Source organism: Silene latifolia, chromosome Y (genome assembly GCF_048544455.1).
Source record: "Silene latifolia isolate original U9 population chromosome Y, ASM4854445v1, whole genome shotgun sequence".
Classification (NCBI taxonomy): Eukaryota; Viridiplantae; Streptophyta; class Magnoliopsida; order Caryophyllales; family Caryophyllaceae; genus Silene; species Silene latifolia.
This window is the reverse complement of record NC_133538.1, coordinates 350,202,220-350,490,577: the sequence shown is the minus strand read 5'-3', so window position 1 is coordinate 350,490,577 and position 288,358 is coordinate 350,202,220. Positions and strand designations below refer to the sequence as shown.

Sequence of the window (288,358 nt, the reverse complement as noted above, 5' to 3'; positions counted from 1 at the left end):
CTTCTCTAAATTCACATTTTAGAAAAGCGAATTCAATTTGCCATTCTTCATTAAAATGAAATGCGGCAATTCCTAACACAATTTATCTTGATCAACATCTTCATGTAAATCTTATGCATTTGTGTACTCTAAAGCTCTATTTACCTTTAAAGAGACCCTCACTTTAAAGTAAATCTACTCATGAGCAACAATTTTCGGATTGTAATGCTTCGGCTCGTATGTAACAAGGTCATTATACTATCACTTTCACAAAGTAATATTTTTGAACAAAAAGACATGTGCGATAAACTCCCACTGAACTATGCTCTCATAGTATCTTCCTAGATTATAGTTCAATACAAACTCCCACTCTATAATTCTATTACTTTCACAAAGTAACATTTCAACTATAAGAGATGTTTGTGACGATTCAATCTACTCCCACTCTATCTCTCAGAAATACATCTATCTTCTTGGGAGATAGCTTTGTGAGTTACAAACATATATATTTAACGGAGTATTAGGAGTTTATCTAGACTATGTATTAACTTTCAAAAGACCATCCCTATCATGGCAGCTTGATACATATAATATGGCAGTCTGATTCATGTCATATGGTTTAATAGACTCTCTATTCTAGGTATCTCATGGTTGACCATCCGTTTAGAATAATGTGTCCAAATGGTATCGTAAATTCCCTACTTGATGAGTTCAAAAACTTATTACAACTTTAATTGATCTTACATAAGTAAGTTGTTACTTTTAATAATGATGACATAAGGAGAATCAAATTCATAGCTTGTGGACATATAATGATCCCATCATCATAATCGTCTATTTGATCAATTTGAGTTGTTTATCTAATGTTTCTCTACGCAAGTAATTTATGATGATGATTTTAGAACAAATAACATAATAAAACAAGTGATTTGGGTTGAAAACCAAATCATCAATATCCAAAATACAACCCATGTTTAAAGGATACAAACCAATTTCCAAGTCACACAAGGAAATCAAAATAGTTCTAAAAACTTGAAATACATCATAAAATTAAAGACAAAGCAAATTAAAGCCAAGCTTCCATTGATCCATCACCACGGTTGGGTACTCTAGCTTCCCACATGATCCTCTAGGTTTGCTTCTCCTTGCCTTTGTCCTTGGTAGGAGGCCCTATTTACAATAAAAAGGGTAATCATCACAACTTGTATCATCATACCAAAGTTGAGATTGAAACATAAAAGATAGGGATAGTTATATACCTACTGGAATAACCTTTCCAGCTTTGATGTCGCCAAGGTATTTGGAACAGTTTCTTTTCCAATGCCCAAAACCGAAACAATAGTGGCACTTGTCCCCGGTGGGGGCACTGTACTTGGGCTTGGAGGAGCTTGCTTCATAAGTCTTAGCTTTGTTCCTTTTGGGAGTTCGCTTCTTTTCCTTTTTCCCGCCTTTCTTGAAGGTTCCCTTGCTCTTATGATTGACATTGAGCACATCTTTGGTGGTGCTAACACTTAGCCCCATGTCCCTTTCGGCTTGCACAAGCATTTTGTGCAACTCATCAAGGGAAACTTTCTTATCTTGCATATTAAAATTCACCCGGAATTGAACATATGCTTTGATTTTGTTGAGGGAATGAAGAATTCGATCAATAACGAGTTCATTGGGAATTTCCACTTTATGCACTCTCAATGTCTCAACATGCTCCATCAACTTGAGCACATGAGGGCTCACCTTTTGGCCCTCATTGATGTTAAGATCAAAGAACGCGAAAGCCGCCTTATATTGAATGACCCTAGGGGCTCGTGAAAACATGTTCATAAGCTTCATGTAGATCTCATGAGCGGTGCTAATCTTTATAGCACTTCGTTGGAGTTCGACCTCCATAGCAAAGATCAACACATTTTTGATCGCGGCCGACTCCTTTTGGTAAACCTCATAGGTTTGCCTAGCGGCGGGGGTGGACCTAGTATTAGGTTCGGAGGGAGATGTCTCGGTAAGGTAACGAAGCTTGTCGTCACCTTACATCGATCCATGAAGGATCGGAGCCATGACACATTGGTAAGCGTGGTGGAACTAGTGGATGCGGACGTGATTGGAGTTGCCATTGCAGTTGATAAAACAAATTTGACTACAAAATAGGAAATGAAGGAATTAATTATCATCTATCGTTTTAATAATACTCGTAAATTTAACTACAAGTATTGCATTTAAATAGTGACCTCCACCCAACTATATAAATGATTCCGAGATCCAAATCCATATCAACTCGGGCACAGTGAGGCGATTCATCCCTTATTAATATAACTCGGTGGATTAACACTTTAATCGATTCTACTTTTAGAACTCTCGGTCGATAAAAATTAATCTAATTTTCATCTTTAGCCCGGAACACATGCGACTACGGTCAACAATACTTCTGTTGAGCTCAATCCAAATTTCGATGTAATAACTTTTTACTACCCCACTTCGCCAACGTAACAAGGTTTGTATTACGGTGAAGCCGGATTAACTCCCTTATGAAATTGGTACTTCATGGGTTCTACTATTTGGTAAGGCTAATTCTCAATTATTAAATGTGAGAGGTCTTGTCAATTTATTATCTATCACGTTTTAAGTGAACTAAAGCGGTGAACTACGATAATTATAATTGACACGGTCGATGACTCGATATGATATGCATGTGTTGTTATGGCGATTTGGCAATGCATGCAACATATTAAAAGAAATGCAAAGCAATAAATAAAATTCATAGTATGGCCTTCCTAAAATAGAAAATCAAATAATCTATTACATATTCGGAAACCAACTCCATTGGTCCCATGAATCTTTAATTGGCACGCCTCCCAAGACACCGTCTTCGTCAGATCACCTTTCCGAATGGCACCGTCTTTGAAGATACTCCATAATTACAAATAATAATAAAAATACAAAGCTATTCCTATTATACATTTGTAAAATGGAAAAACTATTGAAATAAAAATAAAAGTGATACGAGATCACTTTAAATTCTAACCGAATCAATATTCCCTTTCATTACGGGTAATATCGATTAAAACTAAGGCCATACTAAGATAAAATTACATAATTCAAAATTATATAAATAAAATACATTCAACAATTGAAATATGCATCATTATAATATGTACCTATCATGCCAAATTATGTGCCAAGTCGTGCAATTTAACTTATGTCGTACATATAACCCGGTTTTATGGAAATGCGTGATAATAACCTTTTAAATCACTAATTAACACTTAAATCACATCTAAGCTCAAGTTAATTATCCTAACACTTTTTAGGACTCAAAAATTAGTCATCACTAAATTTTTGACAATAATTCAACTTGATTTAATTTTACGCTCATTTTTGACCTTAAAATCATAATATTAATGAAATAAATCCAAATTAATTTATAAAAATTTCAAAATTTTAATTTTAAATTTTTGAACATTCTGGAATAATTCCATGACACTCATAATGTCAAAAATCATGGTTAAAATTTTCGAATTAATTTTGAGTAAATATAGTTGCATTTTATCGGTTTTATTTCATAAAATATTTAAAGTATCCAAAAATTACTCCAATAATTTTTAAAACCTTAGATATTATTAGTGGGATATTAATGCAACTTAAAATAATTTTCTCAAGCCATGCAATACGTTTTAGCTAATTTTGCTAAAATAGTCACTATTTATGCCATTTTTACTCTAAAAATCCATAAATCATGCTAAAAGAGATCTTTTAATCTAGAAATTTACATACACTTTGTAAATATTGCATGTGACAACATATTTAAAAATCATGGCTTAATTCGAAATGTAACTATTTTTAACCATTTTACCTCTTTTAATCCATTTTTATCTCTTAAAAATCATAAATCATGCAATATTAATCAAATTAACTCGACCTTTTACAAACAACTTGTAAAATATGCATGTGAGGTCATATAAAATTTCCAAGGTCATAAACTTAGTTTAACTGTTTTTAGCATTTTAATTCCCATTTTAGTCATAAAAATGTAATAAAATGACCAAAAATCATTAAAATGAGCAATAAATTTCCATAAATCATTAAAATGACCTAATAACATTTTCGAACCAGAATATATAACATGCATGGTGATTTCGTGGCTTATACTTATAAATCACAAATTTTTTGTTTTATATGTTAACCTTTTAACTCGGAAAAACAATAACCGATTATGCATGCAACATCCTTATGCTCTGATACCACTTATTAGGTTCATATACCTATTATTAGACTCCTCTAATAGTGAACAAATTAACTTGTTAATTATATGTTCTTTAGATCTAGTGCATGCATAACAAAATGAATGATTTATAAGAAAAACAATCTTCCTCACATTGATATATGGTTCGAAAATGTGGGCACAAGTAAGGTCACCTTCCTTCACTTGTTCTTGAGCTAAATATGATGGATGATCCTCCTAGGACTCCAAGTATAGAAGACACTCCAATAAGTTGCACCCAAGATTAATCCCAAAAATTCCTACTAATATTAAGTAGATATGTAGTAGAAATGTAACCTTAATAATACTAATATTTATACTATTTCTACTTCTAGTAATAGATTTAATGTATTAGTATTTGAGAGAGTTTATTGCAATTTGCATGTGAGGGAAAGTAGATGAAAAACAAGTAAAACAACAATTGAGAAAAATGAGCAACAAATGCTCTTTTTGAAGAGCCAAAAACCGGTGGCCATAGAGCATTTGGAGGAATCTTTTTCATTTGTTTTACTCATTTGTTTAGTCTAGGTAGAGTGTAGGGAGCAAGGGTGTAAGAAGTAGTATGAAAAGAACTGTGTGATATGTCACAATCACACTATAACCAACACAAACAAAAGACAAAAGAGCATCTTTTGCTCTCTTCATTTGGCCAAAATATTGGACCCATTTTGGTCCATTTTTGTCTTTTGTCATTTGTCCCACAAATGCTTATAAATCATATGTTGAACTATCTTACATAATTAATTATTAATGTAATCATTTAACACTTAAATATTACAATTAATAATATAATATACACTCCACTTTTTGAGTAGTATACTACCATTATATCAACATATAATGGGTCCCATTATAACTAGTTGGTTAAAATTACAACTTCTTGTAACTTTAAATAACTAATTACCTCTACCTCAAAACTTATATAATACCTCAACTAATTTAGTAATTTAACACTTAATTACTAAATTAAATCTTATTTAATCACAATATAATAAGACATAAAATTGCACTCCCGTAATTAAGGAATTAATTAATCTGTATCGCATACAATTAATTAAATATCTATTTGGGCCTCATCCTATAGGTGTGACTGTTGGAATATATGTCTTCCGACAATAATGCGATCACAATTGCCGATCATATTGATCACATATTTAAATCTCATTACAAGAATACGAAAGGGATGATACATTACATATATAGTTAACTGGTCCACACATATCGGTAATGATTGGCTGGCTAGAGTTTGACATTACTGTCGTGCGACGGTGGTGATCAATTGATTCCTTGAGGTCGCACCTAAAGGACGATTCCCTTAATTGAAAAGGTTAATTAATTGTATGTCGATACAGATTAATTAATTCCTTAAAATTGAACAAATTATTGTCATAAGAGAGAAAATGACATCTTATTATAATGTGATTAAATAAGATTTTATTTAGTAATTTAAGAAGTTATATTACTAAAATTAATCGGTGTTTGCGAAACACGCGAGATGAGAATGATAAGTTAGTCATAATTACAAGATGTTGTGAATTATACTAACTAGTATTTAAATGACCATTTTATGTGAAAGTAATTTTGAATTACTAGTCAATTTATTAAATGTGATTTATTTAATTTGTAAATGATATTAATTTGTTAAATATACATTTTAAATTAAAACATGACATAAGACATGTCTCATGTCACATGACATATAATTGTACAATTGACAAAAATAAAATGGACTTCATATTACACATCAAAACCGAAATTGGTGGGCCAGCTTTAGAAGTTTTGTCTTATTCATTTGTCTTATTCATTTGTCTATGACACTTGATAGTGACTTGACAATGACAAAGCCTTACACCAATTTGTCTTATGAAGATAAAAAGGAAAAAGAAATATGGTCTATATACTCCATAGACCCACCGGTTTTAAGGTGGAGATTGAGAGGATTTTTCCTCAAATTATTCATTCTTCTTATGTTTTATGAAAAACAATACCTTCTCTCTCTTGTTCTTCATAAAATTCATTTTTATGAATCTAATTTGTTCAAATCAAACACTAATAATAATACTAGTAGTATATGAGTATTAGTAACCAATTTTAAGGTAAACCACATTACAAATATCTAGTACATGTTAGTTTGTGGGATTAAGGGATAGTCTTGGGTGCTACTTATTGGAGGGCTTCTATTTTGAAGTCATGAATGTTCATCCATTATTGGAAAGCTCAAGAACTAACAAGAAGGAGATCTTGTTGGTGCCCATATGATGACCGAAATTTAGATGGTGAGAAATCGATTTTCTTATCTCTTCTTATTTAGTTTGCATGCATAAGATCTAAATTAATTTTATGACTAAATTAATTTGTAACATATAAGAATATGTTGTATAATGAGATATAGATTTCTAACAAGCGGTATCATGAGCCTTAGGTTGTTTGCATGCAAATCGGTTATAGTTTTTCCGAGTTATATGATTAACATATAAAACTTATAAAATTGTGCTTATTATGATATATCACGAAATTTATTATGCATGTTAAAGTTTCTGATCCTAAAATGTATTTAGGATATTTTGGTTAATTTATGGATTTTTATTGTTCATTTTATTTAATAATGGCATTAAAATGTGATTTTATGATAAAAATGTCATTTTCGGACTAAAAGTAGCTAAACTTCGAATTTTCCAGTGGTTTTTGGATATGTTTCCACATATATTAGTTTTAGATGACTTGTAAATTTTCAGAATTTTTGGAGTTTTTATGCTCGAAATATGGATTTTTCATGATAAAAATCGAATTTAAATGATAAAATAGGTTAATATGAGAAATATTTCGAATCTGGTCATATAAATTTAGTATGTTGTCACATGAATTTTTACAAGATGTGTATAAAATAATAGTCTATATTTGAGTCTTTATGCATGATTTATGAATTTTTGATGAAAAATAGCATAAATAGTGACTTTAATTAGTGAATAATTGCTAAAACATACTTCATGAATAAGGAAAAACATCACATGCTGCATTTTATTACCTATTTCAAATCTAAAATTTAAAAGTTGATAAATATAATTTTTCTCATATTTTTGTGATAATATTTGATAAATCCGATAAACCGCAACATTGTTTTTCCCGATAATTTTCGAAAATTTTTAACCTAAGTTTTTGAACATTATGAGTGTCATGATATTTTTACAGAATGTTCATGAGTTTAAAATTTCAAATTTCAAATTTATTTGAAATTTTTGTGATTTATTTGGAGTTTATGGCATTTTATTGTAATTTTGAGTCCATTAATGAACAATTTTAAGAAATATAAGTTAATTATTGTCAATATGTTAGTGGAGACTAATTTTGAGTCCTAACTTGGTTAGGGTAATTAACTTGTGCATAAATATGATTTTATGTAATTTATTGTGATTTTAAAAGGTTGAATCACGCAAATCCGTAAAAACCGTTTAATATACGATATTGGCTCCTTAAAGGTGATTTAGCAAAAAATTGGGCATGTTGATATATATTATAATGCTGCATCTTATTTATGATTGTCATAATTTTATTTTATGTAATTTTACTTAGTATGGCCTTAGTTTTTAATTGGTATTACCCGAAATGTATGGGAATATCGATTCGGTTGTAATTTATTGTGATCTCGTATCACTGTTTTTTAATTTAATAGATTTATTTTTATTTTAATTACAAATGTATAATAGGAAATTATGTAATTTGTTATGTAATTTATTTATTCCGGAGATCCTTGAAGACGGTGCCACTCAAGAAGACGATCATTTAAAGACGGTGTTACCTCGAAATGCGTGCCAAAACCGAAGTTCAAGGGACCAGTGGAGTTGGTTTCCGAATATGTAATAGTTAATTAGATTTTCTATTTTAGGAAGGCCATACTGGGATTTTATTTTTGCTTTGCATTTTATTTATATGTTTTCATGCATCGCTAAATCGCCATAACTAAAACATGCATTATCTTTTTATCGAGTTATCGACCGTATCAATTGCAATTATCGTAGTTCACCGCTTTAGTTCACTTAAAACGTGATAGATAATAAATTGACATGACCTCTCGCTAAAACTAAACAATTGAGACTTAGCCTTACCAAAGAGTAGAAACCATGAAAACCTATTTCGTGAGGGAGTGCACTCGGCTCTACCGGGGTACAAACCTTGTTACGTAGGGGAAGTGGGTGATAAATGTCTATCCACCGAATTCATGTTGATGAGGGTTTCATCGGCCACACCGTGCCCAAGTTAATGTGGGTTTGGATCATGGACACATTTATTCGAAATTTGAGTTGAACTCAACAAAAGTATTGATAAGGGATTCATCGGCCACACCGTGCCCTTATCGGATGTGTTTTGGGCTAAAGATAAATGTTAATGTAATTTTATCGACCAAGAGTTCTAAAAGTAGAATCGATTGAAGAGTTAATCCGCCGAGTTATATTGATAAGGGTTTCATCGGTCACACCATGCCCAAATTAATATGAATTTGGATCTTAGAATCATTTATCATAGTTGGCCGGGTAGAGGTCACTATGTAAATGCTTTACTTGTTATTTACAAGTATTAATAAAACGATAAATGTTAAGTTTTCCACTATTCCGTTATTATTTTGATCTATTTATTTACCACAATTTTTATACGATATCATTTCGATTTTAGTTCAAATCTCCATTAAAACAACATAACTAAAGACAAATTAGAATTTTCTTCTAAAACCTCGCATTACCATTGGAAGGATCTCTTGTGAAGAGTATAGATAAAAGTTATTCACGATCAAAAGTGTTTTTGATTCTTGACTAACATATCTACTTACAATGAATTGCTTCTCATGTGCTTAATTGAATTAGGTACTTTGAAACGTTAAATCATTTTGGTAACTAGATTTATTGGAAATCAAAATTGACCAAAATACCTCAACCACTTCAATGAAAGTTTTAAGACTAAACAGATGAATTGAAGAGTAGTCTTCATGAATTTCAATTTTGCTTCTCTTAGCAAAAACTCATTGAAATGAGTGGGAGCATTCTCTGAAACCGTTAAGAAAAGAATAAGGTTTTAAAGAAGTAAAATTAGAATGGAATTGATACAAGGTAATGTTAAAAGTAAAGTTATTGAGAATAACGATACTAAACCTATCAATCCCGACCGATAAAGTTTCCATTGTCTAAATTGTTGGACGCTAGGAAGGAAGCTACCCCAAATTATTGATGAATCAACAAGTTAGTTGTGGGACATCTAATGGGACCTTCTTCTTTAAATGTTTATTTGATTAACATAAATTTTGCCAGTACTACTTCGTCAATATTGGAAACCAATGGAGGTTTTCATCATTGTATTTGATACATAAGATGATTAGAATATGACGACTAGCAACAATGATGTTGAGAGATAGAGTCATTGTCTAATCAATCTAGTTTTGGGTTTAGAGTTGTACTTGATTGTGACTATTAAGTGCATAAACTCTAAATAAGAATATAAACTTGTTAAGATACAAAAGAGGTTTCACTTTTATAACCCTATACACCATGATTTGATGTATGGCTATCCCATTATCAAGGTGATTATATTCTAAACCAAACTAGAATGATATATCATGTGGATGATGCAAGACTCAAATTGGTAACCCATGATTAAACCTTAAATTCTAGAATGATGAACGCAAAGAGTTATCGAGTACTCTTGAAACCATTAGATTGTTAATGGTATATGCGTATCTTGTATTCAAGGCAAGATATCTCGTGCCTTTTGGTTGAAAAGGAAATCGAGCTTGTAAATCATTGATACATAATAGGTTGATCACTTTCTTTTACCATCAATTTAAGTTGACACCAATATGTTTACTTAATAAGGTAAAAGGAGAAATCTTTGAAGGAGTTCAAAGAGTTCCATGAATCACAATCAAGTCGTGATGGGATTATCAAAGCGAAGACTTTGATATAAGCCAAATGAAATGTGATATAGTATCACAAGTTAATCTCTCTTAACACACATTATGCGATAATGTGTGGTTGGATAAGAATTCAAACGCTATTCGATATGGTTTGGACTTCAATCAAGTTACTTTGAGTTACTTGATCCTTTTGGGGATTTTATCATTTTTGTCTAAATTATTTTTCCACTAAATCTAAAACGAATCATATGATATATGAAATGGTAGGGTACCATGTTTGTAAGCTTACACAAGAAACAAATGCTCATTTTTCCCTTTCAATTATCACGAGTACAACGGGTTTGTGGCTCGTGAAGCTGTCTTCCTAAAATACAAGTTTATTTCTAGAAGACAGAGTGGGAGAAAATATTTAAGAGGCACAAAGAATGTTATGTCGCAAGAAACTGGTCTTTCTTGGCTACATGTGACGTTTTGTAAGATGTTGTTTCTTTAAAACCTAGGAGGTTAAAATTCGTCACTTGTTGAAAATGATGAATTCATGCTACTTTGTGTCAAAGAATATTATGTCGCAAGAAACTGGTCTTTCTTGGCTACATGAGACGTTTTGTGTAAGACGTTGTTTCTTCAAAACCTAGGAGGATAAAGTCATCACTTGTTGAAGTTGATGAATTAGTGTTACTTTTAGAAAAAAAAGAGCTTGCAAATTACAAAGAAATTGTTTGATTCAAGTTGATTACTTCTGGAAAGTAATGAATATATGACTTACATAAGAGTTTTTAAGTCACTACTCAATACAAGGCTTAGAACCATGAAAATCCGAAATAAATTCCGAATGGAATTGTTGGATATCAAAGATATCAAAGCTTGATTAGTTGCAAAGTGTTTTGCACTATTCGGATCTTCTTAGGGATTGTATTTCATTATGATGATATACATATAACGAGTGAATCTAAAACCCACTTCTTCAATTAGAAGCAATGTATTCAATACATGTTATGAGTTTTATAGATTCTTACAATCCTAATATAATGTGCAACTTAAGAGATGGTCTTGAGTAGGACATCAATGAGTTGGAATCAATGATTTGATCATGGTATAAAATTTTTCCCGATAAGTCGAGAAGTTATGTTTATACATAGAGTTTAGTGGGAGTTACGATAATTTTAATTAGTCTAATATGTGGATGACATATTGATCATTGGGAATGATTTAAGACTTTTGGAGTAATTTAATACATCTTTAATATCCGGATTTATGGAGATAAATCTACATGATATTAGCGTCACATAAGAAGTCCTATGTTGATAAGATTCATGACTAGTTCAATCGAATTGAACATATTTGATTGATTCCATTTGCTTTCGCTGCCGGATCAATTAAATAGGAAATGATGTATAACACTTCATATACTTTGAGTATGATGAATTGTTTCAAATCGAATTTAAGTAATAGTTACCAAGTAAGCCATGAAGATTACCCTTAAGTGCTTGCAGAAGCATTAAGGATGTAATGCAAAGTGTTTTTGGTGCAATTTTTTGTAAGGGTGTTACACAAGTGACAATTGACAATTGAGATTGCGCATGGTTTCCGACAAAACCATAATCGAAACACATTAGGATGGTTAAGATACCATTGTGGCTATGTTATTTAAGAAATAGATTTTCTAGAATCGTTCTAGGCAATAAATGACAATGAGAAATATTTACAAAGGAAATTGAGTACACTTGCAATCATGAGATGTGCAAGAAGGATGAGTCCCGCACACTGTGAAAACAGTGGGAGCTATTCTAAGTCTAGAGGGCCTATGTCTTGATTGGATCTCGACACGTACTCAGAAAGTTTCGTAATGCAAATGTATACATTACAAAGGAAAACGAGTATGTAGTAAGGTTGAGTAAGGTACAAGAAGTTGATAAAACCTACTAACCAAAGCCTTCTCATAGGCTTAACATGATGAGTCATGTCATTTCAATTAAATTGAGATGAACAACTACATTCAAGATCAAACTGGATTATAAAATATGAAGAAGTAATCAGGCATTGCCTATTCATATTTGATAATCGCATTTGTCGTTCGAGTTTTACTTTAAAACTCTTTTATTATACTTTGATACATCCAAACGGGTTGTATGACGATATTGAACCCCGTTAAAGTGAACCCGGATTAACACTGTATTTGCCCATAGTCACTTATAAGAGGTGACGTCTCGAAGTGACTAGAGTGTGATACGATTGATGGCAAGTTCAAGTGCCATAGAGTCATGTGAGATGACTAGTCGATCACATAGGCAGACTGTTAGGAACACTTTGTCGGGCAGTGACCGCTTATAGAGTTCTGGAAAAATTATATAGCCTGGTCGTGGCGAGAGCTACTATAGTATTCTAATGAGTCGATTCTTTTGACTAAAGACTGTTCGCCTAAGGTGGCATAGTTTCAGATTAACTTTGATTTGTGTTACTACGACCTTCGTAAATGGAGTCAAATGGGCATATTTTGGGTTATGATGGCTGTGGCTAGTCGAAGGGAATAAGTGCGATAGGAATTGTCCACCCCCTTGTCAGGGTTAAAACAATATCTCAGGGCCACTCGAGGAGTAATGAATTGGAAAAGCGTGGCCACGCTCGGAAGGTATCTATGGTAGATAAATTCCGGTCAATCAGTTCTTCTCCAGATTGAGGAAACCACTCTCGATATGATCACTTGCAAGTACGACCCAAAAGACACCTTGCATTGAGTGGGAGATAGTAATAGGACAAGAGAATTGGTGATGCACACTTGTCGAGGACAAGTGGGAGATTGTTGGAATATATGTCCTCCGACAATAATGCGATCACAATTGTCGATCATATTGATCACATATTTAAATCTCATTACAAGAATATGAAAGGGATGATACATTACATATATAGTCAACTGTGGACACACATATCGTCAATGATTGGCTGGCTAGAGTTTGACATTACTGTCGTGTGACGGGGGTGATCAGTTGATCGCTTGAGGTCACACCTAAAGAACGATTCCCTTAATTGAAAAGGTTAATTAATTGTATGTCGATACAGATTAATTAATTCCTTAAAATTGAACAAATTATTGTCATAAGAGAGAAAATGACATCTTATTATAATGTGATTAAATAAGATTTTATTTAGTAATTTAAGAAGTTATATTACTAAAAATAATCGGTGTTTGCGAAACACGCGAGATGAGAATGATAAGTTAGTCATAATTACAAGATGTTGTGAATTATAAAAACTAGTATTTAAATGACCATTTTATGTGAAAGTAATTTTGAATTACTAGTCAATTTGTTAAATGTGATTTATTTAATTTGTAAATAATATTTAATTTGTTAAATATGGATTTTAAATTAAAACATGACATAAGACATGTCTCATGTCACATGACATACAATTGTACAATTGACAAAAATAAAATGACTCCATATTACACATCAAAACCGAAATTGGAGGGCAATCTTTAGATATTTTGTCTTATTCATTTGTCTATGACACTTGATAGTGACTTGACAATGACAAAGCCTTACACCAATTTGTCTTGTGAAGACAAAAAGGAAAATGAAATATGGTCTATATACTCCATAGACCCACCGGTTTTAGGGTGGAGATTGAGAGGATTTTTCCTCAAATTATTCATTCTTCTTATGTTTTATGAAAAACAATACCTTCTCTCTCTTGTTCTTCATAAAATTCATTTTTATGAATCTAATTTGTACAAATCAAACACTAATAATACTAGTAGTAGTATATGAGTATTAGTAACCGATTTTAAGGTAAACCACATTACAAATATCTAGTACATTTAGTTTGTGGGATTAAGGTATAGTCTTGGGTGCTACTTATTGGAGGGCTTCTATTTTGAAGTCATGAATGTTCTGAAGGAAAAGTAGATCTATATACACTAACATACTCATATATGTCTTAATTAATTTGTCATAAAATTAAATATGGATTTTATGCATGCAAACAAATAAACAAAATAGAGAAGAAATCATATTCTTACAATGGGTATTTCGGTTTATATGGGCACAAAAGAGATCTCCTTCTCTTTTGTTCTTGAGCTCTCCAAATGGAAGAACAAGGATTCAAATGTAGAATCCCTCCCAAAAGCATATACCCAAGGAATACATCTTAATAAACCAATACTATTTAGATCTAGTAATAATATTAGTTTTCTCATAAAAATGACACAAAATAAATTGTATTTTGGCTCTTGATAATTTCGGTCAAGAGGTGATAATATTTGTGAGTTTATTTCTCTATATTTCACAATATTTAGAGAGTATATTAATTTTCTCACACTAGAAAATTCTTATCTTGTATGAATGAATTCATTAGGAAAAAGAAAACTCTTTCTTTTCTTTTCATTTTGGCCGAAATTTTGGCCTTGGGTAGGTTGCCCAATAGCTTTCATCTTTGCTCTTCACAAGAGACTAGGCATGCAATCCTACTAGTTAGCTTTTATTATTGTGTCTACCACTAAAACATTAACACAATTTTATTCCACTAACTCCTTATAATTTCGGTACATACAAAATAAAATGGATGGTCCATTTTGTTTTGTCATTTGTCAATTGTAACATATGTGACATGTTACTTGACATATGAAATTGTAATGTATTTTTAACATATTAAAAATCAACATACTCATAAAATATGTCATATACAAAATCGACTAGTAATTCGTAATTACTTGTACCAAAAAGGTTTCCAAATTATAAACTACAACATTCTGTGTTTATAATAATTTATTCATTCCGTTTCAATTGTTTCTTTAAACAATAATTTCATCCAAGTAATAAAATAATTCAATTACTTAGACCGTGTCTTATTTAATCATATTTACAATAAGATACGTAAATTATACTCACAAAATCATCCGTCAATTTTAAGCAATTTAATTAACTCATATCGGTATACGATTAATTAAATAATCAACTAAGAGTATTTCCCTATAGGTATGACCTAAGGGGATCAATCGATCACCACCGTCATCGCACGTGAAATGTCAAACTCTAGTCAGCCAATCATTACCGATATGTGTGGACCAGTTGACAGTAAAATATTACATCCCACGTGTATTCTAAAAATGAGATTTAATAATGATATTTAAATCATGTGATCGCACTATTGTTGAGGACACATTTCCCAACAATCTCCCACTTGTCCTCGACAAGTGTGCGTCACCAATTCTCTTGTCCTATTACTATCTCCCACTCAATGCAAGGTGTCTTTCAGGTCGTACTTGCAAGTGATCATATCGAGAGTGGTTTCCTCGATCTGGAGAATAACTGATTGACCGGATTTATCTATCATAGATACCTTCCGAGCGTGGCCACGCATTTCCAGTTCATTACTCCTCGAGTGGCCCTGAGATATTGTTTTAACCCTGACAAGGGGATGGACAATTCCTATCGCACTCATTCCCTTCGACTAGCCACAGCCATCATAACCCAAAATATGCCCATTTGACCCCATTTACGAAGGTCGTAGTAACACAAATCAAAGTTAATCAAAATCGTGCCATCTTAGGTGAATGGTCTTTAGTCAAAAGAATCGACTCATTTGAATACTATAGTAGCTCTCGCCACGACCAGGCTATATAAATTGCCAGAACTCTATAAGCGGTCATAAGGCCCGACAAAATGTTCCTAACAGTCTGCCTATGTGATCGACTAGTCATCTCACATGACTCTATGGCACTTGAACTTGCCATCAATCGCATCACACTCTAGTTACTTCGAGACGTCACCTCATACAAGTAACTATGGGCAAATACAATGTTAATCCGTGTTCACTTTAACGGGGTTCAATTGTCTGCACAACCCGTTTGGATGTAACAAAGTATAATAAAAGAGTTTTAAAATAAAACTCGAACGACAAATGCGATTATCACACATGAATAGTCAATGGCTGATTACTATTTCATGTTCTATAATCTAATTTGATCTTGTACGTAGTTGTTCATTTCAATTCAATTGAAATGACATGACTCATCATGTTTAGCCTTTGAGAAGGCTTTGGTTAGTAGGTTTTATCAATTTCTTGTACCTTACTCAACCTCACTACATACTCGTTTTCCTTTTGTAATGTATACATTTGCATTACAAAACTTTCTGAGTACGTGTTGAGATCCAATCAAGACATAGGCCCTCTAGCCTAAGAATAGCTCCCACTGTTTTCACAGTGTGCGGGACTCATCCTTCTTGCACATCTTATGATCACAAGTGTACTCAATTTCCGTTATAAATATCACTCATTGTTCTTTATTGCCTAGAACGATTCTAGAAAATCTACTTCTTAATAAACATTGCCACAATGGTATCTTAACCATCCTAATGTGTTTTGATTATGGTTTTGTCGGAAACCATGCGCAATCTCAATTGTCAATTGTCACTTGTGTAACACCCTTACACAATATTGCATCATAAACACTTTGCATCATAGCCTTAATGCTTCTGCAAGCACTTAAGGGTAATCTTTATAGCTTACTTGGTAAAGATTACTTAAATTCGATTTTGAAAACAATTCATCATACTCAAAGCATATGAAGTGTTATACATCATTTCTTTTCAATTGATTCGGCAGCGGAAGCAAATGAAATCAATCAAATATGTTCAATTTAATTGAACTAGTCATGAATCTTATCAACATAAGACTTCTTACTGACGCTAATATCATGTGGATTTATCTTCATAAATCGGGATATTAAAGATGTATTATAATACTCCAAAAGTCTTAAATCATTCTCAATGATCAATATGTCATCCACATATCGGACTAATTAAAACTTCCGTAACTCCCACTAAAATCCACGTATAAACACAACTTCTCGACTTATCGAGAAACGTTTTATAACATGATCAAATCATTGATTCCAACTCATTGATGTCCTACTTAAGATTCTCTCTTAAGTTTCACATAATCTTAGGATTGCAAGAATCTACAAAACTCAAGACATGTATTGAATACATTCCTTCTTTTGAAGAAGCGGGTTTTAGATTCACTTGCTACGTATTTCATAATAATGAAACACAATCCCTAAGAAGATCCAAATAGACTTAAGCATTTCAACTGGTGCAAAACCCTTTGCAACCAATCAAACCTTGAAATTTCTCTTTATTAGTGCAAAAACCCTTTGCAACTAATCAAGCCTTTTATATTGGATTTTCATGGCTCTAAGCCTTATATTGAGTTGCGACTTAAACACTCTTATGTAAGTCATTTATTGATTACTTTCCAGAAGTAATCAACTTGAATCAAACAATTTCTTTTGTAAGTTATAAGCTCTTTACTTTCTTAAAAGTAGCATGAATTCATCATTTTTAACAAGTGACGAATTTAACCTCCTAGGTTCAAAAAGAAACAATGTCTTACACAAAACGTCTCATGTAGCCAAGAAAGAGCAGTTTCTTGCGACATAACATTCTCTGTGGCATTCTTTGTGGCTCTTGAATAATTTCTCCCACTCTGTCTTCTAAAATAAACTTGTATTTTAGAAAGACAGCTTCATGAGCCGCAAACCCGTCGTGCTCGTGATAATTGCAAGGGAAAAATGAGCATTTGTTTCTTGTGAAAAACTTACAACCATGGTACCCTTACCATTTCATATCTCATATGATTCGATTTAGTGGAAAAATAAATTTAGACAAAAATGATAAAATCCCAAAAGGATCAAGTAACTCAAAGTAACTTGATTGAAGTTCAAACCATATCGAATAGCGTTTGATTTCTTATCCAATCACACATTATTTTATAATGCGTGCTAAGAGAGATTAACTTGTGATATTAGATCACATTTCCATTGGCTTATATCAAAGTCTTCACTTTGATAATCCCATCACGACTAAATCGTGATTTCTTTAACTCTTTAAACTTCTTTAAAGATTTTTCTATTTACCTTATTAAGTTAACACTTTAGCGTCAACTTAAATCGTTGATAAAAGAGAATGATCAACCCCTTTTGGATCAATGATTTACAACCTCGATCTCCTTTTCAACCAAAAGGCACGAGACATCTTGCTTTGAATACAAGATACGCATATACCATTAACAATCTAATGGTTTCAAGAGTACTCGATAACTCTTTACGTTCATCATTCCAAAATTTAAGGTTTAATCTTGGGTTACCAATTTGAATCTTACATCATCTACATGATATATCATTCTAGTTTGTTTTAAAATATAATCACCTTGATAATGGGCTAGCCATACATCAAATCGTGGTGTATAGGGTCACAAAAGTGAAAACCCTTTTGTATCTTAACAAGTTTATATTCTTATTTAGAGTTTATGCACTTAATAGTCACAATTAAGTACAACTTTAAATCCAAAAACTAGATTGAGTACACAATTACTCCATCTCTCGACATTATTGTTGCTAGTCGTCATCTTCTAATTATCCTATGTATCAAGTACAATGATGAAAACCTCAACTGGTTTCTAATATTGACGAAGTGGTACTAGCAAAATTTATGTTTAATCAAATAAACATTTAAAGAAGAAGGTCCCATTAGATGTCCCACAACTAACTTGTTGATTCTTCAATAATTTGGGGCAGTTTCCTTTCTTGTGTCCAACATTTAAGACAATGGAAACTTTATTGGTCGGGATTGATAGGTTTAGTATCGTCATTCCTCAATGACTTTACTTTCAACATTACCTTGTATCAATTCCATTATTATCTTTACTTCTTGAACCTCGTCTTCATCTTAACGTTTAAGAGAATGCTCCCACTTATTTCAATGAGTCTTTGCTTTGAGAAGCAAAATTGAATTCATGAGTCTTCATTTGTTCGTTTTAATCTTAAAACTTTCATTGAAGTGGTTGCGTTATTTTGGTCAATTACGAATTCTTGACAAAACTAATTACCAAAACAATTTATCGCTTCAAGGTACTTAATTCATTTAAGTACATGAAAAATAATCCATTGTAAGTAGATGTGTTAGTCAAGAATCAAAAACCTGTTTGATAATGAATAACTTCAATCTATACTCTTTACAAGAGATCCTTAGCAATGGTTCATATGAGGTTTTAGAAGCAAATTCATATTTGTCTTTAGTTACGATGTTTTAATGGAGATTTGAGTCAAAATCGAAATGATATCGTATATGAATTGTGGTAAAGAAATAGAACAATATAAAAACGGAATAGTGGAAAAAACTTAACATTTATCGTTTTATAAATACTTGAAATAACAAGTATAGCATTTACATAGTGACCTCTACCCAACTATGATAAATGATTCCAAGACCCAAATTCATATTGACTTAGGCACGGGGTAGCCGATGAAACTTTTATCAATATAACTCGGTGGATTAACTTTTAATCGATTCTACTTTTAGAACTCTTGGTCGATAAAATTACTCTAATATTTATCTATAGCCCAAAACACATCAACAAGGGCACGGGGTAGCCGATGAAACCCTTATCGATTACTTTTGTTGAGTTCAATCCAAATTTCGAATAAATGTGTCCATTATCCAAACCCACATTAACTTAGGCACGGGGTAGCCGATGAAACCCTCATCAACATGAATTCGGTGGATTAGACATTTATCACCCACTTCCCCTACGTAACAAGGTTTGTACCCCGGGGTAGCCGAGTGCACTCCCTCGCGAAATAGGTTTTCATGGTTTCTACTATTTGGTAAGGCTATGTCTCAATTAATTGTTTTAGCGAGAGGTCATGTCAATTTATTATCTATCACGTTTTAAGTGAACTAAAGCGGTGAACTACGATAATTCGAATTGTCACGGTCGATAAACTCGATAAGATAAGAATGCATGTATAGTTATGGCGATTTAGCGATGCATGTGACATAAAATAAAATGCAAACATAAAAATAAATAAATCCTAGTATGGCCTTTCCTAAAATAGAAAAACTATTTAACTATTACATATTCGGAAACCAACTCCATTGGTCCCTTGAACTTCGGTTGTGGCACGTATTTCGAGGTAACACCGTCTTTATGTATCGCCATTCTTGAAGAAATCCGTCTTTGGGAACTCCGGAATGAATAAAATTACATAATAAATTACATAATTTCCTATTATACATTTGTAACTAAAATAAAATAAATCTATTAAATTACAAAACGGTGATACGAGATCACAATAAAAATTACAACCGAATCGGTATTCCCATACATTTCGGGAAATACCAATTAAAAAACTAAGGCCATACTAAGTAAAATTACATAATTCAAAATTACATAAATTAAAATTATGACAATCATAAAGAAAATGCAGCATTATAATATGTATGAACATGCTCAATTTTTATGCTAAATCGCCTTTAAATAGCCAATATCGTATATTACCCTTTTTTACGGTTTGCGTGATTTCAACATTTTATAATCACAAAAATACATAAACTCATATTTATGTATAAGTTAATTACCCTAACCTCTTAGGACTCAAAATATAGTCTTCACTAATAATTTGACCATAATTAACCTTTATTTACAAATTTGTTCATAAATGGACCAAAATTACAAAAAATAAGCTATTAAACTTCAAATAAATCACAAAATTTCAAATAAATTCAAAATTTGAAATTTAAACTCATGAACATTCTGGAAAAAATTCCATGAAACTCATAATGTTCAAAATCTTAGGTTAAAAAATTTCGAAAAATTTACCGGAAAAACAATGTTGCGGTTTATCGATTTTTAATAAAATAATCATAAAAACATGGAAAAATTATTTTCATTAACTTTTCAATTTTAGATCTGAAAAAGATAATAAAATGCAACATTAGACGTTTTTCCTAAGTCATAGATTATGTTTTATTAATTTTCACTAATAATGTCACTATTTATGCTATTTTTCTTCAAAAATTCATAAATCATGCAAAAAGACTTCTTTATAGCCAATTATTTTAGACACATCTTGTAAAATTGCATGTGATAACATATTAATTTTCTATGACCAGATTCGAAATTTAACTCATATTAACCTATTTTTCACTTAAATCCGAATTTAATAATGAAAAATTCATTTTTCGATCATAACAAGTCCAAAAATTATGAAAATTTACAGGTTATCTCAAAATAATATATGTAACAACATATCCAAAAACCAACTGAAAATTCGAAGTATAGCTAATTTTAGACCAAAAATGACATTTTTACTCATAAAATCACATTTAAATGTCATTATAGGAAATATGAACAATAAAAATCCGTAAAATTAACCAAAATATCCTAAAACTTTTTAGGACCAGAAATATTAACATGCATGGATTGAATTCGTGATATCTCATAATAACACAAATTTTACAAGTTTTATTTGTTATTCTTATAACTCGGAAAAACATTTAACCGATTTGCATGCAAACAACCGTGACTCTTGATACCGATTGAAGGAAAAGTAGATCTATATACACTAACATACTCATATATGTCTTAATTAATTTGTCATAAAATTAAATATGGATTTTATGCATGCAAACAAATAAACAAAATAGAGAAGAAATCATATTCTTACAATGGGTATTTCGGTTTATATGGGCACAAAAGAGATCTCCTTCTCTTTTGTTCTTGAGCTCTCCAAATGGAAGAACAAGGATTCAAATGTAGAATCCCTCCCAAAAGCATATACCCAAGGAATACATCTTAATAAACCAATACTATTTAGATCTAGTAATAATATTAGTTTTCTCATAAAAATGACACAAAATAAATTGTATTTTGGCTCTTGATAATTTCGGTCAAGAGGTGATAATATTTGTGAGTTTATTTCTCTAGATTTCACAATATTTAGAGAGTATATTAATTTTCTCACACTAGAAAATTCTTATCTTGTATGAATGAATTCATTAGGAAAAAGAAAACTCTTTCTTTTCTTTTCATTTTGGCCGAAATTTTGGCCTTGGGTAGGTTGTCCAATAGCTTTCATCTTTGCTCTTCACAAGAGACTAGGCATGCAATCCTACTAGTTAGCTTTTATTATTGTGTCTACCACTAAAACATTAACACAATTTTATTCCACTAACTCCTTATAATTTCGGTACATACAAAATAAAATGGATGGTCCATTTTATTTTGTCATTTGTCAATTGTAACATATGTGACATGTTACTTGACATATGAAATTGTAATGTATTTTTAACATATTAAAAATCAACATACTCATAAAATATGTCATATACAAAATCGACTAGTAATTCGTAATTACTTGTACCAAAAAGGTTTCCAAATTATAAACTACAACATTCTGTATTTATAATAATTTATTCATTCCGTTTCAATTGTTTCTTTAAACAATAATTTCATCCAAGTAATAAAATAATTCAATTACTTAGACCGTGTCTTATTTAATCATATTTACAATAAGATACGTAAATTATACTCACAAAATCATCCGTCAATTTTAAGCAATTTAATTAACTCATATCGGTATACGATTAATTAAATAATCAATTAAGAGTATTTCCCTATAGGTATGACCTAAGGGGATCAACTGATCACCACCGTCGCACGACAGTAATGTCAAACTCTAGTCACCAATCATTACCGATATGTGTGGACCAATGACAAAAATATTACATCCCACGTGTATTCTAAAAATGAGATTTAATAATGATATTTAAATCATGTGATCGCACTATTGTTGAGGACACATTTCCCAACATGTTCATCCCTTATTGGAAAGCTCAAGAACTAACAAGAAGGAGATCTTCTTGGTGCCCATATGATGACCGAAATTTAGATGGTGAGAAATCGATTTTCTTATCTCTTCTTATTTAGTTTGCATGCATAAGATCTAAATTAATTTTATGACTAAATTAATTTGTAACATATAAGAATATGTTGTATAATGAGATATAGATTTCTAACAGTGACCTAAAGGGATCAACTGACCACCACCGTCACACGACAGTAATGTCAAACTCTAGTTAGCCAATCATTTCCGATTAATGACGGTCAGTCGACTATATAAAGAATCATCCCTTACGTATTCTTAGTATGAGATTTAATAATGATATTTAAATCATGTGATCGCACTATTGTTGAGGACACATTTCCCAACAACTCTTAGTGCTTATATTAAGCACATCCTTAGGTGGGTTAACATTTAGCCTCATGTCTCTTTCGGCTTGCACAAGTAACTTGTGCAACTCTTCAAGAGACACGTCCTTGTCTTGCATAATGAAATTCACCATGAATTGTACATATGCTTTGACTTTGGATAAAGAGTGAAGAATCCTATCAACAATGAGCTCCTTGGGGATTTCAACCTTTTGAATTTTCAATGTCTCGACTAGCTCCAACAATTTGAGCACCTGAGGGCTAACCTTTTGGCCCTCCTTAAAATCGAGATCAAAGAATGCCGAGGCCGCCTTATATTGGATGATCCTCGGTGTTTGTGAAAACATTGTCACAAGTTTGGAATAGATTTTATTAGCGGTGCCCATTTTAAAGGCTCTCCTTTGGAAATCCGCCTCCATAGCAAAAAAAACAACACATTTTTCATAGCGGCGGACTATTTGTGGTAAGCCTCATATGCTTCTCTAGTGGCGGCACTCGACCTAGCATTAGGTTCGGGTGGAGAGGCCTCGGTGAGGTAACGAAGCTTGTCGTCAACTTGGGCGGCTAATTTTAGTTGGGCATCCCAATCGGAGAAATTTGACCCATTCTTTTCAAGTTTACAACGATCCATGAAGGATCAGAGCCATGAAACATTAGTGAGAGGTGCGGCGTTGGTGTTTGGTGCGGCCATTTGTTATGAGAAATAAAAGTGGTCTACAAAACAAAAATAGAAAGAATAAAACACTTGACGTTTTTCAAAAATAATAAAACTCTTAAATTTCAATTTAAACAAGTTTTATAGCATTTATCTAGTGAACTCTACCCAACTTAATAAATGATTCCGAGATTCAAATTCATATTAACTTGGGCACGGGGTAGCTGATTCATCCCTTATCAATATAACTCGGTGGATTAACTCTTTAATCGATTCTACTTTTAGAACTCTCGGTCGATAAAATTACTCTAATATTTATCTATAGCCTGGAACACATGCGACTACGGTCATGAATGTTGGAATATGTGTCCTCCGACAATAATGCGATCACAACTGTTGATCATGATGATCACATGTTTAAATCTCATTTTAAGAATACATGTGGGATGTAATATTTTACAGTCAACTGGTCCACACATATCGGTAATGACTGGCTGACTAGAGTTTGTGATGCGGGAGCATTGCTCGATAGTGAAAATGAAGTTCTTATTAGTCGAAGTGCGGCCCAAATCGTGGAGGGATTCAAGTTTGGCTCGAGTTGTGTGACGATGTTGAAGTGGGCTGGTACCGAAGAGGCGTGACCTGAAAACACGGTTACTAAATAACCGAATGCCGGGCTTGTGTTCGGATATTGGTAGCTGGTGTTAAATTCTATTAGTTATTAATTTATCTTAAAATAAAAGATATTATTCTTAGCTTATTGTCAAAGATAAGAGATAATATCAGATTTTATTTAGTTATTTGATTCTTATCTTTTTCCCCAAGATAGCTTGGAGGAGGAGTTAGTATAAATAGGGCCTCATGTAAACCCTATTTTTCAGATTATGAGTTTTAATAAAAGTTTACATTTGTGAGCTAACCCTAATTAATCTTGCGAGGTTGTTAGTTTTCTTTCTTCCTTGCGAAGCTGAAAGTTATAGTAGATTGAGCTATAACCTTGCGAGGTTAGAACGAAATCCACTACCCTATCCGGTTACTTTGTTCCAATACGCGCATATCATTCAATCCAATTCTTCATTCCCAGTCAATTACACGAAAATCCACATACAAAAAAATCAGATTTAATCTTAAGTTTCAAGATTTCCAATTCGTTTGAGTTATAGCTCCTGCTGTAACTTTGCAAACCCTAATTCGTTCATTCCAAACCTACGAATTCTATATCAAATTGGTTATCAGAGTCAAGGTTTTTGATTTATTTCCTAATAAATCAGTCTTGGGAAGTCATGGCTATTGGAGATGATGCCGAATATAGCGACGGAGCGGCAAAACCATGGAAGGACGACATGGATACAATGAGAGTAGAAATTGGCCAGATCTCATATATTGTGAAGAATATAGCCAATTTTTTGAATAAGAAAAAGAAGCAGGACGAGGCTGATTCGGACAGCCAAGCCGAATCTGAAGAAGAAGAAGGTCCAATGGAGAAAAAGAAAAACAAAAACGATGATGATAAAGGCCTTAAACTCGGCATACCCAAGTTTGATGGAGATCTATATGCTGAAAAGTTTCTAGATTGGATTCGTAAAGCAGAGTGAATATTTGATTACAAAGACTACGATGAGCATAGGCAATTTAAGGCTGCTACCTTAAAATTAACCAAGTATGCGTCTTTGTGGTACGAAAATCTGAAAAAGCAACGAAAAAGGGACAGAAAACCTAAAATCGAGACTTGGGAAAAATTGAAGAAACATTTGATGAAGCGGTTTCTGCCTAGGGATTATGAGCAGGACAACTATTTAAAGCTAACATCTTTAGCACAAGACGGTTTGAACGTTGCTGATTATGTGAAAGAATTTGAGAAGTTGAGCATTATTTGCGATTTGGAAGAGAAAGAAGAATTGAGGACATCACGATTTATTCCAGGCCTCAATCCAACGCTTCAACAACGGGTAGAAATCCAGAATTACGATAGATTTGATGATGTTTGCAGGTTGGCTCTGTTGGGAAATGTGTCCTCAACAATAGTGCGATCACATGATTTAAATATCATTATTAAATCTCATTTTAAGAATACATGTGGGATGTAATATTTTACAGTCAACTGGTCCACACATATCGGTAATGATTGGCTGACTAGAGTTTGACATTACTGTCGTGCGACGGTGGTGATCAGTTGATCCCCTTAGGTCATACCTATAGGGAAATACTCTTATTTGATTATTTAATTGATCGTATACCGATACGAGTTAATTAAATTGCTTAAAATTGACGGATGATTTTGTGAGTATAATTTACGTATCTTATTGTAAATATGATTAAATGAGACACGGTCTAAGTAATCGAATTATTTTATTACTTAGATGAAATTATTGTTTACAGAAACAATTGAAACGGAATGAATAAATTATTATAAATACAGAATGTTGTAGTTTATAATTTGGAAACATTTTTGGTACAAGTAATTACGAATTACTAGTCGATTTTGTAAATGACATATTTTATGAGTATGTTGATTTTTAATATGTTAAAAATACATTACATTGTGACATGTCATGTAACATGTTACATGTGACAAATTTGACAAATGACAAAAATAAAATGGATTCTCCATTTTATGCCTAAAAACCGAAAATGAGGAGGGAGTGTAAGATATGTATTGTATTTTTATCTTGAGTGGAAAACACAATTATCATATCTAAATAATAGCCATGCACACCTACCTTTTAGAGAAGAGCAAAAATGAAATGCATTGGGCATACTACCCAATGCATTTTTTCGGCCACTCCAAAAGAAAAGAGAGAAGAGCTTTTCTCTCACATATTATTATTCATTCTTTTTCACCATAGTATTTTCTAGTGTAAGAAAATGTATAATCTCTACAATATATGATTTTTCTAGAGAAATAAAATCTCACATATACTCCCTCTTGACTGAGTAATTCAAGAGCCAAAAATACAATTTATTTTGTATCATTTTATAGCAAAACTAATATTATTACTAGATCTAAATAATATTAGTTATTAAGGGTTTTCCTTGGGTATATGCTTTTGGGAGGGATTCTATACTTGAATCCTTGTTCTTCCATTTGGAGAGCTCAAGAACAAGTGAGTAGGTGAACTCACTTGTGCCCATAAATCCGAAAATCACAATGTAAGATGATGGTTTCTTCTTTATATTGTTTATTAGTTTGCTTGCATAAGATCACCATTTAATTTTATGATTAAATTAACATAAAACATATATGAATATGTTAAGTATATAGATCTACTTTTCCTTCAATTGGTATCAAGAGCCATGGTTGTTTGCATGCAAATCGGTTAAAAGTTTTTCCGAGTTATAAAGAGTAACATATAAAACTTGTAAATTTTGTGTTATTATGATATATCACGAAATTAATTCATGCATGTTAAAATTTCTGGTCCTAAAATGTTTTAGGATATTTTGGTTAATTTTACGGATTTTTATTGTTCATATTATACAATAATGACATTTAAATATGATTTTATGAGTAAAAATGTCATTTTCGGTCTAAAATTAGCTATACTTCGAATTTTCCATTGATTTTTGGATATGTTGTCACATATATTATTTTGAGATAACCTGTAAATTTTCATAGTTTTTGGACTTGTTATGCTCGAAAATGGATTTTTCATTATTAAATTCGGATTTAGGTGAAAAATAGGTTAATATGAGTTAAATTTCGAATATGGTTATAGAAAATTAATATGTTGTCACATGCAATTTTACAAGATGTGTGTAAAATAATTGGCTATAAAGAAGTCTTTTTGCATGATTTATGGATTTTTGAAGAAAAATAGCATAAATAGTGACATTATTAGTGAAAAATTAATAAAACATAATCTATGACTTAGGAAAAAAGTCTAATGTTGCATTTTATTATCTTTTTTTCAGATCTAAAATTGAAAAGTTAATGAATATTTTTTTTCCCATGTTTTTATGATTATTTTATTAAAAACCGATAAACCGCAACATTGTTTTTCCGGAAAAAATTTCGAAATTTTTAACCTAAGATTTTGAACATTATGAGTCACATGGTATTTTTCCAGAATGTTCATGAGTTTAAATTTCAAATTTCAAATTTATTTGAAATTTTTGTGATTTATTTGAAGTTTATAGCTTATTTTTGTAATTTTTAGTCCTTTAATGAACAATTTTATAAATATGAGTTAATTATGGTCAAATAATTAGTGAAGACTAAATATTGAGTCCTAAGAGGTTATGGTAATTATCTTATGCATAAATATGAATTTATGTAATTTTTGTGATTGTAAAATGTTGAAATCACGCAAATCCGTAAAAACCGAGTAATATACGATGTTGGCTAATTAAAGGCGATTTAGCATAAAATTGGGCATGTTCATACATATTATAATGCTGCATTTTTCTTTATGATTGTCATAATTTTTGAATTATGTAATTTTACTTAGTATGGCCTTAGATTTTAATTGGTATTTCCCGAAATGTATGGGAATATCGATTCGGTTGTAATTTTATTGTGATCTCGTATCACCGTTTTGTAATTTAATAGATTTATTTTATTTTAGTTACAAATGTATAATCGGAAATTATGTAATTTATTATGTAATTTTATTCATTCCGGAGTTCCCAAAGACGGATTTCTTCAAGAAAGGCGATACATAAAGACGATGTTACCTCGAGATGCATGCCACAACCGAAGTTCAAGGGACCAATGGAGTTGGTTTCCGAATATGTAATAGTTAAATAGTTTTTCTATTTTAGGAAAGGCCATACTAGGATTTATTTATTTATTTTTATGCTTGCATTTTATTTTATGTCACATGCATCGCTAAATCGCCATAACTAAAACAGGCATCCTTATTTTATCGAGTTCATCGACCGTGTCAATTAAAATTATCGTAGTTCACCGCTTTAGTTCACTTAAAACGTGATAGATAATAAATTGACATGACCTCTCGCTAAAAATAAACAATTGAGACATAGCTTTACCAAAAAGTACAAACCATGAAAACCTATTTCATGAGGGAGTGCACTCGGCCATCCCGGGGCACAAACCTTGTTACGTAGGGGAAGTGGGTGATAAATGTCTATCCACCGAATTCATGTTGATGAGGGTTTCATCGGCTATCCCGTGCCCAAGTTGATGTGGATTTGGATCATGGACACATTTATTCGAAATTTGGATTGAGCTCAACGGAAGTATTCGTGACCGTAGTCGCATGTGTTCCGGGCTATAGATAAAATTAAAGTAATTTTATCGACCGAGAGTTCTAAAAGTAGAATCGATTAAAGAGTTAGTCCACCGAGTTATATTGATAAGGGTTCCATCGGCTATCCCGTGCCCAAGTTAATATGAATTTGGATCTCGGTATCATTTATCATAGTTGGGTAGAGGTCACTATGTAAATGCTTTACTTGTTATTTACAAGTATTATTATAACGATAAATAATGTTAAGTTTTTCTTTATTCCGTTATCACATTGTTCTATTTCTTTACCACAATTCATATACGATATCATTTCGATTTTTTGATTCAAATCTCCATTAAAACATCGTAACTAAAGACAAATATGAATTTGCTTCTAAAACCTCATATGAACCATTACTAAGGATCTCTTGCAAAGAGTATAGATTAAAGTTATTCATTATCAAACAGGTTTTTGATTCTTGACTAACACATCTACTTACAATGGATTGTTATTCATATACTTAATTGAATTAAGTACCTTGAAGCGATAAATTGTTTTGGTAACTAGATTTGTTGGAAATCAAAATTGACCAAAATAACGCAACCACTTCAATGAAAGTTTTAAGACTAAAACGAACAAATGAAGAGTAATCTTCATGAATTCAATTTTGCTTCTCAAAGCAAAGACTCATTGAAATGAGTGGGAGCATTCTCTTAAACCGTTAAGATGAGGACGCGGTTCAAGAAGTAATGGAATTGATACAAGGTAATGTTAAAGGTAAAGTTGTTGAGAATGACGATACTAAACCTATCAATCCCGACCGATAAAGTTTCCAATGTCTCAAATGTTGGACACGAGAAAGGAAACTACCCCAAATTATTGAAGAATCAACAAATTAGTTGTGGGACATCTAATAAGATCTTCTTCTTTAAATGTTTATTTGATTAAACACAAACTTTGCTAGTACCACTTCAAATATTAGAAACCAAAGTGGAGGTTTTCATCATTGTATTCGACACATAAGATGATTAGAATATGACGACTAGCAACAATAATGTCCAGAGATAGAGTAATTGTGTACTCAATCTAGTTTTTGGATTTAAAGTTGTACTTAATTGTGACTATTAAGTGCATAAACTCTAAATAAGAATATAAACTTGTTAAGATACAAAAGAGGTTTTCACTTTTGTGACCCTATACACCACGATTTGATGTATGGCTAGCCCATCATCAAGGTGAGTATATTCTAAACCAAACTAGAATGATATATCATGTAGATGATGTAAGATTCAAATTGGTAACCCAAGATTAAACCTTAAATTTTAGAATGATGAACGCAAAGAGTTATCGAGTACTCTTGAAACCATTAGATTGTTAATGGTATATGCGTATCTTGTATTCAAAGCAAGATGTCTCATGCCTTTTGGTTGAAAAGGAGATCGAGGTTGTAAATCATCTATCCAAAATAGGTTGATCATTATCTTTTATCAACGATTTAAGTTGACACTAATATGTTCACTTAATAAGGTAAATAGAGAAATCTTTGAAGAATTTCAAAGAGTTCATGGAATCACGATTTAGTCGTGATGGGATTATCAAAGTGAAGACTTTGATATAAGCCAAATGAATTGTGATATAGTATCACAAATTAATCTCTCTTAACACGCATTATGGGATAATGTATGATTGGATAAGAATTCAAACGCTATTCGATAAGGTTAGGACTTCGATCAAGTTACTTTGAGTTACTTGATCCTTTTGGGGATTTTATCATTTTGTCTAAATTATTTTTCCACTAAATCGAATCATATGAGATATGAAATGGTAAGGGTACCATGGTTTTAAGTTTTTCACAAGAAACAAATGCTCATTTTTCCCTTGCAATTATCACGAGCACGACGGGTTTGCGGCTCATGAAGCTGTCTTTCTAAAATACAAGTTTATTTCTAGAAGACAGAGTGGGAGAAATTATTCAAGAGCCACAAAGAATGTTATGTCGCAAGAAACTGGCCTTTCTTGGTTACATGAGACGTTTTGTGTAAGACATTGTTTCTTCAAAACCTAGGAGGTTAAATTCGTCACTTGTTAAAAATGATGAATTCGTGCTACTCTTAAGAAAGTAAAGAGCTTATAACTTACAAAAGAAATTGTTTGATTCAAGTTGATTACTTCTAGAAAGTAATGAACATATGACTTACATAAGAGTGTTTAAGTCACAACTCAATACAAGGCTTAGAGCCATGAAAATCCGAAACGAAAGGGCTTGATTAGTGACAAAGGGTTTTGCACTAATAAAGAGATATTTCATAGCAAGATTAGTTGCAAAGGGTTTTGCAGTAATTGAAATGCTTAAGTCTATTTGGATCCTCTTAGGGATTGTGTTTCATTATGAGGTTATGAAATACATAGCGAGTGAATCTAAAACCCACTTCTTCAATAGAAGGAATGTATTCAATACATGTCTTGAGTTTAGTAGATTCTTGCAATCCGAAGATAATGTGAAACTTAAGAGAGGGTCTTAAGTAGGACATCAATGAGTTAGAATCAACATTTTGATCATGTGATAAAACATTTCTCGATAAGTCGAGAAGTTTTGTTTATACATGGAGTGCTTGCAGAAGCATTAAGGCTATGATGCAAAGTGTTTATGATGCAATATTGTGTAAGGGTGTTACACAAGTGACAATTGACAATTGAGATTGCGCATGGTTTCCGACAAAACCATAATCAAAACACATTAAGATGGTTAAGATACAATTGTAGCTATGTTAATTAAGAAGTAGATTTTCTAGAATCGTTCTAGGCAATAAAGAACAATGAAAGATATTTATAACGGAAATTGAGTACACTTGCAATCATGAGATGTGCAAGAGGATGAGTCCCGCACACTGTGAAAACAGTGGGAGCTATTCTTAGGCTAGAGGACCTATGTTTTGATTGGATCTCGACACGTACTCAGAAAGTTTTGTGATGCAAATGTATACATTACAGAGGAAAACGAGTATGTAGTAAGCTTGAGTAAGGTACAAGAAATTGATAAAACCTACTAACCAAAGCCTTCTCAAAGGCTAAACATGATGAGTCATGTCATTTCAATTGAATTGAAATGAACAACTACATACAAGATCAAATTAGATTATAGAACATGAAATAGTAATCAGGCATTGACTATTCATATGTGATAATCACATTTGTCGTTCGAGTTTTATTTTAAAACTCTTTTATTATACTTTGTTACATCCAAACAGGTTGTAGAGACAACATTGAACCCCGTTAAAGTGAACACGGATTGGCATTGTATTCGCCCATAGTCACTTGTATGAGGTGACATCTCGAAGTGACTGGAGTGTGATGCGATTGATGGCAAGTTCAAGTGCCATAGAGTCATGTGAGATGACTAGTCGATCACATAGGCAGACTGTTAGGAACACTTTGTCGGGCCTTATGACCGCTTATAGAGTTCTGGCAATTTATATAGCCTGGTCGTGGCGAGAGCTGCTATAGTATTCTAATGAGTCGATTCTTTTGACTAAAGACTATTCGCCTACGATGGCACAGTTTCAGATTAACTTTGATTTGTGTTACTACGACCTTCGTAAATGGGGTCAAATGGGCATATTTTGGGTTATGATGGCTGTGGCTAGTCGAAGGGAATAAGTGCGATAGGAATTGTCCACCCCCTTGTCAGGGTTAAAACAATATCTCAGGACCACTCGAGGAGTAATGAACTGGAAATGCGTGGCCACGCTCGGAAGGTATCTATGATAGATAAATCAGGTCAATCAGTTATTCTCCAGATCGAGGAAACCACTCTCGATATGATCACTTGCAAATACGACCTGAAAGACACCTTGCATTGAGTGGGAGATAGTAATAAGACAAGAGAATTGGTGACGCACACTTGTCGAGGACAAGTGGGAGATTGTTGGGAAATATGTCCTCAACAATAGTGCGATCACATGATTTAAATATCATTATTAAATCTCATTTTAAGAATACATGTGGGATGTAATATTTTACAGTCAACTGGTCCACACATATCGGTAATGATTGGCTGACTAGAGTTTGACATTACTGTCATGCGACGGTGGTGATCAGTTGATCCTCTTAGGTCATACCTATAGGGAAATACTCTTAATTGATTATTTAATTGATCGTATACCGATACGAGTTAATTAAATTGCTTAAAATTGACGAATGATTTTGTGAGTATAATTTACGTATCTTATTGTAAATATGATTAAATGAGACACGGTCTAAGTAATCGAATTATTTTATTACTTAGATGAAATTATTGTTTACAGAAACAAGGAATGGATAAATTATTATAAATACAGAATGTTGTAGTTTATAATTTGGAAACATTTTTGGTACAAGTAATTACGAATTACTAGTCGATTTTGTAAATGACATATTTTATGAGTATGTTGATTTTTAATATGTTAAAAATACATTACATTGTGACATGTCATGTAACATGTTACATGTGACAAATTTGACAAATGACAAAAATAAAATGGATTGTCCATTTTATGCCTAAAAACCGAAAATGAGGAGGGAGTGTAAGATATGTATTGTGTTTTTATCTTGAGTGGAAAACACAATTATCATATCTAAATAATAGCCATGCACACCTACCTTTTAGAGAAGAGCAAAAATGAAATGCATTGGGCATACTACCCAATGCATTTTTTCGGCCACTCCAAAAGAAAAGAGAGAAGAGCTTTTCTCTCACATATTATTATTAATTCTTTTTCACCATAGTATTTTCTAGTGTAAGAAAATGTATAATCTCTACAATATATGATTTTTCTAGAGAAATAAAATCTCACATATACTCCCTCTTGACCGAGTGATTCAAGAGCCAAAAATACAATTTATTTTGTATCATTTTATAGCAAAACTAATATTATTACTAGATCTAAATAATATTAGTTATTAAGAGTTTTCCTTGGGTATATGCTTTTGGGAGGGATTCTATACTTGAATCCTTGTTCTTCCATTTGGAGAGCTTAAGAACAAGTGAGTAGGTGAACTCACTTGTGCCCATAAATCCGAAAATCACAATGTAAGATGATGGTTTCTTCTTTATATTGTTTATTACTTTGCTTGCATAAGATCACCATTTAATTTTATGATTAAATTAACATAAAACATATATGAATATGTTAAGTATATAGATCTACTTTTCCTTCAGACTCTTAAATTCGAGAAGCAAGATAAGGGCAAGAAATCCTATTCTCGTGATTATTCAAAGGGTTCGAATTCTTATTCGAAACCAGCGTATACCGCGTCTAGAAGCAAGGAGACACGAAAAGAAGACCCAAAAGACAAGGGCAATAGTACGTCGGTTGAAACAAAGGATGCGAGATTGAGGAGGTGTTTCAAGTGCCAGGGATATGGGCACATTGCCAACGAATGTCCGCAAAAGCGAGCCCTAACGATTCAAGAATTGGTGGATTTAGTTCCAAATTTTGTACTTTCCGAACCAGAATCGAGTTCAGCTGTGCAAGAAGAGGAGAATAGCGATGGAGAGGTTCATATTATTGATCCTTATAGTGATGAGGAGAAAGAGGTGTTGGTAATCCGAAGTCTCCACACCGAGGCTGCTCGCGTTGAGGAGGAGCAAAGGGAACGATTGTTTCACTCTCGTTATAAGGTAAACAATCAGCTTTGCAATCTTATTGTTGATAGCAGTTCTTACACTAATGTCGTGTCTAGGGAACTTGTTGACAATCTGAAATTACCTACGAAAAATCACTCTAAACCGTATAAATTGCATTGGCTTGATGGGAATAACGGGATCTTAGTTAAGAAACAGGCCTTAGTTTCGTTGAATTTAGGACCGTATGAAGATGAAATATTATGTGACGTGATTCCAATGAATGCTTGTCATATATTGTTAGGAAGGCCGTGGCAATTTGATCGTAGGCTTGAGCATGATGGCAGGGGTAATGTTTATATCGTGACTAAAGGAAAAGCTAAATACCATCTTAAACCATTGTCACCAAGTAAACGAAATAAACCCGCTGCAAAAGAGAGTTTGTTGTTAGATGCAAGTGCAATATAGGAGGTCCTTGCTCAAGGAGAACAAGCATATGTGTTGGTTGTCCGAGACTTGGAGTCCGTTGGTGAGAGTAACCCCCAAGGAGTGCAGGGGTTACTTGACGAGTTCATGGATGTGTTTCCCGAGGAGTTACCATATGGGTTACCTCCATTGCAGGGAAGTGAACATCGCATTGACTTGATTCCCAGAGCTGCTTTGCCTAATAAACCGGCTTATCGGTGTAATCCCGAGGAAGCTAAAGAAATACAAAGGCATGTACAGGAACTAATTGATCGAGGCTGTGTGCAAGAGAGCTTGAGTCCATGTGCAGTACCAGCATTATTAGTGCCAAAAAAGGAGGGAACTTGGCGAATGTGTATTGACAGTAGGGCGGTGAACAACATTACAATCAAATACCGCTTTCCTATGCCAAGGCTTGATGATATGTTGGACGAATTTTCTGGTTCGTGTGTTTTCTCTAAACTGGATTTAAGGAGTGGTTATCATCAAATGAGGATTCGGGAGGGGGATGAATGGAAAACCGCTTTTAAAACGAAACAGGGGTTATATGAATGGCTCGTAATGCCATTTGGCCTATGTAACGCTCCTAGCTCGTTTATGAGGCTTATGAATGAAGTGTTAAGACCTTTCCTTAACAAGTTCGTGGTTGTATATCTCGATGACATTCTTATTTATAGCATGAATGAAGAAGAGCACAAGCAACATCTTAGAGTTGTATTCGAAGTTATGCGAAAACAAAAACTATTTGGCAAGCTTGAGAAGTCCACGTTTATGGTGCCGAGTGTGGTGTTTCTTGGCTATATTGTTGGTAAAGATGGTGTGAGTATAGACCCATCTAAGATTGACGCAATTCAAGCCTGGCCGGTTCCTAAATCGACTACAGAGGTGCGAAGTTTCCATGGATTAGCATCATTCTATAGGCGATTCATTCAAGGGTTCAGTTCCATCATGGCTCCAATTACAGAACTGACCAAAAAAGGAGAGTTCGTGTTGACTACTAGCGCCCAAAAGGCGTTTGAAGAAGTAAAGAGTAAGTTGTGTTCCGGGCCTATTTTAGCACTTCCTGATTTCGACAAGCTGTTTGAGGTCGAATGTGATGCGAGTGGCGTTGGAATTGGTGCTGTATTGGTACAAGAAAAAAAACCGATTACATATTTCAGTGAGAAGCTAGGTGGAGCAAGGTTGAACTACTCAACTTACGATAAAGAATTCTATGCCATTGTGAGTGCATTAGACCATTGGAGTCACTATTTGCGACCGAAGCCGTTCGTGTTACATTCTGACCACGAGGCTCTTAAGCATATACATGGGCATCAAAAGTTAAATCAAAGGCACGCTAAATGGGTCGAGTTTCTGTAATCTTTTACTTTCTCATCAAAGTATAAGACGGGAAGTTTGAATGTTGTAGATGATGCACGTTCTAGGAGGCATTGTTTGTTGGTTGAGCTTGATGCAAGATTGTTGGGTTTCGAGCATATTAAGGAGTTGTACAAGGCTGATCCGTTTTTTGCTAAAGAATTGATTGAGCCTACTGGAGCTTATACATTGCAAGATGGGTTTTTATTCAAACGAAATCGATTTTGCATTCCACAAAGTTCGATTTAGGAATTACTTATTCGCGAAGCTCATGGAGGAGCGATAGCTGGTCACTTTGGTTCTAATAAAACTTACGACATTGTAAGTGAACATTTTTATTGGCCAAAGATGATTAAGGATGTGCAAGAAATTGTGGCTAAGTGTGTCGTGTGTCAAAAGGCGAAGAGTTCATTTGCTAAAGGGTTGTACACGCCATTACCAGTTCCGAAACAGCCTTGGAGCGAGGTGAGTATGGATTTTATACTCGGATTGCCTAGAACGCAGCGTGGTAAAGACTCTATAATGGTGGTTGTTGATCGGTTTTCGAAGATGGCTCATTTCATTCCTTGTCATAAAACCGATGATGCTACTAACGTTGCTGATCTGTATTAACAAGAGGTGGTTCGTTTACATGGGATTCCACTTACCATTGTATCGGATCGAGATGTAAAGTTTCTTAGTTATTTCTGGAAAACATTATGGCGTTTGATGCGAACTAAGTTACTTTTCAGTACTTCCCACCATCCACAAACAGATGGTCAGACAGAAGTAACTAATCGCACTCTTGGAAGTTTGTTGAGAAGATTAGTTAGCAAGAGCACAAAGGATTGGGATGTTAAACTCGCACATGCCGAGTTTGCTTACAATCGAACCCCATCTGTTACTACTGGGAGAGCCCCATTCGAAATTGTGTACGGAGTCAATCCATTTCTGCCTATTGAATTGGTTCCAATCCCAAAGAAAGATCTCTTGAGTTTCGAAGCAAAAGATAGACTAGCGACATTTCTTCGTACTTGTGACCAGGTGAGAGCTCACATTGAGAAGGCAAATGCAAAGTATAAGGAGAAAGCAAATAAGCATCACAAGCAGCCCGTGGTTAAGGTAGGAGATCTTGTGTGGCTACACTTGAGAAAAGAACGATTTCCATCGAAGCGGAAGAATAAGCTTATGCCGAGAGCTGGTGGCCCGTTCAAGGTTTTGGAATGTTATGGTTCAAATGCCTATAAACTTGAGTTACCAAGCGAGTATGGAGGTGTGAGTGCTACTTTCAACGTGGGAGACTTGTCGCCGTATCTGGATGACGACAATTTGAGGCCAAATTTTCAAAAAGAAGGAGAGAATGATGTGGGAGCATTGCTCGATAGTTAAAATGAAGTTCTTATTATTCGAAGTGCGGCCCAAATCGTGGAGGGATTCAAGTTTGGCTCGAGTTGTATGACGATGTTGAAGTGGGCTGGTACCGAAGAGGCGTGGGCTGAAAACACGGTTACTAAATAACCGAATGCCGGGCTTGTGTTCGGATATTGGTAGTTGGTGTTAGATTTTATTAGTTATTAATTTATCTTAAAATAAAAGATTTTATTCTTAGCTTATTGTCTAAGATAAGAGATAATATTAGATTTTATTTAATTATTTGATTCTTATCTTTTTCCCCAAGATAGCTTGGAGGAGGAGTTAGTATAAATAGGGCCTCATGTAAACCCTATTTTTCAAATTATGAGTTTTAATAAAAAATTTCATTTGTGAGCTAACCCTAATTAATCTTGCGAGGTTGTTAGTTTTTTTTCTTCCTTGCGAGGCTGAAGGTTATAGTAGATTGAGCTATAACCTTGCGAGGTTAGAACGAAATCCACTATCCTATCCGGTTAATTTGTTCCAATATGCGCATATCATTCAATCCAATTCTTCATTCCCAGTCAATTACACGAAAATCCACATACAAAAAAATTATATTTAATCTTAAGTTTCAAGATTTCCAATTCGTTTAAGTTATAGCTCCTGCTGTAACTTTGCAAACCCTAATTCGTTCGTTCCAAACCTACGAATTCTATATCAGTTTGACATTACTGCCTGCGACGGTGGTGATCAGTTGATCCCCTTAGGTCATACCTATAGGGAAATACTCGTAATTGATTATTTAATTAATCGTATGCCGATACGAGTTAATTAAATTGCTTAAAATTGACGGATGATTTTGTGAGTAAAGTTAACGTGTCTTATTGTAATTTGATTAAATGAGATACGGTCTAAGTAATCGAATTGTTTTATTACTTAGATAAAATTATTGTTTACGAAACAATTGAAATTGAATGAATAATTTATTATAAATACAAGACGTTGTAATTTATAATTTGATAAACCATTTTGGCACAAGTAATTACGAATTAATTTGTCGATTTTGTATATGACATATTTTATGAGTATGTTGATTTTTAATATGTTAAAAATACATTACAATTTCACATGAAAAGTAACATGTCACATATGTCACAATTGACAAATGACAAAATAAAATGGACCATCCATTTTATGTTAAATGTGCCGAAAATATGGAGGGAGTATAAGGTTTATATTGTGTTTTTATTTTAAGTGGAAAACATAATTATTACAACCTAATATAGCCTTGCATGCCTAGTTGTTCTTGGGAAGAAAGTTGGCCTCATGCATTGGCTACCTTCCCTCCTCCAACCGGTTTTGCCAAGTGAAATGATAGAGTTTTTCCTCTATCATTTTTATTCATTCACACTTCAACTTATATTTTCTAGTGTAAGAAAATGTATTCTCTCTGCAACTTCTGAATTTTTAGAGAAAGAAAAACACACAAAAATCCTCTCCTCTAAACCGAAATCGAGGAGAACAAAATCAATATTTTGGGTCAAATATTTAAGCTAGATTAATATTATTACTAAATCATAATAATATTAGTTATTAAGAGGTTTCCTTGGGTATATGCTTTTGGGAGAGATTCTAAACTTGAATCTTGTTCATCCATTGTTGAAAAGCTCAAGAACTGACCAGAAGGAGATCTTGTTGGTGCCCATAAAACCGAAATCACATAGTAAGAAAGACGATTTCTTCTCTATTCTTATTTAAATTTGCATGCATAAGATTTGTAATTATTTTATGACTAAATATTTTCTCACATATATGAATATGTAAATTAATGACATTAATGATTTCTAACAAGCGGTATCAAGAGCCTTAGGTTGTTTGCATGCAAATCGGTTTATAGTTTTTCCGAGTTATATGATTAACATACAAAACAAATAATTTGGTTTTATGAAGATAAACCTTAAACTAACCTTGCATGTTAAAAGTTTCTGGTCCTAAGTGATTTTTAGGATATTTTGGTTTATTTATGGATATTATTGTTCATTTTATATAATATTGGCATTAAAATGTGATTTTTATGATAAAAATTTCATTTTTGGACGAAAAATAGCTAAACTTCGAAATTTTCAGTGATTTTTGGATATGTTTTCACATATATTATCTACTGATGGCCTGTAAATTTTCATGATAAAATCAGTTTTTTGCTCGAAATATGGATTTTCCATGTTACAATCGTATTTAAATGGTTAAATAGGTTAATATGAGTTATATTTCGAATCTGGTCATGGAAATTTAGTATGTTGTCACATGCAATTTTACAAGATGTGTGTAAAATATTTGGCTATAATGATGTCTTTATGCATGATTTATGAATTTTTGATGAAAAATCACATAAATAGTGACTATAATTAGTAATAATGCTAAAACATACTTCATGACTAAAGGAAAAACGTCACATGTTGAATTTTATCATATATTTCAGATCTAAAAGTGAAAAGTTGATGAATATAATTTTTTCTCATATTTTAATGGTCATAATTGTTAAAATCGATAAACCGCAACATTGTTTCTCTCGATAAATTTTCGAATTTTTTAACCTAAGTTTTGAACATTATGAGTGTCATGGAATTTTCCCAGAATGTTCATGAGTTTAAATTTCAAATTTCAAATTTATTTGAAATTTTTATAATTTAATTTGAAGTTTATAGCATTTTTGTAACTATAGGTCCATTTATGAACAATATTAAGAAATCTAGGTTAATTATAGTTAAATGTTAGTGGAGACTAATTTTGAGTCCTAAGATGGTTAGGGTAATTAACTTGTACATAAATATGAATTTATGTAAATATTGTGATTTTAAAAGGTTAAATCACGCAAATCCGTAAAAACCGATTAATATACGATATTGGCTCCTTAAAGGCTATTTAGCATAAAATTGGGCATGTTCGTACATATTATAATGCTGCATTTTATTTATGACTGTCATATTTTTAATTTTATGTAATTTTTGAATTATGTAATTTTACTTAGTATGGCCTTAGTTTTAATTGGCATTACCCGAAATGTATGGGAATATCGATTCGGTTGTAATTTATTGTGATCTCGAATCACCGTTTTGTAATTTAATAGATTTATTTTATTTTAATTACAAATGTATAATAGGAAATTATGTAATTTATTATGTAATTTATTTATTCCGGAGTGTTGCCTTGAAATGCGTGCCAAGACCGAAGTTCAAGGGACCAAAGGAGTTGGTTTCCGAATATGTAATAATTTATTAGATTTACAATTTTAGGAAGGCCATACTAGAATTTTATTTATGCTTTGCATTTCACTTATATGTTGCATGCATCGCTAAATCGCCATAACTAAAACATGCATTATCATTTAATCGAGTAAATCGAACGTGTCAATTACAATTATCATAGTTCACCGCTTTAGTTCACTTAAAACGTGATAGATAATAAATTGACATGACCTCTTGCTAAAATAAACAATTGAGACTTAGCCTTACCAAAAAGTAGAAACCATGAAAACCTATTTCATGAGGGAGTGCACTCGTGGAATAAAACTACTAGGACTCGATTTTTGGACAAATAAGACTTGAAAACAAAATTTAAATTGGATGGAATTAGACTCAGCAAATGGACTGATTTGGACTCAAACAAAGACTAACTAAATGGTTTAAGGATTAAGCAGATAAAAGACTTAAACTTGCATAAATTAAGACAGAAAACAGAAGGTTTGGGACGTGATAAACAACACTATTGAAACGATTGACAAAAATGGAAAATAGGTTTGTAATTTAAATGCTTATGAACTAAACATTCAAATAACAATTTCCACAATGACTTAAGGTAACAAAAACAGCAACTTTGGGTCTGTTTTGACACGAAACAAGAACAAGTAACCGGGATATGACTTAAACTAGATCACGAAACAGGTTTAAGCCTTGGAATTAAGCTCAAGATCACGAAGCAAGAGTTAATTCCGCCTCAAACACTAAGTAATGAGGGGTTTTCTGCACTAAGCAAGAAGAAAATTGATTGAAAACTTCAGTTTCAAACTCATTTTTTAATTCACCCAAATCTGAAGTTCTCATGTGCCTAGCTTGGTTTATATAGACCAAGGCTTACAATCTTGACCCTTGATTACAAGTTACATCTAAGGGCTACAAAATGAGCAGCTAAAGAACATAAAAAACGGCAGCCAAGGTACTTACACAATGCTGAAACAGAAAATGACATAAAGCAAAGAAAAGCTAAAGTAAACTAATAGTCCAATCTTCCTTGTTTGTTTGCTCAACTTCTTATTTATGATTATATGGACTGATTGGAGGCCTTGGAGAACCGTATAAGGCTCTTTTGCAGCTCTAAAAAGTCTCTTGAGCTTTGTTGGATCAAAAGAAGAAAGATTGATAGCGACATTTTGCTCATTGTTCAAAACCGGGTCCCCTTGTACCTTTGCTTTAGTTCTTCAAATAATTTCTGAATGGTAACCCTTGGAGATAAAAGATCCTACACAAAAACATCCTAAACTCACCAAAGATGTGAAATAGGGCGGTTGGAGGCATGACTTATTAGACGGAATTGAAGTTGGACCTCGATTGTTGGTGACGGTTCAAAATCGGGTTTGGAGAGCATCTTAGAAAATCAGACGCATTTTGGAAGAGGCATATCTCTTAGCTCATGACGAATATCAGGGCCCATGATAGTTCATTTGAAAGCTAAGGGATGTAACTTTCACCTCCAAAAAGAATAAACCATAGACGTTGAGTAAATCTCGAGTTATTGAACTTTTAGTGCACGTAGGTCATGGGCTGTCCAGAAATGCGCACTTTGTTTGCCTCAGCCATATCTCAAGCTATAGACCTGATATGGAGGTGATTCAAAATCCATCGTTTTTCTAAGATCCCAAGCTTTCTAATTACATAAGAATCATTGTATTTTCGTGAGTAAAACTTGAGATATAGAGCTTGGAAGTTAGGCTTGATGTAATGACACTTCAAAAAACAATGAAATGCATTCAATTATGAACTGTTCCTTGTAGTGTTTCTTTTGGCTTAAAAATGAATCACAATGCAACAAATTTTGTTGAAAACTCCCTTTCTTCAAAAGAATTTGCCCTCAAATTCTCGACAGTCATCTTCAACCTCTTCACAATAAGACCACACACACCTCAAGATATGGATTATCATGACTTCCTCCCGGATCATAGACCAGAATTGTGTATGGCAAGAGAGGTGTTGTTACTCTCTTGTCACCAAAGTTCTTGGACAAATCAGGCTCTAAGGACGTTTGAGTTTGCTCCTTACTCGGTTGGCATGCTTCCAAGATGTAGCTTTTAAAACAAGAACCATGGCTGATATAGTAGGTCGGATTTGGTATACTCGAGTATGGAACAACCCAAGACTCTCCTCTTGCTTTACCCTTGCTTGAATCCGAACAAGTTCCACCATTGAACATGACCATGGACTGTCCAAACTCCATGGTTTGAAGGCTAAGTAGTCCTTGGTTAACAATCACTTCTCTAGGCCCCAAATCAGTAGCTTGGTCATTGATGGCTCCATGGGTAAGGGTATGGCTACTCTCTTCCTCACTAGTAGGCTCATGTAATGAGTTGAAGCGGGTTTTTGTTTCCAGACATTGGTTCTCAACGATAGCACTACATGAGCTATTCATTTTAGCATAAGTGCTCATGACCTTTGGCTCAAGGGACTTAGACTTAGGACAAGCAATGTTTAAGCATGGCATGACAATTCCTTGATCTAAACTCTCCTCTATCCCAACTGTTTTGGTTACCCCTAAATATTCCCTTTTAGCTAAAACCTCATGTTTTTCAGGCCTTGCTAAGCTCTTCTCCACACACAAAGCCAACTCAAGCAATTCACCATATGAATGCATCATTTCTAATTTAATCCTCCTAGCAATTTCAGATTTCAAGACATTGTAAAATCTGATTCCCTTTAGAAAAGAACTTACTTCATTGTCATACACAAAGTGTAATTCCTCAAATAATCTAGCATACTCATGAACAGTCAAAGAATTTTGTTTAAGGCTCTTAAGTTCAGCCAACAAATTAGCCCTCGTAGAAGAAGGTAGAAACTTTAATCTCATGTTCCTTTCAAGTTTAAACCAAGAACAGATTCTACCCTTACCTTCCATCCTCCTTGAAAATGTAAGAGTATTATACCACAACAAAGCAACACCCTTTAAAGAAGACACAACCAGTTTACACTTCTCTTTATCAGAAAAACACTTGTTCTCGAAATAGCATTCAACATCAAACAACCAAGACACAAATGCTCTACTGTTTTCACCATTAAAGGAAGGAATTAATGGTGTGTTACCTTTGCTTCTAAGGGTAGGAGAGGAATTAGAACACTCATAGGGCAGGAGGTGTTCTCCTTGATACAAATCGGGAGGTTTTGGTTCCCTTGGAACCTCATGGGTGCTTGTTGCACTCCTTGTATGCACATCACCTTCATACCCTTTTGTTAGAGCTTGCAACTTCACCATAGCTGCTTCTAATGACTTGGAAATGGAACCAAGATCACAAGGCTTCATCTTTGAGCATGGAACATAGGGTACAACACCAATAGCTACTGATTTTCCCATGAAAAATCAGAATCACAACAACTTAAGTAAAACTGATTTTTCTATAAACAAACCAAAGCTTTGAAAACCTCTCTTCACTCATTGGGTTGTTTTTGTAGTTTTAGATGTAGTTAGGAAAGATTAACACTCAACCAAAGCTCTGATAACCAATTTGGAATAAAACTACTAGGACTCGATTTTTGGACAAATAAGACTTGAAAACAAAATTTAAATTGGATGGAATTAGACTCAACAAATGGACTGATTTGGACTCAAACAAAGACTAACTAAATGGTTTAAAGATTAAGAAGATAAAAGACTTAAATTTGCATAAATTAAGACAGAAAACAGAAGGTTTGGGACGTGACAAACAACACGATTGAAACGATTGACAACAATGGAAAATAGGTTTGTAATTTAAATGCTTATGAACTAAACATTCAAATAACAATTTCCACAATGATTTAAGGTAACAAAAACAGAAACTTTGGGGCTGTTTTGACACGAAACAAGAACAAGTATCCGTGATATGACTTTAACTAGATCACGAAGAGGGTTTAAGCCTTGGAATTAAGCTCAAGATCACGAAGCAAGAGTTAATTCCGCCTCAAACACTAAGTAATAAGGGGTTTTCTGCACTAAGCAAGAAGAAAATTCATTGAAAACTTCAGTTTCAAACTCATATTTTAATTCACTCAAATCTGAAGTTCTCATGTGCTTAGCTTGGTTTATATAGACCAAGGCTTACAATCTTGACCCTTGATCACAAGTTACATCTAAGGGTTAAAAAATGAGCAGCTAAAGGACATAAAAAACGGCAGCCAAGTTACTTACACAATGCTGAAACAGAAAATGACATAAAGCAAAGAAAAGCTAAAGTAAACTAATAGTCCATTCTTCCTTGTTTGTTAGCTCAACTTCTTATTTATGATTATATGGACTGATTGGAGGCCTTGGAGAACCGTATAAGGCTCTTTTGCAGCTCTAAAAAGTCTCTTGAGCTTTGTTGGATCAAAAGAGGAAAGATTGATAGCGACATTTTGCTCATTGTTCCAAACCGGGTCCCCTGGTACCTTTGCTTTAGTTCTTGAATTAATTTCTGAATGGTAACCCTTGGAGATAAAAGATCCTACACAAAAACATCCTAAACTCAACAAAGATGTGAAATTGGGCAGTTGGAGGCATGACTTCTTAGACGGAATTGAAGTTGGACCTCGATTGTTGGTGACGGTTCAAAACCGGGTTTGGAGAGCATCTTAGAAAATCAGACGCATTTTGTAAGAGGCATATCTCATAGCTCAGGACGAATATCAGGGCCCATGATAGCTCATTTGAAAGCTAAGGGAGCTATTTCACCTCCAAAAAGAATCAAACTTAGACGTTGAGTAAATCTCGAGTTATTGAACTTTTAGTGCGCGTAGGTCATGGGCTGTCCAGAAATGTGCAGTCTGTTTGCATCAACCATATCTCAAGCTATAGACCTTATATGGAGGTGATTCAAAATCCATCGTTTTTCTAAGATCCCAAGCTTTCTAATGACATAAGAATCATTGTATTTTCATGAGTAAAACTTGAGATATAGAGCTTGGAAGTTAGGCTTGATGTAATGACACTTCAAAAAGCAATAAAATGCATTCAATTGTGAACCGTTCCTGGACTGTTTCTTTTAGCTTAAAAATGAATCACAATGCAACAAATTTTGTTGCAACTCGGCCCTACCAGGGTACAAACTGTTGGAGCTTGTGTCCTCCACAAATTAGTGTGATAACATTTGTAAATCTCTTACAGGTTTACAAGGGTATACTTCGTATTTTATTAGTTGATTAACGATTACCTAATAACGGTTGGCTTGCTAGAAAGTTTGACATTATTATCATACAGATGGCGGTGATCAACTGGTCCCTAAAGGTCACACCTATAAGATGTGTTTGAGAGATGTGGTTATGGAAATGTAATCACATTGATGCCTTATACGACTAAACAGTTAGTCAATGTGTTGATGAGATAATTATTTAATGAAGATTAAATAATATTAGTTGAGACGAATTAACTGTCAATTCGTAAATTGAATATAATAAGTTATATTTAATTAAATGTATGTAATGTTAGCTTGGACGAATTAATATGTTAATTCGTACTTAAATGTAATCAGTTATATTTAATCAACAAGATGAATTTGTCATAGTGGTAATAGTGAGGGTACTCAAACCAAGAGGTCGTGGGATCGATCCTCACTAGATGACAATTTATACACAAAAAATCCTAAAATTAATCTATTGATTTGGGGATCGATTCTAGCAAAAGAACAAGTGCATATCTCATATCATATTGGGTGCAACTGATAGGAGAATATCATGAAGTGGTATCAGAGCCAAGGCCACGAATTTACTTTGATGATTTTCTTAAAAATTGGATGTTAACAACAATAGGTTTTCGAAAATAAGGAAAAAAGGTGCGCCTGGAAAAAAAAAATTGCCTAGTGAAATTTTTTTTTGCCGTTTACTTTTTTTGTTTTTGTTTTGTTTTTGTTGTTTTGATTTTGATTTGATTCATACATATTGTTGTTTTAATCAGTTCAGATGATAATAAAATGAATTTGTAGATGTTTTGATTTAATTCGGATTAAATTAAATTGTAAATGGAATCGTCATGTTGATGATATAAAATTCGTTTTCGCTATATAGTTTTTAGCATATACGGTTAATCACGTTTCATTAATTCATATGCTAATCGTGTTCTAATAGCAACTATAAACGATTTTCCTTCATCTTTATGTTTTTGATATTTACGGCATAATGCCGATTTTAAATATATTGGGACGGCTGTTTTAATTTTTAGCCGTTGAAAATTTGTTTTTCCTGTTCGGTTACTGTTCACTGTGAGCAGTTCATAAAAAAAAAAAAAAAAAAAATTCGTTAAATTCACGTGGTACCCTCGAACTTTTCCATTTTGCACATGGTACCCAACGTTTTAAGTTTGTGTACATTATACCCTCCATGTTTGATTTTTATGCACAACATATCTTTTTTGTCGCTATAAAAAAAACTCAATTGCGCATAACTCCTAGACCGGAATTCTGAATCGACCAATTTTTTTCCTAAAATGATTATCGCATCATAATCTACGATTTGTGAAAAAAAGTTGTCGATTGACATTTTATAGGGTTTTTTTTAACGAAAACATCAAATCAACTATATCTTCGATCTTCAATTTCCGAATGACCATTTTCGTTTTATCAATCTATAGATCTCGAAGAGATAATCAATTTGAAAAAAAAATTAATCAATTCCGATTTCTGGTCTATAATTTATGACCAATTGAAAAGTTTAAAAACGATAAAAAGGCAAGTTGTGCTTGAAAATCAAATTTCAAGGATATTATGTGCACAAACATAAAAAGTTGGGTACCACGTGAAAAATGACAAAGTTTGAGGGTACCACGTGAATTTTCCGAAAATTTTTTGATGTGTTTCGGGCTGTTTTTTTTTTTAAAGAAAGTAACGGGCTGTTTTTATTTTTTTTGCTTTGCTGTTTTGCCAAGAAAAAAAAAATTCTTTTACTGTTACTATTCACGTTGGGAAGAAATTAAAAAAAAAAAATTTCCTTTTGTTTTGGCAAATTAATTATTGTGAAGCGGTTCATAATTAATAGATACCTAATTATTTTAAAGCAGTTTAAAATATTGATGGATTAAATTCATATTACAAGTTTAATATGAATTAAGTTCGAAATTAATGTGATTAATTGAGGAATTGTCACTTAATTTGATAATTTAAATAGGTGGTTTGGATAAATTAATCAACATAATTAAGGAATTGTGTCATGTATGTTTAATTTATTTTTTGTTGATGCATTTTATTTTTGTTGAATGAATTTATTTATGTATTTTTTTTTGCAATCGGTTGTAATTTGTAATACTTAGTGTGGCCTTAGTCAAATTATGTTTTCGTAATGAAGGAAACATAATTTTTGGTAGAAAACCGAGTCAAAATGTCGCATTTTAGTGAAAAATTGACTAAAATTAGTTAAAAATTGATTCGGTGCATGGATTTTTTTATGGTAGTTCATGCATGTTTTTCTACTGATTGTATTGAAAACGTTGAAGGTTGGTTCAAATTTTTTGCGTGTTTATTGATTTTATGAGATAAAAGTTGATAAAAGTCAAATTAATTAATCATAATTTCGAAACTTTTGATTCTGCCCATAATAAATTTATGTACATTTAAGAATATCATTTAAATGTTAAAAGTGATTTTGCATGTGTGTTTTCACTTTGTTTTGATGTTTATTGGTTTTAGTGGTTACAAACCGATAAATATCGATCTTTTTCTTCAAAATCTTTATCCGGATTTATTGGGCAATTTTTCTGACATTTTGGTATTCTTCGGAGTGTTCCAGAATAATAAAAAATTTTGTTTCAATTTTTTGGGTAATGTTTCAATTATTTTGGATTTTTACTTAAATATTATGATTTCACCGATTAAATTAGCAAAATATCACCAAATCAAACTACTTATTTATCATAAAATTAGTGAGGACTAATTTTGAGGTTCAAAACAGTTTGGACAATTAGTTTGGACTTAAATGAGATTAAAGAGTTGATTATTGATTTTTACATGTTAAAAATCGATTAAATCCACAAACACCGAAATGGATACCAACGAATGATAGATAGGGCGATTTTGGCATCATATTTATAGCATTTTAAACATATTTTTTAAAGTTGAATGAATTATTGTCATTTATTTAAAGTATTTATCTTGTTGTACCTAGTATGCCTAGTTAATTTTAATCGTTATTACCCGAAATGAATGGGAATATCGATTTGTTTGTAATTAAATACGATCTCGTATCGTCGGTTTGTAATTAATTAATAGTTTTATTTTATTTTATTAATTAATGTATAATAGGAAAAGCTATGTAATTCATTTGTAATAGTTATTTTTACCGGCGTTTCCAAAAGACGGATTACAACGAGACGGAAACTATTTTTGGAAGGTGTTCCAAATCCCACAAGGAAGAGCCACTTATGGAATGAAGAGGCAAGGGACCAAGGAGTTGGTTTCCGAAATGTAATAGACTAGTTTTTATTAACTAGGTGGCCATACTAAGATTTATTCATATGCTTACATGTTTGCTTGTTTTATTTTCGCGCATGGCAAAATCGCCATTCACATGCATTTTATTTTCGCGGTTGTCAATTCACGTCATTTACATTCTCCGAATTAATTCACTTATAAGGAATTTATGACTAAATTGACAAGATCTCTCACTTATCTAAAATTGAGATTAGCCTTACCAATTAGTAACTGTTGGAGCTTGTGTCCTCCACAAATTAGTGTGATAACATTTGTAAATCTCGTACAGGTTCACAAGGGTATACTTCGTATATTTAATCAGTTGATTAACGTTTACCTAATAACGGTTGGCTTGCTAGAAAGTTTGACGTTATTATCATACAGATGGCGGTGATCAACTGGTCCCTAAAGGTCACACCTATAGGATGTGTTTGAGAGATGTGGTTATAGAAATATGATCACATTGATGCCTAATATGACTAAACAGTTAGTCAATGTGTTGATGAGACAATTATTTAATGAAGATTAAATAATATTAGTTGAGACAATTAATCAGAATTAAGTAAATTAAATATAATAAGTTAGATTTAATTAAATGTATGTAAGGTTAGCTTGGACGAATTAATCTGTTAATTCGTAATTAAATGTAATCGGTTATATTTAATATCAACAAGTTGAATGTGTCATAGTGGTACTAGTAAGGGTACACAAACCAAGAGGTCATGGGTTCGATCCTCACTAGATGACAATTTAACACATTTTATACACCCGGTGTTTGTTCTTTTTGATGCGAGATTTCCATTTTTATTTTTCATAATGTTGTTTTAATCAGTTAAAATTATCATATGAAGAATTGGTAGATGTTTGATTTGATGCAGATTAAGTTAAAACATAAATGGAATCGTCATGTTTGATTTAATGCAGATTAAGTTGAAATTAAAAAGGCATTAGGGTCCTAATTTAAAAACCGTAAATTTTTTTTTTGCTGTTTCTGTACTGTTCACGGGTGAACAGTATTACAAAAAAAAAATTGCTGTTTTTTTTGCTCTCGATTTTTCTAAGAAAAAACCGATTAAAGTTTTTTGCGGTTGTTTTGTTTATGCCTTTTTGGAAAAGCATCCGAAAAAAAAAAAAAATCAAATAGTTGTTACTGTTCACGTGCTACTGTTCACAGGGGACATAATTTTCTTTAAAAAAAAAAATTTGTTTCGGTTTTTACAGATAAAACTGTGTATGAAATAAGAAACATGCTTGTTTTGTTTTTCTTTGTTTATGCCGAGACCAAATAAAAAAAAAGGATTTTGTTTTTGTTTTGATTTTGGCCAATTAGTTATTGTGAAACGGTTCACAATTAAAAGATATCGAATTATTTTAAAGCAGTTTAAAATTTTGACGGATTGAATTCATATTACAAGTTTAATATGGATTAAGATTGAAATTAATGTGATTAATTGAGGAATTGTCACTTAATTTGATTTAAATAGGTGGTTTCGATAAATTAATCAACATAATTAAGGAATTGTGTCATGTATGTTTAATTTATTTTAGTTGATGCATTATATTTTATTTTTGTTGAATGAATCGATTGAATGAATTTAATTTACGTATTTTTGCAATCAGTTGTAATACTTAGTGTGGCCTTAGTCAAATTATGTTTTCGTAATGAAGGAAACACAATTTTTAATGTAATTATGAGATCACGAATCTCCTTTATTTTTCTTTATTTTTTGGGTTTTGAAATTAGAATGTAATAAATAAGTTTATTATGTAAATTTTATTTATTATAATTTTCAAAAGAAGACTAACGATGGAGATTGGAGCTCACTCCCGCTACATGGATCAAGATGGAACATCAAGACAAGCTTCTCGGGTCCAAGGAGGATTCCAAACTTGTATTTATTGTTCATTTTGATAGGATAGGCCACACTAGGACTTTTACTGTTTTTACGTTTTTCATTCTTATTGCTTTTCATTCACATGTTAGTTTATGCATCATATTCCGCCTAAAACCAAACCACCTACTACTAAAATGCATGAAAATTGACTCATATAGGTTGTATGTTAGTTTTCATGGACATACAAATGTCACAGACTTATTAAGCCATCACCTTAATTTATTCATTCTCGCATGCTAGATATTAGTCCACTTAAAATGAATTAAAATAAAGTTGATGGGATCTTCATCTAAAACGGAAATTGAGACTAGTCTTTATAAGGGCAAACAACTATGAATCCCTTCTTCGTCGGTAGGCATAATATGACCCCTTCTACGTTGGGTAAGTAGTTGTGTTGACTTAGTTTATCTCAACATCATAGTCCGAAGAGTTTCTCGTGATTATGATGGACTAAAGATAGAATTTACAGAATTTTATCGACCAAGAATTCTAACGGTAGAATTAGCTAAAAGGTTAGCTTATCAATTTATAGAGAATTGAGTCTTGGAATCATTTATATAATTCTTGAGGGAGGTCAATTGTATAAATGTTTTGAGTCTTCGCGTTATGACAGTAGTTCATTAGACTTAAAAATATAAACGATGCACATGCTTGTTATTTTTATTCTTCTTCTCGCAGTGTAGAACACGATTATTTTTTCATAATACTGTTACAACGAAATGGCTGGAAATAACGCAATCCCAATGCCTAGTGCCACACTATATCGCGCGTCCTGGCTGAAAGTATTCATGGACCAGATGAATCAGTTCACACGTCTGAAAAATGATGGGTCCAACTTTGCGGACTAGGAGGCGGCACTACGGAATGCTGCCATTGCTGACGGTAAGCTCAAGTACTTAACTGAGCCAATACCGGTCAACCCAGGCTCCAATGCAAGAGTCAACGAGACACTCGCTTATAGAGATTTCGTTATGGAAGCGGGTGCGATAAAGAACGTAGTCATCTTTGCAATAGAAACCAATTTGCAGAGACGCTTCATTGCCCAAAGTGCAAACAAGATTTTCATTACGCTCACTAACGAGTTCTCAAAAGCACCGAGAATCGTTCCATATGAGCATACCTGTCGCTTCTTTGATGAAAACTCCAGAAGGGCCAACCGGTAGCCCACACATTCTTCACATGATTGAGAATGTCGAGAAGCTGGAGGCACTGAATTGTAAAATCAGTGAGAGCATTGTCATTGACCAAATGCTTCATTCTCTTCACGATGGTTTTGCCCTTTTCAGGGCGAACTATTACATGAATGACTCGAAAAAGAGTCCTCATGAGCTATACTCCCTTCTCGTACAGACCGAGAAGGATATGAAATTGAGTGGGAGCATGAAGTAGGATGTTCTCACGATTCACAACAAGGGTAAAGGTAAGGGCAAGGCTCACGGCGACCTAGCTGTAGGTAAACCAAAGTTCAAGGAGCCAGGAAACGGTAAGAGTGCGCCTGGTGAGACTAGTGGCTCACATGGCAAGGCAAAGAGCAAGGGCGGTGACATAGAGTGCCACCATTGTCACAAGACTTGACATTGGAGGAGGAACTGTCCTGTCTACCGTGAGGACATCAAAGCAGGCCGCGTCGTTCCTGTTGGTATGTCATCTTATATTCATATGAATGAAATTAACCATGCAAGTTTCGGAACTTGGGTACTTGATACTGGTTGTGGTTCTCATTTGTGTAATCATTTGCAGGGCCTAAAGAACATCATACCTCTCGAAAAAGGTGATGTGGACCTGCATGTCGGGAATGAAGCACGAGTTGCTGCTGTGTCGAAGGTAACATATGTAATCCAACTCCCTAGTGGTTTTGAGTTAATTTTAAATAACTGTTACAATGTACCCAGTTTGTCCAAGAACATTATTTCTGTTTCCGTACTTGCTAAATACGGTTTTGCATTTTCAATAAAGGATCATAGCTGTATCTTCTCTTTTAATGAAATGATTTATGGCAAAGCAGTTTCCATGAATGGAATTTACATCTTAGACCAAACCACGGAAGTATTACATGTGAATAATAAGAAAATAAAGGTTGGTGACAAAGATCAAACCTATCTATGGCATTGTCGAATGGGACACATAAATGAGAAACGCGTGAAGAAACTCGTCGATAATGGGACCATTCCCGCATTCGATTTTTCTACATATGGCACGTGTGAATCATGTCTCATTGGCAAGATGACTCGAATTTCCTTCAAAGGTGTTGGAATGCCCGCTAGTGACCTATTAGGACTCATACATACTGATGTTTGTGGACCTATGTCAATTACCGCTAGAGATGGCTATAGATATTTTATCACTTTCATGAAGGATTTCAGTAGATACGGATATGTCTACTTAATGAAGCATAAAAGTGAGTCCTTTGAGAAATTCAAGGAATACCGAACAGTGCAAACCAACTGGGTAGAAAGGTTAAAACACTCCGTTCGTTCGATCGGGGTGGCGAATATATTTCAAATGAGTTTGATCAACACCGAAAGACTGTGGAATCGTTTTGCAGTTAACTCCACCTGGAACACCTCAATTGAATGGTGTGTCCGAACGGAGAAATTGAACCTTACTTGATATGGTTCGATCCATGATGAGTCACACGGTAGTGCCTGATTCATTATGGGGTTTTGCTCTTTTGTCAGCTGCTCTTATACTTAACCGAAGTCCGTCTAAAGATGTCGACAAGACTCCATATGAAATATGGAAGGGAACGGTACCTAACTTGTCCTTTATTCGGGTTTGGGGCTGCGAGGCTTATGTCAAGTGGAGACACGAGGATAAGCTCGGCCCGCGATCGGTCAAGACATACTTTATAGGTTATCCAAAAGGAACATTTGGTCATTACTTCTATTCGCCTACCGAACATCGAGTTTTTGTTGCGGCTAGTGCGACATTCTTAGAGAAAAAATTTCTCGAGAACAAGACGAGTAATAGAACCTTCGAGTTGTCGGAGATTCCAGAACCAACGACCGAGGAACAGATGGAGGAAGTTGTTCCTCCAACTAATGATACGGTTAATATTCCTGAGGAACCTAGGAGGTCGGGTAGAGTCTCTCATCCTCCGGACAGATACATTGGTATGGTCGAGGAGAATGACGTTTTACTCCTAGAGAGTAATGAACCCATTACCTATAAAGGTGCTATGACCTGTTCCGACTCAAAGCTATGGCTCGAAGCCATGCAATCCGAGATGGACTCCATGTATGAGAATGACGTATGAGATCTAGTTGATTTACCTAATAAGGTAAAACCTCTACAGTGCAAATGGCTTTACAAAGTAAAGCGTTCTGTAGACGCGCAACCAGATACCTATAAGGCACGACTTGTGGCAAAAGGTTTCACTCAAGTGCATGGATTGCATTATGATGAGATTTTTGCACCTGTAGTCATGCTACGTTCCATTCGGATAATCTTATCGATTGCCGCATTTCATGATTATGAAATTTGGCAAATGGATGTGAAAACCGCCTTCTTAAACGGTTATTTGGAGGAAGAGTTGTACATGGTGCAACCCGAAGGTTTCATAGATCCTGAACATCCTAAGAAAGTATGCAAGCTTAAGCGTTCCATTTATGGACTTAAGCAAGCTTCTCGGAGTTGGAGTCATCGTTTCGACCAGGTGATAAAAGAGTATGGCTTCACTCGATCGGTCGAGGAACCATGCTTATATATCAAGTCGGGTGGGAGCAAGATTGTATTCTTGATATTATATGTCGATGACATACTCTTGATTGGGAATGACATTCCTCTCCTATCTTCGGTTAAAGAATGGTTGAAGAACCATTTCCAGATGAAAGATCTGGGTGAGGCACAGCGCATTTTGGGAATCCGTATCTACCGAGATAGATCACGATGGACGTTATCACTTAGTCAGGAGTCTTATTTGGATAAGATTCTTGAGAAGTTCAGCATGACCAACTCCAAGAAGAGGAACCTTCCAATGACGAGGGATGCGATTGAGCAAGTCTCGATCACCCACGACGCTGAAGGGGTTGAACGCATGAATCGTGTTCCTTATGCATCGCCTATAGGATCAATCATGTATGCCATGATATGCACACGTCCCGGGCGTGGCACATGCATTGAGTATGACGAGTCGGTACCAAAAGAATCCAGGTACCTACGGAGGACTAAGGATTGGGTATTGACTTATGGAGGAGATACTAAGTTATGCGCAACCGGTTACGCAGATTCTAGCTTCCAAACGGATCTCAGTCCGGTTCGTCTTCACTCTTAGTGTGTTGTAGCAGATTCTACTACTGAATCATTGAATTATGATAAGCATGTAGGGCACGTCATTTCCAAGGAAATTAAATGTGTTCCTGAGTTGTAGTACTTGATTATGGATTTGATACATTATCTTTTTCATATACTATTTATAACTTCATCGTTTTATTATTATATTTTGTTTTTCATGTGGATTGTACTGACAACATTGAACGCCACAAAGTGAACTGAATTACATTATATTTGTTTTGGTCCGTAATCGCCAATGTGAGCTGATAACTCTGGCTATTATATTGTGCAGTCGATTGATGGTGGGTTCAACGAGCCATAAGTCAAACGGTTGACTGATCGATCACAGATGCGAGATTATAACGATAACTCGTAGGACAACTTTTTGTGACAACGTAATGGAGTCCTAAATGTTTAAAACATTCGGTGCCAGGTGGTGGATAGGACATCCATTGTGTTCCTATAGTCGATTCTTTTGACTATCGACTGTCTCTTGAGATTAAGGCAGTTTTTGGGTGACTTTGGTTTCTTTCTCATGATGCCGTGAATCGGAGGCTAAGTAGATTTTTTCTGGGTCATTTCATACTGTGCTTACATCTGCAGGATTCGAGTTGAGGAAAATATCCAACTCTTATCAGGTATAGTTATTTCTCATGGCCACTCGAGGGGTTGTAACTGAAATGCATGGCCATGCTCGAATGATGATTTGTTTATCAGTTAAGTTACTCTCTAGTCGGGAAAACCACTCTTGATACAGATCGCTTGTAAAATACGACCTTTGTGAATCCGGATTTGCAAATTGTTTTACATTGAGTGGGAGAAATTTTAGGATATGAGAATCGGTTATCGCACATACACTTGTGAGGACAAGTGGGAGTTTGTTGGAGCTTGTGTCCTCCAAAAATTAGTGTGATAACATTTGTAAATCTCTTACAGGTTCACAAGGGTATACTTCGGATATTTAATCAGTTGATTAACGTTTACCTAATAACGGTTGCCTTGCTAGAAAGTTTGACGTTATTATCATACAGATGGCGGTGATCAACTGGTCCCTAAAGGTCACACCTATAGGATGTGTTTGAGAGATGTGGTTATAGAAATATGATCACATTGATGCCTAATATGACTAAACAGTTAGTCAATGTGTTGATGAGACAATTATTTAATGAAGATTAAATAATATTAGTTGAGACGAATTAACTGTGAATTCGTAAATTAAATATAATAAGTTATATTTAATTAAATGTATGTAATGTTAGCTTGGACGAATTAATCTGTTAATTCGTAATTAAATGTAATCGGTTATATTTAATATCAACAAGTTGAATGTGTCATAGTGGTAATAGTGAGGGTACACAAACCAAGAGGTCATGGCTTCGATCCTCACTAGATGACAATTTAACACATTTTATACATTTTTGGAATAACCAAAAAGAAGGAAAGAATACTCCTTATTTCGGTTATGGGTCGAGAAAAATAGAAAAGAAAAGCCTACCCTAATTTATTCCTATACACGGTTTATAGGGGAGTGAGGGAGAGGATTTTCTAACCTAATTGATTTTTCATTTTTGCCTCCTCTCTCATCGGAAAAACACAAAGAAAACCTAAAAATTATTTTAATTTTTGGATCGATTCTAGCAAAATCAAGGGCATTTCTCGGAGCATCTTGGGTGCAACTGATAGGAGAATATCTTTTTTGATATTGTTCTTAGGCCGTATTTGCTAGGACCGAATGAATATAAAGGGATTCATACAGATTAATCCCACAGTAACACCTATGAATCTCTTGTTCATTAGAGCCACGCTCGCCCAAGCGGGGTGTTCTCTTTTTACCTTGGGTAAGTAGGGTGGTAAACGGTTATCACACGCTAAAATTGGTTGGACTCAACGGGATATATGACGGTCTTGTGTTGCGGGGCTAGTAGATGAATTTGAGGAAATTCGTCGACCAAGAGTTCTAGAGGTAGAATTAGTCAACGTGACTTACTCAATTTACGCAATTATGGGATGTTTCGCCCAAGCGATGCTAATTTTTGTTTAATATTTAGGTCTTGGAATCATTTATATAATTTAGTGGGAGGTCATTATATAAATGCTAAAACTTGCTTAACATGTCTTTACAAGTAATTTTTAAAACAATGAATGTTAATTTTTCCCTTTTGTTGTAGCATTTTAATTCGCAATGGCAACTTCATCAACTCCATCGACTACTTCACTAGGCAAAGATTCATGGCTAAGGTCTGTAATGGACAAATGTATCTTAAAAGATGATGGTAGTAACTTTCTTGAATGGGAATCCAACATCAAAAGTGCCGCGTTGTCCGACAATGTGCTCACTTATTTGACTGATACTCCTCCAATCGAGCCTGGTACAAGAGCTTCATCGGCGGTGCAGACCGCCTATGATGACTATTTGAGGATGTTGAATGATATCAAGAATGTGTTGATATGGTCAATATCCCCAAAGCTCAAGCTATCATGCATTTCTTTAAATGTGTACGAGATTTTCACTCGTATGATCACTATGTTTTCACAAACACCAAAATTCTGTCAATACGATGTGGCGGCACGCTTCTTTGAAGCTAAGCTTGAGAGGGGCCAAAAGGTTAGTCCCCATGTACTCAAAATGGTCGAATATGTTGACATCCTAGAGCATATAGGGTGTAAGATTCCTAAAACTCTTGTGGTGGATCGTATCCTCCACTCACTCCCCACCAAGTTTGCCCACTTTAGGGTAAACTACAACATGAATGACATGGATAAGAGTTACCATGAAATTCATGCACTCCTCACCCAAGCGGAGAGGGATATGGAGGCTAGTGGGAGCGAAAAAGGGGATGTATTAACCATGAAGTTAAAGAACATGTCCCTTGGAGTCAAGAAAGGAAAAGGGAAAGAAAAGTCCCAATTCAAGAAATCGTCAAAGAAAATTGACAAGGGAAAGGGGAAGGCCGTTGTGAATGGCAATCCCAAGGCAAAAAGTGTCAAGCTCTCCGAGGCCGAATGTTTCCATTGTAATGGGAAGGGGCATTATAGGAGGAGTTGTCCCAAATACTTGGAGGATCTCAAGGAAGGGTGTGTGACGCCTATTGGTATGATTTCCTCTCTCTATGTGATAGACGTTAATTATGCTTGTACTTCCACTTGGATACTTGATACCGGATCTGGCTCTCACCTTTGTAACCATTTACAGGGTTTAAGGGACGTGCAAGCACTAGCAAAAGGTGATGTGGATCTCCGCATGGGCAATGGAGCTAGAGTAGCCGCCGTTTCCGTGGGGACCTATGTGCTCACTTTAGCTAGTGGTTTAGAGTTGTATTTAAATAAGTGTTATTTTGTACCAACTTTAACTAAGAACATCATCTCCATTTCCGCGTTTGACGCGGAAGGTTTTTGTTTTATGATTAAGGACAAGTGTTGTACTTTTTCTTTTAATGATGTGGTTTATGGCAAGGCCATTTCAATTGGAGGCATTTATGTTTTAAATGATGTTAATGACGTTTGTCATGTGGAAACTAAAAAGCTCAAAACGGGTGATCCAAACGAATCCTACCTTTGACATTGTCGTTTAGGCCACATAAACGAAAGACGCATTAAGAGACTTGCTTCATCAAAAGTGCTCAAACCATTTGGTTTCAAATCTTATTGTACATGCGAGTCTTGCCTTCTAGGCAAGATGACTCGTGCACCTTTTGCGGGAAAAGGGACACGAGCTAGTGAGGTTTTGGCTCTCATACATACGGATGTGTGTGGACCATTAACCATCACCGCTAGAGGAGGTTTTCACTGATTCGTTACTTTTACTGATGACTTAAGTAGATATGGGTATGTCTACTTAATGAAGAATAAGAGTGAAGCCTTTGACAAGTTCAAAGAGTTCCAAAAAGAAGTAGAGAACCAATTGGATAAAAAGATAAAGACCCTACGGTCCGACCGTGGTGGTGAGTATTTAAATATTGAAATTGATTCACACCTAAAAGATTGTGGTATAGTATCACAATGGACTCCTCCTGGCACACCACAATTAAATGGTGTGGCCGAAAGGAGAGACCGAACTTTACTTGATATGGTTCGGTCTATAATGAGTCTAACTGAGCTTCCTAGTTCATTTTGGGGTTTTGCCCTCTCGTCTGCAGTATTTTCACTAAATCAAAGCCCGACTAAAGCTACCGATAAGACTCCATATGAGATATGGACAGGGAAAGTCCCTCTTTTGTCATTCTTGCGTATTTGTGGTTGCGAAGCGTACGTTAAGATCAAGTCTGACAATAAGCTTGCACCCAGGTCTGACAAATGTCTTTTTGTAGGATATCCAAGGGAAACACGTGGCTATTACTTCTACAATAAACACGAGAACAAAGTGTTTGTGGCTCGTGATGCTGTCTTCCTAGAAAAGGAGTTTATTTCTAGGAGACAGAGTGGGAGAAAATTAAAACTTGAAGAATTTCGAGAGCCACAAACCGAGAATGAGGTAGAGGAGAACGTGGAGGATAGCGTTTCCTCTTCCTCTGAAACGGTAATTATTCCTAGAAAGTCAAGTAGGATTTTAAATCCACCTGACCGTTTCCTTGGTAACATCAAAGAAGATGGTGTTTTGTTACTTTTTGAAAGTGATGAACCCACTACCTACAAATCGGCCATGTCTAGTCCCGACTCCTCGCTTTGGCTAGAAGCCATGCGATCCGAAATGGATTCCATGTACGAGAACCAAGTATGGGACTTGGTGGATTTACCTGTGTAATACCACGTATTTTTATAGTAATTTATGAGAATAATTTACGTAAATTAATAATTGATTAAAGACATTTCTAATAATAATTGCAGATAAGACGTTAATTAAATAATAAAGTAGGTGAGTCGGAATTATACTTAAAAGCTAATTACGCCTTGGGCCGTGTCATGTAAATAATTGGGCTGATTATATTAAGGCCTAGTATGAGTTGTAGTCGAGATTTAATAATAAAATAATAAGTATAATAATTGTATAGTAATAATCGAAAAAGGGTAAAGGTTTCCTAATTGGCCTCATATGCTCTCTAATTCTAGACTATAATGACCTATTAATCTGAAAAGTAATTTATAAAAAAATAGAAGAAGGAGTTTTAAGAGACGAAAAGAGCGAATAAAGCGATAAAAGGTTGATTGTGAAGAAATTATAAACGGGTCGGATTGCTTTAATTATTTGGATTGATTAAGCTGCATAATTGGAATCGCTTGCCAGGTAGGAATTTCCTATTCAACTCGGGTTTTATTGTTAAGTGAATGAATATTTAATTGTGACGGTTGATGAGATTAATGTTAACATTGTGAATTTATTATTGGAGACGGAGTATATGTGTAGTTGTTGACGGAGCTGTATGACGGGATTGTTATTGAGTTTTTGTTGTTGGTTATATTTGGTATGGAGAGTTGATTCTTCAGTTGAGCATAACACGGAGGGTGTTACTGCCAGTTGTGCATAGCGAGTAATCGTTCCTGTCAGATGTGCATAGTGAGTAATTACTATTGCCAGATATAGTAGTGATTACTACTGCCAGTTGTGCATAGTACGGAGGGTACTACTGCAAGTTGAGCATGGTATGAGAGTACCACTGCCAGTTGAGTTGAGCATAGCACGATGTTAAGGGGGTTGTGCTACTGCCAGTGACGTAAGTGAGTTGTACGGATGAAGTGATGAGAATTTGAAGGATGTTTATTTTGGTAGGATTATTATTATTATTGTTGTTTAGTTTATTCCTACTCAACCTCACGGTTGACTGTGTATTCATGAACACCTGCGGTGAACCGTTTAATGGGAAGCAGATTTGACAGGTACTAATGATTAGCTGACTCGAGAGCATTGGGATGAGAGCTCGACTTGGAACCTTAGATGAAGTCTAGATCACATATATATAGTTATATCACTTATTTATTTTCCACTGCATGTTGTAAATATTTTATATTAAGTTATAGTTGGTTAATTGTAATAAACATGTAATAGCTAAGTTTTAATTTAAAGTACTTTGGTATTGTTGTACTTTGTTATTCACTAACTCGGGAAACTGAGATGGTAACAGTTCTATTTGTTTGGGAATGTCTAGCTAAAGGCTCCCGAATAAATTGGGGTGTTACAACCTGAGGGAGTGCGACCCCTTCAGTGTAAATGGATATATAAAATTATTCACTAACTCGGTTAAGAAGGACCTCTTAATTAGTACCATGGCCCTCTCAGTTTTGAACCGGGAACCCTGAGAGAATACTTGAGAGTGTGGGGTAATTTAAAAGGAATATTGCTTATTTTGTCTTGAATGTTTTGTTGCCTTGTTTGAATGTTGTTTCATTAATGATTGCGGTTACGTGGACGTAACTTTGGTTTTACGGTAAAGGGATTTCTTTTAAGCATTCCTATAGGCATGTTGATATAGGGAAAATATGTTGGCATGTACGTGGGAGGTGAGAGTATGATTAATATGTGATGTGTTAAAGAAATTGCGTGGAATTATGAAGAATGTGATTTTGGTTGATTTCTCAAATTTTTACCCTTGATTGTTTTGGTTGTCATTTACTCCATATACAAAATCCTTTTACGAATATTTTATGAGTAATAGCCTTGTGAGTTAGCTTTCATATGCCACTGGTTTCATGTTCAAATAATATACCGTTTAGGAGAAATAATTATCTTAGTGGATAGTGGTTGGAATGTTCCTGTACAGTGATGTTTTCGCGCCATGTTTTTGTAAAATTTGCCATTTAAAAACTACCTGTCGATTTGGTGTAATTCCAACTCCATTGTTTAAAATATTCATATATGTTCTAAATTGATTTGGTGTAAATTTTTGACAATTAATAGAGATTTTTACGAGTTGACCAAAGTTTCTGACAAGTTGCTGTGAAATTTCTGTTTTGACCAAATAAATAGTAAAATGCATTATAAATTGACCTTATGGGTTTCTGGCTTGATTATTTTCCTCATAGTTTACTAACCCTCTATATTTTCTAAAAAGTATATGTTCTGAAGAAGTAATTAAGTTATTATTTATTTATAATTTTTAGAAGTGGTGACTTGTTTCCTTGGTCTTGAATAAATGAAAATTTTGTTTCTTGATATTTTAATATTGTGAATTGTGTGAAGTAGATTACCATGTCTAGTGATATGCGGAATGTGTTTACCTAAGCCATATATATGTGTTGACAATAATTACATCCATGTTTAAGTTAGATATCATTATTAAGAAAAGATTAACTAAACAATTATGCGTATTTAGTTAGAGATTATTATTTAGTATGGCAATGTGTTCGTCGATAGCTAAAGTAAGAAGTTTAAGTTAAGTAATGATTAGTTTGGATATCCTATATGATGTGGTTTGCTATTTGGAATAAAATTAAAGATTTTGTTATTCATTTAATCATTACTTGGAGTTGTGTTTGAAATAATAGTTGACTTGTGTTACAGTGTGCGCTCTTGATTTTTGTGGCATTTCAACAAGGATTTGGTTGTTCCTATTGTTTGTTATCTCAAACTTCGAGGACGAAGTTTATTTTTAGGGGGAAGGAATGTAATACTACAAATATTTTGAGTTATTAATTGTATACCTTGTGATAGGATTGGTGTGATTGATAATCATAAAATGCTTAATTATGTTGGATGGTGTTTAGTTATGAGGATGTATATGAGTGTTGTGGTAATAGTTGTGGGCGAACTTCGGGACGAAGTTCATTTTAAGGAGGGAAGACTGTAATACCCCGTATTCTGATAGTAATTTATGAGAATAATTTACGTAAATTAATAATTGATTAACGACATTTCTAATAATAATTGCAGATAAGACGTTAATTAAATAATAAAGTAGGTGAGTCGGAATTATACTTAAAAGATAATTAAGCCTTGGGCCGTGTCATGTAAATAATTGGGCTGATTATATTAAGGCCTAGTATGAGTAGTAGTCGAGATTTAATAATAAAATAATAAGTATAATAATTGTATAGTAATAATCGAAAAAGGGTAAAGGTTTCCTAATTGGCCTCATATGCTCTCTAATTCTAGACTATAATGACCTAATAATCTGAAAAGTAATTTATAAAAAAATAGAAGAAGGAGTTTTAAGAGACGAAAAGAGCGAATAAAGCGATAAAAGGTTGATTGTGAAGAAATTATAAACGGATCGGATTGCTTTAATTATTTGGATTGATTAAGCTGCATAATTGGAATCGCTTGCCAGGTAGGAATTTCCTACTCAACTCGGGTTTTATTGTTAAGTGAATGAATATTTAATTGTGACGGTTGATGAGATTAATGTTAACATTGTGATTTATTATTGGAGACGGAGTATATGTGTAGTTGTTGACGGAGCTGTATGACGGGATTGTTATTGAGTTTTTGTTGTTGGTTATATTTGGTATGGAGAGTTGATTCTTCAGTTGAGCATAACACGGAGGGTGTTACTGCCAGTTGTGCATAGCGAGTAATCGTTCCTGTCAGATGTGCATAGTGAGTAATTACTATTGCCAGATATAGTAGTGATTACTACTGCCAGTTGTGCATAGTACGGAGGGTACTACTGCCAGTTGAGCATGGTATGAGAGTACCACTGCCAGTTGAGTTGTGCATAGCATGGTGTTAAGGGGGTTTTTTACTGCCAGTGACGTAAGTGAGTTGTACGGATGAAGTGATGAGAATTTGAAGGATGTTTATTTTGGTAGGATGATTATTATTGTTGTTTAGTTTATTCCTACTCAACAGCGCGGTTGACTGTGTATTCGGGAACACCTGCGGTGAACCGTTTAATGGGGAGCAGATTTGACAGGTATTAATGATTAGCTGACTCTGGAGCATTGGGATGAGAGCTCGACTTGGAACCTTCGATGAAGTCTAGATCACATATATATATAGTTATATCACTTATTTATTTTCCGCTGCGAGTTGTAAATATTTTATATTAAGTTTTAGTTGGTTAATTGTAATAAACATGTAATAGCTAAGTTTTAATTTAAAATACTTTGGTATTGTTGTACTTTGTTATTCACTAACTCGGGAAACCGAGATGGTAACAGATCTATTTGTTTGGGAATGTCTAGCTAAAGGCTCCCGAATAAATGGGGGTGTTACAACCTGAGGGAGTGCGACCCCTTCAGTGTAAATGGATATATAAAATTAAGCTCGGCGTGGATAAACATGTAGATGTTAACAAAGCTAGATTGGTGGTAAAAGGTTTCACCCAAGTTCATGGTTTACACTATGACGAAACCTTTGTTCCAGTCGCTATGCTTAGGTCTATTAGGATAATCTTAGCGGTTGCCGCATTTCATGATTATGAGATTTGGCAAATGGATGTCAAAACCGCCTTCTTGAATGGGATTCTAGAAGAAGAGGTGTACATGATACAACCAGAAGGTTTTGTGGATACATCTAACCCTAAGATGGTGTGTAAGCTCAAGAAGTCCATTTATGGTCTTAAGCAAGCATCTAGGAGTTGGAATCATCGCTTTGATCATGTTATTAAACAATATGGTTTCACTAGAAGTGTGGGAGAACCGTGTTTACACATGAAGTTTAGTGGGAGTAAGGTTGCATTCCTTGTCCTATATGTGGATGACATATTGCTCATTGGGAATGATGTTCCATCACTCACTTCCGTTAAGGAGTGGCTAGGGAAACACTTCCAAATGAAGGACTTGGGAGAGGCACAACGAATCTTAGGTATCCAGATCTATAGGGATAGGTCCAAAAGGATACTAACATTGAGTCAAGAAGCTTATATTGACAATGTTCTTGACCGGTTCAATATGAAAGACTCCAAGAGAGGATTTCTGCCTATGGGCCAATGGATCACTTTGAGCAAGTCACAGTCTCCCTCCACCTCTAAGGAAATTGAACACATGAAGACCGTCCCTTATGCTTCCGCTGTTGGTTCTATCATGTATGCTATGATTTGCACTCGTCCTGATGTTGCGTATGCTTTGAGCATGACAAGTCGGTATCAAGCCAAGCCTGGTGAGAGTCACTGGATAGCCGTAAAGAACATCCTTAAGTACTTGAGAAGGACTAAGGATTCGTTCTTATTGTTTGGAGGAGAAACTGAGTTGCGTGTAAGAGGTTAAACGGACGCAAGTTTCCAAACCGATCGGGATGACATGAAATCCCAATCCGGCTATGTGTTTATGCTAAATGGAGGAGCTGTTTGCTGGAAGAGCTTCAAGCAAAGCATTACTGCGGATTCTACAATAGAGGCCGAGTACCTTGCGGCTCGAGGTCGCGAAGGAAGTCGTTTGGATTAGGCAATTCATGGACAGGCTAGGAGTAGTCCATTCCGCCAAAGATCCTATCACTCTATATTGTGATAACAGTGGAGCTATTTTTCAAGCCAAAATGCCTAAGTCTAGTAACAAATTTAGACACATTTAAAGGAAATACCATGTAATTAGAGATTATGTGGAAAGGAAGGAAATTGACATTTGTAAGGTTGGGACAGATGATAATATTGTTGATCCTTTAACCAAGCCTTTATCAAAGGCTAAGCATGATGGTCATGTCGTCGCTATGGGATTGAGACGAGTACCAGATTTTCTTTAGATTATGGATATCTAATAATTGGATAGTGTATCTTTTATTATATATATGATAATCACATTCATTGTTTTCGTATTCATTCTTTTATGAATCTTTTATTTAGTGTGACTAAATTTTAATACCTTGTTTATCTGAATAAGTTGTGGAGACAATGTTGAACACTATTCAAGTGAATAAGATGAACATTGTATTTTGTCCCTAGTCACTTAATGAGGTGACGTCTCGGAGTGACTAGATTGTAAGTCGATTGATTGTTGTTCAACACCATAAGGTCATATGTGATGACTGGTCGATTACATAGGCAGAGTATGTGACACTTTGTCGGACAGTGACCATTTAGAGGGTCCCTAAGTTCTATTATAGACGCCTGGTCGTGGCGGGGATCTCTAAGATGTTCTAATGAGTCGATTCTTTTGACTGGAGACTATTATCCGATCGGTGCGATTTAGAGTGACTTTGGTTTTTGTCCTAGGTCGTGCCGTGAAAGGAGGCCAAAAGGGCATTTACTAGGTCATGGTGAGCTGTATTGTGCAATAGGATAGATAGGGCATACAGGAATTGTTCACCCACGTTGGGTAACTATATCTCAAGGCCACTCGAGGAGTTAATGACTACAAATGCGTGGCCACGCTCGGAAGTAATCTGTGAGAGATTTTTCCGGTCAGGTAGTCACACCCCCGATCGAGAAAACCACTCGCGATGTGTCCATGTGCAAGTGCGACATGAAAGACACCTTGCATTGAGTGGGAGATTAAAACGGACAAGAGAATTGGTAGCGCACACCTTGTGTCAGACAAGTGGGAGATTGTTGGAGTTAGTGTCCTCCACAATAGTGCGTTAACATAATAAATCTCATTAATGGAATATCATCAGATATTTAATTATTTGATCCTCGTCAGTTAATTAACGTAAATCGATAACGGTTGGCTGACTAGAGTTTGACGTTATTGTCGTGAGACGGCGGTGATCAACTGACCTCTTTCGCTCACACCCAAAGGAACGAACCCCAATAGACAACTAATTATTTGTATGAGATACAATTTATTTAGTCCCTTGATTTGTAGACTAAAAATTTAGTCGATTAGTTTTAGAGAGATTTCGAGTTGCGAACTCGAGGAGCGGCAGTTATTATTTAATTATGCCATAATTGAATAATAAGTTTTGGGAAACGGGTTTTAATTAATTAACTGTTAATTTACTAAAATTGTACTATTTGATTAATGTGATTAATATTAGTACGTAAATAATATGTGTAGTGGTACACGTATATTTACGGAGTGAATTGGACGAATTAATTATGGAAGTATTTAAACATGATACGATGTTTAAAATAAAAATTACACGGATTTGTGCGACAAATATAAGAACCAACATGGACCCGTAAATGGTCATGTGGACCGTGTAAAATAAGAGTAGTGGATGATTACTCACATAATCATTTCACCTTATTTTGTATACTACCATAATTTATCTTATGTAAGAGTTTGCATGTGATGTAAGATAAAAACATAAGACAAAATTTCTCCACTCCCTCACTCCACCTCCACCCGCCACTTTCCTTCCTATATACTCCATCTATTGTTCACAATTTACTCTGCCTCACTTCTTCACTCTACCTATTTGCATGTGAACAATATTTATTCATCTCTCTAAAATAATTATGAATCACTACTAAGTTGTTAGTATACATACATTAATATTTACTAAGAAAGTTAGTAAAATTAAAATACTATCAAGGATATAAAATTACCAAGTTACTAGTCAATACTTGTTATTATTTTGGGTTAGTTCTTGGATGCAACAAGAAGGAGATCATCTTATTGAAGATTTTCAAGGAGGGTCTTCCATTTGGTTTAAGCTGAAGAACAAGCTAGGAAGGTGAACTAGTTTGTGCCCTTTTTACCACTAAATCAATGTAAGGAAATTGTTTTTCCTTATACTTTCTTTTTATGCTTTCATATTAGCATGCATGTTACATAGATCACCTAAATGACAATTTATGAGATAAATTAATTTTATTAGAGAGTCTAATATGGGTCTATGATCTTTAAGAAATCATAGGTATGCATGGCTATATTAGGTTGCAATCATCATGTTTTCCACTTAAAAATAATTAACACAATTTAAACCTAATACTCCCTCCATTTTCGGCACTTATATAAAATGGGAGGTCCATTTCATATTTGTCATTTGTCAATTGTCACATGTTACTAGTCATGTGTAATTGTAATGTATTTTTAACATATTAAAAATCAACGTATTAATAAAAAATATATCATATACAAAATCGACTTAGTAATTCATAATTACTTGTACCAAAACGGTTTATCAATTATAAATCACAACGTCTTGTATTTATAATTAATTATTCATTCAGTTTCAATTGTTTCGTAAACAATAATTTTATCTAAGTAATAAAACAATTTGATTACTAAGACCGTATCTTATTTAATCGAATTACAATAAGACACGTCAATAATACTCACAAAATCGTCCGTCAATTTTAAGCAATTTAATTAACTCGTATCGACATACGATCAATTAAATAATCAATTAAGAGTGTCACCCTTTAGGTATGACCTAAGGGGATCAATCGATCACAACCGTCCGCACGACAAAGAATGTCAAACTCTAGTCAGCCAATCATTACCGATATGTGTGGACCAGTTGACTGTAAAATATTACATCCCACATGTATTCTTAAAATGAGATTTAAACATGTGATCATTATGATTGACAGTTATGATCGCATTATTGTCGTAGGACACATATTCCAACAACAATAAGTCACAATAAGAAGGGCAATTAGTTTGCATAACGAGTCACATTGACAAGGACAAATGGTTCACACAACGAGTCACAATAATAAGGACAAATGGTTTACACAACGAGTCACAATAAGAAGGACAAATGGTTCACACAACGAGTCACAATAAGAAAGACAAATGGTTCACGCAATGAGTCACAATAATAAGGACAAATGGTTTACACAATGAGTCACAATGAGAAGGACGATTGTTTTGCACAACGGGACACATTGAAAAGGACAACTGGTTCACACAACGAGTCACAATAAGAAGAAAAAATCATTCACACAACGTGTCAGATTGAAAAGGACAATTGCTTTGCACAACGAGTCACATTAAAAAGGACAAATGGTTCACACAACGAGTCACAATGAGAAGGACAAATGGTTCACACAACGAGTCACCATAAGAAGGACAAATGGTTCACACAACGACTCACATTAAGTAGGACAGTTAGTTTGCACAACAAGTCACATTGAAAAGGACAAATGGTTCACACAACGAGTCACAATAAGAAGGACAAATCGTTCACACAACGAGTCACATTGAATAGGACAATTGCTTTGCACAACGAGTCACATTAAAAAGGACAAATGGTTCACACAACAAGTCACAATGAGAAGGATAAATGGTTCACACAACGAGTCACCATAATAAGGACAAATGGTTCACACAACGAGTCACAATAAGAAGGACAATTAGTTTGCATAACAAGTCACATTGAAAAGGACAAATGGTTCACACAACGAGTCACAATAAGAAGGACAAATGGTTCACACAACTAGTCGGAATAAGAAGGACAATTGGTTTGCACAATGAGTCACATTGAATAGGACAAATGGTTCACACAACGAGTCACCTTAAGAAGGACAAATGGTTCACACAACGAGTCATAATAAGATGGACAATTAGTTTGCACAACGAGTGACATTGAAAAGAACAAATGGTTCACACAACGAGTTACAATAAGAAGGACAATTGGTTCACACAACGAATCACAATTTGGTTCACACAACGACTCACAATAAGAAGGACAAATGGTTCACACTACGAGTCACAATGAGAAGGACAAATGGTTCACACAACGATTCACAATAAGAAGGACAATCGTTCACACAACGAGTCACAATGTGAAGTAAAACAACTAGGACTTGATTTTTGGACAAATAAAACTTGAAAACAAAATTTAAATTGGATGGAATTAGACTCAACAAATGGACTGATTTGGACTCAAACAAAGACTAACTAAATGGTTTAAGGATTAAGAAGATAAAAGACTTAAACTTGCATAAATTAAGACAGAAAACAGAAGGTTTGGGACGTGACAAACAACACAATTGAAACGAATGACAACAATGGAAAATAGGTTTGTAATTTAAATGCTTATGAACTAAACATTCAAATAACAATTTCCACAATGACTTAAGGTAACAAAAACAGAAACTTTGGGGCTGTCTTGACACGAAACAAGAACAAGTAACCGGGATATGACTTAAACTAGATCACGAAGCATTTTTAAGCCTTGGAATTAAGCTCAAGATCACGAAGCAAGAGTTAATTCTGCCTCAAACACTAAGTTATGATACGTTTTCTGCACTAAGCAAGAAGAAAATTGATTGAAAACTTCAGTTTCAAACTCATATTTTAATTCATTCAAATCTGAAGTTCTCATGTGCCTAGCTTGGTTTATATAGACCAAGGCTTACAATGTTGACCCTTGATTACAAATTATATCTAAGGGCTATAAAATGAGCAGCTAAAGGACATAAAAAACGGCAGCCAAGGTACTTACACAATGCTGAAACAGAAAATGACATAAAGCAAAGAAAAGCTAAAGTAAACTAATAGTCCAATCTTCCTTGTTTGTTAGCTCAACTTCTTATTTATGATTATATGGACTGATTGGAGGCCTTGGAGAACCGTAAAAGGCTCTTTTGCAGCTCTAAAAAGTCTCTTGAGCTTTGTTGGATCAAAAGAGGAAAGATTGATAGCGACATTTTGCTCATTGTTCAAAACCGGGTCCCCTTGTACCTTTGCTTTAGTTCTTCAAATAATTTCTGAATGGTAGCCCTTGGAGATAAAAGATCCTACACAAAAATATCCTAAACTCAACAGATATGTGAAATAGGGCGGTTGGAGGCATGACTTCTTAGACGGAATTGATGTTGGACCTCGATTGTTGGTGACGGTTCAAAACCGGGTTTGGAAAGCATCTTAGAAAATCAGACGCATTTTGGATGAGGCATATCTCTTAGTTCAGGACGAATATCAGGGTCCATGATAGCTCATTTGAAATCTAAGGGAGCTAAATTTCTCCTCCAAAAAGAATCACTCTTAGACGTTGAGTAAATCTCGAGTTATTGAACTTTTAGTGCACGTAGGTCATGGGCTGTCCAGAAATGCGCAGTCTGTTTGCATCAGCCATATCTCAAGCTATAGACCTGATCTGGAGGTGATTCAAAATCCATCGTTTTTCTAAGATCCCAAGTTTTCTAATGACATAAGAATCATTGTATTTTCATGAGTAAAACTTGAGATATAGAGATTGGAAGTTAGGCTTGATGTAATGACACTTCAAAAAGTGATGAAATGCATTCAATTGTGAACCGTTCCTTGGACTGTTTCTTTTGGCTTAAAAATGAATCACAATGCAACAAATTTTGTTGCAAACTCCCTTTCTTCAAAAGAATTTGCCCTTAAATTCTCGACATTGTCATCTTCAACCTCTTCACAATAAGACCACACACACCTCAAGAGATGGATTATCATGACTTCCTCCCGGATCATAGACCAGAATTGTGTATGGCAAAAGAGGTGTTGTTACTCTCTTGTCACTAAAGTTCTTGGACAAATCAGGCTCTAAGGACGTTTAAGGTTGATCCTTACTCGGTTGGCATGTTCGCAAGATGTAGATTTTGAAGCAAGAACCATGGCTGATGTAGGAGGTCGGATTTGGTACACTCGAGTATGGAACAACATAAGACTCTCCTCTTGCTTTACCCTTACTTGAATCCGAACAAGTTCTACCATTGAACATGACCATGGACTGTCCAAACTCCATGGTTTAAAGGCTAAGTAGTCCTTGGTTAACAATCACTTCTCTAGGCCCCAAATCAATAGCTTGGTCATTGATGGCTCCATGGGTAAGGGTATGGCTACTCTTGATGCGGGAGCATTGCTCGATAGTGAAAATGAAGTTCTTTCTTCCTTGCGAGGCTGAAAGTTATAGTAGATTGAGCTATAACCTTGCGAGGTTAGAACGAAATCCACTATCCTATCCGGTTACTTTGTTCCAATACGAGCATATCATTCAATCCAATTCTTCATTCCCAGTCAATTACACGAAAATCCACATACAAAAAAACAGATTTAATCTTAAGTTTCAAGATTTCCAATTCATTTAAGTTATAGCTCCTGCTGTAACTTTGCAAACCCTAATTCGTTCGTTCCAAACCTACGAATTCTATTTTGATTTATTTCATAATAAATCAGTCTTGGGAAGTCATGGCTATTGGAGATGATGCCGAATATAGCGACGGAGTGGCTAAACCATGGAAGGAGGACATGGATGCAATGAGAGCAGAAATTGGCCAGATCTCATATATTGTGAAGAACATAGCCAATTTTTTGAATAAGAAAAAGAAGCTGGATGGGGCTGATTCGGACAGCCAAGCCGAATCTGAAGAAGAAGAAGGTCTAAAGGAGAAAAACAAAAACAAAAACGATGATGATAAAGGCCTTAAACTCGACATACCCGAGATTGATGGAGATCTAGATGCTGAAAAGTTTCTAGATTGGGTTCGTCAAGCAGAGAGAATATTCGATTATAAAGACTACGATGAGCATAGGCAATTTAAGGTTGCTACCTTAAAATTAACCAAGTATTCGTCTTTGTGGTATGAAAATCTGAAAAAGCAACGAAAAAGGGACAGAAAACCAAAAATCGAGACTTGGGAAAAATTGAAGAAACATTTGATGAAGCGGTTTCTGCCTAGGGATTATGAGCAGGACAACTATTTAAAGCTAACATCTTTAGCACAAGAGGGTTTGAACGTTGCTGATTATGTAAAAGAATTTGAGAAGTTGAGCATTGTTTGCGATTTGGAAGAGAAAGAAGAATTGAGGACAACACGATTTATTCGAGACCTCAATCCAACGCTTCAACAACGGGTCGAAATCCAGAATTACGATGGATTTGAGGATGTTTGCTGGTTGGCTTTTAAATTCGAGAAGCAAGATAAGGGCAAGAAATCCTATTCTCGTGATTATTCAAAGGGTTCGAATTCTTATTCGAAACCAGCGACTACCACGTCTAGTAGAAAGGAGACACGAAAAGAAGGCCCAAAAGACAAGGGCAAGGGTACGGCGGTTAAAACTGTTGGAGCTTGTGTCCTCCACAAATTAGTGTGATAACATTTGTAAATCTCTTACAGGTTCACAAGGGTATACTTCCTATATTTAATCAGTTGATTAACGTTTACCTAATAACGGGTGGCTTGCTAGAAAGTTTGACGTTATTATCATACAGATGGCGGTGATCAACTGGTCCCTAAAGGTCACACCTATAAGATGTGTTTGAGAGATGTGGTTATAGAAATATGATCACATTGATGCCTAATATGACTAAACAGTTAGTCAATGTGTTGATGAGACAATTATTTAATGAAGATTAAATAATATTAGTTGAGACGAATTAACTGTCAATTCGTAAATTAAATATAATAAGTTATATTTAATTAAATATATGGAATGTTAGCTTTGACGAATTAATCTGTTAATTCGTAATTAAATGTAATCGGTTATATTTAATATCAACAAGATGAATGTGTCATAGTGGTAATAGTGAGGGTACACAAACCAAGAGGTCATGGGTTCGATCCTCACTATATGACAATTTAACACATTTTATACATTTTTTGGATTAACCGAAAATAAGGAAATATACTCCTTATTTCGGTCAAATGGGCCAAAAATTAAAAGAAGATAATCTACCCTAATTAACTCCTTATACACGGTTTATAGGGAGTAAGGGAGATTATCATTCTGACCTAATTTTTTTCCTAAGCAATTTTTGTGCCTCCTGTCATCAGTAAAAACACAAAACAACCTAATTTTACAGAAAATTTTAGATCGATTCTAGCATAATCAATAGGGCATATCTCATATCGTCTTGGGTGCAATTGATAGGCGAATATCTACTTTGATATTGTACTTCCCGAACCAGATAGAGTTCAGCTATGCAAGAAGAGGAGAATAGCGATGGAGAGGTTCATATTATTGATCCTTATAGTGATGAGGAGAAAGAGGTGTTGGTAATCCGAAGTCTCCACACCGAGGCTGCTCGCGTTGAGGAGGAGCAAAGGGAACGATTGTTTCACTCTCGTTGTAAGGTAAATAATCAGCTCTGCAATCTTATTGTTGATAGCGGTTCTTGCACTAATGTCGTGTCTAGGGAACTTGTTGACAATCTGAAATTACCTACGAAAAATCACCCTAAACCGTATAAATTGCATTGGCTTGATGAGAATAACGGGATCTTAGTTAAGAAACAGGCCTTAGTTTCTTTGAAATTAGGACCGTATGAAGATGAAATATTATGTGACGTGATTCCAATGAATGCTTGTCATATATTGTTGGGAAGGCCGTGGCAATTTGATCGTAAGGTTGAGCATGATGGCAGGGGTAATGTTTATATCATGACTAAAGGAAAAGCTAAATACCATCTTAAACCATTGTCACCAAGTAAACGAAATAAACTCGCTACAAAAGAGAGTTTGTTGTTAGATGCAAGTGCAATAGAGGAGGTCCTTGCTCAAGGAGAACAAGCATATGTGCTGGTTGTCCGAGACTTGGAGTCCGTTGGTGAGAGTAACCGCCAAGAAGTGCAGGGGTTACTTGACGAGTTCATGGATGTGTTTCCCGAGGAGTTACCATATGGGTTACCTCCATTGCCGGGAATTGAACATCGCAGTCACTTGATTCCCGGAGCTGCTTTGCCTAATAAACCGGCTTATCGATGTAATCCCGAGGAAGCTAAAGAATTACAAAGGCAAGTACAAGAACTAATTTATCGAGGGTATGTGCAAGAGAGCTTGAGTCCATGGGCAGTGCCAACATTATTAGTGCCAAAAAAGGAGGGAACTTGGCGAAAGTGTATTGACAGTAGGGCGGTGAACAACATTACAATCAAATGCCGCTTTCCTATACCAAGGCTTGATGATATGTTGGACGAACTTTCTGGTTCGTGTGTTTTCTCTAAACTGGATTTAAGGAGTGGTTATCATCAAATGAGGTTTCTGGAAGGGGATGAATGGAAAACCGCTTTTAAAACGAAACAGGGGTTATATGAATGGCTCGTAATGCCATTTGGCCTATATAACGCTCCTAGCTCGTTTATGAGGCTTATGAATGAAGTGTTAAGACCTTTCCTTAACAAGTTCATGGTTGTATATCTCGATGACATTTTGATTTATAGCAAGAATGAAGAAGAGCACAAGCAACATCTTAGAGCTGTATTCAAAGTTATGCGAAAACAGAAACTATTTGGCAAGCTTGAGAAGTGCACGTTTATGGTGCTGAGTGTGGTATTTCTTGGCTATATTGTTGGTAAAGATGGTGTGAGTATGGACCCATCTAATATCGACACAATTCAGGCCTGGTCGGTTCTTAAATCGACTACAGAGGTGCGATGTTTCCATGGATTAACATCATTCTATAGGCGATTCATTCAAGGGTTCAGTTCCATCATGGCTCCAATTACAGAACTGACCAAAAAAGGAGAGTTCGTGTAGACTACTAGCGCCCAAAAGGCGTTTGAAGAAGTAAATAGTAAGTTGTGTTCCGGGCCTATTTTAGCACTTCCTGATTTCGACAAGTTGTTTGAGGTCGAATGTGATGCGAGTGGCGTTGGAATTGGTGTTGTATTGGTACAAGAAAAAAAACCGATTGCATATTTCAGTGAGAAGCTAGGTGGAGCAAGGTTGAACTACTCAACTTACGATAAAGAATTCTATGCCAATGTGAGAGCATTAGACCATTGGAGTCACTATTTGCGACCGAAGCCGTTTGTGTTACATTCTGACCACGAGGCTCTTAAGCATATACATAGGCAGGAAAAGTTAAATCAAAGGCACGCTAAATGGGTCGAGTTTCTGCAATATTTTACTTTCTCATCAAAGTATAAGACGGGAAGTTTGAATGTTGTAGCTGATGCAATTTCTAGGAGGCATTGTTTGTTGGTTGAGCTCGATGCAAGATTGTTGGGTTTCGAGCATATTAAGGAGTTGTACAAGGTTGTTCCGTTTTTTGCTAAAGAATTGATTGAGCCTACTGGAGCTTATATATTGCAAGATGGGTTTTTATTCAAGGGAAATCGACTTTGCATTCCACAAAGTTCGATTCAGGAATTACTTGTTCGCGAAGCTCATGGACGAGCGATAGCTGGTCACTTTGGTTCTAATAAAACTTACGACATTGTAAGTGAACATTTTTATTGGCCAAAGATGATTAAGGATGTTCAAGAAATCGTGGCTAAGTGTGTCATGTGTCAAAAGGCGAAGAGTTCATTTGCTAAAGGGATGTACACGCCATTACCAGTTCCGAAACAGCCTTGGAGCGAGGTGAGTATGGATTTTATACTCGGATTGCCTAGAACGCAGCGTGGTAAAGACTCTATAATGGTGGTTGTTGATCGGTTTTCGAAGATGGCTCATTACATTCCTTGTCATACAACCGATGATGCTACTAACGTTGCTGATCTGTATTACAAAGAGGTGGTTCGTTTACATGAAATTCCACTTACCATTGTATCGGATCGAGATGTAAATTTTATTAGTTATTTCTGGAAAACGTTATGGCGTTTGATGGGAACGAAGTTACTTTCCAGTACTTCCCACCATCCACAAACATATGGTCAGACGGAAGTAACTAATCGCACTCTTGGGAGTTTGTTGAGAGGATTAGTTAGCAAGAGCACAAAGGATTGGGATATTAAACTCGCACATGCCGAGTTTGCTTACAATCGAACCCCATCTGTTACTACTGGGAGAGCCCCAGTCGAAATTGTGTACGGAGTCAATCCATTTCTGCCTATTGACTTGGTTCCAATCCCAAAGAAAGATCTCATGAGTTTCGAAGCAAAAGATAGAAAAGCGACATTTCTTCGTACTTGTGAGCAGGTGAGAGCTCAAATTGAGAAGGCAAATACAAAGTATAAGGAGAAAGCAAATAAGCATTGCAAGCAGCCCGTGTTTAAGGTAGGAGATCTTGTGTGGCTACACTTGAGAAAAGAACGATTTCCATCGAAGCGGAAGAATAAGCTTATGCAGAGAGCTGATGGCCCGTTCAAGGTTTTGGAATGTTATGGTTCAAATGCCTATAAACTTGAGTTACCAAGCGAGTATGGAGGTGTGAGTGCTACTTTCAACGTGGGAGACTTGTCGCTGTATTTGGATGACGACAATTTGAGGCCAAATTTTCAAAAAGAAGGAGAGAATGATGCGGCAGCATTGCTCGATAGTGAAAATTAAGTTCTTATTAGTCGAAGTGCGGCCCAAATCGTGGAGGGATTCAAGTTTGGCTCGAGTTGCGTGACGATGTTGAAGTGGGCTGGTACCGAAGAGGCGTGGGCTGAAAACACGGTTACTAAATAACCGAATGCTGGGCTTGTGTTCGGATATTGGTAGCTGGTGTTAGATTTTATTAGTTATTAATTTATCTTAAAATAAAAGATATTATTCTTAGCTTATTGTCTAAGATAAGAGATAATATCAGATTTTATTTAGTTATTTGATTCTTATCTTTTGCCCCAAGATAGCTTGGAGGAGGAGTTAGTATAAATAGGGCCTCATGTAAACCCTATTTTTCAGATTATGAGTTTTAATAAAAGTTTACATTTGTGAGCTAACCCTAATTAATCTTGCGAGGTTGTTAGTTTTCTTTCTTCCTTGCGAGGCTGAAAGTTATAGTAGATTGAGCTATAACCTTGCGAGGTAAGAACGAAATCCACTATCCTATCCGGTTACTTTGTTCCAATACGCGCATATCATTCAATCCAATTCTTCATTCCCAGTCAATTACACGAAAATCCACATACAAAAAAATCAGATTTAATCTTAAGTTTCAAGATTTCCAATTCGTTTAAGTTATAGCTCCTGCTGTAACTTTGCAAACCCTAATTTGTTCGTTCCAAACCTACGAATTCTATATCAACTCTCTTCCTCACTAGTAGGCTCATGTAATGAGTTGAAGGGGGTTTTTGTTTCAAGACATGGGTTCTCAAAGATAGCACTACATGAGCTATTCATTTTAGCATAAGTGCTCATGACCTTTGGCTCAAGGGACTTAGACTTAGGACAAGCAATGTTTAAGCATGGCATGACAATTCCTTGGTCTAAACTCTCCTCTCTCCCAACTGTTTTGGTTACCCCTAAACATTCCCTTTTAGCTAAAACCTCATGGTTTTCAGGCCTTGCTAAGCTCTTCTCCACACACAAAGCCAACTCAAGCAATTCACCATATGAATGCATCATTGCTAATTTAATCCTCCTAGCAATTTCAGATTTCAAGCCATTGTAAAATCTGATTCCCTTTAGAAAAGAACTTACTTCATTGTCATACACAAAGTGTAATTCCTCAAATAATCTAGCATACTCATGAACACTGAAAGATTTTTGTTTAAGGGTCTTAAGTTCAGCCAACAAATTATCCATGGTAGAAGAAGGTAGAAACTTTAATCTCATGTTCCTTTCAAGTTTAAACCAAGAACATATTCTACCCTTCCCTTCCATCCTCCATTAAAATGTAAGAGTATTATACCACAACAAAGCAACACCCTTTAAAGAAGACACAACCAGTTTACACTTCTCTTTATCAGAAAAACACTTGTTCTCGAAATAGCATTCAACATCAAACAACCAAGACACAAATGCTCTACTATTTTGACCATTAATGGAAGGAAGTAATGGTGTCTTACCTTTGCTTCTAAGGGTAGGAGAGGAATTAGAACACTCATAGGGCATGAGGTGTTCTCCTTGATACAAATCGGGAGGTTTTGGTTCCCTTGGAACCCCATGGGTGCTTGTTGCACTCTTTGTATGCACATCACCTTCATACCCTTTTGTTAGAGCTTGCAACTTCACTATAGCTGCTTCTAATGACTTGGAAATGGAACCAAGATCACAAGGCTTCATCTTTGAGCATGGAACATAGGGTACAACACCAATAGCTACTGATTTTCCCATGAAAAATCAGAATCACAACAACTTAAGTAAAACTGATTTTTCTAGAAACAAAGCAAAGCTTTGAAAACCTCTCTTCACTCATTGGGTTGTTTTTGTAGTTTTAGATGTAGTTAGGAATGATGAACACTCAACCAAAGCTCTGATAACCAATTTGGAATAAAACTGCTAGGACTCCATTTTTGGACAAATAAGACTTGAAAACAAAATTTAAATTTGATGGAATTAGACTCAACAAATGGACTGATTTGGACTCAAACAAAGACAAACGAAATGGTTTAAGGATTAAGAAGATAAAAGACTTATGTTGGAAATCTATATCTCATTATACAACATATTCTAATATGTTACAAATTAATTTAGTTATAAAATTAATTTAAATCTTATGCATGCAAACTAAATAAGAAGAGATAAGAAAATCAATTTCTCACCAATTAAATTTTGGTCAAATGGGCACCAACAAGATCTCCTTCTTGCTAGTTCTAGAGCTACAATGAATATAAGGATGATCCTCCAAAATTCCAAAGTAGAGATTCTCCTCTTGATTGCACCCAAGATTATCTCTTATCCCCACTAAATAATATTAGCTAGATATTAGTATAGTAGTTTACCTTAAAATTGATTACTAACACTCATACATTACATTAATAATTTTAGTAATCTCTATGAACAATTTCAATCAAAATCTCATGTTTTTGATGAAGGAAAAGATGAACATGAGAGAGAGAGAGAGTAATTAATAAACTTTTTCATGTGTTTTGAATGACAAGTATGTTAAAATGAGTACTGAATAAAAATCCTCTAATATTGCTAGAGGTGTCACGGTTCAAGGAGAAAAAGAGCAACATCTTGTCCTTTTACTTTTCCTTTTGTTCTTATCAAAACCTTAGGCATGTAAGGCTAGGTGTAGACTAGGCATCATTAGCTTATTTTATCTCATAAAATAATTCACCCACTAACACCCATCACTCTCATTATATCGGTCCATGTACCATAAAATGGACTACCAATTTATTTTGTCAATTTGTCATTTGTCACACAATATGTCACATATAGTATGATACATGTTATTAATTAAGTTACTGCATATTTATCACATAAATATCATTTCATTAATTAATTAAATTATATTCAATAAATTGACTAGTGATATTTGATCATATAAATAAAATGGGTCAAGTAATTATAATTCACAACATCTTGTAATTATAATTGACCATTCATTCTTATCTCTATTGTTTCTCAAACAATAAACAATTTTAGTAACAAAACATTTTATTACTAAAATAAATCTTTTTTTAATCCAATTACAATAAGATAATTATTCTCTCTCACAAATCGAATTGTTCAATTTTAAGGAATTGATCAACTTGCATCGTCATATAATTAATCAACTTTATAGATAAGGGAATTCTCTTTTAGGTGTGATGCAACAAAATTTGTTGCATTGTGATTCATTTTTAAGCCAAAAGAAACAGTCCAAGGAACAGTTCACAATTGAATGCATTTCATCGCTTTTTGAAGTGTCATTACATCAAGCCTAACTTCCAAGCTCTATATCTCAAGTTTTACTCATGAAAATACAATTATTCTTATGTCATTAGAAAGCTTGGGATCTTAGAAAATGATGGATTTTGAATCACCTCCATATCAGGTCTATAGCTTGAGATATGGCTGATGCAAACAGACTGCGCATTTCTGGACAACCCATGACCTACGTTCACTAGAAGTTCAATAACTCGAGATTTACTCAACGTCTAAGGTTGATCCTTTTTGGAGGTAAAAGTTAGCTCCCTTAGCTTTCAAATGAGCTATCATGGGCCCTGATATTCGTCTTGAACTAAGAGATATGCCTCTTCCAAAATGCGTCTGATTTTCTAAGATGCTCTCCAAACCCGGTTTTGGTCCTTCACCAAAATCGAGGTCCACCTTCAATCCCGTCTAAGAACACATGCCATTTTTCGGCCTAAGACTCTTCTATGATGAGTTTAGAGCCTTTTTTTCCTAGGGTAATTAATCTTGAAAGGGTTTATATCAGATTCAAAAGAGAACACCAAACCGAGTGGTCCAATGGGCACGGTTTTGGAGAGAAGTACAACCATCGCTTTCAAGCTTTCTTCTTTTGTCTAGGCAAGCTTTAAGGGACCTTTTGCTGCAATTTTGGGTCTTATACTCCTTATAGACGAGCCCCACCAGCTGCCCAAGAAGTCTTTATAAGATAAATAAGTGAAGCATGCCAAAGGAAGCTTGTGCAATTACCAACAATCCTCTTTATTTCATTTGTCTTGTAGCCTTTTATTTTTCATATTGTGTAAGGCATATGGGACGTTTTTTATGTCTCTTTAGGAGACCATTGTGAGCCTTAGATGCTACTTTAGATGAATGGCTAGGATTGCAACAAGGAGTCTATTTAAGGAGCTCTTTTCTCTTTGTAAAAATCAGATTGAGTGAATTAAATAATGAGTAAGAAAAAAAGTGTTTTCTTCATCAAAACCTATTCTTTGCTTAGTGCTTGAATAGTCCTCTTTGCTTAGTGCTTGAGGTTTGGGTAATTTCTTTGCTTAGTGCTTGAAATTTCCCTTAGGCTTAATCTAGTGGCTTAGTGCTTGGATTAAGTTATATCCCAATCACGTCTTTTACTCTATTCGATTGTAGAGTTCTGGAAACCGTCGTTATAAACAGTTCGGTCGACTGTTCGATTGCAGTCCTCGGAGTTTCTGTTTAGTTTTTAGTCGTTTTTATCACGATTAAAAAGTCCCATTCACTGTCCAAATTGTGTCCTTTTCAATCAAAATCCGAGTCTTGAGAGTTTTACTTCATGTGACCTTAAGGGATCAACTGACCACCATCGTCCCACGACAGTAACGTCAAACCCTAGCAAGCCAATCGTTACCGATTAATGTCGGTCAGTTGACTATATAATTGAATCATCCCTTACGTATTCTTAAAATGAGATTTAAACATGTGATCAATATGATCGACAATTGTGATCGCATTATTGTCGGGGACACTTACTCCAACAATCTCCCACTTGTCCTCGACAAGTGTGCGTCACCAATTCTCTTGTCCTATTACTATCTCCCACTCAATGCAAGGTGTCTTTCGGGTCGTACTTGCAAGTGATCATATCGAGAGTGGTTTCCTCGATCTGGAGAATAACTGATTCACCGAAATTTATCTACCATAGATACCTTCCGAGCGTGGCCACGCATTTCTAGTTCATTGCTCCTCGAGTGGCCCTGAGATATTGTTTTAACCCTGACAAAGGGGTGGACAATTCCTATCGCACTTATTCCCTTCGACTAGCCACAGCCATCATAACCCAAAATATGCCCGTTTGGCCCCATTTACGAAGGTCGTAGTAGCATAAATCAAAGCTAATCTGAAACTGTGCCATCTTAGGCGAACAGTCTTTAGTCAAAAGAATCGACTCATTAGAATACTATAGTAGCTCTCGCCACGACCAGGCTTTATAAATTTGCCAGAACTCTATAAGCGGTCACTGCCCGACAAAGTGTTCCTAACAGTCTGCCTATGTGATCTACTAGTCATCTCACATGACTCTATGGCACATGAACTTGCCATCAATCGCATCACACTCTAGTCACTTCGAGACGTCACCTCATACAAGTGACTATGGGTGAATACCATGTTAATCCGGGTTCACTTTAACGGGATTCAATGTTGTCTCTACAACCCGTTTGGATGTAACAAAGTATAATAAAAGAGTTTTAAAGTAAAATTCGAACGACAAATGTGATTATTACATATGAATAGTCAATGCCTGATTACTACTTCATATTCTGTAATCCAGTTTGATCTTGAATGTAGTTGTTCATCTCAATTCTATTGAAATGACATGACTCATCATGTAAAGCTTATGAGAAGGCTTTGGTTAGTAGGTTTTATCAACTTCTTGTACCTTACTCAACCTTACTACATACTCGTTTTGTCGTGAGACGGCGGTGATCAACTGACCCCTTTCGGTCACACCTAAAGGAACGAACCCCAATTGATAACTAATTAATTGTATGAGATACAATTTGTTTAGTCCCTTGTTTTATAGACTAAGAGGTTAGTCGATTAATTTTAGAGAGATTTCGAGTTGCGAACTCGAGGAGCAGCAGTTATTATTTAATTATGCGATAATTAAATAATAAGTTTTGGGAAACGGGTTTTAGTTAATTAACTGTTAATTTACTAAAATTGTACTAATTGATTAATGTGATTAATATTAGTAAGTAAATAAAATGTGTAGTGGTACACGTATATTTACGGAGTGAATTGGACGAATTAATTATGGAAGTATTTAAACATGATACGATGTTTAAAATAAAAATTACACGGATTTGTGCGACAAATATAAGAACCAACATGGACCCGTAAATGGTCTCATACAATGAGTCACATTAAGAAGGACAAATGGTTCGCAAAACGAGTCATAATAAGAAGGACAAATGGTTCACACAACTAGTGATAATAAGAAGGGCAATTAGTTTGCACAACGAGTCATATTGAAAAAGAAAAATGGTTCACACAACGAGTCAAATAATAAGGATAAATGTTTTACACAATGAGTCACAATGAGAAGGACGATTGCCTTTCACAATGGGATACATTGAAAAGGACTAATGGTTCACACAATGAGTCACATTGAAAAGAACAATTGGTTTGCACAACGAGTCACATTGAAAAGGACAAATGGTTCACACAACGAGTCGAAATAATAAAGACAAATGTGTTGGAAATCTATATCTCATTATATAACATATTCTAATATGTTACAAATTAATTTAGTCATAAAATTAATTTAAATCTTATGCATGCAAACTAAATAAGAAGAGATAAGAAAATCAATTTCTCACCAATTAAATTTTGGTCAAATGGGCACCAACAAGATCTCCTGCTTGCTAGTTCTAGAGCTACAATAAATATAAGGATGATCCTCCAAAATCCCAAAGTAGAGATTCTCCTCTTGATTCCACCCAAGATTATCCCTTATCCCCACTAAATAATATTAGCTAGATATTAGTTTAGTAGTTTACCTTAAAATTGATTACTAAAACTCATATATTACATTAATAATTTTAGTAATCTCTATGAACAATTTCAATCAAAATCTCATGTTTTTGATGAAGGAAAAGATGAACATGAGAGAGAGAGAGTAATTAATAAACTTTTTCATGTGTTTTGAATGACAAGTATGTTAAAATGAGTACTGAATAAAAATCCTCTAATATTGCTAGAGGTGTCACGGTTCAAGGAGAAAAAGAGCAACATCTTGTCCTTTTACTTTTCCTTTTGTTCTTATCAAAACCTTAGGCATGTAAGGCAAGGTGTAGACTAGGCATCATTAGCTTATTTTACCTCATAAAATAATTCACCCACTAACACCCATCACTCTCATTATATCGGTCCATGTACCATAAAATGGACTACCATTTTATTTTGTCAATTTGTCATTTGTCACACAATATGTCACATATAGTATGATACATGTTATTAATTAAGTTACTGCATATTTATCACATAAATATCATTTCATTAATTAATTAAATTATATTCAATAAATTGACTAGTGATATTTGATCATATAAATAAAATGGGTCAAGTAATTATAATTCACAACATCTTGTAATTATAATTGACCATTCATTCTTATCTCTATTGTTTCTCAAACAATAAACAATTTTAGTAACAAAGCATTTTATTACTAAAATAAATCTTTTTTAATCCAATTACAATAAGATAATTATTCTTTCTCACAAATCGAATTGTTCAATTTTAAGGAATTGATCAACTTGCATCGTCATATAATTAATCAACTTTATAGATAAGGGAATTCTCCTTTAGGTGTGATGCAACAAAATTTGTTGCATTGTGATTCATTTTTAAGCCAAAAGAAACAGTCCAAGGAACAGTTCACAATTGAATGCATTTCATCGCTTTTTGAAGTGTCATTACATCAAGCCTAACTTCCAAGCTCTAAATCTCAAGTTTTACTCATGAAAATACAATTATTCTTATGTCATTAGAAAGCTTGGGATCTTAGAAAAACGATGGATTTTGAATCACCTCCATATCAGGTCTATAGCTTGAGATATGGCTGATGCAAACAGACTGCGCATTTCTGGACAGCCCATGACCTACGTTCACTAGAAGTTCAATAACTCGAGATTTACTCAACGTCTAAGGTTGATCCTTTTTGGAGGTAAAAGTTAGCTCCCTTAGCTTTCAAATGAGCTATCATGGGCCCTCATATTCGTCTTGAACTAAGAGATATGCCTCTTCCAAAATGCGTCTGATTTTCTAAGATGCTCTCCAAACCCGGTTTTGGTCCTTCACCAAAATCGAGGTCCACCTTCAATCCCGTCTAAGAACACATGCCATTTTTCGGCCTAAGACTCTTCTATGATGATTTTAGAGCCTTTTTTTCCTAGGGTAATTAATCTTGAAAGGGTTTATATCAGATTCAAAAGAGAACACCAAACCGAGTGGTCCAATGGGCACGGTTTTGGAGAGAAGTACAACCATCGCTTTCAAGCTTTCTTCTTTTGTCTAGGCAAGCTTTAAGGGACCTTTTGCTGCAATTTTGGGTCTTATACTCCTTATAGACGAGCCCCACCAGCTGCCCAAGAAGTCTTTATAAGATAAATAAGTGAAGCATGCCAAAGGAAGCTTGTGCAATTACCAACAATCCTCTTTATTTCATTTGTCTTGTAGCCTTTTATTTTTCATATTGTGTTAGGCATATGGGACGTTTTTTATGTCTCTTTAGGAGACCATTGTGAGCCTTAGATGCTACTTTAGATGAATGGCTAGGATTGCAACAAGGACTCTATTTAAGGAGCTCTTTTCTCTTTGTAAAAATCAGATTGAGTGAATTAAATAATGAGTAAGAAAACAAGTGTTTTCTTCATCAAAACCTATTCTTTGCTTAGTGCTTGAATAGTCCTCTTTGCTTAGTGCTTGAGGTTTGGATAATTTCTTTGCTTAGTGCTTGAAATTTCCCTTAGGCTTAATCTAGTGGCTTAGTGCTTGGATTAAGTCATATCCCAATCACGTCTTTTACTCTATTCGATTGTAGAGTTCTGGAAACCGTCGTTATAAACAGTTCGGTCGACTGTTCGATTGCAGTCCTCGGAGTTTCTGTTTAGTTTTTAGTCGTTTTTATCACGATTAAAAAGTCCCATTCACTGTCCAAATTGTGTCCTTTTCAATCAAAATCCGAGTCTTGAGAGTTTTACTTCATGTGACCTTAAGGGATCAACTGACCACCACCGTCCCACGACAGTAACGTCAAACCCTAGCAAGCCAATCGTTACCGATTAATGTCGGTCAGTTGACTATATAATTGAATCATCCCTTACGTATTCTTAAAATGAGATTTAAACATGTGATCAATATGATCGACAATTGTGATCGCATTATTGTCGGGGACACTTACTCCAACAATCTCCCACTTGTCCTCGACAAGTGTGCGTCACCAATTCTCTTGTCCTATTACTATCTCCCACTCAATGCAAGGTGTCTTTCGGGTCGTACTTGCAAGTGATCATATCGAGAGTGGTTTCCTCGATCTGGAGAATAACTGATTCACCGAAATTTATCTACCATAGATACCTTCCGAGCGTGGCCACGCATTTCCAGTTCATTGCTCCTCGAGTGGCCCTGAGATATTGTTTTAACCCGGACAAAGGGGTGGACAATTCCTATCGCACTTATTCCCTTCGACTAGCCACAACCATCATAACCCAAAATATGCCCGTTTGGCCCAATTTACGAAGGTCGTAGTAACATAAATCAAAGCTAATCTGAAACTGTGCCATCTTAGGCGAACAGTCTTTAGTCAAAAGAATCGACTCATTAGAATACTATAGTAGCTCTCGCCACGACCAGGCTTTATAAATTTGCCAGAACTCTATAAGCGGTCACTGCCCGACAAAGTGTTCCTAACAGTCTGCCTATGTGATCTACTAGTCATCTCACATGACTCTATGGCACTTGAACTTGCCATCAATCGCATCACACTCTAATCACTTCGAGACGTCACCTCATACAAGTGACTATGGGCGAATACCATGTTAATCCGGGTTCACTTTAACGGGATTCAATGTTGTCTCTACAACCCGTTTGGATGTAACAAAGTATAATAAAAGAGTTTTAAAGTAAAACTCGAACGACAAATGTGATTATTACATATGAATAGTCAATGCCTGATTACTACTTCATATTCTGTAATCCAGTTTGATCTTGAATGTAGTTGTTCATCTCAATTCTATTGAAATGACATGACTCATCATGTAAAGCTTATGAGAAGGCTTTGGTTAGTAGGTTTTATCAACTTCTTGTACCTTACTCAACCTTACTACATACTCGTTTTGTCGTGAGACGGCGGTGATCAACTGACCCCTTTCGGTCACACCTAAAGGAACGAATCCCAATTGATAACTAATTAATTGTATGAGATACAATTTGTTTAGTCCCTTGATTTATAGACTAAGAGGTTAGTCGATTAATTTTAGAGAGATTTCGAGTTGCGAACTCGAGGAGCAGCAGTTATTATTTAATTATGCGATAATTAAATAATAAGTTTTGGGAAACGGGTTTTAGTTAATTAACTGTTAATTTACTAAAATTGTACTAATTGATTAATGTGATTAGTATTAGTAAGTAAATAATATGTGTAGTGGTACACGTATATTTACGGAGTGAATTGGACGAATTAATTATGGAAGTATTTAAACATGATACGATGTTTAAAATAAAAATTACACGGATTTGTGCGACAAATATAAGAACCAACATGGACCCGTAAATGGCCTCATACAATGAGTCACATTAAGAAGGACAAATGGTTCGCAGAACGAGTCATAATAAGAAGGACAAATGGTTCACACAACTAGTAATAATAAGAAGAGCAATTGGTTTGCACAACGAGTCATATTGAAAAAGAAAAATGGTTCACACAACGAGTCAAATAATAAGGATAAATGTTTTACACAATGAGTCACAATGAGAAGGACGATTGCCTTTCACAATGGGATACATTGACAAGGACTAATGGTTCACACAATGAGTCACATTGAAAAGAACAATTGGTTTGCACAACGAGTCACATTGAAAAGGACAAATGGTTCACACAACGAGTTGAAATAATAAGGACAAATGTGTTGGAAATCTATATCTCATTATATAACATATTCTAATATGTTACAAATTAATTTAGTCATAAAATTAATTTAAATCTTATGCATGCAAACTAAATAAGAAGAGATAAGAAAATCAATTTCTCACCAATTAAATTTCGGTCAAATGGGCACCAACAAGATCTCCTTCTTGTTAGTTCTTGAGCTACAATGAATATAAGAATAATCCTCCAAAATCACGAAGTAGAGATTCTCCTCTTGATTCCACCCAAGATTATCCTTTATCCCCACTAAATAATATTAGCTAGATATTAGTTTAGTAGTTTACCTTAAAATTGATTACTAACACTCATATATTACATTAATAATTTTAGTAATCTCTATGAACAATTTCAATCAAAATCTCATGTTTTTGATGAAAGAAAAGATGAACATGAGAGAGAGAGAGAGAATAATGAATAAACTTTTTCATGTGTTTTGAATGGACAAGTATGTTAAAATGAGTAGTGAATAAAACTCCTCTGATAATGCTAGAGGTGTCACGGTTCAAGGAGAAAAAGAGCAACATCTTGTCCTTTTACTTTTCCTTTTGTTCTTATCAAAACCTTAGGCATGTAAGGCTAGGTGTAGACTAGGCATCATTAGCTTATTTTATCTCATAAAATAATTCACCCACTAACACCCATCACTCTCATTATTTCGGTCCATGTACCATAAAATGGACTACCATTTTATTTTGTCAATTTGTCATTTGTCACACAATATGTCACATGTACTATGATACATGTTATTAATTAATTTAATGCATATTTATCACATTAAAATCATTTCATTAATTAATTAAATTATATTCAATAAATTGACTAGTGATACTTGATCATATAAATAAAATGGGTCAAGTAATTATAATTCACAACATCTTGTAATTATAATTGACCATTCATTCTTATCTCTATTGTTTCTCAAACAATAAACAATTTTAGTAACAAAGCATTTTATTACTAAAGTAAATCTTATTTAATCCCATTACAATAAGTTAATTATTCTCTCTCACAAATCGAATTGTTCAATTTTAAGGAATTGATAAACTTGCATCGTCATACAATTAATCAACTTTATAGATAAGGGCATCCTCCTTTAGGTGTGACCTTAAGGGATCAATCGACCACCACCGTCCCACGACGATGGCGTCAAACTCTAGCAAGCCAATCGTTACCGATTAATGTTGGTCAGTTGACTATATAATTGAATCATCCCTTACGTATTCTTAAATTGAGGTTTAAACATGTGATCAATATGATCGACAATTGTGATCGCATTATTGTAGGGGACACTTATTCCAACAATCTCCCACTTGTCCTCGACAAGTGTGCGTCACCAATTCTCTTGTCCTATTACTATCTCCCACTCAATGCAAGGTGTCTTTCGGGTCGTACTTGCAAGTGATCATATCGAGAGTGGTTTCCTCGATCTGGAGAATAACTGATTGACCGAAATTTATCTACCATAGATACCTTCCGAGCGTGGCCACGCATTTCCAGTTCATTGCTCCTCGAGTGGCCCTGAGATATTGTTTTAACCCTGACAAAGGGGTGGACAATTCCTATCGCACTTATTCCCTTCGACTAGCCACAGCCATCATAACCCAAAATATGCCCGTTTGGCCCCATTTACGAAGGTCGTAGTAACATAAATCAAAGCTAATCTGAAACTGTGCCATCTTAGGCGAACAGTCTTTAGTCAAAAGAATCGACTCATTAGAATACTATAGTAGCTCTCGCCACGACCAGGCTTTATAAATTTGCCAGAACTCTATAAGCGGTCACTGCCCGACAAAGTGTTCCTAACAGTCTGCCTATGTGATCTACTAGTCATCTCACATGACTCTATGGCACTTGAACTTGCCATCAATCGCATCACACTCTAGTCACTTCGAGACGTCACCTCATACAAGTGACTATGGGCGAATACCATGTTAATCCGGGTTCACTTTAACGGGATTCAATGTTGTCTCTACAACCCGTTTGGATGTAACAAAGTATAATAAAAGAGTTTTAAAGTAAAACTCGAACGACAAATGTGATTATTACATATGAATAGTCAATGCCTGATTACTACTTCATATTCTGTAATCCAGTTTGATCTTGAATGTAGTTGTTCATCTCAATTCTATTGAAATGACATGACTCATCATGTAAAGCTTATGAGAAGGCTTTGGTTAGTAGGTTTTATCAACTTCTTGTACCTTACTCAACCTTACTACATACTCGTTTTGTCGTGAGACGGCGGTGATCAACTGACCCCTTTCGGTCACACCTAAAGGAACGAATCCCAATTGATAACTAATTAATTGTATGAGATACAATTTGTTTAGTCCCTTGATTTATAGACTAAGAGGTTAGTCGATTAATTTTAGAGAGATTTCGAGTTGCGAACTCGAGGAGCAGCAGTTATTATTTAATTATGCGATAATTAAATAATAAGTTTTGGGAAACGGGTTTTAGTTAATTAACTGTTAATTTACTAAAATTGTACTAATTGATTAATGTGATTAGTATTAGTAAGTAAATAATATGTGTAGTGGTACACGTATATTTACGGAGTGAATTGGACGAATTAATTATGGAAGTATTTAAACATGATACGATGTTTAAAATAAAAATTACACGGATTTGTGCGACAAATATAAGAACCAACATGGACCCGTAAATGGCCTCATACAATGAGTCACATTAAGAAGGACAAATGGTTCGCGAATCAGTCATAATAAGAAGGACAAATGGTTCACACAACTAGTAATAATAAGAAGAGCAATTGGTTTGCACAACGAGTCATATTGAAAAAGAAAAATGGTTCACACAACGAGTCAAATAATAAGGATAAATGTTTTACACAATGAGTCACAATGAGAAGGACGATTGCCTTTCACAATGGGATACATTGACAAGGACTAATGGTTCACACAATGAGTCACATTGAAAAGAACAATTGGTTTGCACAACGAGTCACATTGAAAAGGACAAATGGTTCACACAACGAGTTGAAATAATAAGGACAAATGTGTTGGAAATCTATATCTCATTATATAACATATTCTAATATGTTACAAATTAATTTAGTCATAAAATTAATTTAAATCTTATGCATGCAAACTAAATAAGAAGAGATAAGAAAATCAATTTCTCACCAATTAAATTTCGGTCAAATGGGCACCAACAAGATCTCCTTCTTGTTAGTTCTTGAGCTACAATGAATATAAGAATAATCCTCCAAAATCACGAAGTAGAGATTCTCCTCTTGATTCCACCCAAGATTATCCTTTATCCCCACTAAATAATATTAGCTAGATATTAGTTTAGTAGTTTACCTTAAAATTGATTACTAACACTCATATATTACATTAATAATTTTAGTAATCTCTATGAACAATTTCAATCAAAATCTCATGTTTTTGATGAAAGAAAAGATGAACATGAGAGAGAGAGAGAGAATAATGAATAAACTTTTTCATGTGTTTTGAATGGACAAGTATGTTAAAATGAGTAGTGAATAAAACTCCTCGATAATGCTAGAGGTGTCACGGTTCAAGGAAGGAGAAAAGAGCAACATCTTGTCCTTTTACTTTTCCTTTTGTTCTTATCAAAACCTTAGGCATGTAAGGCTAGGTGTAGACTAGGCATCATTAGCTTATTTTATCTCATAAAATAATTCACCCACTAACACCCATCACTCTCATTATTTCGGTCCATGTACCATAAAATGGACTACCATTTTATTTTGTCAATTTGTCATTTGTCACACAATATGTCACATGTACTATGATACATGTTATTAATTAATTTAATGCATATTTATCACATTAAAATCATTTCATTAATTAATTAAATTATATTCAATAAATTGACTAGTGATACTTGATCATATAAATAAAATGGGTCAAGTAATTATAATTCACAACATCTTGTAATTATAATTGACCATTCATTCTTATCTCTATTGTTTCTCAAACAATAAACAATTTTAGTAACAAAGCATTTTATTACTAAAGTAAATCTTATTTAATCCCATTACAATAAGTTAATTATTCTCTCTCACAAATCGAATTGTTCAATTTTAAGGAATTGATAAACTTGCATCGTCATACAATTAATCAACTTTATAGATAAGGGCATCCTCCTTTAGGTGTGACCTTAAGGGATCAACTGACCACCACCGTCCCACGACAGTAACGTCAAACTCTAGCATGCCAATCGTTACCGATTAATGTTGGTCAGTTGACTATATAATTGAATCATCCCTTACGTATTCTTAAATTGAGGTTTAAACATGTGATCAATATGATCGACAATTGTGATCGCATTATTGTAGGGGACACTTATTCCAACAATCTCCCACTTGTCCTCGACAAGTGTGCGTCACCAATTCTCTTGTCCTATTACTATCTCCCACTCAATGCAAGGTGTCTTTCGGGTCGTACTTGCAAGTGATCATATCGAGAGTGGTTTCCTCGATCTGGAGAATAACTGATTGACCGAAATTTATCTACCATAGATACCTTCCGAGCGTGGCCACGCATTTCCAGTTCATTGCTCCTCGAGTGGCCCTGAGATATTGTTTTAACCCTGACAAAGGGGTGGACAATTCCTATCGCACTTATTCCCTTCGACTAGCCACAGCCATCATAACCCAAAATATGCCCGTTTGGCCCCATTTACGAAGGTCGTAGTAACATAAATCAAAGCTAATCTGAAACTGTGCCATCTTAGGCGAACAGTCTTTAGTCAAAAGAATCGACTCATTAGAATACTATAGTAGCTCTCGCCACGACCAGGCTTTATAAATTTGCCAGAACTCTATAAGCGGTCACTGCCCGACAAAGTGTTCCTAACAGTCTGCCTATGTGATCTACTAGTCATCTCACATGACTCTATGGCACTTGAACTTGCCATCAATCGCATCACACTCTAGTCACTTCGAGACGTCACCTCATACAAGTGACTATGGGCGAATACCATGTTAATCCGGGTTCACTTTAACGGGATTCAATGTTGTCTCTACAACCCATTTGGATGTAACAAAGTATAATAAAAGAGTTTTAAAGTAAAAGTCGAACGACAAATGTGATTATTACATATGAATAGTCAATGCCTGATTACTACTTCATATTCTGTAATCCAGTTTGATCTTGAATGTAGTTGTTCATCTCAATTCTATTGAAATGACATGACTCGTCATGTAAAGCTTATGAGAAGGCTTTGGTTAGTAGGTTTTATCAACTTCTTGTACCTTACTCAACCTTACTACATACTCGTTTTCCTTTGTAATGTATACATTTGCATTACAAAACATTCTGAGTACGTGTCGAGATCCAATCAAGACATAGGCCCTCTAGCCTTAGAATAGCTCCCACTGTTTTCACAGTGTGCGGGACTCATCCTTCTTGCACATCTCATGATTGCAAGTGTACTCAGTTTCCGTGAAATTAGAAACCATGAAAACCTATTTCATGAGGGAGTGCACTCGGCCCTATCGGGGTACAAACCTTGTTACGTAGGGGAAGTGGGTGATAAATGTCTATCCACCGAATTTATGTTAATAAAGGGTGTTTCGGCACACCGTGCCCTAAGTTAATATGAATTTGGATCATGGACACATTTATTCGAAATTTGGATTGAACTCAACGAAAGTATTCACGACGATTTCCGGATGTGTTTCGGGATAGAGATAAATATTATTGTAATTTTATCGACCAAGAGTTCTAAAAGTAGATTCGATTAAAGAGTAAATCCACTGAGTCATGTTAATAAAGGGTATTTCGGCACATTGTGCCCCAAGTTAATATGAATTTGGATCTTGGAATCATTTATCATAGTTGGGTAGAGGTCACTATGTAAATGCTTTAGTTGTTATTTACAAGTATTAATAAAACAATAAATGTTAAGTTTTCCACTATTTTGTTATCATATTGTTCTTTTTGTTTACCACAGTTTATACGATATCATTTCGATTTTAATTCAAATCTCCATTAAAACATCTTAATTAAAGACAAATATGAATTTTCCTTCTAAAAACTCGTGTTATCCATTGGAAGGATATCTGGTGAAGAGAATAGATAAAAGTTATTGGTGATCAAAAGGGTTTTTTGATTCTTGACTATCATATCTACTTACAATGAATTGTTTCTCACATGCTTAATTGAGTTAAGTACCTTGAAACGATAAATTATTTTGGTAATTAGATTTGTTAGAAATCGTAATTGACCAAAATAACGCAACCACTTCAACGAAAGTTTTAAGACTAAAACGATTGAATTGAAGAGTAGTCTTCATAAGATTCAACTTTGCTTCTCTAAGTAAAGATTCATTGAAATGAGTGGGAGCATTCTCTTAAATCGTTAAGAAAAGGACGAGGTTCAAGAAGTAAAGATTAGAATGGAATTGAGAAGACAAAGGTAAAAGTAATGACTAAACCTATCAATTCCAATCGATAAAGTTTCCTTTTGGAAGTGTTGGACACTAGAAAGGAAACTACCCCAAATTATTGAACAATAAGCAAATTAGTTTTGGGACATCTAGTGAGACTTTCTTCTATAAATGTTTATTTGATTGACATAAATTTTGCTAGTACTACTTCGTCAATATTAGAAACCAATGGTGGTTTTCATCATTGTGTTTGATACATAGGATGATTAGAATATGACGACTAGCAACAATGATGTCGAGGGATAGAGTCATTGTGTACTCAATCTAGTTTTGGGTTTATAGTTGACCTTAATTATGACTATTAAGTGAATAAACTCCAAATAAGAATATAAACTTGTTAAGATACAAAAGAGGTTTCACTTTTGTGACCCTATACACCATGATTTGATGTATGGCTAGCCCATTATCAAGGTGATTATATTCTAAACCAAACTAGAATGATATATCATGTAGATGATGCAAGACTCAAATTGGTAACCCAAGATTAAACCTTAGATTCTGGAACGATGAACGCAAAGAGTTATCGAGTACTCTTGGAACCATTAGATTGTTAATCTTATGGTATATGCGTATCTTGTATTCAAAGCAAGATGTCTCGTGCCTTTTGGTTGAAAAGGAGATCGAGGTTGTAAATCATTGATCCAAATTAGGTTGATCATTTTCTTTTGCCAACGATTTAAGTTGACGCTAATGTGTTCACTTAATAAGGTAAATAGAGAAATCTTTGAAGAAGTTCAAAGAGTTCAAAGAATCACGATCTAGTCGTAATAGGATTATCAAAGTGAAGACTTTGATATAAGCCAAAGGAAATGTGAGTATCACAAATTAATCTCTCTTAGCACACATTATGGGATAATGTGTAGTTGGATAAAGAAATCAAACCCTATTCGATATGGTTTGGACTTTAATCAAGTTACTTGATCTTATTTTGGGGATTTATCATTTTGTCAGTTATTTTGCCACTAAATCTAAACGATTCATATGAGATATGAAATGGTAGAGTACCATGCTTGTAAGTGTACAAAAGAAACAAGTGCTCATTTTTCCTTACTATAATCACAAGTACAACAGGTTTGCGGCTCCTGAAGCTGTCTTCCTAGAATACAAGTTTATTTCTAGAAGACAGAATGGGAGAAAATTTTCAAGAGCCACAAAAGAATGTTATGTCGCAAGAAACTGGTCTTTCTTGGCTACATGAGACGTTTTGTGTAAGACGTTGTTTCTTCAAAACTTAGGAGGTTAAAGTCATCACTTGTTGAAGATGATGAATTAGTGTTACTTTTAGAAAGTAAAGAGTTTGCAACTTACAAAGAAATTGTTTGATTCAAGTTACTTCTGGAAAGTAATGATCATACAACTCGATACAAGGCTTAGAGCCATGAAAATCCGAAATAAATTCTGAGTGGAATTGTTGGATATCTAAGAGAGATATCACAGCTTGATTAGTTGCAAAGTGTTTTGCACTATTCGGATATTCTTAGGGATTGTATTTCATTATGATGATATACATATAACGAGTGAATCTAAAACCCACTTCTTCAATTAGAAGGAATGTATTCAATACATGTCACGAGTTTTATAGATTCTTACAATCCTAAGATAATGTGCAACTTAAGAGATTGTCTTAAGTAGGACATCAATGAGTTGGAATCAATGTTTTGATCTTTTTATAAAACTTTTCTCGATAAGTTGAGAAGTTGTGTTTATACATAGAGTTTAGTGGGAGTTACGGTAATTTTAATTAGTCTATTATGTGGATGACATATTGATCATTGGGAATGATTTAAGACTTGGAGATATATATAATACATCTTTAATATCCAGATTTATGGAGATAAATCCACATGATATTAGCGTCAAATAAGAAGTATTATGTTGATAAGATTCATGACTAGTTCAATCAAGTTGAACATATTTGATTGATTCCATTTGCTTCCGCTGCCGAATCAATTAAATAGGAAATGATGTATAACACTTCATATACTTTGAGTATGATGAATTGTTACGAATCGAATTTAAGTAATAGTTACCAAGTAAACCATAAAGATTACCCTTAAGTGCTTGCAGAAGCATTAAGGATGTAAAGCAAAGTGTTTTTGATGCAATTTTGTGTAAGGGTGTTACACAAGTGACAATTGACAATTGAGATTGCGCATGGTTTCCGACAAAACCATAATCAAAACATATTAGGATGGTTAAGATACCATTGTGGCTATGTTATCTAAGAAATAGATTTTCTAGAATCGTTCTAGGCAATAAAGAACAATGAGAAATATTTACAACGAAAATTGAGTACACTTGCAATCATGGGATGTGCAAGAGGGATGAGTCCCGCACATTGTGAAAACAGTGGGAGCTATTTTAAGGTAAGAAAGCCTATGTCTAGATTGGATCTAGACACGTACTCAGAAAGTTTTTTAATGCAAATGTATACATTACGAAAGGAGAAAAAGTATGTAGCAAGGTTGAGCAGGGAGTTGCTAAGACCTACTTACAATGCCTATTCATAGGCTTAACATGATGAGTCATGTCATTTCAATTGGATTGAGATGAACAACTACATACAAGATCAAATTAGATTATAGAATATGAAATATTAATCAGGCATTGACTATTCATATGTGATAATCGCATTTGTCGTTCGAGTTTTACTTTAAAACTCTTTTATTATACTTTGTTACATCCGAACGGGTTGTATGACGATATTGAACCCCGTTAAAGTGAACCCGGATTAACATAGTATTCGCCCATAGTCACTTATATGAGGTGATGTCTCGAACTGACTAGAGTGTGATGTGATTGATGGCATATTCAGTGCCATACAGTCATGTGAGATGACTAATCGATCACATAGGCAGACTGTTAGGAACACTTTGTCGGGCAGTGACCGCTTATAGAGTTCTGGCAGATTTATAAAGCCTGGTCGTGGCGAGAGCTACTATAGTATTCGAATGAGTCGATTCTTTTTACTAAAGGTTGTTCGCCTAAGATGGCATAGTTTCAGATTAGCTTTGATTAATTTTACTACGACCTTCGTAAATGGGGTCAAATGGGCATATTTTGGGTTATGATGGTTGTGGCTAGTCGAAGGGAATAGTGCGATAGGAATTGTCCACCCCTTTGTCAGGGTTAAAACAATATCTCAGGGCCACTCGAGGAGTAATGAACTGGAAATGCGTGGCCACGCTCGGAAGGTTTCTATGGTAGAAAATTCCGGTCAATCAGTTATTCTCCAGATCGAGGAAACCACTCTCGATATGATAACTTGCAAGCACGATCCGAAAGACACCTTGCATTGAGTGGGAGATAATAATAGGTCAAGAGAATTGGTGACGCACATTTGTCGAGGATAAGTGGGAGATTGTTGGAATATGTGTCCTCCGACAATAATGTGATCACAACTGTTGATCATGATGATCACATATCGGTAATGATTGGCTGACTAGAGTTTGACATTACTGTCGTGCGACGGTGGTGATCAGTTGATCCCCTTAGGTCATACCTAAAGGGTGACACTCTTAATTGATTATTTAATTGATCGTATGTCGATACGAGTTAATTTAATTGCTTAAAATTGACGGATGATTTTGTGAGTATAATTGACGTGTCTTATTGTAATTCGATTACATAAGATACGGTCTAAGTAATCAAATTGTTTTATTACCGAGATTAAATTATTGTTTACGAAACAATTGAAATTGAATGAATAATTTATTATAAATACAAGACGTTGTGATTTATAATTCAATAAACCGTTATGGTACAAGTAATTACGAATTACTAGTCGATTTTGTATATGACATATGATACAGTCGTTATGTACCAAAAATAAAATACCTAAGTACTACTAACAGAAGTCAGTGGTAAGTAGGGTCGATCTCCACAGGGAGGCTAAGTTGCTATCTATCTGTTTAATTCGGTCTGTCGGAATATCACAAAACTGGGGGTTTAAATTTGGGTTTCTAAACTAACAAGAGATTTTAAAGAGAGAAAAAGAGAAGAGAAAATAAAGCGGAGAAAATATAACTCTAATAAGGAGAAAGATAATATGTCAGGAATCGGGTCACCGCGGTAATTCATGTCATGCGAAAATACTAGGTCTGTCAAATCATTGATAAGGTGGGTAGTGATTGTCTCCTTTCGGTCTCAAATCGCCCTAGACTCCCCAACCAATCTTTCGATCCATGAAGGTTGTATCGATTGTTCTAAGCAAGCCTACTCCACCAATCTTTCGATCCAGGCGGAATTTTACTAATTAAACCGGTCTCATGCATGCATTCAATTAACAGGTTTCATGATTAAATTGCCTATAAACAAGCCTCGTCGCAGAAAAGACTAACATGTGAATCTTATAACATTAAACCGCAGTTTCCCCCATCCTAACATACTAAGAAATTAGCTACACATGGCTTCGGGGTCTATGCTAACCATTAAGACGATGGCATAAAAAGACATTATATAAACTAATTAAGAGTAGTAAAAGGATAAGAGAAACGAGAAATAAGAGAAAAGAAATTAAATTTAAAGAGAAGGAAAATTACAGATTAAACCGGAGTCCCAGGCAGGAAAGAAAGAAGAAAGCTAGATCTAAAAAGTTGTGGAACTGTAGAAGGGAAAAAGAGTAGTAAAGTCGTCCCCACCATTCTATTGCTAAGCACAATATTTATATTAAAGATAAGGCGTAAACTAAACCTAATATTGTCGCGGACTAAAGCCCAGCAACAGTAACTACTCGATCGAGTAACTTTAAATCACTCGATCGAGTAAAATTAAGCTTAAACCACTCGATCGAGTAGAAAATGTACTCGATCGAGTAAACCTTAAATTGAATCTACTCGATCGAGTAGAAAAAGGACTCGATCGAACATAAATCTACTCGATCGAGTACTTTCCATCACACAATTCCTGCTTCGGGCACTGAACTTCAAACGGCTGCCATTTCTTCGTTACTTGGGCAAATAGGGTGATTCCGGTGGCGTTGGAAAACTAAGAGGACAAGCTTTCATTTCCAATTGGAATCAGCTGAATATCTATTGTAGAACTCGAGATATGGCTCTTCAAAATAGGCACTAGCAATTTGAAGTTCTTCCATTGCTCGCCTAGCTATCTTTCTTCTTTGCGCATCTCAAAATAGCTACATTCCCGCTCCAAATTCACTCTTCCTCCAAATGCATGCTAAATGGACGGTAAAAGGCTCGATTTCACCATTTTATGGTTCATTCCTGCAAATAAAACAAAACAAACCAAAGTAGCATATTCGGGGCATTTCGTTGCATAAAACTACGATAATAGCATAGAAATACGTGCATAAAAAGGCCAAAAAGACTATATAAAATGCACGTATCAAATCTCCCCAAACCAAACCTTTACTCGTCCTCGAGTAAACTAAATGCAAATTAATGGAATGGAAAAAATAACTTAGAGCTAGCTATAACTTGTCTACTTAAACTAGTTTAATGCAAACTAAAATCAACAGTTACAGCTACAATGGTCATTACGCAAATGAATTATAAGATGTCCATAAATAAAGCTTACCTATCAACCCTGCAAGACCAACACAATCGGACTCTCACGTGGTCACTCTTCTCTCATGAAGCAAAGGGTGAGAGTATATGTATAAGAGAGAAAGAGAAAACAGTCACTAACCTAGACTGCGATCTACATAACATGTATGCAACAAAAATGATAGACGATTCTGGTACTAATGCACACACTCCAACCAATAATATCCGTCACAGCCGAGGGCTTACAAATAATATGGGAATAGTGAGGTTCAGGTGAGAAAAGGCAAAACAAGTTATGGAAATGTGGAGGAAAAAGCGTCAAGCTAGTTTCTAACAGGACCATAATAAACCATCCGAATCTCAACTGACTGAAAAACTAAGTACAAGTGCCCTTCATTGGCACACAACTCACTAAACATAAACACAATGTCCTCAAAAAAATAGAATAAGAATGGAGGAGTCAGACGGTCACAAACTTTCCTTTTTTTTAATACCGTCTGAAAGAACTAAATCATACAAATCAAACTTTTCAAACTTTTTTTTTCTCTCCTGTTTCACGTGAACCAGCTTTTTCTTTTTTTTTTCCTTTCTTTCTTTCACGTCTTTCTTTTTTTCTTTTTCAATACTTTTTTTTTCTCCTTCCATAAATTCCACCAACTCCATACAAAGAAATGCGGGCCAAACTGCAGCCGGAAAAACATACCACAAAAGACATACTAACTAGCTTGACTAGGCAGGCTTAGTTTGGGATGTAGCTAATGGGTCAAAAAGGCAAGTTTTGGCTTATGTGGAGCTAAATGGGTGAAGAGTATAAGGAAAGGGAAATTTGCAAGCACCTCCCTGCATGTGACACCAACCACAAACCCGAATATGTGCATTTGACAAGAAATTGAATGTCATAAATGTGCAAAAAAATGAACATGCTATGCAAGGAGTACTACTCTCAATTCCTAATGAACTGGTCATGAATGTCACCAGTTATGGGCTCTAAAACTCAGAAATTATGGAGTAGGTTGCCAATTTATCAGGTCAAGTCTAAACAGTCAGCTAAATTTGAACAAAAACTCGTAGATATGCGCAAGACTCAGCTAATAACTATCAATTAGATGCAAGGCTTAAGTAAAAAAGACAAGTTAAAGTGCAATTTCATCAAGGAAATCTACCGTTCCGACTCAACCTATATGCAAAAATAAACGTGAATTTTTATTATTTTCGTTTTTTTTTAAATATTTTTTTTTTCGCAACTACGCATATGAAATATGAAAATTAAACGTGATAACAGGAATGCAATAAAAGCTGAATGCAGACACAGATATGGATGCATAACCTCCCCAAACCAAACTGTACAATGCCCTCATTGTACCCAAAAATAAGGAAAGGAAATGCAAACTAGAAAAGAAGAGAGTGAAACGCGGAAAAACATACAAGAATACGCGAAGTAGGTGTAGGGTAATATCCGTATAAAACCCCTTAAAATTAAGGACTATAACGCAATTTTATCATGTGATTAATTGTCATAAACGAAAAACAAGAGAAAACGATAAAAGAACAAGAATCAACCTCGGGTCCTGTGAATTTCGGCCTAAGAACAGAAATCAATATAGATTTCCTCCTAATTGTTGCACCCAAGATCGTCTGAGACTATGCCCCTTGTGCTAGAAATTACTCTCTAATTGCCTTGCAATATTGAGAGAGCCTTTTGTGAAGTTTTGATGAGAGATCTAGGATTTTCAGAGAAAAATGCTCCAAAAACCCTAATTTTCTTTCAAATGAGATGATTAGGTCAAAAGGAGAGAAAGACTCTCCTTTTGTTCTCTTTGGTTCGGCCGTGGGTTTGCAAGGGGAGGGAGTGGGCTTTCCACTTTCTCCTTATTTAACTCGTGGTTCGACTCGAATCGCTAAATGTATATGACGGGTTTTAATTATAAATCGTCACTCGATATCGGATAATAAAATATCGACTAGTAACATGAATTAGTAGACATATTAATACATGTCCGACAATGCCAATATTGTATAATTAATTAATTCAATATACATTAATTAAATATAATCGTTTATATTCAATTTACGAATTAACCGCTTAATTCACCTTAGCCAGTATTATTTAATCCGTATTAAATAATTATCTCAACATCGCGTTTGACTAATTATTAGTCAATAACTCCGGCATCAACATGACTGTATTTTTATACCGTCACATCTCTCAACGTATCCTATAGGTGTGACTTTTAGGGACCAGTTGATCACCGCCATCTGTATGACAATAACGTCAAACTTATCTAGCAAGCCAACCGTTATTGATAAACGTGGACCAACTGATAATAATACAAAAGTATACCCTTTGATCCTTTTAGAGATTTATATGTCATTGCACTAACTGTGGAGGACACCAGCCCCAACAAGCTCCCACTTGTCCGTACAAGTGTATGTGCAATAATGTTATCCGCACTAACTGGAGGACACCGGCTCCAACAAACTCCCACTTGTCCGTACAAGTGTATGTGCGATAACCAATTCTCATATCCATTTAAAATTTCTCCCACTCAATGTAAAACAATTTGCAGATCCGTATCCGCAAAGGTCGTATTTTACAATCGATCTGTATCAAGAGTGGTTTCCCCGACTAGAGAGTAACTTAACTGATAAAACAAATCCGTATTTGAGCATGGCCATGCATTTCAGTTACAGCTCCTCGAGTGGCCCTGAGAAATATCGAGTACCTGATAAAGGCTGAATATTTCATTCAACTCGACTCGTGCCGATCTAAGCACAGCATGAAATGACCCAGAAACAATCTACTTGGCCCCCTGTTACGGATGACCGTGAGAAAGAAACCAAAGTCACCCAAAATCTGCCTTAGTCTCAAGAGACAGTCGATAGTCAAAAGAATCGACTCTTAGGATCACCATGGAAGTCCTATCCACGACCTGGCACCGAATGTTATAAAACATTTAGGACTCCACGTCGTTGTCACAATTGTGTCCTACGAGATATCCGTATAACTCGCCTCTGTGATTGGTCAGTCAACCGTTTGACTTATGGCTCATTGAACCCACCATCAACCAACGTCACAAAATAACTGCCAGAGTTATCAGCTCACTTGGGCAATTAAGGACCAAAAATATAATGTTTGTTCAGTTCACTTTGTGGTGTTCAAAATTGTCATACAACTCCACATGAAAAAACAAAATATATAAATATCAAAACGATGATGTCGTATAGAGTACACAAGAAAATGAATCTAATCCATAAAAGAGTACTACAACTCAGGAACACGTTTAATTCCCATGTCATTAACATGCCCTTCATGCTTGTCTTGTCATAATGGTTTAGTGAGAGGATCTGCTATATTATCATCTGTAGCAATCTTTTCTATCACTACCTCCTTTTGCTCCACGTAATCTCGGATTAGATGAGCTTTCCGTTGTATATGTCTAGACTTGTTGCTAGACTTAGGCTCCTTAGCCTGGAAGATGGCACCTCTATTGTCGCAATAGATAGTGATCGGGTCATTCGAACTAGGCACTACAGATAGTCCTTGTAAGAATTGACGCATCCATATCGCTTCCTTTGCAGCTTCAGACGCGGCATAGTACTCGGACTCACTTTGTTTGGAACTCTTCCAACTGACTGCAGCGCCATTAAGAGTAAAAACGAATCCAGACTGAGATTTCGAGTCATCTCGATCCGTTTGGAAGCTAGCATCTGCGTAACGGGTTGCGCATAGCTTTTGATCGCCTCCATAAGTCAATGCCCAATCTTTAGTCCTCCGTAGGTACTTAAGAATGTTCTTGACAGCCATCCAATGTGATTCACCTGGATGCTGTTGGAATGGACTTGTCATACTCAATGCATATGCCACGTCCGGACGTGTGCATATCATGGCATACATGATTGATCCTATAGCCGAGGTATAAGGAATCCGTGTCATGCGCTCTTTCTCTTCCGGTGTCTCTGGTGCCTGAGACTTGCTCAAATGCACCACTGGAGCCATAGGAAGAAACCCCTTTTTTGAGTTAGTCATGCTGAATCTCTCTAGAATCTTGTCTATATAAGACTCCTGACTGAGAGATAACATCCGACGTGATCTATCTCGATAGATGCGGATGCCCAAAATTCTTTGTGCCTCACCCAGATCTTTCATCTGGAAATGGTTCTTCAACCATACTTTTACCGAAGTTAAGAGAGGTATGTCATTCCCAATCAGGAGTATGTCATCAACATACAATATTAGGAAGACAATCTTGCTCCCACTCGACTTGATATATAGACATGGTTCCTCGACCGATCGAGTAAATCCATTTTCTTTTATCACTTGGTCGAAACGATGATTCCAACTCCGAGAAGCTTGCTTAAGTCCATAAATGGAACGCTTAAGCTTTCACACTTTCTTAGGATGTTCAGGATCGATGAAACCATCGGGTTGTACCATGGACAACTCTTCCTCCAAATAACCGTTTAAGAAGGCGATTTTCACATCCATCTGCCAAATTTCATAGTCATGAAAAGCGGCAATCGCTAAGATAATCCGAATGGAACGCAGCATGACTACGGGTGCAAAAATTTCATCGTAGTGCAAACCTGGCACTTGGGTGAAACCTCTAGCAACTAGTCGTGCTTTATAGATATCTTGTTGACCTTCCACAGAATGCTTTATCTTGTAAAGCCATTTGCATTGAAGGGGACGAACCTTAGCAGGCAAGTCAACAAGATCCCATACGTTGTTCTCATACATGGAGTCCATCTCGGATTGCATGGCCTCAAGCCATAGCTTTGAGTCGGAACTAGTCATGGCACCTTTATAGGTTGCGGGTTCACTACTCGTTAAGAGCAGAATGTCATCTATGTCATGTTCCTCGACCATACCTATGTATCTGTCCGGAGGAATAGAGACTCTTCCCGACCTCCTAGGTTCCTCAGGAATATTAACCGCAACGGAATTGAAGGAACTGGTTCCTCCAATGGTTGCTCGGTATTTGGTTCTGGAATCTCCGACAGCTCGAAGGTTCTATTACTCTTCGCGTTCTCGAGAAATTCTTTCTCTAAGAATGTCGCACTAGCCGCAACAAATACACTTTGTTCGGTTGGCGAATAGAAGTAATGACCAAATGTTCCTTTAGGATAACCTATAAAGTATGTCTTCACCGATCGCGGGCCGAGCTTATCCTCGTGTCTCCACTTGACATAAGCCTCGTAGCCCCAAACCCGTATAAAGGACAAGTTAGGGACCGTTCCCTTCCATAGTTCATATGGAGTCTTGTCAACAGCTTTAGACGGACTTCGGTTAAGTATTAGAGCAGCTGACAGAAGAGCATAACCCCACAATGAATCAGGCAATACGGTGTGACTCATCATGGATCGAACGATATCAAGTAGTGTTCGATTTCTCCGTTCGGACACACCATTTAACTGAGGTGTTCCAGGTGGAGTTAACTGTAAGGCAATCCCACAGTCCTTAAGGTGTTGATCAAACTCGTGTGAAAGATACTCGCCACCACGGTCTGATCGTAGTGTTTTAATATTTCTACCCAGTTGGTTCTGTACCCGATTCTGGTATTCTTTGAATTTCTCAAAGGACTCACTTTTATGCTTCATTAAGTAGACATAGCCATATCTACTTCAATCGTCCGTGAAAGTGATGAAATACCTATAGCCTTCTCGTGCGGTGATTGACATAGGTCCACATACATCCGTGTGTATGAGTCCTAATAGGCCAGCAGCGCGCATTCCAACACCTTTGAAGGAAATTCGAGTCATCTTACCAATGAGACATGATTCACACGTGCCAAATGATTGAAAATCAAAGGCCGAGATAGCTCCATTCTGTATGAGCTGTTTAACGCGTTTCTCATTAATGTGTCCCATACGGCAGTGCCATAGATAAGTTTGATCTTTGTCACCAACCTTTAACTCTTTATTCATTACGTGCAATATTTCGGTGGTCTGTGAAGGAAAAGTAGATCTATATACTTACATATTCATATATGTGGGAATTTAATTTGTTATAAAATTAAAGTTGGATTTTATGCATGCAAACATTAAAACAAATAAGGAAGGAATAATATCCTTACATTGAAATTTCGGTTCAAATGGGCACAAAAGAAATCTCCTTTTCTTTTGTTCTTGAGCTTTCCTTTTGGATGAACAAAGATCCAAGTGTAGGATCTCTCCCAAGGAATTATACCCAAAGCTTACTCTTAATAAAATTAATATAATGTATACTAGATGATATTAATTTTTTAAGAAAAATGACCCAAAAATATTATAAACTTCTTAACATTTTCGGCTGTGGGAGAGAAGAAGAAGATAGATTTTTTGTCTCTCTAGAAATCTTATTTTGGATGAGTAATATGAATGAATGATCACTACTTACTTCTTAGTGAATATTAGGCAAAATAATAAGAAAAATCTCAAAGATTTCTCTTCCCAAAACCGGTGGGAGTGGAGGAAATAAAAGAGCCAATGCATGCCCTAGTTGTTCTTCACAATGAACCATAGGCATGCAAGGCTAGTTTAGTAGGTAATTATATTGTCTACCACTAATAAGAACAACTTAATATTTGCCTAATATTCCTCCAATTTTCGGCACATTGGATAATATGGGTTCCATATTATTTTTGTCAATTGTCAATATGTCACATGTCCTATGTAACATAAATTTGTTATGTATTTTTAACATATTAAAAATCAACGTATTATGAAAAATACGTCACATACAATAATTGACTTAGTAATTTCATAATTACTTGTACCAAAAATATTTTACCATTTATAAATCACAACAGATTGTATTTATAATAATTCATTCAATTTTCGATTGTTTCTTTAAACAATGATTTCATCCGAGTAATGATGCAATGCAATTACTCAGACCCTATCTCATTTAATCACATTTCAATTTGATACGTAAATTTTACTTCCAAAATCGTCCGTCAGTTTTCAAGTAATTTAATTAACTCGTAACATTATACGATTAATTAAATGATCAATTAAGAGTCTTGCCCTATAGGTATGACCTAGGGGGTCAACTGATCACCACCGTCGCACGACAGTAATGTCAAACTCTAGTCAGCCAATCATTACCGATATATGTTGACCATTGACGAAAAAATACTTCCCAATTGTATTCTTTAAAATGATATTTAATAATGATATTTAAATCATGTGATCGTACTATTGTTGAGGACACATTTCCCAACAATCTCCCACTTGTCCTCGACAAGTGTGCGTCACCAATTCTCTTGTCCTATTACTATCTCCCACTCAATGCAAGGTGTCTTTCAGGTCGTACTTGCAAGTGATCATATCGAGAGTGGTTTCCTCGATCTGGAGAATAACTGATTGACCGGACTTATCTATCATAGATACTTTCCGAGCGTGGCCACGCATTTCCAGTTCATTACTCCTCAAGTGGCCCTGAGATATTGTTATAACCCTGACTAGGGGTGGACAATTCCTATCGCACTCATTCCCTTCGACTAGCCACAACCATCATAACCCAAAATATGCCCATTTGACCGCATTTACGAAGGTCGTAGTAACACAAATCAAAGTTAATCTGAAACTGTGCCATCTTAGGTGAATAGTCTTTAGTCAAAAGAATCGACTCATTCGAATACTATAGCAGCTCTCGCCACGACCAGGCTATATAAATTTGCCAGAACTCTATAAGCGGTCATAATGCCCGACAAAATGTTCCTAACAGTCTGCCTATGTGATCGACTAGTCATCTCACATGACTCTATGGCACTTGAACTTGCCATCAATCGCATCACACTCTAGTCACTTCGAGACGTCACCTCATACAAGAAACTATGGGCAAATACCATGCTAATCCGTGTTCACTTTAACGGGGTTCAATTGTCTCTACAACCCGTTTGGATGTAACAAAGTATAATAAAAGAGTTTTAAAGTAAAACTCGAACGACAAATGCGATTATCACATATGAATAGTCAATGCTTGATTACTATTTCATGTTCTATAATCTAATTTGATCTTGTATGTGGTTGTTTATTTCAATTCAGTTGAAATGGTATGACTCATCATGTTTAGCCTTTGAGAAGGCTTTGGTTAGTAGGTTTTATCAACTTCTTGTACCTTACTCAACCTTACTACATACTCGTTTTCCTTTGTAATGTATACATTTGCATCACAAAACTTTCTGAATACATGTCGAGATTTAATCAAGACATAGGTCCTCTAGCCTAAGAAAAGCTCCCACTGTTTTCACAGTGTGTGGGACTCATCCTCTTGCACATCTCATGATTGCAAGTGTACTCAATTTCCGTTATAAATATCTCTCATTGTTCTTTATTGCCTAGAACGATTCTAGAAAATCTATTTCTTAAGTAACATAGCCACAATGGTATCTTAACCATCCTAATGTGTTTTGATTATGGTTTTGTCGGAAACCATGTGCAATCTCAATTGTCAATTGTCACTTGTGTAACACCCTTACACAAAATTGCATCAAAAACACTTTGCTTTACTTCCTTAATGCTTCTGCAAGCACTTCAGGGTAATCTTTATGGCTTACTTGGTAAAGATTACTTAAATTCGATTTTGAAAAATAATTCATCATACTCAAAGTATATGAAGTGTTATACATCATTACTTATTTAATTGATCCGGCAGCGGAAGCAAATGGAATCAATCAAATATGTTCAATTTAATTGAACTAGTCATGAATCTTATCAACATAAGACTTCTTATTGACGCCAATATCATGTAGATTTATCTTCATAAATCTGGATATTAAAGATGTATTATACTACTCCAAAAGTCTTAAATCATTCTCAATGATCAATATGTCATCCACATATCGGACTAAATAAAATTTCTGTGACTCCCACTAAACTCCATGTATAAACACAACTTCTCGACTTATCGAGAAAAGTTTTATAACATGATCAAATCATTGATTCCAACTCATTGATGTCCTACTTAAGATTCTCTCTTAAGTTTCACATTATCTTAGGATTGCAAGAGAATCTAAAAACTCATGACATGTATTTGAATACATACCTTCTTTTGAAGAAGTGGGTTTTAGATTCACATGCTGTATGCGTATCCTTTTAATGAAACACAATCCCTAAGAAGATCCAAATAGACTTAAGCATTTCAATTAGTGCAAAACCCTTTGCAACCAATATTGCATTGAAATCTCTCTTTATTAGTGCAAAACCCTTTGTCACTAATCAAGCCCTTTTGCTTCGGATTTTCATGGCTCTAAGCCTTGTATTGAGTTGTGACTTAAACACTCTTATGTAAGTCATATGTTCATTACTTTCTAGAAGTAATCAACTTGAATCAAACAATTTCTTTTGTAAGTTATAAGCTCTTTACTTTCTTAAAAGTAGCATGAATTCATCATTTTTAACAAGTGACGAATTTAACCTCCTAGGTTTTGAATGAAACACTGTCTTACACAAAACGTCTCATGTAGCCAAGAAAGACCAGTTTCTTGCGACATAACATTCTCTGTGGCATTCTTTGTGGCACTTGAATAATTTCTCCCACTCTGTCTTCTAGAAATAAACTTGTATTTTTAGAAAGACAGCTTCACGAGCCGCAAACCCGTCGTACTCGTGATAATTGAAAAGGGAAAATTGAGCATTTGTTTCTTGTGAAAACTTACAAACTATTTTGGCAACCATATCTCATATGATTCGATTTAGTGGAAAAATAATCTAGACAAAATGATAAAATCCCCAAAAGGATGAAGTAACTCAAAGTAACTTGATCGAAGTCCAGACCTTATCGAATAGCGTTTGAATTCTTATCCAATCATACATTATCCCATAATGCGTGTTAAGAGAGATTAATTTGTGATACTATATCACAATTCATTTGGCTTATATCGAAGTCTTCACTTTGATAATCCCATCACGACTAAATCGTGATTCCTTGAACTCTTTGAAATTCTTCAAAGATTTCTCTATTTACCTTATTAAGTGAACATATTGGTGTCAACTTAAATCGTTGGTAAAAGATAAAGATCAACCTATTTTGGATCGATGATTTATAACCTCGATCTCCTTTTCAACCAAAAGGCACGAGACATCTTGCTTTGAATACAAGATACGCATATACCATTAACAATCTAATGGTTTCAAGAGTACTCGATAACTCTTTGCGTTCATCATTCCAAAATTTAAGGTTTAATCTTGGATTACCATTTTTGAATCTTACATCATCTACATGATATATCATTCTAGTTTGGTTTAGAATATAATCACCTTGATAATGGGCTAGCCATACATCAAATTGTGGTGTATAGGGTCACAAAAGTGAAACCTCTTTTGTTTCTTAACAAGTTTATATTCTTATTTAGAGTTTATGCACTTAACAGACATAATTAAGTACAACTTTAAATCCAAAAACTAGATTGAGTACACAATTACTCTATCTCTCGACATTATTGTTGCTAGTCGTCATATTCTAATCATCTTATGCGTCGAAAACAATGATGAAAACCTCCACTGGTTTCTAATATTGACGAAGTAGTACTAGCAAAATTTATGTTTAATCAAATAAACATTTAAAGAAGAAGGTCCCATTAGTTGTCCCACAACTAACTTGTTGATTCTTCAATAATTTGGGGTAGTTTCCTTTCTCGTGTCCAAAATTTAAGACAATGGAAACTTATCGGTCGGGATTGATAGGTTTAGTATCGTCATTCTCAAAAACTATACCTTTAACATTACCTTGTATCAATTCCATTATAATCTTTACTTCTTGAACCTCGTCCCCATCTCAACGGTTTAAGAGAATGCTCCCACTCATTTCAATGAGTCTTTGCTTTGAGAAGCAAAATTGAATTCATGAAGATTACTCTTCATTTGTTCGTTTTAGTCTTAAAACTTTCATTGAAGTGGTTGCGTTATTTTGGTCAATTACGAATTCTTGACAAAACTAATTACCAAAACAATTTATCGCTTCAAGGTACTTAATTCATTTAGGGATATTCTACATGGTACCCCTCAATTTTTCGACTTTCTACATGGTACCCTTACACTTTTTAAAACATACGTGGTACCCCAAATTGTTGTCTTTATCACTAAGTGTACCCCTAAATTTTATTTTCCGTCAATTAAACTCAGTTTTAGGCGTTAAGTGATTATTTGGACGTGTAACCAAGCTTGCCATTTATCATCCCATAACATAAAGACTCTATTTGGCTCAATATCCAACTTTCGACGTGATAATTTGGCAAGGAATCAATAAATTTTCCGTCAAAAATTTTTTAGCCCATATATATCAATAAATATTAGGATCGAGGTGGATATTGAGCCTAATAGAATCCTTATGTCATGGGATAATAAATGACAAGTTTGGTTACGCGTCCAAGTCATTACCTAACGCTTAAAACTGAGTTTAATTGGTGGAAAATAAAGTTTAGGGGTACACTTAGTGATAATGACAACAATTAAGGGTACCATGTATGTTTTAAAAAGTGTAAGGGTACTATGTAGAAAGTCGAAAAATTGAGGGGTACCATGTAGAATATCCCATTCATTTAAGTACATGAAAAACAATCCATTGTAAGTAGATGTATTAGTCTAGAATCAAAAACCTGTTTGATAATGAATAACTTTAATCTATACTCTTTACAAGAGATCCTTAGCAATGGTTCGTTTGAGGTTTTAGAAGCAAATTCAAATTTTGTCTTTAGTTACGATGTTTTAATGGAGATTTGTGTCAAAATCGAAATGATATCGTATATGAATTGTGGTAAAGAAATAGAACAATATAAAAACGGAATAGTGGAAAACTTAACATTTATCGTTTTATTAATACTTGAAAAACAAGTATAGCATTTACATAGTGACCTCTACCCAACTATGATAAATGATTCCAAGACCCAAATTCATATTGACTTAGGCACGGTGGGGCCGATACATCCTTTATCAATTTAACTCGGTGGATTAACGTTTAATCGATTATACTTTTAGAACTCTTGGTCAATAATATTACATTAACATTTATCTTAGCCCAAAACACATCCGACAAGGGCACGGTGGGCCGATACATCCCTTATCAAAAACTTTTGTTGAGTTCAATCCAAATTTCGAATAAATGTGTCCATGATCCAAACCCACATTAACTTGGGCACGGTGTGGCCGATACATCCCTTATCAACATGAATTCGGTGGATAGACATTTATCACCCACTTCCCCTACGTAACAAGGTTTGTACCCCGGTGGGGCCGAGCGCACTCCCTCGCGAAATAGGTTTTCATGGTTTCTACTATTTGGTAAGGCTATGTCTCAATTAATTGTTTTAGCGAGAGGTCATGTCAATTTATTATCTATCACGTTTTAAGTGAACTAAAGCGGTGAACTATGATAATTTTAATTGACACGGTCGATAAACTCGATAAAACAAGATGCATGTTTTAGTTATGGCGATTTAGCGATGCATGCGACATAAAATAAAATGCAAGCATAAAAATAAATAAATCCTAGTATGGCCTTTCCTAAAATAGAAAAACTATTTAACTATTACATATTCGGAAGCCAACTCCATTGGTCCTTTGAACTTCGGTTGTGGCACGCATCTCGAGGTAACACCGTCTTTATGTATCGCCATCTTGAAGAAATCCGTCTTTGGGAACTCCGAGATGAATTTAAATTACATAATAAATTACATAATTTCCTATTATACATTTGTAACTAAAATAAAATAAATCTATTAAATTACAAAACGGTGATACGAGATCACAATAAAATTACAACCGAATCGATATTCCCATACATTTCGGGAAATACCAATTAAAATCTAAGGCCATACTAAGTAAAATTACATAATTCAAAAATTACATAAATTAAAATTATGACAATCATAAAGAAAATGCAGCATTATAATATGTATGAACATGCTCAATTTTTGCTAAATCGCCTTTAATTAGCCAATATCGTATATTACTCGGTTTTTACGGATTTGCGTGATTTCAACATTTTATAATCACAAAAATTACATAAATACATATTTATGCATAAGTTAATTACCCTAACCTCTTAGGACTCAAAATTTAGTCTTCACTAATAATTTGACCATAATTAACTCATATTTATAAAATTGTTCATTAATGGACTAAAAATTACAAAAATAAGCTATAAACTTCAAATAAATCACAAAATTTCAAATAAATTTGAAATTTGAAATTTAACCTCATGAACATTCTGGAAAAATACCATGACACTCATAATGTTCAAAATCTTAGGTTAAAAATTTCGAAATTTTCCGGAAAAACAATGTTGCGGTTTATCGATTTTTAATAAAATAATCATAAAAACATGGAAAAATTATATTCATTAACTTTTCAATTTTAGATCTGAAAAAGATAATAAAATGCAACATTAGACGTTTTTCCTTAGTCATAGATTATGTTTTATTAATTTTTCACTAATAATGTCACTATTTATGTTATTTTTCTTCAAAAATCCATAAATCATGCAAAAAGACTTCTTTATAGCCAATTATTTTACAGACATCTTGTAAAATTGCATGTGACATCATATTAAATTTCTATGACTAGATTCGAAATTTAACTCATATTAACCTATTTTTCACCTAAATCCGAATTTAATAATGAAAAATCCATTTTTCGAGCATAACAAGTCCAAAAATTATGAAAATTTACAGGTTATCTCAAAATAATATATGTGACAACATATCCAAAAATCACCGGAAAATTCGAAGTATAGCTAATTTTAGACCGAAAATGACATTTTTACTCATAAAATCATATTTAAATGTCATTATTACATAATATGAACAATAAAAATCCGTAAAATTAACCAAAATATCCTAACACATTTTAGGACCAGAAATTTTAACATGCATGAATTAATTTCGTGATATATCATAATAACACAAATTTTACAAGTTTTATATGTTAATCTTTATAACTCGGAAAAACTTTTAACCGATTTGCATGCAAACAACCGTGGCTCTGATACCAATTGAAGGAAAAGTAGATCTATATACTTACATATTCATATATGTGGTAATTTAATTTGAAATAAAATTAAAGTTGGATTTTATGCATGCAAACATTAAAACAAATAAGGAAGGAATAATATCCTTACATTGAAATTTCGGTTCAAATGGGCACAAAAGAAATCTCCTTTTCTTTTGTTCTTGAGCTTTCCTTTTGGATGAACAAAGATCCAAGTGTAGGATATCTCCCAAGGAATTATACCCAAAGCTTACTCTTAATAAAATTAATATAATGTATACTAGATGATATTAATTTTATAAGAAAAATGACCCAAAAATATTATAAACTTCTTAACATTTTCGGCTATGGGGGAGAAGAAGAAGAGAGATTTTTTGTCTCTCTAGAAATCTTATTTTGGATGAGTAAAATGAATGAATGATCACTACTTACTTCTTAGTGAATATTAGGCAAAATAATAAGAAAAATCTCAAAGATTTCTCTTCCCAAAACCGGTGGGAGTGGAGGAAATAAAAGAGCCAATGCATGCCCTAGTTGTTCTTCACAATGAACCATAGGCATGCAAGGCTAGTTTAGTAGGTAATTATATTGTTTACCACTAATAAGAACAACTTAATATTTGCCTAATATTCCTCCAATTTTCGGCACATTGGATAATATGGGTTCCATATTATTTTTGTTTACCACTAATATTTGCCTAATATTGCTTACCACTAATAAAAGAGCCAATGCATGCCCTAGTTGTTATGTATTTTTAACATATTAAAAATCAACGTATTATGAAAAATACGTCACATACAATAATTGACTTAGTAATTTCATAATTACTTGTACCAAAAATATTTTACAATTTATAAATCACAACAGATTGTATTTATAATAATTCATTCAATTTTCGATTGTTTCTTTAAACAATGATTTCATCCGAGTAATGATACAATTCAATTACTCAGACCGTATCTCATTTAATCACATTTCAATTTGATACGTAAATTTTACTTCCAAAATCGTCCGTCAGTTTTCAAGTAATTTAATTAACTCGTAACATTATACGATTAATTAAATGATCAATTAAGAGTGTTGCCCTATAGGTATGACCTAGGGGGTCAACTGATCACCACCGTCGCACGACAGAAATGTCAAACTCTAGTCAGCCAATCATTACCGATATATGTTGACCAGTTGACAGTAAAAATACTTCCCAATTGTATTCTTTAAAATGAGATTTAATAATGATATTTAAATCATGTGATCGCACTATTGTTGAGGACACATTTCCCAACAGTCTGATCTAAAACATAAATTCCATTCATGGAGACTGCCTTGCCATAAATCATATCGTGTAATGAGAAAATGCAGCTATTATTCTCTATTACAAATGAAAAACCAAGTTTGTCAAGTGCAGAAACTGAAATAATGTTTTTGGATAGACTGGGTACATAATAGCAGTTATATAAAAATAACTCAAATCCGCTAGGAAGCTGGATAACATATGTTCCCCTCGAGACGACCGCCACTCGCGCTCCATTCCCGACACGCAGGTCCACCTCACCCTTTATGAGGGGTTTGATGTTTCGGAGCCCCTGCACATGATTGCACAGATGAAAACCACAACCAGTATCTAGTACCCAAGTTCCGTAACTTGCGTGGTTAATCTCAATCATATGAATAAAAGAAGAAGAAGAAGACATACCAACAGGAGTAACGCGACCTGCTCTTATGTCCTCATGGTATACAGGACATGTACGCCTCCAATGCCCAGTCTTGTGGCAATGATGGCATTCCATGTTACCGGTCTTGCTCTTTGTCGTTCCTAGTGAGTTGCTCGACTCACCAGGCCCACTCTTACCTGATCCCGACTTCTTAAACTTCGGTTTACCTACTACTAGGTCTGCCTGAGCTTTGCCCTTACCCTTGCCCTTGTTTGACACAACGAGAACATCCTGTTTCATGCTCCCACTAAACTTCATGTCCTTCTCGGTCTGTACGAGAAGGGAGTGTAGTGCATGAGGACTTTTCTTCAAATCATTCATATAGTAATTGGCTCTAAAGAGCGCAAAACCATCGTGGAGTGAATGAAGCATGCGGTCAATCACGATGTTCTCACTGATCTTACAATCAAGTGCCTCCAATTTCTCGACGTTCTCAATCATGCTGAGAATGTGTGGGCTAACCGGTTGGCCCTTCTGGAGTTTCGCCTCAAAGAAGCGACAGGTATGCTCATAGGTCACGATTCTCGGTGCTTTCGAGAATTCCTTAGTGAGCGTGGTGAAAATCTTGTTTGCACCTTGGGCTATGAAGCGTTTCTGCAAATTGGATTCCATTGCAAAAATGAGTACGTTCTTTATGGCACCCGCTTCCATGACGAAATCGCTATACATGGCGATCTCGTTAGCTCCAGCCGTGGGGCCTGGGTTTGGCGGGATGGGCTCAATCAGATATTTGAGCTTCCCGTCAACAATGGCAGCATTCCGTAATGCCGCCTCCCAGTCCGCGAAGTTTGATCCATCATTCTTCGATCGAGTAGACGATTCATCCGATTCATGAAGATCCGAAGCCAGGACTCACGGTCCAATGTGGCACTTGGCATTGGGTCGTTCATACGGCCAGCCATTTTTGTTATTAGCAGTTTAAATGATCGTGTTCTACACTGAAAAAGAGAGAAAAACAAAAACGAAATAAGCAACTCATCGAGGTGATTTAAGTCTAATTAAAATTCATTTTAACGTGTAGACTCATTGCATTTGTATAATCGATCTACCTCAAGAATTATACAAATGATCCCAAGACTCAATTTCTGTAAATTGATAAGCCAACTGTTTGGCTAGTTCTACCGTTAGAACTCTTGGTCGATAGATTTCCGTAAATCCTATCTTTAGTCCACCATAATCACAGGATCGTACGAGTGACCATAGTGTTGAGATAAAATAGGTCAATCAGTTCCAACTTACCCGACGTAGAAGGGGTCATATTATGCCTACCGACGAAGAAGGGATTCATTGGAGTTTGACCTATAAAGACTATTCTCAATTTTTGGTTATACGAGGAAGATCCCATCAACTTAGTTTTAATTCATTTTAAGTGAATGAAAATCTAGCATTACGTGAATGAATTAACTTAGGTGATGGCTTATTTAAAAACATGTGATATCTGTATATCATAGAAAACTAACGCGTAACCTCTATATGAGTCAGTTTTCATGCAATTATTAGGTGGTTTGGTTTTTAGGCGGAATATGATGCAAATTATCGTTACGATAAAAAAAATAATAAAAGAATGCAAAACATAAATAAAAGTCCTAGTGTGGCCTATCCTAGCAAGATAAACATAATACAACTTTGGAATCCACCGTTGGACCCGAGAAGCTTGTCTTGATGTTCCATCTTGGTCCATGCAGTGGGAGTGAGCATCCGATTCTCCATCTTTGGTCTTCTCAAAATTACAATTTAAAATTTACAAAATATAAACCTATTTACATTCTAAATAAAAACTGTAATTACAAGGAAAAAACCAAAACGGAGATGCGAGATCTCAAAATACAACCAAGACCGTGTTCCATCATTACGGTTGATACTGTCGTTTTGTACCAAAAATAAAATACCTAGATTACTGCTAACAGAAGTCAGCGGCAAGTAGGGTCGATCTCCACAGGGAGGCGGTGTACTATCTATTTGTCTATTTATCTGTCTAATGTCACGATGGGGGTTGAATTGATTTTAACTAAACTAGAGATTAAAGCGAGAGAAATGAATGAAGAAATTAACAAAAGGAAAAGGGTAGTATGCTAGGAGTCGGTCTACCGTGGCAGCTATCAGATCTTATACTATCGAGAATATTAAGGCGATTAAACTATTGATAAGAAGAGCTATGGTCGTCACCTTTCGGTCCTTAAACCGCCCTAGAGCGTAAACAGCTTAACTTTCGCCCTCACTGCAATACCCTATTGTAATTAAGCAAGCCTTCCCTTCCAATCTTTCGATCTAGGTCGGGGTTAACTAAATTTATGGTCTCCTGCATGCATTCATTCGACCGGATAACAGTTAAATTGCCTAATACAATTCTTATCGCAAGACTAATCTATTTAATACAATTAAAGCATCGCTACCACGGCTTCCCTAATCCTAACATACTACGGGGAATTTAGCTAGACATAGAATTAATAAGAACAATAAATAAAGAGGGAGAGGGAATAATAACCATTAAATAAAAAGGGAGAAAAGAGAGAAGAAATTACTGAAATTAAGGATCCGGAAATAAGAACAGAGTAACAGTAATCAGCAATGTAGCAAAAGTGTGAGAGAAAAAGAAGAAGAGAAGAGAAGAGAGTTTACAATGACAAACTGACTCCTTATTTATAAGAAAATAAGGTTTATTAAACCTAATGACGGAATTAAACCTAAAAAGCCCAAAAAGCAAAATCCACTCGATCGAGCACTTAAGGCTCTCGATCGAGTGATATTCCTTAGCATTCCTCTCGATCGAGCACAATTCCTCTCGATCGAGGACTTCTTTTCCTTAAATCACTCGATCAAGAATAGGTAGCTCTCGATCGAATAGAAGTAGTTCTCGATCGAGCACTTCTCAGCGCGTAATTCCTGCTTCGCGCACTGAACTTCAAACGGCTGCCATTTCTTCGTTACTTGGTCAAACAGGGTGATTCCGGTGGCATTGGAAAGCTAAAAGGACAAACTTTCATCTCCAATTGGAATCACCTGAATATCAGTTGTAGAACTCGAGATATGGCTCTTACAAGCAGGAACTAGCAAATTGAAGCACTCTCTTAGCTCGCCTAACTTCCTTACTCCAATGCGCATCTCAAAATAGCTTCATTCCCGCTCCAAATTCACTCTTCCTCCAAATGCATGCTAAAAGGATGGTAAAAGGCTTGATTTCACTACTTTTGGGTTCATTCCTGCAAATAAGACAAAACAAACCAAAGTAGCATATTCGGGGCATTTCGTAGCATAAAACCACGATAAAAGCATAGAAATACGTGCATAAAGTAGGCTAATAAGACTATATAAAATGCACGTATCAAAATCTCCCCAAACCAAACCTTTACTCGTCCCCGAGTAAACTAAAATGCAACTAAAGGAACGGAAAAGATAACTCAGAGCTAGCTATAAATGCCCACTTAAGCCAATTTAATGCAAGCAAACTAACACTTATAGCAGACAGTCAAATGCAAACGAGTTATAAGATGTTTGTAATAAAGCTGAATCGTCGACCTTGCAAGACCTTTAACAATGGACTCTCACGGGTCACTCTTCTCTCATGAAGCAAAGGGTGAACAAATATATGTAAGAGAGAAAGAAAAATAGTCGCTCACCTAGACTACAACCCACATAAACATGCATGCAACTAATATGATAGCCAATTCTAGCTACCGTACACACATTCCAACCAACAAGGTCCTGTCACAGCCGAGGGCTTACAAAAATATGGTAAAGTGAGGCAATGGGTAAGAAAAGGCAAAACATTTATGGGAATGTGGAGGTATAGGTGATCAAGCTAGTACCTAAACAAAACCATATATCAACATCCGATTCCAACTCAATTATGAAATAAACACAATGCCCTTCATTTGGCATAAAATCTCACCAAACCAAACCAACATACTCCTCAAATAATGTAAGATAGAACATAGGAGCAGAAACCGACTAACAAACAACATCTTTTTCTTTTTCTATTTTTTTTCATTTCTTCGGTTTCTTTTTTCTTCTTTTTCGAATTTTTTCTTTTTCATTTTCGAATTCCCTTTTTTTTTCAACTTCTTTTTTTTTCACTTTTTTTTTTCTTTTTCACGTCATTTTTCATCATCCTCCCTTTCTTCATAAATTACCAACTCCGAATCAATAGATGCAAGCCAAACTCGATACAATAGACAATATACCGCAGAACAATCTAAACTAGCTTGACAGGGCAGGCTAAATTTGGAATGTAGCTAAGGGTCAACAGGCAAATTTGGCTAATGTGGAGTTAAATGGGTAAAAATGAAAGAAAGGGAAATTTGTAAGCACCTCCCTGCATGTGACACCAACCACTAACCCGAATGTATGTAGGCAAAAAGCAATTGAATTTCATATACATGCAAATTGATGATACATGTTATGCAAGGAGTAACTACTCACAATCCTACATGAAACTGGTCATAAATGACACCAGTTTATAAGGCTCTAATTCCTTAGAAATTATAAGTAGGTTGCCAAAATTTCAGGTCAAGTCTATATGTTCAGCTAAATTTAAACATAAACTCGTAGATTATGCGATAAGACAATGCTAAAAGAATAATAGTTCAATGCAAGGCTTAAGCAAAAAGACAAATGCAGTGCAATTTCATCACGGAAATCTACCGTTCCGACTCAACCTATATGCAAAAGTAAACGTGAAATTTTTTTGAATTTTTAACAATTTTCTGATTTTTATTGAATTTTTGAATTTTTATGAAGATAAACAACAATGCAAGCATAAAATTAAACGTGATTACTGAAATGCAATAAACAACATGCAGACACAAATATGGATGCATAACCTCCCCAAACCAAACCGTACAATGCCCCCATTGTACCAAAACATGGAAAGGAAAATGCAAACTAAAGGAGGAAGAGAGTAAAAGCGGAAAAACTCACAAAATGCGCGAATAAGGGGACCTCCCCAAACCGACCATGAAATGGGAGGTTGCTAAGGTCCGAAAACCGTCTCGAAAGCTAATCCAAGTCAATAGCACTCGACCAAGAGGAATAGTAGCTGATCGAGTGAATCGGGCATTCAAAACTGCTCGATCGAAAGGTAACTAGGTCGATCGAGTGGTTCTCCTTTTCGCAGTGGTCGATCGAGTAGAGGAAATGCTCGATCGAATGGATTTGGCAGCAAAAGTGCTCGATCGAGTACAACAAGTACTCGATCGAGTGATCCTCAGCGTATTCCTGCAAAATGCAATGAAAAACAGCCCGCAACTGACAGAAACAAGCATACTGAGATAGTCTATGGTATAAAAACCATTTATTACAACTGAAAGTAAATAAATAAAAAAGCAAAATAAAATCGCCGGGTTGCCTCCCCTGATAGCGCTAGCTTCATCAGTCCCACTCGACCTTCTTTTCTTCAAGCTCCTCTAATTAATCACAATCAAAACAGCTCAAAGCGCGCAAAACTTTTGTCAAATAGCTGCGCATGTGCTACACAACAAAGATAAGTAGCACCATAGTGGAATAGCAAAGTAGGAAATAAAGATATGTAAACATTTAAGTCTAACAAATTTCCTATGGGCGCTCCTAAATTTATCCACAAAATATAGGAGCGCGGGAGCAATTGACGATAATATAGGGCTCCAATTCAGATTAACAATTTTATAATGATAAGGACGGTGAAAAATCGTTAATTTGTGCGTCCACATATGAGGGGGTATAGCTCAAAGAAAGAAACAGCGGGAGTCAAACGAGGCAAAATACTATTAGGACAAACAATAATAAAATTATCGTTTACTACCTCGGATTGTTGCTCTTGACCACGGAATCATAGGTAAAAGAGTTTATTACCTCTTCCGTGCTAGGAGCAATTACCGTCTCAACTGCTTCTTCATCAACCTCCTCGGTGGAATCCATCCCGTAAATCGCAGACTTCAAGTGTATCCGACTCGGTGTGAATAGGGAGGTTTACCGTAACCTTCATCATCGTCAAACTCGTCATCCAAATCAAACCAAAATGACGAACCAAAGCTCCCAATGGCCATTTCGATCGATCGAGCGAGAATAATCACTCGATCGGCCAACTTCCTCCCGCATCTCACTCGATCGAGTAACAACATCACTCGATCGAGAACTATCCTCCTGTATGTCACTCGATCGAGAAGGGATATTACTCGATCGAGGACTGTCTTCTAGAAATTCACTCGATCGACCATTATAAGTCACTCGATCGAGTGATTCTTCCTGCATAGAGCTGAAATCTTCACGTGGGGCAGTGAAATATGAAAGGAACTCGTCGTCCGAGTCATAGAAGTCATCCTCATCATTGGGCAACATGGTTTCCTCGGAGAAAAACCGCTCTCGGAAGGTAAACCTCTTCTTCTTGCATCTCAAATGCTAACCGAGCTATTTGTGACTCCGGTTCGAGGGATTCGAGCGTCCATATATCTATCACTCTCTTGCATTTGTGATACAAGCATTCTCATTAAATATGTCGACTCTGCGATCTCTTCTCTCTCCATCTCACCGCTAATTGAGCAACTGCAGACTCGAGCTCATCAAATCGCGAGACATATTCTTGCACTTGGAATGCAAGTGCCTCCATCAAGAATTTCAGCTCCGCAAGGTCTTCTTCTTGTATATCGGGGGAATCTTGTTGCGGTGGCCATTGATAGGGCGGATGTGGCGGCACAACTACAAACGCATTGTGCTCGCAGAACCACATCTCCCGTAGCGAGATCACCTACTGCTCCATATAATGGGACATCGGTGATGGGTCAAAGGTACTCAAGCCTTCCCTTTGATTGTCTTTCACCTAGAACTGTCTAGGTAGTACCTGTAAGGCCTATCAAAACAAAGACTAAACAAAAGATTAAAACGGCCTCAAGGGAAAAATCCCGAGGCTAAAAAAATGATAAAATTTAAACAAATAAATAACTAGATTGCCTCCCGACAACGGCGCAAAATTTGATACTTTGTCGTTTCGTACCAAAAATAAAATACCTGATTACGCTAACAAAGTCAGGCGGCAAGTAGGGTCGATCTCCACAGGGAGGCGGTGTACTATCTATTTGTCTATTTATCTGTCTAATGTCACGATGGGGGTTGAATTGATTTTAACTAAACTAGAGATTAAAGCGAGAGAAATGAATGAAGAAATTAACAAAAGGAAAAGGGTAGTATGCTAAGAGTCGGTCTACCGTGGCAGCTATCAGATCTTATACTATCGAGAATATTAAGGCGATTAAACTATTGATAAGAAGAGCTATGGTCGTCACCTTTCGGTCCTTAAACCGCCCTAGAGCGTAAACAGCTTAACTTTCGCCCTCACTGCAATACCCTATTGTAATTAAGCAAGCCTTCCCTTCCAATCTTTCGATCTAGGTCGGGGTTAACTAAATTTATGGTCTCCTGCATGCATTCATTCGACCGGATAACAGTTAAATTGCCTAATACAATTCTTATCGCAAGACTAATCTATTTAATACAATTAAAGCATCGCTACCACGGCTTCCCTAATCCTAACATACTACGGGGAATTTAGCTAGACATAGAATTAATAAGAACAATAAATAAAGAGGGAGAGGGAATAATAACCATTAAATAAAAAGGGAGAAAAGAGAGAAGAAATTACCAAATTAAGGATCCTAAATAAGAACAGTAACGATGAATCAAGAATGTAGCAAAAGTGTGAGAGAAAAAGAAGAAGAGAAGAGAAGAGAGTTTACAATGACAAACTGACTCCTTATTTATAAGAAAATAAGGTTTATTAAACCTAATGACGGAATTAAACCTAAAAAGCCCAGCCCGTAGCAAAATCCACTCGATCGAGCACTTAAGGCTCTCGATCGAGTGATATTCCTTAGCATTCCTCTCGATCGAGCACAATTCCTCTCGATCGAGGACTTCTTTTCCTTAAATCACTCGATCAAGAATAGGTAGCTCTCGATCGAATAGAAGTAGTTCTCGATCGAGCACTTCTCAGCGCGTAATTCCTGCTTCGCGCACTGAACTTCAAACGGCTGCCATTTCTTCGTTACTTGGTCAAACAGGGTGATTCCGGTGGCATTGGAAAGCTAAAAGGACAAACTTTCATCTCCAATTGGAATCACCTGAATATCAGTTGTAGAACTCGAGATATGGCTCTTACAAGCAGGAACTAGCAAATTGAAGCACTCTCTTAGCTCGCCTAACTTCCTTACTCCAATGCGCATCTCAAAATAGCTTCATTCCCGCTCCAAATTCACTCTTCCTCCAAATGCATGCTAAAAGGATGGTAAAAGGCTTGATTTCACTACTTTTGGGTTCATTCCTGCAAATAAGACAAAACAAACCAAAGTAGCATATTCGGGGCATTTCGTAGCATAAAACCACGATAAAAGCATAGAAATACGTGCATAAAGTAGGCTAATAAGACTATATAAAATGCACGTATCAACGGTAACACGTTCTACTAAGGCCACACTAAGTTACAACCGTTTTTAAAATTAAATACGTAATAAAAACAATCATGGCATTCAAAAGTAACGATAAATAAAAAAATGCATCAACTAAAACAAATTTATTCGTGACATAATTCCGTAATTATGTTAAATTTATCCAAACCACCTTTTAACGATTAAAATTATGTGACAAAACCGCTTTTATCAACTACTTAATTTTAATCCATTACAATCCGTTACTTTAAACCGCTTTAAAATAACTAAATGGTGCGTGTGTGAACCGTTTCACAATTAAGCGAGTGCACAAAATCCGTATAATGTACATATTATGGCCGAAAAATAAAAACAAATTTTTTTTTTCCTTTTTCACGGCTAGACCGTGAGCAAAACAAAAAAAAAACTTTTTTTTTTTCAGCAGCTCATGCCGAGAGCTTCAACAAACCAAACAAAATCGATTTGACAAAAAAAAAACAATTGTAATTTAAACCTAATCCGTATAGAATTAAATCTACAATATGCAAAAAAAAAAAAACGAAAGCAAAACGAGACTATCGTCTGATCAGCAGTGAGCCGTATGGCACGGTTTTCAATGCATAAAAAAACAAAACAGCCGTGATTAATAAATAGTTCGGCCGCACGGTTTTCAAGGCAAACATTATCGATTCAAATCGTTTTATGAAAATCACAATGAAAAATTTACGTGGCCTCGCTCTGATACCACTTGTAGGGTAATATCCGTATAAAACCCCTTAAAATTAAGGACTATAACACAATTTTATCATGTGATTAATTGTCATAAACGAAAAACAAGAGAAAACGATAAAAGAACAAGAATCAACCTCGGGTCCTGTGAATTTCGGCCTAAGAACAGAAATCAATATAGATTTCCTCCTAATTGTTGCACCCAAGATCGTCTGAGACTATGCCCCTTGTGCTAGAAATTACTCTCTAATTGCCTTGCAATATTGAGAGAGCCTTTTGTGAAGTTTTGATGAGAGATCTAGGATTTTCAGAGAAAAATGCTCCAAAAACCCTAATTTTCTTTCAAATGAGATGATTAGGTCAAGAGGAGAGAAAGACTCTCCTTTTGTTCTCTTTGGTTCGGCCGTGGGTTTGCAAGGGGAGGGAGTGGGCTTTCCACTTTCTCCTTATTTAACTCGTGGTCCGACTCGAATCGCTAAATGTATATGACGGGTTTTAATTATAAATCGTCACTCGATATCGGATAATAAAATATCGACTAGTAACATGAATTAGTAGACATATTAATACATGTCCGACAATGCCAATATTGTGTAATTAATTAATTCAATATACATTAATTAAATATAATCGTTTATATTCAATTTACGAATTAACCGCTTAATTCACCTTAGCCAGTATTATTTAATCCGTATTAAATAATTATCTCAACATCGCGTTTGACTAATTATTAGTCAATAACTCGGGCATCAACATGACTGTATTTTTATACCGTCACATCTCTCAAACGTATCCTATAGGTGTGACTTTTAGGGACCAGTTGATCACCGCCATCTGTATGACAATAACGTCAAACTTATCTAGCAAGCCAACCGTTATTGATAAACGTGGACCAACTGATAATAATAAAAAAGTATACCCTTTGATCCTTTTAGAGATTTATATGTCATTGCACTAACTGTGGAGGACACCAACCCCAACAAGCTCCCACTTGTCCGTACAAGTGTATGTGCAATAACGTTATCCGCACTAACTGGAGGACACCGGCTCCAACAGTAGGGACCTCCCCAAACCAGCCAGCAACATGTGAGGTCACAGCTAGCGACATCAGAGCAGCTAAGTTGCGAACAGAATGCAAGAGTACCTGCAAATTCACAAATAGCAACCGCACAAAAGGACTGCTAAAGCAAAGAAGGCTAAATTGTTCACAGTCTATAGCCGAATAGGCTAATTATTATGGCACACAACAAAACTAAATAAAATGTTCAAAAATAAATAAAGAGTTCTAAAATTCCGGGCTGCCTCCCGGTAGCGCTAGTTTCAGATAGGTCCCAGCTCGACCTTCTTTTCATCATCCAACAGCAGAAATCATTGGCCCACTACTAGGCCTCTGACTGGACGTGGTAGCTCCAGCAATCGTCAAGCGGACATCCGGCCTCCTTAGCTTGGTAATGTAAGAACAACAGCTTCCCACAGCATCCGGGTCCCAAACTATTGTCTACTCACGCAGCTTCTTCCTAGACGGTGTAGCTTTATCAACACCTCCTCCTCGGTCGTCTATCCAGACAGTTCCGGATTCCAGACTCAGAGCACCCATCTCGCCTCTCGGGTCTGTGAACTTGTCAAGACCTATAAAAAGAGAAACAAAACAATGTTCCTCCAATTCGCTCCCAGAATGGGGCGGAGGTGTTACAACAGCAGCGACAATATGTGACTCAAAATACGGCTCAGACGGAATGTCAACGGAGTCTACAACGGTAATATCATTGCAAGGTATGATAGGTATGGATTCCCTAGGGTCATCGGACCTAGTAAAAACCAAGTCCTCTCCTCCGACCTGAAAGGTAAGTGTCCCTACCCCGACATCAACAATTGCGCCAGCAGTGCACAAAAATGGTCGTCCCAAAATAATGGGAACATTGAGGTCTTCGGGTATGTTTAAGACATTGAAATCTGCGGGAATATAGAAATTCCCGATCCTAACAGGTACATCATGTAAAGCTCCTTTGACCCGTACATAAGAGTAATCAGCCAACTGGATAGTCGTTCTAGCGCGCGTAATCTTAGTCAGTCTCAATTTCAACGCCAGCGACAAAGGTAAATTGTTGACACTAGAATCGAGGTCACATAAAGCATTATCAAACGAATGAGTCCCTATAGAACACGGAATAGGAAAACGCCTTGGATCAGACACATTAGGGGGGGTCCCATTCCGAAAAAGTGTGCTACACTATTCTGTCATAGCTACATTCATTATCGTCTCACTAGCATCCCTCTCAGACTAATCAATTTGAGAAATAAAATTAGCATAAGTAGGTACCGGACTGATCATCTCATCGTAATGAGCAGCGACATTGAAAGATCGTATGCGGTCCAGAAATCAACGGTGTGGCAGCAATCGTTGTGGATAAGAAAGTGACTGAACAGTAATACTACTCGATCGAGGTGTTTCCTCATCATCTATAATCGGTTGAGGATCAGTGAATAGCTGAATGAACGCTTCTTCCTCAAGAGTCTTCGATCGAGTGTTTACATCCTCTCGATCGAGGACTACAACATCAGTCTTGTTCGATCGAGCTTTACAGTTTACTCGATCGAGCTCATTCTCCTGGCAATTGCTCGATCGAACAATAGAAGTAGCTCGATCGAGTGGCCTGTCCTCCAACCAACTCGATCGAGTATTGTGAGTTACTCGATTGAATTGATTACGCAACGAAGCTCTTAAATCAGCGTGCATATCAGTACTGTGAGCTGCGTGAACAGTACCCGTGAAACTCGAGTCATCAACAGTAACAATAATAGGCGACTCAGGCACTTCATAAGACGGAATGATGTCGGTGTTGATAGCATACACCGTCTCATATTGCTCTTGCTCGGTAATTAATTGATCACACCAAGTCCGTATCTTCTGTGTACGGAGTTCAAATTCCGCACAAGACTTATGATGCTATAATGCAAGTGCCATTATTGTTGACTTTAGTTCTTCATGCTCATCATTCCTAGCAGGTGGGGGGGTTGGTTGCGGTGAGAAAGAATAACAAGACTGTTGGAAGTCCTGTTGCAGCACCAGTTGTGGCGTAGGAGCAGTGCAGAAATTACCACAACCCCAAGATTTCTTCCTTTCCCAACTAGCAGGTTTTTCAGCTTGGGCTTCAAACTGAGCAATAAGTCGAGAGACGGACGTCATCTTGGCAAAAGAATCGAAGGTACTCAAGCCTTCCCTTCGATAATCGCTTTCTAAAATCTGTCAAATGGACCTGTAAGACCTATCAAAACAGCACTAAAGAAATAGATAAGAACGGCCTCAAGGTACTCAGTCTTCCCTTGAGGCGAAAAACAGACAAAATTAAAACAGATAAAAGCGTCGCCTCCCCGGCAACGGCGCCAAAATTTTATACGGTCGTTATGTACCAAAAATAAAATACCTAAGTACTACTAACAAAAGTCAGTGGTAAGTAGGGTCGATCTCCACAGGGAGGCTAAGTTACTATCTATTTGTTTAATTCAGTCTGTCGGAATATCACAAAACTGGGGGTTTAAATTTGGGTTTCTAAACTAACAAGAGATTTTAAAGAGAGAAAAAGAGAAGAGAAAATAAAGCGGAGAAAATATAAGTCTAATAAGGAGAAAGAGAATATGTCAGGAATCGGGTCACCGCGGTAATTCATGTCATGCGAAAATACAAGGTCTGTCAAATCATTGATAAGGTGGGTAGTGATTGTCTCCTTTCGGTCTCAAATCGCCCTAGACTCCCCAACCAATCTTTCGATCCAGGAAGGTTGTTGTAGATACCCAGTATCTGCTGAGACTCCAACAAACACCCGATGATTATTGGACTACAACATGTATTGGGATCGCAGCGTTTGATCGACAGTTTGTGTACAACTTTACGTCGGAAAACTTAAAACGATTTCGAAAACAAAACATTTCAAAAATACCTGGAGTGGTTAATGCACGACGACGGTGTCGCAATGACACTAACTAGAGTCAAAACAGACACCGGACCAAAAACCGACTCGAAAATTCAAAATCCCGACTCCAACAACGAGTCAAACCGAGTCAAACACAAAAACCAAAAATATCTCAAGCCTTCTATACTAAGTTTTCCCGGATTCATGTTGGTCAAGCACCGAACATGTGACTACAAAACCTAGGGTAGAACAAATCATGATTGCGTTTGTTGTGATAGTGACAACACAACTCGAAGTGCCGCGACATGGCTCGCGCCTCTTTGAGCAGCCCAGGTGGCCACGTCGCTCAAAACTCACACAACCACTCATTCTCCTATAAATACCCCTCAAATGCCACCCATTTGAGACTTACGCGATTGTCCGCCCCCTCTTTTCTCCCGTAAATTTCTCGACTCGACTTCTAAAGTCACAATCCGACGCGTGTTTACGACCTACCGATCGTAAACACAAGCCTTACACATTGTTTGGTACCGTCATCGTGCATTAAATCACTTGTCCGACCACTTTGACCATTACACCATCACTAAACTTTTAAAACACTCTTTTACTTACCAAAACGGTTTTAAACCGAGTTTTTTCCGATCAAAAAAGTTGTTACACTTACGTCGGTCACTCGCCATAACCAAACATGTAAGTGTGAGGGTGTAAAAATCCTCTTTTATTATGTTTTCATTCGTTTCATGACTCTAACATGCTAAAACATGCATAACATGAACCAAAACATGGAATAAACGAGCCAAAACTGATTTTTGGTCTGAGGAAGAAGCCCCTTAGGTCGCCAACAAGCTCGCGCCTAAATGGGGTGCTCAGACCAGAGATCAACCGTGTTTGTTCTCGTCATTTCCCTTAACCCAATTTCATATTTGTAATCGGTTTTTACCATTTCAAGTATTTTCGAAACCCTTTTGTTTCATTTCACATGTTTTAACCATAAACCATTTTTCACCCTTGGTTCTTCATACCATGACGGTTAAATCCGTGTTTCGGTGATAATATTTGGTTAATGATATTTAAGAGGTATTTTAAAGCCTTTTATTTCATTTCTTTACATTTTTCAAATAAACATATTAGTCACCAACACGAAATCATCCTTGGTTCTATATACCATGCCGGATTTTAACCCGGGTACGATGATGAGTACCGACTAATTACATTCAAAATGGACTTAAAACAATTAGTCCAAAATCATTTTCAAAACTATTCATGTGAAGCTTGTCAAATCAAACCCGACATCGAATATTATCAAACAATGATGATTATTCGAGTCTAGTTCTCCAAATCAACAAATACGGTCTAAACGACCCTTTCAAAATCAAACCGGGTTCAAATACCCATTTTCAACACGTTTTATAACGTTTTCTAAACAGTGAGAACACGGCATACAGCCGTTGGCTAACCCGCGCCTCAAGCAGGCCTTTTCCTTCTCATTTTCAAAACCAGAGGCAGGACCCTTACACCGCCGGCTGGCTCGCGCCTCTTATAGCCGTCCTGGTGTGGCCTGTTCCCTTCGAAATTAGTCTAGGACGATCCCGACTCCGGTTAACCCATATATAGGACGGATCAGATGACTATTCGATTATTCAAAAACATATTTGCAAAATGCCTTACTAAGACAAATGGATCATGTTATGCACCCTAAACCTAATACGGTAAATGTATGTTTAATTTCCGTCTTGCATGCGAATCAACCATTAATCCAACTCGACATCTTATACTTGATACTTGGATTAAATCAATTGACTTAGAAAGCTCTCACATGTTAGGTTTAAAACATTGGATGCGCATTCATGCATTTAAACCTTTTTATCAACTTTTGCATTCAACCAACCAAGATCGATCAGTAGAGGCCGCTAAACGCGGGCGGGATTGGGTGTCTGATTAAAGGGCTTCCCAATACGAACCTTCACTTCTTACTCAGAAACTTTGGATAGTGGACGACCTTATCCAGGGCATACGAGAGTTATTCTAGAGATAGGATGCTCAAGAGGGACGATTTCCTTATCTTTAGTACCTATGTCAAACGCTGCTTTGTGCTTCGATTTGACCGAGGAATAAAGTGGAATTCGAACGGGTTCCAGGCATCCCACAAATGCTTGGTGGCGACTCCGAACATCTCTAATCGTTTCGAGACCCTTACCGAGACGAAACCGACCGATCTAAAACGATCCGGTCGAAATAACCTTTACGCCGCCGAGCGTGGCGTTCAAAAAGACCGCTGCGCGTCCGCAGATCGAACCGGACCCGCAGGTGGGCCATGTCCACAGATTGGAGACTCCGCTGGGGAAAACTAGGACACTTACGTCTTTGTGATCCCTAGATGGTGAGACTCGAACGGGGTCTTGGTTGGAATGCAGCTTCTTCCTAGACGGTGTAGCTTTATCAACACCTCCTCCTGGGTCGTCTATCCAGGCAGTTCCGGATTCCAGACTCAGAGCACCCATCTCGCCTCTCGGGTCTGTGAACTTGTCAAGACCTATAAAAAGAGAAACAAAACAATGTTCCTCCAATTCGCTCCCAGAATGGGGCGGAGGTGTTACAACAGCAGCGACAATATGTGACTCAAAAGACGGCTCAGACGGAATGTCAACGGAGTCTACAACGGTAATATCATTGCAAGGTATGATAGGTATGGATTCCCTAGGGTCATCGGACTTAGTAAAAACCAAGTCCTCTCCTCCGACCTGAAAGGTAAGTGTCCGTACCCCGACATCAACAATTGCGCCAAAGATGCACAAAAAATGGTTGTCCCAAAATAATGAGAACATTGCTGTCTTCGGGTATGTTTAAGACAATGAAATCTGCGGGAATATAGAAATTCCCGATCCTAACAGGTACGTCATGTAAAGCTCCTTTGACCCGTACATAAGAGTAATCAGCCAACTGGATAGTCGTTCTAGCGCGCGTAATCTTAGTCAGTCTCAATTTCAACGCCAGCGACAAAGGTAAAATGTTGACACTAAAATCGAGGTCACATAAAGCATTATCAAACGAATGAGTCCCTATAGAACACGGAATAGGAAAACGCCTTGGATCAGACACATTAGGGGGGGTCCCATTCCGAAGAAGTGTGCTACACTCTTCTGTCATAGCTACATTCATTATCGTCTCACTAGCATCCCTCTCAGACCAATCAATTTGAGAAATAAAATTAGCATAAGTAGGTACCTGAGTGATCATCTCATCGTAATGAGCAGCGACATTGAAAGCTCGTATGCGGTCCAGAAATCAACGGTGTGGCAGCAATCGTTGTGGATAAGGAAGTGACTGAACAGTAATACTACTCGATCGAGGTGTTTCCTCATCATCTATAATCGGTTGAGGATCAGTGAATAGCTGAATGAACGCTTCTTCCCCAAGAGTCTTCGATCGAGTGTTTACATCCTCTCGATCGAGGACTACAGCATCAGTCTTGTTCGATCGAGCTGTACAGTTTACTCGATCGAGCTCATTCTCCTGGCAATTGCTCGATCGAACAATAGCAGTAGCTCGATCGAGTGGCATGTCCTCCAACCAACTCGATCGAGTATTGTGAGTTACTCGATCGAATTGATTACGCAACGAAGCTCTTAAATCAGCGTGCATATCAGTACTGTGAGCTGCGTGAACAGTACCCGTGAAACTCGAATCATCAACAGTAACAATAATAGGCGACTCGGGCACTTCATAAGACGGAATGATGTCGGTGTTGATAGCATACACCGTCTCATATTGCTCTTGCTCGGTAATTAATTGATCACACCAAGTCCGTATCTTCTGTGTACGGAGTTCAAATTCCGCACAAGACTTATGATGCTGTAATGCAAGTGCCATTATTGTTGACTTTAGTTCTTCATGCTCATCATTCCTAGCAGGTGCGGGGGTTGGTTGCGGTGAGAAAGAATAACAAGACTGTTGGAAGTCCTGTTGCAGCACCGGTTGTGGCGTAGGAGCAGTGCAAAAATTACCACAACCCCAAGATTTCTTCCTTTCCCAACTAGCAGGTTTTTCAGCTTGGGCTTCAAACTGAGCAATTTAGTCGAGAGACGGACGTCATCTTGGAAAAAGAATCGAAGGTACTCAAGCCTTCCCTTCGATAATCTCTCTCTAAAATCTGTCAAATAGACCTGTAAGACCTATCAAAACAGCACTAAAGAAATCGATAAGAACGGCGTCAAGGTACTCAGTCTTCCCTTGAGGGAAAAAACAGAAAAAATTAAAACAGATAAAAGCGTCGCCTCCCCGGCAACGGCGCCAAAATTTTATACGGTCGCTATGTACCAAAAATAAAATACCTAAGTGCTACTAACAGAAGTCTGTGGTAAGTAGGGTCGATCTCCACAGGGAGGCTAAGTTACTATCTATCTGTTTAATTCAGTCTGTCGGAATATCACAAAACTGGGGGTTTAAATTTGGGTTTCTAAACTAACAAGAGATTTTAAAGAGAGAAAAAGAGAAGAGAAAATAAAGCGGAGAAAATATAAGTCTAATAAGGAGAAAGAGAATATGTCAGGAATCGGGTCACCGCGGTAATTCATGTCATGCGAAAATACTAGGTCTATCAAATAATTGATAAGGTGGGTACTGATTGTCTCCTTTCGGTCTCAAATCGCCCTAGACTCCCCAACCAATCTTTCGATCCAGGAAGGTTGTTGTAGATACCCAGTATCTGCTGAAACTCCAACAAACACCCGATGATTATCGGACTACAACATGTTTTGGGATCGCAGCGTTTGATCGACAGTTTGTGTACAACTTTACGTCGGAAAACTTAAAACGATTTCGAAAACAAAACATTTCAAAACATTTCAAAAATACCTGGAGTGTTTAATGCACGACGACGGTGTCGCAATGACATTAACTAGAGTCAAAACCGACACCGGACCAAAAACCGACTCGAAAATTCAAAATCCCGACTGCAACAACGAGTCAAACCGAGTCAAACACAAAAACCAAAAATATCTCAAGCCTTCTATACTAAGTTTTCCCGGATTCATGTTGGTCAAGCTCCGAACATGTGACTACAAAACCTAGGATAGAACAAATCATGATTGCGTTTGTTGTGATAGTGACAACACAACTCGAAGTGCCGCGACGTGGCTCGCGCCTCTTTGAGCAGCCCAGGTGGCCACGTCGCTCAAAACTCACACAACCACTAATTCTCCTATAAATACCCCTCAAATGCCACCCATTTAAGACTTACGCGAGTGTCCGCTCCCTCTTTTCTCCCATAAATTTCTCGACTCGACTTTTAAAGTCACAATCCGACGCGTGTTTACGACCTACCGATCGTAAACACAAGCCTTACACATTGTTTGGTACCGTCATCGTGCATTAAATCACTTGTCCGACCACTTTGACCATTACACCATCACTAAACTTTTAAAACACTCTTTTACTTACCAAAACGGTTTTAAACCGAGTTTTTTCCGATCAAAAAAGTTGTTACACTTACGTCGGTCACTCGACATAACCAAACATGTAAGTATGAGGGTGTAAAAATCCTCTTTTATTATGTTTTCATTCGTTTCATGAGTCTAACATGATAAAACATGCATAACATGAACCAAAACATGGAATTAACGAGCCAAAACTGATTTTTGGTCTGAGGCAGAAGCCCCTTAGGTCGCCAACAAGCTCGCGCCTAAATGGGGTGCTCAGACCAGAGATCAACCGTGTTTGTTCTCGTCATTTCCCTTAACCCAATTTCATATTTGTAATCGGTTTTTACCATTTCAAGTATTTTCGAAACCCTTTTGTTTCATTTCACATGTTTTAACCATAAACCATTTTTCACCCTTGGTTCTTCATACCATGACGGTTAAATCCGTGTTTCGGTGATAATATTTGGTTAATGATATTTAAGATGTATTTTAAAGCCTTTTATTTCATTTCTTTACATTTTTCAAACAAACATATTAGTCACCAACACGAAATCATCCTTGGTTCTATATACCATGCCGGATTTTAACCCGGGTACGATGATGAGTACTGACTAATTACATTCAAAATGGACTTAAAACAATTAGTCCATAATCATTTTCAAAACTATTCATGTGAAGCTTGTCAAATCAAACCCGACATCGAATATTATCAAACAATGATGATTATTCGAGTCTAGTTCTCCAAATCAACAAATACGGTCTAAACGACCCTTTCAAAATCAAACCGGGTTCAAATACCCATTTTCAACACGTTTTATAACGTTTTCTAAACAGTGAGAACACGGCATACAGCCATTGGCTAAACTGCGCCTCAAGAAGGCCTTTTCCTTCTCATTTTCAAAACCAGAGGGAGGACCCTTACACCGCCGGCTGGCTCGCGCCTCTTATAGCCGTGCAGTGCACAGGCTGTTCCCTTCCGAAGATTAGTCTAGGACGATCCCGACTCCGGTTTACCCGGATATAGGACGGATCAGATGACTATTCGATTATTCAAAACCATATTTGTAAAATGCCTTGCTAAGACAAATGGATCATGTTATGCACCCTAAACCTAATACGGTAAATGGATGTTTAATTTCCGTCTTGCATGCGAATCAACCATTAATCCAACTCGACATCTTATACTTGATACTTGGATTAAATCAATCGACTTAGAAAGCTCTCACATGTTAGGTTTAAAACATTGGATGCGCATTCATGCATTTAAACCATTTTATCAACTTTTGCATTCAACCAACCAAGATCGATCAGTAGAGGCCGCTAAACGCGGGCGGGATTGGGTGTCTGATTAAAGGGCTTCCCAATACGTACCTTCACCTCTTACTCAGAAACTTTGGATAGTGGACGACCTTATCCAGGGCATACGAGAGTCATTCTAAAGATAGGATGCTAAAGAGGGACGATTTCCTTATCTTTAGTACCTATGTCAAACGCTGCTTTGTGCTTCGATTTGACCGAGGTGTAAAGTGGAATTCGAACGGGTTCCAGGCATCCCACAAATGCTTGGTGGCGACTCCGAACATCTCTAATCGTTTTGAGACCCTTACCGAGACGAAACCGACCGATCTAAAACGATCCGGTCGAAATCACCTTTACGCCGCCGAGCGTGGCTTTCAAAAAGACCGCTGCGCGTCCGCAGATCGAACCGGACCCGCAGGTGGGCCATGTCCACAGATTGGCGACTCCGCTGGGGAAAACTAGGACACTTACGTCTTTGTGATCCCTAGATGGTGAGACTCGAACGAGGTCTTGGTTGGAATGCATTAATTGATATTACGGTCACGGTCGGGTTCCTTGTCCGGGCCCACAACCTAACCCTTATCGACCAATTGGCTCGTCTCGTCGGCGTGAGTTATCTCATCCCCGCGTTTCGAATATCGATTGAGTCAAGCATACCATTGACGTTACACATTTCTGTTTCGTCAAGGAGCTTTCATCACTTTCGAGCACGAGGCTAGGGCACCCTCCTTACACATTTTGTTTGGATTGGTATCCCTCTCGCAAATTGGGGTTTGATTGCTTGGTGTGTAACCCACCCTTTTAAGCCAAAACCCGTGTCAGCATGATGCATAATATAATGAAACTGTGAGTGCTTATGTGCTACTTGATCATAAGTTCTTCCGTGTCATTTTGCAAACTTTCAAAATCACCTTTTGCGCCGTTATAATGGCAATTTCAAACCTCGGTCTTTCGCCGACCGATGCACGCCTTTCTAGGCCGTCGTAATGACGATTTTCAAACTCGGTTTTGTGTAACCATGTCAACACGCCTTTCTAGGCCATCGTAATGACGATTTTCAAACTCGATTTTGTATAACCATTTCAACACGCCTTTCTAGGCCGTCGTAATGACGATTTTCAAACTCGGTTTTGTATAACCATTTCAACACGCCTTTCTAGGCCGTCGTAATGACAATTTTCAAACTCGGTTTTGTATAACCATTTCCACACACCTTTCTAGGCCGTTGTAGTGACGATTTTCAAACTCGGTTTTGTATAACCATTTCAACACGCCTTTCTAGGCCGTCGTAATAACGATTTTCAAACCCGGTTTTGTACAACCATTTCAAAATCACCTTTTTACGCCGTTATAATCGTCGCGTCTAGACACGGATTTTAACCCATTTCGCGCCGACAATGGCTCTTTCAAAACCCGAGAAAAGCACCCGCCCTTTTTCTCGAGACACTTTCGGGATCCCGAGGACCATGCACCGTCCCCGAGACCTCTTCAAACATTTCAAACTCGATTTTCAAAACATACAATTTTGAATTTCAAAACCGTCTTGGGAAGCAACACACTGTCTTCCGAACCGACTCAAACTCAAACCGTCTTTTGCAAATAAACTTAAGACAACCCTTTTCAACTGATCGACTTGCGGAGATTTCTATCTTCGGAAGCCGCCCATTAAAGCGACAAATGAAACTTTTGAAAATTTCTATTTTCGAAAACTTCAGTCCACCATTCCAATTCCGCCTCGTGTCTATCGAGTCAAAGCAAACGTACTTATGGGTCTTTACTTATGAGTCGTCTCGCCACGAGACCCGTCCAATGGTGTCACGCCGTCATGTTGGACTCGTGTCAAAGGTTCGGTCAAACACCGTCACGTTATAAATCGAGTCAGCACCGAGGGACCACACACGTTCACCCCGTCTTGTTGAGTCGATCTTGGACACGTCCTCTGTGTTGTCTGCGTTCTGTCTTGGAACCGTGTCGGATTGAGTTCTAATGTGAGCCGTTTTTCTGCCTCAGAGCCATGGCCCCGTCTTCAACTTCGTCTGTCAACCACAACAACAATGATAACAACAGAGATGTCACAACTGATCAGCTAGCCAGCCTACTTACCGCTCTTAAGGTCACCCTGGATCGCGTCGAGACCCGTATCGATGCCCTGGAGAACAAGGAAGTTGGGGAACATAATACCCCACCTCTGACTGAGACTGAGAAGAGGCTGAAACTTTTGGAAGAACAACTCCTAGCCCGGGGTAACAACATCCATCTTGAAAATAACCGAAGGGTCGAACCTGTTGGGGACCAGTTACCTGACAACTTCACCCTAACTGATGTACCTAAGTTTAAGGGAGTGGAGGACCCACTCAACCACATCCGTGCTTTCAAAGACTACATGGCCATTAAGGGGGTCAAACAGGAACTTTTCACCAGGATCTTCCTATCCTCTTTGGAGCCAATTCCTCGCCAATGGTACTACTCCTTGGACCCGAAAAACCTTACCACCTGGGATGAAATCGCAGTTGAGTTTGCCAAACAGTATGCCGACAATGTCGAGATCCAGGCCAACACCCGTACTCTCGAGGTGTTAACCCAAAACGACAAAGAGGGGTTCACTGAGTTCCTAAACCGTTGGAGGAGGGTGAGTACTCAGTTGGTTAGTAAGCCGAGTGACTCAAATCTGGTGGAAAAATTTATCAACAACCTCCGCCCGGTATATGCCAACCTGCTGAGGTATCAAAATATCAAAACTTTTCAAGATCTGCAGATTATGGGGACACGTATTGAGGACGACCTTCGAAAGGGTGTCTTAGCAAAGACCACAGGAAGGGGTTATCAAGGATCCACCTCAACCGGATCTCGCCCTTACGGTCAGACAAACAAGATTTATGAGGTCAACCTCGTCGAACCATCTGCCAAGAAAGTTGAACGCCCCCAGAGAGTGTTCACCAACATAGGGTCAACTTATGCGAGTGCCTTGAAAAGGCTTATGGATAAAGGGAAACTACAACCGATCGGGCCCACTCCGGACCCGGCCCACGCCAAGAAATCCCGATTTTGGAACCCCAACGCCTACTGCCAGTATCATCGAGGGAAAGGGCATGATACCGAAAATTGCTTCAAACTCAACCACCTCATTCAAGACATGATTGAGATGGGAGATTTGCCTATACCCCCACCAACTAAGCCAAACAACAAAACGAATCCTCTGGGAATTCACGCCATCTCTGACGATGAGCCGACCCTAGACTGCTCTCATCTAATCTTGCCAATTGACGATGAGGTGAATGTTCTGGAAAAGGACCCTTCAGATGGAGTGTTCGTATTCAGTGCTGCCACTATGCTCACTATGTTTCAACAAGTTGAGGAGGCCATTGCCAGCCTTTTTGAGAGAATCACCCGACTAGACGACGCCTACCGTCGACTCATCTTCAACCCCCAGGCACCTTGTCCGCGGGAGAATTCCCCAAGCATTCAGAACTACCCACCCCAGGATGGATTGCTCCCGCGACCATTATGGCATAGACCCCACGAAAATCACCTTCAAAACAACCACCTTCACGAGAATTACCCTCAAAATAACTACCCTCACAAAAATCGCCCTCACAAAAATATTCCCCACAAGAACTACCCACCAAGGAATACCCCTCCGAGGTATCCTCGAGACCCTGAAATTAACGACATATGGCGGGATGATGTTGAGGATGTCTATGTCGTCCCAGGAAAGGAGAAGCGGACGAAGGAAATCGGACATCTCACCCGGTCCGGCGTCCCTATCAGAATCCGAGCAACCCAGCGGTCATTGCAACAACGAATGACCAAATCGTCCCAGAGGTGGACACTCAACCAAAGGCTCCCGAGAACTCAATCCTGAAACAGCTCCAGAAAGCAAAGGCCGAGATCTCAAATTGGCAACTGATCGCAACGTCTTTTGAGCATCGACAGGCCTTGCTGTAGGCCTTGGGAAAATTAACCGTGCCCTCCACCTCTTCCCCATAAGAAATAGTGACACACATGACAAGAGACGCCCCTGATCTGAGCAACCCGGTCGTCTTCTCCGACGAGGATATCCCCATGTTCGGAGCCAACCATAACCTGGCCCTGTACATCACTGTGCAATTCCTCCAAAAAAACATACCAATGGTGTAACACCCCCATACTCCAAGTGCCTTACCAGGACCACTCAGGTATAAGGATGCCACCATCTCGGTTACCCGAGGCATGATATTCATAAGACAATAACGAAAAAACTTTAAAACAAATAAAGTTTAAAGTGATTACATAGCAATTCCAAACTGATAAAAAGAAATACAAGATTCTCAGACGGTCTACTGCTAAAACTATCAAAGCTATAAAACATCATCTGACACAGCGAAAGACTTCTAACTGCCACGTGATGACTCATTCCAGCTATCCCATACGCGTCATATCATACCTGCTCAATAACTGCTCACCACCCCGAATGGATCACCACAGTTTTTAAAACATTTAAACGGGGTCAATACTAATCACACAATTTATATATCAACAATAAGATAAACAGACAGCTTAACCGTCACACACACGCACAATCACTGTTGGGGCTGGTGTCCTTTACCGTTAGTGCAAGGACTTATAAATCTCTAAAAGAATCAAAGGGTATACTTTTGTATCATAATCAGTTGGTCCACGTTTATCAATAACGGTTGGCTTGCTAGATAAGTTTGACGTTATTGTCATACAGATGGCGGTGATCAACTGGTCCCTAAAAGTCACACCTATAGGATACGTTTGAGAGATGTGACAGTATGAAAATACAGTCATGTAGATGCCAAATTTGACTAACCAGTTAGTCTGAGTTATTTGACTAATAATTAGTCAAAATGTGATGTTGAGATATTTTATTTAATACGGATTAAATAATAATGGCTAAGGCAAATTAAGCAGTTAATTCGTAAATTGAATATAAGCGTTTTATATTTAATTAAATGTATATTGAATATAATTATACAATATTGTCTTTGTCGGACATGTATTAATAATTCAACTAATACGTGTTATTAGTTTATGCTTTAATAACCGATAACCGATGACGATTTATAATGAAACCGCGTCATATACATTTAGTAATTTGGATTCGGACCACGAGTTAATATGAAGAGGAAATGAAAAAGCCCAAAAGCTTCCCTCTCACTCGGTTTGGCCGAGCCAAACATGAACAAAAGGGAGCCCTCTCCTCTTTGTTAACCTAATCATAATCATTTGCAAAATAATTAGGGTTTTGAGAAAATTGCCTCTCAAAATTCGGATCTCTCATCCAACGAAAACTGACAAAACAATCCTCTCAATATTGCAAGGCAATTAGAGGATTCATTCTAGCACAAGGGCATTTCTCGGACAATCTTGGGTGCATCATTTAGGAGGAGATCTACTTTGATCTCTCATTGCCAATTTGCACTAGGACCGAAGGTTAATTCTTATCTTTATCGTTTCATTGTTGTTTTCGTTTATGACTATAAATCACGTATTAAATTTGCGTTATAATCCTTCAAATTAGGGGTTTTATACGGATATTACCCTTTAAGTGGTATCAGAGCGAGACCACGTAAATTTTTCTATGTGTTTTTTTCATAAAACGAATTTTGAATCGATGGATTTTTGTCTTTTTTTCATTCGGCTGCCATATTTTTCCTCTCGGCATTAATTTTTTTTGCTGCATTTGCTGCGTTTTTTTTTTGCCTTGGAATCCGTGTCAAGTTTACATGGTGATGGTTGTCGTTTGTTTTGTTTTCATTTTGATCTTTGCATATTGTTTTGTAATCGATATTCATTGCAATATGTTAGAGATCTATCAAAATGATTGCATAAAATTTCGTGTGGCAATTTTTTTTTGTCTCGGCCAGAATTTTTTTGGGAAAACCGTGAGGCCTTAATGGCCTGTTTTCTGTTTTTGCATCGTTTTGCGTGCCACACATTTTGTTAGATCATACGATCTCTTGTTTGTTTTCGTTTTGTTCTTTGCGAATTGTTGTTTTAAACGATAATTATAACAATTTGTGAAGATCATGTCAATTGTAATTTTGCTTCAATACGGATTATGTTTAATTTACAATTGGCTTTTACAAATCGATTTTGTTTGTCTTGATGAGGCTCACGTTTTTTTTTGAGCCGATTGTTTTTTTTTGAGCTCTCGGTTTTCAGCTCCAGTATAAAAAAAAAAAAAAAAAATTTCGTGGGTACTGTTCACGCCCAGCAGTAAAAGAAATAAAAAAAAAAAAATTTCTGTTTTTTTTTTTCGGCCATTTATTGCATAATACGGATTTATGCACTCGCTTGATAGTGAAACGGTTCACCCACGAACAATTTAGTTACTTTAAAACGATTTAAAGTAACGGATTATCATGAATTAAAATTAAGTTGATGAAGCGGTTTTGTCACATAATTTTAATTGTTAAAAGGTGGTTTGGATAATTTAACATAATTACGGAATTATGTCACGAATAAATTTAATTTAGTTGATGCATTTCATTTATCGTTCTTGTTTAATTTGAATGCTTTTCATTACATATTTATTTATTTTTGCAAACGGTTGTAACTTAGTGTGGCCTTAGTAGAACGTGTTACCGTAATGATGGAACACGGTCTTGGTTGTATTTTGAGATCTCGAATCTCCTTTTATTTCTTTTAATTACAGTTTTTATTTAGAATGTAAATAGGTTTATATTTTGTAAATTTTAATTGTAATTTTGTAAAGACTAAAGATGGAGATCGGATGCTCACTCCCGCTACATGGACAAAGATGGAACATCAAGACAAGCTTTTCGGGTCCAACGGTGGATTCCAAAGTTGTATTATGTTCTTTTTACTAGGATAGGCCACACTAGGAATTTTATTTACGTATTGCATTCATTTATTTATTTGTTCGTAACGATAGTATGCATCATTTTCCGCCTAAAACCAAACCACCTAATAATTGCATGAAAACTGACACATATAGAGGTCACGAGTTAGTTTTCTTTGACATTCTCATGTCACACGATTTAAGCCATCATCTAAATTAATTCATTCACGCAGTTGCTAGTTATTCGTTCACTTAAAATGAATTGAAACTTAGTTGATGGGATCTTCCTCGTATAAACAAAAATTGAGAACGGTCTTTATAGGTCAAACTCCAATGAATCCCTTCTTCGTCGGTAGGCATAATATGACCCCTTCTACGTCGGGTAAGTTGGAACCGATTGACTTATTTTATCTCAACACTATGGTCACTCGTACAATCCTGTGATCATGGTGGACTATAGATAGGATTTACGGAAATCTATCGACCAAGAGTTTTTACGGAAGAACTAGCTAAACAGTTGGCTTATCAATTTACGGAAATTGAGTCTTGGGATCACTTGTATTATTCTTGAGGGAGATCAATTATACAAGTGCAATGAGTCTACACGATTAAAATAAATTTTAATAGACTTAAATCACCTCGATGAGTTGCTTATTTCGTTTTGTGTTTTCTTTCTTTTTCAGTGTAGATCACGTTCACTTAAACTGCAAATAACAATATGGCTGGTCACTTGAACGACCCAATGCCAAGTGCCACATTGGACCGTGAGTCCTGGCTTCGGATCTTCATGAATCAGATGAATCAGTCAACTCGACTGAAGAATGATGGATCAAACTTCGCGGACTGGGAGGCAGCATTACGGAATGCTTTTGCCGCTGGCGACGGGAAGCTCAAATTTATGCTTGAGCCCATGCCGTCAAACCCGTGCCCCACGGCCGGAATTAACGAGATCGACAAGTATAACGATTTCGCCTTGGAAGCGGGTGCGATTAAAAATGTAATCATTTTTGCAATGGAACCCAATTTGCAGAAACGCTTCATAGCCCAAGGTGCAAACAAGATTTTCACCACGCTCACCAAGGAATTCTCGAAAGCACCGAGAATCGTGACCTATGAGCATACCACTCGCTTCTTTGATGCGAGACTCCAGAAGGGCCAACCGGTTAGCCCACACATTCTCAGCATGATTGAGAATGTCGAGAAACTGGAGACGCTTGATTGTAAAATCAGCGAGAACATCGTGATTGACCGCATGCTTCATTCACTCCACGATGGTTTTTCGCAATTTAGAGCGAATTACTATATGAATGATTTGAAGAAAAGTCCCCATGAATGCACTCCTTCTCGTACGGGCCGAGAAGGACATGAAGTTCAGTGGGAGCATGAAACAGGATGTTCTCGTTGTGTCAAACAAGGGCAAGGGTAAGGGCAAAGTTCAGCTAGGCCTAGCAGTAGGCAAACCGAAGTTTAAGAAGTCGGGTTCAGGTAAGAGTGGGCCTGGTGAGTCGAGCACCTCATCAGGCGCGACAAAGAGCAAGAATGAAAACATGGAATGCCATCATTGCCACAAGACTGGGCATTGGAGGCGTACATGTCCTGTTTATCATGAGGACTTAAAGGCAGGTCGTGTTAAACCTGTTGGTATGTCTTCTTCTTCTACTTTTATTCATATGATTGAGATTAACCACGCAAGTTACGGAACTTGGGTACTTGATACTGGTTGTGGTTCTCATCTGTGTAATCATGTGTAGGGGCTCCGAAACATCGAACCCCTCGTAAAGGGTGAGGTGGACCTGCGTGTTGGGAATGGAGCACGAGTGGCTGCCGTCTCAAGGGGAAAATACGTGATCCGGCTTCCTAGCGGATTTGAGTTATTTTTATATAATCGCTATTATGTACCATCTTTCGAAAAACATTATTTCGGTTTCGCACTTGACAAACTTGGTTTTTCATTTGTAATAGAGAATAATACTTGCATTTTCTCTTTACACGATATGATTTATGGCAAGGCAGTCTCCATGAACGGAATTTATGTTTTAGATCAGACCACCGAAATATTACACGTAATGAATAAAAAGTTAAAGGTTGGTGACAAAGATCAAACGTATCTATGGCACTGCCGTATGGGACACATTAATGAGAAACGCGTAAAACAGCTCATAAAGAATGGAGCTATCTCGGCCTTTGATTTTCAATCATTTGGCACGTGTGAATCATGTCTCATCGGTAAGATGACTCGAATTTCCTTCAAAGGTGTTGGAATGCGCGGCTGCGACCTATTAGGACTCATACACACGGATGTATGTGGTCCTATGTCAATCACCGCACGAGAAGGCTATAGGTATTTCATCACTTTCACGGACGATTTAAGTAGATATGGCTATGTCTACTTAATGAAGCACAAAAGTGAATCCTTTGAGAAATTCAAGGAATACCAGAATAGGGTACAGAACCTATTGGGTAGAAAGATTAAAACACTGCGTTCGGATCGTGGTGGCGAGTATCTTTCTCACGAGTTTGATCAACACCTTAAAGACTGTGGGATTGCCCTACGCTTAACTCCACCGGAACACCTCAATTGAATGGTGTGTCCGAACGGAGAAATCGAACACTACTTGATATGGTTCGATCCATGATGAGTCACACCGTGTTGCCTGACTCATTGTGGGGTTATGCTCTTCTGTCACTGCTCTAATACTTAACCGAAGTCCGTCTAAAGCTGTTGACAAGACTCCATATGAGCTATGGAAGGGAACGGTCCCTAACTTATCCTTTATACGGGTTTGGGGCTGCGAGGCTTATGTCAAGTGGAGACACGAGGATAAGCTCGGCCCGCGATCGGTCAAGACATACTTTATAGGTTATCCTAAAGGAACACTTGGTCGTTACTTCTATTCGCCAACCGAACAACGTGTTTTTGTTGCGGCTAGTGCGACATTCTTAGAGAAGGAATTTCTCGAGAATGCAAAGAGTGATAGAACCTTCGAGCTATTGGAGGTTCCAGAACCAAATACCGAGCAACCATTGGAGGAACCAATTCCTTCAATCCCGGCTGCGGTGAATATTCCTGAGGAACCTAGAAGGTCGGGAAGAGTCTCTATTCCTCCAGACAGATACATTGGTATGGTCGAGGAACATGACATAGATGACGTTCTACTCTTAACGAGTAGTGAACCCGCAACCTATAAAGGTGCCATGACTAGTTCCGACTCAAAGCTATGGCTTGAGGCCATGCAATCCGAGATGGACTCTATGTATGAGAACAACGTATGGGATCTTGTTGACTTACCTGCTAAGGTTTGTCCCCTTCAATGCAAATGGCTTTACAAGATAAAGCATTCTGTGCAAGGTCAACAAGATATCTATAAAGCACGACTAGTTGCTAAAGGTTTCACCCAAGTGCCAGGTTTGCACTACGATGAAATTTTCGCACCCGTAGTCATGTTGTGTTCCATTCGGATTATCTTAGCGATTGCCGCTTTTCATGACTATGAAATTTGGCAAATGGATGTGAAAACCGCCTTCTTAAACGGTTTTTTGGTGGAAGAGTTGTATATGGTACAACCCGAAGGTTTCATCGATCCACAACATCCTAAGAAAGTGTGCAAGCTTAAGCGTTCCATTTATGGACTTAAGCAAGCATCTCGGAGTTGGAATCATCGCTTCGACCAAGTGATTAAAGAAAATGGATTTACTCGATCGGTCGAGGAACCATGTCTTTATATCAAGTCGAGTGGGAGCAAGATTGTCTTCCTAATATTGTATGTCGATGACATACTCCTGATTGGGAATGACATACCTCTCTTAACTTCGGTGAAAGTATGGTTGAAAAACCATTTCCGGATGAAAGATCCGGGTGAGGCGCAAAAGAATTCTAGGCATCCGTATCTATCGAGATAGATCACGACGGATGTTATCTCTCGATCAGAGTCTTACATAGACAAAGTCCTAGAGAGATTCAAAGATGACTAACTCCAAGAAGGGGTTTCTTCCTATGGCTCCAGGAGTGCATTTGAGCAAGTCTCAGTCACCAGAGACACCGGAAGAGAAAGAGCGCATGACACGGATTCCTTATGCCTCGGCTATAGGATCAATCATGTATGCCATGATATGCACACGTCCGGACGTGGCATATGCATTGAGTATGACAAGTCGATTCCAACAAAGATCCGGGTGAATCACATTGGATGGCTGTCAAGAACATTCTTAAGTACCTACGGAGGACTAAAGATTGGGCATTGACTTATGGAGGCGATCAAAAGCTATGCGCAACCGGTTACGCAGATGCTAGCTTCCAAACGGATCGTGATGACTCGAAATCTCAGTGCGGATTCGTTTTTACTCTTAATGGCGCTGCATCACCGGAAGAGTTCCAAACAAATCTGTTACAAAGAGATTCTACGACTGAGTCCGAGTACTATGCCGCGTCTGAAGCTACAAAGGAAGCGATATGGATGCGTCAATTCTTACATGGACTATCTGTAGTGCCTAGTTCGAATGACCCGATCACCATCTATTGCGACAATAGAGGTGCCATCTTCCAAGCTAAGGAGCCAAAGTCTAGCAACAAGTCTAGACATGTACAACGGAAAGCTCATCTAATCCGAGATTACGTGGAGCAAAAGGAAGTAGTGATAGAAAAGATTGCTACAGATGATAACATAGCAGATCCTCTCACTAAACCATTACGACAAGATAAGCATGAAGGGCATGTTAATTCCATGGGAATTAAACGTGTTCCTAAGTTGTAGTACTCTTTTATGGATTAGATTCATTGTCTTTTGTACTCTATATGACATCATCGTTTTGACATTTATATATATTTTGTTTTTCATGTGGTTTTGTACGACATTTTTGAACACCACAAAGTGAACTGAACAAACATTATATTTTATGGTCCTTAATTACCCACGTGAGCTGATAACTCAAGGTAATTATTTTGTGACGTTGGTTGATGGTGGGTTCAACGAGCCATAAGTCAACAGGTTGACTGACCAATCACAGAGGCGATTTATACGGATATCTCGTAAGACACAATTGTGACATCAACGTGGAGTCCTAAATGTTTTACAACATTCGGTGCCCGGTCGTGGATAGGACCTCCATGGTGATCCTAAGAGTCGATTCTTTTGACTATCGACTGTCTCTTGAGACTAAGACAGATTTTGGGTGACTTTGGTTTCTTTCTCACGGTCATCCGTAACAGGGGGCCAAGTAGATTGTTTCTGGGTCATTTCATGCTGTGCTTAGATCGGAAGGAGTTCGAGTTGAAGGAAATATTCAGCCTTTATCGGTACTCGATATTTCTCGGGGCCACTCGAGGAGTCAGAATCGAAATGCATGGCCATGCTCGGATACGGATTCGTTTTATCAGTTAAGTTACTCTCTAGTCGGGGAAACCACTCTAGATACAGATCGATTGTAAAATACGACCTTTGCGGATCCGGATCTGCAAATTGTTTTACATTGAGTGGGAGAAATTTTAAATGAATATGAGAATCGGTTATCGCACATACACTTGTACGGACAAGTGGGAGTTTGTTGGAGGTGGTGTCCTCCAGTTAGTGCGGATAACGTCATTGCACATACACTTGTACGGACAAGTGCGAGCTTGTTGGGGCTGGTGTCCTTTACAGTTAGTGCAAGGACTTATAAATCTCTAAAAGGATCAAAGGGTATACTTTTGTATTATAATCGGTTGGTCCACGTTTATCAATAACGGTTGGCTTGCTAGATAAGTTTGACGTTATTGTCATACAGATGGCGGTGATCAACTGGTCCCTAAAAGTCACACCTATAGGATACGTTTGAGAGATGTGACAGTATGAAAATACAGTCAAGTATATGCCAAATTTGACTAACCAGTTAGTCTGAGTTATTTGACTAATAATTAGTCAAAATGTGATGTTGAGATATTTTATTTAACACGGATTAAATAATAATGGCTAAGGTGAATTAAGCAGTTAATTCGTAAATTGAATATAAGCGTTTTATATTTAATTAAATGTATATTGAATATAATTATACAATATTGTCTTTGTCGGACATGTATTAATAATTCAACTAATACGTGTTATTAGTTGATGCTTTAATAACCGATAACCGATGACGATTTATAATGAAACCGCGTCATATACATTTAGTAATTTGGATTCGGACCACGAGTTAATATGAAGAGGAAATGAAAAAGCCCAAAAGCTTCCCTCTCACTCGGTTTGGCCGAGCCAAACATGAACAAAAGGGAGCCCTCTCCTCTTTGTTAACCTAATCATAATCATTTGCAAAATAATTAGGGTTTTGCGAAAATTGCCTCTCAAAATTCGGATCTCTCATCCAACGAAAACTGACAAAACAATCCTCTCAATATTGCAAGGCAATTAGAGGATTCATTCTAGCACAAGGGCATTTCTCGGACAATCTTGGGTGCATCATTTAGGAGGAGATCTACTTTGATCTCTCATTGCCAATTTGCACTAGGACCGAAGGTTAATTCTTATCTTTATCGTTTCATTGTTGTTTTCGTTTATGACTATAAATCACGTATTAAATTTGCGTTATAATCCTTCAAATTATGGGTTTTATACGGATATTACCCTTTAATCACACCAATCCCAACAATCTCAATCAACGACTGTCCACTGGACCAGCCCTGCCAGTGGGGGACCGCAGCCGTACCCACCAAATCCCCGCTCCTCATAATAAGCGATAACCCTGTCCATTAGTGTGCACATCCCTTCTGTGGCGGGTTCCACAGAAGGAGAAACTAGGGCGTGAAGCCACTCCCGCAAGTGACCCCACTCAGCCGAGGGCACGCCTCGAGAAACATAGACAACTAATCACAATCACAATCACAACCGTCACAATACGATTACTATAGCAAACAATCAATCTCAACACATCAACAATCATCCCATTATGGGACTAATACTGAGTAGGAAATCCTACCTGGAAAGCACAACTATCAGACGGTCTCTACAGCTGTATCAAAAAGCTTCTTCTACAAAACCTCCTCCTATCATACAAACACATAAACACTACCAAATCACAATCTACACAAAACCACCAAATCCCCATATTAGGGTTTAACCAACTTAAAGGAAAGACAATAAAAAGGGTACATAGATCTTACCCTCGACGCAAGGATCTCAACGGTATATCAAACGATGAAAACCGACCTTCCAAACTCCGGGATTTGCTAACAATGCGATTAAAGGGATGAACGTACTTGCTTTCTCTCTTTGACAGTAAATTAGGTTTTGCAAAAGTGTTTAGAATGATGACGGAAAAGGTTATATATCTTAATCGCATAATTAACAAAACCCGAAAATAACTCCTCAGAAACCGCTACTCGATCGAGTAGCTAAGGTACTCGATCGAGTGCCCCCTTACTCGATCGAGTATCCTAGTTACTCGATCGAGTACCTAACAGGTCGGAAACTATTTTAAAACGCTACTCACCCTTACTCGACAGAGTAAGGCCTACTCGATAGAGTACCCAAAGACTCATAAATACGGAGTATTACAGTCTTCCCTCCTTAAAAAGAAATTCGTCCCCGAAGTTCAACCCATACTCAAAAACAAACATACAAACTCGATCAAGACACAACAACGTGACTAAGAACTCTAACCAAAACTCCAACCCAAACATGAACTCGTAACACCAACTCCACTAACTATTCCTACCTCCACAACATGGCTCACGATATCGTATCAACTCCATTATATCTCTCTCAACACTAACTCCATACACTACCAACTAGCTCCGTAATATATCATCCAGAGCCAATCCAATATCAAAATACCCATAACATCAAACGGAATGTTACATTCTACCACCCTTATAAGGAACTTCGTCCTCGAAGTTTACTTACACTCATAAACATCATCATGCCACTATCAAAACTCTCGAACTCCTAAACATCACACTACAACAAGCACGGCCATGGCCTTTTAACAACATCAACCACAAAACAAATCCCTCCTTTACGCTATGCTAACACTCTACTTTCAATTATTTTACAACATGTACAACCATGAAACTCACTTTTATCGCATCCTACTCCTCTTAAGACAAATGTTACGTCCTCGTAACTCACTAATACTAAATCCTTAGTTAAATCATCTCATCATCCTCATCACCACCACATGTCAAAGATAACCGCCTATAACCTCATTTCTATAACCGTTCCTATTTCCAAGGCTTTCTTACTTAAACAGTTCTCATACTTCAATTCACTCTGCACTCCATCTAACTAATACCGCAAAACCCTTAGCATAACCAATACTCCAACTCTTCCACATTACCGCAACATGACATACCTCTCTCTATAGACTATATAAAACTTCTATCGCCAAAAGCATAACTCATGATCCACACGTGTTACGTACACTCACACAAGATCCTCAAGTTCTTTTCTTTCATCACTGCAAAACTCATACATGACTTAACAAGACACTAAATCCAAACACCCTTCCTTCACTGGCCCAACGAAAGATTAAAACCACCTGCAGCTTTCAGATCATTACCACACATGTTCTACGAATCACTTGCCATGACTATGTGCACCGATGTCTCATCTACAACAAGGTCAAAAGTTTTGTACAACCTCTTACAACTGTGCCCTATCAACTGAAAATCACTATACCATCACAACAACAAAACATACACAACGTTCTCCTATATCATACTCTACCCTCACACCCAAGTTGAAACTGGTAAGAAACATCAACAAACAAAACAACAGTCTACATGTTCAACCAAAACTCACAAAGAACAACAACAAACAAAACAACAATCTATGTATAACTGGTATGCACTTTCGAAAACTCGTATCATAATCATCCAGCCTGCTCCACCACAACCGGTGATGGCATCACAACACCGTCACCAACAACCGCACCGCAGTGCGAAAATACCCGCATCACAACATGAAGTACCGTGCTCGGATCACCACCCGAGGCACCACAACCGCACCGATAGACATCACAACTTACTCAAACCCATAAACACTGACTCAGCATAACTTCTCAGACAAGAAAAACTTACTCAAATCCACTTTATTAAATCACAACGCAACATAGTATATGGATAAACAGATAAGCACCTCATGAACATCATCTCTACCATTTCCCGAAATACGCATGTGTTATCAATGCACATAAAATTATAACTAGCCATGTCAAATCAATAAAATTATTGCCTTTTAGCCTCATTCCATCAGATTGTCGTACCCTACATATATCACAAACATTCATATAACATCTTTATAACTATCACACCATACCGCTTCTCGTGAGGTCAGAACCTCATACAAACATTTATACACATCATAGACCCATAATCACATCCAACTAGTCAATCCTGATCACGTAAGTTACCACTCGATAAAGGTTACCTGTCGCCCGAGCTTAACTCATATGCCCCTCATAACATATTTTCCCATTCGCATAACCATCACCTCATGCCATACCATTAATATTCAACCACTAGCGCTCGCCTCATATAACCACATCTTATACTCCCTTACAACCATATATATCAATCCAGCCTTTGTAAAATCAACCTCTCTAGGACTGCTGTCTTTCTTATCTATCATCACCCTTAACCACTAGTGACAACACCACAATACCACCACTGCTCGTATACCAAACCTCTTACACTCATATCAAAACAACACGGTTTTTTCCTATCTTTGGTTAACATCCCCAAATAAAGAACATCAAATCCATCAACAAAATTACCTCAACATTATTCCCAATACTATCTTAATTGTATCGTCATCTAACTTTCCACCAAAAATCTCATATCGTGTAAATACTCCACCAACTCTTACTCCCTTAATTCCTCGAAACTCATTATTAATCATGTTGTCCAGAAGCTCCCATATAACCATTAACTAACATCCTCATGATAATATCACACATTTCGATGATTCCTTACCTTTATATCACATAACTCCGGTAAAAAATTTCCTTAGCTTACTTTTTACTCTTCTTTTCACTTCACATTCAACAATACCATTTAATAGCTCAACTCCTTATTACTTCTATCTAATTCTTTAGTGCTCTGGTTACCTTCTCATTCCGCCAAAGCTCAAATCCCATTATTTCATGTCGATATCATCTCACTCTTTCTTACCATGGATCTTCTCTTATTATGCTATCGCTCACACTTGTCACTAACCTATCCATAAAATCAACGTTCACTGTTTAAACAACTTCATTTCATGCCGTTAAATGCCCAAAGAAATCACACGTAGTTTCACCTCTTAATAAACCAAATCTCCCAAACTCACTCATTGTCTACAAATCCACCTCGCAACATGTCTCCATAAAGTTCACTATATACCACTCTTCTCAACCCCTTTAAAACGAACTTTCACTACATATATTCTTGACCCACACGACTCCTAACCATCTCACTCCATAATTCTTTACACATCTCATGTTGCCACTATCAGAACCTTCCTTTCAATCTTAGACCCACATCATCCCTTACCCACTTTCACTTACTTTTACATCACACAATTTCGCGAATAAATCACTCACCACGTCTCACCAAAACTTGCACCATGCCTCAATCAGCTCATCCATATTCTTTTTCTTTTTCCACTTCTCAGCACAATCACATATAGCTCATCTCCTCCCACTAAACTCATACTCACCATAAGGTGCCACTCACCACCCCATAAGATTGGGTAACTTACGTATCAAGACCAACTTACATGTAAAACAATGCATAAAGAAGTAAAATAACAACTTTGAATTAAACATAATATGCAACGAATGTCAAAAGATAAGCATATGACCCAAAACAGGGGTAACTAGATTGAGTACCGGCCACTCGATCGAGTAAGTGACTTACTCGATCGAGTAGGTGAAGATCAGAAGCACGTATAACAAATCACCAGGGCTACTCGATCGAGAAACTAACGTACTCGATCGAGTTCCGCCTTACTCGATCGAGTACCCCAATTCTCAACACTGTCCAGTTTTCGTAAAACAGTCATAACTCACTCATTACTTGGTCGTTTTGGGCATGTGACCTATCGTTAGAATCGTAAAAGGACAAGCTATCACCTCCAATTGGAATCACATCAAAATCATTTATGCATCTCAAGTTATAACAGTTTAAAGACAACCTCTTTATAATCGAAAAACCCAACTACTTGATTTTACTTCCAAACAACTTAAACAACAACCAAGCAAACAAAACCAGTCGAAAACTCATAAAACCAGTATTCATAATCATATGTTACTATTTTCGAAAGACAAGCAACAACATTAATCATGCACATAGATTATTTAACTTGTCAATCACGATTTACCACATGCTTTTATTTTATAACTTTACGTACACAATAACCTAATATACAACATAAAATCCCCTATTCACATGTTACAAATATTGCCATATTATTAAAATCCATCCGGCGACATCATCATTCATCACATATTATCACATATGAGCTACTTCCTTTTTCTACCACATCATTCATCATTCTCATATACTTTTCCTACAATTCAAAACAACATTGTAAACCAACTATCATGCTTTCAATCAATAGCTTACGAAATCACATCATCACCATCTTTTCTACACGTTCCCCATTATCCACATACATACATCCACCGATTCATTTCACACATCACCATATAGGTACACAATTCACAAGATAAACACATAGCGATCCCTACTCATATCCCATGGTCACCGGTTCAAAATTGTAGGGCGAGTTCGCGACTTTAGGACGTCTCCCAAGCCTTTGCATTAGCTCCTACAACCTTTACCCCGGGTTCATTTTAATTGACTCCCTATATTCATTAAATTCATTGGTTACAGGTTTCAGGATCGTCGCTCTGATACCATTTGTAACACCCCCATACTCCAAGTGCCTTACCAAGACCACTCAGGTATAAGGATGCCACCATCTCGGTTACCCGAGGCATGATACTCATAAGACAATAACGAAACAACTTTAAAAGTAAATAAAGTTTAAAGTGATTACATAGCAATTCCAAACTGATAAAAAGAAATACAAGATTCTCAGACGGTCTACTGCTAAAACTATCAAAGCTATAAAACATCTTGTGACACAGCGGAAGACTTCTAACTGCCACGTGATGACTCATTCCAGCTATCCCATACGCGTCATATCATACCTGCTCAATAACTGCTCACCACCCCCGAATGGATCACCACAGTTTTTAAAACATTTAAACGGGGTCAGTACTAATCACATAATTTATATATCAATAATAAGATAAACAAACAGCTTAACCGTCACACACACACACACACACACAATCACACCAATCCCAACAATCTCAATCACCGACTGTCCACTGGACCAGCCCTGCCAGTGGGGGACCGCAGCCATACCCACCAAATCCACGCTCCTCATAATGAGTGATAACCCTGTCCATTAATGTGCACATCCCTTCTGTGGCGGGTTCCACAGAAGGAGAAACTAGGGCGTGAAGCCACTCCCGCAAGTGACCCTACTCAGCCGAGGGCATGCCTCGAGAAACATATGCAACTAATCACAATCACAATCACATCCGTCACAATACGATTACTATAGCAAACAATCAATCTCAACACATCAACAATCATCCCATTATGGGACTAATACTGAGTAGGAAATCCTACCTGGAAAGCACAACTATCAGATGGTCTCTACAGCTGTATCAAAAAGCTTCTTCTACAAAACCTCCTCCTATCATACAAACACATAAACACTACCAAATCACAATCTACACAAAACCCCCAAATCCCCATATTAGGGATTAACCAACTTAAAGGAAAGACAATAAAAAGGGTACATAGATCTTACCCTCGACGCAAGGATCTCAACGGTATATCAAACGATGAAAACCGACCTTCCAAACTCCGGGATTTGCTAACAATGCGATTAAAGGGATGAACGTACTTGCTTTCTCTCTTTGACAGTAAATTAGGTTTTGCAAAAGTGTTTAGAATGATGACGGAAAAGGTTAATATATCTTAATCGCATAATTAACAAAACCCGAGAAATAACTCCCCGTAAACCGGCTACTCGATCGAGTAGCTAAGGTACTCGATAGAGTGCCCCCTTACTCGATCGAGTATCCTAGTTACTCGATCGAGTATCCAACAGGTCAGAAACTATTTTAAAACGCAACTCACCCTTACTCGACAGAGTAAGGCATACTCGATAGAGTACCCAAAGACTCATAAATACGGAGTATTACAAATGATCCTCGTGGATGACGGATCCGCCGTGAATGTCATTCCTCGCAAAACTGCCCACAGGCTGGGTATTAAGGAATCTGATTTAATCCCAACGAATCAAGGAGTACGCGCCTACGACGGCACTCGTCGCAAAGTCGCTGGGCTTATCACTCTAGCCGTCGCAACCGGGCCACTAGAAAGACAAACCAGTTTCCAAGTGGTCGACATCGACGCATCCTTCAACATGCTCTTTTGACCTTATCTAAACCTTAGGCATGTAAGGCTAGGCAAGTAGAGTCATAATGATGTTATTTTAGCTTATTAAAATAAATCACCCACCATCCTCTAGACCCTCTTAATTTCGGTCCATTATGTATAAAATGGACTACCATTTTATTTTTAGTCAATTTGTCATTTGTCACACAATATGTCACATGTAGTATGATACATGTTACTAATTAAATTAAATGCATATTTATCACATAAATATCATTTTATAAATTAATTAAATTACATTCAACAAATTGACTAGTGATACTTGATCACATAAATAAAATGGGTCATATAGTTATAATTCACAACTTCTTGTAATTATAATTAACCATTCATTCTTATCTTTATTGTTTCTCAAACAATAAATAATTTTAGCAACAAAGCATTTTATTACTAAAATAAATCTTATTTAATCCCATTACAATAAGATATCAATATTCTCTTTCTCACAAATCGAATTGTTCAATTTTAAGGAATTAATTAATCAGACGGTATACAACTAATTAACCTTTTCAATTAAGGGAATCGTCCTTTAGGTGTGACCTCAAGGGATCAACTGATCACCACCGTCGCACGACAGTAATGTCAAACTCTAGCCAGCCAATCATTACCGGTATGTGTGGACCAGTTGACTATATATGTAATGTATCATCCCTTCCGTATTCTTGAAATGAGATTTAATAATGATATTTAAATCATGTGATCACACTATTGTTGAGGACACATTTCCAACAATCTCCCACTTGTCCTCGACAAGTGTGCGTCACCAATTCTCTTGTCCTATTACTATCTCCCACTCAATGCAAGGTGTCTTTCGGTCGTACTTGCAAGTGATCATATCGAGAGTGGTTTCCTCGATCCGGAGAATAATCGATTGACCGAATTTATCCACCATGGATACCTTCCGAGCGTGGCCACGCATTTCAGTTCATTACTCCTCGAGTGGCCCCGAGATATTGTTTTAACCCCGATAAGGGGGTGGACAATTCTATCGCACTTATTCCCTTCGACTAGCCACAGCCATCATAACCCAAAATATGCCCATTTGACCCCATTTACGAAGGCCGTAGCGTAACACAAATCAAAGTTAATCAAATGTGCCATCTTAGGCGAATAGTCTTTAGTCAAAGAATCGACTCATTAGAATACTATAGTAGCTCTCGACACGACCAGGCTTTATAAATTTGCCAGAACTCTATAAGCGGTCACTGCCCGACAAAGTGTTCCTAACAGTCTGCCTATGTGATCGACTAGTCATCTCATATGACTGTATGGCACTTGAACTTGCCATCAATCGCATCACACTCTAGTCACTTCGAGACGTCACCTCATATAAGTGACTATGGGCGAATACAATGCTAATCCGTGTTCACTTTAACGGGGTTCAATTGTCTCTACAACCCGTTTGGATGTAACAAAGTATAATAAAAGAGTTTTAAAGAAAAACTCGAACGACAAATGCGATTATCACATATGAATAGTCAATGCCTGATTACTATTTCATGTTCTATAATCTAATTTGATCTTGTACGTAGTTGTTCATTTCAATTCAATTGAAATGACATGACTCATCATGTTTAGCCTTTGAGAAGGCTTTGGTTAGTAGGTTTTATCAATTTCTTGTACCTTACTCAACCTCACTACATACTCGTTTTCCTTTGTAATGTATACATTTGCATCACAAAACTTTCTGAGTACGCGTCGAGATCCAATCAAGACATATGCCTTCTATCCTTAGAATAGCTCCCACTATTTTTGCAGTGTGCGGGACTCTTCCTTCTTGCACATCCCATGATTGCAAGTGTACTCAATTTCCGTTATAAATATCTCTCATTGTTCTTTAGTGCCTAGAACGATTCTAGAAAATCTACTTCTTAATTAACATTGCCACAATGGTATCTTAACCATCCTAATGTGTTTTGATTATGGTTTTGTCGGACACCATGCGCAATCTCAATTGTCAATTGTCACTTGTGTAACACCCTTACACAAAATTGCATCATAAACACTTTGCATCATAGCCTTAATGCTTCTGCAAGCACTTAAGGGTAATCTTTATAGCTTACTTGGTAAAGATTACTTAAATTCGATTTTGAAAACAGTTCATCATACTCAAAGCATATGAAGTGTTATACATCAATTATTTTTAATTGATTCGGCAGCGGAAGCAAATGAAATCAATCAAATATGTTCAATTTAATTGAACTAGTCATGAATCTTATCAACATAAGACTTCTTACTAACGCTAATATCATGTGGATTTATCTTCATAAATCCGGATATTCAAGATGTATTATAATACTCCAAAAGTCTTAAATCATTCTCAATGCTCAATATGTCATCTACATATCGGACTAAAAAATTCCGTAACTCCCACTAAACTCCATGTATAAACATAACTTCTCGACTTATCGAGAAATTTTTTATCGCATGATCAAAATGTTGATTCCAACTCATTGATGTCCTACTTAAGACCCTCTCTTAAGTTTCACATTATCTTAGGATTGCAAGAATCTACAAAACTCATGACATGTATTGAATACATTCCTTCTTTTGAAGAAGCGGGTTTTAGATTCACTTGCTACGTATTTCATAACCTCATAATGAAACACAATCCTTAAGAAGATCCAAATAGACTTAAGCATTTCAATTAGTGCAAAACCCTTTGCAACCAATCTTGTTTGGAAATATCTCTTTATTAGTGCAAAACCCTTTGTCACTAATCAAGCCTTTTCGTTTCGGATTTTCATGGTTCTAAGCCTTTTATTGAGTTGTGACTTTAAACACTCTTATGTAAGTCATATGTTCATTACTTTCTAGAAGTAATCAACTTAAATCAAACAATTTCTTTTGTAAGTTATAAGCTCTTTACTTTCTTAAGAGTAGCATGAATTCATCATCTTTAACAAGTGACGAATTTAACCTCCTAGGTTTTAAAGAAACAATGTATAATGTCTTGCACAAAACGACTCATGTAGCCAACAACCTCCTAGGTTTTAAAGAAACAATGTATAATGTCTTGCACAAAATGTCTTATGTAGCCAAGAAAGACCAGTTTCTTGCGACATAACATTCTCTGTGGCATTCTTTGTGGCTCTTGAATAATTTCTCCCACTCTGTCTTCTAAAAATAAACTTGTATTTTAGAAAGACAGCTTCATGAGCCGCAAACCCGTCGTGCTCGTGATAATTGCAAGGGAAAAATGAGCATTTGTTTCTTATGAAAAACTTACAAACATGGTACATTACCATTTCACATCTCATATGATTTAGTGGAAAAAATTTAGACAAAATGATAAATTCCCAAAAAAGGATCAAGTAACTCAAAGTAACTTGATTGAAGTCCAAACCATATCGAATAGCGTTTGAATTCTTATCCAACCACACATTATTCCATAATGCGTGCTAAGAGAGATTAATTTGTGATACTATATCACAATTCATTTGGCTTGTATCAAAGTCTTCACTTTGATAATCCCATCACGACTAAATCGTAATTCCTTGAACTATTGAACTTCTTCCAAGATTTCTCTATTTACCTTATTAAGTGAACACACTAGCGTCAACTTAAATCGTTGGTAAAAGAAAATGATCAACCTATTTTTGATCGATGATTTAAAACCTCGATCCCCTTTTCAACCAAAAGGCACGAGACATCTTGCTTTGAATACAAGATACGCATATACCATTATCAATCTAATGGTTTCAAGAGTACTTGATAACTCTTTGCGTTCATCATTCCAAAATTTAAGGTTTAATCTTGGGTTACCAATTTGAGTCTTGCATCATCTTCATGATATATTATTCTACTTTGGTTTAGAATATAATCACCTTGATGATGGGCTAGCCATACATCAAATCATGGTGTATAGGGTCACAAAAGTGAAAACCTCTTTTGTATCTTAACAAGTTTATATTCTTATTTAGAGTTTATGCACTTAATAGTCATAATTAAGTACAACTTTAAATCCAAAAACTAGATTGAGTACACAATTACTCTATCTCTCGACATTATTGTTGCCAGTCGTCATATTCTAATCATCCTATGTATCAAGTACAATGATGAAAACCTCCATTGGTTTCTAATATTGACGAAGTAGTACTAGCAAAATTTTATGTTTAATCAAATAAAAAATTAAAGAAGAAGGTTCAATTAGATGTCCCACAACTAACTTGTTGATACTTCAATAATTTGGGGTAGTTTCCTTTCTCGTGTCCAACATTTAAGACAATGGAAACTTATCGGTCGGGATTGATAGGTTTAGTATAGTCATTCTCAACAACTTTACCTTTAACATTACCTTGTATCAATTCTATTATAATCTTTACTTCTTGAACCTCGTCCTCATCTTAACGGTTTAAGAGAATGCTCCCACTCATTTCAATGAGTCTTTGCTTTGAGAAGCAAAATTGAATTCATGAAGATTACTCTTCATTTGTTCGTTTTAGTCTTAAAACTTTCATTGAAGTGGTTGCGTTATTTTGGTCAATTACGAATTCTTGACAAAACTAATTACCAAAACAATTCATCGCTTCAAGGTACTTAATTCATTTAAGTACATGGAAAAACAATCCATTGTAAGTAGTTGTGTTAGTCTAGAATCAAAAACCTGTTTGATAATGAATAACTTTAATCTATACTCTTTACAAGAGATCCTTAGCAATGGTTCGTTTGAGGTTTTAGAAGCAAATTCAAATTTTGTCTTTAGTTACGATGTTTTAATGGAGTTTTGTATCAAAATCGAAATGATATCGTATATGAATTGTGGCAAAGAAATAGAACAATATAAAAACGGAATAGTGGAAAACTTAACATTTATCGTTTTATAAATACTTGAAATAACAAGTATAGCATTTACATAGTGACCTCTACCTAACTATGACAAATGATTCCAAGACCCAAATTCATATTGACTTAGGCACGGTGGGGCCGATACATCCTTTATCAATATAACTCGGTGGATTAACGTTTAATCGATTCTACTTTTAGAACTCTTGGTCGATAATATTACATTAACATTTATCTTTAGCCCAAAACACATCCGACAAGGGCACGGTGGGGCCGATACATCCCTTATCAAAAACTTTTGTTGAGTTCAATCCAAATTTCGAATAAATGTGTCCATGATCCAAACCCACATTAACTTGGGCACGGTGTGGCCGATACATCCCTTATCAACATGAATTCGGTGGATAGACATTTATCACCCACTTCCCCTACGTAACAAGGTTTGTACCCCGGTGGGGCCGAGCGCACTCCCTCGCGAAATAGGTTTTCATGGTTTCTACTATTTGGTAAGGCTATGTCTCAATTGATTGTTTTAGCGAGAGGTCATGTCAATTTATTATCTATCACGTTTTAAGTGAACTAAAGCGGTGAACTACGATAATTCTAATTGACACGGTCGATAAACTCGATAAAAGACAATGCATGTTTAGTTATGGCGATTTAGCAATGCATGTGACATAAAATAAAATGCAAGCATAAAAGTAAATAAATCCTAGTATGGCCTTTCCTAAAATAGAAAAACTATTTAACTATTACATATTCGGAAACCAACTCCATTGGTCCCTTGAACTTCGGTTGTGGCACGCATCTCGAGGTAACACCGTCTTTATGTATCGCCATTCTTGAAGAAATCCGTCTTTGGGAACTCCGGAATGAATAAAATTCCATAATAAATTACATAATTTCCTATTATACATTTGTAACTAAAATAAAATAAATCTATTAAATTACAAAACGGTGATACGAGATCACAATAAAATTACAACCGAATCGATATTCCCATACATTTCGGGAAATACCAATTAAAATCTAAGGCCATACTAAGTGAAATTACATAATTCAAAATTACATAAATTAAAATTATGTCAATCATAAAGAAAATGCAGCATTATAATATGTATGAACATGCTCAATTTTATGCTAAATCGCCTTTAATTAGCCAATATCGTATATTACTCGGTTTTTACGGATTTGCGTGATTTCAACATTTTATAATCACAAGAATACATAAACTCATATTTATGCATAAGTTAATTACCCTAACCTCTTAGGACTCAAAATTTAGTCTTCACTAATAGATTGACCATAATTAACCCATATTTTATAAAATTGTTCATAAATGGATCAAAAATTACAAAAATAAGCCATAAACTTCAAATAAATCACAAAATTTCAAATAAATTCAAAATTTGAAATTTAAATTCATGAACATTCTGGAAAAATACCATGACACTCATAATGTTCAAAATCTTAGGTTAAAAATTTCGAAATTTTTCCGGAAAAACAATGTTGCGGTTTATCGATTTTTAATAAAATAATCATAAAAACATGGAAAAATTATTTTCATTAACTTTTCAATTTTAGATCTGAAAACGATAATAAAATGCAACATTAGACGTTTTTCCTAAGTCATAGATTATGTTTTATTAATTTTTCACTAATAATGTCACTATTTATGCTATTTTTCTTCAAAAATCCATAAATCATGCAAAAAGACTTCTTTATAGCCAATTATTTTACACACATCTTGTAAAATTTCATGTGACAACATATTAATTTTCTATGACCAGATTCGAAATTTAACTCATATTAACCTATTTTTCACCTAAATACCAATTTAATAATGAAAAATCCATTTTTCGAGCATAACAAGTCCAAAACTTATGAAAATTTACAGGTTATCTCAAAATAATATATGTGACAACATCTCCAAAAATCAATGAAAAATTCGAAGTATAGCTAATTTTAGACCAAAAATGACATTTTTACTCATGAAATCATATTTAAATGCCATTATTGTAAAATATGAACAATAAAAATCCATAAAATTAACCAAAATATCCTAAAACATTTTAGGACCAGAAATATTAACATGCATGGATTAATTTCGTGATATCTCATAATAACACAAATTTTACAAGTTTTATTTGTTATTCTTATAACTCGGAAAAACTCTTAACCGATTTGCATGCAAACAACCGTGGCTCTGATACCAATTGAAGGAAATGTAGATCTATATACATACTAACATACTCATATATGTTTAAACTAATTTGTCATAAAATTAAACATGGATTTTATGCATGCAAACATTAATAAAAGAAGATAAGAAAACATTTTCTCACCATAATGATTTCGGTCATATTGGGCACTAACAAGATCTCCTTCTTATTAGTTCTTGAGCTTTCCATTAATGGATGAACATTCTTGACTTCAAATTAGAAGCCCTCCAATTAGGTGCACCCAAGACAATCCCTTAAACCCACAAATAAACATGTACTAGATGTTTGCAATGTAGTATACCTTAAAATATATTACTAATACTCATATACTACTTCTAGTAATCTTAGTAATTTATATGAACAATTTAGATTAAAATCTCATCCTTTTTGATGAAGATGGAAGAGAGAGAAGAGAGGAAATTCTACATGAACATTTTGCATGTGATTTGAATGGATATTCATTAAAGAATTAGTAGAGTAAAAACTACTCTAATGTTAGAGGGAGCACGGTTTTGGGGGAGGTAATGGACCAATATATTGTCCTTCCCTTTATGCTTTTGACCTTATCTAAACCTTAGGCATGTAAGGCTAGGCAAGTAGAGTCATAATGATGTTATTTTAGCTTATTAAAATAAATCACCCACCATCCTCTAGACCCTCTTAATTTCGGTCCATTATGTATAAAATGGACTACCATTTTATTTTTTGTCAATTTGTCATTTGTCACACAATATGTCACATGTAGTATGATACATGTTACTAATTAATTAAATGCATATTTATCACATAAATATCATTTTATAAATTAATTAAATTACATTCAACAAATTGACTAGTGATACTTGATCACATAAATAAAATGGGTCATATAGTTATAATTCACAACTTCTTGTAATTATAATTAACCATTCATTCTTATCTTTATTGTTTCTCAAACAATAAATAATTTTAGCAACAAAGCATTTTATTACTAAAATAAATCTTATTTAATCCCATTACAATAAGATATCAATATTCTCTTTCTCACAAATCGAATTGTTCAATTTTAAGGAATTAATTAATCTGTATCGGTATACAACTAATTAACCTTTTCAATTAAGGGAATCGTCCTTTAGGTGTGACCTCAAGGGATCAACTGATCACCACCGTCGCACGACAGTAATGTCAAACTCTAGCCAGCCAATCATTACCGGTATGTGTGGACCAGTTGACTATATATGTAATGTATCATCCCTTCCGTATTCTTGAAATGAGACTAAATAATGATATTTAAATCATGTGATCGCACTATTGTTGAGGACACATTTCCCAACAATTTTATCAAATAAAATAAAACAACCATAACCCACTAACTCACCCTCCATTTTCGGTCCATAAACATAAAATGGACTACCATTTTATTTTGTCAATTGTCACACAATATGTCACATTTAGTATGATACATGTTATTAATTAATTTAATGCATATTTATCACATAAATATCATTTCATGAATTAATTAAAATTACATACAATAAATTGACTAGTGATACTTGATCACATAAATAAAGTGGGTCATAAAATTATAATTCACAACATCTTGTAATTATAATTAACCATTCATTGTTATCTCTATTGTTTCTCAAACAATAAATAGTTTTAGTAACAATGCATTTTATTACTAAAATAAATCTTATTTAATTCCATTACAATAAGATAATATTATTCTCTCTCACAATTGAATTGTTCAATTTTAAGGAATTGATCAACTTGTATCGTGATACAATTAATCAACTTTATAGATAAGGGCATCATCCTTTAGGTGTGACCTTAAGGGATCAACTAACCACCACCGTCCCATGACAGTAACGTCATACTCTAGCAAGCCAATCGTTACCAATTAATGTTGGTCAGTTGACTATAAAATGAATCATCCCTTACGTATTCTTAAAATGAGATTTAAACATGTGATCAATATGATCGACAATTGTGATCGCATTATTGTCGGAGGACACATATTCCAACAATCTCCCACTTGTCCTCGACAAGTGTGCGTCACCAATTCTCTTGTCCTATTACTATCTCCCACTCAATGCAAGGTGTCTTTCGGGTCGTACTTGCAAGTGATCATATCGAGAGTGGTTTCCTCGATCAGGAGAATAACTGATTGACCGGAATTTATCTACCATAGATACCTTCCGAGCATGGCCACGCATTTCCAGTTCATTACTCCTCGAGTGGCCCTGAGATATTGTTTTAACCCTGACAAAGGGGTGGACAATTCCTATCACACCATTCCCTTCGACTAGCCACAGCCATCATAACCCAAAATATGCCCATTTGACCCCATTTACGAAGGTCGTAGTAACATAATTCAAAACTAATCTGAAACTGTGCCATCTTAGGCTAACAGCCTTTAGTCAAAAGAATCGACTCATTAGAATACTATAGTAGCTCTCGCCACGACCAGGCTTTATAAATTTTCCAGAACTCTATAAGCGGTCACTGCCCGACAGAGGGTTCCTAACAGTCTGCCTATGTGATCGACTAGTCATCTCACATGACTCTATGGCGCTTGAACTTGCCATCAATCGCATCACACTCTAGTCACTTCGAGACGTCACCTCATACAAGTGACTATGGGCGAATACTATGTTAATCCGGGTTCACTTTAACGGGGTTCAATATTGTCTCTACAACCCGTTTTGATGTAACAAAGTATAATATAAGAGTTTTTAAAGTAAAACTCGAACGACAAATGCGATTATCACATATGAATAATCAATGCTTGATTACTACTTCATATTCTATAATCCAGTTTGATCTTGAATGTAGTTGTTCATCTCAATTTAATTGAAATGACATGACTCATCATGTTAAGCCTATGAGAAGGCTTTGGTTAGTAGGTTTTATCAACTTCTTGTACCTTACTCAACCTTACTACATACTCCTTTTCCTTTGTAATGTATACATTTGCATTACAAAACTTTCTGAGTACGTGTCGAGATCCAATCAAGACATAGGCCTTCTAGCCTTGGAATAGCTCCCACTTTGTTTTCACAATTATGCGGGACTCATCCTTCTTGCACATCCTATGATTGCAAGTGTACTCAATTTCCGTTGTAAATATTTCTCATTGTTCTTTATTGCCTAGAACGATTCTAGAAAATCTATTTCTTAAACAACATAGCCACAATGGTTTCTTAACCATCCTTATGTGTTTTGATTATGGTTTTGTCGGAAACCATGCGCAATCTCAATTGTCAATTATCACTTGTGTAACACCCTTACACAAAATTGCATCATAAACACTTTGCTTTACTTCCTTAATGCTTCTGCAAGCACTTAAGGGTAATCTTTATGGCTTACTTGGTAAAGATTATTTAAATTTGATTTTGAAAACAATTCATCATACGCAAAGCATATGAAGTGTTATACATCATTACTTATTTAATTGATCCGGCAACGGAAGCAGATGGAATCAATCAAATATGTTCAACTGATTGAACTAGTCATGAATCTTATCAACATAAGACTTCTTATTTGATGCTAATATCATGTGGATTTATTTCCATAAATCCGGATATTAAAGATGTATTATAATACTCCAAAAGTCTTAAATCATTCGCAATGATCAATATGTCGTCCACATATAAGACTATTAAAATTTCCGTAACTCCCACTAAACTCCATGTATAAACACAACATCTCGACTTATCGAGAAAAGTTTTATAACATGACAACTCATTGATGTCCTACTTAAGACCCTCTCTTAAGTTTCACATTATCTTAGGATTGTAAGAATCTATAAAACTCATGACATGTATTGAATACATTCCTTCTAATTGAAGAAGTGGGTTTTAGATTCACTCGCTATGTATTTCATAACGAAACACAATCCCTAAGAAGATCCAAATAGACTTAAGCATTTCAACTAGTGCAAAACCCTTTGCTACCAATCACGCTTTGAAATCTCTCTTTATTTAGTGCAAAACTCTTTGTCACTAATCAAGCCTTTAATTTCGGATTTTCATGGCTCTAAGCCTTGTATTGAGTTGTGACTTATATACTCTCATGTAAGTCATATATTCATTACTTTCCAGAAGTAACTTGAATCAAACAATTTCTTTGTAAGTTGTAAGCTCTTTACTTTCTTAAAAGTAACACTAATTCATCATCTTCAACAAGTGATGGCTTTAACCTCCTAGGTTTTGAAGAAACAAAGTCTTAAACAAAACGTCTCATGTAGCCAAGAAAGACCAGTTTCTTTCGACATAACATTATTTGTGGCATTCTTTGTGGCTCTTGAAAAATTTCTCCCACTCTGTCTTCTAGAAATAAACTTGTATTTTAGAAAGACAGCTTCACGAGCTGCAAACCCGTCGTACTCGTGATAATTGAAAGAGAAAAATGAGCATTTGTTTCTTGTGAAAACTTACAAACATGGTACCCTACCATTTCATATCTCATATGATTTGTTTTAGATTTAGTGGAAAACTAACTTAGACAAAATATAAAATCCCCAAAAGGGTCAAGTAACTCAAGGTAACTTGATTGAAGTCCAAACCACATCGAATAGCGTTTGAATTCTTTATCCAACCACACATTATCCCATAATGTATGCTAAGAGAGATTAACTTGTGATACTATATCACATTTCCTTTGGCTTATATCAAAGTCTTCACTTTGATAACCCATCGCGATTAAATCGTGATTCCTTGAACTCTTTGAAATTCTTCAAAAATTTCTCTATTTATCTTATTAAGTGAACACATTAGCGTCAACTTAAATCGTTGATAAAAGAAAATGATCAACCTATTCTGTATCAATGATTTACATTCTCGATCTCGTTTTCAACCAAAAGGCACGAGACATCTTGCTTTGAATACAAGATACGCATATACCATAAGATTTAATGGTTTCAAGAGTACTCGATAACTCTTTGCGTTCATCATTCCAGAATCTTAGGTTTGATCTTGGATTACCAATTTCAGTCTTGCATCATATTCATGATATATTATTCTAGTTTGGTTTAGAATATGATCACCTTGATAATGGGCTAGCCATACATCAAATCATGGTGTATAGTGTCACAAAAGTGAAACCTCTTTTTGTATCTTAACAAGTTCATATTCTTATTTAGAGTTTATTCACTTAATAGTCACAATTAAGTACAACTCTAAACCCAAAAACTAGATTTAGTACACAATGACTCTATCTCTCAACATTATTGTTGCTAGTCGTCATATTCTAATCATTCTATGTATCGCATACAATGATGAAAACCACCATCGGTTTCTAATATTGACGAAATGGTACTAGCAAAATTTATGTCAATCAAATAAATAAAGAACTAAGTCTTATTAGATGTCCCACAACTAACTTGCTCATTCTTTAACAACTTGGGGTAGTTTCATTTCTAGTGTCCAACATTTAAGACAATGGAAACTTTATTGGTCGGGATTGATAGGTTTAGTATCGTCATTCTCAATAACTTTACTTTTAACATTACCTTGTATCAATTCCATTTACTTCTTGAACCTCGTCCTTTTCTTAACGGTTTAAGATAATGCTCCCACTCATTTCAAATAATCTTTACTTAGAGAAGCAAAGTTGTATCTTATGAAGACTACTCTTTAATTCAATCGTTTTAGTCTTAAAACTTTAATTGAAGTGGTTGCGTTATTTTGGTCAATTACGAATTTTGACAAATCTAATTACCAAAACAATTTATCGCTTCAAGGTACTTAATTTAATTAAGCATATGAAAAACAATTCATTGTAAGTAGATATGTTAGTCAAGAATCAAGAACCTGTTTATGAATAACTTTAATCTATACTCTTTACAAGAGATCCTTAGCAATGGTTCATTTGAGGTTTTAGAAGCAAATTCATATTTGTCTTTAGTTACGATGTTTTAATGGAGATTTGTATCAAAAATCGAAATGATATCGTATATGAATTGTGGTAAAGAAATAGAACAATATGATAACGGAATAGTGAAAATAAAACATTCATCGTTATAATAATACTTGTAAATAACAAGTAAAGCATTTATATAGTGACCTCTACCCAACTATGATAAATGATTCCAAGATCCAAATTCATATTAACTTGGGGCACGGTGTGCCGAAATACCCTTTATTAATATAACTCGGTGGATTAACTCTTTAATCGATTCTACTTTTAGAACTCTTGGTCGATAAAATTACATTAATATTTATCTCTAGCCCGAAACACATCCGGAAATCGTCGTGAATACTTTCGTTGAGTTTAACCCAAATTTCGAATAAATGTGTCCATGATCCAAACTCATATCAACTTAGGGCACGGTGCCGAAATACCCTTCATTAACATAAATTCGGTGGATAGACATTTATCACCCACTTCCCCTACGTAAAAAGGTTTGTACCCTGGTGTGGCCGAGTGCACACCCTCACGAAATAGGTTTTCATGGTTTCTACTTTTTGGTAAGGCTAAGTCTCAATTGTTTATTTTAAGCGAGAGGTCATGTCAATTTATTATCTATCACGTTTTAAGTGAACTAAAGCGGTGAACTACGATAATTGTAATTGACACGGTCGATATACTCGATTAAAATGACAATGCATGTTTTAGTTATGGCGATTTAGCGATGCATGCGACATATAAATAAAATGCAAAGCATAATTTAAATCCTAGTATGGCCTTCCTAAAATAGTAAATCTAATAAACTATTACAAATTCGGAAACCAACTCCATTGGTCCCTTGAACTTCGGTTTTGGCACGCATCTCAAGGTAACACCGTCTTCATGTATCGTCTTCCTTAAGTGACACCGTCATCAAGGAACTCCGGAATAAAATAAATTACATAACAAATTACATAATTTCCTATTATACATTTGTAATTGAAAATAAAATAAATCTATTAAATTACAAAACGGTGATACGAGATCACAATAAATTACAACCGAATCGATATTCCCATACATTTCGGGTAATACCAATTAAAAACTAAGGCCATACTAAGTAAAATTACATAATTCAAAATTACATAAAAATAAAATTATGACAATCATAAATAAAATGCAGCATTATAATATGTATGAACATGCCCAATTTAATGCTAAATCGCCTTTAAAGAGCCAATATCGTATATTTAACAGTTTTTACGGATTTGTGTGATTCAATGTTTTAAAATCACAAAAATTACATAAATTCATATTTATGCACAAGTTATTTACCCTAACCAACTTAGGACTCAAAATTAGTCTCGACTAACTATTTGACTATAATTAACTCATATTTCTTAAAATTGTTCATTAATGGACTCAAAATAACAATAAAAAGCTATAAACTTCAAATAAATCACAAAAATTTCAAATAAATTCAAAATTTGATATTTAAAACTCATGAAAATTCTGGAAAAATACCATGACACTCATAATGTTCAAAAACTTAGGTTAAAAATTTCGAAATTTATCGGGAAAAACAATGTTGCGGATTATCGGATTTATCAATTATAATCATAAAAGTATGAGAAAAATTATATTCATCAACTTTTCAATTTTAGATCTGAAAAAGATAATAAAATGCAATATGTGACGTTTTTTCTTAGTCATGAAGTATGTTTTAGCAATTATTCACTAATTAAGTCACTATTTATGCTATTTTTCATCAAAAATTCATAAATCATGCATAAAGACTTCAATATAGCCTATAATTTTACACACATCTTGTAAACTTTCATGTGACAACATGCTAAATTTCTATGACCAGTTTCGAAATTTATCTCATATTAACCAATTTTTCATTTAAATTCGATTTTTATCATGAGAAATCCATATTTCGAGCATAAAAACTCCAAAAATTCTGAAAATTTCCAGATCATCTAAAAATAATATATGTGAAAACATATCCGAAAACCACTTGAAAATTCGAAGTTTAGCTAATTTTAGTCCGAAAATGACATTTTTATCATAAAATCACATTTTTAATGCCATTATTGTATAAAATGAACAATAAAAATCCATAAATTAACCAAAAATCCTAAATACATTTTAGGACCAGAAAATTTAACATGCATAATAAATTTCGTGATATATCATAATAAACACAAATTTATAAGTTTTATATGTTAATCGTATAACTCGGAAAACTATAACCGATTTGCATGCAAACAACCTTGTGCTCATGATACCGCTTGTTAGAAATCTATATCTCATTTTACAACATATTCTTATATGTTACAAATTAATTTAGTCATGAAATTAATTAAATCTTATTCATGCAAACTTAATAACAAAAGATGAGAAAATCGTTTTCTCACCAACAAAATTTCGGTCATATTGGGCACCAACAAGATCTCTTTCTTGTTAGTTCTTGAGCTTTCCGTATATAAGGATGATCCTTCAATAAAATCCCAAAGTAGAGATTCTCCTCTTGATAGCACCCAAGACTATCCCTTATCTCCACTAAATAATATTAGCTAGATATTAGTTTAGTAGTTTACCTTAAAATTGATTACTAACACTCATATATTACATTAATAATTTTAGTAATCTTTTTGGAACAATTTGAATCAAAATTTCTCAAGTTTTTAGAGAAAGATGAACAAAAAGAGAGAGTTTGCATGTGAATGAATAATAATAAGAGGAAAAACTCTTAATGATCATGATAGTAAGAGGGTGCACGGTTTTGGGTAGTCCCATATAGGGCATCTTACTTTTCCTTTTTGTCTTCACAAGAAAATAGATGTGTAAGATGTGTAAGACTAGTTGTAGGTAGGCATCATTATGTCATTTTATCAAATAAAATAAAACAACCATAACCCACTAACTCACCCTCCATTTTCGGTCCATATACATAAAATGGACTACCATTTTATTTTGTCAATTTTTCAATTGTCACACAATATGTCACATGTAGTATGATACATGTTATTAATTAATTTAATGCATATTTATCACATAAATATCATTTCATGAATTAATTAATATTACATACAATAAATTGACTAGTGATACTTGATCACATACAACATCTTGTAATTATAATTAACCATCGGTTCTTATCTCTATTGTTTCTCAAACAATAAATAATTTTAGTAACAATGCACTTTATTACTAAAATAAATCTTATTTAATTCCATTACAATAAGATAATATTATTCTCTCTCACAATTGAATTGTTCAATTTTAAGGAATTGATCAACTTGTATCGTCATACAATTAATCAACTTTATAGATAAGGGCATTATCCTTTAGGTGTGACCTTAAGGGATCAACTAACCACCACCGTCCCACGACAGTAACGTCAAACTCTAGCAAGCCAATCGTTACCGATTAATGTTGGTCAGTTGACTATAAAATGAATCATCCCTTACGTATTCTTAAAAAGAGATTTAAACATGTGATCAATATGATCGACAATTGTGATCGCATTATTGTCGGAGGACACATATTCCAACATATTTATCACCCACTTCTCCTACATAACAAGGTTTGTACCCCGGTAGGGCCGAGTGCACTCCCTCGCGAAATAGGTTTTCATGGTTTCTACTTTTTGGTAAGGCTAAGTCTCAATTGTTTATTTTTTAGCGAGAGGTCATGTCAATTTATTATCTATCACGTTTTAAGTGAACTAAAGCGGTGAACTACGATAATTATAATTGACACGGTCGATAAACTCGATTAAAATGACAATGCATGTTTTAGTTATGGCGATTTAGCGATGCATGCAACATATAAATAAAATGCAAAACATAAATAAAATCCTAGTATGGCCTTCCTAAAATAAAAAATCTAATTAACTATTACATATTCGGAAACCAACTCCATTGGTCCCTTGAACTTCGGCTTTGGCACGCATCTCGAGGTAACACCGTCTTTATGTATCGTCTTCCTTGAGTGACACCGTCTTCAAGGAACTCCGAAATAAATAAATTACAAAAAAAATTACATAATTTCCTATTATACATTCGTAATTAAAATAAAATAAATCTATTAAATTACAAAACGGTGATACGATATCACAATAAATTACAACCGAATCGATATTCCCATACATTTCGGGTAATACCAATAAAACTAAGGCCATACTAAGTAAAAATTACATAAAATAAAATTATGACAATCATAAATAAAATGCAGCATTATAATATGTATGAACATGCCCAATTTTATGTTAAATGGCCTTTATGGAGCCAATATCGTATATTAAACGGTTTTTTACGGATTTGTGTGATTCAACCTTTTAAAATCACAATAAATTACATAAAATCAAATTTATGCACAAGTTAATTACCCTAACCAACTTAGGACTCAAAATTAGTCTCCACTAACATATTGACTATAATTAACATATATTTCTTAAATTTGTTCATTAATGGACTCAAAATTACAATAAAATGCCATAAACTCCAAATAAGTCACAAAAATTTGAAATAAATTCAAAATTTTATACTCATGAACATTCTGGAAAAATACCATGACACTCATAATGTTCAAAAACTTAGTTTAAAAATTTCGAAAATTATCTAGGAAAAACTATGTTGCGATTTACCGGATTTATCAAATATTATCATAAAAAAAAGAGAAAAATAATATTTATCAACTTTTCAATTTTATATCTGAAATGGGTAATAAAATTCAACATGTGACGTTTTTCCTTAGTCATGAAGTATGTTTTAACAATTATTCACTAATTAAAGTCACTATTTATGCTATTTTTAATCAAAAATTCATAAATCATGCATAAAGACTTCATTATAGCCTATTATTTTACACACATCTTGTAAAATTGCATGTGACAACATACTAAATTTCTATGACCAGATTCGAAATTTATCTCATATTAACCTATTTTTTATTTAAATTTGATTTTTATCATGAAAAATCCATATTTCGAGCATACAAACTCCAAAAATTATGAAAATTTACAGGTCATCTAAGAATAATATATATGAAAACATATCCAAAAACCACAAGAAAATTCGAAGTTGAGCTAATTTTAGTCCGAAAATGACATTTTTATCATAAAATCACATTTTAATGCCATTATTATATAAAATGAACAATAAAAATCCATAAATTAACCAAAATATCCTAAATACATTTTAGGATCAGAAACTTTAACATGCAAAATTTATTTCGGGATATATCATAATAACACAAATTTATAAGTTTTATATGTTAATCGTATAACTCGGAAAAACTATAACCGATTTTCATGCAAACAACCAAAGGCGCTCTGATACCGCTTGTTAGAAATATATATCTCATTACTTAACATATTCATATATGTGAAGATTTAATTTAGTCATAAAATTAAATGTTGATCTTATGCATGCAAACAATAATAAGAATAAGGAAGAAATCATCATCTTACATTGAAGATTTCGGATTATTTTGGCACAAGTGAGTTCTCCTACTCACTTGTTCTTGAGCTTCCTAAAATGGATGAACAAGAATTCAAGTATAGAATCCCTCCCAAGGAATAATACCCAAGGTAACTACTTAATAAAATTAATATTATTAAAACTAGAACTATATTAATTTAAATAAAATTGACCCAAAAATCTTTATTTTGTTCTCTTTATTTCGGTTAAGAGAAGGCGAAGGAAGAAGAATTTTTATCTCTATAAAAACTCTATTTTTGATGGATGAATGAATGAATAATACACTAGTATTCAACTAGTGTATATGGTAAAAATTATAGAGAAAAACCCATGGTTTTCTCTTCATAAAACCGGGTAGGGGGAGGGGTTAAGAGGGCCAATGCATGAGCAAGGGGCTCTTCACAAGAGGCACTAGGTTTGCATGGCTAGGTTTTAGGAAGAATGATTATGTTTTCCACTTAATAAATCAACATAATATTAATCCTAAATCACCCCATTATTTCGGTCCATATTAAGATAAAATGGATTCCATTTTATCTTTGTCAATTTGTCAATTTGTCACATGTCACATGTCATGTAAAATTGTTATGTATTTTTAACATATTAAAAATCAACGCATTAATAAAAATACGTCATATACAAAATTGACTTAGTAATTCATAATTCCTTGTACCAAAATAATTTACCAATTATAAATCACAACATCTTGTATTTATAATAAATTATTCATTCAAATGCAATTGTTTCCTTAAACAATAATTTCATCTAAGTAATAAAACAATTCGATCACTTAGACCGTATCTTATTTAATCAAATTATAATGAGACACGTAAATATTACTTCCAAAATCGTCCGTCAATTTTAAGTAATTTAATCAACCCGTATCGTCATACGATCAATTAACTAATCAATTAAGAGTGTTACCCTTTAAGTATGACCTAAGGAGATCAAATGATCACCACCATCGCAAGACAGTAATGTCAAACTCTAGTCAGCCAATCATTACCGATATGTGTGGACCAGTTGACAGTAAAATATTACTTCCCAATTGTATTCTTAAAATGAGACTTAAACATGTGATCATTAAGATCGACAGTTGTGATCGCATTATTATCGGACACATATTCCAACACATTGGAGTGTGCCTCTCTTACTAACAAGCTTCTATAGGGACTCTTTGGCACACACAAACGGTTTCCACGAAACAAGAACCCTTCGTGGACCAAGTAATGACCCCCTTTTGCTTGTCCATTTTGCAATGACCCCCACTCCTCTTTGAAATATGGATCTTCCTTGTAATACTCTTTCATGTGCTCAAATCCAAGCACTCTTTGTTCCATGTAACTCAACATAATGAACCTTCTTGATAGAGCATCCACAACCACGTTATCCTTCCCTTCTATGTACTTGCTTGCAAAGTTGAATGATTGTAAGAACTCAACCCATTTGGCATGTCTATGATTGAGTTTATGCTGCCCATTGATGTACTTAAGAGCCTCATGATCCGAATGGAGAACAAACGGCCTTGGCTTGAGATAATGGCTCCAATGAGTTAAGGCTCTTATAATGGCATAGAACTCTTTGTCATAAGTTGAGTAATTAAGCTTGGCACCACTCAATTTCTCACTAAAGTAAGCAATTAGCTTGTGCTCTTAAACAAGGACAGCCCCAATGCCAATGCCACTAGCATCACACTCAACTTCAAACAACTTATCAAAATTTGGTAAAGCAAGAATAAGAGACTCAAATAGCTTTTCCTTGATGGTGTTGAAGGAAGTTTCAGCCTTATCTCCCCATTTGAACTCCCCCTTCTTCATACATTCAGTTATAGGAGCCATGAGAGTGCTAAAGTCCTTGATAAACCTCCTATAAAATGATGCTAACCCATGAAAGCTCCTCAAATCCGTGATATTCCTAGGAATAGGCCATGACTTGATTGCTTTAATCTTCCCTTGATCAACCAATATGCCCCGATCAGAAATGATGAAACCCAAGAATTGGACTTCACTTTGCATAAAAGAACACTTCTCAAGCTTCCCATACAACTTGTGTTCCCTAAGAGTGTCAAACAATATTTGCAAATGATTGAGGTTCTCTTCTTTGTTAGGACTATACACCAAGATGTCATCAAAGTATACAACAACAAAGCTGCCCAAGTGAGGCCTAAGCACTTCATTCATAAGCCTCATGAAAGTGCTTGGTGCATAGAAAGACCAAATGGCATGACAAGCCATTCATACAACCCATGCTTTGTTTTGAATGCGGTTTTCCACTCATCTCCTTCTTTGATTCTTACTTGATGATAACCTTGCCTTAAATCAATCTTTGAAAACAGTTTGGCTCCACTAAGCTCATCTAGGATGTCATCAAGCCTTGGTATAGGAAACCTATACTTGATTGTTATGTTGTTGATGGCTCTACTATCGGTGCACATCCTCCATGACCCATCTTTCTTGGGCACAAGCAAGGCTGGAACGGCACAAGGGCTAAGGCTCTCCCTCACAATGCCCTTGTTCATAAGCTCTCCAATTTGTTGTTGCAATTCTTGAGTAGCTTTAGGATCACTTCTATAGGCTGCCTTGTTGGGTAGAGTAGCTCCCGGAATGAAATCAATTTGGTGTTCAATTCCCTAAGAGGAGGCAAGCCACTAGGAAGCTCACTTGAAAACACATCACCATAGGTCTTGAGAAGACGTTGGACCTCACTAGGCAGCCCCTTCTCTTGTTCTCCCACCACTCCCTTGGCTATAAGCACGTACACATCCCTATCCTCTTTTAACTCTTGCAACATTTCTTCCCCATTGATTAGTAACACCTCCTTTGATGGTTCAAGCATGGAAGGTGTTGGAATATGCTTGAGAACAGGTGGTAAAGGTGCTAGGATGACCTTTCTTGAGCCAAATTTGAAGGTGTAGGTGTTGTCTTTACCATGATGAACCGAGTCCCTATCAAACTCCCAAAGTCTCCCAAGTAGCTAGTGACAAGCATCCATTGGAAGAACATCACAAAGAGCTTCATCTACATAGTTCTTACCAATGGAAAATGAAACCAAGCATTGCTTATCAACCCTCACTTCAGCCCCTTTGTTGAGCCACCTTAGCTTATAAGGACTAGGATGGTCTTGTGTAGGCAATGATAGCTTGTCAATGAGAGTACTAGAGGCGACATTGGTACAACTCCCCCCATCAATGATAAAATTGAAAACCCTTCCTTTAATGGTGCACCTGGACCTAAAAATTTGTTGTCTTTGGTCCATTTCCAAGGGTTGGGGTTGGGTATGCATCACTCTCCAAGTAACCAAGCTATGACCCGCATCCGGTATAACCACATCATCCTCTTCAGGGTCCGTCCCATCCCTATCCTCATCACACACAAGGATCTCATGTAACGCCCCGTAATTTTGGACCGTTATTATTTTGCGAAGGTAATTTATTTATCAAGTTGAATTTAATATTAATGTATTTGAAGTAAAAATAATTCAAAGAAATATAATTTTATTATATTTTGAAGTAAAGTATTTATTTTGATAGTTTCGAAATGTTTAAAAATAGTTTAAAACGTGTAAAAACTTTTTATTTCGAAAAATGGGCATATCGGGAAAAAATTACAACTCTTTTGAAAATTGGGTAAATGATTTTGGAAATGGGTCGTATGAGTATTCAATTTTCTTGTAATCTCGTGTTTAAGAACTTTGGTCTTGTCGGAATTTGCATTTGACAAGCGGTTCTAATTATTATCGAAACGAGCCAAAACCGACTCGTAAAATCCCGACTAAAAACCCGCACCTTTCATTTCCTTTCTCCCTTACCCGCGGCACCCTCCCCCTTCCTTTCTTTTTTTTTCTGATTTTTGTCTATCTTCATCTTCCTCTACCTTCTAAAACATAAAAAAACACCATTTTTACCCAAATTCAAGCTAAAATCGCCATAACTTCCTCATTTCTTGTCGGATTTTCGCATAATTTATATTTCCGGAATCCTCTCGTCGAGATCTATAACCTGGTATATTTTAATTTCAGTTTTCTTGAAGTTGTTTTAAGACGAATTTTGGCACAATTTCGGTTTTTATGCTTATTTTTGTGTTTTTATTGTTTATTTAGGTGAAGAATTGGAGGACGAGTTTGGGGACTCGTATATTGTCGAAGATAGTGGCTAGTTGCTTGTTAGGGTTTGGTTTTCAAGGTGCTAATTGCTCATTTTCTAGCTTAAGGTAACATATTTCGAGTTACTCGACGAATAATCGTCACATTCTTTGGTTTTTGTATGTTTTTGTGATTTTTGGTTGAGTAGTAAATTTTCACATGTTTAAAATGGGTTGCATGCATGTCTTTTGTTTGTTTAAGATAACATGTTAGTATTAGGAACGATTAATTATGTTTCAGACGGTGTTAAACTGAACAAAAACGGAAAAATGGAGGTGTAGGGGTGGCGATAAGCGAGCCGGCAGGCCACGGCTGCCCACGGTGGCAGGTCGACCCGTTGCTTGTTTCGCGGTTTTTCATGCTTTGTTCATCGTTTTAGGTTCATTAATGTTATAGTTAGTATAAGATACATATGAGTACACTTAGGAAATGAATCATATTAGTAGTAAAAATTATGTTTATATTGGTAGTTGCACATGTTAGGGTAGATTATAAAATGAAATTTTAATGATTAGGCTCAAAATGAATTTTATAGCGATAATTGTAATGTTTTGATGATTGTGCCGAAAACTGAGCCTTAGTCCCTTTGACTGATTCGATGTCGATTAATTGAGTGATTGGTCACCAAAATTTAACCCGTGCACTGTCCGCAGTAGTCAGGGTTGCGGGTAAAAATTCGGTTGGATGAAATTTTATATGAATTGGATAATCGGCCTTTTTCTTGTTTTGGGCCATTTATCAAGTTTTTAAGGTTCACATGTATAGTTGGTTGAATTTAATAGCTTCTTATATTGTAGAAACGGCCCTAGATTCCCTGAAGCCTTTAATATTGTTAATATTGCTAGAAATGGTATTGGTATTAAATACTTTCTTGCAGGTTGTTGTGTTTGTCATAGATAGGTCTATATAGTCTCTGACGAGTATATGTTCACTGCTTAATAGCCTTTGTGTTCCTGACTAGTAGATTTATATCCAAGTTGGGGCATGACCTCGTTACTTGTTTTTGATAGTAAGTGGTCAGCTTAAGTACTAGCCAACCCTTTGGTGGACTCCTTAGGGTACTCACTTTGTTTTAGAAAAATTGTGGGTCTTGGGTACGGTGGTGTGTATCCGCATGTCTAGGTCTGCGCAGATTTTAGGCTAGGGTTGTGTTGTGTCTTGGCCATGTTTTATTAATATTAACCGCTGAGCCAAGATATCGGTTCGATTACCTTCCCTACCTCGTGGTATAGACTCGAGTTACAGAGTGACTATTGACGATACTAAGAACTTATGCCTGTCTTTGATATATTGCCCTTTCTTGTATGGTGATTTTATGAATTGTAATAGGTGAGATGTAAGCCGGTTACAATTGATAAAGTTTGGATTACTACTTGTTATATGTTTCACATGATAGTTTAGTTTGGTCAGTTTAGGGCTCACATGTTAAAATACTTGATAATTGAATTACTTGTCATGTTGTTTACATGTTACACTACATGTTACATTAAATATGACGTTTCGTGGCTGGGAGGACTCGAAGTTACTCCCCACTGAATTGTGGCTTTCGTGTTTGTATAAAATGCGATTGACAGGTACTTGTTGCTTAGTTGGGGTTCACGGACGAGCTAGTGAGCAAGAGAACCTTGGACCTAGTTTGGTTATTTTTGTAGAAACCTTTTAACTCTTGGTTATGTATATAATTTGAAGGGACATATGTCTCCCTCTTTTACTTTGGTTTGTATCTCTATATTTTCTTGCCTTTAGCATAGATTTGTAAATTAGTTGTTGGTATTTACAGGTTTTGGCACCCTCCTCTTGGAGATGTTTGTGAATGGTTTAGAAAAATTTTAAAAATTACAGGTTTTGTCTAGTTGAACCAATTACAAACATATCCTGTCAGTTTTTCCGTAGATTTTACGTGTTTATTTATCGCTAAATTTAAGGGTGTTATATCTCATCATCACCCCAATGAACCACTTCAAAGCTACTAAGGGCTCTCTTGGTTGGGCATTCTTTGGCAAAGTGACCATAACCTTGGCATTGGTAACATTTTTTGAGAGGCATGGTCTTTTATTGTGAGGTTTCGGCTGCTTTTCCTTTGTCAAGTATGGGGGTTTTGTTTTGAGAGGGTGGTTCATTAATTTTGAAACCCGTTGGGGGTTTAAAGGTGGCTGTTTTGGTGGTTGCTTTGGTGGTTGTAGCCTTCCCTTTACCCATTTTCTCAACCCTTAAAGCCAAATTAACGGCTTCATCAAAGGACCATACTTGTTGCATTCTAACCCTATGAGCAATCTTAGTATCTAAACCTTCAACAAATCTAGCAATCTTTTGTTCGGGCTTTTCATTGTGTTCACATTGCAAGGTAAGTTGTTCAAAGTCTCTAAGATATGACTCAAGTAGTTGTTGGTCTTCTTTAAGTTGTGTGAGCTTAATGAAAATGTCTTGAGTGTACTCCTTAGGTATAATCTTCTCATTAAGCTTCTTTTTCAGTTTTAACCAAGACTTAATAGGTTCCTTACCATCCCTTATTCTCTGATTTTTTAAGTTCTCATACCAAAGGGAAGCATAGCCTTTGAGTTTCAAGATTGCCACTTTAAAAGCTTTTCTATCGGAATAACCTTTAAACTCAAAGACTCTTTCAATGGTCCTAAACCAATCTAGCAAATCCTCGGGGTTTAAACTACCATGAAAATCAGGAATCTCTACCTTTAAGTCTTTGTTGTGCTCTCCTTGAAATGCCTCGGCCATGGAGTACTCTGAATCTGAAAACTCCTCTTCCTCACGGCCACCATGAGCTCGTCACAATAAGAAGGACATATGGTTCACACACCGAGTCACAATAAGAAGGACAATTGGTTTGCACAACGACCTTCGTAAATGGGGTCAAATGGGCATATTTTGGGTTATGATGGCTGTGGCTAGTCGAAGGGAATAGTGCGATAGGAATTGTCCTCCCCTTTGTCAGGGTTAAAACAATATCTCAGGGCCACTCGAGGAGTAATGAACTGGAAATGCGTGGCCATGCTCGGAAGGTTTCTATGGTAGAAAATTCCGGTCAATCAGTTATTCTCCAGATCGAGGAAACCACTCTCGATATGATCACTTGCAAGTACGACCCGGATGACACCTTGGATTGAGTGGGAGATAGTAATAGGACAAGAGAATTGGTGACGCTCACTTGTCGAGGACAAGTGGGAGATTGTTGGAATATGTGTCCTCCGACAATAATGCGATCACAACTGTTGATCATGATGATCACATGTTTAAATCTCATTTTTAAGAATGTATGTGGGATGTAATATTTTACAGTCAACTGGTCTACACATATCGGTAATGGTTGGCTGACTAGAGTTTGACATTACTGTCATGCGACGGTGGTGATCAGTTGATCCCCTTAGGTCATACCTAAAGGGTGACACTCTTAATTGATTATTTAATTGATCGTATGTCGATACGGGTTAATTAAATTGCTTAAAATTGATGGACGATTTTGTGAGTATAATTAACGTGTCTTATTGTTATTCGATTAAATAAGATACGGTCTAAGTAATCAAATTGTTTTATTACTGAGATTAAATTATTGTTTACGAAACAATTGAAATTGAATGAATAATTTATTATAAATATAAGACGTTGTGATTTATAATTCAATAAACCGTTCTGGTACAAGCAATTACGAATTACTAGTCGATTTTATATATATGACATATTTTTATTAGTATGTTGATTTTTAATGTGTTAAAAATACATAAATGTGAGACATAAACATGTAACATGTTACATGTGACATTGTGACAAAATTGACAAATTGACAAAGATAAAATGGAACCCATTTTATCTTACATTGTACCGAAATTATAGGGATGTTTAGGTTTTGTTGTGTTTTAAATTTAAATAAGAAAAGCACACGTGATTACCTACTACTAGCTATGCATGCCTAATTGCTTTTGTGAAGAGCATCTTGGCCATGCATTGGCTCCTTTTCTTTCCCCCACTCGGTTTCCACCTAGAAGAAACAAGAGTTTTTTCTTCTATAATTATTCTTCTTTTACACTACATTATTTGCTAGTGTTCATTCCACTCTCTAATTTTACTAGAACTTAGAGATAGAAAATACTCCTTTTTCTTCCCTTCTCTTGGCCGAAAATCAAGAGAGCATAACAATATGTTGGGTTAATTTTTAAGCAAAATTAATAATATTACTAGTTCATAGTATTGTTAATTATTAAGAGTTACACCTTGGGTATTCACTTTTGGGAGGGATTCTATTTTGGATCCTTGTTCATCCATTATAAGGAAGCTCAAGAATAAGTGAGAAGGAGAACTCATTTGTGCCCGTATATCCGAAATTCCAAAGTAAGACAGACGATTTCTTCTCTACTTTTGTTCATGTTTGCATGCATAAGATCTAGTTTTAATTTTATGACTAAATTAAAATGTCACATATATGAATATGTTATATTAATGAGATTATTAATTCTAACAAGCAGTATCAAGAGCCTTAGATTGTTTGCATGCAAATCGGTTTATATTTTTTCCGAGTTATATGATTAACATACAAAACTAATTAAATTGGTTTTATGAAGATAAACCTTAAAATAAATTTGCATGTTAAAAGTTTCTGGTCGTAAGTGATTTTTAGGACATTTTGGTTTATTTATGGATTTTATTCTTCATTTTATATAATATTGGCATTAAAATGTGATTTTTATGATAAAAATGTCATTTTTGGACGAAAAATAGCTAAACTTCGATTTTTCCTGTGATTTTTGGACATGCTTTCACATATATTATCTCCTGATGGCCTGTAAATTTTCATGATAAAATGAGTTGTTTTGCTCGAAATATGGATTTTTCAAGTTAAAATCGTATTTAAATGGGTAAATAGGTTAATATGAGTTATATTTCGTGATCTCGTATCACCGTTTTGTAATTTAATAGATTTATTTTTATTTTAATTACAAATGTATAATAGGAAATTATGTAATTCATTATGTGATTTAAAACATAAATGCCTCCAATTGAAATGGCCTTGCCATAAACCACATCATTAAAAGAAAAAGTACAACAATTGTCCTTAATCATAAAACAAAAGCCTTCCGCGTCTAACGAGGAAATGGAGATGATGTTCTTAGTTAAAATTGGTACAAAATAACACTTATTTAAATACAACTCTAAACCACTAGCTAAAGTGAGCACATAGGTCCCTACGGCAACGATGGCTACTCTAGCTCCATTGCCCATGCGGAGATCCACATCACCTTTTGCTAGTGCTTTCACGTCCCTTATACCCTGCAAATGGTTACAAAGGTGGGAGCCACATCCGGTATCAAGTACCCAAGTGGAAGTACAAGCATAATTAACGTCTATCACATAAAGAGAGGAAATCATACCAATAGGCGTCACACGCCCTTCCTTGAGATCCTCCAAGTATGTGGGACAACTCCTGCTATAATGCCCCTTCCCATTACAATGGAAACATTAGGCCTCGGAGAGCTTGACACTTTTTGCCTTGGGATTGCCATTCTCAACGGCCTTCCCCTTTCCCTTGTCAAGTTTCTTTGACGATTTCTTGAATTGGGACTTTTCTTTCCCTTTTCCTTTCTTAACTCCAAGAGACATGTTCTTTAACTTCATGGTTAAAAAATCTCCCTTTTCACTCCCACTAGCCTCCATATCCCTCTCCGCTTGGGTAAGGAGTACATGAATTTCATGGTAACTCTTATCCATGTCATTCATGTTGTAGTTTACCCTAAAGTGGGCAAACTTGGTGGGGAGTGAGTGAAGGATACGATCCACCACAAGAGTATTAGGAATCTTACACCCTAGACGCTCTAGGATGTCAACATATTCGACCATTTTGAGTACATGGGGACCAACCTTTTGGCCCCTCTCAAGCTTAGCTTCAAAGAAGCATGCCGCCGCATCGTATTGACGGACTTTTGGTGTTTGTCAAAACATAGTAATCATACGAGTGAAAATCTCGTAAGCATTTAAAGAAATGCATGAAAGCTTGAGCTTTGGGGATATTGACCATATCAACACATTCTTGATATCATTTAACATCCTCACATAGTCATCATGGACAGTCCGTGCCGCCGATGAAGCTCTTGCACCGGGCTCGATTGGAGGAGCATCGGTCAAGTAAGTGAGCACATTGTCGGACAACGTGGCACTTTTGAAGTTGGATTCCCATTCAAGAAAGTTACTACCGTCATCTTTTAAAATAAATTTGTCCATTACGGACCTTAGCCATGAATCTTTGCCTAGTGAAGTAGTCGATGGAGTTGATGAAGTTGCCATTGCGAATTAAAATGCTACAACAAAAAGGGAAAATTAACATTCATTGTTTTTAAAATTACTTGTAAAAACATGTTTAGCAAGTTTTAGCATTTATATAATGACCTCCCACTAAATTATATAAATGATTCCAAGACCCAAATATTAAACAAAAATGAGCATCGCTTGGGCGAAACATCCCATAATTGCGTAAATTCGGTAAGTCACGTTGACTAATTCTACCTCTAGAACTCTTGGTCGACGAATTTCCTCAAATTCATCTACTGGCCCCGGAACACAAGACCGTCTTATATCCCGTTGAGTCCAACCAATTTTAGCGTGTGATAACCGCTTACCACCCTACTTACCCAAGGTAAAAAGAGAACACCCCGCTTGGGCGAGCGTGGCTCTAATGAACAAGAGATTCATAGGTGTTACTAATTGGTAAGGCTAATCTCAATTTTAGTATGTGAGAGATCTTGTCAATTTAGTCATAAATTCCCTATAAGTGAATTAATTCGGTGAATGTAAATGACGTGAATTGACAACCGCGAAAATAAAATGCATATGAATGACGATTTTGGCATGCGCGAAAATAAAACAAGCAAACATGTAAGCATATGAATAAATCCTAGTATGGCCACCTAGTTAATAAAAACTAGTCTATTACATTTCGGAAACCAACTCCTTGGTCCCTTGCCTCTTCATTCCATAAGTGGCTCTTCCTTGTGGGATTCGGAACACCTTCCAAAAATAGACTCCACCTCGTTGTAATCCGTCTTTTGGAAACGCCGGTAAAAATAACTATTACAAATGAATTACATAGCTATTCCTATTATACATTAATTAATAAAATAAAATAAAACTATTAATTAATTAGAAACACACGATACGAGATCGTATTTAATTACAAACAAATCGATATTCCCATTCATTTCGGGTAATAACGATTAAAATTAACTAGGCCATACTAGGTACAATAAGATAAATACTTTAAATAAATGACTGTAATACTCCGTATTTTAATAATAATTTATAAGAATAATTTATGTAATTTAATGAGTGATTAAATGACATTTCTAATAATAATTACAAATAAAACGTTGGTTGAATAATAAATTAAGTAAAGCAAGTCGGGAATTAGGCTTAGCTAGTAATCGAGTATTGGACCAAGTGCCATTAAGTAGTGGACCGAAATTTAATGAATAGGGTAGGAGTGTGAACGGGATTTATATCGGGAATTTATAATATAATATGGAAATAATAAATATATAAAGATAATAATTATATTGACACTAATAATAAGTTAAGGCGATAATAAATTAGTAAAGATAAAATAAGGGAATCCTACCTATGGTAATAGTAATATATGTAATAATAATAATAATAATATAATGATAATTATAATTATAGTAATTTCTATACTAATTAGAATAGGTAAATTAAGATAATTTCCTAATCGACCTCGTACTCTCTAAAGCTTACACTATAAATACCACCTTAAATCTGAGAAATAATTCATAAATTAAAAGAAGGAGCTTTTGGAGACGGAATTAGCAAGCGGTAATTAATAGGTAACAACTTTTAATCTCGTTTTATTTTCTTATACAGCTGAATGTCAGACGATCTTAAGACACTTAGAAACTGACCCAAACCTTGACGGAAAGAGACCAAACTTTGGGAGGTGGTTCGTGGGGTTGCAAGGGTTGGAATGGGTGTAGTGGTGGTGTCTAGGAAGGCCTAGGGTGGCGGTGACAGGCGGCTAAAGGTGGCTGGTCAGGGGGTGTTGCGGGTTAGGTCGTGGGTGGTTTTAGGGAGTAATTGAACCCTCTAATGGTCGAGTCTTGACCTGGGCATGGTAGGGTTGTGATGGGGGGAGGTAGTCGACCACCATGGAGGTGTTTTCGTGGCGGAAGGTGGCGGCTGGTGTTGGTGGTGGCCGGAATTCCGCGAAAACAGGGGAGAGCAGGGGATTTGTCGCGGCTGTTTTAAGACGAGCGTCGTGGCTGCGTTTCTGACCTTGGGTGAGGATGGCAGGTACCATTAGAACCGTATTAGACCAAGGGTGACAATGGTTGTGGCCGTTGGATGTGGGAGTGGCTGTAGTGGTAGTGATAGGGAGTTTTATACACGATGGATGGTGGTGGTTGGTTGTTAATGGCGAGTGGAGAAGGGGGTTAGGGCATGCGTTTATGGGCTGCCGGGAGTGTTTTGATGGGTGGTTAGGGGATGGTTAGATGGGCCATGGTGTAGGGAGGTGGTAGGCTGACTGGGTGGTGGTCGTGGTGGTCAGTGGTGTCGGTTTTGGGTGTGTTTATAGGGGTGTGTGTACACGGTTTCTAAACCATGTATTGGGGGTTTTTGTGTGTTTGTTTTGTGACGGGTTTTAAGTGGGTAATTCGGGTGAGTCGGGTTCGTAATTGAATCGGGTTTTTAATTATCATAAACCTTTAATAATTATAATAAATAATTAATTTGATTAATTAAATAAAAGGAATAAATAAGTAAAAGTTAGTAATTATAATTGTTGTAATTTTTATTATTAATAGGTGACGGAAATTGTGAAGAGTTTTTAATCGGATTTGTTCGCTTTAATTATTGGATTGCGTAATTGGAGTGCTTGCTTGCCAGGTAGGAATTTCCTACTCAACTCGGTTTTATTGTTAAGTGAATGGATGTTTAAATGTGACGGTTGATGAGATTAAGATTAACAATTATGATTTATTATTGGAATAGTGTATTTGAGTATGTTAAATTGTTGGTTGAGCAGTAAAACGGGATTGTCATTGTGTATTGGATTGTTGGAGAGTTGATTATTTAGTTGAGCATAACACGGAGGGTGTTACTGCCAGTTGTGCATAGCGAGCAATCGTTACTGCCAGATGAGCATAGTAAGTAATTACTACTGCCAGTGATAGTTGTGCATAGTAAGTAATTACTACTGCCAGGTGAGCATGGTACGCAAGTACTACTGCCAGTTGAGCATAGCACGGTGTTAAGGGGGTTGTGCAACTGCCAGAGACGTAAGTGAAATGTACGGATGAAGTGATGAGAATTTGAAAGATGTTTATTTTGGTTGGATTATTATTATTGTTGTTTAGTTTTATTCCTACTCAACCATTGGTTGACGTGTTTGCTTCTGTGTCAAAATAAAATTGATGCCTGCTTTAATTGATGGCATCCTGTGGTGAACCATTTAATATTTCCGGTTAAATGGGGAGCAGGTTTTGAGTTAGCTGGATATGGGGAGCTTGGGCGCGAGAGCTTTCGGACCTGCAGGAGTCTAGATCACAAATGTAGTTATATCACTTATTTAATTTCCACTGCGAGTTGTATTTATTTTTATATTAAGTTCTAGTTGATTAAAATTGTAAAACTTATGTAATCATAAAAGTTTTAATTTAAAGTACTTTGGTTTGTTGTACTTTGTTATTCACTACCTCGGGAAACCGAGATGGTAATGCTCTCATTTACTTGGGAATGTCTAGCTAAAGGTTCCCGAATAAATGGGGGTGTTACAAAGTGGTATCAGAGCAAAACGATCCTCAGGCCTAAACAATGAATAATAATGAACTTAGGTTGTGTCTAAATTAAATGAACCCCGGGTAGAAACTGTTAGGAGCCCCTTTTAGTGCGGTTAAGGAGACGTCCTTAATTCGTACCTTGGCCCTTCCAGTTTTGAACTGGTTACCTTGAGTGATATTACAGTGTGGGGTAATTTAAAATGAATATCGTTTATTTGTCTTAGGAGTTTTGGTTGCCTTGTTTGGATATTGTTTCATTGATGATTGCGGTTACGGGGACGTAACTTTGTCTTTACAGTGAGGAGATGTGACATGATTTCTTTTAGGTATTGTTATGAGCATGTTGATAGGGGAAACGTATGTTGACATGTATGTGGGAGGTGTGAGTATGATTAATATGTGAAGTGTTAAAGGAATTGCATGAAATTGTGAAAAATGCGATTTTGGTTGATTTCTCGAAATTTTACTGTTGATTGTTTTGGCTGCCATTTACTGCCTGTTTCAAATCGTTGTACGTAAATTTTATGTGTAATACCTTTGTGAGTTAGCTTTCATATGCCACTGGTCTCATATTTAAATAATATACGGTTTATGAGAAATAAATATTTTAGTGGACAGTGGTCGGAATGTTCCTGTACAGTTGTGTTTCCACGCCATGTATTTGTAAAGTTTGCCATTTAAAAATTATATAATGATTTGTTATAATTCCAACTCTACTGTTTAATAGACTCATGTAAGCTTCCAAATTGATAAGCCACGTTGCAATTTAAATTTTTGACAATTTATGGTGATTTTTACAATTTGACCTAAGTTTCGACAAGTTCTTGTGAAATTTCTGTTTTGACCAAATAAATTGTAAAATGCATTATAAATTGATCTTATGAGTTTATGACTTGATTCTTTTTCTCATGGTTTTATAACTCTCTTTATTTTCTAAAAAGTATAAGTTATTAAGAAGTAATTACGTTATTATTTATCTATAATTTTTGGAAGATGTAACATGTTTTCCTCCTCTTTGAAAATATATATTGTGCTAAAATTTCTAAAGAATTGTTCTTATTTCTTTTACCTTGACATTTTGATGTTGTAATTTTGTGAAGTAGATTACCATGTCTAGTGATATGCGGAATGTGTTCCCTAAACCATATATATAATTACCTTAATTGCATCCATGTTTAAGTTAGATATTATTAGTATGAATTGAACACGCAAGTAATAAATCTAAATTAATTTCAGGTTGTAGTTATTTAATTTCCATTTAATAACTTTTATTATATCATAAATCAATATTATGTTGGAATTAATAGTTATCTTCTGCTACAATAATGTGTATTATATGCTTTGGGATATTACAGTGAATGGTTTGTTTAATCCCGTTGTTTAGAATCCCTAACTTCGGGACGAAGTTCATTTTAAGGGGGGAAGACTGTAATACTCCGTATTTTAATAATAATTTATAAGAATAATTTATGTAATTTAATGAGTGATTAAATGACATTTCTAATAATCATTACAAATAAACATTGGTTGCATAATAAATTAAGTAAAGCAAGTCGGGAATTGGGCTTAGCTAGTAATCGAGTATTGGACCACGTGCCATTAAGTAGTGGACCGAAATTTAATGAATAGGGTAGGAGTGTGATCGGGATTTATATCGGGAATTTATAATATAATATGGAAATAATAAATATATAAAAATAATAATTATATTGACACTAATAATAAGTTAAGGCGATAATAAATTAGTAAAGATAAAATAAGGGAATCCTACCTATGGTAATAGTAATATATGTAATAATAATAATAATAATAATAATATAATGATAATTATAATTATAGTAATTTCTATACTAATTAGAATAGGTAAATTAAGATAATTTCCTAATCGACCTCGTACTCTCTAAAGCTTACACTATAAATACCACCTTAAATCTGAGAAATAATTCATAAATTAAAAGAAGGAGCTTTTGGAGACGGAATTAGCAAGCGGTAATTAATAGGTAACAACTTTTAATCTCGTTTTATTTTCTTATACAGCTGAATGTCAGACGATCTTAAGACACTTAGAAACTGACCCAAACCTTGACGGAATGAGACCAAACTTTGGGAGGTGGTTCGTGGGGTTGCAAGGGTTGGAATGGGTGTAGTGGTGGTGTCTAGGAAGGCCTAGGGTGGCGGTGGCAGGCGGCTAAAGGTGGCTGGTCAGGGGGTGTTGCGGGTTAGGTCGTGGGTGGTTTTAGGGAGTAATTGAACCCTCTAATGGTCGAGTCTTGACCTAGTCATGGTAGGGTTGTTATGGGGGGAGGTAGTCGACCACCATGGAGGTGTTTTCGTGGCGGAAGGTGGCGGCTGGTGTTGGTGGTGGCCGGAATTCCGCGAAAACAGGGGATTTGTCGCGGCTGTTTTAAGACGAGCGTCGTGGCTGCGTTTCTGACCTTGGGTGAGGATGACAGGTACCATTAGAACCGTATTAGACCAAGGGTGACAATGGTGGTGGTTGTTGGTTGTGGGAGTGGCTGTAGTGGTAGTGGTAGGGAGTTTTATACACGATAGATGGTGGTGGTTGGTTGTTAATGGCGAGTGGAGAAGGGGGTTAGGGCATGCGTTTATGGGCTGCCGGGAGTGTTTTGATGGGTGGTTAGGGGATGGTTAGATGGGCCATGGTGTAGGGAGGTGGTAGGCTGACTGGGTGATGGTCGTGGTGGTCAGTGGTGTCGGTTTTGGGTGTGTTTATAGGGGTGTGTGTACACGGTTTCTAAACCATGTATTGGGGGTTTTTGTGTGTTTGTTTTGTGACGGGTTTTAAGTGGGTAATTCGGGTGAGTCGGGTTCGTAATTGAATCGGGTTTTTAATTATCATAAACCTTTAATAATTATAATAAATAATTAATTTGACTAATTAAATAAAAGGAATAAATAAGTAAAAGTTAGTAATTATAATTGTTGTAATTTTTATTGTTAATAGGTGACGGAAAATGTGAAGAGTTTTTAATCGGATTTGTTCGCTTTAATTATTGGATTGCGTAATTGGAGTGCTTGCTTGCCAGGTAGGAATTTCCTACTCAACTCGGTTTTATTGTTAAGTGACTGGATGTTTAAATGTGACGGTTGATGAGATTAAGATTAACAATTATGATTTATTATTGGAATAGTGTATTTGAGTATGTTAAATTGTTGGTTGAGCAGTAAAACGGGATTGTCATTGTGTATTGGATTGTTGGAGAGTTGATTATTTAGTTGAGCATAACACGGAGGGTGTTACTGCCAGTTGTGCATAGCGAGCAATCGTTCTTGCCGATGAGCATAGTAAGTAATTACTACTGCCAGTGATAGTTGTGCATAGTAAGTAATTACTACTGCCAGGTGAGCATGGTACGCAAGTACTACTACCAGTTAAGCATAGCACGGTGTTAAGGGGGTTGTGCTACTGCCAGAGACGTAAGTGAAATGTACGGATGAAGTGATGAGAATTTGAAAGATGTTTATTTTGGTTGGATTATTATTATTGTTGTTTAGTTTTATTCCTACTCAACCATTGGTTGACGTGTTTGCTTCTGTGTCAAAATAAAATTGATGCCTGCTTTAATTGATGGCATCCTGTGGTGAACCATTTAATATTTCCGGTTAAATGGGGAGCAGGTTTTGAGTTAGCTGGATATGGGGAGCTTGGGCGCGTGAGCTTTCGGACCTGCAGGAGTCTAGATCACAAATGTAGTTATATCACTTATTTAATTTCCGCTGCGAGTTGTATTTATTTTTATATTAAGTTCTAGTTGATTAAAATTGTAAAACTTATGTAATCATAAAAGTTTTAATTTAAAGTACTTTGGTTTGTTGTACTTTGTTATTCACTACCTCGGGAAACCGAGATGGTAACGCTCTCATTTACTTGGGAATGTCTAGCTAAAGGCTCCCGAATAAATGGGGGTGTTACAAAGTGGTATCAGAGCAAAACGATCCTCAGGCCTAAACAATGAATAATAATGAACTTAGGTTGTGTCTAAATTAAATGAACCCCGGGTAGAAACTGTTAGGAGCCCCTTTTAGTGCGGTTAAGGAGACGTCCTTAATTCGTACCTTGGCCCTTCCAGTTTTGAACCGGTTACCTTGAGAGATATTACAGTGTGGGGTAATTTAAAATGAATATCGTTTATTTGTCTTAGGAGTTTTGGTTGCCTTGTTTGGATATTGTTTCATTGATGATTGCGATTACTGGGGACGTAACTTTGTCTTTACTGATGAGGAGATGTGACATGATTTCTTTTAGGTATTGTTATGAGCATGTTGATAGGGGAAACGTATGTTGACATGTATGTGGGAGGTGTGAGTATGATTAATATGTGAAGTGTTAAAGGAATTGCATGAAATTGTGAAAAATGCGATTTTGGTTGATTTCTCGAAATTTTACTGTTGATTGTTTTGGCTTCCATTAACTGCCTGTTTCAAATCGTTGTACGTAAATTTTATGTGTAATACCTTTGTGAGTTAGCTTTCATATGCCACTGGTCTCATATTCAAATAATATACGGTTTATGAGAAATAAATATTTTAGTGGACAGTGGTCGGAATGTTCCTGTACAGTTGTGTTTCCACGCCATGTATTTGTAAAGTTTGCCATTTAAAAATTATATAATGATTTGTTATAATTCCAACTCTACTGTTTAATAGACTCATGTAAGCTTCCAAATTGATAAGCCACGTTGCAATTTAAATTTTTGACAATTTATGGTGATTTTTACAATTTGACCTAAGTTTCTGACAAGTTGCTGTGAAATTTCTGTTTTGACCAAATAAATTGTAAAATGCATTATAAATTGATCTTATGAGTTTTTGACTTGATTCTTTTTCTCATGGTTTTATAACTCTCTTTATTTTCTAAAACGTATAAGTTCTTAAGAAGTAATTACGTTATTATTTATCTATAATTTTTGGAAGATGTAACATGTTTTCCTCCTCTTTAAAAATATATATTGTGCTAAAATTTCTAAAGAATTGTTCTTATTTCTTTTACCTTGGCATTTTGATGTTGTAATTTTGTGAAGTAGATTACCATGTCTAGTGATATGCGGAATGTGTTCCCTAAACCATATATATAATTACCTTAATTGCATCCATGTTTAAGTTAGATATTATTAGTATGAATTGAACACGCAAGTAATAAATCTAAATTAATTTCAGGTTGTAGTTATTTAATTTCCATTTAATAACTTTTATTATATCATAAATCAATATTATGTTGGAATTAATAGTTATCTTCTGCTACAATAATGTGTATTATATGCTTTGGGATATTACAGTGAATGGTTTGTTTAATCCCGTTGTTTAGAATCCCTAACTTCGGGACGAAGTTCATTTTAAGGGGGGAAGACTGTAATACTCCGTATTTTAATAATAATTTATAAGAATAATTTATGTAATTTAATGAGTGATTAAATGACATTTCTAATAATCATTACAAATAAACATTGGTTGCATAATAAATTAAGTAAAGCAAGTCGGGAATTGGGCTTAGCTAGTAATCGAGTATTGGACCACGTGCCATTAAGTAGTGGACCGAAATTTAATGAATAGGGTAGGAGTGTGATCGGGATTTATATCGGGAATTTATAATATAATATGGAAATAATAAATATATAAAAATAATAATTATATTGACACTAATAATAAGTTAAGGCGATAATAAATTAGTAAAGATAAAATAAGGGAATCCTACCTATGTTAATAGTAATATATGTAATAATAATAATAATAATATAATGATAATTATAATTATAGTAATTTCTATACTAATTAGAATAGGTAAATTAAGATAATTTCCTAATCGACCTCGTACTCTCTAAAGCTTACACTATAAATACCACCTTAAATCTGAGAAATAATTCATAAATTAAAAGAAGGAGCTTTTGGAGACGGAATTAGCAAGCGGTAATTAATAGGTAACAACTTTTAATCTCGTTTTATTTTCTTATACAGCTGAATGTCAGACGATCTTAAGACACTTAGAAACTGACCCAAACCTTGACGGAATGAGACCAAACTTTGGGAGGTGGTTCGTGGGGTTTCAAGGGTTGGAATGGGTGTAGTGGTGGTGTCTAGGAAGGCCTAGGGTGGCGGTGGCAGGCGGCTAAAGGTGGCTGGTCAGGGGGTGTTGCGGGTTAGGTCGTGGGTGGTTTTAGGGAGTAATTGAACCCTCTAATGGTCGAGTCTTGACCTAGTCATGGTAGGGTTGTTATGGGGGGAGGTAGTCGACCACCATGGAGGTGTTTTCGTGGCGGAAGGTGGCGGCTGGTGTTGGTGGTGGCCGGAATTCCGCGAAAACAGGGGATTTGTCGCGGCTGTTTTAAGACGAGCGTCGTGGCTGCGTTTCTGACCTTGGGTGAGGATGACAGGTACCATTAGAACCGTATTAGACCAAGGGTGACAATGGTGGTGGTTGTTGGTTGTGGGAGTGGCTGTAGTGGTAGTGGTAGGGAGTTTTATACACGATAGATGGTGGTGGTTGGTTGTTAATGGCGAGTGGAGAAGGGGGTTAGGGCATGCGTTTATGGGCTGCCGGGAGTGTTTTGATGGGTGGTTAGGGGATGGTTAGATGGGCCATGGTGTAGGGAGGTGGTAGGCTGACTGGGTGATGGTCGTGGTGGTCAGTGGTGTCGGTTTTGGGTGTGTTTATAGGGGTGTGTGTACACGGTTTCTAAACCATGTATTGGGGGTTTTTGTGTGTTTGTTTTGTGACGGGTTTTAAGTGGGTAATTCGGGTGAGTCGGGTTCGTAATTGAATCGGGTTTTTAATTATCATAAACCTTTAATAATTATAATAAATAATTAATTTGACTAATTAAATAAAAGGAATAAATAAGTAAAAGTTAGTAATTATAATTGTTGTAATTTTTATTGTTAATAGGTGACGGAAAATGTGAAGAGTTTTTAATCGGATTTGTTCGCTTTAATTATTGGATTGCGTAATTGGAGTGCTTGCTTGCCAGGTAGGAATTTCCTACTCAACTCGGTTTTATTGTTAAGTGACTGGATGTTTAAATGTGACGGTTGATGAGATTAAGATTAACAATTATGATTTATTATTGGAATAGTGTATTTGAGTATGTTAAATTGTTGGTTGAAAGCGGATAAAAAAACGGGATTGTCATTGTGTATTGGATTGTTGGAGAGTTGATTATTTAGTTGAGCATAACACGGAGGGTGTTACGCGATTGTGCATAGCGAGCAATCGTTCTTCGCGGATGAGCATAGTAAGTAATTACTACTGCCAGTGATAGTTGTGCATAGTAAGTAATTACTACTGCCAGGTGAGCATGGTACGCAAGTACTACTGCCAGTTAAGCATAGCACGGTGTTAAGGGGGTTGTGCTACTGCCAGAGACGTAAGTGAAATGTACGGATGAAGTGATGAGAATTTGAAAGATGTTTATTTTGGTTGGATTATTATTATTGTTGTTTAGTTTTATTCCTACTCAACCATTGGTTGACGTGTTTGCTTCTGTGTCAAAATAAAATTGATGCCTGCTTTAATTGATGGCATCCTGTGGTGAACCATTTAATATTTCCGGTTAAATGGGGAGCGGAGTTTTGAGTTAGCCGGATATGGGGAGCTTGGGCGTGTGAGCTTTCGGACCTGCGGGAGTCTAGATCACAAATGTAGTTATATCACTTATTTAATTTCCGCTGCGAGTTGTATTTATTTTTATATTAAGTTCTAGTTGATTAAAATTGTAAAACTTATGTAATCATAAAAGTTTTAATTTAAAGTACTTTGGTTTGTTGTACTTTGTTATTCACTACCTCGGGAAACCGAGATGGTAACGCTCTCATTTACTTGGGAATGTCTAGCTAAAGGCTCCCGAATAAATGGGGGTGTTACAAAGTGGTATCAGAGCAAAACGATCCTCAGGCCTAAACAATGAATAATAATGAACTTAGGTTGTGTCTAAATTAAATGAACCCCCGGGTAGAAACTTTAGAGCCCCTTTTAGTGCGGTTAAGGAGACGTCCTTAATTCGTACCTTGGCCCTTCCAGTTTTAAACCGGTTACCTTGAGAGATATTACAGTGTGGGGTAATTTAAAATGAATATCGTTTATTTGTCTTAGGAGTTTTGGTTGCCTTGTTTGGATATTGTTTCATTGATGATTGCGGTTACGGGACGTAACTTTGTCTTTACTGATGAGGAGATGTGACATGATTTCTTTTAGGTATTGTTATGAGCATGTTGATAGGGGAAACGTATGTTGACATGTATGTGGGAGGTGTGAGTATGATTAATATGTGAAGTGTTAAAGGAATTGCATGAAATTGTGAAAAATGCGATTTTGGTTGATTTCTCGAAATTTTACTGTTGATTGTTTTGGCTGCCATTAACTGCCTGTTTCAAATCGTTGTACGTAAATTTTATGTGTAATACCTTTGTGAGTTAGCTTTCATATGCCACTGGTCTCATATTCAAATAATATACGGTTTATGAGAAATAAATATTTTAGTGGACAGTGGTCGGAATGTTCCTGTACAGTTGTGTTTCCACGCCATGTATTTGTAAAGTTTGCCATTTAAAAATTATATAATGATTTGTTATAATTCCAACTCTACTGTTTAATAGACTCATGTAAGCTTCCAAATTGATAAGCCACGTTGCAATTTAAATTTTTGACAATTTATGGTGATTTTTACAATTTGACCTAAGTTTCGACAAGTTCTTTGTGAAATTTCTGTTTTGACCAAATAAATTGTAAAATGCATTATAAATTGATCTTATGAGTTTTTGACTTGATTCTTTTTCTCATGGTTTTATAACTCTCTTTATTTTCTAAAAAGTATAAGTTCTTAAGAAGTAATTACGTTATTATTTATCTATAATTTTTGGAAGATGTAACATGTTTTCCTCCTCTTTAAAAATATATATTGTGCTAAAATTTCTAAAGAATTGTTCTTATTTCTTTTACCTTGGCATTTTGATGTTGTAATTTTGTGAAGTAGATTACCATGTCTAGTGATATGCGGAATGTGTTCCCTAAACCATATATATAATTACCTTAATTGCATCCATGTTTAAGTTAGATATTATTAGTATGAATTGAACACGCAAGTAATAAATCTAAATTAATTTCAGGTTGTAGTTATTTAATTTCCATTTAATAACTTTTATTATATCATAAATCAATATTATGTTGGAATTAATAGTTATCTTCTGCTACAATAATGTGTATTATATGCTTTGGGATATTACAGTGAATGGTTTGTTTAATCCCGTTGTTTAGAATCCCTAACTTCGGGACGAAGTTCATTTTAAGGGGGGAAGACTGTAATACTCCGTATTTTAATAATAATTTATAAGAATAATTTATGTAATTTAATGAGTGATTAAATGACATTTCTAATAATCATTACAAATAAACATTGGTTGAATAATAAATTAAGTAAAGCAAGTCGGGAATTGGGCTTAGCTAGTAATCGAGTATTGGACCACGTGCCATTAAGTAGTGGACCGAAATTTAATGAATAGGGTAGGAGTGTGATCGGGATTTATATCGGGAATTTATAATATAATATGGAAATAATAAATATATAAAAATAATAATTATATTGACACTAATAATAAGTTAAGGCGATAATAAATTAGTAAAGATAAAATAAGGGAATCCTACCTATGGTAATAGTAATATATGTAATAATAATAATAATAATAATAATATAATGATAATTATAATTATAGTAATTTCTATACTAATTAGAATAGGTAAATTAAGATAATTTCCTAATCGACCTCGTACTCTCTAAAGCTTACACTATAAATACCACCTTAAATCTGAGAAATAATTCATAAATTAAAAGAAGGAGCTTTTGGAGACGGAATTAGCAAGCGGTAATTAATAGGTAACAACTTTTAATCTCGTTTTATTTTCTTATACAGCTGAATGTCAGGCGATCTTAAGACACTTTGAAACTGACCCAAACCTTGACGGAATGAGACCAAACTTTGGGAGGTGGTTCGTGGGGTTGCAAGGGTTGGAATGGGTGTAGTGGTGGTGTCTAGGAAGGCCTAGGGTGGCGGTGGCAGGCGGCTAAAGGTGGCTGGTCAGGGGGTGTTGCGGGTTAGGTCGTGGGTGGTTTTAGGGAGTAATTGAACCATCTAATGGTCGAGTCTTGACCTAGTCATGGTAGGGTTGTGATGGGGGGAGGTAGTCGACCACCATGGAGGTGTTTTCGTGGCGGAAGGTGGCGGCTGGTGTTGATGGTGGCCGGAATTCCGCGAAAACAGGGGAGAGCAGGGGATTTGTCGCGACTGTTTTAAGACGAGCGTCGTGGCTGCGTTTCTGACCTTGGGTGAGGATGGCAGGTACCATTAGAACCGTATTAGACCAAGGGTGACAATGGTGGTGGTTGTTGGTTGTGGGAATGGCTGTAGTGGTAGTGGTAGGGAGTTTTATACACGATAGATGGTGGTGGTTGGTTGTTAATGGCGAGTGGAGAAGGGGGTTAGGGCATGCGTTTATGGGCTGCCGGGAGTGTTTTGATGGGTGGTTAGGGGATGGTTAGATGGGCCATGGTGTAGGGAGGTGGTAGGTGACTGGGTGATGGTCGTGGTGGTCGATGGTGTCGGTTTTGGGTGTGTTTATAGGGGTGTGTGTACACGGTTTCTAAACCATGTATTGGGGGTTTTTGTGTGTTTGTTTTGTGACGGGTTTTAAGTGGGTAATTCGGGTGAGTCGGGTTAAGTAATTGAATCGGGTTTTTAATTATCATAAACCTTTAATAATTATAATAAATAATTAATTTGACTAATTAAATAAAAGGAATAAATAAGTAAAAGTTAGTAATTATAATTGTTGTAATTTTTATTATTAATAGGTGACGGAAATTGTGAAGAGTTTTTAATCGGATTTGTTCGCTTTAATTATTGGATTGCGTAATTGGAGTGCTTGCTTGCCAGGTAGGAATTTCCTACTCAACTCGGTTTTATTGTTAAGTGACTGGATGTTTAAATGTGACGGTTGATGAGATTAAGATTAACAATTATGATTTATTATTGGAATAGTGTATTTGAGTATGTTAAATTGTTGGTTGAGCAAGAAAAAGCGGATTGTCATTGTGTATTGGATTGTTGGAGAGTTGATTATTTAGTTGAGCATAACACGGAGGGTGTTATTCGCCATTGTGCATAGCGAGCAATCGTTCTTGCCCGGATGAGCATAGTAAGTAATTACTACGCCGGTGATAGTTGTGCATAGTAAGTAATTACTACTTTGCCAGGTGAGCATGGTACGCAAGTACTACTCGCCGATTAAGCATAGCACGGTGTTAAGGGGGTTGTGCTACGCCAGACGTAAGTGAAATGTACGGATGAAGTGATGAGAATTTGAAGGATGTTTATTTTGGTTGGATTATTATTATTATTGTTGTTTAGTTTATTCCTACTCAACCATTGGTTGACGTGTTTGCTTCTGTGTCAAAATAAAATTGATGCCTGCTTTAATTGATGGCATCCTGTGGTGAACCATTTAATATTTCCGGTTAAATGGGGAGCAGGTTTTGAGTTAGCTGGATATGGGGAGCTTGGGCGCGTGAGCTTTCGGACCTGCAGGAGTCTAGATCACAAATGTAGTTATATCACTTATTTAATTTCCGCTGCGAGTTGTATTTATTTTTATATTAAGTTCTAGTTGATTAAAATTGTAAAACTTATGTAATCACAAAAGTTTTAATTTAAAGTAATTTGGTTTGTTGTACTTTGTTATTCACTACCTCGGGAAACCGAGATGGTAACGCTCTCATTTACTTGGGAATGTCTAGCTAAAGGCTCCCGAATAAATGGGGGTGTTACAATGACAATCATTTATTCAACTTAAATAAATATGCTTAAAATGCTGTAAAAATGATGCCAAAATCGCCCTATCTATCATTCATTGGTATCCATCTCGGTTTTTGTGGATTTAATCGATTTTTAACATGTAAAAATAAATAATTAACTATTAAATCTCATTTAAGTCCAAACTAATTGTCCAAACTTATTTGAACCTCAAAATTAGTCCTCACTAATTTTATGACAAATTATTAGTTTGATTTGGTGATAATTTGCTAATTTAATCGATAAAATCATAATATTTAAGTGAAAATCCAAAATAATTGAAAAACTACCCAAAAAATTGAAATCTTTAGTATTCTAGAACACTCCTAAGAACACCAAAATGTCAGAAAAATTGCCCAAAAATTCCGGATAAATTTGGTGAAGAAAAAGATCGATATTTATCGGTTTTTAACCACTAAAACCAATAAGTATCAAAACAAAGTGAAAACACACATGCAAAATCACTTTTGACATTTAAATAATATTATTAAATGTACATAAATTTGTCATGGGCAGAATCAAAAGTTTCGAAATTATGATTAATTAATTTCACTTTTATCCACTTTTAACTCAAAAAATCAATAAACATGCAAAAATTCGAACCAACCTTCAACTTTTTGCATACAATCAGCAAAAAACATGCATGAACTACCATAAAAAATACATGCACCGAATCAACTTTTAACTAATTTTAGTCAATTTTTCACTAAAATGCGACATTTTGACTCGGTTTTCTACCAAAAAACATTAAAAATAGCACAATAACTTTAAAAATCACCAAACAATTCCACAAAACTTTTGAGATCAGTAGGTATGCATGTCCCAAAAATTTCGTGCTAAAACTTCTTCTAACACAATTTTTGAGTTTTTATAAGTTATCACATAATTCATTAAAATGCTTAAAATCAACATGCAAATTATAAGCCTAAGCTCTGATACCACTTGAAAGATCATAGATCCATATTAGACTCTCTAATAAAATTAATTTATCTCATAAATTATCATTTAGGTGATCTATTTAACATGCATACAAATATGAAAGCATAAAAGGAAAGAACAATTTCCTTACATTGAATTTGTGGTAAAAAGGGCACAAACTAGTTCACCTTACTAGCTTGTTCTTGAGCTTATACCAATGGAAGATCCTCCTTGCAAATTTTCAAAATAGAAGATCTCCTTCTTGTTGCACCCAAGAACTAACCCAAAAATATTAACAACTATAGAACTAGAACTTATTAATATTGTACCCTTGATTATTATTAGAAATATTACTAACTAATCTTAGTAATATTATTTATTTATACTAACATCTTAGTAGAGATGATTATATTATTTTTAGAGAGATGGAGGAAATAGTTCACATGCAAGAAACTAGAGTGTGTAAGTGAGGTAGAGTGAAATGTGAACAATATATGTAGTGTATGGAAGGGAAGTGGCTGGTGGAAGATGTGTAAGTGGACAATTTTTGTCTTATAATTTTATCTTACATCACATGCAAAATCTTGTATAAGATAAATTATGGTAGTATACAAAATAAGGTGAAATGATTATGTGAGTAATCATCCACTACTCTTATTTTACACGGTCCACTTGACCATATACGGGTCCATGTTGGTTCTTATATTTGTCGCACAAATCCGTGTAATTTTTATTTTAAACATCGTATCATGTTTAAATATTTCCATAATTAATTCGTCCAATTCACTCCGTAAATATACGTGTACCACTACATATATTATTTACGTACTAATATTAATCACATTAATCAATTAGTACAATTTTAGTAAATTAACAATTAATTAACTAAAACCCATTTTCCAAAACTTATTATTTAATTATCGCATAATTAAATAATAACTGCCGCTCCTCGAGTTCGCAACTCGAAATCTCTCTAAAAATAACCGACTAACCTCTTAGTCTATAAATCAAGGGACTAAACAAATTGTATCTCATACAATTAATTAGTTATCAATTGGGGTTCGTTCCTTTTGGTGTGACCGAAAGGGGTCAGTTGATCACCGCCGTCTCACGACAATAACGTCAAACTCTAGTTTGGCAACCGTTATCGATTTACGTTAATCAACTGACAAGGATCAAATAAATAAATATCTGATGATATTCCATTAATGAGATTTATTATGTTAACGCACTATTGTGGAGGACACTAACTCCAACATTTTTAACTCGTTATGACCATCTTCCCATGTTTTTGGAGTACCATCTTTGTCGTTAACCATAATTAACAACTTCCCAAGACAGATCTATTAAGGAATAAATCTGAACCTTGCTTTGGTAACCAATTTGATGTAAAATTCGTAGGTTTTGAACGAACGAATTAGGGTTTGTAGAATTTTGCAGCGGAATTGTTGATTGTATTGTGAATGTAATGTGTGATTTGATGATATTGTGTGGATATTGTGAATAAAGAACCGAAAATAAGGGATAGAATAGCTAATCTTGTTCTATCCTCGCAAGGTTATAGCTCGATTTGTTATAACTCAGCCTCGCAAGGAAGAGTCCTAATGTAATCTCGCAAGATTGACACAAGTTTAACGAACTGTAAACTTTATTGTATTTCTGAAATATTCTGAAAAATAAGGCCACAATCGGTCTTTATTTATAGTCCTACTCGATGTCACAATCTGACTCGAGATCTAATTCCCCAACTGAAGTAAAACTCTCAAGACTCGGGTTTTGGTTGAAAATGACTCGATTCGGACAGTGAATGGAGTTTAATTGTGACAAAAAGGGCTAAAAAATCGAAAAGAAACTCTGAGGATTGCAATCGAACAGTCGACATAACTGTTTGGAACCACGGAATCCTGAACTCTACAATCGAATAGAGTAAAAGGCGTGATTGGGATATGACTTAATCCAAGCACTAAGCCACTAGATTAAGCCTAAGGGAAATTTCAAGCACTAAGCAAAGAAATTACCCAAACCTCAAGCACTAAGCAAAGAGGACTATTCAAGCACTCAGCAAAGAATAGGTTTTGATGAAGAAAACACTTGGTTTCTTACTCATTCTTTAATTCACTCAATCTGATTTGTTACAAGGCAAAAGAGCTCCTTTTATAGAGGCTCACAAATCATCTAGGCCATTCATCTAACATTAGATCCTAAGGCCATAAACTAAAGAGAAACAATTAAATCCTAGACATCCATCTAAGACTCAATCTAAAGGCTACAAATTAAAGAGGAACAAAACAAAAAGTCAAGCAATCCTCACCATCCATCTAACCTAGCATCTAACGGTCCAAAAGACCCTAGAAAACCGGTACAAAAGGTGGCCCAAGGTCTTACACAAAGCTCTTACACAAGTTGAAAAACAAATGCTAAAAAACAAGGAAAGTAAACTAATAAGACAATGAGGATTTAAACATAGAGGAAGACCCTTTTGGAAGCTTCATGGTCCGGCCACCCAAGCATAAAGAAGCTAGAGCATGTAAGAAAAACTCAAGGGATGGTCTTGGCCAAATTGGGAAGCTTTGAAAGCGACCTTTGTCCTTGTGTTGATATTACCCGAAATGTATGGGAATATCGATTAGGTTGTAATTATTGTGATCTCGTATCACCGTTTTGTAATTTAATTGATTTATATTTTTTTTAATTACAAATGTATAATAGGAAATTATGTAATTCATTTTGTAATTTATTTATTCCGGAGTTCCTTGAAGACGGTGCCACTCAAGAAGGCGATCCATTAAAGAAAGTGTTGCCTTGAAATGCGTGCCAAGACCGAAGTTCAACGGACCAAAGGAGTTGGTTTCCGATTTTGTAATAGTTTATTAGATTTACTATTTTAGGAAGGCCATACTAGGATTTTATTTATGCTTTGCATTTTATTTATATGTTGCATGCATTGCTAAATCGCCATAACTAAACATGCATTTTAAATCGAGTTTATCGACCGTGTCAATTACAATTATCGTAGTTCACCGCTTTAGTTCACTTGAAACGTGATAGATAATAAATTGACATGACCTGCCTCTCGCTAAAATAAACAATTGAGACTTAGCCTTACCAAAAAAGTAGAAACTATGAAAACCTATTTCGTGAGGGAGTGCGCTCGGCCACACTGGGGTACAAACCTTGTTACGTAGGGGAAGTGGGTGATAAATGTCTATCCACCGAATTCATGTTGATAAGGGATGAATCGGCTACCCCGTGCCCAAGTTAATGTGAATTTGGATCATGGACACATTTATTTGAAATTTGGATTGAGCTCAACGGAAGTATTCGTTGTTAGAAATCATTAATCTCATTAATTTATATATTCATATATGTGAGAAAATATTTAGTTATAAAATAATTACAAATCTTATGCATGCAAACTGACACGGCTATCGCAACCCTATCAAAGATAAAACCTAACGGTCTCAACTAAAATGTAGCAGAGGCAGTCGAGTATCGAATCCACAGGGAGGAAATGTAATTATAGCTGTCTATTCTAATCCTATGGTAACAATTGGAGGGTTTGATTAAATTTGATTCTAAACTACGAGTAATAAAAGCAGTAAATTACGATTTAACTATCAAGAAGAGAGGAACATGTCGGGATTTCGGTTCACTACGGTAGTCCAACAACTCAGCAGTAAATGACTCAGACGAACTTATGTGAGACGGATGTTAGAAGGTCCTTTCGGTCCACTTCCTATCCTAAAATACCACTAACTTAACTTTCGTCCTCATTAGGGTAGTCTCATCGTTTATAGCAGCCCTATTTAGTCCAATCTTTCGATCCAGGATTAATTGTAGCCAGTTTAATGGGTGACATAGAAGCGTGCACTCAACTAGGTCGGGAATTACAATTAAATTGCTATAGTGACAGGGTCTCTTAATCAATTCGTCCAATTCATTCACTACGTCGTCATTTTTCTACCGCAGATTCCCTAATCCCAACATGAAGGGGGTTTAGCTACTCATGTTCGTAATTAAACTAACAGCAAATAAATTTCCAGCAGAAGACATAATGAAATAATAATAAAATGCAATAACGGAAATTAGGGCGAAGGAGAATGATAACATAAACAAGAAATAAAAGCAACAAGTGATTATTATTAATAAAGAGAAAGGAAAGATTACAATCTGAGCGAATCCGGCGTAAAGAACACTGAATCCGAGCAACCAATAATCCGAAATGAAAACAACAGTCAAGGCAAAAGCTACGTACTAAGGGTTTGATAGTTTTCTAGTGTAAAAGATAATAAAAGAGTCCTCTAATAACCTAGTAAAACATAGGTTAAATAGCCAAAGCAACAAAGTGTTTATGCGGAAATAAATAAAACACGGACTGATTAAAGCCCATAATGTCGAAAACCTCTCGATCGAGTGGGTTAAACCACTCGATCGACCAACATCTCAGCAGAAGTTCCTCGATCGACCATCAGGTTACTCGATCGAGGAATTGGTCTTGTGCGGCCGCTTCGATCGAATGAGGGGCAGCTCGATCGAGCATCGGGGGTGTAGGAACCACTCGATCGACTGGGAAACTGCTCGATCGAGTGGTTGTATCTTCATTTCAGCTCCCGTCTTCACCCAAGTGCCTCGTAATGCGTGCCACGACACTTCCAAGTGCAGTATCTCACTCTGGAGCAGTCCCGTCTCCTCTAAATGCATGCAAAAAGGACGAAAAGAAGTATGGTTCCACCACTTTCGCGATCATTCCTACAAAAAGGACAAAATACACCAAAGTAGCCAATTCGGGGCAAAATACTATAAAAATAGTATAGAAAAGCATAGAAATACGTCTTTGAAATAGGCCAAAAAGACTATACATTAGGCACGTATCAAATCTTCCCAAACCAAACCTTTACTCGCCCTCGAGTAAACTCAAAACTAAACTAATGGAACGGAAATGATAGCTCGTAGCTAGCTTAACTTGTCTACTTGAACCGATTTAATGCAACAAAAATCAACGATTAAAGCCAACAACAAGACGCAAACGAATTATAAGTCGTTCATAAATAAAGTCGACCTATCGACCTTGCAAGACCAACAAAATCGGACTCTCACGTGGTCACTCTTCTCTCATGAAGCAAAGGGCGAATGTAATATGTAAAAGAGAGAAGAAGGACAAATCACTCACCTAATCACCTACATAGCATGCATGCAACAAAAATGAAAGACAATTCAAGTACTAATGCACACACTCCAACCAACAATGTCCGTCACAGCCGAGGGTATGCAAATAATATGGGAATAGTGAGGTTCAGGTGAGAAAAGGCAAAACAAGTTATGGAAAAGTGGAGGTAAGAGCGTCGAGCTAGTTCCTAACAGGACCATAATGAAACCATCCGGATCTCAAACTGACTGAAAAACTAAGTACTAGTGCCCTTCACTTGGCACAAAACTCACTAGACTCAAAGCACAATCTCCTCAAAAAAAATATAGGATAGAACGGAGGAGTCAGACGGTTACAAACTTCCCTTTTAAAGACATCGTCTGAAACGACTAACTGAACAACAACTCTTGTCGATTGTACATCTTCGAACATCTTCTCAACTCTGACAAGAGGATACAACTATTTTCACAATTTTTCTTTCTTTCTTTCTTCTTCGATTCAACTCTCTTTTTTCTGTTTTTCATGTATATTTTTTTTCTTTTTTTCTTTCTTCTTTCACGTTTTCTTTCTTTTTCTTTTTTTTTCAATACTTTTTTTTTCTCCTCCTTCCTTAATACAAACACCAACTCCAACAAGAAGTATGGACCAAACTGCAATGGAAGACATACCACAAAAGACATACTAACTAGCTTGACTAGGCAGGCTTAGTTTGGAATGTAGCTAATGGGTCAAAAAGGCAAGTTTTGGCTAAAGTGGAGCTAAATGGGTGAAGATATAAAGAAAGGGGAATTTGCAAGACCCTCCCTGCATGTGACACCAACCACAAACCCGAATATGTGCATTTGACGAGAAATTGAATGTCATAAATGTGCAAATGAGACAAACATGCTATGCAAGGAGTACTACTCTCAAAATTCCTAATGAACTGGTCATGAATGTCACCAGTTATGGCTCTAAAACTCAGAATTTTTAAGTAGTTTGCCAGTTTATAGGTCAAGTCTAAATAGTCAGCTTATATTTGAACAGAAATTCGTAGATTATGCGTATGACAAGGCTAATAACTATCAATAAAAGTGCAAGGCTCAAGTAAAATGACAAGTTATAGTGCAATTTCATCACGGGAATCTACCGTTTCGACTCAACCTATATGCAAAAGTAAACGTGAAATGTTTTTGAATTTTTGAAATTTTCTAATTTTTTGTTTTTTTTTAATTAATTTTTTTTTTATTGAAAATAAACAACAATGCAAGCGGGAAATTAAACGTGAATGCAGAACAAATGCAGATGCAGACTCAAAAGGATGCAATACCCTCCCCAAACCAAAACGGACAACGCCCTTGTTGTCCTCCAAAGATACACCAAAGAAAGATGGGGATGGGGGTATACAACCAAAGAAAAATAAAAATAAAGGAGACAAAATGAAAAGAGTAAGGTACATACAAAAGCGAACTTCCCCAAACCAAACCAAAATCTGGGAAGTGAGTAGACCAAAGATACTACCGTCGTCGGCACCCCCGTCACCCAAGACTGACTCAACAAAACGGTCTTCCCACCAAAGAACAAACAAGGTGGAAACTCGGTCGTCATCTCCAGTGATCCTCCGGACCGGTGTGAACGGAGGGTCGGCCGCCTCCTCTCTCGCGGCTCGCTGCCCGCTGCTCGGCCAGAATCAAGCACCTCTCGTGCTACACGTGTCTCCTCCGCCTCCTCCTCCGAGTCGAAGGTAGTGGAGGGTACCCGTCCGCCGGGTATCGGTAGAAGGAGGGGGGTGTGGCCACCCTCTCGGAATCGGTTGCTTGGCTCGGATATGGAACTCGTAGAGCGGGAATACAGCCAAAGCCATATCCCGTCTCATCTCGAATGTACCCGTACATATCCAAAAGCAAGGCATCACGACGCCCTTGGTCCATGACCTCGGGCGCCCCTAAAACAGGAGGGAAGACAAAATTGGCCGGAAAGGCCGGATCCGAAGGAGGTGGAGTGAGTGAAGGTGTAGGTGTGGGAGTCTCGTGTGGGTCCATCAGTCCGGGAGCCGAGTCCGAACTCGAGGGGTAGATGATCGTCCGCCTCCCGCTTCCTCTTCCTAGAAGAAGAAGTAGGGGTGAAGGTAAGGTGGTAAGTGGGTGGAGGTGGCCTCGCTCCCTCAAAGAACAGACGGGAGCGGTAAGAGTGGAGGAAGGGTAGGGCACGGCAAGGTAATGATGTGGAACTACAAATCTTCCACGTCCTCGCGCCTTCTTCGGGAGCCGGTCAAGTCGGCCATGGCGACCAAGTCAAGGTAGGCCCGCCTATCGGGTGTAGTAAGTCCAGGCTCAGTGGGGTAAAGGTGGCGGGCAATCCTAGTCACTAGCCCGCCGCAGACAACAACGGTCTTGACCCGAGTCCCAATTCCGTTCCAATGCTGAGCTACCAAGTAAGCAATGTTTAGAACAAACGGGGTACCGTAGTCAATGTTGAGGTACCCCGCGAGAATCGCTAGCTCGTGTTGGTCACGTTATTGGGCTCAGTCGCACAAAAATGGTCTCTCCTATCGCCTCAAAAAGTAACGGGGAGCAGGTAAGTGTCGTGGGGCTCCCTTCCGTGTGTGGGGAAGGGAGTGTGAGAAAGTGCACCCAAAGTGGTCAAGGAGATCTCGAGGTGGGTCGGTGGGACCGTCACTAACGAGGCCTAGAACCTCCCCAAACCTGGCCAAAGTCCAGTGGTGTGACTCATTACGGAGTCGAAAGTGAATGCAAGAACTGGAGTGGTCAGCAGTATAAGAGTCGGTGTCAAAAGAGTAGGAGCCGAAAAACTCGTATGTAGGGATACGAATAACAGCCTCCCCGCATGGTAATCGACCCGACATACCCGTCCCGTTCAACAAACTACGACCTCCCGGTGAATACCTAAGGTCTCTAGGTCGGTCCGTGCAAGGAAACGGGTGGAGGAGAGAGGGCAACGAAGTAAGGCGGCTAACCGAGTCCGGTGAGCCGCGAAACGAAACGTACCGTAGGTAACGCCAGAAAGGAGTAAGAGTACCCTCTCTCAGTAATAGAACCCCCTTAAGGGTCGGAAGTAACAACCACCGACTAGCTTGTCAAAAGGCTCGGGTGGCACCATACCAGGAGACGGAAAACGAGGGATGAATCCTCGTTCCAGCATAGTGAGGGGCCTGGCAGGGGTAGAAGTAACAACAGAAGCCGCGGTGGTGACTAAAGCGAGCTGGCAACAAGCAGGGCCACCGACTCGCCACGGCCGACCGGAAGTGGTGCTAGTGGAACGTAAAGAGCCACTATCCATCCTGCAAAATGTTAAAGGCATGATAAGAAAAGATTGCTGCTAACCGTGGTTAAAACAAGACGTTAACCAACATGTGACAGCAAAAGATGGCTCTAACAGTCGAGAAATTCAACTTCCAGCAAGTAAAATCCAACAATCCTCAATAAATTTGAAAGGCAGCATGTGAGTGGTGGTAATATGATAACGTAATGACTGCTAAAGGGGCTAACACAAAGATGAAAACCACATATGGGAGCATGTAGGACTCCTAGCGATCGAAGATTCCGACTCACGGTACAAGATTTCCCAAAGAATTCACATCAAGTAATGGCGATAGGGGACGGTAAAGAGCGATTAACAACAAATAATAAGTGAGCAAGGACTGAGGTTAAACACAAAGAAGGCAACAAAAAGACCGTCCGACGAAATGAGAAAAAACCGACTTAGAAGCCCTAATCGCGGAAATCTCGCGCAAATTTCGAATTAAACAAGCAAAGCAGTGAGGGATTGGGATAAGATCATCAAGAAGCTAATTAAGGGCATATAAACACAATTAAATTGAAAAAATTCGACTAGACATGCATTTTTCGAACCCTAATTCAAAATCACCTCAAGAAATTCAAATTATTCGAAGAGAAAATGCAAAGGGTGTGAATGAAACACTTACTTGATGATGATGATCCTATAATAGCAATTAAACTTCAAATAAACAAGCGACAAAGGCGGATTTTAATCGAACAAACCCGCAAACCCTAATTTCCCTTAAATACCGAGAAAACGAGCACAAATGAGAGGGAAAACAAGGGGCTTTTGAAGATTAATATGCAAGGAAAGAATTGTAGGTGGCGGATTTGATGATTTTGGGCAAGAAAATGAGGATTTAGGGAGTGAAAATCGCAATTAGGGGAAGGGTTTAGACGGAATTAGGGATAAAATGGAAATTAAAACTGAAATAAGGAGTTTAAGTTTGGAAAAACTCCCGTGTCCACTGTTCATTTCACTCGATCGAGTGATTTTAAGTCACTCGATCGAGGAGTTTTAATGTCCCTGCTGCTCGATCGAGTAAGCATCCCCTCGATCGACCAGTTCCTCGTGGGGCCTTTTTCGATCGAGTAACCGGCATAGCTCGATCGACCCAATTTCCACTCGATCGAGTGCAAAAAGTACTCGATCGAGGATTTCCTCTTGTAGACTCTTGGATTTCCGTCTTTACTTCCTCGAAATGCGTGAAACTTCCCCAAACCTCCATAAAACACGTCCAAACACATCCCGAAATACCAAATACGCAGAAAACACAGTCTATAGTCTTAGTCTATGCTAAAAATTGTCTAACTAATTGTCCTAATTAAAACGTAATAAAGCAAAGTTTAAAAGAAATTCAAACGAATTGTCTATTACAATTTGTTACACGGGCATTTCCCCGTTTAATTCTCATCGACTTTCGCAGCCCCTTCGTGGGCTTCTGATCGGAGGACGTCACCTCGACATTGACCGACCTCTTCATCTTCCATGAGCTTGAATCACCATTTGCGGCGAGGGAGGAATGTAGTTCCAATCTATGTAGGTTCGAACTTTCTTCGTTCTCGCTCCTCTGTCATCTTCTTTGGCATCCTTGCTGCCACTTTGATTGATAATGGCCACACCACGTCCTTTGAAAGTCCCATCCTTGCTTTCATCTGTACCTGCAGTAAGGACAACAGACGAACTTGCCTCCTTCTTGCTCTCAATCTGAGGCGGAGGGTTAACAATAACAACAATATTCTCCAAATTTTCATCCGGAGCGTCGGCAATAGGAACAATAGAAGAAAGAGCATTGCAAGGCCGAACTTGCATGGGAGCTCTCCGGAACTTGGACCGATGAAAATCGGCTCCTCATCCCCTACCCGAAATGTCAAAGTCTTCCCACCGACGTCTATCACCGCACGGGCAAAGTGGATAGAAATGGTCTCCCTAAAATAATAGGGGTGTGTGCATCTTCGGGGATATCTAAGACAACAAAATCGACGGAATAAAGAACTTCCCGATCCGGACAGTACGTCTTCTACTATACCTAATGGCCGTGACAGAAGCTACGGTCGGCCATCCGGATACCATGTTGGTGCAACTCAGTTTTGTCAAACCAAGTCTCTTAGCCAGAGACAAAGGTAAGACACTTACGCTAGCGCCTAGATCGCATAGCGCATTATCAATCAACTGCATACCGATATGACACGGAATCGAAAAACTACCCGGGTCTGATTGCTTAGGGGGTAACTTATTTTGAAATAGGGCTGACCCCACCTCAGTCAAAGCTACGGTCTCACTGTCATTTATATTCCTCTTACGTGCTAAAATTTCTTTCATAAATCTTAAATAAGAGGGTACCTTAGTCAGCAATTCAGTGAACGGCACGGAGACTTCCAAATTCTTCAAAAGTTCAACAAATTTGCCAAACTGTTGATTAACTTTGGTATTCTGCAGCCACCTCGGGAAGGGAACCGTGATAGGTATCTCGAGTCCCTTGTTTCTCGCTTCCAAAGTGTCTTCTGGTGCAAGCTCGGTATCCTTTGGACGCCTCTTACCTCTCGAACGAGGTCTTTCCGGTGATTTCTTGCTTAAACGAGCACTAGCAGGCTCTCGAATAAGCTTCCCGTCGTCAATATCACTCGATCGAACAATATGCTCACTCGATCGAGCACTCTCCTCATCAAAATCAGTCGATCGAGTAACATTACCACTCGATCGACCATCCTCAGTTTCCTGTTCACTTGATCGAGCAGAGCAACCACTCGATCGAGGGTTTTCCTCACCATTTTCACTCGATCAAACACCAGCCTTTAGTCGATCGAGTAACTGCTTTGTCGTGAGCCCTTTTTCTTGACAAACACTGTTCATCATCGATTCTGACTATCTTCGGGTCTGATTTCTTCACTTCTGGTCCCTCATAAGAAAGACCGCTTCTCAATTCGATCAGGTTTACCGTCTCATGTGGGTTCTTCTCATTTTGAGTCGGTAATTGACCCGGCTTCCTCGAGGATTGATTTGCAGCAAGTTGGGCAACTTGAGTCTCAAGTGCCTTATGTGACGCGATTTCTTTGTTGAGTTTGTTGATCATTCACCGCAATTGCTTGATATGGCTTGCATCATGGACTTTAACTCGCTCATTTCGCTCACCCCACTAGAGGATGATGCACCTTGGTTAGGAGGGTTGAAGGATGGAGGCTTCTGATAGCCTTGTTGCTTCTGGTGTGGAGGAATGTATGGTTGCTGCGTTGGAGGAGCCGTGGGGTTGAGCACGTTCTGATTGCTCCACCTCAAATTGGGATGGATATTCGGCTCGTAGAATCGTTGTTCCGCCCCGTAATGTTGAAAGGCGGCGCATTGCTCAAAAGGACTGGACAATGATCCGAGACATGTCCCTCTCCTCCGCATCTCCTACGACGAAAGGACCGTCTCACACAAAGATTAACCTGGTACATGCCCCCCTTAGAAACCCCTCCTAGCTCATACTTGTCAAACCTTGCAGTGAGGGCTTCAAGTGCCGCGACAGAAGTAGATTCGGCAGCTCTTCTTTGGTTTCCTCTCGAGTTCCCATATTCAGCTTTATGGGTGGCCAGATCATCAATGATCTTCCACCCCTTGGTAGCTCCCAAGTTTTCAAAGAAAACGGCCATTGGCGTGACATCTAAAACGGCCCTGTGATCATCATATAAACCATTATAAAAATGGTTGCACAAGCTCCATTTTTCGATCCCATGGTGCGGTATGGTGCGCACTAGCTTCTTGAATAGAACCCATGCCTCGTGGAAGGTCTCGTCAGGCCCTTGTTTAAAGCTCGTTATCTGAGCTCTAATGGCAATAGTCTTTGAAGTGGAGAAATACTTCTTGTAAAACGCCAAAGCTAGCGAATTCAAGTCAGTTATCCCCTCAGCTTCCCGGTCCAAATCCCTATACCACTCCCTTGCAGCATCGCGGAGTGAGAAAATGAACATGGTTTCTTTCACTTGGTCGAGTCACGCCGATTGGTGGAGACATGGAACTGCAATAATCAATGAATATTTCCATGTGCTTGGCTCGCATCTTCATTTGCGCTCCCCAAATAGATTCCTCTCGACCAAATTTATAACGGACGGCTTTGGCTCAAATTTTCTTGCCTCCCCTGGTAACGTGAATCCCTTGTAGAGATTCGCTGCTGTAGGTTCAGAGTGACTAGCAATGGTCGCTTCTTTGGCCATCTCAGGAACGTCTGGAAAAGTGACGGTTTCAACTGATGAGGTAGAAACTGGAGAAGACGGTGGGTTGTCCTCGAACAGTTCGTTCTCGTAGTAATTGGAACGAGAACTTGACTCTTCCTCTAACTGTTGATCTTGAAACAATCTCCTCTTTACGTGCAGAGATCTTTCAATCTCAAGATCGAATGGTAGTAGTGGACCACCTTGCGACTGCGCATAAGAAGAAACTACAAAGAAAAATGAGAATAGTCCAAGGAACGGGTGTCCCTTAGACCGAAAAAGGATTAAAACGAAACAACTAATAAAATTGAACAATTGCCTCCCCGGCAACGGCGCCAAAATTTGACACGGCTATCGCAACCCTATCAAAGATAAAACCTAACGGTCTCAACTAAAATGTAGCAGAGGCAAATGAAAGTATCGAATCCACAGGGAGGAAATGTAATTATAGCTGTCTATTCTAATCCTATGGTAACAATTGGAGGGTTTGATTAAACTTGATTCTAAACTACGAGTAATAAAAGCAGTAAACTACGATTTAACTATCAAGAAGAGAGGGACATGTCGGGATTTCGGTTCACTACGGTAGTCCAACAACTCAAAGAAAGAAATGACTCGGGCGAACTAGTGTGAGACGGATGTTAGAAGGTCCTTTCGGTCCACTTCCTATCCTAAAATACCACTAACTTAACTTTCGTCCTCATTAGGGTAGTCTACTGTTTATAGCAGGCCTATTTAGTCCAATCTTTCGATCCAGGATTAATTGTAGCCAGTGTAATGGGTGACATAGAAGCGTGCACTCAACTAGGTCGGGAATTACAGTTAAATTGCTATAGTGACAGGGTCTCTTAATCAATTCGTCCAATTCATTCACTACGTCGTCATTTTTCTACCGCAGATTCCCTAATCCCAACATGAAGGGGGTTTAGCTACTCATGTTCGTAATTAAACTAACAGCAAATAAATTTCCAGTAGAAGACATAATGAAATAATAATAAAATGCAATAACGGAAATTAGGGCAAAGGAGAATGATAACATAAACAAGAAATAAAAGCAACAAGTGATTATTATTAATAAAGAGAAAGGAAAGATTACAATCTGAGCGAATCCGGCGTAAAGAACACTGAATCCGAGCAACCAATAATCCGAAATGAAAACAACAGTCAAGGCAAAAGCTACGTACTAAGGGTTTGATAGTTTTCTAGTGTAAAAGATAATAAAAGAGTCCTCTAATAACCTAGTAAATCATAGGTTAAATAGCCAAAGCAACAAAGTGTTTATGCGAAATAAATAAAACACGGACTGATTAAAGCCCATAATGTCGAAAACCTCTCGATCGAGTGGGTTAAACCACTCGATCGACCAACATCTCAGCAGAAGTTCCTCGATCGACCATCAGTTACTCGATCGAGGACTTGGTCTTGTGCACCGCTCGATCGAATGAGGGGCGCTCGATCGAGCATCGTGGGGTGGGAACCACTCGATCGACCGGGAAACTGCTCGATCGAGTGGTTGTGTCTTCATTTCAGCTCCCGTCTTCACCCAAGTGCCTCGTAATGCGTGCCACGACACTTCCAAGTGCGATATCTCACTGAGCAAACCCCGTCTCCTCTAAATGCATGCAAAAAGGACGAAAAGGAGTATGGTTCCACCACTTTCGCGATCATTCCTACAAAAAGGACAAAATACACCAAAGTAGCCAAATCGGGGCAAAATACTATAAAAATAGTATAGAAAAGCATAGAAATACGTGCTGAAATAGGCCAAAAAGACTATATTTTAGGCCAAATTTTAATATCGTTCGATGTTTTTCAAAATGAATATGATCTCGCTTGAAATACATTAACTAAATGAAAAAATAGGTTTAACAATGCACGGGTCTAAGTATTTATTTTAAATGTGCAGGGGTTTAAATTTTCATTTTGTCGCGTGCACGGGTTCTACAAAAGTGCATGACTTTGACTAGCTAAATGAAAAACAAGTTATACATCTGAACGGTCTGATAAACTATTCAAACCCATGCAACGTTACTAATTTTATGTTATTCATATATATGTCGGGTTTTAAAGGCGACCGACTAACAAGACAAATTATAAATCAATTTAGCTAACAAGAAGACATATTGTACTAAAATAACTACTTACTTTATTGACTTTAATACATCATTTACGATAATTAGAAATATAATTTATCTTCAATATTTACATTATACTCCCTCCCATCCAAACCAATGGTTACATTTGACTTTTTGACACTATTTATGATTGTAGAGAATCTTTGGTATTATTAGTAATGTATAAGAGAAAATATAGTCATGCGAGATCTTGTTTGATTCATCGTCATGAATGCTATACGAATATCAAGCTTTTATAATTTTTAATAATGTGTAACTAAAGATATTCACGTTGTAAAAGGCGTCTCGACAAGCGTAATAAAGTCAAATGTAACCTTTGGTTTGGATGGGAGGGAGTATTATATTAACAAATTTGAAATAGCATCCCGTGCAATTTGCACGGGTTTAAAACTAGTACAACATCAAAGAAATGCCTATCATAGATGAATATATAGTTGGAAGTGTTGAACACATAACAAAACAAAACACCGATTATGCATTTTTAATGACTCGTGGGTAAATACTTGAGAGAGTATCGGGCCAAAGAAGTCTTCTCCCAAATGATATGCACTGAATGAGCAGTCTTTTCAGTTATCAAAATCAAAATCCTTGTATTAGTGATCATAGATCCAATGTTTTGAAAATTTTGGTAAAGATTGAACTTCAAACCCATTTGATATATTTTCTTTAAAAGGTAGATAGCTAGTGAATAATGTAGAGAGATGAGCATCGAATTACAACGTTAAAGCATAAGATTACCATGACAACATGATGAACAGAACTAACAAGCAGAAATCTTTGGGATAGAGTTTTTGGGAAATTATGAGAAGGAAATGTAGATGACGACTCAAAAGTAAGATTTGTTGGATTATTATGATCCAAAATTGTTAGTTTATTAGTTTCCTAAACTTTAGATGTTAGTTCCTAATAATTAGGGATAGGTAGTGAAAATTAAGACTCCTAGTTTTTATTGTTGAGCTAAGTTAGTGGGTGGTTAATTAGAGTATGGGATGATTGTTTAGTCATGGGATAATGCACCCATATTTCTCAGTTCAAAGACTATACAACTGGATGTACAATGAGCATTATACATCCAATGTTATTTTAGTCTTTTTTCAAATATTTTTGCAAAAAAAAGGTAACGTAATTCAATTTTCAATCTAATCCTCATTATGTTTCCATATTTTTCTAACTTCTCTTCATCTTCCTCAATCATCTAGTTAATGAATCATATTCTCCCTTAAATTATTATAATTAATTGACTATGGAGCTGAGCATCATCTTGAAGGAATTTTTTTTTATCCAAAATTTCTAATGCATGAAAATAGTTGAAGCTCGTATTATTTTTACATTAGCTCGTATTCTTATCTGAATATCTCGTATTCTTATTTGCTCGTATTTTAAAGCTCATTATCATTTTAAGCTCGTATTCTTTTTACATTAGCTCGTATTCTTATCTTAATAGCTCGTATTTTTATGTGCTCGTATTTTTAAGCTCGTGACACTTTTAAACTCGTGTTCTTTTTTACTTTAGCTCGTGATCTTATCTTAATAGCTCGCATTCTTATGTGCTCATTTTTTTAAGTTCGTGATCCTCTTAAGCTCGTATTCTTTTTACATTAACTCGTATTCTTATCTTAATAGCTCGTATTCTTAGGTGCTCGTATTTTTTAGTTCGTATTCTTTTAATAATAATTCGTATGATTGGTGTAGAAATTTACCTCAAAGTATTGTTAGATGCATTTTTCCTTCCTGATGATGATATAAATTGCTTCTCGTTCACGAAATATTGTTAGATGCGTTTTTCCTCCTTGATGATGATGTAAATTGCTTCCCTTTCACCATTTTAGAATCAAAATTATGGAGAAGAGATATTTGTCGACTGTCGTTTAAGAGAATTTTAGAGAAGAGAAAGAAGAGGGTTTGTCGACTAAAGAGAAATCAGAATTAGGGAAAAAGAAGATGCGTAGAATTTATTTTTATTTTTATTGGGCTTAGATATATATATATATATATATATATATATATATATATATATATATATATATATATATATATATATATATATATATATATATATATATATATATATATATATATATATATATATATATATATATATATATATATATATATATATGGCCCGATTGTACAATGCTATTGTACAACAGGATGTAGGATCATATTTGTGCATATTTCTAGTCTTCTGTTTTATTACGTTGTATAAATAGGTCTATGTTATTTCATTATTAATTGAGTCAGTTTACGAGAACTTTCCTCCTATGTTTCACTCTTCTCTCTAATTTTTAGTCTATCATGTGGTATCAGAGCTCTTGAGGCGGTGTTGACAACATAAGTCACCTCCGCTCAAGTAGCCAGGTTCGATTCCTAAAATGGGGCGATAAAAAAAAAAAATTGGTAGCAAAAAAAAAATTCACAGTTTTTTGTTTGAGTTTTAAGTGAGTCACGCAGTCCTTGTATCGATTTATTTTTGTGGCGTCATGTTTCTCAGCCAAGGTCAACACAGGAGAACCTCAAATGGTAGGTAACCACTGTTTTCACCATCTCAAAATTCCGACAACAAGCAAAGCACACTAGCCATCTTATTCCTACTCCTCCGTACCACTTAACTATATCAGCATCTTCTAAAGCGGTTAGTAGGCTGATGGGCCTAAGACGACCCATGTCATTGGTAAAGCCTATCAGCCAGTCCGCCTTCCTAACAAGCTCAATAGGTGCTATTACTTTCATACATAGTTTTGTCAAATCTGATATTGTCCTCTCATTGTACTTCATCTCCTCGTCTTCTTCTAATTTCCTTTCAACTTCCTCCAAGGCCTTCCTTACTTCATAGGGCTCAAATGTGTGTCAACTTCTGCTTGAAACTTATCATATGCATCAACAAGCTCTTTTGGCAGTTGATCCCTTATTCTTTTTAGCGACAGAAAATCACCAGCTGTAAGAAGACGATGCCAAATTGTTCGTTCTTCTAGTGACCCTAAGAACTCTTGCATTACTTCATCTGCCCAAGTTCGAAAAATCTCATTCACCTCATCCTCAATTTGATACTCGAACTAAAACCCACCACTTTTCTTTAATTTCTTAAAAACATGGCTAAATATTTTCATCCCCAACTGCTTCCTATTTCTCTCCCTCATATTCTTTAGCTCTAATGCCTTAACCTCCTTTTGTCTACGAAACTTCTGCCTCGCCCTATTGGCCTTTTCCGAGATAGGAGGCCTCAGTAAAGAAAGTGGAACAACCTGAAGTTCCATCCCTAAAAAAGTAATCTTTTCTGAAGTTGCACTATGAATACAACTGCTTAACCTATCCACATTCAAATCCAACTCCTCTTCTAGATATTTAATAGCCCAATTCAATAAATCCCTAATAAACACTTTCGAGCTTGATGTGATCATCAGTATCTCATCTAAATACCTAACAGCATACACCTTCACATGCTTATACAATACAACGTCACTAACACCATCCACAACCTCGAGATTTCTTTCATTCATACGAAGCCGAATTTTTTGCACCTTTTTATCAAAACTGTTCAAGTAAATGTTAATCAAAACCCCACACAACCCACATTCTTGAGGCAACCCTTTTCCCAACTCACCCCTACCCAATTCAATCCTCACCACATTACACTCAAACAACCTCTCAATCAACCCAACAAACAACTCATCATCAATTCGAGCTCGAATCGTGGAGCATAACCTCTTTACATACCTACAATCAAAAACATTTTCATCACTGAATATAATACTAAACCACCAAGCATGGGATTCTACAGAGTTCTTCAATTACCTCACAGCGGTATGTCGGCCTAATCCTTCTCGGCCGCCATAACAAAATGTGGTAAAACCACCATCATATATAATATCAAGAACCAATCTACGAGCCTCAATTACAACCTTAAGCTTCTAATTAGGCAAAATAAGCGGATACCCATTTTTAATTACCCCGTTATGAAGCGGGTCAAGGGTAACGTAGCATAATTTGGGATCGAATTCATTATGGGTTAGTTGGTGAGCGAGTTGAATAAGATCAAAGCGAGTGGAGACGGAGTCGAGGGTGAGTACATGGGAGCGAGTTGGGGAAGTTATATTTTGGGCGGCGGTGACGAGGACAGAAGGTGAAGCGACGACGTTTTGGAGGAGATTGGAGAATTTGGAATTGTGGAATTGGGAGCTAATTAGGGTTTTGAGTTGGGGTTTAGTTAAGGGTTTAGGGTTTAAGGTGAGATTTTGTGAGATTGTATTAGAAAGAGTTGAATGGAGAAGATAGAAAGTTTTAGGAATGATTTGATGAAGCTTTCTTCTTGTTGTTGTTCTTCTGCAGAGTACAATTAGCATTGAAGCTTGCCTGAGTACAATGAGCAAAACGTCTCCATATGATTTCACTCTACTCTCATATTTTAGTCTATCATGTGGTATCAGAGTTCTTGAGGCGGTGTTGACAACATAAGTCACCTCCGCTCAAGTAGCCAGGTTCGATTTCCAAAATGGGGCGATCAAAGAAAAAAAATAAATTTGGTGAGAGCAAAAAAACAAAAAAAATCACAGTTTTTTGTTTGAGTTACAAGTGAGTTACGCAATCCTTGTATCGATTTATTTTCCGCATTAAAAAAAAATTGAGAGAGAAGGTCAGTAAATTGTTTGAACAAAAAACAAATGGTGAGAAGTGCACCATAATTGAGAGATAGAGAGAAGTGCTCTATCGGGTTTGGTAGAGAAAAATGGCTCTATCGTGTTTTGGGTGAAGAGAAGTACTTCACATATTATGGTGAGAAGTGCACCATGAGAAGTGGTGGAGAGAAGGGCTCCATCGATAAATCGAATTTTGGAGAGAAGTGCTCCAAATGAAAGTTGGTGATGATGTGCACCAACAAAAGGGTGATGAGAAGGGCGTCACAAAGTGAAGACAAGGGCTTCACAAATTGAGATGGAGAGAAGTACTCCGTCAATTGACGTTGGTGACAATGGGCATCAACAAGGCAGGTTACAAAAAAAAGGTCACAAAATGAAGACAAGGGCTTCACAAAGTTAGATGGAGAAAGAAAATTTGATCGAACATTTTATGTTTATGGAGTCCAAGAAAAGGAGACTCAATTTAAGTCTTGATAGGAGACTATATTTGAAGTTGGGTGTGGAGCCCAACATGTGCGGGTGCGAAAAGGATTGCATACCGTTTCAAGGTAATTTGCTCATCGATGAAATGAAGATAAAAGGTGTCAATGAGAAGGCACTCACGAAAGTGATTTCAAGAATAAAGGAAGTGTTTAACGATATGGGACCAGGTGCACTATTGAAGCAATCCAAAGCTAAGTTGCAACAAGAGTACAAGACTCACGATCAGTTTCTAAAGATGCCAAAATGATGCGAAGTCAGTGTAGTCCAAGGCAAGCTAATAAATCCGTTATTTGGCAGGGCACACAAACACATTAATTTGTGGACATTTGAGATTAGAAAAGTAATCTAAAAATTTGGTTCAACTTTCAAGTATGTGATACTTGTTTGAAGACGGGTAGGCAAAATCCCGATGATCTAGTATGTGTTTCGGTACCAAAACGTGGTAACCATTGAATCACAAGAAGGCGATGACTCCGCATGATAAGAAGGCAAATATCGATCCGACAAATTTTGGATCAAGGGGGTGTGTTGGATTATTATGATCCAAAATTTTTAGTTTGTTAGTTTCCTAAACTTTAGATGTTAGTTCCTAATAATTAGGGATAGGTAGTGAAAATTAAGACTCCTTGTTTTTATTGTTGAGCTAAGTTAGTGGGTGGTTAATTAGAGTATGGGATGATTGTTTAGTCGTGGGATAATGCACCCATATTTCTAGTCTTCTGTGTTATTACGTTGTATAAATAGGTCTATGTTATTTCATTATTAATTGAGTCAGTTTAAAAGAACTTTCTCCCTATGTTTCACTCTTCTCTCTAATTTTTAGTCTATCATGTGGTATCAGAGTTCTTGAGGCGGTGTTGACAACATAAATCACCTCCGCTCAGGTAGCCAGGTTCGATTCCCAAAATAGGGCGATAAAAAAAAAAAAAAATTTGGTGAGAGCAAAAAAAAAAAAAATCACAGTTTTTTGTTTGAGTTACAAGTGAGCCACGCAGTCCTTGTATCGATTTATTTTCGTGGCGTCATGTTTCTCAGCCATGGTCAACACACAGGAGAACCTCAAATGGTAGGTAACCACTGTTTTCACCATCTCAAAATTCCGACAACAAGCAAAGTACTCTAGCCATCTTATTCCTACTCCTCCGTACCACTTAACTATATCAACATCTTCTAAAGCGGTTAGTAGGTTGATGGGCCTAGGACGACCCATGTCATTAGTAAAGCCTATAAGCCTGACCGCCTTGCTAACAAGCTCAATAGGTGCTATTACTTTCATTCATAGTTTTGTCAAATCTGATATTGTCCTCTCATTGTACTTCCTCTCCTCGTCCTCTTCTAATTTCATTTCTTCTTCCTCCAATTCCTTTCTTACTTCATAGGGCTCAAATGTGTGTCAACTTCTACTTGAAACTTATCATATGTATTAACAAGCTCTTTTGACAGTTGATCCCTTATTCTTTTTAGCGACATAAAATCACCAGCTGTAAGAAGACGATGCCAAATTGTTCGTTCTTCTAGTGACCCTAAGAACTCTTGCATTACTTCGTCTGCCCAAGTTCGAAAAATCTCATTCACCTCATCCTCAATTTGATACTCGAACTGAAACCCACCACTTTTCTTTAATTTTTTAAAAACATGGCTAAATATTTTCATCCCCAACTGCTTCCTATTCCTCTCCCTCATATTCTTTAGCTCTAATGCCTTAACCTCCTTTTGTCTATGAAACTTCTGCCTCGCCCTATTGGCCTTTTCCGAGATAGGAGGCCTCAGTAACGAAAGTGGAACAACCTGAAGTTCCATCCCTAAAAAACTACTCTTTTCTGAAGTTGCACTATGAATACAGCTGCTTAACCTATCCATATTCAAATCCAACTCCTCTTCTAGATATTTAATAGCCTAATTTAATAAATCCCTAATAAACACTTTCGAGCTTGATATGATCATCAGTATCTCATCTAAATACCTAACAGCATACACCTTCACAGGCTTATACATTACAACGTCTAACACCGTCCACAACCTCAGGATTTCCTTCATTCATACGAAGCCGGATTTTTTGCACCTTTTTATCAAAACTATTCAAGTAAATGTTAATCAAAACCCCACACAACCCATATTCTTGAGGCAACCCTTTTCCCAACTCACCCCTACCCAATTCAATCCTCACCACATTACCCTCAAACAACGTCTCAATCAACCGAACAAACAACTCATCATCAATTCGAGCTCGAATCGTGGACCATAACCTCTTTACATGCCTACAATCAAAAACATTTTCATCACTGAATACAATACTAAACCACCAAGCAGGGGATTCTACAGAGTTCTTCAAGTACCTCACAGCGGTATGTCGGCCTAATCCTTCTCGGCCGCCATAACAAAATGTGGTAAAACCACCATCATATATAACATCAAGAACCAATCTAAGAGCCTGAATTACAACCTGAAGCTTCAAATTAGGCAAAACAAGCGGATACCCATTTTTAATTACCCCGTTATGAAGCGGGTCAAGGGTAACGCAGCATAATTTGGGATCGAATTCATTATGGGTTAGTTGGTGATCGAGTTGAAGAAGATCAAAGCGAGTGGAGATGGAGTCGAGGGTGAGTTCATGGGAGCGAGTTGGGGAAGTGATATTTTGGGCGGCAGTGAGGGGGACAGAAGGTGAAGCGACGACATTTTGGAGGAGATTGGAGAACTTGGAATTGTGGAATTGAGAGCTAATTAGGGTTTTGAGTTGGGGTTTAGTTAAGGGTTTAGGGTTTAAGTTGAGATTTTTTGAGATTGGATTAGAAAGAGTTGAATGGAGAAGATAGAAATTTTTAGGAATGATTTGATGAAGCTTTCTTCTTGTTGTTGTTCTTCTGCAGAGTACAATGAGCATTGAAGCTTGCCTGAGTACAATGAGCAAAACGTCTCCATATGATTTCACTATCCTCTCATATTTTAGTCTACCATGTGGTATCAGAGCTCTTGAGGCAGTGTTGACAACATAAGTCACCTCCGCTCAAGTAGCCAGGTTCGATTCCCAAAATGGGGCGATCAAAAAAAAAAAAAAAATTTGGAGAGAGCAAAAAAATAAAAAAAAAATCACAGTTTTTTGTTTGAGTTACAAGTGAGTCACGCAGTCCTTATATCGATTTATTTTCTGCATTAAAAAAAAATTGAGAGAGAAGGTGAGTAAATTGTTTGAGCAAACAACAAATAGTGAGAAGTGCAACATAATTGAGAGATAGAGAGAAGTGCTCTATCGGGTTTGGTAGAGAAAAATGTCTCTATCGTGTTTTGGGTGAAGAGAAGTGCTTCACATATTATGGTGAGAAGTGCACCATGAGAAGTGGTGGAGAGAAGGGCTCCATCTATAAATCGAATTTTGGAGAAAAGTGCTCCAAATGAAAGTTGGTGATGATGTGCACCAACAAGAGGGTGATGAGAAGGGCGTCACAAAGTGAAGACAAGGGCTTCACAAATTGAGATGGAGAGAAGTACTCCGTCAATTGACGTTGGTGACAACAGGCATCAACAAGGCAGGTGACAAAAAAAAGGGTCACAAAATGAAGACAAGGGCTTCACAAAGTTAGATGGAGAAAGTAAATTTGATCGAGCATTTTACGTTTATGGAGTCCAAGAAAAGGAGACCCAATTTAAGTCTTAAGAGGAGACTATATTTGAAGTTGGGTGTGGAGCCCAACATGTGCGGGTGCGAAAAGGATTGCATACCATTTGAAGGTAATTTGCTCATCGATGAAATGAAGATAAAAGGTGTCAATGAGAAGGCACTCACGAAAGTGATTTCAAGAATAAAGGAAGTGTTTAACGATATGGGACCAGGTGCACTATTGAAGCAATCCAAAGCTAAGGTGCAACCAGAGTACAAGACTCACGATCAGTCTCTAAAGATGCCAAAATGATGCGAAGTCAGTTTAGTCCAAGGCAAGCTAATACATCCGTTATTTGGCAGGGCACACAAACACATTAATTTGTGGACATTTGAGATTAGGAAAGTAATCTCAAAATTTGGTACAACTTTCAAGTATGTGAAACTTGTTTGAAGACGGGTAGGCAAAATCCCGATGATCTAGTATGTGTTACGGTACCAAAACGTGGTAACCATTGAATCACAAGAAGGCGATGACTCCGCATGGCAAGAATGCGAATTTCGATCCGACAAATTTTGGATCAAGGGGGTGTGTTGGATTATTATGATCCAAAATTTTTAGTTTGTTAGTTTCCTAAACTTTAGATGTTAGTTCCTAATAATTAGGAATAGGTAGTGAAAATTAAGACTCCTAGTTTTTTTGTTGAGCTAAGTTAGTGGGTGGTTAATTAGAGTATAGAATGATTGTTTAGTCGTGGGATAATGCACCCATATTTCTAGTCTTCTATTTTATTACGTTGTATAAATAGGTCTATGTTATTTCATTATTAATTGAGTCAGTTTACGAGAACTTTCTCCCTATGTTTCACTCTTCTCTCTAATTTTTAGTCTATCATGATTAAACCCGCCGCATCAGCTTAGCATTAAACGCTTATAGTAGAATCTAGAATATATGCATCTCAGGATGCTTAATGGTCGTGAGGTGTTGTTCGATGTGAAGTATGAGAGGCTGCCGACTTTTTGCAATGGGTGTGGGAGGCTAGGGCATGGGGAGAAGGATTGTGACGAGGGTCCTTTTGAGGAGGATGAGCTTCAGTTTGGTGAATGGCTCCGAACCTTACCCTGGAAGATAACGAAAACGGTCAAGGAGGGGAGTAGTAATGCTACTAGGTTGCTAAATAGGGACTTCGATTTGGAAAGGAAACGCAGTGAGGAAGATGAAGTGGCTAAAATTATTGATAAGCTACAAAGTATTGAGATCGGGTTACGAAGTAAGAGGAAGGACGATGGGGAGTTGGTGCAGGGGCAGGAAGTGCTTGGGAGGAATGAGGGTGAGGAGGATATGATTGTGGATAAGGGGAGCCTGGCTGGCATGGGGCTGGCTAGCTCGAAAGGGGGGAGGGAGAGGTATACTGATGGGGTTATGGTGAGGGATGAGAGTGTGGTCGAGAAGATGCAGAGGCAGGGGGGAATGCAGAAAAAAGGGGGGAGTATGTTGGAAGAACGGGAGGGGTCTGGTGTGATGCACATCTCTATGAAGGAGAACGTGGGGGGACCATGGAACCTACTCGGGCAATGGGAAAAGGAGAAAATGGGTGAGGGTAGAGCGGTCTGGTGGAGGTGCGGGTGGGGTATTGGAGATGACGGAGATAGGCGAGAAGACGTCTCGTGAGGAGGATGAGGAGATGGCAGTGGGTAATAAGAAACTTAATGTTACGAAAGACGGGGGCGTCATTTTACCCGAGGCGGTGGTTGAGAGTGCTCAACCCCGCCGGGCCCAATGAGTCTTCTAAGTCTTAAATGCCGGGGCTTGGGCCACCCCGATACTGTTGGTGTGCTCCGTTATTTGATACGACGGGAGGCCCCGGCCATGGTGTTTTTATGTGAGACGATGCTCAGTGGTCGTGAGATGCGGACTGTCCGTGCTAAGTTTGATGGGTATGAAGGAATGGAGGTTGACAGTGTGGGTAGGTCCGGAGGGCTCGCTTTCTGGTGGAGGAAGGGTGTTAAATGTGAGTTTGTGCCGGCATCTGTACACTATATGGATTTTGTTGTTCGTGATGAGGGAGGGGATTGGAGAGTGACGGGTTTTTATGGGTGGCCTACGGTTGCTAATCGTCATCTTTCGTGGAAGCTTTTACGCATCTTGGGTAGACAATCTACTTTACCTTGGATATGTATTGGTGATTACAATGAGATTCTTTTTGCAAACGAGATGAAGGGAGGGGTGCATGCCCAATGGCAGATGAATAACTTTCGCGAAGCGGTTGACGATTACGGCCTTGTGGATGTCCAGTTCGAAGGGTACGGATTTACTTGGGATAATGGGTAAGTAGGGAAGGATAATAGGCAAAGTAGGATCGATCGGGTTATGGCTAATAGTGCTTGGTTGGATCGTTTTCCTTATGCGAGGCTATTACATCTTTGTCAGGAGTGGTCTGATCACTCACCAATTAAGTTACTTATGGACAGACGGGAGGAAAGAAGTGGGTATAAGAAGAGGTTTCGTTTTGAGCAGGTATGGGTGGGCGAGGCAGGAAGTGAGGAGGTGGGGAAGAGAGGGTTTGAGTGTGGGGGTTGGGATATTATGGCAGCCTTGCGTGAGAGTGCGGATGAGCTCCAAGCTTGGAAAAGTGTAAGTATTGGGAAGATTGTTAAATCATTTGCTACAAAGCGTAAACAAATTGAACGGTTAAATGAGGGTGGGCGCATGGTTGAAGAGGTGAGGAGGAGGAGGAAGTTAGTGGGCGAGGTGACTGACTTATGCAGGCAGGAGGAGCAGTTTTGGAGGTAAAGGTCGAGATCTCTATGGCTTAAAGAGGGTGACCGCAATACGAGCTATTTTCATAAACAAGTGGGACAACGAAGGGCGAAAAATCATATAAGCAAACTCATTGATGATGGGGGGGCTGTTTGAAGTGGAGATGAGGCGGTTGCGAGAGTAGCAACAAACTATTTTACGAAGTTGTTCACAGCTGCTCCTGAGCGTGAGTTTGGGGATGTGTTCCGTGGTATGGAGGGGCATGTAAGTGACGGGATGCACCAGATTTTGAGGCAAGATTATCGCGAGGAAGAAGGGTTGAAGCTCTTAATCAAATGCACCCTTTAGAAGCTCCGGGACCGGATGGTATGAATTGCTTATTCTATCAGACTTATTGGCATATTGTTGGTCCGTTGGTCACTAACACGGTTTTGGGCATATTAGATGGCGCTCCTATGCCGATTGAGCTCAATTATATGCATATCGTGTTGCTTCCTAAGAAGAAAGCACCGGATAAGATAAGGGATTTCCGACCAATAAGTTTATGTAATGTGGTCTATAAACTCGTTTCCAAGATAAACAATTTTTGAATGAGATTGTTTCTGCTAATCAAAGTGCGTTCACCCCGGGAAGACTGATATCGGATAATATCCTTATTTCTTTTGAATTATTCCATCATATGAAAAATTCGAAGAGTAGGGATGGGCACATGGTGATTAAGCTCGATATGGCGAAGGCTTATGATAGGGTGGAATGGGATTTTTTGGATAGACTGCTGCGGGTTATGGGCTTTGATGGTCGATGGGTTGATCGTGTTATGATGTGTGTCACAACGGTATCGTTAGCTGTCTTGAAAAATGGCAATGTGAAGGAATTCTTTCGACCCGGGCGAGGACTTCGGCAGGGTGACCCGTTATCGCTATATCTTTTTATATTGTGCGCCGAGGTGTTATCAAATTTGTTGAGGAGAGCTGTTGAAGATAATTCGCTCCATGGTCTTCGTATTGCGCTACGAGATCCGTCTATTTCATACTTACTTTTCGCTGATGATAGTATATTTTTCTTGAAGGCCTGTGAGGAGGAGGCGAGGAAGGTAAACGATATTTTACGGGCTTATGAATTTGCGCCGGGACAGTTGATTAACTTGGATAAGACGACTGTGTCTTTTAGTCATGGGGTGCCTAAGGGGAGAATGGCGAGTATTGTGAGACGGTTGGGGGTTCGAAAAGTGGGGTTTCAGGAGCGATATTTGGGTTTACCATTGATTTTAGGGCGGTCTAAGAAGCCAATTACTGATACAGTCCGAAACAACTTGCTTAAAAGACTACAAGGGTGGCGAGGGAAAACTTTGTCACCTGATGAGTATTTTTAAACTTCCAGCTGCTTTTTGTGACGATCTTCGAAGGATGGTCTCGAGATTTTGGTGGGGTCATAAAGAAGGGAAGAAGAACATTTCATGGGTCTCGTGGAAGCATATGTGTAAGCCTAAGTGTATGGGGGGGGGGCATGGGGTTTTATAGATACCCAGTATCTGCACCTTCCAAAAACCACCCGATGATGATCTGACTATAACGTGTTTTTGATATGCGTGCGTGGATTGGCTATACATGAGACGTTTTAATGCACTACTCGGATATGAAAAATGATTTCAAAAGTTTTCTAACTTCATTTGCATTAAAATAACACTATTTAGAGTTAAAACCGTGTTCGGACCCAAAACCAACTCAGAAACCCGCAACTCGATTCAACCTGAGTAAACCCAAATCTCGAATGTCGAAAATAATGCCATGAATGTCTTTATCATGTCATTTCCATTAAAATGACCCTAATTAGAGTCAAAACCGACACTGAGCCAAAAATCGACTCGAAATTCTAATCCCGACTCACACGGGTCAAACCCGAGTCAAGCACACAAAACACCTACCTCAAGTAACATCAAAATCATCTTATTAGATGTCCATATTGTTACACGACATCTTATATGAATACCACATATGAACAATGGACGGAGAATAGGCCATGTCCAAATTGAAAGGGACAATACACCCCTTTCCATCACGAGGTAGCCCGCGCCTAAAACAGGTGTCTGCTTAGCCTCTAAGCAAAATCAACCGACTTACCATCCCACATTTCTCTATAAATACCCACCATCATACACTACAACATTCATGCGAGTGTCCGCCCCCTCATCTCTCTCTTAAACTTCCAGACTCGACTTCCTAAGTCACAAAATCGATACGTGCTTACGACCTACCGATCGTAAACACAAGCCTTACACATTTTGTTTGGTACCGTCGTCGTGCATTCGACCGACCCATTTGACCAACTCAATTAATCAATCAACATGTTTTAATTAACATATTTTCAAAAACAAATCCTTTTTTAAGGCACTCTTTTTAAACTTCTTTGATCGCGAGTAGTCACAACGAGAAAACCGTCTCTAAAGTCGTCTACGTCGCAAACATCAATACACATAAGTTTGAGGGTGTAAACAACTCATTTATTTCACGTCTTTACTGTTTTCATAACTTTATAAACATGAACAATGCATAACACGATTAAATTATAGGTTAGACGAGCCAAAACAGAGTTTTGGCCTGAGACAGGAGCTTCTTGCTATGTAGGGAGGCTCGCGCCTCTTGTAGGTGTCCAGGTCAGACTCAACTGTGTTTGTTCTCGTCTTTCCTCTTTATTTCATTTCTTATTTGTAATCGGTTTTTACCATTTCAAATGTTTCAAATCATTTTTATGACAAACTTTTTAGCCATAAATTATAATCACCCTTGGTTCCTAATATCATGACGGTTTAATCCGTGACTCGGTGATATTAATTGGTTAATTACATTTTAAAAGAAATTCTTTTCTTTTATTTACCATTTTAATTCATTTTTATGATAAGCATATTTTGATCATTACATAAATCATTCTTGGTTCTTTATACCATGACGGTTGATTCCGTGACTCGATAATATTATTGGTTAATTTCAAACCTTTGTTTTCATAAACCATTTCAAAATACCCTTTTATGTCGTCATAATGGCCGTTTCAAACCTCGGTCCCTACCCGACCGTTGCATTCTCAAAGCGCCCTTTTACGTCATCGTAATGACGAATTCTACCCTCGAATTTTCTAAATTCAAAATCAATTTTCAATCAAAAACGTTTTTCAAACCGTCGTAATGGCGATTCCAACCCGTGCAACTATCTAAATTTCAAATCTCGTTTTCGAAATCAAATTTAGCTTTTCTAAGCCGTCCTAATGACGAATTCAATCCTCACAATTTTCGATTTTCATACCGTCTTTCAATGGTTAAAACGGTTTTCTAACTCGTCGTAATGACGAATTCATCCTCATAATTTTCAATTCAAAATCTTTGAAAACAAATCTAACCGTTTTCAAATTTCAAATCAAATTTCAAATCATTTGAAAACAAATTTAACCGTTGTCAAATTTCAGATTCAATTTCAAATCTTTGAAAACCAATTTAACCGTTTTCAAATTTCAATTCAATTTCAAATCTTTGAAAACAAATCTAACCATTTTCAAATTTCAAATCCAATATCAAATCTTTGTAAACAAATTTAACCATTTTCAAATTTCAAATTCAAAATCAAATCTTTGAAAACAAATTTAACCGTTTTCAAATTTCAAATTCAAAATCAAATCTTTGAAAACAAATTTAACAGTTTTCAAATATCAAATCCAATTTCAAACCATTTGAAAACAAATTTAACCGTTTTCAAATTTCAATTCAAAATCAAATCTTTGAAAACAAATTTAACCGTTTTCAAATTTCAAATCCAATTTCAAGCCATTTGAAAACAAATTTAACCGTTTTCAAATTTCAATTCAAAATCAAAACTTTGAAAACAAATTTAACCGTTTTCAAATTTCAAATTCAAGATCAAATCATTTGAAAACGAATTTAACCGTTTTCAAATTTCAATTCAAAATCAAATTTTTGAAAACAAATTTAACCGTTTTTAAATTTCAATCTCATTTCAAATCATTTGAAAACAAAATTAACCGTTTTCAAATTTTCAACCCAATTTTAAATTCCTTGAAAACCAATTTAACCGTTTTCAGATTTCAAATCAAAACACAATCTTTGAAAACAAATTTAACCGTTTTCAAATTTTCAACCCAATTTTAAATTCTTTGAAAACAAATTTAACCGTTTTCATGGCCATTGTAATGACGATTCCAAATTATTTGATTCTCCATTTTCTAATCCGTGATTCGGAATTTCAAAAACCGTCTTCGGAAACAACACATTGTTTTCAGAGCCGCCACAATCTTAACTTAAACCGTCTTTTGAAAACAAACCTAAGACAACCCTTTCAACTGGCCGACCTTTTGAAGATCCCTACTCTTCAGAAGCCGTCCATAAAAAGACAAATGAATCATTTTGAAAATTTCTATTTTCGAAACTTCAGTCCACCATTCCGATTCAGCCTCGAGTCGATTGGAGTCCGGTCGATTTCAAGTCCAGTCGTCTAGATAACGTCGAGTCTCCGCTAAAGTTAGTACCTACCTTCTGGTCTAGGACGTGTCGCCTAATTGTCGAGACATTTTCAATGGCGTTAGCAGAGCCAAAACTTGTCGGGTTTTAAACCCGTCTTTCCCCTACATTACGGGTCAAAGGTCAAGTTTGTGTATATGTCTTATCCAACGGCGTCACGCCAACAACAAACCTCCAAATCTCGTCAGAAGTCGTCTGTCTTGGCATCACTATGCCAAAGTCGACACTCGAGTCTAAATTCAAGTCATGCACCAAGAGTTCAAACATAAGAGGTCATTCAGGATCTTTAATGAACTCATAACCTAGTCACACCATCGCGTCTTCACAACAAAACTGCCTTTTATACATACGTGTCGTACTTGCCTTTGTTTGTGCAATCCCTTGCCAATCCAAGTTATAACGCCCATCATTATATCAAATAGGAATACCTTGGGTGCCATCAATCGTCAACAAGAAACTCAAGAAGCTGATCAATCTGCTTCCGCCATGACTTCTGCTGAAACCAACAACATGGTCCTTCGACTCATAGCTACCGTGGAATACTTGAGCACTCGTCTCTCCCAAGTTGAGGACAAAATGATAACCGAGAATTTTACCTGTTCTGATATTGAGCAAAGGGTTGAGCTCCTTGAAAGCCGGTTACTTGCCAACGACAAAACCAAAACAAGACGACCTCATAGGTCATTCCCTGATTTGGGTATGCCATATGCCACAGCCTTGGAGAGGCTAATCTCCCAAGGAAAGCTCAGTCCGATTGGTCCAACTCCAGACCCTTCACCACACAAGCGAGGACGTAGGTGGGACGGAAAACTGTTTTGTCAATATCACCAAGGTCGCGGACATGACATTGAAATGTATCTCCTCCTAAAAGGTGCCATCCTTGATATGATTGAAAAGGGTGAATTACCATTACCCCCCTCAACAAACAACAAAAACAACCCTCCTGAAAACCCTATTGGACACAGTCAGGAATCTTCCCTAGACTGCTCTCACCTCATCTCCCCTAACGATGAGAAAGTTCATGCAATTGATGAGGATGGCTTACAAAGCGCCATAATGATGCTCTCCGTCTGCATCTACAATATATTCTCAAAGCTGCGAGTGGCTATCGATGATTTGAACACTCAGGTAGCTAATTTGGGGAAAAAGATTGGTAATGCCGAAAATGAACCTAACCACCAAGGAGAAGACCAACACCCAATTCCCAAACAAAAAAATGTTGAAAATGAGGAGTCATCCGATGGTTCCCACATCCATGAACCCACAAACAAAGTACATAAAATTGCCTCACCAAACTCCCCTTCAAAATACCAAGCAATTTCCTCAAAACTGGCCATTGACAACGACCAAATCCAGCTTTCGCCCAAGATTGACAAAAAAAAAAAACAACTCACAAAAACATCCTCAAAAACACCAACGTTGGAACCATGGGAAAACATCAAAGGATATTCACAGATCTGGGAATAACATATTGCAGCGCTCTGAGGATACATTCTTCAGAAGGATTACTACAACCTATTGGTCCCACTCCGGATCCAAAACCAGAAAACATGACCTCATTTTGGAATGGCTACGCATATTGTCGATATCACAGAGGCAAAGGGCATAAAACTGAAGCGTGCTATGAGCTCAAGCATACCATAAAAGATGGAATTGAGGATGGCAGGTTTTCCACCTTACTGTTAACCACTCCAGACAAAGAAACTGGGCGGCCTCATAGGAAGTTCATCGATTTGGGTGATCGAGAAGATGAGTATTCTGCCAATCATTTGGTAAAAAGGAGAAAGGTGGGCTCAACACCATCCTATCAGCAAGGAGATTAGGCTTTAGTTAAACATGTCATTGACTGCCTTCAGCTAAATTATGCATCCCGTTTGAAGGGTTGTAACATCAAGAGCGTCGAGGACCTATCAACAGAAATTTCTCGCATCGGTGAAATCATTAAAAGAGGTTAAACATCTGCGACCCCTCCCGAAAAGCAAGTCTTCCGCATTACCGAGGTAAAATTTGTGGAGCCTTCGCTAGAAAGAGCCACACCCCCGCAAAGATAATTTTCAGACTTGAGCATGCCTTATGCCATTGATTTTAGAGTGCTTGTCTCTGAAGGACTAATCCAACCGATTGGCCCCACTCCAGATCTTCCACCCAAGAAAAAAAGGCCTGTTTTAGGGCGGTTCCCAATATTGCCTATTCCATAGGGGTAATGGGCACAACATAGAGATGTGCTGGAAGCTCAAACATATCATCCAAAACATGCTCGATGGTGGCAAGTTGTCTTTATCAACCTTGAATCATTTAATGGAAAAGAATGGTCCCCATGGGAACCTTACCCCTCAAAAACAGGACAACTTTCTAGGACCTCATCCTTCTGGTGTCCCAAACAACGAGAGTGAAGTGCTCAAGTGGGTCAATGCTGAAAACCAGACATTCAAGCCGCGGGATGCTGCGAAAGAGACCTTCGAGGAGGAACATGATGATTAGGAGTTCATATCTACGATTGAGTCTGAGTCCGTGTCTTAGGCTTTCTCATATGTATCCTAGAGTCTGTCCTTTTATTCCTAAATGACAACTGGGGGCTGTCCCCATGAGTCACATGTATCAATCGAGTCTGTGCTAACCTCTTATTTATCTAAATAAAAGCACGATTTCCATCTATCATATATTTTCCCCTTTACCATTTCCCGTTGACAACGAGAATTGATTTGAGATTTGATTTAAAATAAACAACATGTTCCAATTAAATGTGGGTACACTCGAGTGACGTTCCGTACCGAGTAAGCAGAGGACTCGAAACTCCGCGTCCATTTTCTTTACCTATTCCATGTCTGGCAATAGAAATCTTTCATTAGCACCCAATTTAGAACGAGCTTCTATCAAAGGGATTCTACGACGAACCTAGATAACAAGCAAGAACGTCTCCTTGTTCATGTCAATGACGGAAGGCAAGCCCATTCCCCACAAAAACTTCCCATCACAAAGAATCAACCTGTAATACCCGCCCTTTTAGGGACCCTTTGACCGTCGTTGACCGACCTTGGGAGCGGAGGTAGTCTTAAGAAAGTATGCCAAAAACTTGTCTGAGCTGCGTGTTAAGAGTGGTACTCGATAGAGTAGAGGCTACTCGATCGAGTAGCTAGGGTACTCGATCGAGTAGGGGGCCACTCGATCGAGTAGGTTGGGTACTCGATCGAGTCACCGGGTTTTCAAATGAGGGTTTTATATCGCGTTTTGTTAAATCCGCAAATCACTTCCGCCACTTTCCTCCTATCCTTCAGTCGCCCCTTTCCCTTCCCTTCACCTCAAAACCTCCATGGATGCCTTTTGAAGATTCGTGAGCCTTAGGAGAGCGTCTCTTGAGTCGGGTAGCGGTCTTTTGCTGAGTTTCCCCCTAATAGGTATGTCACAATCATCATCCGTGTCTTTGTCTCGTTAGTTAGGGTTTGTTTGTTGTAATAGATGTTTGTATGGTGGTTATAGGCTTTGCTTGTGCGCTGGATACTTTGTTTGTCGGCATGGATTGGTTGCGGATGCGTAAAGGTAGGTTCGCCTACTCAGTTTCTGTAGATGGTCTAGTGTGTCGGTCGTTGTGGTAGTATTGTGGTTGTTTGATATAGTAATTGTGTGTGTTGTGATTGTAATTGTGATTGTGATTGTGATTGGTTGTCTATGGCTCTCGAGATGCGTTCTCGGCTGAGTGGGGTCACTTGCGGGAGTGACTTCACGCCCTAGTTTCGCCCTTCGTGGAACCCGCCACGGAAGGGGATGTGCACATTAATGGGACAGGGTTATCGCTCGTATGATGAGCGGGGCTTAGGTGGGAACAGGCTGCGGTCCCCCAGCGGCAGGGGCTGTCCGTGGGACGATCGATGTGAGTTTGGTTGGATTATCGTGATTATGGTTGGGACTGTTGTCATTGTTCGTATTGTTGATTGTAGATGCCATTGTCTTGTCTTATCTCAGTACTGACCTTGTTTGGTTGTTTGTTTGTTATGTGTCTGCCGTGATCCCTTATGGTGAGCAGTCAGTCATAACAGGTGTTGATGTTGTGGATAGCTGGAGTCCGGGCAGGGATGAGTCTTCACGAGATATGATGGTCATAGCGAGTAGTCTTTGAGTTGTACCTTGTATTGTATTTTGGTTTGAATCACTTGTAATAAAGCTTAATAGTTCTTTTATTGACGTTTGATAACTACTTTCCTCGGGTAACCGAGATGGTAATGCCCTTATATGCTAAGGAAGGCCTAGTTAAGGCTCCTCTGGATATGGGGGTGTTACAAAGTAGCATGGCACTCGATCGAGTACCGCTAGTTACTCGATCGAGTAGCACTGTTACAGGGGGTTTTTGGAAATTAAAAATGTTCAACTGTTTTATAATTGCGAGTTTAATGTTTAAAGTAGTTGTGAGTGCGTAGTAACACCTTTAAACCGTTAATTCATATGTTGCAAGTTGTGGTTGAACTTTTATAAGCATAGTTGTCACGATTAGTGAAACGGTAATCATTTTCTTGTTACTTTAATATTGCATACGCCTCATTACGATCTACTTATCGGAGTTGTAACTCCGCCTATATTTGTGCATATCATTTTAACGTGTGTTGTCAACGGTAACTAGTTATTCCGGTGACTTGCGTATGATTTCTAAATTAACGAGTATGTAGTTAGCGGGTAATGTCCACAACAGATAATAGGATTTCCTTTGATGTTAAGATACAAATAATAGGTAATACGCGTTGATATTTGGGTGGTGAACTTCGGGGACGAAGTTCCTTTTTAGAGAGGAAGAGTAATGTCGCGAAATAAAAAGGCTGTTTTTGAATAATGCTTTGCTTGTTTACAATGTTGTTGGTATTATGTTTTGCTTTAGTTACAAAAAATTTCTGAGATATAACAAATTACTTTAGTTATTTAAAGTGAAGGAGTTGTATGTTTCAAGAGACGGTCATGAAAAATAGTTATAGTGTGATAAATCGTGCTCGAATCACGTTGCCAAGTAACATGGTGGCGTTGGTTGTACCATATGATAATTAATGTGAGACATGTCCTGATCGATAGTTTGATAGTCGATACTGTATATCGGTACCGTATGTCGGGTGATCGTAGATGGTGATTCGCATGACGAGCTTGATGTTTCATAGGTATACAGAGTAACGGTTAACGGTAATAGTGCTTGCATGATAGTAGTAAAAGCCTTTAGATATAAGTATAGACGGTAATGATGATGACATGGGGGGGAATGATATTCCAGGGTGTAGTGAGGGAACGGGAGGAGGAGTGAGGACGTGTTGTTCTCGTGTCTCGAGCGGGAGATGGGGGAGGTGAACTTCGGGGACGAAGTTCTTTTTAAGGGGGGAAGACTGTAATACCCGCCCTTTTAGGGACCCTTTGACCGTCGTTGACCGACCTTGGGAGCGGAGGTAGTCTTAAGAAAGTATGCCAAAAACTTGTCTGAGCTGCGTGTTAAGAGTGGTACTCGATATAGTAGAGGCTACTCGATCGAGTAGCTAGGGTACTCGATCGAGTAGGGGGCCACTCGATCGAGTAGGTTGGGTACTCGATCGAGTACCGGGTTTTCAGCGAGGGTTTTATATCGCGTTTTTTTAAATCCGCAAATCACTTCCGCCACTTTCCTCCTATCCTTCAGTCGCCTCTTTCCCTTCCCTTCACCTCAAAACCTCCATGGATGCCTTTTGAAGATTCGTGAGCCTTAGGAGAGCGTCTCTTGAGTCGGGTAGCGGTCTTTTGCTGAGTTTCCCCCTAATAGGTATGTCACAATCATCATCCGTGTCTTTATCTCGTTAGTTAGGGTTTGTTTTTTGTAATAGATGTTTGTATGGTGGTTATAGGCTTTGGTTGTGCGCTGGATACTTTGTTTGTCGGCATGGATTGGTTGCGGATGCGTAAAGGTAGGTTCGCCTACTCAGTTTCTGTAGATGGTCTAGTGTGTCGGTCGTTGTGGTAGTATTGTGGTTGTTTGATATAGTAATTGTGTGTGTTGTGATTGTAATTGTGATTGTGATTGTGATTGTGATTGGTTGTCTATGGCTCTTGAGATGCGTTCTCGGCTGAGTGGGGTCACTTGCGGGAGTGACTTCACGCCCTAGTTTCGCCCTTCGTGGAACCCGCCACGGAAGGGGATGTGCACATTAATAGGACAGGGTTATCGCTCGTATGATGAGCGGGGATTAGGTGGGAACGGCTGCGGTCCCCCACTGGCAGAGCTGGTCCAGTGGACAGTCAGTGACAGGTTTGGTTGGATTATCGTGATTATGGTTGTGACTGTTGTCATTGTTCGTATTGTTGATTGTAGATGCCATTGTCTTGTCTTATCTCAGTACTGACCTTGTTTGGTTGTTTGTTTGTTATGTGTCTGTCGTGATCCCTTATGGTGAGCAGTCAGTCTTAACAGGTGTTGATGTTGTGGATAGCTGGAGTCCGGGCAGGGATGAGTCTTCACGAGATATGATGGTCATAGCGAGTAGTCTTTGAGTTGTACCTTGTATTGTATTTTGGTTTGAATCACTTGTAATAAAGCTTAATAGTTCTTTTATTGACGTTTGATAACTACTTTCCTCGGGTAACCGAGATGGTAACGCACTTATATGCTAAGGAAGGCCTAGTTAAGGCTCCTCTGGATATGGGGGTGTTACACAACCTCTCACCAACGGGTACATCCCCGTCTGCACCTCCACCTTCCCCGAACGAAGGACGGCAAAAAACAATATAGCCATTCACCCAAAGCCAAAGCTCAAGGCCAAAATCAAAGGCCCAAGCCAATAGCCATTCACCCAAAGTCAAAGTGAAATGCCAAAATCGAAAGCCCAAGCCAATATCCATTCACCCAAAGCCAAAGCTCAAGACCAAAGCAAATACCAAAGCCAAAAGCAACTCACTCAAGGCCAAAGCAAAAACCAAAACCAAAGTCAATTCACCCAAAGCAAAAGCCAAAGCCAAAGGCTACTCACCCAACGTCAAGGCCAAGACCCAAGCCAAAATCAAAACAAAACAAGATTGAAACAGTTTTATCAAAAAGCCCAAAATCCAAAGAAAGCATCCAACACACAAAATCCTGGACAAGTGAGTCCAAAATGCCAAGTCCAGGACCAACAAGTCCAAAGCCCAGGACCAACGAGCCCAACACACCAAATTCCGGACCGACAGACAAGTCCAAAACACCAAACACTAAAACCTCAACGAAAACTCCTTCACCCCTAAGTCCTTCTACAGACTGTTACAAGGAGACCGATCTAGGATCCTGGGGATTTCCCTCAAGATCATAACCAACATCGCTTCACCCTTAAGTCCTTCTAGAGACTGTTATAAGAAGAACTATCTAGGCTTCTGAGGATTACCCTAAAGCTTGTAATATCGCACCTTAACCTTCAAGGTCCAGACATGGAAATCTGATCCCACATTATTTACCAACCATTTTGTGCTTAGGCCACATCCAGCCTGAAACCCCATTCCGCACCACACTACAAGCCGTAACCCATCGGCCAAAACACCACAAAATACAAACTCCAGATTTTTATCTGTCAGACAAACCTATTATTACGAGGCTCCGCATTTCATAATGTTGTAGCCATTTTCACCCTGACCCAGATACAGAGTATTCAAAAACATTACTCCCTGGAACAACACATGCCCATTACATTCTTGGAGTCCACTTTTTAGTGTGCTCACATAACAAGAATTATTTTCACAAACTATACCTCTTCGATTCAGGATCAAAAGGTAATTATCTCCAATCAACCTTCGAGTCACCAAACAGAACTTACTGTCGTGACCCTCAACTCCAGATTTTTATCTGTCAAACAAACCTTTTATTACGAAGCTCCACATTCCATAATGTCGAAGCCTTTTTCACCCTGACCCAGATACGAAGTCCTCGAATGCTTTGCTACCGAGAACGGGACATACCCAATCTACCCTTAGGGTCCACTTTTTAGTGTGCTCACATGATAAGGAACATTTTCACAAATTACACCTCTTCGATTCATGATCAAGGAGGAATTATCTCAAATCAATTTCTCGAGTCACTAAACGGAGTTTACCGTCGTGACCCTCACACTTTAAGGTCCTAACAACTCGCTTAGGCACACATTCAGACGAGTCACCAAACAGAATTTACCATCGTGACCCTCACACTTTAAGGTCCTAACAACTCGCTTAGGCACACATTCAGAACTACGATCTGGTTTGATTTCACTTCACGTGAATACGTAGGCAGTCCTTCAAGGACACAACCATACACCTCAAAATCACTTCAAGGTCCTAAAAGTTAGCTTAGGCACACGAACACACTCAGAACTACGATCTAGTTTGATTTCGCACACACGCGAATACGCAGGCAGTCCTATTACAAGGACACAACCGCACACCCATCTCAATCTCAACCATCGGCATCAATCCTTAAAAGCAGCCCACCCAGCTGCAAAAATTAATCTTATACCTCTTTACCGGGGGCTTCTTCCTTAAGACGTCAGCCATTCCTTGTTTTGTCAAATTCCCACCTTCTCACTCTGGGGCTTCTCTTTCGAGACGCCACCCATCCTTTATCCTCAAACATCTTTTGAGTCTCAACTACAGTCCAAAATAAAACAGCCCATAGTTTAGTGCTCGGTCCGGACGATGACAAAGTCTTGGTTCCGCTCTCCGAATTATCATGCCTCAGACAAGGATCTCAAACGAGTAAACGGAGGCAAAGATCTCTGGAGAAGATAATCAATTCATAATCCCCAGCCAAGCAAACCTTCTACCTCGGGTATTTGATACGCATTGTCACCCTTTCTTGGCTAGGAGTTGCACTCACATGTGCAAAGTCTGTCAGAGTCACCCCGTGTCGTGTCAACACTAAGTCTACATCACGTTCATGACCGCCTGTTTGTCAGTCTGTCAGTATGCGTCTGTGTGAGTCAATGTCACAACGGTCACGTGTCTCCAATCTATCAAATCACGGATCTACGAGTAACAAGACTCGCCTTTAAGCTTCACAACATTTAAAACTTCTGTCTCCCTTCGCGTGAGATATTACATGCTAGTTGCTTATATGCTAACTGCTCACATGCTAATGTGCTTACGTGCTTGCATTCAACATGCTTGTCTATGCGACTGCGGATTTGTGTGGTCACTAACCATGCAGATAATCTTGAGAAGACAAACTCACTCCAACTGAGTACTGGGTTCTTTCCAACAAACAGCGACCCATTAAGTCCAAGAGCTTTAACCCCGCCGATTACACGGCTTACGCTACCTCCTAGCGAGCAGCAACTCATATCCCCGACGGGTCCTGAGAAGTTTCTAACTCCCCAGCGAGTGCCGATTTTTCAAATGGATGTCACACATGCTATTTTCCACAGTCGATCATTTGACCATAGATGGTTGGCGAGCCTTACAACGCATATGGCTAGCGAGCCTTTGTCCGCAAAGAAGATACAACTCAAGGACGTATCCCCAAGATGCCTCGGGTACGACTCCTTATCACAGCTGGCGAGCTTTTGCACGTACACAAGATACGACTTAATAATATATCCCGAAGTGCCTCAGGTATGACTCCTTCCTATGGCTGGCGAGCCTCAAAACACACCGCCTTGAACATCGGCTGGCGAGCCTTTGCGCGCAAAAGATTCAAGGACGTATCCCGATGATGCCTCAGGTATGATTCCTTCTTATGGATAGCGAGCCTTTATACGTAGTCTAATGGACTTTAAACGACCCGAATCGAAAGTCGACAGACTCTAAACTACTCCCGATGACAGGTCCTTGGCTCGTACCCTCGAGCCGCCTTGGCGTCGCCCTTCCCGACGGCAGGTCCTTGGCTCAAACCCTTTTGAGTCGCCTCGACGTCGCAATATTCTTCAGGTTGTAATCTTAGATTGACCTCGAGATCATACTTTGACTTTCACCCTGTCCAAGCCTCAGTCAAAGTAGGGCCTCTATAGATACCCAGTATCTGCACCTTCCAAACATCACCCGATGATGATCGGACTATAACGTGTTTTTGATATGCGTGCGTGGATTGGCTATACATGAGACAGTTTGTTGCACTAATCGGATATTAAAAATTATTTCAAAAGTTTTCTAACTTCATTTGCATTAAAATAACACTATTTAGAGTTAAAACCGTCTTCGGACCCAAAACCGACTCAGAAACCCGCAACTCGAGTCAACCTGAGTCAACCCAAATCTCGAATGTCGAAAATAATGCCATGAATGTCTTTATCATGTCATTTCCATTAAAATGACCTTAATTAGAGTCAAAAGCGACACCGAGCCAAAAACCGACTCGAAATTCAAATCTCGACTCACACGGGTCAAATCCGAGTCAAGCACACAAAACACCTACCTCAAGTAACACCAAAATCATCTTATTAGATGCCCATATTGTTACACGACATCTTATATGAATACCACATATCAACAATGGATGGAGAATAGGCCACGTCCAAATTGAAAGGGACAATACACCCATTTCCATCACGAGGTAGCCCGCGCCTAAAGCAGGTTTCTGCTTAGCCTCTAAGCAAAATCAAACGACCTACCATCCCACATTTCTCTATAAATACCCACCATCACACACTACAACATTCACGTGAGCGTCCGCCCCCTCACCTCTCTCTTAAACTTCTAGAGTCGATTTCCTAAGTCACAAAATCGACACGTGTTTACGACCTACCGATCGTAAACACAAGCCTTACACATTTTGTTTGGTACCGTGGCCCTGCATTCGACCGACCCATTTGACCAACTAAATTAATCAATCAACATGTTTTGATTAACATATTTTCAACATATTTTCAAAACCAAATCCTTTTTTAAGGCACTCTTTTTAAACTTCTTTGATCGCGAGTAGTCACAACGAGAAAACCGTCTCTAAAGTCGTCTACATCTCAAACATCAATACACGTAAGTTTGAGGGTGTAAACAACTCATTTATTTCACGTCTTTACTGTTTTCATAACTTTATAAACATGAACAATGCATAACACGATTCAAATATAGGTTAGACGAGCCAAAACCGAGTTTTGGCCTAAGACAGGAGCTCCTTGCTATGCAGGGAGGCTCGCGCCTCTTGTAGGTGTCCAGGTTAGACTCAACCGTGTTTGTTCTCGTCTTTCCTCTTTATTTCATTTCTTATTTTTAATCGGTTTTTACCATTTCAAATGTTTCAAATCATTTTTATGACAAACTTTTTAGTCATAAATTATAATCACCCTTGGTTCCTAATACCATGATGGTTTAATCCGTGACTCGGTGATATTAATTGGTTAATTACATTTTAAAAGAAATTCTTTTCTTTTATTTACCATTTTAATTCATTTTTATGATAAGCATATTTTGACCATTACATAAATCATCCATGGTTCTTTATACCATGACGGTTTATTCCGTGACTCGATGATATTATTGGTTAATTACATTTTAAAGGGTATTTTAACTCCCTTTTATTTTATTTACCATTTTTATCATTTGCTTACATTTGTAAATATATTAGTCATAATTCATAATCATCCTTGGTTCTTTATACCATTTTGGTTTAATCCGAGTACGATGACAAACATGACTAATTACAAATAATTGAACTTAACATAATTAGATCAAATCAAACATTTTCCTTTTACCATTTTATTATACTTTTCAAACATGCGAATCTGACAACGAATGTTACTAACACTATAGTAATTATTCCGAGTCATGCAAACAACATTTGCAAATCTTTCATCATAAATACGGTTTTAAATAACCTTTTCAAGAACCAGGAGACGCCCCCTTAGGTCGGCTCATGGCTCGCGCCCCAAGCGGTTGATGCGTGCATATTATATAGACTTTTACGGTCTCTTTTGGCACGCATTTCTATGTATTTGAGTGATATTATGTCACCTTATACCCCGAATAGGCTACTTTGTGCGTCTGTTGTTATTTTTCAGATTTGTAGCGGAAACCAACCTTTAGTGGCCTCGAGATAGCATTTCTGGAAGATGGACGGAAAAGAAGACGAAGGACTCGTGCATGGGAAAGCGTGAAGACGAAAGTCAACCAAATTAAGCAAGTCAGAACTACTACGTAAGCTGAGAAGTGACTGAAGATCTCGATTATCCTTATCTGGCTGTCGATCGAGAACACAGAGGAACACAAGCCTTCGATCGAGCTGCCCTGTGCTCGATCGAATTGTCAAGCCCTCGATCGAGGTACATCTGTGCTCGATCGAGCATCTGTACTCGATCGAGAGCCTTAACCTCTCAATCGAGAGGTTCTCCTTTACGTGGGCTATTAAAGCCCGTAGGTTAATAAAACAACTCGTGAGTTTTTGTTATAAAAACTATTAGACGAGTTGCTAGGTTATTATCTTTCATCTATCATTCAATTTTCTACATACATTTTACTGCTTTTTCTTTCACTTTGCTTGGATTTTACGATCTTGGGTTTGGTTGTTCTTTACGCCGGATTCGCTATTATAGTATAATTCTTTCCCTTAATCTCTTCTCTTGTTTATGTTTTATAGTTGCTCTTTTAGTTTCGTTGATAATTCCTACTTTAATCTCGTCATTGCTTTATACTATTGTTGCATCATGTTTTCCGTTAGCATTTCGTCATTAGTTATGTTAGTTAATATAATTAGCATGCGTAGCTAATTTCTTTATATGCCGGGATGAGGGAAACCGTGTTAGAAGCATGTTAGGATGACTACTAGGGTAGTTATGCGGTAGGAATCAGGTCTAAGCAATTTATTTGTAGTTCGGTTGAATAAGTGCACGCAGGAAACCGTCTGTTTAGTTAACCCCCGACCTGGATCGAAAGATTGGAAGGGTAGACTTGCTTAGTTCTGATAATTGACTCCTATGAGGGCGAAAGTCAAGTAGGACGACCTTAGGGCCACTTTAGACCGAAAGGTGTAGTCGGGTTTGAGACTGAAAGGAGATAACCTAGCCCTTCTTACTAATAAACTTACCGACCTAGTTATTCCGATAGTGTGTAGAACACGGCAGACCGAAATCCTGACATATCTCTCTTTATCTGATAGTTTATTCACGTCTCTCTCTATTTTTCTCTTATACCCTTATTTTCTCTTACCCTTAAACTCTAGTGGTTAGAACATCAAATTCAAAACCCCCCAGTTTGTGACCGACAGATTAGACTACAGCTAATAGAAAAGCCTCTCTGTGGAATCGACCCGACTACCCTAGATATTTATAGTATAGGCTTGTTGGCATTTATTTTTGGTGTTGAACGACACGCATCAGCGGCCGTCTGTTTTCTACATTTCAAAACCTGGGCAGAGCCCGTTATCTCGCCAATTGGCTCACGCCTTAACAGGGCTGCCTGGCACTGTTCTATCCCATTTTGGTACTTGTCTAGGACGATCCCGATTACGATTTATCCAAATACGTGACGGATTAGATTGACAAGCTTACGTTTTTATACTTTATCTTATAAACATACTTTTTCAAATAAACGGATCGTGTTAAGCATCATAATCCAAATTTGGTAAATGGATGTTTAATTTCCGTTTTCACATGCAAATCTATCTAAATCCAACTTGACATCTTATACTTGATGCTTGGATTAAATCAACCGACATAGAAAGCTCTAACATGTTAGGTTAAACTTTTGGATGTGCATTCATGCATTTAAAACCTTTTTATCAACTTTTGCACTTAAACAACCACGATCGATCAGTAGAGGCCGCTAACGCGGGCGGGATTGGGTGTCCGATTAAAGGGCTTCCCAATACGTACCCTCACCCCTTACTCAAAACCTTTGGATAGTGGATGGCCTTATCCAGGGCGTACGAGAGTCATTTTTAGGCATAGAATGCTAAAAGGGGGATGAGTCCTTATCTTTAGTACCTATGTCAAACGCCGCTTTTTGCCTTGATTGACCTAGGTATAAAGTGGATTCGAACAGGTTCCAAGCATCCCACAAATTCTTGGTGGCGACTCGGAACATCTCTAATAGTTTTGAGACCTTTACGGAGACGAAACTGACCGATCTAAAACGATCCGGTCGAAAGCATCTTTACGCCACCTAGTGGCTTTCAAAAGACCGCTGCATGTCCACATATTGGCTTGGCGTGCAGGTGGCCCGTGACTATGGACCGGTAGGTGGCCTCCCAAATCCACAGACCGGCCTGTGGCCCATGTCCACAGGTTTCGTGACTTTCAAGAGTCGAACCAAGCTCTTTTAGGTAAGCAAGCTTGGCGCTTATTAACATCGCCGGACTGTTTGTGGGCTCGCTTGATGCGTGGGACGTACTAGCATAGGAGTGATTTCTTAGCTGCGAATTTGGGGCATAATCTGAGCTACACTTGGCATAGTATCTTAGGGGCGCGGGATGTGTTGTTGAGGGGTCTGCGACGACGGATTGGTAATGGTTTGGGGACGATGGTATAGCATGACCCATGGATACCTAACACGCAAACTGGGAAGGTTTTGTCACCGTGTGTTGGGACGGGTTTTGAGATGAAGGTGGTTGACATTATGGAGGATGGTGGACGTGGTTGGGATGAGCAGCAGTTATCGATGTATTTATTACCGTTTGAGAGGGAGAGAGTGCGCAATATTCGGCTGAGCTGCGACTATCATGAGGATACGTGGTATTGGTGCGGGAAGAGAGATGGGGAATACACGGTTCGCTCTGCTTACAAGCTTTTAGTTAGGATGGATTATGATACGTCGGAGCCATCAAACTGGGAGCGAAGTAAGTGGATATGGAACAATATATGAAAGGTTTAAGTGTGGCCACGGATCAAGCTGTTCTTCTGGCAACTGTGCAATGATGCGCTTGCAAATAAGGTAAATTTATCCTTTCGAGTCGGTAAGGAGGATGTCTTGTGTCCGTTGTGTCAGTGTCAGGTCAAGTCTTGTCTTCATTTGTTTCGTGATTGCGGGGTCGCTAGTGAGGTGTTGGAGAGGCTGGGGTTGCTTCACGAGGAAGCTGCGACACTTGGTGGGGTGCGTGAGTGGGTGGAGGGCTGTTGGAGGGAGATGGATAAACGGGATTATGGCTTGATGATGGTGGGATGCTGGGCGGTATGGGAGGCTCGAGACTGTGTGGTTTTTGAGTGGGGGGGGGGGAAGTGTGAGGTTGTTGATGTGGTGTGGCGGGTTCAGAGGGTGTTGGAGGAGGTTGAGGGGGAAAAAGTGGTGCAGGTGAAGAGAGGAGGGAGGCAGGCGGAGGAGGGGCTTGTTGGGCGTCCTGGGGGGTGGAAGGCACCAGTCGACGGATGGGTTAAATTGAACGTGGATGCTGGGGTTAAGGAGGGAGTGGGAGTTGGGATTGGTGTGGTGTGTCGAGATAGCTCGGGGAAGGTGTTATGGGGCATGGCAGCCAGGCGGAAGGAGGTGTGGGAGGCTCATATCGTGGAAGCAGTAGCTGTGCTTGAGGGACTTGAAGAGGCGGCAAAGGCGGGTCATGATGCGGTGATAGTAGAGAGTGATTGCTCTCAAGTTATAGAAGCTTTGATGACACGGAAGACGGGTCGCAGTGTGTTTGCTCTCGTTTTGGAAGATATTTTACGTATTTGTAACTCTTTTGTTTCTGTTGCTTGGTCTTTTGTTACTCGTAAGAATAATGAGGTAGCTCATGCTTTAGCTCATGTGCTATCAGTAGACTCGGGTAAAACTGTTTGGGTTGAAAAGTTACCCGATGTAGCTGCTCGTTTTCTTGCTTTAAATTAATATAGTTACCTCTGTGGGTTTCCAAAAAAAAAAAAAAAAAACAAAGAATATATGCATCTCAAATTAAGAATTAAGGGACAAAACACAAAAGCAAAATGACAACTAAATTTGTTGTAACCTTAGCTTCCGTCTTAGATACGTAACTAAAGCAACTAAAACCCAAACTGGTTATTGTCAAATTATAATCAAAATCATAAGTGAGTTTAGTACTTTAGACCATATTTCATCCTCAGTTGCTTTGTATATAAACATATTTTTGAAGAACGGCAGTGGCGTCGTTATGGGGGGTGCAGTGGCTGCAGCTGCATCCCCAAAGATATGTAAAATTTATTGCAGTGATAAAGTATATCAGTTCCAGTGGCTCAATGATAAAGTACAATTATTGAGATCTAGAGGTCCTAGGTTCAATCCCCCCATCTAGACACTTTAATTTTCATTTTTTTACAATTATAAATGATGCTCCATTTATTCAATAAAATTAAATGCATTTATTTCTCCCAAGTGCTACGTTTAACATTTCCCATAATTTTTTTCCTGGTGCACTTTGTACATAAATGTATTGTATTTCAGTACATGTAAGACGCTCACACACTATAAGACCGTCAATCCACTTATAAGCAACTTATCGATAAATGGATGGTATTTTATTGAAAAGGAGAGTCTCACGATACAATACCCGTCTTATTCTGAAACTTGTGTAAATATTTTCGTTTGGCCTGAACGTAATGACTCAGGGTACATTTAAATTTTGCACCCCTATCATCCAATTCCTAGATACGCCACTGGAAGAACGCCACCGAAAACTCGATCAAAAAGAAAAACAAAACTTTATGGTAAATATAAAATAGGAATAACATAGAATTACTCATAGGTAAAAATATGAAAAACAAAACAAAAAAATAATCCAATTTTGAGCAAATTACCTCAAATAATGACATTAATTAATCAATCAACATGAGTAGAGAGACGATGGAATCTGCGAAGAGCAAAAACAAAATTGATTGTCTTTCTTTGTTGTGAAGGTTGAGATCTGAGTTGACCTATGGTTAGGAGGAGGAGAGAGGTCAGGCCGTCGGAGGATTAGAGATGAAGAAAGCCGTAAAAGTCGGTCAATATACGTGTTGCGGTATTTGATGAGTGAGATTTACAATCAATATATATAACTAAAAGAGGCTTTTTTTCGGGACACATTTTCCTATTAGAAATAGAAAATAATTAATTATTTAAAATTTTCTATTAGAAATAGGAATACAAGTTTTCTATTAGACATGAGAAATAATTAATTATTTATAATTATCCTATTAGAAATGGGAAATAATTTATAATTTATCAATATTAGAAAAATATTTATTAATATTTTTACGCTTATTATTAAATTAAAAAAAAAACATTCGATATATTAGCAATATCCAATTTTTTGGAAATGTGTTAAATATGATAATTCACAACATAAAATGTTTGTAAGAGATTAACAACATAAAAATTAAAGAGTCAATTTAAGCAATGATCAAAAGTTTTTAAAAAAAAAATCATGAAAAACACATAAAAAATCATGAAAAACTCATAAAAAAGTAAGAGTAGTTTTTCCCTAACTTAGTGAAAGACCGTCTCTCACAAGCTTTTGTTGTGACAAATTTACATGCATAAAAAAGAGTACTATTCAATTATATCGAGCAAACTAATTATTATTAATGCTCTTTTTTTTTCCTGTATAAATTGAGCACATCATCAATATAATTTAGGGAGATACGAATTGGGGAAGGGTTCCGATAATGAGTTAGATGGTTGTTTGAGGTATTAGGAATAAGGATGACTGCGTCGGATTTGGTGGTTAATTACTTAATTTCATCGTTGTTGGTTTAATTAGTGGGTGTGGAAGCATGATGGATGAAAATTTTGGTATTATTAATTAGAGAAATGAATATAAATGAGGTAATTTTATTAACAAAATATCACATGTGTGGAACGAACCAATACTAAATGTAAAAAAAACTTATTATTAAGTAGGGAAACTACTAGATAAATTGGAAAATAAACATATATCAAGAAATAAACTAACTTTGTAGTATCATATGGATAGATTTACTTTTCATTCATAGCGTGAAAGGTTTAATGAATATCGTGCAATAATTTGTGATCTAGGGGCAAAAAAAAATGAGGCAACAATTATGAGATAAAATTTGAAGGAAAATGTAGAATAAAAATGGGATTGAGGGAGTAATATTTATTTATGCTAAATGAAATAAGTAGCAAAGTTCCTGTATATATATATAATATTCAAACTTATTCAGTCTACCAACATAGTGCCCGAACACTTTGTTGGAATATTAGAAATGAAGGCAAGGGAAGGGACGAGAAAACAGGGAAGGGAAAATAGTTGGAAGGGAATGGGAGAGAGAGATATATAGGAAGGAAGATTGCTTCTTATTCTATTATTTGTTAGAGGTGAAATAAATTGTCTTTAATAAGGAGACAAAGATCCACTTGGAGTAAGGATTGGTATTTCATGGAGGATAATGTGATTTAGGACGTCTCAGGTGTAAAACGTGGCAACAAGGTAGTGATAGTGGATTGGAGGTTGTTTAAGTAAGAACTGATTACAGTGGTCTACGATGTTTTATTTTGCGGGTAAATTTAGTTAGGTGGGAGAAGGGTGTATTTGTAAAGAGTGATCAGAAATAAGGTTATTTTATCAATAAAATATCACTTGCAGAAAACAAATAGGTACCCTGAACAATAACAAGAAACCTCTAAAAATCATGTGAATAAACTTAATTTTGACTCCATCGATCCAAAGTAAACATTTAATCCTAACAACATACGAGGGTAAGGGTTAGTTTCCATTGGGTGGTAGATTTTTCTACAGGCAGGGGCTTAGTTTTTCACTTGACTAAAGAGATGAGTTTTAGAGACAAGGATGAATCATGCAAGGGATGGGGTTGTTTTAGATCATTTGTACGAACAGGGAAGAAAAATAGGGGGTATGCGAGTAATATTTTGTTTCAAATAAGGAGATGGTGGCAAAATTGCAGTGGTTTGAGTTGATATTGTATGCGAAAGTTGAGTGGAAATAAAACTATGGTGAATTTGTAGAAGGTAAATTTCACTACACACTGCAACGACATCATTAAACAAGGGTAGAATAGACAATTTTATCAAATGTTTTCCATTATAATGAATGATTCTAGTGGTGGTCTCAAATGATTGTTTGGAGATGGGGTGTATGTTCACAAGGAGCCGCAATCATGTAGTATTGTGTTGGAGCTTGATTCATATTCAAAAGTACGTCTATAGTTTGACCGGGAGATATAACTATGTAACTACTTGTGAATGTTTTTGACTAATTACCTTTGATCCAACATTGATTAAATTATAGTTTGTTATTCCAAATAAGGGGTTTTGTTGCATTATTGAGTTCATTATGCGTAGTAGATTATTTCCTTGACCAGTTTGGAAAACAAACATTTATCATCAACAAAATCTAAAAACTCTGAAACTTGGAGTATCATATGTATAAACTTCATCTTGGTTTTATTTTTGTAACAAAAAATATTTATTAATCAAACCCTCATATATTCTCATTTCAATATTATGTTAACGAGAATTATTTGTTGCTCATGCGGCGTACATAATTGCTTAAACATGAATTATGTACCAGATTCCATTATATTGTGAATTTATCACACATTATTTTAATATCTGTGCAACGCATGAGCATGAAAACTAGTATATAGTGGTAAAGTTGGTGTTTAATGTGAGTGGAGTAGTTAGGCGGGAAACCAATGTTGGTGGTTTCTGATATATTATTTTATATATTTTATATTTTATATAGATAGATAGGTAGATAGATAGATAGAACCAGTTAAGTAGGTAATCCCTACCTTTTCGCAATTCAAGTGCGCAAGCAAACCTAATAACGGTGCTTTACAAAATTGTTGCCTACAACAGAATAATCATACAATTACTACAAAATCTAATCAATTACACAACATAATCATTTTTTCCACAAATTCCAAATTTCTAGGGTTACGTCCCTAACTAATTGAATAAGATGAATTAACTAATATAAAAGATGAATAACCAGATTCAAGAAGAATTAAAACAACTTACGAAGAAATTAATTTAGTAGAAATAGCACTTGTAGTAGTAATAATGATACTAATAATGATACTAATAATGATACTACTACTACTACTACTACTACTACTAATAATAATAATAATAATAATAATAATAATAATAATAATAATAATAATAATAATAATAATAAAAAATAAAAAAAATAAAATAATAATAATAATAATAATAATAATAATAATAATAATAATAATAATAATAATAATAATAATAATAACAACAACAACAAGAACAACAATAATAACAAGAATAATAATAATAATAATAGAGAGGTCCCAATTAATTTTAGAGAACTCGTCTAGGGTTTTCTCCTAGGGTTTCTGTCTAGGGTTTTCTCGTTTCTCCTTTCATTTCGGGGTTTTTGATAGGCTAGTCGTGTACCTACCAAAAATAACCAACTGACACTAACTAATATAGCTAGGGAAGTCGGGTCGATCTCCACAGGGAGGCAAGATATCTGTTAGAGGTCCGTCTATTTAGGTCACTAAATGGGGGTTTAAATTTGGTTTCTAAACTAATAAAGGCTTAAAAGAAAGAGCAGTAAAGAGAGAGCAATAAAAGGCAGAAATTATAATAAAGGTGATCAAATGAGAGAGAACATGTCAGGATTTCGGTTCACCATGGTAGTCTAGTGACTCAACTGCAAATAGCCTAGATAATCTACTGTGAGACGGATACAGGAAAGGTTCCTCCGGTCCACTTTCTATACTAGATTTCCACTAACTTAACTTCCGTCCTCGTCAGGGTAGTCTACTGTTCATAGCAGGACTATTTAATCTAATCTTCCGATCCAGGAGTAAATTTAACCAGATTAAAAGTAACTTAGAAGCGTGCACTCAACTAAGTCGGTATTATAATTAAATTGCCATGGGTACAGATTCTCACAAATAAATCATCTAGCCTATTCGCTACATTGTCACAATCCTACCATGGATTCCCTAATCCCAACATGAAAGGATTAACTACTCATATTACTAATGTTGTCAATAATAATAATGATGAATAAACTAATTAAAGGCATGATAAAATAACAATAATAATGCATAAACGAAATTAGGGCAGAAATTAATCAGGAGAGAAACAAGGAATTAAAGCAATAAATAACAAGATTAAGATTAATAAAGGAAGAGAGATTACAATCACAAGCGATCCGGCGTAAAGAACAAACCAAAATACAAGCAAGAGATTGAAAAGCAAAGTTACAATAAAAAGTATTAGCGAGAAAATTAAGAGAGTAAAGTGGCGTTCTCAAGATCAGTCAAACGTAAGTAGCGTAAAACAGCGTACTTAATAACCTAATTATTGAATGCTTAAATAGGAAAACTAAGTCCATCACGAAATAACATAACACGGGTTAATTAAGCCCGTCTAAAATCCAAAACCTCTCGATCGAGTGATATAAAACCACTCGATCGAGGTCTTCAGCAGCTACTCCTCTCGATCGAACCAAAATATCTCTCAATCGAGGAACCCCACTAAACAACATTTCGATCGAGTGTTCTTCTTCCAAGTCAGCTTCGAAATCATCTTTGACTGCTTTGTTGACCATCCCTTCACGCGCTTCAAGGAAATACTCTCGCTCTAACATTCCCGTCTCCTCAAAATGCATGCAAAATAGGACGAATAGAGCACAGTTTCACCACTTTCAAATTCATTTCTGCAAAACAGACAAAACAAACCAAAGTAGCAAATTCGGGGCATATTGCAATACAAAACAGTACAAAAGTGCATAGAAATACGTGCAAAATAAGACTAAAAAGGCTATATAAAATGCACGTATCAGTTTTCGAGCTCCTGTGTTTTCTATAACACATGGCTTGTTTTCCTGCTAGCTTCTTCGGTTTCTTCTTGTTTTCGTTGCTGTTTCTCGTGTCCATTGTTTTTTTCCTTGTTTTTGCTGCTAAGAAAGATGAGTTCGAGTTCATCAGGCCAGGGAACTCGTAGAGCGGGAAAGGAGGTGCCATTGTTTCTGAGGAAGGGGAGGATTATGACGCTTTCGAATGGGAAATGGGTGAAGAAGGGGTGGAAAACACACACAATCTGATGCTAGTGGGCAAGATCTGGGCGGCTAGGGCTATAAATGTGAAGGCGGCGATTGATGAGACCATGTCTCGATTATGGAATGCAACACAACCTACTTTGGGAAATGTCGTGGATGCTAAGGAGAAAATCTTTGTGTTTCGTTTCTTAACACAACGGGATAAGGCGAAGGTTCTTGAAGGACAACCATGGCATTTTGATAAATTTGTTTGGTGCTTTAATGAACCGAATATGTCGGGTAATTTAAGTGATGTTCCACTCTTCTATGTTCCTTTATGGTCTCGTGTTTACGATTTGCCTGTTATGTGAAGAACAAACGAAGTTAATGTGCGACTGATTGGTGACCAATTGGGAGCTTTGTCTGTATGGAGGTTGGCCAAAATCCCAAACTTGATAGAGCGATTCAAGTGATATATATTCATGATGTCAGACGTCCCTTGAAGAAAATAGTTGGGATTCGCATGAGGGGGGGGGGGGGGGGGGGGGATATAACAAAAAATTCGACGTCAAGTATGAACGGTTGCCAACCTAATGCTATGGGTGTGGGCTATTAGGGTAGGGTGAAAAATATTGTGAGGATGGACCATATGAGGAAGGAGAGCTTGCGTTTGGAGATGGGCTACGAGCGTCGCCATGGCAGGTATCTAAAACAGCTGATGCCCATGCGGGTAAAGCTGCATGAGTTTTGGGGAAGGTTTTTGATGAGGAGGCACAACGACAAGAACGGTTTGATGTGGACTAGATGATTGAAAAACTTAAGAATGTAGCGCTTGAGTTTAAAAACAAAAAAAGGGCAAGGACCATGATCACGAGGAAGTGCAAGCTAAGATGCTCAGGTTAATGCAGATACTAGTGCTAATAATCAGGAACAAATATTGGAGGAGAAAGGGGATGGGGAAAATTTTCCTACCAAGGATGCTATAATGATGGAGGGCAATTCGAGTGTTAACTAGGGGGATCATAGAGAGGAGGCCGCTTAGATTCGTCTGAAAAGTCATGTTAGCAATATGACGAGTGAACGGGGGAGCTTGGGTGGCTGCGGTAAAAGAGTGAGGGAGGTCGATGAGATGGAGGCTGATGTCGTCTTGAAGAAATTACATTATGAACCAGGGGTGGTATTACCTGAGGCGGAGGGTGAGATGACTCAACCCCGCCCGACAAAATGAATATATTAAGCTTGAACTGCCGGGGCTTGGGCAACCCGGAGGTAGTGAGTACACTCAGTGATTTGTTACGGAGAGAAGCTCCGGCCATGGTGTTTTTATGCGAAACGAAACTAAGTGGTTGTGAAATGAAGAAGATGAGAGAGAAGTTTGATGAGTACTTTGGCGTGGATGTGGATAGTATGGGGCAGTCTTGGGGTTTGGCTTTTATGTGGAGGAAGGAGATAGAGTGTGAATTTAAATCAACATCATCACATCACATGGATTTTGTAATTAAAGAGGAGTAAAGGCTTTGGAGGGTGACGGGTTTTTATTGATGGGCTGCAGTTGCGGAAAGGCGGTTGTCCTGGGATTTACTCCGGTTAGTGGCGAATTAAATTTCACTACCTTGGGTATGCATTGGAGATTTTAACGAAGTTCTTTTCCCTACGGAAATGAAGGTCGGTAGTAGAGCTCAATGGCAAATGAACAGCTTTCAAGAAGTCGTGGACGAATGTGGGCTGCGTGATGTTAGGTTTGAAGGATACCCCTTTACTTTTGATAATGGCCAGGCTAATGAGGCAAACCGCCAATGTCGCTTGGATAGATTTATGAGCACGGGAGACTCGACAGACCTATTCCCGTATGCGAAGCTGATGCACTTAGGGCGTGAATGGTCTGACATACACCAATCAAATTAATGCTTGATGGACGTGGGGAGCGAGAGAAGAGGGGCAATTTATTCCGGTTCGAGCAGCTATGGGTGGGCATGGAGGGTATCGAGGATGCTGTTACGAGGGGTGTTGAGAAAGGAGGCATCGATGTGGTTAGTAGGCTAGGCGAATGTGCGACGGAATTGACATGATGAAAGGGTGCGAATGTTGGTTAAATTGTGAGTGAGATAAATAAGAAAAGGAGGCAGCTGGATATATTGAATAAAGGGGGGAGGTCTGTTGAGCAGGTGAATAGTGTGGGAAATAGTCTTTATACTTCCCTTATTATTAAGGATTATAACGAATTTTATGAAGATGATCACTAGTGATAAAATAAAATTACATAAACAAAATTAAAGGATTAAGAGATAACCTTCGGTCCTAGCAAAAACGGCCTAAGAACAATATCAAAGTTGATATTCGCCTATTAGTTGCACCCAAGACGATATGAGATATGCCTTTTGATTATGCTAGAATCGATCCAAATTTTCTTTAAAATTTAGGTTGTTTTATGTTTTTTCTGATGAGAGGAGGCAAGAGAATGAGTAGAAAAATTAGGTTAGAAATAATTCACCCACCTACCCTCTTAAACCGTGTGTTAGGGTAGATTAGGGTGGATTTTTTTTCATCCTCTAATTTCGGCCCAATTCCCGAAATAAGGAGTATTATTTCGTTATTTTCGTTATTCCAAAAATGTTTAAAATGTGTTAAATTGTCATCTAATGAGGATCGAACCCATGACCTCTTGGTTTGTGTACCATCACTATTACCACTATGACACATTCATCTTGTTGATATTAAATATAACCGATTACATTTAATTACGAATTAACAGATTAATTCGTCCAAGCTAACATTACATACATTTAATTAAATATAACTTATTATATTCAATTTACGAATTGACAGTTAATTCGTCTCAACTAATATTATTTAATCATCATTAAATAATTGTCTCAACAACACATTGACTAACTGTTTAGTCATATTAGGCATCAATGTGATCATATTTCTATAACCACATCTCTCAAACAGATCCTATAAGTGTGACCTTTAGGGACCAGTTGATCACCGCCATCTGTATGATAATAACGTCAAACTTTCTAGCAAGCCAACCGTTATTAGGTAATCGTTAATCAACTGATTAAAATACGAAGTATACCCTTGTGAACCTGTAAGAGATTTACAAATGTTATCACACTTATTTGTGGAGGACACAAGCTCCAACTCGTGCTCTATTCCCGACACGCAGGTCCACATCACCTTTTTCGAGAGGTATGATGTTCTTTAGGCCCTACAAATGATTACACAGATGAGAACCACAACCAGTATCTAGTACCCAAGTTCCGAAACTTGCATGGTTAATCTCAATCATATAAATATAAGATGACATACCAACAAGAACGACGCGGCCTGCTTTGATGTCCTCATGGTAGACGGGACAGTTCCTCCTCCAATGTCCAGTCTTGTGACAATGGTGTCACTCTATGTCACCGCCCTTGCTCTTTGCCTTGCCGTGTGAGCCACTAGTCTCACCAGGCGCACTCTTACCGTTTCCTGGCTTCTTAAACTTTGGCTTACCTACAGCTACGTTGCCATGAGCCATGAGCCTTGCCCTTAACTTTACCTTTGTTTGAAATCATGAGAACATCCTGCTTCATGCTCCCACTCAATTTCATATCCTTCTCGGTCTGTACGAGAAGGGAGTGTAGCTCATGAGGACTCTTTTTCAAGTCATTCATGTAGTAGTTCGCCCTGAAAAGGGCAAAACCATCATGAAGAGAATGAAGCATTCGGTCAATGACAATGCTCTCACTGATTTTGCAATCAAGAGCCTCCAGCTTCTCGACATTCTCAATCATGTGAAGAATGTGTGGGCTAACCGGTTGGCCCTTCTGGAGTTTCACATCAAAGAAGCGACAGGTATGCTCATATGTAACGATTCTCGGTGCCTTTGAGAACTCGTTAGTGAGCGTGGTGAAAATCTTGTTTGCACCCTGAGCAATGAAGCGTCTCTACAAATTGGTTTCCATTGCAAAGATGAGTACGTTCTTTATCGTACCCGCTTCCATAACGAAGTCACTATAAGCGAGTGACTCATTGACTCCTGCATTAGGGCCTGGGTTGACCGGTATTGGCTCAGTTAAGTACTTGAGCTTACCGTCAACAATGGCAGCATTCCGTAGTGCCGCCTCCCAGTCCGCAAAGTTGGACCCATCATTCTTCAGTCGCGTGGACTGATTCATGTGGTCCATGAAAGCTTTCAGCCAGGACTCGCGTCCAAGTGTGGCACTAGGCATTGGGATTGCGTTATTTCCAGCCATTTCGTTGTAACAGTATTATGAAAATAAACGTGTTCTACACTACGAGAAGAAGAATAAAAATAATAAGCATGTGCATCGTTTATATTTTTAAGTCTAATGAACTGTAGTCATAACACGAAGATTCAAAACATTTATACAATTGACCTCCCTCAAGAATTATATAAATGATCCCAAGACTCAATTCTCTGTAAATTGATAAGCTAACCTTTTAGCTAATTCTACCGTTAGAATTCTTGGTCGATAAATTTCTGTAAATTCTATCTTTAGTCCATCATAAGAACGAGAAACTCTTCGGACTATAATGTTGAGGTAAACTAAGACAACACAACTACTTACCCAACGTAGAAGGGGTCATATTATGCCTACTGACGAAGAAGGGATTCATAGTTGTTTGCCCTTATAAAGACTAATCTCAATTTCCGTTTTTAGAGGAAGATCCAATCAACTTTATTTTAATTCATTTTAAGTGAACTAATATCTAGCATGCGAGAATGAATAAACTAAGGCGATGGCTTAATAAGACTGTGACATCTGTATGTCCATGAAAACTAACATACAACCTATATGAGTCAATTTTCATGCATTTTAGTAGTAGGTGGTTTGGTTTTAGGCGGAATATGATGCATAAACTATCATGTGAATGAAGAGCAATAAAAAAGAAAACGTAAAAACAATAAAAGTCCTAGTGTGACCTATCCTATCAAAATGAACAATAAATACAAGTTTGGAATCCATCCTTGAACCCGAAAAGCTTGTCTTGACATTCCATCTTGATCCATGTAGCGGGAGTGAGCTCCAATCTCCATCTTTGGTCTTCTTCGAAAAATTACAATAAATAAAATTTACATAATAAACCTATTTATTACATTCTAATTTCAAAACCCAAAAACTGAAGAAAAGTAAAGGAGATTCGAGATCTCATAATTACATAAAAAATCATGTTTCTTTCATTAGAAAAACATAATTTGACTAAGGCCACACTAAGTATTACAAATTACAACCGATTGCAAAAAAAAAAATACGTAAATTAAATTCATTCAATCGATTCATTCAAAAAAAAATTAAAATGCATCAACTAAAAATAAATTAAACATACATGATACAATTCCTTAATTATGTTGATTAATTTATCCAAACCACCTATTTAAATCAAATTAAATGACAATTCCTCAATTAATCACATTAATTTCAATCTTAATTCATATTAAACTTGTAATATGAATTCAATCCTTCAAAATTTTAAACTGCTTTAAAATAATATGATATCTTTAAATTGTGAACCGTTTCACAATAACTAATTGGCCAATAACAAAACAAAAAAAACCAAAATCCATTTTTTTTTCTTATTTGGTCTCGGCTGAATCAAATAAACAACTTTTTTTTTTAAAAAAATTCCCAGCTCACGGCTGGAATAAAAAAAAAAAAAACAGCCCAAATTTGTTTTTTTTTTCAATTCGGCAATTAGGCAAAAACAAGAAAAAACCATTCCTCTTTTTTTTTTTTCGGCATTTCAGAAAAAAAAACAAAAAAACATAATTTTTTTTTCTCACGGAAAACCCTAAAATAAGCCGTCAATTTTTTTTTTCTTTTGCGGCAAAAAGCCCTAATTCAAAGATTCGATGAAGAAAATGTTTACAATAGCTATTATAACATGATTTAGCAAATGAATTAACAAACATGATTAATTGTATGTGCTAAAACTATATAGCAAAAACAAATTCTTATATCATTGACATGACGATTCTATTTGTATTTTAACTTAATCTGCATTAAATCAAAATCTACCAATTCTTCATATGATAATTTTAACTGATTAAAAACAATGATATGAAAAAGAAATTGGAAATAAATCATCAAACAAAAGAAAAAAAAACGAAAAACAGTCCAAGAAAAAAAAACACCTCTCGGCAAAAAATTTTTCAGCCGAAATTTTTTTTTTTCTCGAAATTCCATATGTTTTTTATATACAATTTTATGAAAATCATCAAAATAAAAATTCGTGGCCTTTGCTCTGATACCACTTGTGGGAAATAGTCTGTATACTTCCCTTATTATTAAGGATTACAACGAATTTTATGAAGATGATCACTAGTCATAAAATAAAATTATATAAATAAAATTAAAGGATTAAGAGATAACCTTCGGTCCTAGCAAAAATGGCCTAAGAACAATATCAAAGTTGATATTCGCCTATTAGTTGCACCCAAGACGATATGAGATATCCCCTTTGATTATGCTAGAATCGATCCAAATTTTCTGTAAAATTTAGGTTGTTTTGTGTTTTTTCTGATGAGAGGAGGCAAGAGAATGAGTAGAAAAATTAGGTTAGAAATAATTCACCCATCTACCCTCTTAAACCGTGTGTTAGGGTAGATTAGGGTGGATTTTTTTTCATCCTCTAATTTCGGCCCAATTCCCGAAATAAGGAGTATTATTTCGTTATTTTCGTTATTCCAAAAATGTTTAAAATGTGTTAAATTGTCATCTAATGAGGATCGAACCCATGACCTCTTGGTTTGTGTACCCTCACTATTACCACTATGACACATTCATCTTGTTGATATTAAATATAACCGATTACATTTAATTAAGAATTAACAGATTAATTCGTCCAAGCTAACATTACATACATTTAATTAAATATAACTTATTATATTCAATTTACGAATTGACAGTTAATTCGTCTCAACTAATATTATTTAATCTTCATTAAATAATTGTCTCATCAACACATTGACTAATTGTTTAGTCATATTAGGCATCAATGTGATCATATTTCTATAACCACATCTCTCAAACACATCCTATAGGTGTGACCTTTAGGGACCAGTTGATCACCGCCATCTGTATGATAATAACGTCAAACTTTCTAGCAAGCCAACCGTTATTAGGTAATCGTTAATCAACTGATTAAAATACGAATTATACCCTTGTGAACCTGTAAGAGATTTACTAATGTTATCACACTTATTTGTGGAGGACACAAGCTCCAACAAATAGAAGACATAAATTAGTAGCGAAAATTGCGGCTTTAAGAAGACAAGAAGAGGTTTTTTGGAGACAAAGATCGAGGGCAATTTGGCTTAGAGAAAGAGATAAGAATATGGCCTATTTCCACCGCAAGGCAAGTCAACGAAAGCAAAAAAACCTTATTACTAAGCTTATTGATGATGACGGCACCACTCAAGAGGGGAGAAAAGCGATTGAGCTAGTAACGTTGTCTTATTTTGAAACTTTATTTATGACTTCAAATCCGCATTTTTCAAATGAGGAGTTTAGGGGGTTGGAAGGCCGTGTTTCAGAGCACATGAATATACTTCTTTGATGTGAGTATAGGGAAGATGAAGTGGTCGAGGTGCTACAATAAATACATCCGCTCAAGGCTCCGGGACCGGACAGTATGAATGGGCTCTTTTACCAAATCTATTGGCACATAGTCGGGCCATTGGTGGCGAGGGATGTATTGGGTGTTCTCTGAGATACGTCGACACCGACTCGTTTTAACAAAACTTTTATTGTTCTAATCCCAAAAAAGAAAGCCCCTGATAAGATCGTGGACTATAGGCTGATAAGTTTGTGTAATGTGGTGTATAAATTGGTCTCTAAAGTGTTGGCGAATCGGTTGATGCCTTTTCTAAGTGACTTAGTCTCTAAGAACCAAGCGCTTTTACTCCAGGTCGGCTGATCACTGATAATAGCCTTATTGCCTTTGAGCTTTTTCACCATATGAAAAATGTGAGACATTGAGAAGGCTATACGGCGGTTAAGTTGGACATGGCGAAAGCATATGATTGTGTAGAGTGGCCTTTTCAAGAGCGGGTTCTTCGTACTATGGGCTTTGATAGTTTGTGGATTGATAGAGTTATGGAGTGTGTTACGACAGTCTCTTTTGCTGTGCTGATTAATGGGGTGCCATCTAGGGAATTCGTGCCAACTCGAGGATTACGACAGGGTGACCCGTTATCACCATATTTGTTTATCCTTTGTGCAGAGGTTTTATCGGGTATGATGATGAAGGCGGTTGAGGAAGGAACTCTACATGGGCTTCAGATTGCACTCCATGCACCCATGATATTAGACTTACTTTTTGCGGATGATAGCATTTTTTTCGTCAAAGAAAATGAAGCATATGTGATCCGTATTAAGTCTATATTAAGATTATATGAACAAGCGTCAGGGTAACTAGTAAACTTTGGTAAAACGACTTTGTCCTTTAGCAAGGGAGTTAGGGAGGAGCGAGGAAATCAGCTAGCTGAGGCTCTTGGGGTGCATTTTGTTCATGTTCTGGACCGTTACCTTGGACTGCCCACAGTGGTCGGGAGATCGAAGAAAGTGTTAACATATTTAATCCGAGACAAATTGAGTAAGAAATCGCAAGGATGGTACGGGAAAACATTGTCGAGAGCGGGTAGGGAAATAATGATAAAGGCGGTGGCCCAATCGATTCCTACCTATGTGTTGAGTGTTTTTAAAATTCCCGGTACTTTTTGTTATGAGCTCAGATCTCCGGTCTCTCAATTTTGGTGGGGTAGTGATGGAGGGAAGGAGAAGATATCATGGGTTTCTTGGCGTCGTTTGTGTCGTACGAACAATATGGGCCTTATTAGGTTTCGGGATTTTAAGACTTTTAACATGGCTTTACTAGGAAACCAGGTTTGGCGTTTGGTGACGTATCTGGATAGCTTATGGGCATGTTTAGTGAAGGGACGATACTATCATAGTGATACCTTTATGGGTGCGAGAATTGGTGCGAACCCAAGCTATACTTGGAGAGGAATTCTTGAAGCTAGGGGTGTTTTGGAGAAGGGTTTGAGAAGGCGTATAGGGAATGGGCTTGACATGAGAGTTTGGTTTGATGCGTGGGTAGCCGGAACACAAACTGAGAAAATAATCTCACCAAGACAGGATAATGATGGGGATATGAGGGTGGTTGATCTGCTTGTAGAGGGAGAAGCGCGGTGGGACCTGGCAAAGGTTAGTCGATATTTTCTTCCGTTTGAATGCGATAGAATTACTAATATTCGCTTAAGTGAAACACGGCTCACGGATTCATGGTATTGGGAAGGAGAGAAAGATGGAGTGTATTCGGTAAAATTAGCCAATAATATGCTCATGGGGGAGGTTGATGGCGAGGTGGAACAATCGGATTGGGAACGTGAGTAGTGGTTGTGGAATAAGATATGGCGTGTTCCGGTTTGGCCTACAATAAAACTGTTTTTCTGGTAACTTTGCAATGATGCCCTAGCAACGAGAACGAACCTTGCTTCTCGTGGGGGAGGTATGGGTATGTCTTGCGCTCTATGTCAAGAATGGAACGAAACAATCACTCACCTTTTTCGGGAGTGTGGGGTGGCGGGAAGGATTTGGGAGGGGCTGGGGTTTGAGGGAGGGGAGGAGAGAAACGGGGAGAGGGTGAGGGAGTGGGTGGAAAGACGGTGGAGGGAGGGTAGTGAGGAAGGGTATGCAAAATTTATGGTTGTATGTTGGGCGCTATGGGAGTGTCGAAACAAGTTAATTTTCCAAGACGAGGAAGTGATAGTGGATAGAGTGGTGCGAAGAGTGAAGGACATTTTGTGGGAGCTGGACATGGCGAGTGAGGGACCATATGGAGGGAGCTCTTTAGTGATGGAGGAGGTGCAATGGCAACCACCACCTCAGGGGTGGGTAAAGGTAAATCTTGACGCGGGTGTGAAATAGGGAGTGGGGGTTGGTGTGGGAAGCGTATGCCGGGATGAGAGGGGGGCTGTGTGTTGGGGAGCTACGAAACAATGGAGAGAGGTGTGGGAGGTAAAGGTGGCGGAAGAAGTGGCGGTTCTTGAAGGACTTAAAGAGGCACGACTTGCAGGATACTCTTCGATCATAATTGAAAGCGACAACCAGCAAGTTATTGATGCGTTGAAGCATAGCAATGAAGGACGGAACACGTTTTATCTTGTTTTGCATGATGTTCGATCTATTTGTAATTCATTTGAGTCAGTTATATGGTCTTTGGTCAGTCAAACTCATAATATGGTGGCTCATGCTCTCACTCATGCGGTGCTATATGTGATAGGAGGACGGTTTTGGTCTAATGCCTTACCAGCTGATGCTGAAGCTGCGAGTTCTGTCGATCGTTTATTAATGAATTAGTACCCTCTTCAGGTTTTCTCAAAAAAAAAAAAATAACAGAGAGAGGAATAATAATAATAGAGAGAGAAGAGGAAGAGGTTGATTTATGTGAGAGTGAGGAAGAGTGATTGTTGGGCCCAGAATTGTCTTGCCTAACTAGACTACAGTCAGGCAAAGAAGTACCAAGACTAACCTGAACAAAAGGAAACCAATACAAGGCATACAACACCTTAGCAAGTGCCAGCCAGGAGGAAAAGACAGGTCAGGCCATCTACTAGGCCAGGCCTGAAGGAATATCTCACCAGCCGTGTGAAGGACACTACCAGATCAAGTCAGGCAAGAACCAAAGCTTAACTAAAACCTAGAGAGACGGCTCCTACTTTCATGGAAGACCTAAACAACATAATATACGAAGAAAATGGAGCTATTAACTGAGCAAAGATAACGGCAGGCAGATTATAGAGTCAACCAACAACCCCCGAGTAAATAGGGCACGAGGCCTATTTACAAGGAACGTCCAAAACAACCTTGAAAGAGTCGTTGTAAGCAGAGTATAAATAACAAGCTGCAGAGGAAGGAAAGAGAATCAATTATTCACTCATACTTACTCTCATTTTATCATTGTAAACCACTTAAGCATAATTATTAAGCATTCATACTCTATGACTAGCCTGACATACACATTTCTTGTCAGGATACTCTAAAAGATAGTAACAATCCCTCCTAGCTTGGTGCCCGTGATTTTTTTCCCTTATTCCCAAGGTTTTTCCACGTATAAATATTTGTGTCACACTTTGTTATTCATTCTTTAAGCAATCAATCATACCAGTCAGGCTTAATTATTTGAGTTAGATTGCCCTGTAATGATATCCCTGGCAGGACATTATCCTAGTGTGAAATCCTGCTAAAACAATTCGCGCCCACCATGGGGCATTTAGCTCAAAAATAATCAAAACCTAATCCCAAACAACACAAAAACCTTTCCAAAAAATGACTGGAGACATCATAGAACAACAACTGGCTATCGCCAAACAACAACTACTAGAAATGGAACAACTAAAGCAAAAGATGGCCCAGGCTGAAGCTGAAGTCCAGAAACTGAAAGAATCAGAGTCTAGTTTGAAGCAAAAGCTAGGAGATAAATCTTCAGGCTCAAAATTGAAGATTCAGCCTGGAACACCATTTTCTTCAATTATGAGAAACCTTGATTTCTCCAACTCCATTAAAATATAAAGCATCGGATCTTGATTCAGACTCAGAAGAAATCCCAAATGAAGATGACACCCCAGATCAAACTAACGCAGCCATAATGATGGCCATGCTCCAGGAGATCCAGAAACTCCATGTGAAATTTGAGAAGATCCCTGGAGTGCCTACATAAGTGCAAGTGATTAAGCAATTACCTCCTCCTGTTAATGTTAAAGGAGTGAGGAGTTTCCTTGGACATGCTAGCTTTTATCGCCGGTTCATCAAGGACTTTTCAAAAATTACTAAACCACTTCACAGTTGTTACTAAAGGATTCCCCATTTTTATTTACTGATGAATGTCTTTTTGCTTTTAACAAGTTTATGCCGACCTTTGACCCTAGATTATATTTCTAGAAAAACCATGGTGAACCGACTGGCCTAGCTGTATCTCTTTCTGGTAATTTCATTAGAACTTATTGCTTGTTTCTTTACTGTTCCTTTTCTCTAGATCTCTGTAGTTTGAATCAAACAATCAACTCCGAAGAAACGGTTACCGAGGCAGACCTAGTTTAGCATACAAAATTCCCATCTCCCTGTGGATACGATACCCGACTGCCTCTACTATATTTTATAGAGACCGGTTGGTTTTATTTTTGATAGGGTTGCGACAGCCGTGTCACAAGGCAGGTAAGTCTCTCGCTTCGCAATTACAGTACCCTGTCATGGGCACTTACGTGGCAGAAACCCAAATGGAAACAGATCGGGTAGTATTCGACCCTGAGTACCTTGATAGGTATGTACTGGTAGGATCTGATGTCCCTAATAATGTCAGACCAGAACTAGTAAGTTTTTCTAAGAATAAATCTTAATAGTCTGCCTGGTCCCATTTTTCTATGACTGGCATAGATGCTAATATTATTACCCATAAACTCAATATTGACACTTCTTTTAAGCCTGTACAGCAAAAAAGGAGAAAGTTTGCCCCTGAGTGCAACACAATCACTAACGAAGAGGTGGACAAACTCTTAGACATGGGAATGATCAGGGAAGTAATGTACCCTGAATGGCTGGCCAATGTGGTTGTGGTGCAAAAGAAGAATGGCAAGTGGAGAGTCTGTGTAGACTACATAGATCTTAACAAGGCCTATCCAAAAGACCCATTCCCACTCTCTCACATTAATGCAATGGTAGATGCTACCGCTGGGCATGAACTACTAACATTTATGGATGCCTCAAGTGGATTCAACCAGATCAAAATGCACCCAGCTGACCAGGAAAATACTGCATTCATCACGGAAAGGGGTATATATTGCTACACAGTAATACCCTTTGGCCTGAAAAATGCAGGGGCAACCTACCAATGCCTGGTCAACATGATGTTCAAAGACCAAATTGGTGACATAATGGAGGTCTACATAGATTACATGGTGGTCAAGTCAAAGAAGGCAGAAGATTATATGAAGGACCTGGAAGTAGTCTTCAAAATCCTGGAAGAATTCAACATGAAGCTCAACCCCTCCAAATGCCACTTTGAAGTGTCTTCAGGCAAATTCTTAGGATACATGGTGACAAAAAGAGGGATTGAAGCTATCCCAGAACAAATAAAAGCCATCCTAGAATTAGAATATCCCAAGTCAGTCAAAGATATCCAGAGGCTAACAGGAAGAGTTGCAACCCTGAACAGATTCATATCCAGATCATCTGAAACATCCAGATCCTTCTATGACCTCCTCATGAAGAACAAATCATTTAAGTGGATGCCTGAACATAAAACAGCCTTCCAAGAATTAAAAACCTACCTGGCTACTCCTCCACTACTGGCCAAACCTAACAAAGGAGAACCCCTGACCAAGGAGATTTAAGGCCAACAACACCTCGTCTATTATGTAAGTAAAAGTCTCCTGGATGCAGAAATAAGGTATAGACTACTTGAAAAATACGTACTTGCATTAATTGTATCCTGCACAAAACTTAGACCTTACTTTGAGAGTCACCCAATAATTGTCAGGACCAACTTGCCTATGAAATCTGTCCTCAGAAAACCTGAACTTTCAGGCAGAATGACAAAATGTTCAGTACAACTCAGTACTTATGACATAACTTTTGAACCTAGGACAGTAATCAAATCCCAGGCTTTAGCAGACTTTGTGGCTGAATTTAGTCCCAGCCTAGAACCAGACCTCATAAAAGAGGTCAATCATCTAGACACCCAAAAATTAGGCCAGGAATGGACCTTACATGTAGATGGAGCAACAAATATGAGAGGAACTGGCCTGGGATTAGTAATTAAATCACCATAGGGAGATTTAATAGCTCAGGCTATCAATTGTGAATTTAAAGCAACAAATAATGAAGCTGAATATGAAGCCCTGATAGCTGGACTCAAGGTATGTATAGATCTTGGTGTGCAAAATTTCAAGGTAAAAACTGATTCGCTTTTAATTTCCAATCAAGTCAAAGGAACCTACGCTGCAAAGGATTCCAAAATGGTTCTTTATTTAGACTATGTCAAAAACCTTTCCAAAAAGTTTAGTTCATTTGACATTGATCAAATACCAAGAGACTTAATCACCTAAGCTGATGCCGTAGGCAGCCTGGGATCAAGTTTCAGCCCTGCTGTATTTGATAAGATACCTATTGTTCACCTGCTCGAACCAACCATTACAAAACCTGACCAAATCTGTCCCATCAATGAGGACACGAACTCGTGGACCAAACCATACTATGACTGGTTCTTATAAGGAATCTTACCCAAAGACAGGCATGAAGCAAGGGCCCTTAGAATTAAAGCTTCCACCTATACTATTATAAATAACATCTTGTTTAAAAAGTCTCAGGCTGGACCTTACCTGCGATGCCTGGAACCTCATGAAGCTAAACAAATTATTATGGACACACATGATGGATACTGTGGAAATCACAAGGGCTGCCTGCCTAGCTTACAGCTCAAAATGTGAAGCCTGCCAATTTCATTTTCCATTCATCCATCAACCATCAGAACTACTACATTCCATTTCAGCTCCCTGGCCATTAATGAAGTGGGAAATGGACATTGTAGGCAAACTACCCCAAGCGCCTGGACAAAATGTCTACATGTTAGCCATGACTGATTACTTTTCAAAATGGATAGAGGCTTACTCATATAGGCAAGTCAAGGAGAAGGATGTCATATCATTCATCAAATGCAACATCATATTTAGATATGGCATCCCCTCAGAAATAGTTTGTGACAATGGCACTCAGTTGGTGGGAAAAAGGACAATGGCTTTATATACACAATGGAGTATCAATCTTGTGACCTCTACACCAGGCTATCCAAAAGCCAACGGCCAGGCTAAATACAGCAACAAAGTGGTAATCAGCTGCCTGAAGAAAAAACTAACGATAAGAAAAGGCAGGTGGGCTGAAGAACTCCCTCTAGTCCTCTAGGCTGACAGAACTGCACCTAAAACATACACATGCCAAACTCCTTACTCCCTGGTCTATGGCTGCGAAGCAGTGATCCCAGCAGAAATCCATGTACCAACTACTAATAGCAGCCTGAAGACCGTGGAAGAAAACAAACCACTACTGCAAGATCGCCTGACCCTGGCTGAAGAATTAAGAGATGCAGCCAAGATTAGAATAGCTTCCTACCAGCAAACAGTAGCCAGAAGCTACAATAAAAATGTGAACATCAGAGTATTCAAAGAAGGAGACTTGGTCCTACGTAAAGTCTTCCCAAATACAAAAGAAAAGAATGCTGGCAAACTTGCTCCTGTATGGGAAGGACCTTACCTGATTGACTAAATAGTAGGGTAGAGAGCCTACAGGCTACAGGCCCTGGACGGAGAAATGATCCCCGGATCCTGGAACATCTCCCACTTAAAACTATTTCATGTATAAAGTACTTATCTTATGCTTCAACCAGGTAAGACTATTAACTTTATCTCTTACCTGGCAAAATTCTATGTGAAACCCCCGAATGAAAAAATCCATGTTGTTTATATGTGCTTTCCTCCTAATTGCAATTTTACCTGTCTGTTATATTCTTACCTTATCCCTTACCTAATATGACCACAATTTTTACCTTATGCTTCAAATTACCATGTTAAATCCTCAAAACTTATTTTACGCCTTTTCTATTATTATGTAGGTCATTATAATTACAGGCTTAAACAAATATTCAGGATTGAGGGCTACTCCACCCAACCTGAATAGCATCTCAGAAATGCTTCACAAACTTTGGCATCTTTGCCACATCTAAAAAACACACAAAAAAATGAGCTCAGTATAAAAAGACAGGTATGATGGTGAAATAAATACAGACCACTTGTCTTAGTCCTCTTGACAGGCTGAGGGCCATAAGCCCTCCTAATTGGCAACCACCCCTCTTACTCAAAAATCCCTCCAGACAGGCAAAAAGGCCACGATTTCCTGAACGGATCGAAGGCCATAAGCCCTCCTGACATGCATTATCTTAACAAATGGCTCAAATTGCATTATTGCAGGTACTACCTAATCAGACCAAGGCACACAATGGAACAAGAGAACAACTTCAAATTATACTAAGGAAGAAGCAAAAAATTCAAAGTTTGCCCAGGGAACATCCCCCCTGGGTAGGAAAAATACCAACTAGCAAAAAATTCAAAGATAGTTTGTCCAGGGAACATCCCCCTCTGGATGGGCCCAAAAAATATTACGCTAAACTAAATTATCAGCCTGCCTTGGAAGCAGTAGCAGAACCAATGCCCTTATCAGCTGCCTCCTCCTCTTCATCATCCTCATCCTCGCAAGCCTCACCGCTTTTTTCTTTGGACGGAGGAGAATCAACCTCGTCATTAGCATGTAGCTTGCAAAGATAAGGATAGGTGGCATTAAGGTCAGCCATTTGTTGTTCCGGGTTCCAATAGGGCCTGACTGGAACAGGCTCCTTCATGGCTTCTACACGACCCTTGCCAAAGAAATACAAGGCAGCATCCTTGTATCTGCCCTGCACCATATCCCTTTCAACAGCCAAGCTCCTCATTTACCTTCAATTGATCCTGCATAGCCTGCTTCTTAGCCTTCAGTTGTTCCTGGACTGTAGCAAGCTTAGCCTGGATGGACTTCACAACATTTTGAGCAGACCCCAATTTTGACGTTTCAACAACCAGCCTTGACTTGGCTACCTCATTCTCTTTCTTCAAAGACTCATTCTCCTTTTTCAACTCTTCCAAATCCATCTTCAATGATTCAGCATCCTTCTTTAGGCATTGCACCTCCCAGTCCAAAGTCTCTTTTTTGGCATTTAAAGATTTCAGTTCACAAGCACCCCTCAACATGTCATTTACATTCTGCAAGAAGATCACATATCAGGCAAGCTAGAACAAAAACATACAACCAAAACAAAACTAAGGAGAAAGGAATCATACCTCCTGCAGTATGGTGACCAGGTTAGCAGCATAGTCCCTGGAACGGTACATAGCAGCCACTGCCTGAGTAGACATTTCCTCAGCCTGATATTTATAGTAAGGATCATCAACTAGGAAAGAGTGAGCCTGGATTTGTTCCTTAGCAAATTGAACATCAGCAAATCTAACCCTAACCTCCCTAACTTCACTCACACCACCAACTCCCTCAGAAACCTCATCCAATCTTTTTCTCTTACCAGCCTGATTAAGCTCATCAATATCAATCACAACCTGCGGAGGAGACACCAATTGAGGCTGGTGAGCAGGGACCTGGACTTGAAGCGTGCTGTCACTCCCTGTAGCCTCACTACTCTGGGACTTTTACCCTGTAATCTGAGAAACGTCTGCTTTTACCAAAGACAAGCCAAAACCGGCAATCCTTGCAGAAGCCTTGGTAGTTACACGACGATATCCTATATCAGTAATACTATCATATGTTCAGGCATCAAAATCTACAAAGAGAAGACAAAAACTTACTACCTAATGATGATGCCCCCGAAGCCTTGGCACCTCCAGCAGCCTTGTAAGTGCTCAATTTAGCCCTCTTAAAGCGAGACAAGGGCTCTTGACCAAGACAAATAGGCTACGCCCTCTCCTCATCTGGGAAGCCATAAAAGCTGCAATCTGGTCAGTCGACCCCTCAGCATCAGGATCACAAGCCCAGCCAGCCACTGTGATACAACACAAGTAAGTTTATCATTAAAATTTAATTTACATACTACTATAATTTGAATTAAATGCAGGGAAAGAATTTACAACCCTCCAAAGCCGGATAGTTAAGATAATCCATATTAGGGGCAACAGAATCTGCCCTGATGAACATATAGGTTGTGGCCCAACCTTTATCGTCACCTGAATCAAAATTGGTTATCAGATGAGCCATCTTAGCCCTGACTCGAAAGTTGAAGCGGCCAGTGGTATTGCTTTTCAAATGATACATTCTTGAAATCTTCAAGAGTAATCACCAAGTTTTGCTTGGCACATAGATGTTCAACGGATTGAACAATCTTCCAAACCATCGGCAAAAGTTGAAAAGGAGCAACATTGATAGCCCTAATAACCTCGACCATAAATGGAGAAAAGGGAAGCCTGCAACCCCCTTTGAACGCCCATTCGAAGATGCAAACCAGCCAGGACTGCACCAGTTAGCCCTAACTGGACCGCTCTCAGGAACCCAGATCTCGGCACCAGAAGGAAGTAGACCTCTACCTTTCAAATAATGTTCGAAAGAAGGCTTTAATTGGTTGGCCTCAGGTAAGGAAGCAGGTAAAGAATTTACAGGGGCAAAATTGACACCCTTATGTGTGATAGACAGAATTTCTGTAGGGGCAGAAATTTCCATAACTTCATCCTCAGGAATATTTTCTAGGACATCTACCACCACCGGAGCCTGATCAGCCCTAGCAGTCTTTGATGCAACAACCCTTCTCCTTCCACCAGCCATTTTTGAATGATTGGAATATAAAGTTGATTTTCAAAGGAAGGTTTATTTCACAAAGGAATTAGAGAGAAGAGAAAGAAAGTTTAGAGAATTGAAGAATGGAAATATGGAAGTAAATAACGGCTCAAAGCATTTTATAACCGCAAAAATCCAATGGATAGCACAAGTGTATGAGTCCAATCATGACTCTCCTAGGGTTTGATGAACCTATCTCATTTATGATCACTAGCCGTTAAAGAAGTTGAAGGAAACTCAAACTCTTTTCCGGTAAATATTCTTATACTTTTTGCCTGGCCTGATTTTTATCTCCATATCCCTGGCCAGATCCACTGGGAATAAGAAGATAAGGGGCAATTGTTGGGCCCAGAATTGTCCCACCTGATCGGATAACAGTCAGGAAAAGAAGCACCAAGCCTAGCCTGAACAAAATGAAACCAATACAAGGCATACAACACCTGAGCAGGTGCCAGCCAGGAAGGAAAGACAGGTCATGCCATCTACTAGGCCAAGCCTGAAGGAATATCTCACCAGCCGTGTGAAGGACACTACCAGATCAAGTCAGGCAAGAACCAAAGCACAACTAAAACCTAGAGAGACGGCTCCTACTTTCATGGAATACCTATTCAACATAATATACGAAGAAAATGGAGCTATTGACTGAGCAAAGATAACGGCAGGCAGATTATAGAGTCAACCAACCATCCCCGAGTAAATATGGCACGAGGCCTATTTACAAGGAACGTCCAGAACAACCTTGAAAGAGCCGTTGTAAACAGAGTATAAAAAACAAGCAGGAGAGGAAGGACAGAGAATCAATTATTCACTCATACTTACTCTCATTTTATCACTATAAACCACTTAAGCATAATTATTAAGCATTCATACTCTATTCCTAGCCTGACATACACATTCCCTGCCAGGATACTTTAAAAGATGGTAAGAAACACTCCTGGCTTAGTGCCCGTGGTTTTTTCCCTTATTCCCAGGGTTTTGCCACGTATAAATCTTTGTGTCACACTTTTTTATTCATTATTTAAGCAATCAGTCGTACTAGTCATGCTTAATTATTTGACTTAGATTGCCCTACAATTATATCCCTGGCAGGACTTTATCGTAGTGTGAAATCCTGCTAAAACTGTGATCGTGTGCTGGTGCCGGCCACCAAACCACGACTTCCGGCCACCGAATCCCAACGGCCTTTTGACCTCCCATCGCCGATTGTTGGTGGTTGCCTCTCGTTGCTGTTCGTTGGTGTTTTAGGCGCCTTTTTACTAAGTTTCGTTTTCAGTTTTATATTTGATCGCGGTATTGTATATGACCGATGCCGCCTTCTCTCGGCCGCCTTCTCCTGACCTTTAGCCGCCTCGCCTACCATCGACACTCTCTTGCCGGTCATTCTCGTGGTTGTGGTACTTTGTTTTTATTTTTAGGGTTTCGTTTTGCTGCTGCCATTAGGGTTTCGCTTTGGTTGCTTTATTTATATCGTGCTGCTGTGGCTTCCGCCTTTTGACTCATGTTGGTCCTTTCATCGACCTTGTTTTCGTTGGCCGTCCAGCAATTGTGGCGTTGCCGTTTGTGGGTTGTAGTTCGTGGGGTGCGCGCTTTCGGCATTTTCGGTTTTACTTGTTGTCTGTACTATTCCGGCACTCTCTCCTCACCTTTTCCATGTACTGTTCACGTTTGTGGTCCCTCGGTCTTCTGCTTGGTTCCGGTTTTTGGGTTCTGTGGTTCGTGCTGAGTTACGTGGTTGCATAGTTAACTTGCATTCATTTTCACGTTTTCTGCCATACGTGAACCTTAATTTGCTGCTCACCTGCATTTTCTATTCCTTCCACACGAATTTGATGCCCCATTCATTTCTTTTCTAGCTGTGTTGGGGTTGTGCATGTACTGCATTTGTGGCTGTTTTCAGACAAGTGGACCATTTGCCCTTCAACATAGCCGGATCTTTGTTTTCCGTTCTTGGTTTTGATTGCTTTGCTTCTTTCGTGTCATGCCCGATATTATTTGATACCATTGCCCTTTTGTGGGCCTTTATGGGTGTCATAATGGTGGTGGTACAGGTCTTACTAAAACCTCTATGCTTCGGCACCTTCGTGATCGGCATTGTAGTGATGATGCTCAGTTACTTACTCGTCAAACTCTTTCCAATAGTTTGACTATTTAGTCTGATGCCGAGATTACCTTAAAGTGTATGGGGGTTTGGCTATGTGGGGTGTGCCTTAAAACTCATATCTTTCATTCTAAGTGTCGGCATAGTCGGGACAATTTAGTAGCGCCTCTGGATTGTGGTGATGGCCTTGTTCGCTTTATTATTTATGATATTCCCAGACCTCCAGCCTCCTCTTTGTCGGCTCCCTCGTATGATGTTGTTGTTATGCCTGTTGGTTTGACTATATCTTTGCTTGATCGTTTGTTATCTATAGGGTTACGTAATATGAAAGCCATCCCTCCTAAGTGTCGCCTTGGTTTTTCTCAAAGGAGCATTAGATGATATGACTGACTCTCCTGGTGACCTCTTTTCCTGGATCCGCTTGCTTGTGTTTCCTCTTTGTATACTTAAGACTTTTTCCCCGAGGAGTAATCGAGTGTAGGATCGTTGTCAAGCGTCAGCGTCAAGAGGAGAGTATTGCCAGTGCTATTCTTGCTTGTGGTGTGTCTGGTAGCAGTTTGCAGCTTGTGCGGGAGACCTTAGCTAAGGTTCCCCGTTCTTTTAGTATGAAGGAGTGCCTTTGTAACATCCCATAAGTCAGGACGCCTTCCCTTATGCCATCCTAACCTATGGGGATGTCACATTCTTGGTTTCCCAAGTTTGTAGTACGAACAAACGAAATAAAGCGGTTTAGCATAGATAAGTTTTAGTTAAATAATTAAGTTACAAATTAAGGAATTTAAAAGCAATCCCAATTATACAACCAAATCGAAATGAAAGTGGAGTCTAATGATGAGTCAAAAGCTAGAGAACAAAAGTGGCGACAACTAAGGTGAAGACCGCTCCCAAGCCTCCAAGGCGATATGCACATGCTAACCTGTCAAGCCACTACTCCCCATATGAGCGGAAATCATCATATATGGTTCACCACAGACATTTTGAAAACAGTTTGGTTAGTTTCAATATAACAAATGTTCATTACTAGCATGTGAATGCAAACGACTAAGATGATTATACAATGAAATGATGATGCACAATGCAATTTACCAAGTTACACGACTCTACCACAATAAACCCGGTGACGGCATCAAAACACCGCCATCCAACCACCGGACCGCAGTTCGTAACCAAGGTACTCGGGAAACACCTGTGGTAAAGGACCCGGGCGCTAACCGCGATCCCTGCCAAATGTTGTGCCTCAACCACACGAGTCCCTCCAAACTCAAATCATTAACGTGCGCGTTCCTCTTGGAGTGGGAAGCTCCAAGAGGCGACCCAAGCATAAGACGGTCTCCCAACCGTCTTACGTGTCCTCAGCAACCACCTATCACAACCCAACATTCTCCATTCACCACCTCCAACATTCACAATGAACAAGTATGCACAAACCAAATAAGACTTACCACATACGAATAAACCATCTTTTGACAAGAACTTCAAATGTTTACCATTAAGCCAATTAATGAATTATCAAGCCTCCTAATTCATGTTATAATGCAATAAGATGATACCATGACAAATATGGTTGTATCATTCACCATTCTCTTTGAAAAGGTAAAACAAAGGCGCCAAATAAATTGGGATGTTTATCAAGGACACCAGCTTTATCAACGAGATCGGTTCTCATATATAACCATTCTGTGTGATATATCAAAGAGAACGGTTGGTTTACTTTTGGACATGCGAAGAGCATTACTTGGAGAAATGGAGGGAACATTTATTACACGCGCAAAATTTGAGAAAATACCACATGAATACTCTACCATCGTAGGTATTAAAGAATCAGTCCATGACATTTTAATGAATTTGAAAGAAATCATATTGAGAAGTAATCTATATGGAACTTGTGAAGCATCCATTTGTGTTAGGGGCCCTAGATGCGTAACTGCTCAAGATATAATCTTGCCGCCGTATGTAGAAATAGTTGACAATACACAACATATAGCTAGCTTGACGGAACCAATTGATTTGTGTATTGGATTACAACTCGAACGAAATCGAGGATATCATATTAAAGCGCCCAATAACTTTCAAGACGGAAGTTATCCTATAGATGCTCTATTCATGCCTGTTCGAAACGTGAATCATAGTATTCATTCTTATGGGAATGGGAATGAAAAACAAGAGATACTTTTTATCGAAATATGGACAAATGGCAGTTTAACTCCGAAAGAAGCACTTTATGAAGCCTCCCGGAATTTAATTGATTTATTGATTCCTTTTCTACATGCGGAAGAAGAAAATTTACATTTAGCGGACAATAAAAAAAAGGTTCTTTACCACTTTTGACCTTTCACGATAGATTGACTCAACTCAGAAAAAAAATATAGTATTAAAATCTATTTTTATTGACCAGTTAGAATTGCCACCTAGGATCTACAATTGCCTAAAAAAGTCCAATATACATACATTAGCAGACCTTTTGAATAACAGTCAAGAAGATCTTATTAAAATCGAACATTTTGACATAGACGACGTAAAAAAAATATTGGACACTCTTGAAAAACATTTTTGAATTGATTTACATTTAATAAAAACGAAAAATAAAAGATGAAAAAAAAATAAGAATAAATTAAATTTTACAGAAGAAATAAAGAATTTAATTGAATAGATAGATGTATCTATGGAAAATTCACCTTGAAGCGACTATTCCCTAGATACACATGTTGTGCTATTTCACAATTGAATCAATTTAAAAAAGACCTAAAGTTAGAGATTTATCAATAGGTAATGTTGCTCCAATACCTAACCAAAGGGCCACCGCGGTACCAACCAAAAAGACAGGTGTAGCTACTGGACGACGAAATGGATTTTGGAATTTATTAACATTCTCTAAAAAAGGAACTGTTAATAATCCCGCAGGTACTGAAACCATTAAAAGAACGCCTAATAACTTATTTGGTACTGTACGAAGTATTTGAAATACGGGAAAAAAATACCATTCAGGTAATATTTCCAAAGGGGTTGCAAATGGATCCGCTGGCTCACCAATCATTGATGGTTCTAAAACCGCTAAGCCTACGTTACATGCAATAGTACCGAAAATTACAACGGGAAAAATATATAAAAGATCGTTAGGCCATGCGGGCTCTCCATAATAATTATGACCCATCCATTTTGCCAATTTAGCCCTTAATACGGGATCATTCAAGTCCGGTTTTTTTGTTATTAGGATAGGTGACTCATTATTATTTTATTATATATAGATATTCAATTCATCCGCCGAAAGAGCCGGACATGCTGATTTTTCATCATCCGGCTCGAGCAAAAATCAAAACAAACGAACGAATCCAAAATAAATCTCTTAGCCATATGAATGATTATTTGGGAAGGATTTACGTTCTTACAAATAAATGCTCAAGACCCAAGTAGGCTTACATCATGATCAAATGCTTTTTGGGTAGTCTCATCCCTTGTGGTTGGTTTTTATCTCCAAAATTTTTTAATATTTTTTTATATAAAAAAATATTAAATTTAAAAATAAAGGGTTTACTTGTTACTAATATAGCCTAGCCTCTATTGTTCTTTAGATCCCTTGTTTCACTCCGATAGTATCATAGATCAGGTCAATGCAGAGGAAATGGATGCATTTCAATACTATACTATTCAAATAATATAATAGTTAATATAAAAAAGAATTAATAATCATTTAATTTAGTTATTAGTTATATTATATATACTTAAATTAAGAAAAAAGATAAAAAATTTTCATTATATTACCCAAAATCACACATTCGACTGGATCTTACGGAGCCCGTTCATGCCTGCCTGACATGATTCAGGGTTGATCATAGAATAAATTCTCTTCACACGAACCAGCCTATCCTCTGTATAGGACTTACTTATACGGTGGTTGGACAAAAGACACATTGGATTATGAATTACAATGTGGCAGTAAAGGGCCATATACCTGCACAGCCTAATCAATAGTTCAAGTCACACACTCCCATAATCCATTTTTTTTTTTTCAGAGAATTACCTTCAACTAGTGTATGTTAAATAATTAAATACAATATTAGAGAGTTGAAGGAAAATGTCCAAATACATGGATTATTGTTTTCAATAATCCATACATGTAGCAATGAAATACTGTTCTTATCCCCCCCAAAAAAATGATAAATTAAAAATATCTATGATACACCCCTTTTCTATAAGGGACCAGAAATACCTTGTTTACGTATCATTAAAAAATGCATTAACATAAATACGGCAGTAAGAAGAGGCAATACAAAAGTATGTAAACTATAAAAACGGGTCAAAGTGGATTGTCCCACACTAGCACTTCCACGTAATAACTCTACCAAAGGTGATCCTACTACAGGAATAGCGTCAGGTACACCTGTTACAATTTTGACTGCCCAATAACCAATTTGGTCCCGAGGCAAGGAATAACCAGTTACACCAAAGGATGCGGTCAATACACCCAGAACCACGCCTGTAACCCAAGTCAATTCGCGAGGTTTTTTAAAGCCACCGGTAAGATACACGCGAAATACATGCAGGATCATCATTAGAACCATCATACTTGCCGACCACCTATGAACTGATCGTATTAACCAACCAAAATTAGCTTCCGTCATTATATATTGAACAGAAGCGAAAGCCTCCGTAACAGTTGGGCGATAGTAAAAAGTCATAGCAAACCCCGTAGCTACTTGTACTAAAAAACAAGTAAGCGTAATTCCTCCTAGACAATAAAAAATGTTTACATGCGGAGGAACATATTTACTAGTTATATCATCCGCAATCGCCTGAATCTCGAGGCGTTCTTCGAACCAATCATAGACTTTATTGAGATAGGTAAAGCGCTAAAAGTCCCCATCTAAGAACCGTATATGAGAATTTTATCTCGTACGGCTCAAGCAAACACACCCAAATAAAGGTTAAAGCTTCTTAATCTCTTTATTTTTTCTTTTCGGAAGATATGAAGGAATAAAAATCCGAAAGTAAAGTTTTTGTTTTTGGGGCGATAATGCCAATATATCAAGTCGGCTCATCCATCTTTCTGTTAATTGTTACTACCAGCCTCTTGAATATTCTCTTTTCCTATTTTTTATCTTTGTTTTTTATTTTTATGTGGCTTTTTTATCAGTGATAGGCATTTTTCTTGTTAAGACCCTATGAATTGATTGAAACCCCAGATTCATACTATAACCACGATGACTCCGAAAAAGCTAAAAGCTAATCCCAAAGATTCCTTGAGTAAGAACCATTGGATCATCACTTATTCAATCAATAGAAGAGGTATAAAAAAAAGAAATTGTCTGTTTATTTTTTATTTTATTAAATAAAAAGAATAAAAATATTTCGATTTTTTTGAAAAACAAAAATTTGATTGAATCCGATCGCGAGGTCTGAATATTAAACAAATATGAATCATAGTTCAAAGATTTCTTCATCTATTTTAGATATTCCGTGTTTCAGATACAAAAAAATATATCCGACGAATGAGAACCATCTCTATCAAGATAAGATGACAGACCCCTTCTCTGTACTATCAATAGGATCAACTATAACAAGTCACACACTCATATTCCGGAAATACAGAAAGAAAGAAATTCCGCGATCGAACTACCAAAAAAGGGCGTTAAAAATACAAAGCGTAGCCCTAAAAATAAAATGTACTTTTTATTGAGTGGATTTAATTCATTGAAATTCCATCCAATAAAACGGAAGAGTTATAAATTTCCAAAATAATACATAGGAATATTGCAAATAAAGCCATTGCAACTCCCATCAAAGGAGTAGTTCCCCATCCAGGAGCTACTTTACCATATTCCGAATTCAACGGTTTCAATAAAACCCCTACGGTAGTTGGTTTTGGACGAGATCTAGAACTACCCTCAACGGTTTGTGTAGCCATAAATCCTATTTTTTTTTTTGAGATCTGTTGACTTTGTATACCATTCCATTGTAAATAAATGATTTTATCATAGATCCATTGGGGTCTTGAAATTATATAATAATGGAAACAGCAACCCTAGTCGCCATCTTTATATCTGGTTTACTTGTAAGTTTTACTGGGTATGCCTTATATACCGCTTTTGGGCAACCCTCTCAACAATTAAGAGATCCTTTCGAGGAACACGGGGACTAGTTGAAGTAATGAGCCTTCTGATATTAGATGATATTATATGATATCAGAAGGCTCATTTAAGCTAATGAAAAATTATTTCACTTTTTTAGTTGGAACTTTAGGGGGTTCCCGAAAAAAGATAGCGAAAAAAATGATTCCTAGAGTCGAGACTAATAAAAATGTATAAACCAATGCTTCCATAGATTTGATTGTGGTTTACAATTATAGCTTCCATACCTGTTTACTCGAGATTATTTTCTCGATAATGATAAAAAGTCAAAACAAAAAAAGGGCGGCGATTTCAATCAAGATTTTTTAGTATCCTATATCAAATCACACCAAAAATATAGGAAAAATCCTCTATTAGACTCCTTGTCTTTTTGTAGTGGGATCCCCAAGTTTTTGGAATGCGCCAAATTCCACCTGAGCATCCAAATCGGGGTCAATACCGGCAAAAACATCTCTGAACAAAGTTCTAGCCCCATGCCAAATGTGTCCAAAGAAGAAGAGTAAGGCAAAAGAAGCATGTCCAAAAGTAAACCAACCCCTTGGACTACTGCGAAAAACACCATCAGATTTCAAAGTAGCGCGGTCTAATTCGAAAATTTCACCCAATTGAGCACGCCTAGCATATTTTTTGACAGTAGCGGGATCGCTATAATTGACTCCGTTGAGTTCACCACCATAGAACTCAACAGTTACACCTACTTTTTCAACGCTATACTTAGATTCCGCTCTTCGAAAAGGAACGTCAGCTCTAACAATTCCGTCCCCATCTATCAAAACGACCGGAAATGTTTCAAAAAATGTAGGCATACGGCGTACAAAAAGTTCACGTCCGTCTTTATCTCTAAAAATGGGGTGTCCTAACCATCCAACAGCTATTCCATCGCCATTGTCCATGGAGCCCGCTTAACTCTTTGCGCAATTTCATAATGCTCTTCGCCAACGATCCGAGGTTGGAGCATGGTTGATGTTGAATCTAACGGATCCACTGCTGGATAGATCCCTTTGGCGGCTAATCCTCTTGATAGTACAGTAGTAGCGTCTAAATGTGCAAATGTCGTAGCAGGAGCGGGATCGGTCAAATCGTCTGCAGGTACATAAACTGCTTGAATCGAAGTTATGGACCCTTCCTTTGTAGAAGTAATTCTTTCCTGTAAAGAACCCATTTCAGTACTAAGAGTAGGTTGATAGCCTACAGCGGAAGGCATTCTACCCAACAAGGCAGATACTTCAGATCCTGCTTGAACGTGACGGAAGGATCGTACCATAAATACATAAGATTAAATTTAAAATGAATCCTGATTATTCAGTGGGAAGGATGGCGGAACGAACCATAAATCAATTCATATTTTCTGAAAAATTATAAACTAACTCTACAATTGAAAAAGAGACTGAAAGAGTAAATATTCGCCCGCGAAAATATATTTTAGATCATATATATATAAAATATTTACTAAAATTAATCCCTAAAAATCGCTTGATTCAGTGGATTATTCCGTGTATATCTTAATTATATCTCTTCTTAATTTAAAATTTTTACTTCGCGAGGAGCCGGATGAGAAGAAAATCTCATGTCCAGTTCTGTAGTAGAGATGGAATTACTAAAATAACCATCAACTATAACCCAAAAAGAACCAGATTCCGCAAACAACATCGAGGAAGACTGAAGGGGATATCTTATCGCGGAAATAAAATTTATTTTGGAAGATATGCTCTTCAGGCACTCGAACCCTCTTGGATCACATCTAGACAAATAGAAGCAGGGAGGCGAGCAATGACACGAAATGCGCGCCGTGGGGAAAAATATGGGTACGGATTTTTCCGGACAAACCAGTTACACTAAGGCCTGCGGAAACCCGTATGGGTTCGGGGAAAGGATCTCCCGAATATTGGGTAGCTGTTGTCAAACCAGGTCGAATACTTTATGAAATAAGCGGGGTAGCAGAAAATATAGCCCGAAGGGCTATCTCAATAGCGGCATCTAAAATGCCTATACGAACTCAATTTATTATTTCAGGATAGGAATGTAGAACCAAAGGAAATCGATCTTATTTTTGACAAACAATATTTCTTTTTAGTCCTTTGCGCTTATTTTTGCATTGAAAGAACAGATAAAAAAATATGATTCAACCTCAGACCTATTTGACTGTAGCAGACAACAGTAGAGCTAAAAAATTGATGTGTATTCGAATCATAGGAGCTAGCAATCGTCGATATGCTCGTATTGGCGATGTTATTGTTGTTGTGATCAAAGAAGCAATACCCAATTCGCCCTTAGAAAGATCAGAAGTAATAAGAGCTGTAAGTGTACGTACCTGTAAAGAACTCAAACGAGACAACGGTATGATAATAAGATATGATGACAACGCTGCAGTTATCATTGATCAAGAAGGAAATCCAAAAGGAACTCGAGTTTTTGGCGCAATTGCCCGCGAATTGAGACAAAACTTTACTAAAATAGTTTCATTAGCTCCTGAGGTATTATAAGACCAAGAAACATAATACTTGAATGAGATAGTAGACTATCTATCACGTATATATCTTTCGTTTAAAAATTTTTCATTTTGTAATTCATAACAGAAAATAAAAGAAAAAAGTAATAAAAAACATGTTGATTATATAAAAATTTGGAGACACCGCGGATTTTAGTTCATTATGGGTAGAGACACTATTGCTGATATAATAACCTCGATACGAAATGCTGACATGAATAGAAAAGGAACAGTTCGAATAGCATCGACTAACATCACCGAAAACATTGTAAAAATACTTTTACGAGAAGGCTTTATTGAAAACGTGAGAAAACATCAAGAAGGAAACAAATACTTTTTGGTTTTAACTCTGCGACATAGAAGAAATAGGAAAGGCCCATATCGAAATACTTTATATTTAAAAAGAGTCAGTCGACCTGGTCTACGAATCTATTCTAACTCTCAAGGAATTCCTAGAATTTTAGGCGGAATAGGAATTGTAATTCTTTCTACCTCTCACGGTATAATGACAGATCGGGAGGCTCGACGAGAAGGAGTTGGGGAGAAATTTTATGTTATATATGGTAATCCCTCTAATATCTAAATTAAATCAAAAATGGCCTATAATTGTGAACAAAAAAGACAAAAGCCAGGTTATCTAATATCTCTGCTCTATTAGTTGATACGTTAAGAAAGTTTTGCCTAGAATGAAAGAACAAAATCACTCACTAACGGTATGTTCTGCATTCGTTTAGATAATGAAGATCGGATTATAATTATAAATTATATTTATTTCATTTCATAAATCATAAAGGATACGACGTAATTCTATATGGAAAAACCTATCCCTTGGTAGGGTTAAAATTGAAATAAGCCTTTATGATTGAACCAGAGGTCATAGATAAATTTTAAAAACTCTGCACTAAGGATTCACGCGATTAAGTGGTTTTTCAACATCAACACTCCTTCTCTCGAGAGTACAATTCAAGATTTCAAATATCAAGAAACTTATTTTCTTCCACGAACTAGATTCAAAATTAAAAGTAAGGAATGACAAATATGAAAATAAGGGCTTCTGTTCGTAAAATTTGTGAAAAGTGTCGTCTGATCCGCAGACGGGGACGAAATTTTCGAATTAGACCGCGCTACTTTGAAATCTGATGGTGTTTTTCGCAGTAGTCCAAGGGGTTGGTTTACTTTTGGACATGCTTCTTTTGCCTTACTCTTCTTCTTTGGACACATTTGGCATGGGGCTAGAACTTTGTTCAGAGATGTTTTTGCCGGTATTGACCCCAATTCTTTTACCCATTAACATTTTAGAAGATTTCACAAAACCTCTATCACTTAGTTTTAGGCTTTTTGGAAATATATTAGCGGATGAATTAGTAGTTGTTGTTCTTGTTTCTTTAGTACCCTTAGTGGTTCCTATACCTGTCATGTTCCTCGGGTTATTTACAAGTGGGATTCGGGCTCTTATTTTTGCAACTTTAGCCGACTTATATAGGCGAATCCATGGAGGGTCATCATTGATTAGTCTTAGGAAGATTTAGTTTAGATCCAATCATGGGTGGCTCAAGAGACTCTATTACCATTAGATTCTATCTTGATAGAATCTAATGGTAATAGAGTCTCTTGAAAAAAACTTAGTTGGTTAGTAGAGAGCGGTTGCACCAGATATGTAGAATCTAATGCTTATAGGTTCATATTTTGAAGTTAAAATTTTTTCGATTAGATGTTTCGAAGAATTATTAGAAAATCTGATTGAATTTAAGAGACATATAGGCGGTTTACGTTATGTAAGAAACATATGTATATTTTATATTATATATTGACAAGTTAAGTTATATATGAACGTAATTTGCACTATTTGAATTTGGCTAAAGATGTCACCGTTGTATGTAGTCGAAAAGACTCTCCGATTAGTAACTAAAAAAGATGAAGCTTTTCTAATGATCTAACTAATGATCTAATAATATATTAATTAAAATTTGGCGTTTTTAATTCTTTCTACTGGATGGATATTCCAATGGAATAATTAAGTTCTAATTCATTGGTTCATTGTATCATTAACCATTTCTTTTTTTTTTTTGTGTGAGGAACTTATCTATCATGATTCCACCGATTTACTGCCGCTTAGTTATTCTTTGTGGATTGGCTGTAGGGCTTGCTTCTATTGGACCTGGAGTTGGTCAAGGTACTGCTGCCGCAGGCCAAGCTTGTAGAAGGTATTGCGAGACACTGACTGAGGCGAGGGAAAAATCCGAGGTACTTTATTACTTAGTTTAGCTTTTATGGAAGATTTAACAATTTATGGATTGGTTGTAGCATTAGCCCTTTTATTTGCAAATCCTTTTGTTTAATCCGAGAAAAAGAAATATATATTTCTCATATTTCTTTTAGGGTCTTGGACGTGCAGGTTGTTTTTTCACATTATATTTTAATTTCGTCCCTACACAATTACTTATACTTATTCATTCAGAAAATAACCCAAGGGAAGGACTGATTTGAAGATGAAGAATTAGTGTTACCCACTCGTTTTCTTCCTTCCTTCCCTTTCCTTAGTCCAAAGCATAAGTTCCCCAACAAAGGAGCTATTTCACAATTCACATGAAACCTAGTACCTAATTCTAGCTAATTCTATTTTATTTGAATTTATTCGAATAAATAATAATTTAAGTATTATTGCTATTGGAAATCTCAATTGAAAAACGGAAATTCGTGAAATTTATTTTTAACCTATTTTCTTTTTAGAAGTAATAAATAAGTGAAGCAATATAATGATTTTTTGAGTTTATCTATAAAAGGAGATCTTATGAAAAATGTAACCGATTCTTTCGTTTTATTGGGTCACTGGCCATCCGCCGAGAGTTTCGGGGTTAATACCGATATTTTAGCAACAAATCTAATAAATCTCAGCGTAGTGATTGGTGTATTGATCTTTTTTGGAAAGGGAGTGTGTGCGGGTTGTTTATTTCAAGAATAGGTTGGATTCAACCAGCTGTACCTTTATTTTCTTTAGAACTAGGGACGAAAGGTGCATGATTTCGCGAATTACTTCTGAATAAAAAAATTATATGTAAGAACCATAGCATTTCGCGAGTTGTTGGTAAATATACTTTGATTCTCTATCAACCAATAATGTGGGCCCATTAACATGGTTAAAACTAAACGGTTTGAAGTCCAGTGCGAAGCGTATTCTTTCTACCACTATGTTAATACCGAGACAGTTAAAAAAAGTTAGAAATTTATCGATATGGAGCACTCATGGCGATAAAATTTTTATTATTTTTTTTTTTATATTAATGCCAAAAAGGCTGAGTCGACGACCTACATATAAAAAAAGAAACTTTTTTGGATTTGAAGAAAAAAACAATTTTGCTGACAATTCATTTTTTGTTTGGTCAGAAGAGTCCTCCAAATATTATATTATAGTTTTGATTAGGGAGTCCAGTTTGTTAATTTCAAAGAGAACAGGTTTTATAAGGAACCGTTCTCTTTGATCCTCGCAATTTTTTTGTAAAAAATATTTCTTTTTTTATCGTAACCCCTATACGATTGAATCGTATAGCTCATAAGAATTAAACGTGATTTACAATTCAGAAACTCCAACATGTTTTACGCAACAAAGTTCTTCAGATTTAATTTTAATACATAAGGAGAAATCCTTGAAAAAATATACAAACATGCTATGATATTTTTAAGAGACTAGAGGGTATAAATATCAAAATACGTAAAACATAGATAAAAATCTTTCAATCGTCACCACTTAGTCGCATCTAATTGAAAAAATAATTGAACATCAAAAAACTCTAATAATCGTCTTCATCCACCATTACTTCTGGGCTTAAAATTGAGTGTGAATTCAGCCCAAATATTCCGCACCTCGTCAATTTGCTCAACCATATATGTCTTTGGAGCGTTAAGCATGAACTATATAAATAAGACACCTAAGTAGTTAATAAAGTAAAACAATTAATAAGATGGAAAAGAAAAAAACAAAGAAATGAAAATGATTGAAATGAATAGGTGAAGTAAATAACAGGTTCAAAGTTGCATGTGTTAATAACAAATGGCTGGGAAAAACAGGTGAATAGCTAAGGGCTATGCTTGGCTATCTCAGGATCATGGTGTTAAGTTTCCTTGGTGCAAAATTGTGTGGAATAGATTTAACATCAACATGCATACTTTAGATGCTTGGCTCATCAAGCATGAGCGACTGCTGATATTGGATAGATTGGCTAAAATGGGAATTACTACTCAAACACTGTGTTTTCTATATGGAATGTATAATGAGGATCATAATCATCTATTTGTAATGTGCCAGTATACCAAGAAATGTTATGAGAAGTTGATGGATTGGCTCAATATCAGTATGTGTGGGAATATATCTACTGAGGGTATGCTTAAACTAAGGAAGTATTGTTAAATTGGTGATGTGCTCTATGGTGGTAGCAACACAATACCAGATTTGGAATGCAAGAAATACTAGTAGATTGGAGCAGTATGTGGCACATCCTAGCAAACTCATAGCAACGGTGAAAGAGGAGTTTAGGATGAAGTTGATGCAATGCAATAAGGGGACGATCTGGCGTAGGCGTATTCTATGGTGTAGGATGTGCTTATATATTACTTATATTTCCAACAAAAAAATGATTGAAATGAAGAATACTAAAAACATACATTTGGGGTAATATTAATATATCTTCCTTTGATAAGCTCCAACATATATCGGCTAACATAATATCCGCATAATACGCTCCCAAGAGGCTGCATAGGACACTAAAATAAAAACCCATAATGAGATATACATATTATACACCACTCATGAGAAACTAAAATGGAAAGAGCTGAATAGATAAGGGCTACTGCCCATGCAATGCCATCGCTAATATAATGGCTCTGCATATGAAATTAAAGCCTAGGCATGCAATATGGAATTCCTCACTGACAATTTATGAAACAAAGTTGGCCTACAAAGCTGCCACTCATATCACCAGTTATTGGTTTAACTTGGTCACCTTAGATGTTCAAAGTTTTATTGCTCTTGGAAAAATAATTATCAGGATACATGACAAAACAATAATGAAATAAATATGTTAAGGCAAGCTGTTGCTAATGCGCAATAATTATACTCAAGAAGGGTTGGAGAACTGTGTTGAAATGTGTTAGTGCTTAGACTCTCATTAGGCTCTTCTAATGAAATTAAAATTACTATTTAATTTTATATGGTGGTCTAAGGCTACATACATGCAAGTAAAATGAAGAAAATTCTCCCTTACATAGGTGATGGCAATTTATGGGCACCACAATAGGACTCCTTCCTATTGTGGTTCTTGAGCTAAAATGAAAGTGGATGATCCTCCTTCTCCCTAGTATTTAAAGAAGAGTACCTCGTTAGGATGCACCCAAGACTTACCTAATACTACAAATATTCACTACTACAGATACATGCTATAACAACGGGTAAAAACCGTTGTAAAAACAAAAAGCGAACGTTGTTAAAGCGGCCATTGTAAAAGGTATTTACAACGGTTAGGTTATTTACTAAAACCGTTGTGGAAAGTATTCACAAC

General features: G+C 36.9%; 1 protein-coding gene and 2 pseudogenes across 1 annotated transcript; all 3 read right to left on the bottom strand.

Annotated features, from left to right (window-relative positions):
- Nucleotides 1-176,088: 176,088 nt before the first annotated feature.
- Nucleotides 176,089-177,226, bottom strand: LOC141631618 (putative mitochondrial protein AtMg00860). Its single transcript, XM_074444263.1, has 2 exons — nucleotides 177,097-177,226; nucleotides 176,089-176,387 (listed from the first exon to the last, which is right to left on the bottom strand). Exons 1-2 carry the CDS (start codon nucleotides 177,224-177,226, stop codon nucleotides 176,089-176,091), a joined length of 429 nt encoding a protein of 142 aa, XP_074300364.1.
- Nucleotides 177,227-218,228: 41,002 nt separating this feature from the next.
- On the bottom strand, nucleotides 218,229-220,222 carry LOC141631616 (nuclear intron maturase 3, mitochondrial-like; annotated as a pseudogene).
- A 1,753-nt stretch (nucleotides 220,223-221,975) lies between these two features.
- On the bottom strand, nucleotides 221,976-223,883 carry LOC141631615 (nuclear intron maturase 3, mitochondrial-like; annotated as a pseudogene).
- Between the last annotated feature and the right edge of the window lie 64,475 nt (nucleotides 223,884-288,358).

What these genes read in the sequence shown, in the direction of transcription:
- LOC141631618 (XM_074444263.1), bottom strand. Translation starts at nt 177,226, where the DNA reads ATGTTGCAAGAGTTAAAAGAGGATAGGGATGTGTACGTGCTTATAGCC. An exon ending in CTATGGTGATGTGTTTTCAA is followed by an intron (nt 176,388 to 177,096) that starts GTGAGCTTCCTA and finishes TGGTTGATCAAG; the next exon opens with GGAAGATTAAAGCAATCAAG.